General features: G+C 39.2%; 3 protein-coding genes across 5 annotated transcripts; 2 read left to right on the top strand and 1 right to left on the bottom strand.

Annotated features, from left to right (window-relative positions):
• Positions 1-10727: 10727 nt before the first annotated feature.
• SH3GL3 (SH3 domain containing GRB2 like 3, endophilin A3) lies at positions 10728-68250 on the top strand. 3 transcript variants are annotated; one of them, XR_015183823.1, is made up of 10 exons: positions 10728-10788; positions 50933-51001; positions 52246-52318; positions 53794-53937; positions 55488-55621; positions 57010-57168; positions 59986-60089; positions 61269-61396; positions 61612-61701; positions 67315-67338. XR_015183823.1 is itself a non-coding variant. In XM_086471388.1 (9 exons), exons 1-9 carry the CDS (start codon positions 10744-10746, stop codon positions 67518-67520), a joined length of 1062 nt encoding a protein of 353 aa, XP_086327514.1. In that variant the 5' UTR covers positions 10728-10743; the 3' UTR covers positions 67521-68250. The 3 variants fall into 3 exon arrangements, 2 of the variants coding, with proteins under 2 accessions (XP_086327514.1, XP_086327516.1); XM_086471388.1 differs by lacking the exon at positions 61612-61701 and having other exon boundaries at positions 67315-68250; XM_086471390.1 differs by lacking the exons at positions 10728-10788; positions 61612-61701 and adding an exon at positions 41845-41892 and having other exon boundaries at positions 67315-68250.
• A 3128-nt stretch (positions 68251-71378) lies between these two features.
• Positions 71379-86130, bottom strand: LOC104352276 (lamin-B3). The gene is given in 14 exon segments (XM_086471414.1): positions 71379-71417; positions 71420-71459; positions 72039-72050; positions 72052-72068; positions 73855-73962; positions 74055-74171; positions 75023-75130; positions 76031-76256; positions 77155-77375; positions 77505-77630; positions 78946-79116; positions 80030-80155; positions 81156-81312; positions 85748-86130. Coding segments are annotated over 14 exon segments (1851 nt in total).
• A 13920-nt stretch (positions 86131-100050) lies between these two features.
• ADAMTSL3 (ADAMTS like 3) lies at positions 100051-284356 on the top strand. The gene is made up of 30 exons (XM_086471487.1): positions 100051-100125; positions 130933-131052; positions 184985-185112; positions 187504-187549; positions 194589-194825; positions 208106-208232; positions 217425-217499; positions 222851-223008; positions 223983-224094; positions 226835-226973; positions 228553-228603; positions 232583-232787; positions 233661-233808; positions 235241-235325; positions 242131-242417; positions 249508-249637; positions 250624-250816; positions 251467-251646; positions 252404-252557; positions 256886-257966; positions 260025-260152; positions 260484-260612; positions 272548-272730; positions 274739-274858; positions 275643-275855; positions 278176-278359; positions 280875-281079; positions 281943-282052; positions 283504-283718; positions 284247-284356. The coding sequence occupies exons 1-30, from the start codon at positions 100051-100053 to the stop codon at positions 284354-284356; spliced, it is 5328 nt and encodes a 1775-aa protein (XP_086327613.1).
• Positions 284357-288358: the final 4002 nt, after the last annotated feature.

Below are 288358 nucleotides of genomic sequence, written 5' to 3'. Positions count from 1 at the left end.
AGAAATTAACTGGCTTAGCGACTTCTCTGTGTCCACTTTGCATTTACATGCATTGTAGGCATCTTCCTCCCCACAAAACCCAAAATCTCATTGATATTTATAATCTTCAGAAGCAAATTTTAAAATGCTATTTAGATGCTGTTTGAAATCCTATTAGGCGCCTCATCTGCATTTACGTGTCTAGATCCATTTAAAATCTAACGCTAGAAGCCTATGTGACACTTAAAGTAGAACTTCAAAAATGTTGTCGTTTTTATAGTCTGATCTGCTTGAAATGAATCATAGTTTAAAATTCTATAAGCAGAATCATTAAGAAAAAACCAAACTGCAACTGAAAATAGTGACAAAAGGGGCAGGTAAGACTTTGTTTTATACTTAGAAAATTCTCTCTGCCAGTCACCAAGCAAGGCAGATTTTGGGAGGGAAGGTTCTAAGTCCACTGAAATTAATCGAAGTACTCTTTTTGATTTCAGTGAGTTTCACATCACACCCTTCAATAATGTATACTCTGACAGCCTTACACACTCTTTACTGCGTTTTATTTGAATGAATGTGAAAACTAACACAAGTGTCAAGAGAAAACAGCCAAAAATTAAACAGGTGATACAGAGCTGCTGAACAACTGATAAAGGATGTCGTGAAATACCCAGAGGAGTTTGGGAGGAAAAATGCAGATATTATTTGAATAAACATGTTTAAAATAATGAAATGTATCAAAGGTACACACGAGATGTCCAGAATGCCAGCGTAGAGTCTTGATCATGGATAAATTCCAAACCACAATATTCTGAAATCTGTCATTAAAATCCTTCAATACAGAAATGTATAGGTTTTAAATGGTGTGATGTGTTTTCTCGCTACATGAAGGAAATACAAGAAGGGGTATACCTTCCTATAGGCTTTAAGTAGGTTTTAGTTTAAAAAGAAGATTGGTATACAGAATTAAGTTAACCTCGTGACTTATTTTCCCCACATCTGTTTTGCATAGTGGTTTTAATTTTAGGATTTCCCCACTGACTCCGGCCCCCTGCTTTCCTCCTGAAGCAGGCAGTGGAAGATCACTGCCATCTACAGATTGGAGATAGTATCACTAATATCAGAGTCAAAGGTTGGAACAGTTTCTTTCATATCGGAACATTTTTCTCTCTTTGCCTTGAACACGTCTTCTCAACCCCTCCTCCCCCTTTAAAAAAAACCCCAAACTCACTCAACACACACTATTGTCTCTGTGGCTTCCTGGTCATAATCACCCTCATCAAAGAGAAGCACAGTACTCTAAGAATATTAGAAACCCTGTAATGTTTGTAATGTTTTCAGTCAAAGTTGAAGGGGAGAAAAAAAAAGGCAGGATTCACGAATGTGCTTTCCATTACCTAGTATATATGTCAAAATTTAGTATACATGTCAAAATTATAAATGGTGTCTTACAGATTTCTCAGAGAGCAGCTGAGAAAAATAACAAACTCTGTGGACGTTTGTATACATGGATTGAGTAAGCCTGTACCTGCTTTCCATGTATCAGTGCCTGGGTCATATTTGCAAGATGACCTCTCAAGACAAACAAGTATGGCACTGTAGGAAGAGCAGAGATACAGTTTAAGCTCAATTTAATCCCCATCTTTTATTTTCTTCCTCCAAAGAGGGGAGTAAAATAAAAAAAACTGATAAAGCTTCATGCTATTTTTATTTATTGCAGAAGAACCACACATTTGCAGCATATTGAAACCCATTACATTTAACATAACTTTAAAAAGGCAAAATAAAAAAATTCATAATTTCCTTCCTGTATCTTCAATATTCAGATAGAAAGGTTTTAATTGTAAGGAAAACTTTTATCAAACAAGTCAGACATCAGTTATTAATATACAATACCTGTTATTATTTTTTAATCTCTTCCAATGTATGCTGTTTCACTGAATTCTTGAAATTAGTACATATCTGACAATATTAGAAAATATTAAAGTAACAGATTAGGCAAATGAAAAGTGGTCCCGTGACTACGTTAAGGTTAAGTGATCTGTCAGCTTGCATACAATTTCTACTGTGTTGTACCTGACATGGTAAATAAATTGATAGCCAGAACCAAAAAGAACCTAAGAATAGATGACTGATTTCCCACTGATCTATCTAAGTGTAGGATTTGGGTCACTGAAATTATTTTTAACTATGACTTGAGAATTTAAGTTTGCAGGAGATCATGCAGCTGGGTTAGCTAGGTAAAAATAATAAGGGATAGGTTAAATGCAGTAGCATTACAGCAATCTCTAACTGCAGGGGATTTCAGCTACTGTCTGCCCAAATACTCTTCATGCACTGGAGAAATGCTTCTTACTTGCTTCCCCAGGTGAAAGAAATTCCCTGGCTTGTTTCCCCTACTGTCTGTATAGCATCCTAACAGCCAGAGTAGAATTTTGCTTTAATTTGGGAGTCCATTACACCATGATAATATGATTGCTTCAAGGAACATGTTCTGGTACGTACAACATGCTTTTACCTGAACTAGCAACACCAAACAACTGTAAGTCTATTGCTGGAGAAGTTCAAGCAATAAAAGCAACAGCTAATCTGGCCTGATCATAGGGAAGGAGAGGTCTCTGGCTCTGAAAACGTTTACCATCATTGTTTTGCCGGACCAGTTTCCCCTTTAAAATCCTGTGCCCACTGAATTGCAGAATATATGTCTGGCTTCCTTAAATTCAAACCCCGGTTCACCAGCTTTCAGAAAATAGGGGCTGGAAGTTTGGGCCCCACTGAAGTCAGCGGCAAAAGCCCTGTCAGCTTCAGTAAGGTCAGAATCTCATTCATGATATTGATTCAGCTGCTACTTTTAAATAACAACAGTTTTCAGGTTGTTTCTACAGAAAGTCAATGTCAGGTGTGTTTATTATTTTAAGCTACACAATTTCTTTGGAAAAGTAAATATCTGAGTACCTTTACATTATGACGAACAAGGAAGTCTGTCAGGAGGCATGCCTGTATTTCACACATTTTTAACATATATTTAATTGAAATGGTTATCTGGTAACTACGGAATGAAAGCCGTGCTTTTTTCCCTATCCCTCTCAAAGGGTCTTTCCGTACACAGCCAGAAGGTGGCATTCATGGCTAAGAGTTAGAGGAATTTGTATATGCTATTTCTTCTTGGCATCTGAGGGAGGGGAGAAAAAGGTTTCTTAGTATAGTGGCAGTTACTCAATTAAGCATGATGCTTAAGCTAAGGCAATAAAGTTGATTTATGTATTCTTTGTTTTACAAGAAGTGTCAGAGTTATCCAGTAGAGTAGACATTAATCTTCATGACAAGACAGCAGGGACCTGGCAAGTTGTATTCATCTTCCTGTGAAGTATTTGATAGTAAAAGTCCTTGTCTTCAGTTACATCATTTTGTTTCTCCAAATAAGCCAGTTTTCAATAATTTTTTGACCACTATAATACCCACTGTTATCAGAACCGTAAGGAAATTCAAGGAAAAAAAATACTGAATTTTATCCACTCAGTGAATCTTAATCAGATTTTTCAAAGTCTGATCATTCCCATTTGTGATCCAGTTGGTCTATGGAGTATTGCCATATTTAACATCTGTGTCACATCATGCCTTTCCTGTTGCCTCATTGATCAACAGACAACATGTGATGATTCCCAGATGTTCAAACATGGCAGATCCCAAAAGACCTATTAAATTGCACTGAAAGCAAAACAACATCCATGCTGTAAAAGTTTTGTGAAAATCAGGTATGTCTGAATATTCACAAACTTGCTACAAGATACTTACTGATATTCAAATTGCTTTTAAACATCAGTCAAATTCTTTGAAATGCCCACATTGTGTATTATATAAGGACACTGTGTCACAGAGTTGATACGACTTTCTCTCCTGCAATGTGAAGCAAGTTACAATAGAATGAGGCATATTTTTATACACAGAGAAAATAACCCACTGGGTTTTTTACTTTAGTTTTTACTATTTGTCTCATTTTATTACATACAGTCTGTGTTCTTTCAGATTTTTACTCAGATTTCTTGCGGATTTTATGTTTTTTCCCTGATAAAGCTGAGTAAATTATTATCAAAGAAGCTTGTGTGTTGCATTCTCTAAGCAAGGCAAAGCAGCAAATGTTATTCTTCAGTATGTCCTTTTTCTACTGAAAAGAATCGTTATAATGACCAATTAAGAACTTAACTCTGTTCTAAAAATGAAAAGCAGTTACATAGAATTCTAGATTGGATTTCAAACAGCAAATGTGATCAAGTTGATGCCAGAGTGCTACAACATTCTGCTTTGAAACAGTCCTTGCTCTTTATGATACAGTACTTTTAACATGAAGATGAATATCCTTTACACCTTCCTGAAGCTAGCATTACTCTTCTAGCGACATTTCAATTTCAGATTTTGTGCTGGCATTGTCAACAATGAGAATGTCATCATTTTCTGAGGAACACAGGCAGCTGTGTGCAGAAAATTAGTAGCTCTATTTTGTCACCTGTGATAGCAGCACAGAACTCAGGTGCAATTTTTAAAAATAATTCCTGCACATCACCATATTGACTCTCTTTAAGCTACAGTTTACTTTGCTTTACTCTTTAATAAGAAGGAACATAGCTACTTTAGAAAGGCCAGCAAAAAGAGGAATGTTCCTTATGTGGTTATTTCTGATACACCAATATTTTTTTTTCTCTTAAACTAAATATATTTTTTAAATAGATTGATTTTTCTTCCCCAGAAAAGTGGTTAAGAAATTTCAGTTCATAAACAGCTATATATTTCTTTTTGGTATTTTCCAATAAAAAAGGGTCTTTTTCCTTATCTTTAGTGAAAAAAATTGTGGGCCCATTTCCCAACCTAGTCTTTTCTCATGGATTTGTTACCTTGCTGTACCTCCATGAAGAAGCTCCGCTTGGCAACAACCTGCCCCAGTTCCCCCTTGCTGGCTGGGCTCCTGGTTAAACTACCTCTCCCACAGCGCAATATGTTACTCCCCGGACCAAACCCACGCAGAGCGGCCCACCGTGGCACTCCCATGGCCACAGCTGCATTAGGGGGGTGTAGTCCCTTGAGGGAAAGCTGCCTGAAAGGGCGGCTCAAGCAGGCAAACCAGGTGCTTGTGTGAAGTCGTGCTGCTGTACTGAAAACGACGAGCTTTGAAGCTGAAAAGAAGTTTTTTCTGATTTGGTCAGAAAACGGAAATATTTCCTTTTAGGACAGATAGACCTACCCAAAGGGAAATATCTTACAGGTTTTTTCAATGGTTTATCAAGTTAGAAAACTCAAGCATGGAGGAACTAAAAATGCTCTGGGTATTCAGGATTAGCACTAACTAATACTCTGATATTTCCAGATTTTTCTCCACTGTGGACTAATATTGGACATTCACATCCTAATATAGATGTGTAACTCATTTTTGTTGAACAGTCTAGAGTTGTCTGTGAGCACTGAGTGCCTAGTTATACATTAATAGTAAAAAAGCTGTTCTGCTGCTACCAGAAACAACATAGGCACCTCAAAGTTCCAAGACCTCCAAGCAGGAGCTGTTCAGGTGTCCATCCACAGAGTATAATTTGCAAGATTAGGATTGCAAAATTTTTACAAGCTGCAGTGTGACAGAGCTGTATACACAAAAAGCTATGTTGTTGAGTTTCAAAACTGGAGTACCTACTTACAGTATACACCTATGTAACTTTAAAAAAATCTATATTTAGATTTTGAATTAATCTGAAATGTTTGTATGTCTTTTAAAAAGAAACACGTAATTAGAACCATATCTATTAATTCATGGCATAACACCTAACAAGCTTTGGTTTTGTTGTTGACACTTGCAGAACAGCAGAGATTAAGGAAAGTGAGGACAGAACGTATCTGCAGGCTCATGGAGAAGCATGTGGAATATAAACACAGGAAAGAGACGAGAAGAGAAGCAAAGATCTGGATAATGGTAAAGCAACAGATACGGAAAGTCAGCTTGAGAAGAACAATCACATATGCCAAAAATAATTCACTACCTACATTTAGTTATAAGATCTGGGGAGCAAACACAAGCATCCTAAACAAATGAAGTAGGTTAGCCAGAGTGTCTACTGGCCCCAGGGTCACATATTCCTGCTCTAACTGCCAGCAGCATCCATGTGGAACGGGGAGCTTTCCAAGTTCCGGCCAGTGCTGGCTGTGTAGAGAAGACTGTCTGTTCTTTTCCCTTTCTTATGAAATGTATACTGCAATGCAAAGCCATGTCAGAAATACCCGAGCGAGCTGTCTGCACACAAAGTGCTATGAGATGCAGAATTGCTTGTTTATGTTCTAGAAGCAAAACCGTAGTGTTAGCCTGCTCCTGTACAGGAACATATTTTCGTATCACCAGCTTTTTTTGTTTGATTTTAAATAATTGTTTCATTTGAGTATATAGAAAGGGTGCTAAAACAGGCTCATGAGATGAGATGTCCTTACTGTCTTGGGCATTTTTTGCAGAAGGATTCTCTTCTGACTTTGTTATTGGTGTAGTTTGCTGTTGGCATTATTTTCCCAGTGTCAGCTCCCAGGTTTGTCCTGCAACATCAAACCTGGGAGCTGACACCAGGAAAATAATGAAATGGATGAAATTTGGGACCAATTTCATCCAGTGTTGTAGTCCTTTGGATTTCACTCTGGGACACTATGTTATACATTACTTCATTTACTTGGGTCAATACTCAAGTATCAGTGTCAATTCAGTTTGGCATTCCCCTCTTTTTTTCCTAGAACTGTCGAACCAGATAAACTCCCACCTTTCTGGACGAGCACACAACCTTGTATCTGAGCCTGCTTTATTTTTAAAGCTTTCTACAAGTTTCCTCTGGTACAATGGGCATTGGCCACCTGTTCTTTCAAATGGCATAATTTTCCTAGAGGATCACCTTTTCAGGATGCCTATTTTCTAAGGACTAGTTTTCAAACATATTCTTTTCCTGTGACCAGAAAGACACAGCCTATGACCACGTTTTTGATAACTAACATGAAAAACTAACCAGGTAATCTGCACTGTTGTTAAATACATAGAGTCCTTACGGACCGTTAGGGGCGATCACATCTGTGCCCAAGAGTCTTGCTCACTTTTGTTTGTCTCACTCTTCACACCTTCCCTCCTATTCAACATAGTCCAGGTTCAAGCTGAAAGCCACAAAAGCCTGTAGAAATGTAAGGGTTTGGGGTTGGTTTGTTTGTTTTGGTTTTTTTTTTTTTTTTTTTTTTTTGCGTTTGCTCTCCGTCCCCATTACCAGTATTTTGAGGATGAAGTTTGGGAAATCTGAATTCTTCAACATGAATTCATGTGTAGCTTCCATTTATCTTTCTGTTATGAATCCAGAATTTGGGGTTGCTAATCTCTAATTCAACTATAGATGAAAACCTCCCTTATGGGTCTCTCATGGGTTTCTTTCAAAGACTTCGAATTTGGTTAGCAATAACTTGGTTATTCAACAGCCTGGCTTCCCCTGTAGTTATTATTGTCCTGGATCAGGTGAGCTCATTCAAAGTCTCCTTCTCATGCCGCGTGTAGAAATTTATTGCAAGGTAAGCTGATGCACAGTAACTTGTTTTGAATAGTTAAGGCTTAAGGAATAAATAAGTGTTTTACTTTCATAGCCAGCATGGCCCAGAATCAAATCCAATAGAATTTCACCACAAACTCATCTTTCCTCCCCTTTTTAATTTTTTATTTTGTGGCAGTTAACTACTAAAGACCTAGATCACATTTCACCAACAGTTCTCATTATTTTTAAGAGACATTCAAGCAAATACGGATGTAGTTGGCTTAAAATTCCAAGTAATTTCAACTGTTAAGATGCCTCTGGACCATTTTGTAAATATTTCTAGTTTTCATTCTGCTGAAAACTTAATATTTCATATGGCTGCTATTGCAATTTCAGCTCTTATAGGAAAGGTGATTTGTTCATTGAAAACCAGATGCCTATAAGGTTGTTTGCCACATATTCAGATTAAATTTCTGCTGACTGTGTTTTTTACATAGTACTAGCCACACTGAAATCTAAGTGAATTATTCATTTATCCAAGTATCTATCTTGTTTCAATTTCACAAGACCGATTTTCAAGCCCAGTTCTCCCATATAAATAGCCAGTGCATATTTTCTAGTCATTGCCTTGATTTGAGCATAGTTAGGAGTTCTCAGTTTGTACAAATTTCACTGTCCTTTTTAGCACATCTGATTCAATAACATGTTGGAGCCATCATCTGTTGTTCTCAGGCACTTTGAGATTTCCTGAGTAGTGGGACTGTATTTGTTGTTTAAATATCCAGACACGTAGAACTTTTGCCCTTGAGGCCCCCCTCCTTCCCAGACTCTGAAGCATTTTTCACTATGCCAATGTAGTACTATGCCCTGGCCTCTCTTCTGCTTGTAACAGTTCTTTTTAATAAAAGCTTTTTTTCCATCACGTCAGCATTTATCTGAACCATAGTTTTAGTGCTATTTCTGATTTCCCTCATTTTACAGACTGAATTAGTAACTTTTTTGGTAAAACTTCAGGAATATCATCCAGCAAATCACATCCCCTTTTTCCCATGAGGTACAACTATTTCTGTGATTATAAAGCTCTTAGATATTGCTTAGCCAGCATATGTTACTGGCTACAAGCTGTAACTTTTGCTTAGATCTGAACTGAATACCAGTCTCTTTTTCAGGGTGTCTCTGCCAAATCATTAACACCTGGCCCATTCAAGTTGGCTCACTAATCAGGTTTTCACTTTGTATCATTGAGCAATTAGGCTATGGAGTTGAATTTTCACAGGGCATCTCAGTTGCAAATCCTTCTATCACTTCAGCAGAGACAACATGGCTGCTAGCCTTGGGTTACAAACAGGACAAAGAAAAAAGTTGTAGACATACAGCCTTACTCAAGTTCTTTATCTAACTCAATTTTACAGCTAACAGCCACAGTGACCCCATAATCCACTGATGCCCCTCCACAGTGAATTATTTCAAACTCCTTCCTTCTTTGCGTCTGGTCCACTCTTTCTTAAAGCTGAAGATAAGCCAAAGTGGCCTTCTCTCCCTAATGCGATGGTACTGTAAGGTGTCGCTTTAATACCTTTTACAGAACTCCAGTTTCTTGGTTTAGGCTTTATTTACTCTATAAACACATCACTAATTTAAGCCATACCCAACCTGGCCTGGACAGTTAACATCTTGCTGCCTGTTTCAATTAGGAGGAGAAATTGATGCTGAGATCAGGTGCCTGTGGTGTAATCCTGTTTACTTGTAAAGAGGTTGAAACTGCTCTTTCCCTAGCCGCAGGTGGCAGCAGATAGCATGGTGATCGCAGACCTCTTTCAAACATTACTCAGTCCAAAAACCTAGAAGGACTTGACCTTTCAGTTTGTCTTCCAGATCCAATGTTGACTGGTGCTATTCTCTGCTTTCTCTTTCGTCTCTTCTGCCTTTCCTGTACAGAAAGTCCTTTGTCAAATAATAGCCAGTAAGAGTTCCTTAACTCATTAGTATGTCTCTCTTTTTATATAATTGTTTCTAACAGGTGGGACAGTGATTCCTTTCTCCCAATTTATATATAATATGGCCATTACTCTGGAAGTTCTTATACTTTTTGCCATTGTCCTCTTTGCTATTATAAAGAACTAACTATGACGCACTCAGGAAATGCCTTTCTCTCCCAAGCCGATAAAAATGCAGTAAGCCTGGCAGTGAGTAACACTGAGAGCTGCTCCAGCCAGCAAAAGTTATCTCTAAAACTGCTTCCCAGGTCCGTGCTTAAGTTTCAGCTGAACCGCAGCTCCCAAGTGATGTTACAGCCGGGATCGAGCATCGTGTCGCAAAGCACATCTTCCCCAGAGCCCGAGCGTGGTCTGGCAGTGCTGGACCAGCACAGGCGTCACCACATCTCGTATTTGTTACCAGCACCTTGCTGACACGCGGTCACACTTCGGCACTGCACGAGTCCATCGACAGCGACCAAGCGCACGACGAAGCCGTCCTTCCAGCGCAGCTCTCCCGAGCGCCTCTGCTCCTCCGAGGGGCCGGCGGTCTGCGGGGGCTGTGCCGCCCTGCACCTTGCGCAGCATGGATGCGGCCGCGGAGTCCAGCCACCAAGTGGACGTTGTTCTGCTGTGCATCACCCACCAGTCATGGTCTGGACCACCGCAAGGGCTTCCATGTATTGAGCTACAATTAAACTGCGACGCGTGACAATGCAGCTGCGGTGAACGAGCGATGCCAGATGGCAACACGGGAAATGAGACCTACAAAGGGAAGACCGGCGCCTGGTCAGAACCCAGCCCGGCTGGACGCACTCGAGCTGCCGGGGCTGCCGCAGCCCCCGGTGACCCGGCAGGTGACCCGGAAGGGTGCCCTTGCTGCAGCGGCGCCCCGCCTGCGCGCAGGGACCCCCCGGCCCCCCGCGGGCGCCCTCCCGCGGGCTCCGCGCTCCCCCCCCCCCGCCTTCCCTGCGCCGCTGTCTCCATGCGACATCGCAGCGTGGGCGTCTTCCGACATTTGCATAGCCCCCCGCAAGTGGCCAATGGGCAGGCGACTACGGTTCTGTCATTTGCATGTGCCCCGGCGGCGGCCAATGGGGTGGCAGCCGCCGAGCGCGCTTGCAAGGCGATGTTTCCCTCTGCGCGGGGCGCCGGGGCTGAGGGTGCGGGTGACACAGCGAGAGGCCCGGCCGGGCGCGGGAGCCGCGGGGACCTGCCGGGCGCTCGGCCTGGGCAGCGCCGCCGCCTCGGGCGGCCGCAGGGGAGCGATGTCGGTGGCGGGGCTCAAGAAGCAGTTCCACAAAGCCAGCCAGGTAAGGGGAGGGGCTCCCGGGGCCGGAGCGGTGGCGGAGCCCTGGAGGGGGCTTTGCTGTTGATGGGTGGGTGCCCTCTGCCCGCTCCCGGCCGCCCGCTGCCAGGCGCAGCGGGTGCCTCGACCCTCTCCTTCAAGGGGGCGGCATCGCTCTCTGGCACCTCGGGGGTGTTGCCTTCAGCTTCGCCTCCGGGTCCACCCTTTTGTTATTGCCCGTTAGCCTCTTATAAGGCTTGAGCCTCACAGGAGAGGGTTGTCTCTTTACTTCTGCGTGGGGCTTCAGGTCTTCCTTCTAGCTGTTAGTATTTGCTATTTAGTGCTGGGTTTGGGTTTGGGCTCTGAGGCCCTAGTTAAAGGTGTAGGCTGTAGGGTGCTGGCCTTCCCCTAAAGAGTTGATTGTGGTGTTCTTCCACAAGCTACTTGTTTGTTATCCTACCTGGCATACCACGTATTTGTCCTATAGAGGGTATCGTATGTTTCTAGAGTTTTCCCTCCTTTTCTAGAAGCTGTACTCTTACCTTTTGCTGGGTGAACCTTCGTCTTTTCCTGACTCCCTTTCTCTCCTGTTCTCTTTTCTAATATGCATCCCTAATGCTGTCACTGATTTCTCTTAAGAGAGAAACCCCTTTCAGTCAAGCAAGTGGACTCGTTGCACTATGTAGCAGGATAGTGATGACCCAAAGCCCCACATTGTATGGTAGCTTCAGCGGTAGGATTCTTCTCACTGAAGGTCTTTGGAACCTTCAGCTGCTTTGCTTGCTTGTTCCAAGCCCGAGAGATCTGTATTTCTGTTGGCTGTCATTAATGATATAGGTAATACTGAAATTAGTGTCTCTAACCTAGTCAAATTGGACAACTGCTGTTGTCTTGGTGAGAGTGCAGAAAATAAAGGTTCACTGACTGCTTAGCTGTCACCTTTCTAGGTCCTCCTTCAGATACTTGTCAGCAGCCCAGATGCAGAGTGTGCACTTTGTTTGGATATAGACATGCTAAATATTTGTATCTGATGTTTATTTTCAGTAGCGTTCTTTCTTTCATATTACATACTCATCTTGAAAAATGTCTTGAATCTGGTTCTTTTAGTTAACTTTCACTGTTTCTTTGAGAAAATGTGGTACTTCCAGGGTAAACGAATCCAAGAACAATTTATAAAAGGTTTTGGCTTGTTTTGCACCAAGCTTGTACTGGTAAGTGATGCAGCCTTTGCTGTGGTGAGTTTGTAACTTGAGGAGCAGAAGATATTTTGCTGAGGAAGTTAGAGAGGTAACCACAACAAGTGCTGTCTTGTCTAGCAACTGGTAACCGTGCAAGTTGCTTAATCCTGCCTAGATGCCAGGTAAACATTAAAAAAAAAGAAGAGGGAGGGTATCTGATCAAGGTAGTAGTAGCGGCAAAAAACAACACTAGAATATATTGAAGTTGACTGCACATTTATTGAAATGTTGTGCTATGACTTCTAGTATTCATTACAGTGAGGAACTGTAATGCATAACTCAGATAATATTATTTTTCTCAGGGTGGGTCAAAGGTAAAGTTTCCACTTATTTTCGAATGCAGAACTCGGCAAGAAATTTAAAGTAAGTTGATTGAAAAAAATCTCATCAGGGAAACAAATACTGTTCAGTAGGAAATTAGTGTGCAGGAAAATGATGTTGGAATTGGGTGGGGTTTTTTGGTGCTTGAGGAAACACAAGACACTTCTTAAGAGCTCATTCTGCAAGAATTCAGATAAAATGTTGGGCAAAGTAGTAGTGGGAAAAAACCCAGAAGAAATAGCGTATATGTAGTTGATCAAGACATCCAGGTCTAAATAACTGATCTATTTCTTTCTGACACACAGAGACCCATATGTATATGGGCTCATATGTATAAAAGTACAAACTAAACGATTTTTGAAACTAAAAAAAGATAAAGTGGAACATGCAAAATGGAAATATCGGCTCTCCATCCTTTAGCTAAATTCTTTTACAAAATGCCAAAACAAGCAAATGCAGAGCATGAAAGAGGTATTTCTCAACAGAATGTTTGTTAAATCTCTAAGTACTGTAGGATCATTTAAGGAGACATGTACCTTTGTGTATTGAATGGAGGAGAGATGCCAAGGGTAGCTGTTAACAGCAGAGACAGGCATTGCTTGGGGAAAGAATGAAATTAATTCCTTTAGTGTTCCCAAAGGAGAATGGGGGCAGATGACAAAAACTGGCAAATTTCCCAGAGGACACTGAGGAATGCTGAAGGGAATGAGACTTGTGCCAGGACATGTGATTAAGGAATAAGAATAATATTTGAAGGCTGACAGAACCTAAAGACAAAAAATCTGAAGGGTGAAGCAAGTAGGTTAAGACAGCCCGTATTTAACAATTCATTCAGAAATATGAATAAATATCGAAGAAGTGACAAGATCCATACATTTTTCAAAAGATACTATTTCCATGCTAAAATAGACTTCTATTCAACTGAAATAAGCCATGGCTCTAACTGAAATATAGAGTTATATATAGTTATAGAAAGATTAAGGAAAATAAAAGAAATGTAGTTATTCTGTAACTCTGTATACTTTAACTGAACCACTTAACTGTTGCACAACTGGTTTTTGCAAAAGAAATGCATTTTGGTTTTGTTCCTGTAAAAAAAACCCTGCCTCTTCTGTGCATCTTTATGTACAGCTTTTTTGTTAACTGGCAGCGATCACCTTTGCGTGTAGCCTTAAAATTCTAAGTTTAGTGAGTCCAGGAAAAAAACAAACAATACTTACGATTTTATATGTGCAGTTCAGGTTTCTGGGATGTTTGTCTGGTGCATGTCAGCTTGGTTTATCTAAAGCAGCAGTTAAGTAAATAAGTGTTTGCTTTATAAAAGGTCAGTAGCTAACTTTTTGTGGTTACTAAAGCCCTCACCAAAATCGGTCATGACATGCTATTGCAGACTTGGTTGGTGTAGTAAAAAGTCACCATGTCTCTGTTTGTAATGCATTAATTCACAGTAAGTATTCCTGATGGTTTTCTCCTAGAATTCTTTACCCAATTGTGTTTTGTTTTTTTTTTTTCCCTGCTGAGAATAGCGTATGTGTATAGGTTTTCACCTAAGTATCTGGTAGTGAGATTCAGGAGACAACTCTTGACTTTTGAGCATCTGTTGGAATTACTGCAGTAAAATCTGCACCCCAGAGTTAGTGGCGTTTTAACTGTTTTTCTGTGTATCCCAATATATAAAGCTGCAATTCTGCTCCATTATCTGTACTGTAATAATTGCTTCCTCTGGCATCCAGAACTGATAGACCCAAAGGTTATATATAAACCCTAAAGGTTATAGATCTGTTATGCAATAGATAATAGCTTTCAGGTACACTAGAATTTTCTTTATTTAGGTTATAATTTTAAATTGAAACACTCAAGTGGGCTGCAATGAGGATGGCTTCCATTCTGTCCATTTAGTAACAGCAATGATCCCTTGAGTATAACTCATTTGACTGATGAAGTTTCAAGCAGAACCCATGTGGCATCCATCTTACCACCTCTCACTGGCTGGTAAGTGAAGGTAGGCTGTTTCTTAGAGCTGATCAACTCATGTGCAAGTCTCATGGAATTCAGCTTTTTTCCTGTTTTTTAATGCATTTTCAACTAGAATTTTTTTAATTAACCTGCAGGGAGTTCTGTTCGTGATGAAAATTTGTCTCCTGTTACTTTCAGCCTCTGACATATCTTATCTGTGTTCCTGTTTTCAGTTTGAAACCTTTTGATGTAGGTGGGTGTATCTCTGCCTACTGTTTTTGTAGGCCTTGTACTCGTAGTGCTTGTGCATGTGGGATAACCCAGATGGTGGGAGGACTGCATCTTCTGATGCATACTGGGGGTATTTTTAGAGTGGTGTTTCTGTTTGGAAGAGCAGTAAGCATAGAGAGCGGATAAGAAAGCCTTAATAGGCAGCAGATGCTATTATAATTTCTGCTGTGCTCTAAAACTGCAGCCAGGCTACTATCCCGGTGTAAAGATATGTGATTTTTCAAAGTAGTTGGAGGCTAGTGAGCTGAGAACCTCCCTCCCTTAGAGTGTTTTGAAAGCTCAGCCGTGATGCTGGCATAGGAAATCTGCTGTTGACCTTGAGTTCACATGTTTTATGTCTTTTTTTTTTTTTTTTAATTAATTGTAGCTAAAGTCCATGTATAGCAGCAACCTCAGTATCAAGGGCTTATTCATAGTATATTTCTTAGGCTTAGCTTCTCAGCAATAGTAGAAATTAATACTCTTTTGAGGAAACACATGACTGCCAATTATCATGAATATCTTATTTCTAAGGTAGGCATCCACGGCTATTGTTAGCCTATGCAGGCTGGTTTCTTAAACCTTCTTCTGTTGTGTGTGAAGAAAGACAGGTTCCAAGAGAGTGTGAAGCAGGAGTTGACACTGTTGTTATTGGTGGACCCTAAGGGTGAGCAGATTTTTCTAGCCAGAACCAAAATCTGTTACAACTTTTTTTGCCTTCTGAAAGCGATTTAACCTGCTGCAATAAAGTATATGCTCTGTGCTTTTGTCTCTTAAATATCGTGAATGACATTTGACTTTTCAAGTGCTATATCTTTTTTTTAGCAATGCTTTTAAAGGCCTTTTCCTATTTAAAATTTTTTTTTTTAAACTTTTGGCTATCACCAACAGTTGCCGGGATGCTTGTTGTTCTCTCCCAGATTTCTGCTTTTACTCTGTTGATTTATGTGTAATTTTGATCCAATCTGTTGAATTAAGACCAGCTCAGAATCAAGACCTTGGGGATTTTTTTTGTTCTCCTGACTATTTCTCTTTTCTGTTATGTTGTAGATGAATGATACTAGCCTAGACATAATATTTAAGCCTTTTTTTTTAATTTAAATCCATGTTGACAGTGAGTTAATACACAAAAACTTTATTTACAGGTGCTTTCTAGCAAAGGAAGTACTTTGGTAAATTGAGGAACAGACAAACTTTATAAGAACCTGAAATTGCCAGTGAGACATGAAAAGAAACTCTTTATTGACTATGTGCAGATATGTCTCTTTCCTGGGACTATAAGCTGTTACCATACAGTCGGTTAGAGATACTGGCCTTTCACATCCAACCTGAGTTGGGCATGATGAATCCAAGACTTTAGTAGAGAGGGCACTTCTATCTTGTTCCTCGTTTTTATTAGATAATTGGATGTACTCTTTTGCAAATCTTCTGGAATTGTGGGGGTAGGACAATGATGAAAAGGACATTAGAGTTTAGTTTATTTTCTTGGATGTTTTGAAATGGATAATTATACTTCTATATCTTTCAGAAAAGAGAGTAAACCCTTTCTGAGTAAAAAAAGGACAAAAAATAATATTCCACTATTCTCTACGTATATCTAAATATCTAATTAGAGGGTATAATTTGTCTTTGCCTGTGTCATGGCTGGAGACTGTTGTTATGCAATCCAGTAATTATAAAACTATAATGTAAATTATACACTGTTCATCTTAAATTCCTAAAATGATGTGAGAAGAGGCTGAGGGTTTGTGTAAATCTTTGAAGCCTTGTTAGTTCATGGAGTGTTTGGGGGTGTTTTTGGTTTGTTGTTTCTTTTCTGATGGAAAACTTAGTGCTTGAAAAAGAAGTCCTTGTTTTGCACTTTCCCTTTTGTTAATAATTTTGCTTTGAAAGAGGGAAACATGGTCCTGTGGCAAAGGTCAGCATGGATTTGGGGGTGGCAGTAAGGGGACAGTAATCTGCACTTCACTCCTCCTTTGGCATCAGTAAAGCTGAAGTGCTTACTTTTGAGTTACATGGCTCATTTTTGGCTGTGCAGCGCACCGTGCTTACACTGAAGCTTGCTTCCAGGGACCTAAGTACTGGGGTAACAGGTAGGAGATAGGAAGAGAATTCCTTGTGGCATGAAGGTGATTTTCAGTATTAAAAATATATCTGATGAAGTTGGGAGGAGGGGGAAACTAGCTCTCAAGATTTGGGTTTACGGTTGTATTTACAATTGTGTTTGTCACCTCCTCAGTAGCCTGCCAGTAAGGCATAACTGTAGGAAAAAGAAACTTTGGTGCTTCAGTCAGCATACAAATTAGCAGAAGATAGCAATCATATGCCTCTGCAATGTTTAACAATGCAGCTCTCCAAGCTTGCAAGAGTTGGATTCTAATGCTGTAGTTTGGGAATCTAGCAGAGATGCAGCTGCAATTTGGAAAGAGTTTAGTTATATTTTACACATAAAATATTTATCTATAAAAGCAGTGCAATAGAAAATAGTATAGAATAATGGAGTGCAAGCTGAACTTTCTCCTTGAACGCATCTCCTTTTATAGATTCTTGGCTTTGCTGAAGAGTTTTGCACAGGCATCCTGAAAGTTCGAGCGAGAGCTGGCGCTCCATCCTTACCTCATGCTGTTGCCTGAGTCATTGCGGCACATGCTGGGTAATATATTGCAGTGCAGTCTCCTGAGAGTCCTGCAATGCTGAAAAACAAATAGACAAGTGAAGCACAGCAATAGCATTGCATTAAGATTTTCTTCAGCACTATTTACAGTGTTACTTGAAGTTGCTTAAATATCTTCAACAGATACATTTCTACCAAGAAGTTGCATTCCTGTACAGAATTTGGGACAGGCTTTATTATACACATATAGGAGGATAAATTCTGCTTAGTTATACTGATAGAAATCTGGGATGACTCAATGAAGGGTCTGTTGTATAGGAATGTGCAGCATAACTGGGAGCAGAATCTGGCCTGTAAAACTGCAGTCCAAGTGCTTGCTTCATATTAAGATAAGAAAGTTGTATATATTAAGTGGCACAATATAGCTGCAGTTCCAGAAGAAACTATTGCAGAAGAATAGAAGTGTTTTTAATATAATGTTTTGTCTGTTGTGCCATCCAGACCCCAATGCTTTCTGTAAGCACAGATGTAATTCTAGTTACGAAATGTGTCCCATTCTTCATACCTTCTGTAAGAATCCTATAAAACCCAAACCTTGTCCTGTAATGGTATTTTTAAGAACAGACTGCTTCTGTTTATGTTAATGCCACTTTCACCCCAGTGTATTGTGACAGTCTAAGTTTCTTCTGTGCTATGTTCTCATTGTTAGTCTCTTTCCTGTTACGGAAAGAAGCCACTGCTGGAGTTTTATGACTAGTTGAGCTGAAGATGCAGGTTTTAACAATGCTTTTAACAAGTCCAGTTAGAAAAGGGCTAATCTAATGTTAAATTACACCTTGAATTCTATTTTCTAGAGCCCTTGTGTCCTATCACTGTGTGTGTGTTTCTATTATTAACGTTATTAAGAGTTACAGGCATTGATGGGCAAATATACCAGTTAATTTCCTGCAACATCTCAAATATCAGCAGCTGTGCATGTGAAATGCGAAAATAACTTGGCCTTACATGCTTTCTATTCAAAGGACAATGCCAAGCCTCTGGTGAGAATTAATTCTGTTTCTGTACTACCCTAATTAAATTACTTTTTTTATACTGTACCTGTGTTTAATGAACTGCAACAACTGCAGTGAAATTAGCCTGGTTAGGAACCAAACATGATTATGAGAATCCAGGACTCAAAGGAAATCAGGGGGTTCTAAAATTCTGTTTTCCGGGATTGGCAGTGTTTCTATTCTTGTGCTGTCAGGTTACAGATCTAAGGTGAAAAAGTGGGGAAAATATTTTTAAATACGTTTTTTTTTTTTTGAACCAAGCCAAAAAGAAATAAAGTATTACATACAAGTATAAATGGTCCTAGATAGTAACAGCCCCTTTATTCCCTTGTGAGTGCTTTGCAAGCGCAGGTAGGTCTCACTGTTCCCATTCTTTTTTTTTACAGATACAAGTAAGTAAGGTACTTGAAGGTGGTGTGACTTGAAAGAGCTGGTCAGTGGCAGAACCAAAAGTAGATTCTGTGTTTCCAGAGTATAGATGCAATGTCCAGTCATTAGAAATTCTCCTTTCAAACTTTGTTGGGGTTTGAAAAGGTGTGTAGAAGAACCATGTCACATTCACTGTGTTTTGTTTTTTTTTTAATTCTCTTTTATTTTGCATAAAATGTATGGATAAATACAAAATACAGATATGAGTTTGGAGTAAAGCTTTTGTATAAATGTGGTGTAATTCCACTGACAAAGTTCATTAGGGCTGAACATGGTATTTTCACCTAACTTTACTGTTTTTAATACCCCTCTGAAATGGGCAAGCAATGTTTTAGAAACTAGAGTGTTCAGGTAATGATATCTCCTCTGCAGAGAGTAAGTGGGGGAAAAAAAATTACTTAGTGCTATAAATAAGATGTGAAATTGGAGTTCAGAAAGTTGTTGTTCTGATTCAGAATTACGAATTTCCCTTTTGTCTTCCTGTTGAGAGAGATAGAAAGTGAAATTTGGTGCCTGTGCCTTCTGCATGGTCAGAGAATGCCACAGACATGGGAATGCTTTCTCCTTCCTGCAGAGAATGTAGCACCTGTCAGCTTGGCATCTGGGTCACAGTAGATGTGTGCATGGTGGGAGGGGAAGAAACCCCGTTAAAGTAAATTATTAATCAAAGGGTATAACTTTTCATCAGTTCAGAACCAGCAGTTCCAGTCTGCTGTTTAGAAGTCCCTTCCAAAGAAAATAATATTTTTAAAGATGTCAGGATGAATTCTGCTTCTGGTGTAAGCTACTTGGATGTCTGCCTGGAGGCAGTGGAACATAGCAACTGTTACTTACCTTTAAGATTAACTGTTTGTCATTTTATGGCTTTAGCATCTGAATACTCCCTACCTGTTTTTTTTCCCTGTAAGTTGTAGTAACCACCTAAAATGACTTTGGTGTTGGAAGTGGGGCTTTTTCGTTTGCTTTTGCTGGGGAGTGGAGAGAGCAAGCAGAACTTCTTCACTTCCTTGGTCTGTCCTACAGGTCTCCACATGCTCAAAGACCACTGACACTGTTCCTCAGTGAAACTTTCCCTTGCTTGTACTATTTAATGTAAGTTTGTGCTAGTGTCTGTCACAGTATTTTAATTTAATGGGAAGGAAAACTTCTGTGGTGAACAGAAGGAAAGAGGCACACGTGAACACAAGTGAATGGTAAGCTGAGGCAGAAAGGGAGTTACTTGTAGAAATACCTTCATATTTTGAAAGAGCTAAACCCTGACAATCCCTGTCTTAGGCCTCACTGTGATCTGTTTAGTTTCGCTTGCATCTTTTGTTTTCCTGAGTTTTCCTTCCCCCACAAGGATGGTTTTTAGCTATTTGCTGAGCAAAGTTGATAAACGGGTAACATCTTGCCTGACATCAAGGAGACAAAGCTATCTACATGTGCCAGACGTTGAGGAAACGCCCAGCAAACATCTACACGACTGCTTGTTACAAGAGGAGGTTGCATCAGAAAAGGGACCCTGGCTTGTGCTCAGGAAGGAAGATTCAACTAGCCTGAGGAAGACTATGAGCAACCACTGGAGGATGAAAAGACCCTAACCCTAAATTTACTGCGCATGCTTGGACTATGTAAATAAATTCTGGGAGCTCATCACCATAAGCCTGCCCTTCTCAGGAAATCTGATGAATACGTATGATTTTTGTGTATATGAACTGATGTGTTTTGCTAGCCCGTTGGAGCACTCATGGTGGAACATCCCCAGTGCTGCCCAGCGCTGCAGTAAAGAATGCCTGCTTAATAACACTCTGTTGTTATTGAGTTTTCATCTCGGAATCCTTACCCAGCCGCGCCTAGCCTCCCACCTCGGTGAGGAGCGTTAGAAAGCAAGGGGGTTTGGAAGCTCCGAATTTTGTATCAAGTTGAGGAAATACATTGGAAAAGAGACTCCAAGATAAGTATGTCTTCAGTAGATGCTATCTCTCATCAGTAGTTATGCTTTATAGGTTTTTCTCAAACTGTACGCTTGGTTGCTGCTTTCAGTTATTCTGAGTGGGCACTACTCAGATCAGGAGCACTACTTGCAAAGGGGCTGAGGGCACTGATAAACCCAAAAGTTGCTCAACTGACAGACTTGCAAATGGTTGTTGCTCGGTATATGTAGCACCGACTGAGAGCTGCTGCTGGCCCTCACCATTCCTTGGCAGCTCTTGGAGAGCCCCACCAACGCTGGGGCTCTGCGCTTGCTTGGCCACCCAACACTCACCGAGCACCACACTTGATGGTTACCCGTTGAACACTGGAGCATGGGTTGGCACCATCCAGCCCCGCCCTGTGGCCCCACTGGTGGGCTGGAGAACACAACCACATCCTGTGTCCCACACCGAACCAGCACCCATGGTGCCTGGTGTCCAACCACAGACAACACAAGTACAGCCTCCTCCCCTTGAACCCCCAGCCACAGTCACTACACTGCTCCTGTGTGAGCTCAAGGGCCGGTGACATGCCAATGTCCTGCACAAAAGTTGTCAAAGGGTCTTCTGCTGATGTGAGGGCAGGCAGCCAAACCACCACGGATTTGTCACTTGGGCAGATCCCACCACCATCCCCACCACCGTGCTGCTGTCCACTGCTACTGCTGCCAGCAGGAGTGCCAGAACAGCCTGCCTCTCCACCGTTCTGCAACAAAACACAAAACTGGGCCTTGGCTCCCCGGAACTGGGTCTCAGGGTTAGAAGATGGGAATTTAGTGCCACTCCCATCTAGGCTTTCCCAGGCATATAAGCCTCTGGCTTTTGCCAGGGTCCCAGGTACAATGCTGATGGAGGGCAATTTTACCATGACTACTTGGCCCACCTATGTTCTCAGTACACCTGTGAGAAGCAAGAGGAAACTCAGTTTGGCTGCTGGTGTTTGTGTCGGGAGCTTCTGTGCCTGATTCTTCAAGAAATTAGGTGTGCAATTTGCAAACCTGTTCTGTGACACAGACTGGGGCGAATGTTTGATTGTGTGGGGAAGACTATCAGAAAATGATGATCAATTGGCTTTGGCTACCTATATGAATATGCATACTTGCTATATGTGAATGTAGAGCAAGTTAGCTCTTGCTTTTCGCTGACCTGTGTGAGCTGTGTTTTGTTTGTTTCATTCCAGTTTCTGACCCTTTGTCTTCTCTGTTCCATTTGCCATTACACACGTGATTTCTTTTTAGAAGTTAGTTGTCCCAGCTTCATGCTGCCATTTAATAATCTTGGAGAGATTCCTTTGTTTCCCTTCCATTATGTAAAACTATTTTAATTACACAAGAACTCAGACTATATTTTCAGCTGAGTGTGTTTTTCTGCAATTCCCTCATACACTTAGAGGGAATGTAGCCTTTTACATCAGCAAAATGGATCTTGCACGATTTCTTGATTTTTACAAAGTGGGGTTTTTTTTTGTTTTGTTTTTACATATTACTAAATTATCTTCAATGTTTCATGGAATGGTTTGTGTTGGAAGGGACCTCAAAGATCATCCAGTTCCAACCACCTCCCACTAGACCAGGTTGCTCAAGGCTCCATCCAACCTGGTCTTGAACACTTCCAGGGGTGGAACATCCATGACTTCCTTAGGCAACCTGTTCCAGCGTCTCACCACCCTCAGGGTGAAGAACTTCTTCCTTGTATCTAGTCTAAACCTGCCCTCTCCCAGCTTCCAACCATCACCCCTCATCCTATCACTGCAGGCCCTTGTAAAAAGTCCCTCCCCAGCCTTCTTGCAGGCCCCCTTCAGGTACTGGAAGGCCTCTATAAGGTCTCCCAGGAGCCTTCTCTTTTCCAGGCTGAACAACCCCAACTCTCTCAGCCCGTCCTTGTAGGAAAGGTTTTCCAACCCTCTGACCATGTTGGTAGCCCTCCTCTGGACTTGCTCCAACAGCTCCATGTCTTTCTTGTGTTGGGGGCTCCAGAGCTGCATACCTGCAGTATTCTAGGTGGGATCTCATGCAGGCAGAGTAGACGGGGAAAATCACCTCCCTCGACCTGCTGGCCATACTTGATGCAGCCCAGGATATGGTTGGCTTTCTGGGCTGCAAGCATACACTGTTGGCTCATGTTCATCTTATCATCCACCAGCATCCCCAAGTCCTTCTCCACAGGACTGCTCTCAATCCACTCATCGCCCAGCCTGTATCTGTGCTTGGGATTGCCCCCACCCAGGCACAAGACCTCACACTTGGCCTTGTGGGACTCCATGAGGTTTGCATAGACCCACCTCTTCAGCCTGTCCAGGTCCCTCTGGATGGCCTCCCTTCCCTCCAGCGTGTTGACCTCACCACACAACTTAGTGTTGTTGGCAAACTTCCTGAGAGTGCACTCGACTTGCTGAGTTTGTATGTTTAGTCATTGAGATATTTTATATGGTCATAAGATTTTCTTCATTCTTGGTTTGTAATGATGCACTTTCATTGAGATAAACAGTAAAAAATTATACTCTGGATCTGTTTAGGTGGTGGGGAAAAAAACCCCAAGCGGTTTCCATTTGAAGTCTTATGATTCCTGTGATTCACTAAAAATATATTTGGGACATGAGAAGGCTTTTGACTAAAGACTTAGTTCAGTCTTCCCACTGAAATCAGTTGAAGGAGACAGTGAATGCTACAAGTTGAGGTGACAAGAATATTAGAATATTAGAAATATTTTCTGCTTTTTACTTTCTCAACTCTTATCATGTTGCTTGGGATCACTGAGCCCCCAAAATAATCTGTGAAACAAGGATGTAAATAAGGTAACACAAATGGAAAGGAAAACAGAGGCATCTACAATTAGAGATTTGGCCCAACCTGAATGTCTCTGTTAGTGTAAGGTGATCTAATTTCTCGAAGACAATGTGTGCCTGTTTATAGTGTGATGAAATCAATGATCTGTGTTCAAAAGTCAGGATCCCATGGATTTATGTGCTATAGAGTCATGAAATTACCCGTGGAATTGTATATTACAGTCAGGAAATTGCAACTATGTCCATCTGGCCTAAGAGCCGTGGCCTGTGCAGGTCAAATGAAGCAGGGGTTTGCAATGTTCCGTTGCCATTTGTGGCTAAATGAGAGGTTGCTTGGTTTCAGCAGGTTTTTTGGATGTGACTTGTTTGTGGTAGGAGAATATTTTTCTTGTTTCCAGCTTCTTTCTAAAGGTGAAACAAGGACTTTTTTCAAAGTGGTTTTAGTTGGAAGTATGTATATATTTTTACAGTTAACATAGTAACAGTACAATCTTGAAACACATTGAAATTTAAAAATCCCTAAAGCTCATACATGTGAACTGTCCTACCCCTTTCTGAAAGTTCTGGGCCCCAGTTTTACTGTGGGTAAATGGAAATTGGTGACAGTACTTCCATTATTATGTATAAATACTCTGTGTGTGTGTGTATAAACCCTGTATTTCATCCCCCACCATCTTTAAGCTTTTGGGCAGGAAAACCCCTCATAGATAGCCTCTGGCCAAAATATATTTGCAAGACAGTCTTAGAAGGCAAAAAATCTGCCCTTCAGTTTTCAGACTTACATGTCTGAGTAAACTTTGCTTATAGAAGAACTGGGAATTCCCTATGTGGAATCACACTTGACCTGAGCAGCGCTGCCCTGGGTCGCCGAGTCTCTGTTGAAGGTCTGGGCTGAATTACGTGGTTTCCTTATCAGATACATTCATTGCTTCTTATGTAGCTTTTTTGACATTACCTTTGTGGAAACACTCTTTAGAGCTTCTTCAATAGTTATTGTTGAATCTTTGAATTCTAGTCAGATTAGTGTGGGATTGCAGAAATTAAGCCCTTCTGTGAGGGCTTGCACCCTGCTGCAAAGAAGAACAAAGTTCAGACTGAGAAGCCTTGGGCTGTTGGTAGCTTGCATAACAGATTTGTAACATTGCACTTAGCACTGCTTTGTCTAGCAGCACGTTTGGAAAGCAGCCAGAAGAGTAGTACAGCTCACTCTGTCCGATGAACAAGAAGTTTGTTTATACAAGGGGAAAAGATGCACATAAATATCACTACCCTTGCACAAAAGTAATAATGGTTCTGGGAATTGCTTTTTAAAAATTATTATATCAAAATTACATTTCTTAAGAAAATGAGGAAGTTATTTTGTGTAGGAAAAAAAAAAAGTGAAACTTTATTAACTCATCTTGCCAAGTATTGTCAATTTCTGTGCCAGTTTATTCAAAATTATACAAAATTGGAAAAATGGTAGTTTTTGAAAAGCCTGGTTTTAGCTGGGAGAAGTTTGTTTATGAAGATTTTATGTAGTCTTTTGCAACGTGACTTACTTTATGATCCAAAGTAGTAACTGCTTGCCTGTTAATTAGTTTTCATAGTATCATGTAAGTGATTCCTTCAGCAGATGTTCAGTTGTTGCCAATGTATGTGGGACTTAGTAAATTTTATGTTTCATTCATCACTTGGAACATGTAAAATACAGCAAATGGACTGTCTTTGCATCAGCACTTCAGCATGTACGAAATCTTGACACTAATTCTAGTGTAACTAGAATAGTAATATGCACTAGTAATGCATATTATTATTCTAGCAGGTGACTGGAATAAATACATGGTCTGGCCAAAATTACTGTTCTAGGTTGGTGCAAAAGAAAACTCAGGTTTTGTCAATTTGCCAGTTAATTTCTAAAATCAAATGATTTACATATATGAAGTTGCAAGTGTTGGTATGCCAGTTGTACCTACTACTCAGAAAATACTGCTGTGCAAAAGCGTGTCTGTAAATCTTTTCTAGTATTCCTGGAAACTTACAACTTTCTGCATGTTTAGTGCAGTTATAAAGATGCATTCAGTGCGTTCACAAGGATTACTGGAAATAGTGTTCAAATGTTATTAAAAAAAAAAAATCAGTTCCTTTATTTCCATAATGCAAAAAGTAACTGTAAAACGAATTAGGTACCGCAGACATCGTTGGAACTCCTAGAAGTCAGGGCTTTAATTTATGCACGTCATTCTACATGGCACAGCCTGAAGGGGTTGAATAACAGCAAATCTTGCCCTTTTTTATGCTTAATTTTTCAAGGATCATTTTCAAATTTTGGAAGACTGTGATTCTGTACGCTGTGTAATTTAGCGTTGTACTATTAATAATGAAGAACACGTTTCTATATGTCTATACTTAATTATCATACCTTGTTCAAGATTTAAAGGGCTTTATCTACTGCTTTGTTTTGTATGAAGAACACAAGAGTCATGACATTTTCACTGCCAGTGAGTTTGGTGATTGTGATTTGCCCTTCAGTGATCTATTCAGCTGTGGTTAAAGGTTGCTGTTCCATGGGACTTGACTTGTTTTGCTACGGATGAATATACTGCCTTTTTTTGTAGGAATTTCATGCTACAAAGCCATGTGTCAGTATAGAGGAGGACAGTGCCTTTTGACCTCATTTGCACTAGTGCTTCAGAGCTTGTTGGGGGTTTCTGCAGAGGTCTGTGTTCTGTGTGTGAACAATGCTTCGAAAATTTTTCCTGTTTTCTCTGTCATTTGTTTAAAGATGGAATTTGGTGAAGTTTGATAGCCATGAAATACAGACAATTCTGTGTGCATGCTGAGGGAAGTTCTTTCCTGTCCCCATGGAAGAAGTCAGCGGTGCATTTCTGCAGTGCTGCTGTTACCACTGGTAAGGATTGTGCCTCACGGAGATTTGGGACAGTGTGTGTCTTTCTTAGAAGCGGGGCTGGGAAGCCCTGTTATCCCCAACTGCATTTTAGTTTGTGCTATTGCATGTAACAACGTGTTGCTGCCTAAAACCACTAGTATGTGTTGAAATGGAGTTATGAAAACAAGACAAAAATGTGCAGTGACTTCCTCTCCAGACTAGCCACAGTGAATGCAGTGATGAAAATAATCCTTTTCTTTTTTTTTTTCCACTTTTCACTGTGATAGTTGGAGTTTTTTATTTTCTATTAAGTGAGTGAAAGGAACATGGTTTATTAAAAAGTTTCAGATACCCAAGAATGTTTGAGACTTGCTTGTTCTGTTTAGCTTTTGCAACTCATGATGAGCACAGGTTGCATTAGCAAAGAGAGTAAGATACCTTAAGTCCTTTTGTTTTTCCCATGGGTATCGTTGCTAAGGACCTCACGTGAATCCCAGCGAAGTCAGCAGTGCTGCAGAGCTGCTGGGAGCATGTTGTTGGATTTTTCAAAATATTTCAGTAATGAGACTGTAACACCATTAAAAACTCAGTTGCATTTGTCATGGACCCAGGAACAGGAAGCACGTTACTTCGCAGTGCTCTAGTGCTGAACGTGAACTTAAAGGCTTGTGAAACCTGTCAACTAGAATGGCTTCAAAACAAACAAGAAACCTCTCAAGCAGAGGAGACAAAAAATCTCTTGCTGATTCAAAGGGAAAGGGTGCAATCCATGTGCAGCAGGAACAGGTGGCTTGCCTTGAGTAGCAAGTAACAGGGGCTGACTGTGTGGCAGAAGAATGTGGGTGTTTCACAATGTGCTAAAAGCTACAGGATTGACTGCTCAAAACAGTAGGAATGATGGTGCCACTTAGATCAAAATAATGTGCAGTAAAAAGCAAGGGTAAGAGAAGGAGTTGTCAGTCCATTTTATAGTGACTTAATAAAATCCACAAGGCTAGTGCTAAGTGCTAAAAACTGTAAGCAGTAGTTAAATACCATTGAAGGACAAATCTCTGACTTGATTATGTGGGAATGGAATTCCATAAGAATTACTGCCTGATGGAAAGTAGTTTCTGAAAGAGCAATAAACAGAGATTATTTGTTGCTTTTCATGCATACAAGGTAGATTTGCCGATAAACATTATGCTGAAGTGGTGATGAGCAATAGTATGCTAATGTGGGGAAGAACTTAATTCTAAATGAAATGGGCTGAAAATTATGATTTTTGACCTTCAGTGTATCTGGCTATATACAACTTCTGTTGGCAGTCTTGTTGTTCTGCTTCCTCTGTACAGCTCACTTGGGGCTCTGAGTAGATGATCTTGACCACGTTTTTTACTGATAATGGATTCACTAAAACTGTCACTTTAAACTATGGCACTGCCAAGGAAGTTTTTACTTTAGATAAATACATAGCTGTATAGTAACTTTTGAAAACTAAAAATAGGACTTCTGAATATTCGCAGCATATCTTTTAGTCTTAGCAGCTCTTGAGCTTAGGCAAATTTAAGAATATTTAACCCAAATACATAAGCTTTGAGCTTAAAGCTGTAAATCGCTATTGGAAGTGCCCACATCTTGTCTATGTGGTTTAACCTGTGGTTGGACTGTATTGGTGCTTAAAAGTATGGCCAGGTAATTTGTAAGACTCAAATTTCCTGCTTGTGGTGTTGAATGTCTAATGAGATAAGTCTGACTTCAGTGGAGATGGTGTAAGTATATTCCGACATTATAGAAATCAGAATTAGGTTAGCCTAAAACCTGAGTGAACCCCCCTGACTTTTTCCTAGCCCTTACTTTGACCGGGCTCTCTGACATCAGCTGCGAATAAGTGATCTTTTTACTCTTGCACATGGATATTGAAAACATGCTTAAGGCATCAAGTCAGGAAGAGGTGGTAGATGTTTGGTGTCCTCACAAGGAGGCCCAGTGTACTCAGTCTTAAATTAATAAAAAATAAAATAAAAATAATTCAACTACAGTTTTAGACCACAGCTGATTTTTATTTAAATGGGTTTTCAATAAAGCCATCTAATAAGCAGGAGTCTCTGGTCAGAGACAATGCAGGAGGGCAGCTGGATAGTCATGAATTATGCGTTTAAGTGTTTTCAAGAACAGAAGATCATTTAAATGTTTTAAGGATTTTAATTGCCTATTCTGCACATGCAAGCTGTGATTTGTGTGTTGATTGATCTCTCTTATTTGAAGGACTAGGATTTAATTTTTTGTTTCAAATGATGTAAAAGAAATAACACCACCAGCATATGTTACTTTAACAGAAAAATGTTGCATTTGGCTATTTGATAACAATGTTTTGTTCACATGCAGAGTAGAATAACCGTAATAAGGATACTTTGTGAGAGATGGGTTTAGTGGTGAGTGTCATCATTATGATAATAATCATGTGAGGGCAAACAAAGGAGACAAAAAGATGTATCCATATTCCAGCAAGCCTGTAGTCCAAACAGGGCAGATGAGTGGTGGTCAGCCTGGATGTAGGTAAAAGGAACCCACCTCAAGCCACATAATCTACAAGTCTTGAGTGAGAGGGCTAACACAATGACATCTGAGAGTCCTCAGTCCAATTTCAGTGGAAAACTGAGAACGCTGTTGAAGGAGGGGGGAAAACATCCATTTTCTGAGTGGAGGAAAGGGTGCCCTTATTTCAACTGTGTGTCTGCTCAATTAGAATAAGGACTAGTGTGACAAATGATGTAGAACAGAGATAGAAGTTAGGATAAAGTTGTAAAAGGATGTTAGAGGTGACAAGAGCAAGCTAAACAGTAAAAAATAAATGTGGTATATAACCTTTCATATTATCTCAATACTCTTTGGACAAAACAGAGTTTCGTAAGGGACCACTTTGACAATTGCTGTAAAAGCAATCTTTAAATTCAGTCATGAGAGATGTCTAACGTAGAAACATCTTAAAACACACAGGAGCTGGAGTGAGTAAGAAGATTATATGAAAGGTCCTCATATTACTTGGAAAGGAAGCATGTAAAGGGGGTTATTTAAATCTCTGATTTTAAGGGTTTTATTTTATAGCATAATCACTGTTTCTCATCTTCACAGTGGGCATATATGAGTATGTCAAAAGGAAGCCACACCTTCCTTACAAGCACAGAGAACAACTTTAGAAAGAGGGATTGTTTTAAGGCCAGATCACAATTGTGTTGCTGCCAAGTGAATTTTTGCACTGGGAGCTATGGAGGGAGGAAGAAGTGTTAATGTGGTAACAGCCAGTGGAACTCACTCTGCGTGTAACTTGGGATTCGCAGCTCTAGCTCCTCTCCATGCAGAGCAAAGGGGATGAAATATTGCCCGGTTGTTACACCTGAAACAAGACGCCCGAAAAGAGGCAGGAAATGGTTCTGGCAGGGAACATCCCCAGCGCTGAGTCTTGCTGCCGAATGACTGCCTCTGTGTGATGCACCCACTACCACCACTTGTCTGCAGTGCTCGTGCACATGGTGTCTCAGCATATTCTGGCTGGATAAGCAAGTGCCAAACAGATCATAGTTTGGAATAAAAATCTCTAAATTTTACTTTTCAAATAATTTCAGAATGTTTTCTTTAACAAAAAATTGGGACTGACCAAGGAGTCAGTAAAATTGGAAAAAAATGAGGAAGGGTATTAACTAAAGATTATTTTTTGTTATGGCCGTTTGATGTCTTTACACTTCTGGTTTTAGGATATGCTCACTTCCACAAACAGCAAGATTTTAAACAGTTTAGGGAACAGTATTTTAGATGTGCAAAATGAAATACTGAAGTAAAAAAGTGATTCTGTCTGTGTGGAGCTTTATGGTTTCATATATGTCATCATTTTTGGCTGCACAAAATCTCTCATCAATGAATTTGTTTAATTTTTGGCTAGACATCAGTGTAATCAGATTTTCTTATTAAAAGCACGTGTATCTTCTCTTCTGAAAAGCAAACAGTCTTGGGTCTCACACTTTAGCCTTATAAGTAGGCTTGCAGTGCAAATAACGTGACTGCATCTAAAAATTTAAATAGGTTAGTTTATTACATTTGAATTCTTACGAAGTTTTCCTTTTGGGATGCGTACAATAATGATTACTTTCTGTTTACTAATTTATAAATGCATGTGTAGGCATCAATGTCAAGTTCTTCGGGAAACAGTGGAGGTTTGTCAGGAAAGTGTTCAAGGTTTTGCAATACAAAGTAGTTTTTGTTGTACAATGCATGTGCTAAAGAACTGCTTTAGCAGACAAGTTTGACTAAAATGCTCAGTAATACTGTGACGTGTCACTGCCTGGTGCGAAATGAGTCACTCTCTATAGAAATGCAAAAGCACATTATAGAGTCCAGAGTCTTGTACTTTATTCATATATGGACAAGAATGTCCTTTGTCCATGTTTTTCTCCAGTATCTGTAGGCATTTAATTTAAGCTTATACACACCATGCTGAGTATTGGTGTATACACCATCTCATGCTAATAATCTGTTTGATTTGTAGCATTCGCCTCCGTTTTCTATGGGTACAGTATCTTACTGTCCTTTTTCATTTCTCTTTTAGATGTGATTGAAGACAAGGTATGGTTGTCAAACTGGAACGGCTATTTTGTAATATGTGGAAATACTGGCTGCAGAGCTGTATTTATTTGGGCTTGCCCAGATCAATTGCTTATGTTCTGTCTGAACCGTTGCAATGAGTAGGAAAGGTCATTTAGTGCTACTTGGAAGGACCATAGCTAGGAGTCATCAAAGGGCTGTCTGAAACCTTTCTATGCAGAGATCTGGAACAGTTTGGAGAAAGCATGGGTGATAGTTACTGGAGCTCTGTGAGTTATACAATGTCATGGAGATGAAGGCTTTATTTAGGAATAGGATTTTACTGTCTGGAAGGGGACTGGATTTTGCCACAAGTTGGATTTGTTGGCAAGGTGGAGTAGGAGGCGTGTTGAAATCTTGAAAAACTATGAGTTTGCTATGGGATGGGCTCAGTTTCTGGAATGTACTTCTCAGGGTTTTTGCTGCCTCCAGAGTTCAGTAGCTGCCAAGGGCATTGAGAATAAAAGCACTGTGGTTCAGAAATGCCTATGTGAAGCCTGTGTTACTTGCTTTTTCATCCCACTGGCGTGGTCAAACAGTTAAAGTGGAAATTGCAGTGTTAGCGGTGTGCACTGAGAAAGCCTGTCTGGGTACGTGGGAAGGATGTCAACTCTGATTTGGATTTCAAGTTTAAAGCATTTGAGATGGTGGGTCACCATGTCAAAAATAAAGACTTTAGATCACAATGTGTCTGAGAATTGTAGCGCTAGGAGCAGTGGCTATATCCAAGTTCAGCTGGTTTAAGAGCCTGTAGGACCCAAAGGTAAAAGTCCATCTTCGGGATAATGGTGTTACTACAGATTGTCTGGGTAAGTTAATAACAAGCTCCACTAATCATTGGGTGGTCCAGTAAGAGGGAGCAGTGGGGGAAGAATTGTGTTTGAATTGTTCTTTGTGGGAGTTCAACTCCTTTGGCCAGAATGGCTTGGAATAGCAAACGCCAGGCCTCTCTGCAGTTGAGATGTTGTGCTAGCTCTCTGTTGCTAGAATCAAGCTTCTGCTTTGTGACAGCTGCTCTTTTTTCCTTTTAAATGTACAACACACATTTCTTTTCATGTTATTCAGTGGCTAGTGTTTAAGCTCTGTGCTGGTGGTTAAAAAGAATAAAGAATATGTGTAATTAGGAAGCTGAGAAACCTGCAATATCTTATGGGAAAGAAATAAAAGATGATGCTTTTACAACTACAGTTGAGGGTCTTGCCAAAATTATCTGCACGTGGTTACTGATTGCTTAATATTTTCTGTCAAAGAAGCTTAGTAAAGGAAATTATCATAAACAAGTACCGTATGCTGTATAAGAGAAAGGACTTAGCCTTTTAGGTTTAGAAGTGGTGGAATACAGTCCTTTAAACATTTCCTGCTAGAATAACGCTAAACATTCTGTATGCTTCTAGCTGGTGTATTTGTCTGGTAGTCTTACCTTGTAGAGCTGCAGGGTCTCACCTGGAGCTTAAATCAAAAAGTCTTTTGCTGCTGACAGATCTGAAGGCAGGAGGAGACTTGAGTGAGTCCCATTTAAAAATTGAAGGATTTAAAACACACTGATGACATTTTGTCTAAGTGGCAGACTTCTAATCGGAGACGTTTACTCTTGCAGATGATTTAGAACTCAGTGTATTGCGTTTTCTGAACCTGGCATTGCAGTACTTGTAAGCCATTTGGCAAGTAGCCGTTCACAGTTAATATAACTGGTGACGCTTATCTGTTGTGTTCTTAAGTTCAAGTGTCCGTGCATCTGTGGGGAAGTGCTTTTGCAATTTAAAGGCAGAAGGTCAAATATAATGAGATGGAGAGTCATAAATAGTGCGTATCTTTGTGATAGAAAGCAAAGCCGATAGAAAATAGCCTTTCAGGCAAAGGTTTATTGCAACTTTCCTTGAAAGCAAAGGTAGTTATATCTCTTTCTAGCTGTTTTACCTCCTCTCCTTTCGTTTTATCTGGTTCTCAAAATGACAGCGAGTACATGATCTTCTCTGGGATGTTTGCTACAGTATTTCTGTCCTAGGACTCTTAATTCTTTCAACCTTGAGTTAGAGACTATATAAACAAGATAAACCAGTCTTGTAAAAGGAACATGAGAATGTACCAAGAAACAACTCCTGAGCAGCGTACTGAAAAGAATAGAAGTATATGCAGCTCTTGCTGGGAACAGAACACAGCAACTAGCAGGGGAAAAAGGCGGGGGGGTGTGGGGGGTGGGTGTGTGCTGGCTTGTGAGAGAGAATATTTAGGATGAAAGGCTGGGTGGATTACCGTAATCGGTAGATGCACAAAGTAACTGGTCATTCTAAAATGTTTCATTTCCTGCCTAAGCATAATCCTCTGAGCAGTTTATCAAGCCACTCTTCATAGCTGTGGGAATATGGTTCTTTGTTGGCAGTTACGCAGCAAAATGTAGCCATAGCCGGACAGTTCTTTGGTCCTCTGAGTTGGGCTTAACATTGAAACTAACCCCATGATTAGACCTTTTTCTGATAAATTCTAGCTTTAAGTGATGTAATTATGAGTTGTTTCATAGGGCCAATATATATTGATGACAAGGCCAGAAGGGACACAAGTGCATCTGGAACAACTCCATGAGGCCCCTGTTCATAAAGGTAGATAGATCAGAAACTTGGCAATGGCCCTGTCAATAGGCTTTCCTTTGGTGAGCCATCAGTTCGTCTTTAAATGATAAAGAAACTCTTTTCCTCAATGCGAGGCACAACAGGCTTTCACCGTGTGGCTGCAAATCTTAAGCTATGAAACCAGTGACTTCAGTAAATGTACAATTTAAAACTGTCAGACGAATCTCTAGAGCTAACCTGTCGAATGGACGTGGCATTACACCAGTGGGTGCCCTTATTTCGGTTTGACAAGTCTGTATCAATCTATATCAAATTCCAAGGTGGGAGAGAGCTTAGGGCTAAAAGCGAAGCTATTTTACCTTCTCTGCTGTTTGAACTTGAGTTGACTAACTCGAACAGGGTGAACATTAAAAATAGATTTAAATGCAACAAAGTATGCTCTAAATGAGTTTAGTTTGTGTCAGTATCAGTAAATATAAAAAGCTATTAAAAACCCCTCTATATTTACAGATTCTCTAGGTTCCTTTGATTTATGTAGATTCATTGTGATTTAAAAAAGAAAACAAACCATAAACTCTGTTTATATTCAGGTTAGCAGTGGAACATTTGCATCATGCTAGTGGGAAAATGAATGGACTCCTTGAAGGTACTGTCAAATGCAGAAAATTGACAAACTGAAGAAAAGACATCTTTTCCTGTCCCCTATTGCACTTTTAAATCTCTTTACGAGATCATTTCCTAATTGTGGGAAAAAACCCATATAAAATTATTTAAATAATGACACTTCCTTTAGTTGTTACTCTTCTCTTAAATGGAATAGTTGAGATAACAGTTAAATTACTATTTTCACCAGCTGGTCAGCGAATAGCCTATCCAGGACTTGGCTTTTGTTCCCATGCGTGTGTGTGTGCAGATGCAAGCTGATACCCATATGGTCTGTAATAATAGGTTCCGAAGAGTTAGTTCAGTTCATCTCTAGTTACAGTACGTCGAGGAAATTACACTAAGAGCAATATTTTCTGTGGCAGAGTTGCTGCTGTAGAATGTCCAGAATCTCAAAAGTTACAAAGGCATTTGTCTGACTAAAGTTGAATATATCTCTAAGGAAGAAATGAACAGCGGGCAATCTGCTGTCCCAAACAAGATACAATTAGGAAATACTAGAAACCATATAATAGTGACAGCAACATAACAAGGCACTTACCTTCCTGCACTTCCTGTATTACCTTCATTAGTGTGACTGCCGTGGCCTGTGTGCAGCCATAGGAAATGGTTATTGCTGGATTTGCAGTGGCAATACGCTGTGTAGGAAGAAGATACAGAAAAAGAAACTTCAAAAGAAGTTTAGAAATAGTAATTGACTCATTTTGCTTATAGATTTCTATAGCTGAGCAATACTTGGCTTGGTTTCAGCTTACTGTGAATGCATATGCATCCCAAAATGAAATGGAACCAGTTAGGGAAAAAAAAACCCAAACAGAAAAAGCAACCAAAACCAAACATGCCTTGCTGCACTGGCTTTAATCTCTAGTTGTTTTTGGAAGGTTAATGGAAAATATAAACCATACAAAAACATAAGCCCTGTGCAGAGGCAGTGAGTAGGCTTTCCTCATTTGTCTACAAGGAGGAAAACCAGCTTTGTTTATTTAGGCTTGGTTTTGAGTCTTGGTCTGAAGCTGCAATGAAGTACTTTACCTCACATCCAGTCTTGCACACTGGAGCACTGCTTTTATCTGACATCTGAAGCCTCAAGTCATGTAGCAGGGCGTATTGCTTGAGTGCATGATGGGTAGTTTGGCATTAACTATGCTGATAATTCTATTTTTGCACAAGCTGGAGGTGATAAATGTATGGTAGTGAGACCAAATGCCTTGCTGTGATTAGAGCCAGCGTTTATATTTTGCACCACTGCCTCTTTATTCCATCCTTGTCCCACTGACTTTAGTAGAAAACCCTTTTTTTCTTTTGAAATTTCTGTGGTTCAGCAGTGTCAATAATATGCATGTGAGGGTGCTTCAGCATCAATGGAAAATGGACTCTAGATGGATTTAAATCTAAAACCACAATATCCTGGAATCTGTTTCATGAAACCACCTATTTGAAGAGCTATTCACAGAGGAAAATTAATAGGCAGGTTTGATGGAAGAAAATGGAAGAAATTACCCCTCTTTTCTCTCCCTCTGAGGAGCTCTGAGCTACTTGCTAGCAGCTGCTGGAGGCTGCCAGCTCAAACGCTGCTGCTCTGGGGTTTTTTTCCTCTTTTTTTTTTTTTTTTTTTTTTTTCTCCTCTGTGCGTGTGTGTGATTTGCTCAGGTTCTGAGTAGGGTCTTACATACAGCGTAGATGGAGAGAAGGAAATAAAGGAAGTGGAAAGAAACATAAGTGATAAGGAGGGGTGAGGCAATTGGGAGAAAAACAAACTAAATGGAAGCAGTGGTAGTGAAAAGCGACTAAATTGAATTGACTGAATTGAAAAGAAGTGCAGAGGTACCAGTGATTAGTGCATGAGGAGAAAACCTGTCCTGGGATGCACGGCTGGCTTAAAGCCTCTCCGAGAGAGAAACTCTACAAAGCTTAGTAGAAATACTCAAGAGATGGGAGAAAGTGACAGCTCTGCACTTTACTGTAATGTGAGGTGAGCATGCAAATTGGACTGCCAGGAAAACCTGACGCAGGATTTTAGTGCCTTAATAGAGCTGACTGCCCCTGGCACAACGCTGTGTGTAATACAATAGTTGTCAGTGGTAAAGTGATTTTCTTGCTCTCCCCTTCACTGCTTCTTGTTTCACGTTTTGAGCACTGAGCCAAACTCTTAGATTTCTGAATTGCATGAAGAAGGTGATACTCTAACAAAGACCAGACTTTGTCCTCGTATTTGAACTTGTGGCATTGATTTAAGCTTGATGGTACATCTTGCTGTCTCTTTCCCGGGAAGGCAAGCAGTGTTTGTACTTCAGCCTTGCACTGAGAGCTTCAGCGAGCTTTTAATTGTCACTAGGGCTCTGGGATCCCAGCTGGTAGTGTCTGCCTAGGGAATGCACTGAATTGCTACATCCCTTCTTGCCAGGGACGTGTTTCATTCCTGCGCCTCTTTTCCAGTATCAGAACTGTGTTGGCTGTCAGAGCATGATTGGTACAGCTACGGGTCACCTCTTACCAAAGGCTCTGAAACTGGGATCCTCAGCCTGAAAGGAGAAATTGCAGCAAACCTCTATTGAAAGTAGAGCTAGACTCTTACAGATTCACAAATTAAATACCTAATTTTAAAATGCTAATGTTTTAAATAAGATTTCAGATGAAATTATTATGAAACATTACATGTGCTACCCTTTCAAAAGTAATAATTTTTGCCATGGCTTCCTTTAAAACTTCATTTTTGCAAACTGTCACTAGCGATACAGGTGAGAGGAGTGACGACTAGAGGTAATTTTACTAGCACAAAGGACTGGGATTTGAGAGGTAGCAAAAGGAGGGGGGAAGAGAACTCCTGGAAGAAATCACTGAATCCATTGCCGAAAAAGAATGCTGTAGAAAACGCGACTTCTGTTTATAATTTAATATTATAACCTGTGCCTTTTGGGTAGGTAGGATTGCTATTGTTTTACAAATAATCAGACGGTGTTTCTTTGAAAAAGTGTGTCTGTTCTTTTGCCCTGGCAAAGTGCTTCCAAGCCAGGAGCCATTGCTCTTGAGTTTTTTTGTGCAAGTCTGCCTTCTTTCTAGAGTATTCAACTTCTTGTGTAATTTTTAAACACATATCTTTTTTTTGTGGACAAGTATATACTGGTTATCAGAGTTCTTAACACCATTTGAAATGTATTAGGCCACAGTGCTATGGATCTTTATGTATACGTGGTAGTTCGCAAGTAAGTGTTGGGTCCAGACACGCACAGGTGACTCTGCAGTGAAGCAATAGTTTAAATATTGGTAATTTCTGAAGTGTTTCCTAGTGATAATTGTAGACCATCCACAGAAGATGTCCTAAACTCTGTGTGTGCCCTGAGACATACTGATGGTTCTACATTGTGGATGCATAGATTGCATATATATACCCACCACCTATCCAGCCATTATTTATGAATGTAAATAAGAGAAGCCTTCGCTATGCTGTCCTAGAAGAAACACAAGGACAAAATACTGCTTGAAAAGAAGGCATTAAGTAATAATAATGTTGTAGTAGTTAGTTTAGCTGCAGTCAGCTGTTTTTGACTAGAATCTGAAATTAAACAGAGCTTGTATTTTGGCAGTGTTGAGTCCTGTGTGCTTCTCTGCCGAGTCTCTTGGGCCAGACTCTTAAGAAGTATTTACATGCCTAGAGATTTAGATAAGCACTTGGTGGGGTTTTAAAAGGCATCCAGGTCTCTAATACCTCTTGAGTTTCTTGAGGGGATATGGGGTGTGTGTGTATGCACATGTCCGTGCATATAAAAGTTGTTGATTAATTCTAATCTTTTGAAACAACAGCATATTTGATTTAATAGGAAATAGCATTCCATCCCAGTCTGCTGAGCCACTGAGTTACTTCACAAATACCGTTTTCTTGTATCTTCCTTTCCTATCACTTTTTTTTTTTAATTCTTGTTTTCCCTCACTTGCTTGTATTTGCAAGGCAAAGGGGAAATGTTTTAATGCTTGTACCCTCTGACTTGCATGGAAAAGGGTATCCTTTGACACGTATCAGCCTGTTTAATGGAATGATGCTCTTATGTGTCATATATTGCTATGACATCAATTTTGCAAATTCCAGCTCAGCATGCTGAGCTCTTAACAGATTTACATTTTAGCTCTGCAGAGAGGGACCTGGGAGTTTTGCTGGATAATGGAATGACCATGAGCCAGCAACGTGCCCTTGTGGCTAAGAAGGCCAATGGCATCCTGGGATGCGTTAAGAAGAGTGTGGGCAGCAGGTTGAAGGAGGTTCTCCTCCCACTCTACTCTGCCCTGGTAAGGCCACATCTGGAATACTGTGTCCAGTTCTGGGCCCCCCAGTTCAAGAAGGACAAGGAGCTACTGGAGAGAGTCCAGCGGAGGGCTACAAAGATGATTTAGGGGGCTGGAGCGTCTCTCCTACAAGGAGAGGCTGAGAGACCTGGGGCTCTTTAGCCTGGAGAACAGAAGACTGAGAGGGGATCTTATCAACACTTACAAATATCTAAAGGGTGGGTGTCAAGAGGATGTGGCCAGGCTCTTCTCAGTGGTGCCCAGTGACGGGACAAGGGGCAACGGGCACAAACTGGACCACAGGAAGTTCTGCTTGAACATGAGGAGGAAATTCTTCAATCTGAGGGTGCCAGAGCACTGGAACAGGCTGCCCAGGGGGATTGTGGACTCTCCTTCTTTAGAGATACTCAAAACCCATCTGGACACATTCCTGTGTGACCTGCTCTTGTCTAACCTGCTTTGGCAGGGCAGTTGGACCAGATGATCTCCAGAGGTCCCTTCCAACTCCTGCCATTCTGTGATTCTGTTAAAGAAAAAGAAATAAATCTAGAAGTGACTGAAAAAGAAGTGTAACGGTGACTGAACTAGGGAATATTTTGTAAAATATTGCCCTTATGTTTCTGCTAATTGTCCATTAATCTCCCAATCAGCACAGGAGAGAAAGTCTTTTATATTTACTTGCATAATCAGTATTTAACACTTTGGTTACTGATATATTTTGAAATGTTGCCTCACTGTAACTGTATGTTATGTGATTTATGATCCTGTGGAGGTTCTCAACTTTGTTAATGAAACTCCTGTGGAAAGCTACTTCTGCTGAATCAGGACTGCAACTGGATGTTATAGTACCCTGTTGTTTTCTTTAAATGTAGTTTTAGCAGAATTCATTCAGTTAGTCCAGGATCTATGTTTGGTTTTTTTTAAAAAAAATAAAAGGTGAAGCCTGTAATTGCAGAGACAATTAAACTTAGCTTAGTGTAAAATGAGCAATCACATGTTCTTTGCTTTGTATACAATTTCAGGTAGCTTTGATATAATGTTTTCTGAAGTTTGGTTTTGAGACAGAGGTGTTCGGGTGGACAGCATGGAGTTTATTCAGTTCCTAATTGGGGTCACAAATGTCTCTTATAATCTTAAGCAAACTGTTCAACTTTCCGCTAACCAAATGACTGCATATTTGGACTGAATGCGGTTTTTTGACAGTATTTTCTCTTTTGAAGGTTGCAGTTATTTAGGAACTAGAACAATGCATGATTGCATAGATCAGCAGGAAACCAAGATAATTTTGCAGATTTAAAAAGTGTTATCACTCGAAATTTGAAATATATATCAGTTTGAACATGGAAAAAAGGTGTAAACACCTTTCATTTCACTTTTCTAACAGACTGTCTACAATAAAAATATCTTTCTTGCACAGGTTGTACACTCATTTTTTAATTTTGTTCTGACAAAATCTGCAATCGCTTTCTTATAATAAAGTTTAATGATTGTGCAGTACTTGGCAGCTCACAATTTATATCCCGTAAATATGACTTTCACTTGGTTTGCCTTTTCAGAAATATGTATAGATTTTTTTTTTTTTTTGTGTAGGACAGCATTCTTCAGGGCAAAGAGTAGAGATCTGGGACACTGCCATTCTAATTTCAGAGTGGCTCCTTGTTTACTATGTGGCCAAGGGCAAGTCCTTTTAACCCAAATTCAGTCAAGTATTTAGGCTTCCGGTTCCCCCTCTAAATTACTGGCATATTAGGAGCTTGGATGTGTGGTTCAATCTGTACCAATTTGTTCTTCGTTTTTTCTCTAGCATCAAAAGCTACAGCAGTGGCAAATAAGGAGCTTTTGCTGAGAGCAGAAAGTCTGGAATCCAGATCTGTGAACAAGCAGTATCAGCAGCACAAGTAGCATGGGCTTTCTCTTAATGAGAGGCTCAAGACCTCTGGAGTGTCACAGAAGGAGTCAAACTGTCCATTACATAGTGAAGATAAAATATTCTGAAATATGATAAGAATTTTAAAAGAGCATGCTTTCTTAGAGGAAGAGACAGTACCCTTCTCAATGTGCAGACTTCTTTGTAAGTCTAGATTACCCAGTCTATATTTACACATACTTTGGCTGGATTTTGTTAATAAGGTTAATTTAAAAGGCTGCCTGTTTGTGTACTGACTGGATCAGCTGAGTACAGGATTTTGAGTGTTGACCAAATAACGGCAAATGCTCAGCATTCTTGACCCTATTTTGAGTTCACTTTCTGGCACAGACTTCTTGCAGAACAACTTTAAGGAATATCTGAGCTGTAATGTAATGTCTGATGTTTCCTTTACTCAATTAATAAAAACCATAACCAAATCCTACATTCTGGCAAAAAAAAAAAGACATATAAGAAATATTAGAAAGAGCACAGGAATCATATGGGGTAAGTTCTGAGTATTGCTGTCAAAGAAGGGAAATTTAATTATTTAATTTTTTTACATATATAGCAAATAACAAATTGAGTCATAAATGATATTTCACTAGATGTTATTGTGGACTTTCATAAACTGCAGGACCATGACTGGCACACTATTCTATTTTTACAGTTGACTTGAAGTGTCTGGCATTAAACAATTATCTTACCTTACTAGTTGTTAAGTCTTTTCTTAGAGCACGAGGCATTACTACATCCTTTTCTGCTTACTTCAGAGATGTTGAGTTTCTAAACCACATACACAGAATCTTACAGGTCTGTCAAGACCTTTGATATACTTGTGTCTGTTGCCTTTTTTTCCTTCTTTTTCTTCAAAGAACAAGAATCAAAAATACTGAGTTATGTCAGCAGAAAGAATTGCAAGGGTGCTAGGAACTTAGAGAAATGGTCAAACACCCACATCATACACATGGTATGGCAGACCTTTACGTAAAGCAGTCATTAGCTTTGTCAAAATGGTGTTGCCCTTCTCTTTTGAAAAATTTCTGTTATGATAATACTCCCAAGTGGCAGAATCTTTTGTTTAGACTATATGGTCCTGTATGTACCAGCGCTTGTAAGGGCTTTCGTGATCCCAGAATACATGGCTTGCACTATTTGAGCTTCCTTTCTAAATAAAACTAAGCTGCCACTTCTGAACCTTTGCCAGAACTGTGCTGGTGCAGCTCAACAGCTGTGGCTGTTCATTGATTCAGCATGGTAGCTGCAGACCTTACGCTCCATGATGTGAATGGGCATTTTTTTCTTTATGAGCATATGGGGAGTTTTGATGGACTGCATCCATCCTTGTTAATACTGGCAGCTGTAGAGTTGACTGTAGTGGTCTCAGCTGGTTGTCTGGCTGGACTTCCTCCACTTTGGGTCATGCTCAGCTGTGAACTATTAGGTTCATGTTAGAAGGTAGGCTTAATAATAATGCTTTACATAGATCTGCATGCGACCCAGTAACAGTGGCATGCTTGAAGCTGAGTTAATGTTATGCCAGCAGCTTCAGAACATCACCATGCGGGAAGTACGCATATGGGGACACCCTCAGGTCCCTACTTCCCAGGCAAGTCACACTGCAAACATATTTCTCTTCTATTCCTCTTTATCTGGCGTATCCTTTTATAACTCAGTTCATCTGTCTTCCTAAAAATAATTTACTGTGATCTTGTTGCTCCTGTTTGTCTGAGAAGTTACAAGTAATGAAATAAAGGGTTCATAAATATTAGTGAGATAGGAATGTTCTTCATGAATATAAACACTCTGGCAGTACTTTCATGCATTTCTTTAACTTCAGTTGTGTAATTCAGAGATCTCTTAATAGAAGAAGTATGTTTTGCTTCTTGGGAAACAGGCACTTGAGATTCCTGGTGTCCTTTAGATGTCCTGGATTATTTTTTTAGTATGCAAATGGAATTTCCTACCTAAATCTGTGCTCTGAAAATGAAGCGGGGCTCAGCTTTTATTTTTTATGTCTGTAAGTTGTATGAAATTTTAAAAATTAGAAAATATTTAAGAAATATTTTAGTGATATTTATCTTAGCGTGTCCTTAAATGTTACACATTTCTACATATGTTTAAAATCCTTCATATTTTTAAAAAATACCACTCTTTTTGGTATTTTGATTTTGTTGGCTGATGGAACATGATTTGCTATTGGGTCTATCAGAAATCCTTAAAGGAAGTTTAGGTGTAGGGCATGCCCTTTACTCAAGGTAGTGTGAGCATAGTCATGAGCTGTTGTTGAAGGCGTATCCTACAGGTCATACTTCATGTTTCTATTTTAAATATCTGGCAATAGAGATCTTTGGTGAAACACTAGGACGTAAATTCCTGTGGCCATGGATGTGGTGTTCTGGAGTTCTGGTTCAGCTGTTTGTGATGGGTAATGAATTGCAAGAGAATCATCCAATTGTATGCAACACCACTTTGTCTCCCTGCATTTATGTAAAAATGTACTCTGCCATAGGTACTGTCAGAATGCTTTTTTAGTTTTTGTATCGGCAATATGATGATCATTTTTAATCAGTGTTAATGTCTCACATAAATTCTGAAATATTATATTACATTTTATAATTATGCACAAATATCTATGTACAAGTGTTGTTGAATTCAGAGATCTTTTATACCACTCACGTGGCCATGAGAGCAATAACAAGGATTTGATTTTTAGGGTGCAGCTTCTTGCACTCCATAGTTTTGGTTAACTAGCAGCAGGACCCAATTCAGCTGCTTGATTAATTTTTTCAAAATAAACCTAGTTCTCTCTGTTGCTGTCAGAAAACTTTTTTTACTCTTTTCCCAAGTGCTTTGGAGAAATCGGTGCTACTGCTAGCTGAAAGTTTAGTAGAAGAAAAAGTTATAAAATACTCCATGTAAAGGTGATGACCCTTTGAGCTTCACACTGCGAGATGCTGAGCATTCCGGTCTTGATCCAGCAGAGCACTTAAGCACCTACTGAAGTACGAACTTAAATGATTTGCTGGAGGTAAGCCAAGGTGTTCCATATCTGCATGACTGAAACATACACACTTTGTAGTAGACCCCTTATTTATTTTGGGGGCAGGATACATTTCTTTTCTTTCAAGTAAGTCAGGGCAAGAATATTTTTGTTTTCTTTGAAAACACAACGTACTGAGGCAACCGAAGTGTTCTTGCCATCCTTTGGTGCTTAACCTCTAAAATAAGAGGTTTGGATTTTCTCCAAAGCATTAGGATAGTATGAGCTGTGTCAATATATTTAAAGGAATAACTTCAAGCACTGGTATACTTTTATAATTTGACTTTTTCCCTCATTGTTGTATTTTTTTAAGGAGCCTGTAAAAAATCTCTTTGGGTATATATTACCCATTCTCATTTGCAGATGATTTTAAACTTTTAATGGCTCTGACATCCTTCTCTCAGCATGGCTCCAGGCCCTTTCTTGGAACATCCTTGGTGCTGGAGGAGAGACCTGAAGAGGCTGCCATTCTCATACCTGGTTGGTTTCAGCATCCTCTGGAGTTGTTTTAGGGGCCAAGTCCTGGGGTTTTTCTAGTTTTTGTTTAGATTTGTGTTTGAAAATGTGCATCTTAGTTTAGTTTGTCCGTGTGGGGCACTTCTTCTGAGCACTCAGACCTTCAGTAGATCTCTAGAAGTCAATCACAGGGGTGCCTATAAGCTGCCCGTTCATTCTGGACACTCACCTAGTCAATAAAGCACAATATTTTATTCCTTTTGAAAGTATTTTTCTGTCACAGTGCAGATGGCTCTGTCAGTGTGTACTCCTTTATGTTGTTAAAGGTGTGCTAAGATGCCAGACATTAAGCTGTATTGTAGGTTCCAGTTCTTTGTAGTCTGCGCTACATGAACTAGTAGTAACTGTCTTTTTGAGTGTGGGAATTTGCAATCTATATGCAATCAGGAGAGAAGAAAAACGGGTATATACATAGCATTGTAATAGAACTTAGGAGCACAAAACAGGGAATTACAGATGTTCGAAGTTAAACTACTTTCGATCTAGAAGACAGGCTGGCATCTTGGTTCTCTAATCTGATGGAGCATTCTGGAAAAGGGCAAAACCGAAAATCTCTCTCTCATCAGGAGGTTCAACAATGCAAGGAAATTCTTTTTTTAGCCAGAAGACATCTTGCCAGCCACCTTAGTCTTCCCATTGTTTATGATAGGCTTTAATAAGATTTTTCAGAAAGCTATTAGTATTGTCACATTGCATTAAATCCTCTATGCATAATAATTGAACACCAAATGAAAAAAATTATGTGGCGGCAGGGCAATAACTGGAAGTTTTAATGATTTGTTAAGAGAAGCGTGACTATTATGCATTAACCGTACTGGAATGTAGTATTTTGTACTAAGTACTGTATTTAAAGATATATCTTAATGTATTTGTGCAGTTTGACCCAGTTACATGTTTCTGTGGGAAACGTAGCCATATAGTTATTTCCTGGCTTTCTGTGTGTTAACTTTGGGATGAATCTATTAGTTTTCCCAGTTGATTGCTTATTTCCTTTTTAGAGAGAGGGAAATAAATTTAAATAATGTTCATAGCTTTGGTTTTTTTGTTAAAAGATTTTTCCAGAAATCTAGGTTTTGCCTCATGGGTTTGACAGCATGCATATTTATGACAAATGTAGGAATTCTCCATCCCATTAAAGTTTCAACAGATAATTTCAGCAGATACTCCATCAGAACAAAATAAATGTTGTTACTTGGGGAAAAGTTATTAAAAGTTCTTAAGTCTTTAATAGAATATAATACCTCTCATTCAGTCATTAAATACTATTTGATGATTTCTTGGCCAGTTATGTGCAAGAGAGTTTTGCTGGCCAGTTAAGGCCGCCTTCAACTCCAGGGTTTTTTTTACCTGTTATTCAGCTACTGTTGAAACAACCCATGATGGTTCAATCCCAGTTAGTGACTGTTGCTAAAGAAAGGCAAAACAAGTGAAACAGAAGGTCAGAGCGTGTGTGCAAGTATTGGCTGGCAAGAGTCCTATTGACTTGTATTAGAAAATACCCAGTGGATATATAAAAAAATAGGGTAATTGTTTTGAGAGTTTTATCAGCTCTCTGTTGATCTGGGACATTTTGGGCACTTTCTCATGTTCAGTAACCTTCCTTAGTGAAATATGAAAAAGTACTGTAATTTAGTGGATATGATGTACAAAATATCAGTAAAAGACAACATTTTTCTGAAGCTCATTTTCATAATCCATATGAGAATGGAGAACTCTACATCTCCTGCACAATAAGGATAAAACTTAACATACTTAAAATAAAAGTAATGAAAAATTACATGAAAGCTTGAGGCTTTTTTAGTTTAGAGTTTTGGTGAGCCATAGATTTTCAGTGAGGACAGTTCATGGACTGTCTTCATGCTTCATTACAACAGAACAAATCAAAAGAAAATTACATTACCTCAAACAAAGAACTAGTTTGAGAATAAAATCTCAATATTAGGTTTATGGAAAAAATGTTTTTTTCAGAGAATTTCTTTGAATATAAGTTCCTAAGCAGATAAATATTTAGTCTTTTGAGACTGTATAACAAAATTGCAATTTGCATTTTGAACAATAGCTGGTTAAATAGAAATCACAATATCTTGAGGCCTTTCTTTTAAAACCTATTTGTTTATTTCCAGATTTGTCTTTGTAGAAGATTCCATATGAACCCACCAGAGACTTGTAGATTGTTGATAATACAACTTTGTATTTAATTTTTCAATATTAAAAAGATAAAAAGAACAGTAGGATCTAGGGGGAAGTTACAAGCAAGGAGTGTTTGTGTGCAAACTGCAGTATTTCTTCAGGCGAAAAGGTCTTCTATGACATAGAGCATGCAAGTTCTACAATAAAAGTAGTTTGCTATTTGTATACAACTGCAAATGAGAGATGATAATACAATGGCTGATTTGAAAGTGTTTTCATGTTCATATTTAGGGGTTATTTTTTTTTCCTCTCTGCTAACGCTAATGTCAAGTGTGATGGAGGGAGTTGCACAGACACCTAAGAGGAAGAAATCTTTCTCATTTCACCGCTATCCCTTGTGTGTAAATTTTGATCCAGTGGAACCCTAAATAGCTCTACCAGATAGAAGACTAATGAATGGCTTTAGCCTCCAGCCTGGCAATGGAATAGTAAGGTAGTGGTGGCCCCCATGGCGGGAACTGGGTTTTTTCACAGCCCCAAATTCTGGCTTTGGCCCTGTCTAGTGAAAAGGTGCTGAATCCATGGCATCCAGCTTCCGAATCTGGAAATGAAAGATCATTCCTGTACAAGTAATTCCAAGCTCCCTTGGAGTACATGCCTTTATGTGATGGTAGCAGTTTTGCCTTTGATTAGCTGACTCCAAAAAGCTGATAGATATTGCCACATAATTAAACAGCCCCACAGTCGGGCATGCTTCTATTTAAGTTCAAAGTGTTTTGCAGCTTGACATAATGCATGTAAATGATGTTCAGTAAATAGTTGGAGAACTAAAACTCAGCAGCTGTATCCTTTGTGTATCCATTTTCAATAATTAATTGAGTAAACTGTGGCTTTTAGTTGGGAGAGTGATGATGCTGGTTTTACAACTCCTAAATTCAGTAGGATCAGAACAAAAGCTTTTGTGTTCCTAAATGCGAGAGTAGTAAAGCTGATCTCAGTTATACCAATATGAAATAAGCTGTAGTGGTATAAAATTTAATGATAACCATTAGAACTTTATACCAGTTTTTACTATCAGGAGCGCAGCCAGCTTATAGACTTTAAGGAATCGTTCTTGGCAGTATCTCTCTGAGCAGCGAGATGGTCTCCTTTTTCAAAGGAAATGAGAGCTCAGAGTAAAGATCATTGAAGAAGTGTCTTCTTGGACTAGAAATTGCAGTATCATTAATGTTTGCTTAGAACTGGGAAGGTGTGTGAACAAACTTTTCCTTATGGACAGGGCTTTTACTCCTAGATGTAGGTGTGTGTTAGGTTTTCAGTGTCTGAATGAAACGGTGTCTGCAGATCCTGTGGCTGGCTCTGTGGAGTTGTATTTACATGTCACTGTAAATATGGAATTAGAATTGGAGTCAGGTAGGTCAGTAGGGCCCTCCAGAGAGCATCTGCTTCAGCCTCCCACTTGAAGCAGGTCCAGTTAGAGAAGGTTGCTCAGGGCCTTGTCCAGGCAAGGCTTGAATGTCTTCAAATATGGGAGCTCCACAACTTCTCTGGACAACCTATTCCAGTGTTTGACCACCCTCTTGGTGGTTTTTTCTTCTTTTTCTTTCTCTTTTAACAGGTCTGACTTTCTTGTTTTCCAACTTGTGACCATTGCTTCTTGCCCTTCTACAAGAATCTTGCTCCATCTTTTCATATACTCCCACTGGGTAGATACCCACTTAACCTCTTCTAAAGGCTGAACAAACTCAGCTCTGTTTGTATGCCATGTGCTCCAGTTCCCTGCTCGTATCAGTGGCCCTCCACTAGACTCACCTGGGATGTCAGTGTCTCATAAGTGGGGAGCGCAAACTGGACCCGTACTGCAGATCTGGTCTCACAAGCGCTAAATAGGGGGAAGTTATCACTTCCCTGGACCTGCTGTCTATGATGTTGCTAATGAAGCCCCGTATGGGGTTGGCTTCCTTCACCTCAAGGGCACAGTTCTGACTTATGTTCAACTTGTTTTCCACCAGTACCACAGGTGTTATTCTGCAGAGCTGTTTCGTAGCCAGTTGGCCTCCAGCCTGTACTGTTGCATGGGGATATTCCATTGCAGGTGCAGGACTTTGCATTTGTGTTTGAGTTTCATGAAGTTCCTGTCAGACCATATTTTCCAGCCTGTCAAGGCCCTTGTGAGGAGCAGCCCCACCAGCTGGTGTATCAACTATTCCACCCAAGCTGGTGTCTTCGAGACTCAGGGAGTGTACTCTATCCCATCATCCGCGTTGTTAATTAAATTACTCCACTATTCTCTACAAATTGTAGGTGTAGAATCTCTCTATCTCTTTCTGAAAGCTAATGTGTAGAAGTCTCAGTTGTTCTGTGACCTTCTGGATCTAATTTAGATGCTTTCCTTACTCCCTGCTGCTTCAGCAAGTCCAGTGATCCCCTTGCAAGGAGCGACTCAGTGTTGCTGCAAACAGTTTCTCCCTCTGTAAGTGGCATAAAATTTTATCCGTTCAAAACACAGTGAAGAGTTTTGCAACATTTCAGAAGAAAAACTAAAACTAAACATGGGTGGCAGCATTTGAGCAGATGTGCAAAGAGAGTGAGCAGGCTGCAGGCTGGTGCTGAGGTGAATGTCTGTCGTCATGGGGAATGCAGCCTCGCTGGCCAAGGGCAAACGCCTGGATCAGCAGCTGCAGTCCTGGCAAAACCAGCAGCAATGCAGTAAGCCTGAGTGTCAGGCTGTTATTTGAGGGAGGTGTGCGTGACCACGTATGGCCATCAGTAAGCCAGGGAGAGCTGAGGGATGCCGATGGATAAATAGTGTATGCCCTAAGACATTTGCTGAAAACATGTCCACATCCAGTGTATCTGATGAGAAATTGCGTTTTTCAGGCTATCTTTGTCAGCCTTCAATGAGCCAGTGGAGTGGTGGGGTTTTTTTTATTTTCTCTCTGACATTACTGTTAGTGTGTGAACTTTCTACTCATCCACTAGTGCTTCTCGTTACAACATTCAGATCTATTCTAAGTGTGGGATGTTTTGTTGTTTTAGCCAGTTGGTGCAGTAATTTATTATTAGTTATGCTTTCACAGTTGAGCAATCATGTTACTTCATTGCATTTATTCTTTGCCAACATATAAATGGATTATTTGTAATGAGACAGCTATGCGTTACTACTGAATGTGGATTTTGCAACTTGAGCCTGAGAAGGATAATTCACTCACTGCACTCAGCCTTTGAAAAGGATCACCACGAGCGGTTTCAGGATCTGTTCATTGCCTGCCGGATAAACAAAACGTGTGTGAGGCTGTGGGAAATGGCATTGATTATTTTAGGAATTAACATTGCTCAGAAAAGAGACAAAAACTACCAGCGTAAAGAAGCTATATAATTTCTGATAGGCTGGTGTTCATGCACCTTTCTCCACCTGTGCTCAAGGACTCCTCAGATGTACCTGCAGAGACCTGGGCAGCGTCCCCTTCCACGCGTGGCCTCAGGTTGCTTCGCTGCTGTAGTGGCTTACAGCAGCAAGGTGATGACCCACAGGAACTCACTGGTACTTGGGCTTCTCCATCTCTGTTTTACCTGCTTTTGTGCTTGTTCTGTCAGTGCTCTGGAAGAGAAATAATCTTGACTAGCCGCTTGGCATATAAGCATAAAGATTGCAAGTCCTACTGTAAAGCCAATAGAAATACTTGGCAGTACGGCTCTCTTTGAATTCACATTTTCCTTTAAGCAGGTCTGTTCTTTTAGTTGTATGGTGGCAGTGACATTGATGCAAGGTCAGCCACCACTGAGCTCCCAGCCTTGCTTCATCAGCTCATCGCTGGCTTTTGGCGAGGCGCTGCGCTCCCTCCACACCTCTGTGTGCAGGCTGTGACCGAGAAGAGGCAACCACTGCGCTACAAAGAGCCGTGACCCATTTTCAGATTATGCAAGTCTCCACGGCCCTTTTAATTCAGTGAGATGGATTCCCTTTCAGGTGCTGAGGACGAACAAAACGCTTTGTTGGGGCAGGTTTGGGGAATGCCAGCAGACAGTGCGCTAGGCCTGGATTTTACATGATACTGTTACAGATTTGGTGATAAAAGTCAATTAAAACAGAGAAAGGTTTAGTATTTTTGCAAGAATTACCCTAGGAATTTATGTTTGTTTGTTGAATATGTGTTAAACCCCTTCTGTCATAGTGGAGTGATGCTTTCAAAGGCTGTTTCACACTGGGTGAGGATCTGGCTTTCTTTTGAGGCTGTTGCAGTGCAGGTACAGTGCACTGCAAGAAGCAGATAGCTGAGTTCTGCTCGAGTGCTTATTCCTAGCCATACTTTACTCAGCGAGGACCAAACTCAGGTCTGACAGCCTGGAGTTTTTACACAAAATTTGGATAACATTTCAGCCATCTTACGAAGGTTTACTGAGGTCCTCTGTGTAAAACTGGTGCTTTGAGTTTTTGAAGAATGCGTGGCGTTTTTTGTTTTCAGCATCATAAAGATGCTCAGCCACACGGGTGGGTCACAGTGCAGCATTTTTCACAAGTCTGTTCCTTCCATAGAACTGCACAGAACTCCCAGCTGCAGGAATGGGATTTGTATCCCTGAACCTAATGGTATATACAGAAGGTACTCAGAAGTACAGAGCTGGAGAGACGTGCTTGAAAGGGTTACTCTGGGTTTATATGCAGCCAAACTGTGGTCCCTATGCCTGAAGTCTGCTGTGTAGGTCATGCCTTTAGAGTACAAACTGTTGAAGCATGAGAAATGATTTTTTTGTTTGACTGTTGTAAATTCGTATCAGTTATCTTTGTCTCTTGAAATGAGTGTTTCACTTCCAAGGCTAAAGTTACTCTTCGCTTGCACAGTTGCCTCAAATGGTTGCTACATATTTTCTAATCTGGAGGGAATTCCCGTGACTCTGAGATATTTATTCTGTAACTAAATAATCATGCAATTTTTTTGTTAAATTTGTCTTTTTACAGTTGTTCAGTGAAAAAATAAGTGGAGCAGAAGGAACAAAGTTAGATGAAGAATTTCTAGAGATGGAAAGGGTAAGGAAAGTAACAGTTTTTCAATATTATGCTATTGCAGAATCAAAAATGTTTCACATGTCAAGTGGTAGGTAGAATGGTGGTGTAGATTTACCTGGGGGAGAAACCCAAATATTTGCTTCCAAACAGAAATATATAAGGATAAGTGCAATTTTATCCTTGAGCCTTGTCAGCTCAGTGAAGGAGAGGAGATGTCCACAAAGGCTGTCAGAGCAGAGGAAGAAGATTCCACTGACACCTCTTGGCAGTGAAGAGAAACTCCTCCAAGAATGGTGCAGAGCATCAGGAGGGCTCTGTCTGTGTGGGGGATTAGAGAGAGAAGTCGTCAGTCATTAGTGAGTCTTCATAAATATTGCAAAGTCTTCCCATCTGATGTTATTCATGATAAAAATCTAACTACTAAGGTCAAATCTTACCTTAATACAGAATTGTATTTCTTAGTTTAAATCCATGTTCAGAAATTTACATGAATTGTGGAAATTGAGATGTTTGCTATCCACTTATTAGTTGTGTTGCAAATTAAGCAGTTCCTGCCAGTTCTTGCTTTTTCAGCTTTTTATGTGCTTTTAAAATTTGTCTTTCTGTGTGCTTTTTAGTGTTCATAGTAGACCTGGGTCACAGCTTTTATTGTTGGCAGATTGAGGAAAAAAGTCTTGTGTGTGTTGTTTTTTTTCCAACATGCACTTTTGAATTTATGATCTAAACAGGTTTCTAGGTTTCAGTTTCTTTGGCTACAGAATAATTATTTCCTTTCTCTGCATTATAAGGGGAAAAATAATGTGCAGGCCCTAAGGGAGGAAAAGAGAAACAAACCAGAAATGTAGTTTTAGAAACTATCAAATGGGAAGACAAGGCAAACTACTGCTTTAAATGGCTGTGACCCTAAGATTGTGAGGGCTGTGTTCAGTCTTTTTCACCTGTGGAGAAAAGCAGTCTTAGTAACAACTGTTGGGCTGGCAGGAAAATTCTAGTCGAGAATTTGTAAGCAGTAGTCAATGGGCTGATGGGCTGGTAAGGTAAGCCCACATTCTGACATAAATGTTCTCTCCTTCCCAGTATTACCTACCAATTAATATGTTTTTGGTAAAATCCTGTCATAACTATGACATGGATATTTATTTTAAGCTCTGATATTTGCTTTATTTTAAATAAAATTTCATAATCAGCTATAACAGTATATTATGTCTAATAAAATTATAAACTTCCTACTAATTGATTTGATTTTTGCTGTGTTACTTTTTCAGAAAATTGATGTTACTAATAAAGCTGTAACGGAGCTTCTGTCCAAATCCACAGAGTATCTTCAGCCAAATCCAGGTAGGATAGGAACAATAGGTGTTGGATTGTGCTGAACATGGTTTTCTTACTTGGAAATTCATCCTAGGTAAATAAAAGCTAATTAGGTCATCCTTGTGAGGCTTCTGGGTGTCCTAGAGAACTTTACCAGCGTATGCCATGAACAAGTGTAAAGTTTATATGCAGTAAGTCTGATCTGGGATGCATTTGACTTGCAGCACACAGTGCGTCTGGTTTACTGGGCATGTGTGTGTTGTGCATGCATGACATGTCTTGGACAGCTTGGGCCTGTGGTACAACACATGTCTTCATATTTGTGCTGGATTTCCTGGCGTGGGGTGTGGATCCCTGATGTGAAGAGAATGCAAACATTTTTTTTTAGCTGAGACATAAAAAGCCATTGAATTTACCTCACAGGCTGCTGCTATCAGAGGTACTGGTATTTGAATGAGGCTTTGCGTTTTCGGGACACTGCTAGGTCTCAGTGGATTTTGGATTGTCAGTTAATAGAGGTTTTTCAAATGTTTTAAGAAACAAGAAAGGAGATTTGTTTACATTTGCAGTCAGTCACAGATTTTATCTGTTAGGACCTTGATTCACTGTCCAAATTGGCTGTTGGAAGAACCTTCATTTTTTTGAGAACTGTCTGACTGAATTCCTGTTTAGTGAGCTGCACCAGTGACTGCAAAGGTACCAGTCTCCTGTGGGTACCTTATGAGATGCACATCCCTGAAGAAGTTTGGTGGGTTATGTCTGCATAAGGATGGTAGGATGCAGTCCTTTACCAAGGCCTAGCCAGCATGTTCAGGATGAAGCTAGTCACCGTGGTCCCGTTCCTCAGGAATGCCCTGCCCCTGGCCACTGCTGTGTTGAAGAAGCGGTTGAGTGATAATAGTAAGGAGTGGATTGTAAAAACTCTCCAAGAGTAAATGCATTTTTTTGTCATGATATGTGCAAGGTAATAATAAATCAATTTGTATGTACCAGGCCATTCAGCAGAACAAACTTCTTCTGTCTTGATTACTGGAACAAAAAAAAAGCAGGGGGGTGCAAAAAAAGCAGGGGGGTGCAAAGTTCTCACAAGCAAGAGAGGGGGAGAGAGAGCATGAAATTGGCTTTGGCTGTGCTTATATCTGTTTAGTGTTTGCTTTTTGCAATACTTCTAATCAAGGAGTTCACAAGCAGGAATATTCAAAGGAATGTGAGTATTGGTGAATATCCACAGAAGATGACAAGCACTCCCACTATGTATCTGCCTGGAGAAATGGTGCTCATTCGGTTGGGAATAAAAACCAGTTTCATGTGACCCACATTGTTGAATGGAATCTTACTTCAACTTTTTTGTTGTCGATACTTCATAGTCAAAACTTATGAATCTACAGACCAGCTTAGTGACTTGCTTCGTGACATTGCTTGTAAAATGATTTATTGCTTTAAATATATTAGTTTTTAAAGTGTTTTTATAACTTTCGGGGTTTTTTTTATGTCCTCCTTAGCATACAGAGCCAAGCTGGGAATGCTGAACACTATGTCAAAGATCAGAGGACAAGTTAAAACCACAGGCTATCCCCAGACAGAGGGACTCCTAGGAGACTGCATGATACGGTATGGCAGAGAGCTTGGCGATGATTCTATGTTTGGTGAGTTTGTGTATCTCCTCTGTGAATATTTCAGCATAAAGTTCCTTTGCAGAATATTACTCATAACTTATGTGATAGCTACTGCAGGTAAGAGGGAAAGTTAAGCACAGCGATCAGGGGATGATTGATATAAGTAACAAAACATGATGCTTCTGCATCTTTGTCCACCTCTATTGCAGGTGCATTTGATAACACTGTTACTGATACTGTCTGATGATTCATGTAATTACCATAACCATTTTCGTTTCTAAGTTGCCAAACCTAAATAATTTAGGGTGATTCTTAGATGTGCTGTATTTCTTTTAACCTTTAAATAAAAAGAGGCACCCTATATTTGAGAAGTAAACTAAGGAAAAAAATCTCATAGAAAAAAATAAACAGTAACTTTGGATATTTTAATTATTATTTTTTTAATAATGATCTGGTATTTCTGTGCTTTGGATCAGTGTATCTTAAATATGTTTTCATGTTTTCAAGAAAATGAACTCTAGCTTGGCCATGCTACAATTCTTTGGTAGATCAAATCTTGCCTATTTCTTCTCAAGATATGTTGGTACTTCACAGACAAAATCTTGATAGAGGCCTTGTGTACTGAGCATGCAGTGTGTGGGCTTGACTGGAATGAATTTGAAGCATTGTCACAGAGCTGCTCAGCGGTATGGCTGGGATTGAGAGAGAACCAGGGAGAAATACATGAGAAAAAGAGAACCCTGGTTTGGGGAAAGAGAGGGGAATAGGAATAGGAGAGAGCGGTATGTGTGCAGAAGCCAATGCAGAACTGGCTGGCTTTGGCATGTACTGCTGTTCCTATCTGCGATTTTACGCACAGTGGTTGTCTTGAAACAGTAACAGCTATGTAAGCGTAGGGACCTCGCTCTCGAGGCCGGGTGGGTGCTGCTGATAGCCAAAGGCTCATGTCTTCTTCTCGCGAAGAGCAAAGAGGCATAACTCGTCTGTGAGCTGGATGTATTTCTGGTTTTGCAAAAGCAATGGGGATACTAAATAAAACTAGGAAAGGGTAACGAACATTTCAAACACCGTTCTGCATGCTGATACTTACATGCTTAATAAATTGTACAGCTATGTTAAACAGGTGATTTTAAAGAAACAGCAACAATTTTGGCCAAAAGGAGGTTTGGAAAAAAGCACGCTGTATCTGAGGAAGCTGAAAACCATGATTTGTTATTAAAAAGTTACTTTTTGCATATTTAATAATATTGCTAAAATTGTACAAATTAATCAGCTTGGCTTGCAGCTCTCCAACTCAGCAGGTTTGTAACCTATGCAAATACAGCAGGGAAAATAGTATTATTTTTTTTCCCTGATGCCCTTCAGGGAAAAAAGTATACTTTGGAACAAAATTTTTCCAGTCCTAGTTTTTTGTAGGGTACAAGCAAGTGCATAGCCTTCATTATTTTATTTTTTTCTTTTTATTATTCTTCAGGGGCCTGCAGCTCATACAAAGATGCCTATTTGAAATAGCTGTTTCATAAGACAAGTTTTCTGTGTTTACGTATATTGAGATATAAGTACCCTGTTCTTTACCATAGGCCTTGCACTACTGGATGCTGGTGAGAGCATGAAGCAAATGGCGGAGGTGAAGGACTCACTTGATATTAATGTCAAACAAAATTTTATTGATCCTCTACAGTTATTGCAGGACAAAGATTTGAAAGAGATTGGGGTAAGTTTTCCAGGGTAATGCTTCACTTCAGAGTCAATCAATCTCTCGTTCCCTAAGATATTTTTCTTGAAAGCAGTAAGATAAATAAATTTCACTGCATTTAAGATTGCCTTTCTAGCAAAACAGCGATGAAATGTACTTAAAATCAATGTCTGGCTATTTCTCACTTGTCTAACTTACTGAATCTGCTATATTGCTTGTATATTCAGTACAAGAAGGATAGTGAAGAAAATTATATTCTTTGTTTTTCTGCTATTTTATTTTAACTGCCATTTTTATTAATTCTTATGAACATGTGAGTGGGCTGTGATTTACTGCAACTGATTATCCTATCTCGCCATCTCTGTCAACCTAAAGCTGTTCGTAAAGGAGGATGAATATAACTGTTGAAAACGACTATTCAGGGGAATCACAGAATGATCTGAAAAGTGCCATAAAATGTTGAAGTGCCGTATGCCGCTATAGGAAAAATACAGGAAGCAGAGGAACACATTTTTGACCTTCAGAGTTGAGTTTTTGATGCCTTTGTTTACAATGTGACAATTCAAAGAAAGCCAGGCAGTCTTTGTCTGAGCCTGTTGATTCAAATTGACTTGGGTAATAAGCAAGTTAAAGCCCTGATGAAATGCAGAAATGAAAGTTATTTTATTTGTTTACACATAAATGGATATGGAAAGCATAGCAAAAAGATAGTAATAATGTCTTGATGTCTGTAGCTGTCTCCTATGATAAATAACTGTTTTCAGTTGCAATTCTTCTGAACTGATGAAAAGAAATTGTTTGACGTTCGCTTTAATAAGCGTTTTGTACTGTCACTGTGAGTCCGTTCTGTATGTCTGTCAGTCCCATGATTTTTGGCAACAGAAAAGCTTTTACAGTTATATCAGACAGAAGTGTCAAGTTGACACTTAACAAAGAAAGCAAGAATAGAAGATTTGTTGGAGCACTGCTTATGGAATGAGAGGGGAAAATAATCCTTTAACTTTTAGCTGTTGTATTGCAAATAAATCAAGAGGTAAAATTGAATTGAATGTAGAATATGGGGATACACACATATTTAGATTGGATCCTGCTTCTCATTTAGACAATCTGAGGTGTTGCACGTTTAGTGAAGTCCATGAGTTAGATGCCTAAGCTTAGCAAATCAAGACAGCCAATTCCCCAAGTGTTAACAAATTGCTCTTTATTTAAAATTTCATTCATGTATGCAGTCCTAGACTTGCACGATGCTGCCTTGGATCAAAGGGATGGACTGGATAATCTCTGAGCCTTGTGTTTCCTTGATTCTGCATATATTTGCATCCATAACTGAAATTTCCTTAAATCACAATGTGTTTGTTTGGGCATGTCCCGTTTGGACCTTCTCATGAATGTTCTGTCTTATTTAGCATCATTTGAAGAAACTAGAAGGACGCCGTTTGGATTATGACTATAAAAAGAAGCGTTTTGGAAAGATACCAGATGAAGAAGTTAAACAAGCAGTAGAAAAATTTGAAGAGTCAAAGGAACTGGCTGAAAGAAGCATGTTCAATTTCTTAGAAAATGATGTAAGTCTGTCTTGCATTTTTGTTTGCTGCAGTACATCCAGGAGAGCAATGTGTGTGGGATTGGATAAAGCCTGTCCCATCCTTCATAGGAGGTAAGGTCTGAAAGCAGAAAGTGTGCCTCTTTCCTCTTTAATCTCCTGTCAGAGAGGAACATAATGCACAACAGTAAATGGGAGAACTCAAGATTTCAGGAATATCTTCTGGAGATACAGTGGCTCAGACAAGATTGTCACAGAGGTCTTAAGTAGATTTATAATCTATGAGCAGTGAACTATCTGAGGGTAGAATGCAGTTTGGTCAGTGGGAGGGAGAAGGTTGGGAGATTAACGTAGTCATAGACGTGCTGCTGAAAACTGGGCGAGGGTATGTACCCTGCGCTTTCTGAGTTGGAGCTCACTTACAGTCAAAACTTTGCTGATTTGAAGTCTCGGAATTATTTTGCCTCTGAAAATCATTATTACTACTATTTGGCTCTGAAAATTGCTCCATAGAGTTTGTTTGTGGTTTGGCCTCAGGTACCTGGACTTTGGCTCAGAGTCTAAAAGGAACAGCTGCGTCGTTCAGGATAATCCTCTCTTCTGTCCACACACAGAGGAATAGCAGGATGTGCTCTTTCCCATGTAATTGTAGAACTGTAGGAAAAGAGGACTGGACATATTCGGGCCTATTCCAAAGCTTTCGCTTCTCCTATAGATACTTTCTAAGCATGTTTTCTGTGATGCTGCAAGAAGCGTGCTGTCTTCTGTGAGCAAACTGCAACAAGGAGGAGCTGTTAAGTGGGAATATTTAACTGCAAGCAACTTCTCCCTCTAGGCACACCCGTGTAATGGCCGGTTACACGTCAGCCTGTAGCTCCTAAACCGTTTGGAGTGGGACACATTTGTTACAGCAGTATATAAGTCAGTAAGCTTCTTGCTGTTCTACCAGTGCAAGTTATATGAGGGCAGAAAAAATTTAACATCCGCTATCAACAATTTCAGCACACTGTTCCACTGTAGGCTCTACCAACTGCCTGGTTGCGGTGTATGTGTTTTGTAATTCTGCCTTGCATAAGCAGCTGAGAAATGTTTCAGGTAGTGTTTATCGTTAGTCAAAGCACCAAACTGAGGATAAAAGAATGCATGGATTAAAATGGTTTAGCTGAGCCACTAGAGAACTGATGAGTTATACTTTCTAGTATAACTAATTCTGCCTTTGGGAGGGAGTGAACTGGATGTCCCTTTGAGGTTTTGTCCATACCTGCTTTCTATTGTTTCTGTTTAAGGAAAACTCTGTGCTCCTTCCCTTCCATTTTCCACACTGACCCAGTTTGTGTGTCCTCCTCAAACTTCTCATTACAGCCTTGTTGTCTAACCCCAGACTGTCCAGTGGGTTTGCAGAGATCTTAACGGCAATCGCTTCCTTCTGATCCTTTCCAGTTCCCCAAATGTCTCCCTTTCTTGGTCTCCTTGCCCTGCAATGTCTGTTCTGAGCTCTGGTTCCCAGCTGTCTTGCCAGGTGCGTTTCCCAGACTCAGTCCTGATCCCCATCTCTTTCTCAGGTTTTTGCACAGCTAGTTCCAGACCTCCCACGTAGACATTGTTGCATGCACTTCTTATCAGATCCATCTTCCTGCCTTTCCCACTTGGCGAGTCCCAGGCTTCTCTTGCTAAGGGGCTTTTAGTCCCTCAAGTTTCTCTGGCTCTTTCCCAGTCTCTCTCTCTCTCTCTCTCTCCTCCTAATCCACAGTTCCATTTCTGTCCTAGCTCTTAGTCGTCTTGTTTGGACAGTCCTCTTCCATGCGTTTTCTCTGACCACCACATCCAAACCCCAGGCACTTTGTGCATTGTCCTCAGCTGGTTTACATTACTCTCTTCTGACTGTGATGGAATTGTATCAGCTGTTGATTTGGTTCTGTGCATTTCATTTCTGTATGCTGTGTGACAATGTTTGGCTCTCTTGGAATCCCGGCAGAATTTCTAATAATCTTTCTAACCAAGTAAAAGCAGACAAAGTATAGCACAAAATTGCCATGGGTCCATAAAACATTTGCAGAAAGTTTACTCAGATACCTTCTTGTGATCCAATGTCTGAAGACATCACGATGGAATGGAAACATGTCAGACTTTTTGGGGTCTGTCTTCTTAAAGTTGTCTTAAAGGAAGAGGACAAATAAATATGTTACTGCTCCATCCCTAGTACAGCTTGAACTTTTCATTTTGTGTTAGGGGAACGAGATTATTTGCTACCTCATGAATAAAAATATTTTGATCTTTCTTTCTCCTTCACATTCTCCCTCTCCTCACCATTCATATTTTTGAATGATTGGCTGATACTTTTTAAATCCAAGTAGATAAATCATGTTTCATTTATTGGTTTATAAATGCTGCCATCTAGTGAGGTAAGCCCAGATCATTTCAGAACTGTAGTTTGTAAACATTGCTAATAAACACTAACAGGTCTGAGTCATAAGAGCTGTCACAGTGTAATTTCTTCGGCCATTGCTGATCAGAAAAGCCCCACTTTCACCTGCTAAGGGGTCATGTCCTTTTAAATGTTTCAGGCCTGGGTGTTGACAGACAGCTGGCTTGGAAGTTGAAAGCAGAAGGGATTTGCACATTGTGAAAGGAAATGACTAAAGGACCCAGCCCTGAGTTAGTGAACTAGTTATACCTCAGTTTTGTTCAGTTTCCAACTGGCAATGTCTTTGATAGAATCACATATGCTCTTTTTCAATCACCTCCACAAGGTATCATTGTCTTTGAATGATCTGTTTGTTTATCCTTCAGATGAATGTCCAGCAGGCTCCTTACAACTATTTTCCTCTCTGTATTTCAGGTAGAACAAGTTAGCCAGTTGGCAGTGTTTGTAGAAGCAGCACTAGATTACCATAAACAATCCACAGAAATTTTGGAGGATCTACAGAGCAAGCTGCAAAACCGGTAAGTCTGAACCCATCAGAAAATTTTGAACCTCTTTTGCAGCTGAGGTTCATGAATGTGAAAAGTCTGTAGCAACAGATCTTGAAGCACCGTCTCACAGATGCACGTTTGCTGTGCTCAGTGCCTCACTGGACTTCATTGCTTTAAACCGTTGCCACCTGGCAACTTCTTGCTACACTGTGAGCCTTTAATGTAGTGCAGGATCCGCCCAGAAAGCTCGGTGTGTGTGCAGAGTCTCTCACTCACATCTGGGGAGGTTAATCAGGACAGCCTCCATTGGTTTGTAGGTTTATTTAAACTGTATACTTTGAGTTGTGTGCTGGAGGCTTTGCTGTGAAGTTGGCCTGATTTCATTGAGATTAAGGGGTATAACAAAATTCTGCAGGAGAGTAAGGAAATAGCCAGCCAGCTAGGAACACAGCTGTGGTGTAATGTCATCCTAACAGAAGAAAAAATGCTGCTGTCATTAACTTGTTATATGTCACTCAGAGAACCAGCAGAGAACAGGAGACCTGAATGACTTGAGTGTCACTGTAGCACAGGCTAACATTACAGTCGTGGAGTTGAGATGTTTGGGCTTTCCTGAGATCAGGGTGGACATGATGGCTGTGAGTATTAGCAAGGGGTAGCTGTGCCTGTAGGCACCCTGCACCATCCAGCTGCCTCAGACACAAGAAGGTCTCAGCTGGGCCATGTGCACATGCAGGAAGACACATTGATACAGTTGTGCTGACCTAATGGTTGTTTCTCATTTTCTCTAATAAAAAGGCAATGTGTGAGATGCAGTCCCTGGGCCTCTGTCCTGGCTGGGTTTCTGCATATGTCATTTGCAGTTGAGCTTTCCAGAGAACTCGTTCCTGGAACTTCTGCTGAACTCAGTGGCAGCTGTGAATGCTCAGCACTTCTCAAACTCAGGCTGTTAAGCTTTTTGCCTCTGTCAGTGGGACCGAAGCATTAAGTAAAACAGGGACTTGCTGAAATTCAAACAGTGCATGAGAATTGAGCAGCTTTTTGTGAGTAACTCGCGACACCCCCACCCCAAAAAACGCCTGAAAACAAAACCGCAGAAGGGGTTTTTTCCCCCACCTTTCAAATAACAAAGCACTGAACCTGAGTGTAAGCTCTGTAAGTGTATCTTCCTTCAAGGTAAATCTGTTGCCATTCTTCTCTGTGTTGCAGAATAAATGTAGCATCTAGTCGGCCTAAACGTGAATTTAAGCCAAAGCCTGTAATAACGACAACTCTGGAAATAGGTGATAATCAGCAGCACAATGGGATTGCCTATAGTTCTTCCATAAAATCATCAGGTAAGTCTGTGGCCACATGTCTATAGATGTTTTGCCAGATTGTTGCTTGAGGTATTCCTTGTACCATGAGAACAATGGATCCATGAGCATCAGTATCCATGCATCTGACTCCAGGTTGTTTCCCGCATTTGGAAATGGAATTGTGAAGCAGGGTTCTTCCCAACAGTCTGTCGCCCATCTGAAATTTAGGTGTGGCATTCTGCTTGGTCTTTTAGGTTCTCTGTATTGCCACTGAGGGTAGGAGGAGAGAGAGGGAGAGGCACATGCAGAAAACAGTTCATTCCTTGCAAAGACAAATGCCTGAGGTGGGTGTGTTCAGTCACTGTCTGGAATATCTCCAGATGCTAATTTCTCTCCACAGGCTGAGAACATAAATGATCAGTACAGGATCTTAAGTATTAGCCATGCAAAATTCAGAGAGATGTCTCCCACCCTTACTGATTTTATTAACATTATTTTACTTTACTGGTTCCTAAAGTATGCATTGAAGTGTGCGCATTTATGAACTGAAGTACTTAGGTACCTGCTGGTGTGGGAGTAGGATCCCTTCCTTTGATTAAGGCCTGATTTCACACAAAAAAATCAACTGTGGAGAGCCCTTGAAAGTTGTATGAATGGTAATGATCAGTGAGGTCACACTACTCATTGAAACAGATTTTCTTCATCTCATGAATAAAATTATTTTGCCTTACCTGCTTGCTGGCTACAGTGCATGATGACAGAAAGCCGATTAAAAAAACAAACAAACAAAAAACCCCCCCCAAAACACGAAAGACAACAATATGCGAAGAAAAGAGAATGAAAAAGCCAAATTTTTCCATAAACATTATTTGTAAGGAAAATAGAGAGGAAGCAGTGATCCAAAGTTTCCCTTCTCTACTTGCCATGGTATCTAGGATCTTTCTGTGAAGCTTTTTTTAAAATTTTTTTTTTCTCCTGACTCTCCAATTTCCTCTTCCCTCCAGTCTTGTTCCTTTTTAAAGGTAGTTGGAAGAGAAATGAGAGACCTAAAGGTGAAAGAATAAAGCTTGGAGCCATAACTTCATGCTCCTTCTAATGTCTCTAATTTTCTTGCACTCTCTGCTACAAGATGAAGCTATTACACAGTTCATACTGAAGGGGATTTGCAGCATAAATCCACCCGGGAAGATCTCGATTTGTTTCTTTTGTGCTTCAGGCTGCCTCAGGGTGTGTTAGTGAAGCTCCCCCAAATGCTAAGAGCAGGTTTTGTGTTGCTATCAAATGTGGGGTTGAGGGAGACAGCCCCATCTTTGCACACTCCTCTCAATTCCACTGCTTCCTAAGACATGTGATACAAGGACACATTTCATTCGAAGCACTGGGGATGTTTGCAGCAATCAGTAACTTCCTAGTTATTTGCACAGCACATCTGGATGAAAGTAGCAAAACCGTAGCAACCTTTATTAAAAATTCCGCATAAAATTTCTAGGCCCCTATCAATTACTTGTCAAGTTATATAGGCTTTATTTTTTTCTGCTTTATTTTTTTTGACACCAGTGTGTCAAACGAGTTTCAGACCATATTAAAGTGGTTTATCATTGCCATGAAGCAGTTGATCTAAGGTGTCCTTTAAGGGTAATCAAGCCTGCTTTTGGGAGAAAGACAGACTAGATGACTTCTCAAGGTTGCTTCCAGCCCACTTAGTCGAAGAAAAATCCCAGTTTTAATGAGCTGAAATTCACTGAATGAACTGAAAAAATAAATGACCACTGATCCCTAAGATAAGGAAGGAGTGAGCCACTTCCATTCATTGATTTCATTCGTGGACTATTGCATCAGCTGCTTGTGTATCACTAAATGATGGGTTTTCGTTTACTGCTTTGCTCACTCAGTGCTGTCAGAATGGAAAAGAAATAAAACAACGATGAAAGACATGAAAAGGAGAAAAGGGATAAATGTAATAACAGTTGCTGTGCTTAGTGTTGCTAATAATATCAGACAGACTATGTGTCACGTGTTTTTCCTCCTGAAGAAGCTGTGGATGCTGTGCTTACCTCCCCAGCAGGGACAACCGTCAGTAAACTCATTGTTAATTCCCTTTTCTCTTCCTGTTCATTCTCAAAAGTTATCCATGCGGATTTCTGTGGAGTTGCAGTGGGGTCAATATGCCCTGCTTGTTAATGGGGAAACCTTGCTGTTCCTGTTTAAAACCAGAATAATGAAACAGATTAGATTTATAGTCTGTGATTTAGAAATGTGAACCAGGCAGCTCTAAGCAGAACTGCTAAATGTTTTAAGGTTTTCATGCGATAGGGGGGATAGCATCATGATCACCATCTTTTATTCATTTAGAATACTGACCTCTTCATCCTGCACAAACAACCACTTTCATGTTTAATTTTCCTTGTTTATACATTGACTCTATTAAAATGTAGACATTTGATTTCTCTGCTACTGCCACTCAAGGTAAGTAGTATATTAGTAGTCAGTGAGCCCATGGAAATCAACAGGACGGTAAGCTGTGATACATTCAGCACTGCTACCACAATCCGGTTTGGAGTGTTGAAATGGTTTTTCCTCTGTTTCACCACAGCTTTTCAAGTTAAGTATCAGCTTCTTGGAGTAGAAATAGCATTTTCCTTTGTACGGTCCCTAACACGTGGGGATTATTTACTACTAATGACTTGCACACATTTGAAGGGCTAGGTTCACAGAAACCTAATTTTAATGTTGTGAATTATTTAGCTGCTTTGATTAAGCACAGATAACATTCTGTGTTTTTGTTCTGATTCGTTGTTATCCTCATTAATCAGCTGCAGCTATGAGCATACTCTGGCTCATTTTAGAACTCTCTTTAAATGCTGTATTACATCATGCCTTTTGTTCTTTTTGTTTGTCAGATTTGACTATGATATGAAATAAATGGATCTGGTTGCCACGTGCTGGAATTTAACATGAGCATCTAAGTGTTTACTCACTTCAGCTGTGAGACTTGGATTAATTGTCTTAGCAAGCTTCCAGTTTGTGATTATTTACGTGTAATGTTGCTACCATATATATATACAACACAGTATAGAAGGCAGAGTAGATGCAGGTACAGGCAGTAACTTCCTTTGGGGAAAACAAACAAACAAAAAAACAAACCAATGTTGAATGGCATTCTGGTTTCATCCTTTAACACTCCAGAAATTACAGAGCTTCTTGCTTAACCTGGTTTTGTGCTGTCCAGGTTTGAGTGCTCTGGAGATTAATGACAAGTCATCTTTGGATGTGGCAGTGCACTGTGGCAGTTTAACTCCACAACTGGAGAAATGAAGGCATGCGTGGTGTTGCAAATGAACATAAATCCCATTTGCAGAAAGAAAAAGTGCAATTTCCTTAGCTTAAATCTGTGCAACAGGAAAGGATGTGCAAGTATTTCATAGGCAGGAAAAGGCTGGAATCGTGTCACCAGTTCTGCGATGTTAAGCAGCGTGTGTTGCAGACTGTCGCGCAGTGCTGCCCCGTTACCTTTGTCAGGGAAGCTTTGTCTCATTGGGTTATACGGTAGCAGCAGCTGCCTGACTCCAACGAAGACTTTGACTGATCCTACAGCCTGGAGTGAAACCGGTTGTACTGCCTGTGACCATTAGTAAAAAATTTTTCCAGGCTGCCAGACATTTCTTTTCAGTTCTTTGGAGCTTAAAATGAACCAAATGTGATCCATCTCACATCAGGTACCTTACTGTCAGGAATTAACTGGCCTGCAATAATAAATTAGCCCCGCCGGAGCAGCTGGTGAAAGCAAGCGACTTTGTCAGTTATTCAGAGCGCTGCCTTCTGCTGTTGACAGTTCCAGTGAGCCAGTACCAGTTCTACCTTGGCAAAGACTGAAAATAACCTGGCTGGTTTTGAACACAATCAGGTCACTTTTGCTGGGAAACTGTGGCTCATCATCTTTTTTCTGCTTGGACTGTTTCAGCAAAAATATGTCCAGAACAAGGCTTTCACCTGTATCATTGTGTTAGACTAGCTGTAGTTTAGGTGGTTCTTGTAAAACTTTGTTCCTAGCCTGTGCCTTCCACAGGCAGGGAGGACTAGTCCAGCGTTATTACAGCAATGATCTGGGGGTGTTTGCTGAGGGGTCTCTGTGTTGACAGTTTTCTTCCATTGTTATAGATAAAAGCTCTCTCCTGTTGATATAAAGGATAAAACATACCCACAAAACAGAAAAGTAATTCCTACTTCCCAGTTTTAACACCAAATATTACTCCTAATTGCATTATTGTCAATTAAAAAGACGCTTTCACTTGTCCTCATTTACTGATCACCGGAATAGTTGTCAGCTGGTTTCCTTAAGAGACTTCTACCTGCTTGTACTAGAAGATGCCTGAACAGTTACTTTTCAATAGTTTCCTACACATTACCATGATTAGTAGATTAAAATGCATTTTTGCATGCATTTTTTACCATCTTAGCTATTATATCTAGATTGCATTACCAATTGTGTGCAGATTTACCCAGACAGAAATTGTTCTTCAAGGTGATTGCATAATCAGCATGTGTGATAGCTCGGAGAGAGTCAAGACTAGAATATTTGAGAATTGTTGCAATGTTCCAAACAAGACAGCCTGAATAACTTAGCATTTAGGAGGTTTAACTGCTTTACTGTAAGTACTAGAGTGTTCTAGAGCTGTCATGCTATAATGTGTTTTCCTGCTTTTTACATGGCAGCAGCATGAAATCTTTTCTCCTGTTCTTCCTTTATAAATAGATTTCCAAATACCAGACTTTTACTTGGATATGCTGTATGTGCTTTCAAAAGTCTGTTACAGCTGAACTTCAGTTGAAACTCTGGCTAGTCCTTGGCCACAGAGCTAAGATCTACGATGTGAACATTAGATTACATTTTATTAGAATAAGTTATTATTCATAAATATGAATGAACTGATATATTACATATGTATCCATACCACAAATCGAAGCCAATTAACACCCCTTCATGAGATCCTTTTAAAAAAAGGTGACTGCATTTACAAGGTTAACTTCTTTTGCTAATGGTGATTCTGTCTTGTACTTTAATTTCTATTTATACTTACTTGTTTTCCTGTAAATATATGTACTTACTATTATGTGTGCATATGGTACCATTAATATTTTAAGAGAGTAATTTGGAATGAAAATCTTTATAGAGGGCAAACAGCATAAGTCACAAGAACAGCCAGATACTGTATTGAAAAACTGTTTTCATCTGTAGAATAGTTTGACAGGCACCATTGTTCCTAGCATAACCTTTTCTTCAGTTGAGATGAAGGAGGTGTACAGCAGAGGATTTGAACACCCGGACCTGGGGAGCAGTAACCCAGAAATGACTGTTGCTGCTCAAGTGAGGTGAGGGTGGGAGCCTTAACGCAGGAGCAGCTGGGAGCCTCGCTCCTGCAAAAGCACATGGAGCGTGAAAATCCAGGTGGCTACCTGCAGGCTGTCAGTGTGTGTGGGACTGACGCCGAGCCCCTGCCTCAGGTAGGTATTCACGCAGTAGCGGTGTGCTGCAGTGCAGTTTGTTTAAGTGGTTACTTGGCACTGCTCCTGTTGACTCTCCTACTTCCTCAACTCCTACACTTCCATTTCCTCCAGCCACCGCTCCAAAGAGCGCACACTGGTTTTGACAACTGTGATTACTCAAACTATTGGTTTGAGATAAATGCCCTTTCAAAAGGGAAGGCAACTAGGAATGGAAATAGAGTGGCATCTGAATGTAAGGGAGAAACAGAATTATGCCTTAAACTAATTCTCACTAGTATTATTTCTGTATGTAGCAGGACCAGATGTTAATGGGTGAAAGCAATGGCAAAACTGTTGGGGGGAAATTCCTGACGGCAGGGCTACATTTTCTGACCTGTTGTTTTATGCTTAGTGGCTGGTGGGATGCTGTGAAGCTCTATTAATATGTGGGTTTTTTTCTGTCACTGGGGCAGGTTCTTCAATGCACATGGATCAGCCTTGCTGCCAAGCTCTCTATGACTTTGAGCCAGAAAATGAAGGCGAGCTTGGGTTTAAGGAAGGGGACATCATAACTTTGACTAATCAGATTGATGAGAATTGGTATGAGGGGATGTTAAATGGAGAGTCTGGCTTCTTCCCCATTAATTATGTTGAAGTGATGGTTCCCTTGCCTCAGTGATTGTGTCATTCAAGCTGTGAACGTGATTTCATGACTGAAATGGATTCACAAATGTTCTGTCAGTGTGGCATTCTGTGAAAGCCTTGCTATTTGACTGACTTACTGACTTTTGTATGCGTCTTTTTAAAATGTATTTATTTTATATTCAAAAAAAATTTCACCTTCCCTAACTCATCAACCTGCAAAAAAACCCATACCCAGTTTTTTTGCTTTGTGCCTTGAAGATCACTGTATGGAGTGTTTACTGGTAGCTCACTGTTGCTCCAAAAATGCATTTCCTTGCTCTTATTGTACGTGGAATTTTTTTTATCTTTGGCTGCAACGATTTTACTATTGAAACCCATTTTTAAAAATACTGTAAGTGAAGCTAACTGTAACCAGTTCCTCAGTTACTGATGTCGTTGAGCTCTTTCATCTGTCACACTGTAATTTATTGTGATCAAGTTAATCCATGTTTCACATTGTATGTTGACAAAAAGCAAAGTGGTTGTTGTCAATATTATGACGTTGTACTAAGTACAAGTTCTCAGCATTGAAAATTCCTATAATTTACTGACCAAACTGAATAAATATTTCTGTGGGATAAGAACAGTTGTTGCTGCTTCTATTCCTATAATTCTCGCATTTGTTTTTGAGCTGGAGGTCACTTTTTCTGAATAGATCAGCTTTTAGTGAAGAAAACAATGCTGTATGAAAAATGCATGAATAAAGCCAAAGTATTATTTTCTGATACCTCAGCCACTGGAATTTTAATAGTCTTGCTTTCTCCCTATTGATTGTGTAGCATTTAGAATGTCTGTTAAAATTTCCTTCTAGCAGGAGGATAAGAGAAAAATTCCTTTGAACTAAATACAAACCGATCTGAGCTCCACAGGGTTTGTGTAGAACTCCATGGAGATACATAGGTGAGTATCACTGGTGACTGCTGCAAACAAATGAAAAGTCAATACGTTTCTACTTTTCATATTTATTTGAAAGGGATGGAGAAGAAGAAAGAGAAGACGAGGTGGAGAGGGAAAGACATGCTGTAACTAAAAATATGCAAAAAAGTGCCACAAAATGAAGGACAGACTCAGTATCTTAAGTAAGTACTATCAAAATGAAGGTAGAATTAATTTGTTTTTCTATTAGTCTTCTCCTCTGCGTAGTAAACACAGGTGTAGTGATGATCAAAGCTGGACAGGCTGGATCGACAGGCTGAGGCCAATGCTATGAGGTTGAACAAGGCCAAGTGCTGGGTCCTGCAGGTGGGTCACAGCGACCCCATACAGTGCTACAGGCTTGGGGAGGAGTGGCTGGAAAGGTGCCCGGCGGAAAAGGACCTGGGGGTGTTGGTTGACAGCCGGCTGAATGTGAGCCAGCAGTGTGCCCAGGTGGCCAAGAAGGCCAACAGCATCCTGGTCTGTATCAGGAATAGTGTGGCCAGCAGGAGCAGGGAGGTTATTGTGCCCCTGTACTGGGCACTGGTGAGGCCGCACCTTGAACACTCTGTGCAGTTTTGGGCCCCTCACTACCAGACAGACATTGAGGGCCTGGAGCATGTCCAGAGAAGGGCAACGAAGCTGGTGAGGGGGCTGGAGCACAAGTCCTATGAGGAACAGCTGAGGGAACTGGGTTTGTTTAGCCTGGAGAAGAGGAGGCTGACCCTCTCACTCTCTACAGCTACCTGAAAGGAGGTTGCAGTGAGGTGGGGGTTGGTCTCTTCTCCCAAGTAACAAGCGATAGGACAAGAGAAAATGGCCTCAAGTTGTGCCAAGGGACGTTTAGATTGGACATTAGGAGAAATTCCTTCACCAAAAGGGGTGTCAGGCATTGGAACACGCTGCCCAGGGAAGTGGTGTTCAAAAAATGGGTAGACAGGGTAGTATTGGGTTGACAGTTGGACTTGATGATCTTAGAGATCTTCTCTAACCTTAATGATTCTATGATCTTTAACATTGGCTACCAGGAAGACAGTCCACACATTGGGATCCACCAGAGAATTGATTCTTTACTACAAGCCTTGTTAAGATTGTATGCTAGGAACAACTTCCATGTAGGTTGTACAGCTCAGTAAGCAGAAGTAGAGCTGGTTTCCTGGACCCTTGCTGGTGTTACCAGACAACATCCTGTAGCACTTCTATTTCCTACCACAACTTGTACACTAGTTCAGATCTCTCATGGTCATTGCTGAAGCTGTTGTTCTATGAGAAGTTTTCTTTTGAAATACTGAATATTCCTCTTAAATCAAGTTCATAGCAGTTCAGCACAGTTCATTTCTGAAGGTTTCTTCAGGGTACAGGGAATCTTTCCTAAACTCACCAGTTTTATTGCTTCAAAGTCTTTTGAGCCACTCAAGTAAGATCAGTGAACAAACAGAACTTTATTATTTAGCCTGCAAATAGTAAAGTCCAAGACTGCTTTTATATACATGAAAAATATCTTTAATAGTTAAAAAAGTTTAAGAAATCAAGATATATATATAGCAAGGTTATAGCAGCAGCTATTTTTATGTGGGCCATAAGGTACAGATCAGCTAAAATGCAAGTATTAAACCAGTATCTACTCTTAGTGTCATTTTTAAATAACTTAAGAATAAGGAAAACCTCACCTCAACAACTGCATCCTAACACAGAACAGGTCTTAAATTGAGAACTGAATACTTTGGCAAGTCAAGAGGCAGTCAAAAACTATTCCAGGATTTGGAGAAGTCTGCAATCTCAGCTGCTCCCCTCTTCTGCTCTTAAACAGAAGTGTACTTCATGTGGCTCATCAAGGCCCTTTCCCCTAGAGCCAGTAGATAAGCATTTTAGTAAAAAGCTAAGAACAGTTGAATGCAGTGGCCCCAGAGGCTGACTGCTTAGTTTCTGAGGAAATAGCTCAGGCTTTAAAGTTACAGTAAGTTACATACTGGCCACTAGACATTATTCCTCCCACTGCCCTATTAGACATACACAAAGCAGTGCTGCAGCCTGCACAGAGATTTAGCACATAAAGACTCTGAGAGCAGATATTTATGTACCATTTACTACAGTTGGTGCTTTCTAGGTTTGATTTTTGTTTCAGCATTTTTTCTAGCCCCTTAAAAAGCTGCCTTGCTGGGACCAAAGGTGTTACAGTAGTTACAGTACTTTCTCTGTTGGAATGAGATGCTTTTTCACATTTACAGGATACATCTGTCCAAGATAAGGTTGACACAGCTATGCTGCAATATACTATATCTAGGAATATACAATACTGAAACTGGTGGATTTCCAGGTGCTAGAATACAGCAACAGCACATTTAATAACAGACAAGAATTTTTACAACTTGCTTTTAATTTTAAAATGTTTCACTCTAAGAAGTTTTCTAGCAAGGGATCTAGACCAGTTTCATGTAATTTCAGCATCAGGATCTGAGCAGGAAACATTTCAGACACAGCACTCTTCAGGATAGTGTTTTACTTCAGCCAAGTTCAGACTTGTTCAAGGTACAAGCTAGGGTGTGATCTGGCCCATGCAGTTTCCCCCTCAGGCTTGAAACAGAAATTACCTTTGGGGAAATACTGCACTGGAATATTGAGAAAGCTGAGGCAGCCTCATGCTCATTTGTCAAGTATTTAGCATCCTTCTAGGGCACAGAAGCTTTGTAAACAGTGTACCCTCCTCTGTTTCAGCAGGTCATGAAAAGCAAATCCTTTTGTTAAAGTAAAAATAACTTCACATGGAGCTTGTATTCTACTGCTCTTGATCTCAGTGAATCCAAGGACAGGGTCCAGTATCAGAAGGTCAGAAGTTTCATCATGTTATGGACAATGTTTCTTACAAAGAGGTCAGATGGGAGATGCGAATTCCAAGTTTCAGATATTGCAGAAGATACCAACACACATACAGTTTATGTCACCTGGGATTCAGAACCATTTTCAGATGATCATTTCTTTGTCCACATTACATGATAGAACAGCTAGGATCCTCATTTTGCTGCAGAAATAAAGCATGAAGACATTAGGCCAATTAGCATGTGTACAAACTTGGTATTTATTTCTGGTTACCTACTTGATCCTCATATAGGCAGGGAGGGGTTTTAGTTTTGTAGATTTAGTTACTTATTAATAAAGCAAGTTTTCCAGAGGGGCAGTACCTTAACTATACCAGATGGCTTGCAGGGGGGAGGGGGAGAAGAATACAAGCTTTTAAGAATTTGAGTCCATGCAATACATGAGCCTATGCCTTCCTTCACGAAAGGCCACTAAGCTATCAGTACCTTGGCTCTGAAGCATCAAAACTTAACTGGCATGCAGGTTCATGCTACCCGAGTTCAGATGGTAAAAGCAGAAGCAAACCCCATGGAAACCCTGCCTGCCTTTAAAGCACAGCATGCTTGCTTTGCATTATTTTACTGCATGCAAGTAAGTTAACTGTTTCTTACTAAGCTGCCCGTTATTTCAGTACTACCTACAGAGCAGAAGGATATAGGTAGTAGTGACAAAAGTTTGATAGCAGTTCAGCAGACAGGAATGACATTAACATTTAAGTGGGAATATTAGAATTTATTCTTACCATAAATGGCACAACTGTATTGTAAAGTTGCTGATAAAACAGATTAGGTGTAAGGAAAAAAGTTACTTTTGCTTTCCATCAATTGCCAAACAAGCCATATTAGACAATTCAAATAGAGCCTTAAAAAACACCTTGAGGAGAGGCCCTACTCTGAACATGAAGCAGCTTGTATCAGTCTCTTCAAAAGCCTAAAGCTTCCACTGGTGTTACTTCAGGCACTTTGGTGTATGCTGTGCTTTAGGAGCCCAAAGGCCAGAACAGCCTTACAGAACCTGTCTCAACAGCCTGTTTAATAGGGTCTGACCCTCCTTCAGTGAGAGACTGAAAATGTAACAAGGACGTGCCAGGAGACTTTGATAAACATCCTTTAAGCCTGATGGTATTATAGTAGTAGTTATTTATACAAGTTTTCTGTTCGAAAGAAGGACAAGGAAAAGAACCAAGCAACAGGCAGTAACTGCCTATTCTTGGGTATTTCTAAGTTTTCAGACAGGTATATTATGAGAATATCTAAGAAATGGTGGTGGCTTTAAGATCTGGTGCAGCAAGATGCAAGTCCTCCTTGTAACTGTGTAGGATCAGTTTTAGGAAGAGCTGTAGTAGCTAAATGTGCTGTGTCAGCAGGAGGGAGAGAATGAATTTTTATCTAGGCATTCCCTTATGCTTAGGGCCTTGGAGTTTATACTAACAAAGGTGACTTGGTGCTAATTCAAGTCAAGAAACAAACCAACTCGATTCAAGTACAGTCTAATTGTTCAGTTATGACCAATTTAAAGTCCTTGTATTAGTTCTGGTTTAGACCACTTCAGCAATGAACTGAACTAGTGTATCAGAGTACAGTAGGAGCATCCAATACACAGTTCAGACTTGTCATATGGTCAGTCAAAAGCCATTTGGAAGGGCTAGAGTGTCTTTCAGAGGGCATTACAACATGCAAGTTGTAGCCAAAGGGTTAAGTATATTGAACACAAAACACGCTTATTCTGTCTAGCTATGTTAACTCCATTAGCATGACCTGCATCTGTGCTGAAGTTCCACTTGGAAAGTATTGAAGGGAGTATTTATGACTGAAGCAAGGCTGAGATACTCACTTTGCTGTGCAAAATAAGAAAAAGTAGTTCCTAGAAATGAGCTGTAAACAAAGTGCCTCAAACTCATGCTTGAATTTAAGAGGGATTTTTGCAATCAATACACTAAGAACTTTGATTTCAGCCTTTTAATACTTTTGGATGGAAATACTAGGTTTCTTTAGTGTGAATTTAAATTATTGTAAGAGCAAGTCAGGGACACTGGAGTGTCAGTTAAGTCACTTCATCTCATCAAAATAAGATATTCCTAGTTAGTGTTTGCATTCTGTTCTTGAGGTAACAGCTTTTAAGCTTAGTCAGTCAGATGTTTAGATAGAACAGACATTAAAGCTAGTATTTTTCAGTGTGTCAGTAGTAAGAAACCAGACAATTAATGCTACTCTGATCATATTCAACCAGAGATTAAGCAAGACACCAATTACACTTGTGATGCAAAGCCATGCAAACTACATCCTACGTGGGACAAGAGACTGCAGCACTATCAATAAAGCAAGTTTGCTGAGATGACAAGCGTGATTCTCACCATCTCACCTGCTTAAGGATGCTCATGGGAACCACTATCATGAAACCAAACAACATTTCTTTTTTCTTCTTCTTTTAGTCTGACATCAAGAAAAATGTTAAGAGTTGTAGGATATAGATAGTACTTGGAGAAGTATTTTCATACAGTAATGAAATGGCCATTGAATGACTGTTGATAGCATGTATTTATACTTCAGGCAGCTTACCTGAGGAGGAAACTCCATTTCACTTCCAGTTACTTCTTCATAATCATCATCTTGCTCACCACTGTCTTCTCCTCTGGGTATATGCATTATCTTCCTCTCTGCAAGTTCCTAGAATAGAATTGTTTTGCCACCAAGAATTGAGCACATCAAACAAGTTTAGTCTTAGGACAGAAGCAGCTATTTACTATCATCTCACTTACCTCACCATCATCTGTGATGAGTGTAACACCAATATCACCCCCAGTTCCCCAGGACTTCTGAGACTTCCAGACCAGATCACTAGGACCTGGGCTTACACCAGCAGCCGCACCCCAGATCTGCAAGAGATTTAGAATGAGCTTCTGAAGAATCTTCTCTGTAGTTAGATTAGGAGTCCATCTAACATAACTATTAGGTACTCCAATACCAAAGATGTCCAGGAACAGAAACTGAATTACTGTGATCCCTGGCAGGTTAGCTCTTTTCAGGACTACCAAGAGTGGTGGTAATGTTTATCTTTAACTGAAGACTGTAAAACAGTTAGTGCAGGAAAGGCCATTAGCAGCTTTTACCTCATGTAGAGGTAGCCTTGCTTGGACTTGCATACAATTGAGTCATAGAGCCAAGCCATAGTTACAGACATACTCATAGCAGCAATTTGTGTATACAAGATAGCCTCTAGCCTGGGGTCACTCTCAGATCTCTTTAGCAAGCTTGTACAGAGTCTGGAGTACAGTAGAGTCAGGCTCTTCAATCACTAAGTGTACTCAGTATGATTTTTAGAGCTAATATTTAGCTTAGTACCATAAACCATGAGCTCAGCGTTGCTGAACTGTAGTGGACTAAAGCTTTTAGCAACAGTGTAAGTCTTTGCACAACTTCTACCAAATCACAGGAGTATGGGAAACCTGAAGAATAAGCTAGAATATATTGATTCTGTTCACAATAACAGCATATCCCAATCAGGGATGATCCAAGTTCAGTCCAAGATCAAGCTTTAAAGAAGGTTTAATTGACATTTCAGATTGAATTTCTGCAAGAATTTTTCTTATCTCCCTCTCCACATAAGGATTTTGGTTCTTTAGGCACTTGCAGTATCAACTTAGTTTTCCTTATTACGTGAATCTCTATTGCCACCTAACATAGCAAAAACAGAGCTCTGAGTAAGTTTTACGAAGCCACTACCTACTGTAACTACTTGGCCTGCCTGAAGAGTGAAGAGTGAAGGAAATTTGTATGTTACATCTGACACACTTCCAAGATGTCGTCTTAACACCCATCCATGTAGTGGTTGATCCTGTGGAACAAGAAATTTCTCTCAGCATTACAGACCAACACCATACCACACAAGTGCAAGATTCTTTCCAGACTCAAGGGTCAGTTTTAAATCCACTCCTGCAGCATATAAGAATCTTATCAATTTTGAGGAAGCCTTCAAGTTTCCATTACAGCCTCCTTATGATTTCTCCCTGTACTTCCTTAGGATTAATCTTAGTCCCACAAGTTTAGGCACACCTGTTCTTGCCTTCTGTTGAAGGGGCACCATGAAGCTTTTCAGAGAGATTCTGATACATGAAGTTTGTCATGCCCATCTACCAACTCTGGCCATCTATAACAGTGACCTGTGAAGGTTTAAGGCATCTCAGTCTGAAGCTACAAGCCACAAGTTTTGAGGCTCTGAGGATTAGTTCTAGTAATTCTGGATTTCTAGACTAAATTAGTCCAAGAATCATCTAATTGGTCAGAGAAACCCTCTGCATGGATTAGATACTGTCAGCTCTATTCAATCTTTTTGCTTTTTTAAGTATTTTAAGTAATAAGCTGTCATTATCCAATTTACTAAGCACTTTTAGTTCATCAAGGATAAGTATCCAATAGTGCTAGTCTGAACCTGACAAGAAATAACTGAAGGTAGCAGATTTCTGCATCACTGAACCCAGTGCATCTCCCCCTCCCAAAAGCACCTCCTGGACAGCCCTGGGAACAAAACACCTGCAGTACCAAAAAAAGAATCAGTCTCTAGTCTCCTCTTGACAGCAGCCAGGTTAGCCGAGATGTCCCCTCTTTGTATTTTTTGGTAGTACTCTTTCCTCATCTCTTCATCCTTCCCTATTGTCATCTCTCTAAGCTACACGTCAGTTCACCAGCAGTCATACTTTGCAACAAGGGCCATGCAGCTTTGAATGAACAGAAGTACCTCGTCAGAGTTGTTTTTAAGCCTGACAAATTTCCCATCTGCATCGATTTCTTCAATAGATACATTTCCAGAAGATGAAGCATGCTGAACAGTCTTAAATCCAACACTATGCCCTCTCTTCTTGGCTTCTTTCATTTTCCTTTTCTTCCCATGCAGAAACCGTCGCCCTTGACTTGTTGCTTGAGTTGTAATGCTGTGTGAAGATGGACTGGGTGACAGCTTTAGCCTAGAAGGGAGTCAGATAACATTCACTTGAATATCTGATGTGCTTATTTCTTCTCACTCCTATCCTCCCACTATAGCCAATCCTAACAGCTTCTTATATCCAAGCTTTCCATGAAGTCTTGAGTATAAGATTTTATTTTTACTGGCAAGAGTCACTAAGTAGCTTGTTAAGTTTGGAAGACAGCCCTGAAGTTCAGAGCAAGCTTACATCGATAAGAAAAGATTCCCAACTGCAATAAGTTTTTCTTTAAAGTCTCTGCAGACACAATCTTTAGCGGAAGTAGTTTAAGTTTTTGACCCTTCTTCACATGTATTGAGAGTTCACTTTGTTCTCACCAGGCAGTGTCTGGATAGCTGGGAGTTGATACAATTTCCCAGTTTCATTCATGAAACTTGAGCCCTGTCTTTGGTGTATCTCTAGGATGTAGCACAAAGTTTTGAGAAAGTGGAGGGATATCTAATGGACCTTGAACTTTCAGTTGGGCTTATCAAGTTACTTCATCTTACTACACTATGTGGTGGATGTGGGATATAAATACCACCTACAGAAAATTATCTTCTTCTGGACTCCAGAAGAAACTTTTTAACTAAGAGGACAATTAGACATTGGAATAATCTCCCAAGGGAAGTGGTGGATTCCCCTACATTGGACAGTTTTAAGACTCAGCTTACAGGGTGCTGGGCCATATCATTTAAACTATATTTTTACCTTGAAAGGTTGGACTAGATGATCCTTGAGGTCCCTTCCAACTTGCTATTCTATGCTTCAAGAACTAAATTATGGCATTAATGACATACTTAATATACATTTCTTGCTTCCTCCACGTTCTGAAGGATATGGTTAGTGCAGAGATCTTGGATGAAGCAAGTTCTCATATGAAGACCTTGTCATAGCCTACCTTTGTTCCTCTCCTTCCAGCATCTTTCTGTAGGTATTTATTTCCAGATCTAGAGCCAGTTTCACATCTAAGAGATTCTCATATTCTTCCAACTGCGCTTGTGTCTGCTGCTGGGCTTGTGCCATTTCTTTCTCTTTTTCAGCCATACGCCTTCGATGGAGTTCACGATCATAATCCAGTGTCTCCTGTAGCTCCCTTATTTTGTTCTCCAAAGCAGCATTCTAAAATTAAGGGGATAGGACCAAAAAAATCAATTAAACCATAACAGAAGATTACAAAGGAGAAACCAATATTTTGAATTGAGTATCTAAATTAAAATAATTCTAAGGTTATACAAATAAAGATAGTACCTGGCTTTGATATTGATTAGCTTGAGCTGTCAGAATATCAATTCTCTGCTTTGTTTGCATCAGCTCCTCCTGTGCAGCATTGGCAAGGTCAGCACTTCTTGCTGCAGATATCTGGGCATTCTCCATCTATGGATAAATTACTGTTAGTAACTACTTGCTTATGACCATGTATTTTTAAAAATTAAGGAAAACCAAGTGATTTCCAGCTGTTACATATGGAGATAGTTATGTTTTACTTAAATGTATAAATACCAATAAAGTCCAGGTCAAAGTTTTTTTGTTGCTTTTCAGGGAGGCTTACAAGTTTGACATTCATGTCAGAGAAAGTCAGTAATAGTCAGGTAGTGAAAATGGCTGGATTGGGATAATTCTGTTACAGATGCATGAAGACTTTCTATAGATACTAAGGAAATTGATTCTCCAGAAGAACAGAGAATACATTTAAGAAGCTGCTTGTCAAAGCATGGGGCTACAGGGTATTAGCTGTGCTTATCAAACTATTGCACTTCCCCAGAAGTTCTATCACTAAACAGTTCCTGCATGACTATAAGCAGCACTGCACTATTTCTAGAGCAATTCAATCTTGAAATGTTCCAAGAAAGGATAAAGTAGAGCTATGCTCCTACAAGAGGCACTCACAGAATTTCCAGTGGAAACCTGGACAGAAGCATCCAAAGGAATTCACTGAGCTGGCATATAAATTGGAGTACAGAGAAAGCCAGAAGAAGCAGGAAGAAATGAACACATGTACTTGTTGAGAGAAGTAACAGATCATGTCATTCTGCACTGAGCATTAAGAAAGGCTTAATGTACCAATGCTGCACACTGCAGCCAACCCAGAACTCACTGGGATCTTACCTGTCAAGAGTATAGGCCTAAAGTATTATTTCTTCCTGCATATGTGGCTAATGCTGGGAAAGATGTGACAGACCAGTTCTGGAAGACAAACTATCAAGCTACTTCCATAGCCACCCTCACCCCCTTATCCAGTACTAGCAACTGGGAAGGGACATTTGCACTCATACCTTTAAAAGTGCTCTTGTAGGACTGTAAGAACACCTTATTTCATGCATTTCAGTAAAAATATAATCAGTAGATCAAGTTTCATAAAGAACACTGAAACTGCTTAACAGAAACATAGCACAACTTGGTCATACAAACTCTCAGATTTGTCAGAAGTCTAAATTATTATCAACTTTATGACATTAACCATTCATAATCACTCCAAAGGGACTGTATTTATAATTGAACCAGTTTTGTTTGGTACCAAGTGTTCACAGAGGTTCGACAGTGCTTTGAAATTCCATAACAACTTACACCAAGAAGCTCTGCACTGAATTCAAGTGCTCCATCAGTCAGCTATTTATGCTGGTGTGCCTTTAATCATATAAAGGTGCAGAGAACTTAACCTTTGCTTTATTGGCATCTTTTCCAGACTCACTTTTGCACTGAATGTTCGCTCCAGCTCCTCTTTGTATCCTTGAATTTGTTCTTCATGTTGCTTTCTGAGCCCCTGCAGAACATCTGAGAGCTTACTCTCAAATTCTCTCTGACGGCCAGATTCTATTTCTGCTACCCTGCTCTCATGGACTCTCTTTGTCTCCTTGAGCTCCTAGGAGAAGAAGAAATTTCTCAGAGAATAAACAAGCCAACAGTTTGCTCTGAGACTGGACTTACTGTACCAGGTTAACAAGTCATTCAATATTGAAGCAGATTTATCACAGTGCATGGCAATTCATTTTTAGTCAGATCTTGGATATCCCTCCATTAGGTCAGGTACTTCTACACTGCCAGCTGCTCTGGGTTGTTTTGCTGCCTCGCTGCCAACTTTGCTTAAACTAATGCAGTAGTTTGTACTTACTTTTAAAATTAATCCTTTGAATAGATGGATTTCTCTGCTTTTCTTTACTTAGAACACACATAACAGTTCAGTTTCTTTAAGCACTGTTACTTCACTTATTCTGTTTTATTCAAAAAGTAATAGCAGTTGGTTAGAGAAACTGGAATTCTCTATCACAAACCACACACTTTGAGATTCCTTCCAGTCAGAAGGAAGTTGGTTTACATTCACATGTTTAATTCTAGGTACTGACTTCTCACACAAAGGTTACCAGACACCTTTGATAAGTGTTAAAAGGAAGCAGGGAACATAAGTTGCTTATTAAAGGAGATTTAACTTCTTCAATTATTTTAGGCTTCTAGCAGACATCTGGAAACATTTAACTTCAATATATGCACTTTCAGTTACACAAAGTAGTATGCTGGGATTGTAGTTACCTTCAGAAGTGCAGTCTGAGAAAATTATCTCGTATTCCAGTTACCTATTGGTACCTATGCCAGTTAACATGAGGTTGTGGTACTTTCTTGAAGTCTTCCTAGTTAGGTGGATTTTATTGGCTGGTGGATTGTCATGTTGACTCAGCTAGTTACATTTTTAATGATAAAGTACATCTTAACATTGCATTTAAGTGCATCCAGGGATCATGGACACCTAAGAAAATCCTTGTTAATAAGCTAAAACATACATCTTCATGAAGGCGCTTCTGGAACGTCATTTGTTCCTGCAAAGTTTTCATATGATTTTCCAGTTCCACCCTCCTCAACATTTCACTGTGGAGATGCTTCTTGGTATCTTCCAGTGAAAGCTCCAGCTGGAAATGACAGATATCAGGATAATCACAATTAAGAGATCATTTTTCCAAACTAAGACAGTCAACTTCTTACATGCCACTCAACTTCATTCTTGCAGCAATCAAAACACACCACTTAAGTTGGTTACTCTAAGTTCTTATTTCAGTGGGATCTAGCATATTAGCAACAGAAAGAATCCTGTTTAATTATGTAGACCAGATGTCCCACAAGGCAAATACAGAGCAGCCCTTAATCCCACCAGCTAAGTTTGACTCCTCCAATTAGACTTCTGATGAACCAGTTGTACCATCCATATACAGTCCTCCCCTTCATGACACTAAGTATTCCAAACTTCTCCCTAACATCCAGTATCATTTGTTTGATGCTGAACAAGCAAAATCTTCCAAATATAGCCTAATTATATTGACAAACTATTATACACTTCCAGTGTTAGAGTGTGCTGCTTTAATGATACAAGTTTGTTTGGGTTTAAGTTTTCATCCTAAAGATTTGGAATTAGCTTATTCAACGATCACATTAAAGCATGAAGATAAAGCTATGCTCTTAAAATGCATTGATAGGGTAGCGACTCAAGCAGAGCTCATTTTAGTAGCACAAGAGCCTACCAAAAAAGTAGTCAGAACTTATCTACTCTATGTAGATATAAGCATAGTGAAGCAGGTTCCATCAAAAGCTCCCTTTGCTGACATGTTAGAGAATGCTACAGGGGCTATAGCAGTACAACACATTTCAACTTGCTTTGTCCTTAGAACAAGAATAATTATATACTGTGGTCATAGAATAGAACTAAAGGTACCTACAACAGGTGGAAGTTTTCACAGACCAACTATCTGTTAGTAGCATTTGCTTTCAGCAAGACTGCAGAAATCTTCGCATCCACCTGTCATTGCCATAGGTAACAGTCTTTCCCTGCTTTTAAGTCTCAGTAACTAGTTGGGGAAAAACAAGCAAAAGCTTCAGGAACAAAAGCAAAGTTGAAATTCCAGGAACAAGTCTTACAGTGACTACTTGAGCCTTTAATTCATGAACGTCATTCTCCAAGCTTCGTTTCTCATTCAAAGCTGTTGCTAAGTCAGCTTCCTTCGCATTCAGCTGAGCATCAAGGTCTCTCATACGAGCCTGTGCCACGTTTAAGTCAGCTTCTTTTTTTGAATTCCTACAAGTGAAAGTTTTACACTCATAAGTTGCAGCTGATGAGGGAGAAAGTTTGTTTTTAATGTGTTTACCTTCACAGGAGTCTGTGGCAGAACTGAAACAGAAGAGAGGTTAGTTAACACTCGCAGTGAGAACACAGGGTATGCTGTAAAACAAACCAGACAGGCCCCTCAGATAAGCATTATTTGTATAACCAGAAAGATTTCTGACTCAGTTTGCAGCTTGTGTGAATCCTCCTTGGAAGCCAGATATTTTCCACAGCATTACCAGCTGGAGAGGGGAGGGATGGCACAGGCCACCATCTACACAGGGAGGGACTAGTCACACTCAAAGCTAAAGTTCACCACACCAGTGACCTGCCACCACTGAACAAGCTGCTCAGACACCTCTTTTCAGGAAAGGCCACCACCAGCTTCCTGGCAAAGTCCCTGTTGGCCATTAAAATGCACCACTGTTGCAGCCCCCAGGGGTCCAAGCCCCACACCCCTCACCAGGAGGCAGCAGCCATGGAGGCACCTTCACCCCGGCAGAGGCCCCACAGCCCCTCAAGGCGGCTGGGCTGGGCACGAGCAGCTTGAGGCCTGTCTTCCTGAGGCAGGGTGGCAGGCGATGCTGGTCACGCACAGGGGCAAAGCACCCCCTCCTCTGCAGGCAGAATGCAGCTCTGGCTGCCAGGGGGTGCCATTCCTCCTCCCCTGCAACCCCCTCGCCCTCAGCACAGGAGGAGTTTAGTCCCCAGGAGGGCACCAGCCCAGCCCTGGTGAGCAGGCCTTGTCAGCCCCTCATCCCCAGCTGGGGCTTCACCTCCTGCAGCCCCTCAGCTCCTGCCACAGGGGCAGCAAGCCCCCCCAGCAACCACTCTTCCCTCACAGCACCCACCCAAGGGACTCCTCTCTCAGAAAGGGTCACAGGCTCTTCCCTCCTACACACCATGGCAGAATCACAGGAAAGCTTTGGCTTCAGAAGAGGACCATTTCCTTGCACAAATAGCCAGGTACAGAGCTCTCGGGTACCACCTGGATGGCCAACGCAGTTGTTTAAGCTGCCAGTTTTACTTGGCACCACAGTAGAGAAGTGACAGGCCCACAGCGAGTTCCTGTCAGAGAAAGGGGTGATAATTTCCCAGACTGCTCTGACTTCTAAAACCCTTGCAGTTGCCTGACCACTATCCAGAGCCTGACTTCCTGCTCAAAACTCAGATCCGAGATTGTAAAGAGTAACGTGTTTGATTTATCTTAGCAAAATCTGTCCAGTCAAGTGGCTAAGTTGTGACAATTCATACAATGAGTTTTCCAGTTGATAACTAGGCAGACCAGTTGGAGAGACCAAAGTCATTCTTCAGGAGTGATCAGCTCTAGAAAGCCTGGACTGCAAGGAAAGATTAGAAAACACCTAGGGGTTGTTTAGTCTAGAGAAGAGAAAAGTGACAGGAGACATAATAGTCTTTACATACATGAAAGACTGCTGCATAGAGGAAGGGAATTGGTTTTCCATGTCTGTTGTGGAAAAGACAGGAACTTGCAGGCAGGAATATTTGGGTTAGATGTTAGGGAGAGGAAGCTAACAGTAGTTCAACACTGAAGCACATTGCCTGGGGGGGATATTCTGGAATCTCCATCATCTGGAATGTAAAATAAAAAAGGTTACACAAACATCTGCTGGAAGGGATGCAGGTATGGTTGGTTCTAACACAGGCCTGGGGCCTGTGGCTACATCCGGTTCTTGCTCAAGGCCTTCTCTACCCCTGCTGCTCAGAGACAATTGTTGATTGTGTCCTTGTACTTTGTGACCACCACACAAACCCAAATGTTTTGCCAGCAGAGGTTATTTACTCTTTACTCAGACTCTTGGGGGGAAAAAAAAGGCAACTCTACTGGGGTAACAATAAAAACAATATAACGTGTCATAGGTTTTTAGTATTTACAGATTTCTCTTTCGTAGCTATTAATTAACCACCTTCCTTTTGTGATCTCTGCTACCACGTGGTGTAACTACAAGTTATGATATAAACAAGTACATCAACAGCAACACTTAAATGATAATATTGACTGTTTCATCTTACAATAACATAAATTTCATTCTGCAATCAAAGTGTACACAAGACATTCCATTAGTATCTGTTTTAACTCTGTAGTTTGATAGTCCACTTGCCTGATGCAGGCCTCTGACAGCCAGGTTCAGGTTTCCTATATCCTTTCCTGACAAATACCATTTTCAGAGAACCCTGAAGTGAGTAATTTCATCTTTAAGAACAGCAATTTAAGTAGTCTGACAACAGCTTTTACTATGCTTTTAAACTAGCTCTGGGGTTGAGAACACCACTTTATTATGCAGCAAGTGGTGACAGTTACAGTACTCCACAACATTCTATGTACCAACCATTCCAGAATTAAGCATGGCTTATTGATTATCAATTGCAAGCAATAATTTTGAGGCACTGCCAGTCATTCATTGTAAATCAGGGTGTAACATATGCCTGACTTGGAGAATTTAAATAATCTTATCAAAAAGTTCAGCTATGTTTGAAACAGACACCAGTTTGTCAAGACTAGAGGACATTAACAGCACTTGCAGAATTCATTCTTACAACTTCAGCTTGCTACACCACATATGTCAGGTTCAGTAGCAAAATGCACACCTATACTCACTGGTGCAGAACGAAACTGGTCTTGTCTTTCTCTGCTGTGCTACTGTAGTTGCTTTGACCTTCCTCAGGCTCCAAACTCAACCAACTGATACGCTTATCCACAACTCCTCCCCAAACATCCTTGGCCTACTTCCAACTACCACTAAGTAGCAAGAAAAAAGCTGAAGTGCAAGCACACCTCATTGCTGCTGAAGCTTTACATTTCTTAGCCAGTGATTAATAAAAGCTAATAGTTAATGCTGTTGGGAAATTATCTGGTGAAATTCCATCCTATAAGAGCTCCAGGTTATTTAAAGGGTGTATATATAAAGAGCACGATACCCTCAAAGTAGTTTGTTCCAAGTCATCTGAGACATTTGCAGTTAGGCAGCCCAGATACAAAACACATTAATATCAGGACTTCAGTCTAGTCCTTCCAGAAAGCAGCAAGTACTATGTATCGTTTCCCATGGGCTGTAAAGTTAACCACTTCTAAGACCTGGTTACTTTAAAGAAAACATCAGTCTAGAGGATTGTATACCTGCCAAGCCTAAAGCTTTATAAACAAAGCCACAGAGTTACACAAACACAAAGAGCAGCAGAAAAGCTTTAGAACTGGCACTACCCCTCTTCTCACTGTCCACTCAAGTGGCTGGTTAGATTTATGAAACAGATCTATGAGCCAAAACCCAGCATGAATGAGACAAGCCCAAGAACTTCTAAGCAGCTGAAAAGAGAAGCTTAGAGTAAAAACATGTTTTATTTCCAAGTAGAACAGCTACTTAAGTCCTACTGAGCTTACGAGGGGGCAGCATTTGCTACATACTAGTGTTAAAAGAAAAAGCTGGTGCCTGAAGTTGCTATGATACAAGTTTATAACAAGATGTGGGCACCCAAATTATTGGAAGTCTGTAATTGATTTAACAGTACAATGGGCCATTAAAGTAACTAGCAATGCTAGCACTCTGTATATGTCCATAAAGGAAACTTGTTGGGATTGGACACTTGTTCCCTCTCCTTCACTACCCACCTTCTACAGAAGGATTTGACTGCACTCACATTGGGCCACCCCTTTGTTCCAGGCTTGGCCCTACTAGACAAGATGATTTCAGGTTCAAGATACACAGCTTGCAAGAAAGTCAAGACTGAAACAGCAGGCAGTTCATCCCAGTAGCACATACATCAAGACCTAAAAGCCACCAGGACAATTTCTGTGCTGGACCAGGTAAGCTATACTGCTCACAGGACTACCTTCTCTGCATAGTCCCCTCTAGGCACGGTCTGAGCTAGAAAGCCCAGGACAGATGCAAGCTGGCTCCACACAGAGACTCCTTCCCCTACTCCCATAACCTTCTAGATGCTCTTCTGCAGAACAGCTTTTTGAGCTTGTATAAACACAGGTGTGATGCCAACCCCAGTCAGCTGTGCATTCAGACAATAACATCCCATGAGGGCACCCAACACCCCATGCCCATCACAGGGAGGTGCTGAAGCAGCCCAGCAGCGCTACAGCAGGAGGCACCTACAGCAGCATCCCCTACAGCACACCCCCAGACCAGACATTAGAACCTCTCCTAACGCAAGCCACTCCAGCCTCACAGGGCCATACCTTTGGGGGGTCACCACTGCCGTCACCCAGGCACTCTCCAGCACTGAGCGCCCCCCCCCCCCCCCCCACATCTGCCGCAAACAACACCCCCTTCCCCTCACCCTGCAAGAGCCCCCCCGGAGGCGGCGGCCGCAGGGTGACCGCCAGCCGGGAGGCCCGCTCGGGGCCCCGCCGGTGCGGCGGGAGGGCCGGGGCACGGACCTGCTGTGCAGCTGCCGGTGCTCCTCGCCGATCTTGCCCAGCTCCACCTGCAGCGTGGCCCGCTCGATGGCGATGTCATCCAGCGCCCGGCGGGCGTCGGCCAGCTCCGCCTCGTAGCGGAGCCGCAGGCTGCCCAGCTCCCGGTCGCTGCCCGCCTCCTGCTCCGCCAGCCGCTGCTCCAGCGCCGACTTGTCGGCCTCCAGCACCCGCACCCGCTCGATATAGGCGGCCAGGCGGTCGTTGAGCTGCTGCAGCTCCTCCTTCTCCTGCAGCCGGCTCAGCCGCGCCGGGCTTATCGGCGTCGGCCCCACCGGCGAGACGGCGGCGAGGCGGCCGAGGGAGCGGCCCCCGCTCGCCGGCGTGGAGGAGAGAGCCATGGCCATGGCAGGCTCCGATCCGGGCCTGGGCCTCGCCGCCGCCGCCGGGACCGCCCCGCGCAAGACACCCAGCGCCCGCCGCCGCCCGCGTATAAATAGCCGCCAGCTGCCGCCGCGGCCCGCCGGCGAGGGTGGGCAGCTTAAAGGGCGAGGGCTGCCCGCCCCCCCCCGCCGCTGCCCCGGCCCGCGGCTCCGTGCGGAAAACGCACGGGTTTCTGCGTGGTACAGACGCCTTGCTGCGTCTCACCAGCCCAAGGGGGCTGCCCGGGGAGGGCGGGGAAAAGCTGTCGGGGAAAGCCGGCAGCAGCTCGGGGCTTTTACACACCGGTGCGAGGGGTCGGGGTGGGAAAAAAAAAACCCAGATTTAGGAAGATGCGTGATAGCTGCAGCGATGCTGGCACTCCAGTGTGCTGCCATGGCAGTAGTCAGCCTGTTCTGTCTGTTTTTTCGCAACTTGCTCAGCTGATGAAAGTAAGCGAGTCCCTGCTCTTTTTTTGGTTGTTGTTTTGTTGTTTGTTTGTGGCGTTTTTAGCTTTTCGTTGGGCTGTGCTGGCTGTCAGCCAGCCCAGCGCTACGGTGTTTTTGTTGAAAGCTGATGTTGTATGAGCAGAAGGAAGAACAGAGAGAGAAAGGGAACCTTCATCAAGACAAAACGTGTGAAGCAGTGTGCAAAGCCTTACACTAATTACGTTTTATAAAAATCATTCTCCAATAAGAAGGTTGCTTCAGCACTTCTTTAGTAGTGATGTGTACTGTGACACTTGTCAGTTTTCTCCAGCAACTAATTAATTTCCCCTTTCCCATGTTTTGGAGAGCAGGTGCTGTACAGATCTCATTCAGTATGAGCATAAAAATCTCTGACCATTACTATAACTGTTAATTATGGTGCTTGTTGCAGGCATTCTCTCAGAGTTCTTTAAATGTAAAGCTAGATTTTATGGTGGTCATGGGCATAAATTCAAGCTTCGCTTTATAGGTCAGCAGGCAGGTAACACAGGAGAACAACTTAGGTGGCCTGAGCATTGTAGCTGGGATTTTAGAATTAAGTTATGTATACACCTGGATACAAAGTTACAAAGTAGATGAGGACATAGAAAGAGGTATGAATGCCCATCAAGGTTTTTTTCTGAACAACTTTACACGTTTGGTATAAAAAACAAAACACAATTTCAAAACTCTAAAACTACATGCAGCATGGTAATGCCATATGGCCAGACTGAGCTCCTCTGGTTCTAGTTTTTTGTTTTGATATCATAGAGTCATAGAATGGTTTGGGTTGGAAGGGACCTTAAAGATCATCTCGTTCCAACCCCCCTGCCATGGCAGGGACACCTTCCACTAGACCAGGTGGCTCCAAGCCCCATCCAGCCCAGCCTTGAACACTGCCAGGGAAGGGGCAGCCACAGCTTCTCTGGGCAACCTGTTCCAGTGCCTCACCACCGTCACAGTAAAGAATAACGTGCTGCCTAATATCTAATCTAAATCTCCCCTTTTTCAGTTTAAAACCGTTACCCCTCATCCTACCACTACATTCCGTAATCAAGAGTCCCTCCCCACCTTTCCTGTAGGCCCCCTCCAAGTACTGGAAGGCCACTACAAGGTCTCCCTGGAGCCTTCTCTTCTGCAGGCTGAACAACCCCAACTCTCTCAGCCTGTCCTCACAGGGGAGGTCCTCCAGCCCCTGATCATCTCCGTGGCCCTCCTCGGGACCTGCTTGAGCAGGTCCATGTGTTTCTTGTGCTGAGGGCCCCAGAGCTGGACACAGCACTGCAGGTGAGGTCTCACCACAGCAGAGTAGAGGGGGAGAATCACCTCCCTCGACCTGCTGGCCACGCTTCTTCTAATGCAGCCCAGGTTGTGATGGGCTTTCTGGACTGTAAGCGCACATAGCTGGCTCATATTCAGTTTTTCATCCACCAGCACCCCCAAGTCCTTCTCCGCAGGACTGCTCTCGATCCACTCATCGCCCAGCCTGTGTCTGTGCTTGGGATTGCCCCGACCCAGGCACAGGACCTTGCACTTGGCCTTGTTGAACTCTGTGAGTTTGGCCTGGGCCCACCTCTCCAGCCTGTCCAGGTCCCTCTGGATGGCCTCCCTTCCCTCCAGCGTGTTGACCTCACTGCGCAGCTTGGAGTTGTCGGCAAACTTGCTGTGGGTGCACTCAATGCCACTGTCCATGTGGCTGACAAAGATGTTAAACAGCACTGGTCCCAATACTGACCCTTGAGGAACACCACTCATCGCTGGTCTCCACTTGGACATCGAGCCGTTGACTGCAACTCTGAGTGTGACCGTACAGCCAATTCCTTAAGCACCAAGTGGTCCATCATCAAATCCATGTCTGTCTAATTTAGAGACGAGGATGTTGTGTGGAACAGTGTCAAATGCTCTGCACAAGTCCAGGTAGATGATGTCAGTTGCTTCTCCCTTACCCACCAACTCTGTAACCCCATCATAGAAGGCCACCAAATTTGCCAGGCATGATTTGCCCTTAGTGAAGCCATGTTGGCTGTCACCAACCACCTCCTTATTTTCCATGTGCCCTAGCATATCTTCCAGGAGGATCTATCTGCTCCACAATCTTGCGGGCAGAGAGGTGAGACTGACAAGTTTAGAGCAAGTTCTTCTCTAAAATCCTTGAATACAGCTATCTCCCCTCTTCCCTCCAGGGCTGCATCCCATGGTACTTTATGAAGCAGTTCCCTGAAGAGGCCAAGGTCTGCTCTCCTGAAGTCCAGGGTAGCGAGCTTTCCGCACGCTCTCCTTTCTGCCATACGGATCTCAAACTCCACTATTTCATGGTCACTGCAGCCAAGGCTACCCTTCAGCTTCATATTCCCAACCAGCCCCTCCTTATCGGTAAGAACAAAGTCCAGCACAGCACCTCTCCTTGTTGGCTTCTCTATTACTTGGAGAAGGAAGTTATCATCAATGCATTCCAGGAACTTCTGGGATTGCTTATGCCTGCTGTGTTGTCCCTCCAACAGATAGGTGATATTTAATGAGTACTTGTTTGGTCTTTGTTGCTCAATTCAAGAAAAACAAAAACTATTATTTAAATCTAAATATGTACCTCTAAGACCACGAAGCGTACATCTGAGGGTTTACTCCAGCTTTGAAACCTCAATCCTCTACAAAGAACACTGATTGTGTGTCGTTGCTATGTTTCATGGTTGCATGTTACTGGCCAGCTGTTCAAATACAATTGTATGGTTTTGGAACAGATGCAGAACAAAGCAAGAAATCTGCTATTCTAAGAATATTTTCCTTGCCTGCCAAGGCTTTGTAATAGGGCAAACAAAAACAGCTGAAAGAAATAGTTCAAAAACAGTCTGAGCTAGTTTTATCTTTTGTATTCTTTACCTACTCTCCCTGTGAGAGAACAGAAGGTGGCAACTTAAGAGTGTAATGGAAGTCTGTTACTGATTCTTTCTGGCATTTTTTCTGACTTTCTTTTAAGACTGTAGTCTGTACTGCTTAGACCACAAGCGTAGCTGAGGAATTCCTGCAGAGATAAGCCTGTACCATCTTTTCCTACTGTTTCAAGTATAAAGATATCAGGAATGTTTCAGGATTAAGAGATACAGAGAGTATCAGGAAAAGTTGTGGGAAAAGGTATGTGTCCCAGACTAAAGAACAGTAAAAGCTTTCTACAAACAGTCCTTTTACAGGAAAATGTAGATATGGGAGATTTAGACAGTATTAGCAGATTCCACAAAGCTGGAAGAAAAAAAAAAGTTTAAAATATTTGCGGATTTTTTTCAGGTATATTAATCAGGCCTTGATCTTGTGCTTATGAAATTCAGTGAAAAAAAATACATCCAAGCAGTGGTACAATGAAACCCAGGAAAAAATCAGCTGAAGTTTTTTGCTGCTCTTCTTGGGTATCTGTAGCTGATTCTAGCCATGTGCAAGCAAGCTGTTAGTATTGGTTCCAAAATGTTGTGAGTGCACCAATATGCCTTAACGACCTTGACCAGCCTCAACTGTGGCTTCCGCCCACACCTCTGCCCAGGGGGGCAGGAACTCCATTTAAGCTCTGTCCTGGCCCCCAGTCCCTCTTTGAGCTGTTATGGTTGTGCCTGGCTATAAGCTTTGTTGGCCCATGGACTGATTTTCTGATTGGACCTTGTACCTGCCTGATTACTTCAACTTTGCCTGGGCTCTCTGTATACCCTGGCGGTCATCTCTAGCCCTCTGTGTATTTTGCCTGGGAGCAGTGGGACAGGGCCATGGCTAGTGTGACTCTTGCCCTGCTAGCCCAGCTACTTGACTTGGATCTCTGTCCGTTAAGAAGCAGCTGGACCTTGCAGTTCCTTGGATGACAGATTGTAAGAGCAATGACTACTAAATACTTAAGTAAGGATGAGTTGGTTGATAGTGGTATCTCTTTTTAGACTATTTTTGTGACCTAATACAAAATGTTTGAACTCGTATCTACCTTTCAAGTGTTAAATATGAGGCTATGCATAGTAAGTGGACAGGCCTGACTAGTGTGAAAATACTGTGCCAGCAAGTGTAGACATAGATGCAGAGTCAGCATAGACAACAGAAGCTTTGGTAGCATTTCAGTGTTTTTCTCTGATAGTCTTTCTGCTCTTTAATTCATGAGGGTCTCTTCCTAGCTATCCATTACAAATAAAGCAAGGTATCACTGGACAGCATTTGTAACAGTTCAAGAAATCTGTACATATAACAGTAATGTTTTTTTCAAATGGTATTACTCTGATGCATTAGAATATATCATAAACATTTTGCTAAGCAGTCTATTTACAGACAGTTGTTAGTGACGCACATGTGTCCAGAGCTAATGAAGCAGATTGAGTTCTACTAGCCTGATAAAGGTTGCCACAGTACTAGAGTAGGTATGGAGGCTCCATGAGAAAAATAGAGATTACTCACCAGAAAGTTTAAAGGGCAGCCCTCTTTCTATGTCACTGGTGGTAGTAGACACAGATGGGAAAGTCCTTTCCAGAACATGTAACTGCACAAGTGATCCTCCTGGGTAGTACTTCATATGCCCCTACTTGCCCAGTTAAATTAAGCAGGACAAGTCGGTCAGCTTACAGTGGTTTTTGCCTGTGTTAGAACAAGAGTCTTTTATAAGCTAGTAATCAGTAAAAAAATGAAATTATTTGTGGCATTACCAGATGCAAAAATAAAAAATAGATTTTGTTTGGTAAAACATGAAATATAGAAGATATACCTGATAGCATTTTGTAGGTGACACCTGACAAGGTTCTGTCTTCAGCTGTCCTAGTTTCTGGTTGCCGGTGACCAAATTCTACTCATGTCAAATGCGGAGATGCTGTTCCTATGTACAGTTTATATTGGGACTGCTATGACTAGAATCTGGCTCACTGAAGATGTATGCTCTCTTCAAGTTTTATGTAGAATGCACCTTGGTTTCTGTAAAGAATGTCTATACAGAATGAGAAGGAAAAGAAGTCTTAGGTACTGTATGGGTCTGCAAAACCAGAATTTTGTTCTGTAGGCTTTACTAATACCTGTATCAGACTTTGAAGAAATGTCACAGATCATGAGGGGTTCTTGTGGCATAAGGCAACAGAGCAAGCAAAGAAAAAGACATGGAGGGAAGTGGAAAATAAGTTGGTTTTTTCAGTGTCTGTATAGCTCCCAACTGTGAATCTGGAGCTTTACAAACTTTCTTTCTCTCCATCCACCAAATCTTGCTAGCTCTTCTTTATCCTCGTTCATTGTCAAATAGATCGTGCTCAATTATGTCATCACTGACTGTTAATAAGAATAACGAATACATCTGTTGGCTCCCACAGGAGTCAGGAACCACCTCTGATACACCAGAGCCAAGTCAAATCTGAGTCCCTTGTGAAAATGAAGTCACTTCCATCTCTTTTAGTAGAATATAATAACAAAAATGTCTTCATTTATATCCAGGCAACATTGCTGAGTTGAGACGAGTTGAATCCATTTCATAGAGAGCAAATAGCTTATCCCACTGTTACTGCACTTGACTCAATACCTCACTCAGTATGGAGCGCTTGGGCTGCAGCTAGGCTGTGGTGAGAATGGACACTTTTCCTTGGTAATGATTCACAATTTGATCTCTTAATGAAGACTGTAAATGTGCAACTTCAAACAAGAGCATTTGCCAACATAGTAAAAGAAGTTGGCAAGTAGAAGAGAACAGAAGAATAAGAATTAACTTCAAACTTGCTTTCTGTCCTCACATTTATTTTCAACTGTAAAGTATAGATAGAGCTGGGGCTTCTACCCTCTGTTAGTACGCTATCTCATTCTTGGTTTTGGGCTTTGTGTTTCATTTGCTGCTTTGTTCGCACTCACACAAGCTTACAGCAGTGTGTGACCATTTTATTTTTGGGTTTGGTTGTAGTTTTTTCTGTATTTGTGTCGACACACAGACTGTATGCGAGAAAGTGGAAATTTTATTCCTCTTACTGCCAAACATTTGATGCACAATGTCACTTTCTGAAGCTATTTTCTGGTGACCTCATTTTTGTTTTGGGAATTTAATTTTTTAATCTGTTTCAGCAGTTACCGGTGCTTATGCTTTCCCCTGGTTTTGCTGTGTTTTCCTATATTAATCATTCATGTTCTACGTTCATAACCACATTCTTTGTCAGTAGTATCCCTCCCAGTGATGTATCATGTATTTCTTCCAACCTTATCCTTTTTTCATTCCTTCTCGCTGTTTGCTCTCTTCTTCTGTTTCCATATTGGTGTGCATCTTTAGACACTCATGTAGTGGCACGCACAAGTCATCTTGTGAGACACAGGTCACCTACTTTGCTCTTCTTGCTTTTCCCCAGTTAACCATCACAGTGAGGGCAGTAATTGTCCCGTTGACCTCTATCTGTTGCTCATGACTTGCAATGTAACTGATTTCCTCAGAGCCCCTGTTTATTCATCAAATGTTGCCTCTTTCATATAGCACTCAATAACTTTTTTTTTAATCACTGAGGCAAGGGCCATCACAGCCTGAAGAAAACAGATCATTGTCACTGTTGCATGAGACATCAATGGCAGAAAATTGACTAATTCAAATCTGGCATATCCTCAGTGGGGCTGTAGTTTTTGTAAACTAGGAAAAAAAATCTGTTAAAGAACAGATAGCTATGTGTAAATAAACTGAAGCTATTTTACTTCTGCAATGAGTTTTTCATTTTGCCTTCTCTGCATTCAATCTTCATTTATACAAGTTCATATTTTCTAATTATGCCCACAACAAGCACCTAAATCCTTCTGAAAAGATATCCTGCAAAACTACAAAATGATCATGTAAATGTATCACAAATTTATCTCAAAATGTTGGTTCTAACATTTTAGTTATGGCTGTGAACTCTGAACTACAACAAAATGTGTATGTGCCATCTGAAACAAAATGTGTTTGTTCTGGAGAGTCATGAAATTTAATGCATCTGCTACTACTGTACAGCATCATAAATATGCAAATGAGCCACAAGTTGTTTTGCTTGAGGATAAAAAGGAATTTGAGAGACAAGAAAGAACAAATATTTACTCAAATACTTGAAATAGTGACCATTTGTATATACTGTATTGATTAATGCTAGCTTCGTTTAAACACAAACTGAGAGGAAGACAGTAGTTTTCTTCTACGATGTTTAGGTCTATACATAAGTAGTTTTTCTTTCCTTAAGCCACAAGTACTTTTTTTCTACTTACTGTATTGATGGAGCTGTTTCCAAAGCCCAGGGCAAGGATCAGTGTGGAATGCAATGGGTTCCATAACACCGAGAATTCAAAGGCACAGTGCTGTAGCTGAACTTTGTACCTTTATACTAATAGAGGCTTTAATCTTTATAGGGCACAACATATTTGTGAAGTGTGACAGCGGAGGATTGCTCTCCACCCCAGAGAGCTTGTTATTTCAGGGTAAACAAGCACCCTGTAGACATACATGCAGGGCCAAAGAACCGACTATACCGTGTCAGGGTTCTCATGACTCTAGTTACAGGAAATTTAACATTTTCCTTTTATTAGTCAATCAGGTGCAGTTCTATTACTGATAACTTTGAGGCCTCAAAATTTAGTTTCTGCATGGGGCCTCAGCAGGATACTTCCGTTTTTTGGTATTCATTAGACATAATCCTGATTTATGAGCCAAATGTTCTGCACTGTTTCAGTGGATTTTAAATTTGTAGTTTAGCCAAACTTATTTTTTCCTGAGTACTATAGGCTTTTGTTGTGATGAAAGAGTGGCCTTCATGATCATCGGATCTGCTTAGCTGAGCTGGTTTGGAAAGAATATTTAAATATGTGGATTCTGCTGGAGTACATATACCTGCATTTCAGGGCAAACAGGGAAATGTGGTTTCTTTTAGACGTAAAGGTTTTCTATTAATGTTCACTGAGAGAATGAAATCTGGTGGTTATGTGATTGAACAGAGATTTTTTTGTTTACCAGACTGGAGATTTAATTTTCTTCAGTTTTGCGCTTAGCTGTATCTTTCAGGATCTTTTTTCTCTGACATTTCTGCCTGCACTGTTGAGTGCAAGTTGAAATTTTCTGTTACAATTGAACGTAAATCAACGAATGACAAAATATTTCATGGTTGTGTTTGATAGTGAAGACACATAGTCTTAAGTCAGTACAAACCAAAGGATAAGACCATCATATTTCCAACCAGCTTCCTCATGAAAGACCATGCCAGCTGTACAGATGGACGAGATCATGATTACATGTTCAGTGAAATAAGTACAAATGTCCATATTTCACAATTTTATGAACAGTGAGGGCTTTATAGCTGTCATATTTAATGTCATTTAAATGATGCATATTTTAGAGAGCAGCAAATAAAAGCCTCTGTGTAATAAAAACCCATTGCTAATAACAAGAGACAAATACTGGAATCATGCATATTAAGAGCATAGCTATAGTTTCCTATTCAAAAATCTTATACTAGCTCTGCCAAGCTAATGTGGCATGAGTGGGAATTAGAAGACCGTGTGGTAAAAACTGCTAATAAGGTAATACCTAAAGGGCTTGATGCTGGACCAGGGGTTGTGCAAACAGAATGTAATAGGCAAAGAACAATAGCTCCTGCCCTGAAATGTTTATAAGCTATACAGACAAGACAGAGTGAGCAGAAGGGAAGTTAAATGTTTCTTTAGAAAAGGGTGATTTCTTTTAAACTTGAATGGCCAATTAGTTTTCGCAGAATTGCTGACAAACTTCTCCAGGGATGAAAATCAGGCATCCGGAACCTGTAAGTTTGCGGCCTTTAGTTTTAGGGTGTGTATTGAAGGAGTCTGCCATGGAGCTGCAGGTGCTGTGAATTTTGAAGTGGTTGCTTTCAAATAGACCTTGCCTGGACACCTGGGTTTCATTCAGGTTTTGCTGAAGGGGTTGTGGAGCTTTCCAACACGAGTCAAAATCTCAAAGCTTTCAGGTTCGCTAGAAGTCTAGAGAGAAAAGTGTGAAGTGGCAGGGGTGTGGAGTGAGGCTGAGGTGAAGAATTAAATGAATTGTATAGGGGACACAACAAATCAGCATTCGCTGTGAACGGCTTCACATAGGAACATGCCCTGTTAAAAGCTGTCCAAACCCTTCCAGCAGTAGGCTGAGGCTATTTTTACACTCCAAATACTGTTATTTCCTGGGTGTTCCTCTTCCTCACAAAAAAAGGTGATTTCAATGTAATAAAAGCAAAACCAGACCATGGGTGGTGGGGTAAGTGGGGTTAACAATACTACGTCATTTCGGTAGCTTGGGCAAGACATACTGCCAATTGCTATTTTACGAGGTAGGCACCACAAGGTACTTACTTTATTTATTGTAATGCTGCTTTCTGAAATCTCCCTGGGGGGTAATGCTTGCAGGTGCTTACCTCTTTTTTTTTTTTTTTTCTTTTTTTTTTTCTTTTTTTTTCTCCTTACTTACTGTATAAATTCAGATATGGAACCTATAACCTGAGACCCAGATCACACAAGGAATTCAGTGTGTGTGTAAGCAGCAGCCTCACTTAAGTTGATGAACCTGATGTGAGCTAACCTAACTAATTCCTATTACACAACGGTTCTCCTCTCAAATTTATTGCAGGAGATGAGCAAATGTTTCTAAGACTTGTGTATGTGATGTTTGATTATCCTTTCTGGTTAGGGATGCATACAGCCAACTGATCTGAAGCAAGTGAGCAGGAGCAGCACTGAAGGAAGGTACCAAATGTCTATATTTAGCCTGTACTCAGGGCTAAACTCTAACAGTTGCTCTGTCACGTGACGACCCCTCATCAGCCAGGGAGGGAAATCAGGAAAAAGAGAGCAGACCTGCAGGCTGAAGTGAAAACAGATTTAATGAAACTATGCCAGTACCAACAAAGGTGTCCAGACCTATACTCAACCAAATGACTATGCGGTGGTCACCACTGACAGGAGAGCAGTGCTGAGGAGCAGGAGGAACCCCACAGGAGCTCCCCTTCCTCAGCAAACCTTCCCCCTTTACAATGACCATGACATTACGGTAAGGCTACCCCTGTACCTAACTCAGGTCAGCTGCCCTGGCTGACTCAGAACTGCTAACGGCCGGCCTGGCGTGGCTGGGCTGGGATTCTGTCCCGGCCAAACCAGGGCATCAGAGTAAGCTGGGAGGAGAAAGTAGAGAACACAGAGGTGAGTAGCACTGAAAAAAGGGAAAAATAAAGATTCTGACCAGCATTCAAATTTGGAAAATGCTATTAAAATCTCAGGGCCTAACATTTCAATGCAATCCATGGCTAAAACCAGTGCTAGGAACATAGCCAGTGCTATTTTGTCTAAATATGTCCACCTGGCAAACAAATTAATAGCTCACTCTGCAGATTTTGCTTTGGGGACCCAGGGGACTGCTTCACTATTGAGGGGTAAAGAATTGTAAGAGAAGTAATATTGTAAATACGGATGGTGCAAACCATGTACATTCCTAACTAGATGTCAGGTCTTGAGGGTCAGCTTTGTCCTGTAGTTGCGAACATATTTTGGTTTTGTTCTTGTAGTACTACTAGCCATAGTTTTGGGACAGGAAAATTGATTTTCTGCATCAGTTGATCTAATGGCTAAATTCTGGCTTTAAAATTGCTTGTGATCGAGTCTGAAGTGTATGAGTGCTTACTGCACTGGTGCATTGTTTTTGAAGGTGACAAATTGCAGGGGTACAACTGAAGTCATAGTTAAAGGACTACGTGGTTCTTCAAGTAACTGTAGCAACTGAAATGGGTGGAAGCAAAGCTTTGCAGAAAGTTGATATACTTTCAGCTGACCAGAATTACAAAAAGAGAAGATCAGGTCCTTAGTAGTGCTCTTGCCTGTTACATAGCCGAAGATCATGGTAACGTGCAGGCTGGCAGGAGCAGCTTTCCCCAGCTGTCAGGGTCAACCTGCACACGCAGCAGCCCGTGAGTCTCGGTGGCAGGAGGAGGCGGCCCCGCAGCGCAGGTGAGTGTGTGCGGAGCCGGTGATGTCCGGGGGAGCCTCCGCGCTGGTGCGGGCCGGCTGTCAGCGCTGCCCGGGCGGCCCCGCTCCGGTCCCTCGCTCGCCCTCGGCCGCGCTCCGCCGCCAGGCCGGTTCAGCAGAGGGCGCTCCGTTCCTAACGATGGAGGCGGCGCCTTCCCCTGCTGCCGAGAAACCTCAACAGATTCGAAGTTTCCAGCGCAACATACTTGAACAAACACTTCACCGGTTATGTTTAGTTCGCTGGAGCATATTTTTAACTTCAGTGGCAGGGATAATAGCCATTTTTCTACGTGCTGCTCTTAGCGGGCTCGACAAAAGCTTGGGACATCAGTGGAAGCCGTAGCGCAAAGGTAGAGGATTTTGGGGTTGCTGTTTAGCAGCCCAAAGCTCTGCGGGGGAAGGAGAGCAAAGCTGTGGTATAAGACGTGCTCGTCAGGTTTACAGTAGGAAACCTAAAAATATCGTGGAGGGCAGCAGGATTAAAGCCCTCCCCGGTGCGTGAGCAGATTCGTAGCTGTATTCTGTGCGTTACTCGGAGATGAGACACAGGATGGCTGTGGTTTTGGAAGCTGCTTCGCATCAGATTCGGGGGCTGACTTCACGGTAGCTTTCGCCCCTCGGGGGGGAGGATGAACCGCTTGGTCCCGGGCTGCCGGGGTCTCGGCAGCCGACACCGCAGCGCCGGCGGTGCCTCTGCCTCCGGGCCCCTTGGCCGGCCGCCCGCTCGCCCCGGCCGGGGAGGCAGCGGCTGCGCGGGGGGTGCCGAGCCGCGGCGGCGGAGCGGGCGCCGGGCCGCGGCCCCGCGCCGCAGGTGGAGGCGCCCGGGCGCCTCTCGCCGGGGCCGGGCTGCGGCGGGCGGGGGCGGCCGGCTGCCAGCAGCCTGTAGGACCTGGCTAACGCGCGGCGGTGGGCTGGAGCCTGGCGTGAGGGAGGGGCCGCCGGCGTGATGCGGGATGCTGTATCCCCGGTGCCGTGACAGGCAGGGCTCTCCCCTGCCCCGCGAGCGGGAAGGAGGCGCCGGCAGAGCCGGACCCGCTCCCCGCCTCCCTCCCGGCCCCGGCCCCGCTGCGCGCTCCCCGCCGAGCCGGGCGCCGCCGCGCCGCACCAGGTGGGTGAGCTCGGCGGAGGGGAGCCCTGCGGCGGCCTGGGAGGGCCCCGGGGCAGCGGCAACTCCTCGAGCGGGCTCCGGCGAGGGCGGCGGGCCGGGCCCCGCGGGCGGCTGCCCCGGGCGGGCTCAGCGGAAGAGGGGGCGGCCGCGGCGCTGGGCGAGGGTCGTCCCGGAGGAGCCTCCGTGAGGGCGGAGCGGCGCGGGTGCCTGCAGAGCCCTGGGGAGCCCGGGCACCGACACCTGTGAGGCACCGGGGTCTGCCGTGTTTCGCCAGTTGTGGCTCTCGGCAGCGCCTGGCGAGGGGGGGAAACCAGCCAACGGATCTTCCTTCTTTTATTGCCGTAGTTGATCGAAACTTCAGCACTCTGGATGCTTTTGTCATTCAAAAGGCTTTGGGAGGGAGGAGAACTTTTTAATCTTTTTGGAGGGAGGGAATGAAACACTTATTTCTGTAAGGAATCTTAATTCTGTTTAGTTGACAGGTGCAAGACCCATTCGGATAGATGGTTTTCCTTTGGGCTATCTGACCTTTTAGGAAGGAGTACTTTTTTTTTTTTTTTTTTTTAAGGAGAGATTTGCATTCGCTGTGGGGCTTTGCAAAATAGTGGTGTGGTGGCTGGGAGGAGGGGGGGTGTTTGTGTTTGTGTGCATGTGTATTAATGGCGTGCAGAACTTGTGCTATTTTGAGATCGCTGTGGTAATGAATAGTCTGAGGCAAAAGGTGCACTGACACTAGGAATTAGCAGAATTAGCAGCATTATTTTTTTCTTGTTGGCTATTTTAAATTGAAGTTTTTAGTAAAAGTGACTGACAGTTTTGTGTTGGCCCTGTACTGGTGATGATCACTAAATTGATGGATTTTATTTTTTTTTTCCTCTGTCCTGATTGCTTAGTCTCTGAGCTGTTATGATGAGAGCTTTCAAAGGCAGTGCAAATGACTGCTGCAGTCTCAGGGCTGGGCTCTCAGTTTTGAGTGGATGAAAGTGCTGGAGCAGTACCTGAGAAATCCTATGCTCCTTGAATTTTACCTTCCAGAGATCAAGATGGGAGGGGTTCCCAATTTGATAAATTCTCCTACATTTGGCAGATAATCAAACTTGACTACTATTGCCAGCTTCCTCAAACCTTTCATTTCCCCCCTTTCTGTTCCCTAATTGGATCTCACTCACCCTGCAGGCTGTGCTCATGGCATGCACTGTGCTCTGCTCCTCTGGCCAGCACAAAACTCCGGTGTTTGCATTGCATTTCTTCCAAAGGCCAGTTCTGTGCCTTTGCCTGGTTTGCTTTAGTCATTGAAATTCTGGCGAAGCCCACTTGATTTTGTTTGTAACTTGAAACAATTTCTCCCAGCAGAGCCCCAAGGCACAAGGATGGCCAGCCCTAAAGCCACAGGGCTCTCCTGGGAGATCGCTTGGCTTGCTATTGCTATCTACGCTCATCTACAGGTAGGCAATGAACTTGTGGCTGTTGTCATGTCTTTATCAGATGATCTTGCTGCACACTTCGAATTACTGTTTTTTAAACATAAAAATGCTGAAGGAACTGCACTGTAAATAAAAGGCTCCTGATGAGAAGGTTTCCCTTTCACTGAGCTGAATTTCAAAGACATCCATGTGGGAAATTAATATTCTCTCTTTTCCTAGTAGTATTGTGTCTGACTTTACTATATGGGGACCAAAGGGAGATCTTGCCAGACGTGTAATGCCATGGGTCTTTCTAGGCAGCACAGCTGCTCCTTGCCCCCAGGAGGTTTAGCACCTGATAAATGTTAAGATACTGTAAGTGACAAGGGTTATATAAATACCTGGGTAGAAACATCTAAAGCACTTGGAAGTCAGTGTTGAGGGGGCGGGGAGCAGGTGGTCCAAAAAGGTCTTTGCTTCAAGTGCTCAATGAATACAGGAACCATGGAGGAAAACCATAGCTGCCAACTGATCTATTGCCTGACACATGAGCCTAATCGGTTCCAAGAAGTGAATATTTCCAGAAATATGGTGTGCTGGCATGCAGCAGAGACGTTGTTATAGTATGTCATTCTCTATACTGATAATTCCCACAGCACAGAATGTTTCAAGGATTCTTCAGTCTTAAATACACCCAAATCCAGAAATCCTTAGGAAAGAACAGCTAAATAAACTGAAGAATATTTTTTGAAATAAATAGTGTAATTTTTTTAGGTGTTGTAGTAGTTTTTATTTGTACTATTGCAATACTGAGAAATTTCAAACCTGGGCGTTATCTAAATGTACATCCTGAAGAATTTTGAATTGACAGATAATACAGCAGGCAAAAGTAAATTCAAGAGGGGTATGAAGAACTGAGGAAGCGTCTGTACTAGGCAACTGAGTAAGCTATGATCGATTTAGGGTGGACTTTGAGCTTTAAGGTAGTGAGAATGGGCCTTCAACCCATCTTCAGTAGCACTGCTGAGTGCACTGTGTGCTGTGAGTCACTTGGCAGCTGCCTGTTGATGAACATCTCCTGTATCTGTATAATGGTTGCAGCTAGTAATGGAAGTACACTGGTTACTTGAGTAAAGGACTCACCATTAAAGTAAAAATTATTAGATTTGTATTAATTGTGCATAAAACACAATGCATTCAGTGCATGTCCAAGCAGATAAGGCAACAGTGGGATCTTCTGCTTTTTGCTTACATATTTCTTATGCAAGAACAAAAATGTTACTGATTTGCTGTGCCTGTGCGGCTTGCATTTTTGCGTGCAAGCAGTTGAATGGTGCTGTAATAATGGGCCCTATAAAACACTCAGAAAGTACTATGTAATATTTCTGTTCAAGATGAGAATAGAAGTTCGGAGAAGGAAAATGTCAACTTTGTGTTTGGGCCTTTTGGTTATAAAGAGACTATTTGGTTTTTTTCTTTTACAGTATTTTTCTTGTATTTTTTTCCTTTCATATTTTTCTTATTGTAGAACTGGAACCGGTAGTGGCATAGTTTCCTCTTCTCCACAAATGGTTTGGCATAGGTTTGCTTGTCTCTATAATAAAACCAACCCAAACACATTGTAGTAATCAACAGACTATTGTGAGTAGCTTTATGAACATTTCAATCCAGGTCAAATTTTTTGGTCTTGATTGTCCTTTAAAATATTCTAATCTATTTGACATATTTGAGTCATTAGCACTTAACCCCAATCTTGTAGGAGGCCCTTCTGCTCCTAAGTTTGAGGTGTTTTATCACAATTTTAGGCACATTAAAGATATTTTATATTATTTAACATAACATTTTTGGTATCCTATAACCATTAATTCTTTAATTGGTTGCTCGGGGCCATGCTATATGGACCACACACAGTCATTCTACCTTAATACTGTACTACAGCTTCCACTTGTGTTGTTTTTGGCTATTAAAGTGCTTATGTCTGGAGCTAATCAATTAGAAACAATTGGATGCTGGGCAAGGTCACAAGTCTATGTCATGTCACTTATGTGCAATTGATTGATTTCATCCTGCTTGAGGCAGGTATGGAATAAAATAATGACCTTTTAAAAAAAATGTGGTGGAAATGTGGTATGAATGTAACGCTAAGAAAACTTTAACATGAGAAGTTGTGAAAAAGAGGTAGCTGTTACTGAGAAGAGATGAAAGTTAACTTTGGTTATAGGAGCCTTTTCCGATTCTTCATAGCATGGTAACAAGCACAGCATGGTGTCTAGCTGGGCTCCAAACTGAACTCTGCCCTTACAGATATGCAGCATCTCAAGTCTGACAAAATTATTTTGTCAAGGGCTGATGAGTTGCTATACTAGTAGGTAAGTTAGATTTCATAGGATAACGCGGTGAATAGTCTACTACTGAGCATTGCTGAGCTGCATGTTCATTAAATCTGCTCTGTGGCCAAGAGCAGTGGCATAAATGACTTGGGAGGAGATCACTTACGGGCTAGCCTTCCCTGTGTTCTTTTGAGGATGTGGACCCTACTTTTTTTGATATGTACCAATATAACTGAAATGAATGGGACTGTGTTGGTGTAAAGCCAATGATAATCCAAGCAAGTGATGTCTGTATGTTTTCTTAAGAACATGCATAGTTTCTTTTTTCTTAAAAACAAACAAAAAACCTCCACCACTAAATGGTAGCAGCAACATGGATTAATTTGTTGTTTCTAAAAATTTAAATGATGAATCTATCCAAGTAAGTTACTGTATTCCATAGACTATACGTATTTGTGAACATCAACTGTATCCATGGTCTTGAATGTAACTGTTCACTTGTATTTATTGCTAAATATGGTGTAAAATGCTCCTCAATTTTCTCACACAGTAGAAGGTGAGCTGTCAATACTACAGATTTTAGGAGATGGTTAAACTAATAAACAAACCAGAGGTATCCAAGTCCAATTTTGCTATTTTTAAGTGATCTCTTGAGTATATATGGCTCTGTATTGGTAATTGGAAAGACAGGATGCTCAGCCTGGTAACCAACTCTTTCTTAACCTTGTGATAACATTTGATTACACTGTTCAGCAAGATGCTGTTATATTGGTTATGAAATGTATGTAAGACTGTGTATCTGTATATTCTTACTAGTGGATTAATAGCAGCAAGAAATGGTGGCTAGCAGGTTCATATAGACAAATACGTATCATCAAGAATTTTACACATGGATTCATTTTAGATTTATTCTCTGGTATGTTGTTTTCAAATCAGGAATACGCTGATATTTTATTAGTTTTCTACAGTCCAAATTAAACGCTCTACAAGTCAGTCTGTTTTGCCTCCAAAGACCATGGGGTTGCTAATGTCTGAGGAGGGAATAACAGTAAAGACACCATGTCTGGATATTTAAGAAGCTTTAGCTCTCTGTTTCTGTGGAAGGGAAAGTTTCATAGGTCACATGTTCATTGAATAAACTGTTGGTTGCTACCATGATTTATGTTTCTGTAATCCCTGCCTGCATTATATTTTTTTCTAATGATCTATGATGTTTTGGATATAAAGGATATACATGCTGAAAACATTATCTTATTCAAAATGATTCTGCCATAACCAATCTGCCAAGAACTACCAACATAGTAAATGTCTTTAAGGTTGAGTTTTGCAAGGCCAAAAATCTGATGTCCATTATATGACATAGTGGACTTGGAGACGATCTTTGTGGAAAACCTTTGGAATATTGTTCTACAGTCACTGAATGTATTGCACACTGATGTTCAGAAAATAGATTATGATCTACATGCTGTACAATAATAAGGATTCTTAAATCTCCAGTAACTTTAATCAAAAGTATCAGGGTGAGATTTGCAAATCCAGAGTTAAATCTGAAGCAGTTTCCCTTTTTTTGTAGGCAGGTTGCAATTCTGTACCCGTCTGGAGTTTTGCCATCAGCCTCAATAGGCCTGTGCTTTTATTCTTAGTTTGAAGATAGAATTGCGTCTGCTGTAGACAAATAACACTTTTGAGACTCTGTAGAATTGTTCTGACTTAAAATATTCATTGTTATTGACAAGGTTGTAACTCAGTGACAGCATTACCAGAAAACTTATGTAAGTTTCTGAACTTGCTTTGAATTTATGACTAATAATGATTGCTCAGCCAGTGCTCATAGGATCTGAACTGCTGTTACCCCTAATCTACAATCCAAAAGAGTTGAATTGCCAGAAAAATTGTGATGAATCTGTCTTGTGACTTGAGACACAAACTATGCACGAATACTTATTTTTTAAAATGTACTCATAAAAATATTGAAGTCAACTAAGGGAGATGATGAAGAGTACAGATGAAGTGAAGGCATCCTTTTACTACATCATTTATTTGTTTTCGTTTTCTCAGTAAGTATTTTTATCACAGTGATTGTGAATAATGCTTGCAGTGATACAACTCAGAAAATCAGGCTTTGGTTGTTCAGCTAAAGCATGATCCAAACCCCTTCATTCCAATGTGGCAAAGGTGGTTTAATCTTAATATCCAGCTAGATTTTGAATTCTGTATCTACATCTTCAGACATGGGTATTAGTGCTCACTGTGATAATTCCTGATGAAGTTACAGAAGTGGACAGAGATTCTCAAATCAGTTGTGTGTAGAGCTGCAAATTGTTGGTTCCAAAACTAGATATCCAAGAGTCGAACACTTTTAGGGAAGCCTCAAGTGTACAAATAATCTCTCACTCAAACACCCAGTGGCTTCTAATTGCTCTTGAAAAACTAGTGAAGAAATGAAGGAATAGCTCTAGGACGATCTTTGGTTTTAGCAGATACTTGAACACTTAGTCATTGATTACTCATTCAGGTCTGCTTGGTGCAGCTGGATCCTACATTTTACTTTACTAAATTGGGGCATAAATGGCATTGAGGTGGCAGTTTTACATGGTGCACCAAACTATTCCTGCCTTTGCATCACAGAAAATGTACATGACTGATTGTACTGATATTAAAGCCCTTTTACTGTTCATTCAGAAATCATGATTTGGCCATCCAAAATAAAAAGTTTTGCTTCAAAAGAACATATGTTTTAAAACCATAGAAACAGAGAATGGATTGGGTTGGAAGGGACCTTAAAGATCATCTCGTTCCAAACCCCCTGCCATGGCAGGGACACTTTCCACTAGACCAGGTGGCTCCAAGCCCCATCCAGCCCAGCCTTGAACACTGCCAGGGAAGGGGCAGCCACAGCTTCTCTGGGCAACCTGTTCCAGTGCCTCACCACCCTCACAGTAAAGAATAACGTGCTGCCTAATATCTAATCTAAATCTCCCCTTTTTCAGTTTAAAACCGTTACCCCTCATCCTACCACTACATTCCGTAATCAAGAGTCCCTCCCCACCTTTCCTGTAGGCCCCCTCCAAGTACTGGAAGGCCACTACAAGGTCTCCCTGGAGCCTTCTCTTCTGCAGGCTGAACAACCCCAACTCTCTCAGCCTGTCCTCACAGGGGAGGTCCTCCAGCCCCTGATCATCTCCGTGGCCCTCCTCAGGACCTACTTGAGCAGGTCCATGTGTTTCTTGTGCTGAGGGCCCCAGAGCTGGACGCAGCACTGCAGGTGAGGTCTCACCACAGCAGAGTAGAGGGGGAGAATCACCTCCCTCGACCTGCTGGCCACGCTTCTTCTAATGCAGCCCAGGTTGTGATGGGCTTTCTGGACTGTAAGCGCACATCGCTGGCTCATATTCAGTTTTTCATCCACCAGCACCCCCAAGTCCTTCTCCGCAGGACTGCTCTCGATCCACTCATCGCCCAGCCTGTGTCTGTGCTTGGGATTGCCCCGACCCAGGCACAGGACCTTGCACTTGGCCTTGTTGAACTCTGTGAGTTTGGCCTGGGCCCACCTCTCCAGCCTGTCCAGGTCCCTCTGGATGGCCTCCCTTCCCTCCAGCGTGTTGACCTCACCGCACGGCTTGGAGCTGTCGGCAAACTTGCTGTGGGTGCACTCAATGCCACTGTCCATGTGGCTGACAAAGATGTTAAACAGCACTGGTCCCAATACTGACCCTTGAGGAACACCACTCATCACTGGTCTCCACTCTGAGCTGTAGACGTTGACTCTTTGAGTGCGACCATCCGGCCAATTCCTTATCCACTGAGTGGTCCACCTGTCAAAATCGAAGTCCTTCTTAATTTGCTTTTACTTCTAGAACCTGTAGGGTTCACATATTTATGCCTTTATGTGCAATTTTTGGGCTTGAAGCTTTTCTTAAAATGGTTCTCTGTGCTCACCTGAATCCAGGAGCCAGGGTTTAAGTAAACACCAAATATAACGTGGCTTGCAATGAAGTAGTAAAAGACATTAATTTCAGTGACAGTGGGAGCAGATTTATAATTGTACCTCTATTCTTGTTTGTGTTGTAAGGCTATGCAAGAAATCTTTGGGCGTGAATTATACTGTGCAAATGTAATTTATTGTTAGGTTGGTGTGACGTTAAGACTTTATATGGTTGATAATACTGATGATTAAGTCTTGTGGCTCTGTATAGTCCGACACATCTTACTTGAACGATTCCACTGTAATTCTTACTATGCAAAAACTCTGTAAAGCAGAGAGTTTGTGCATGGTGAAAGAATGGGTTTGTTTTTGAAGTACAGTTTGCTACTGAGCACAACATTCCAGAAAGGACATTGGATATAGCCATGACAACCCTGGAGAGGCAACTAGGACCCAGATAGGAACTGTATAGCAGTGCAGTTCTGATATGCCCTCTGCACTCGATTTATTGTCACTAAGAGATAAATAATTCCTTTAGGCTTTGAAAGCATGCATATAACTTTCTTTCCCATAAGAGGAGAACTTTTCTTGATATTAGGTGAAGTCTGTAGAATATCAAGTGCTCTTGAATTTAAGAGTCATATTTTCAAAATGGCCTCACTCCAACTTCTAGAAGGAAGTACAGTTCTATGAACTCACTTTTTGATGACCGTCAGCTGCTCAAGGGTGCTAAACTTAGTACAGATACAGCAGCATTTTCAGAAAGGTCTGTGTGATGTGGAGCCTTTGTTTTAATGACTTTCTGTAAGACTCGAGACATAAGCACAACTATTGTTAGGTACTTAACTGTATTGGTAAGTGCTTAGCTGGAGTTTTTAAATGAGTAACAAGGTATCTTTCAATTAATCTGATGGGAACCAGCCGTTAGGTGCCTTAGGCTCTTCCAAAAGTCTGGCTAAGCATTTGTCATCATGTTTACCTGATTAAACCAAAACTTGCACCCTTAAAAACTCTTTTGAAATAATAGCTTTCTGGTGCGTAAATTCTAATACCTGGGTGTGTAGATGTTTGATAATACTTGAGAAGTGCAAGTACAAGCATCATGTGTTTATAAAGGGAGGGCAGTTTTTGAAAACTTGGCCTAACACGTCCCTTCCAGACGGCATATTACATAAATTGTTTAGGAACAATGTTATTTCTGTTTCTAATTTTATATTTATTAGATTTAACATCATTATGGAGAGAAAATGAAAACAGTATTCTCAGCCTGTTTTGAGAAATGTGGTTTCCAAGAATTGTCAGTTTGTCATGCTTCTGGATGCACTAGAAACACAGTGAATGCAAGTCAGCTCAACTAAATTGTGAAACAATATTAAAAATGCATTTAAGATTGCAATTACTAGATTGTTGTTGTATGCTAACTGTTGTCATTTGTGTCACGGTGGGAGGTCCCAACTGGTTAATGATGCTGTTTTGTAGCATTAAATAAGTGGAGCATTTGTTTATATGTGGAAACATGTATTTCTGTATTTATGTAAAGTTTTTTCTGTCATCAGGTGCTTTGCCAAAAATTGAAGCTGCTTAAAATTTATAGGATACAGTCTCTTGTCAGTGCATGCAAGGAGAACAGGGTATCATTTATAATGTGTGTATGTGAAGACCTATAGAGGCTCACTCTACAGTAAATGCAGAGGTAAATAAGAGGTTTTTCATCTGCCTGATCTATTATCTTTTAGCATCACAGAAGTAGGATGCCATGGGCACACCTGCACTGCCACAGAATGCAAAGAGTAAGGGATTGTGTTCTCTCGAGCTCTGTTTGGCAATAAGTGTTTCCTGCACCTTGCAGAAGCTCTAAGAAGGTTGCAGAAACTGGCTTTATTCCCAGCTGGCTGATTCAGCAAGAAATTAACTAGCTACAAAGAAATCCCCCCCTTTTGTTGCAATTTCCCTGTTTGTATATGTGGCTGCTCCAGGCCGTTTACTGGCATGGAAAAATGTGAAAGAACAATGTGAGTACTGGTTCTGACACATTCAGATTCGCCTCTTCTGATGGGAGCTTTCCTTGCTTTCCCAGCTACTCCAGCCTCTTGTTGGTATAGCAGTGGTGTGGAAGCAAAAGGCTAAACAAGCTCAGTGCTCTCTATGGATATATAACAAATGAAATATGCTAAAATATGATTTGGCTTCCTCTCTTGAGAGTCTCCTTTTATTAGATGTTTTCAAGGTCTCATTACTCATTTGGTGTTTTGTTTTCTTGAGTTTCCAAATAGTTTTAAACTATTCCCTGGTTGACTAACATGGAAGTTGGCTGAGAAAACCAATAGCATAGTAGTGCCTTGAGTATTGCCTGCTTGGTAGATAATGTTCTAGTTGGAAACTGACAGGTACATTCAACACATTCCTGATTCTTTCAGCTGATCTCATCAACACTTTTATTAGAAAGCAGAAGAGGGAATAAATCTATCACTGAAGAGATGTGTTGTGCATGCTGTATGCTATGTAGGGATTTTACTAATGCCACTAACTGATAAGACTGCTTGAACAGGCTCGGGTTTTATAACCTTATTTATATGAATATAAGGTGCTTTATATGATCAACGATTACACTTTTCCTGTGGACCAGTGATTCTCAGGTAAGTCTTTTCATGGAACATCCATCTCAGAGCTTGGCAGCAGTTGACAGTGCAAACCGAATGGTAGGAAAGGCTGTGAAGGGGAGGTGTAAAACAAAGCAGAGTATCATCCTTTCGCTGTATGAATTCCTGGTTTGCCCACACTTGAGTACTGCATGCAGTTCTGATCCCCTTATGAATGGTGTGGAAAGGCTAGATGGGAATCAGCTGGTAACTTGTCTCTTCCAGCATAAGAACTGAATGCCATTAAATAAAATTACTAGGACACAGAATCAAAACAATGAAAGGTGGTTGTCTTCCAGGTAGTGATCTTTGACACTCCTTGCCATAGGTTTGGAGGTTTTTTTGAGTAGAAGGTTACATGGATTTCAGGGGAGACAGGATGAATACTGGGAAGATCCATGAAATACTACTGTATACACAAACCACAGCTGGCTAAGAAAAATAGGTGAGTCCAGGAAAGTATTCCAGAGAAGTATTGTACATACTTGCTCCAGACATGCTGGGTGTCCAGTCATGGCTACTGTTGGAAGCTGATGGGCTAGGTGGATCCTTGGTCTGAACCAGTTCAGCTGTTGTTATGTCATTTTGATGTTCCTTGGGGCTACACTTGAGGATTATTGAACTAGAAGTTAGAACCAATCCTAGACCTACTGTCATGTATGACTCATCATTTAAAACTAACGAAGAAATATATTCTTCAAACTCCAGATGTATCTGGAGGTATGTCCTGGATAAGAACTTGCTCAAAACCTGTGCAGGTGCTACATGCTGAGCTTTGTGTCTGCCTGCAATATTTTTTATTTTTACATTGTTATTAATTTTTTTCTTTACGAACATTTTTATTTTGTTTCTGGCACATTTTTGAATTTTAAAGTTTTGGAATGATTTTTAAAGTATGTAAGGAAATTTGGGTCATCTTGCTTCATTGCTGGAGTAGTTTCTTGTTTTTAAACAAACGCTAGTATTTCCTTGAGCAAGATAAATAAAGAAATGGCTTCTGATATTTTACTAAATAAGGCTTGGCTTAAATTCCACTTTCATTATGTGGTCAGTCCTTCTGTAAGACACAAATATTCCAGACATTTTCCTTGCGTGAGTGAGTGCTTGCCTTCGCCCCAGCGTGAAACTGCACACCCAAATGCTTTTCCCATTTCCTCTTCCCACCTCTTTCAGTTAAATTTAGAACACAATAGGTTGGTTAAAACTATAAGAAAACCTCCAGAATGCCATCTTAATGTATGGGTTTTTACCATGCAGCTGTTTATCTTCTGCTAAGAGGAAACTATAAATGTATTTTTAATGCCAGGAGCTGGGCTTAAAATGCCATTACTTATCAGGTGGGAATAGATTTGAAAATTAGTAAGCAATTAGATTGATAGGCAAATACATTTTACTTAATGTTGCAGGTCTCATGGGCCTTTCAAATATCCTGTTAGCATCACCTGTTCTTCACTTCCAACCTTTTAAATCTTTACCTCGTCTTAAACAGCAGTGTTACTTTGGAAAGAAAAAAAATTTCTATATATTTTTAATTTTTATTTATTAGCTGCCTTTTAATATTTAAAAAAGAACTTGCATGGTTTCTCCAAGAGCTCCAAGAGATATACTGGGAACACTAAGCTTTTCTTGGAGAAAATTTCTTCCTGTAGATAACCATCTTGAGAAGGGCCTTAGCTGGGGTAACAGAACATGTGGGTCTTGTTCTGATCTTTTGAACTTGCTTGAATTATGTCCTTAGTGAACACCAATGAGGTATTGGTTTATAATTGCTTATTTTTCTTGTGGTATTTAGACCTCTGTGAGCCATCTGTCATATGTCACGTAGAAGCTACTATTTAGAAATGGGGTCAATGTAGGAATTGTAGACTTTCTTTTTTATTATTTCAAATATTAAGGCCAGTCCTTGAGAACACTGAAGAAAAGATCTTGTCCTCTTCAACTGTACTATAGGAGTGTCTCATCATTCCTTGTCTGCCAAAAGTTCATGTTGAATCTGTGGTAGTATAAGGACTAGCCTAGGCACCATAAAACCTCAGTCCTGAAAAATATCCAGGCTGGGGAGCCCTGTGGACTTCATTAGGTTGCTGTGCCACAAGTGAGACCTTATTTTGTAAAATTCAGGCTTTCTACGTCAAGAGTACAACATTCTGCACTTGAGTAACAGTGCCAATGAAGTCTGCAGGCACTTTGCCTGAGACATCAGTGGGAGTTTTTCTTGAGTACAACCTGCCCATAGGAAGCAAACAGGCTGAATTTCATTAGCACTCACTAGTTGGTTATCGTATTTCCTGTTGTGTGGTGTGGATCATTTCGTCTCTTCTTCATGTAACTGCTAAGGACAGATGGCATTTAAAGCTGTGTCTGCAGCTGTTAGTTTTCTTGAAAATTGGCTGTGTCCTCTGGAAAAAAAGCAGAGATAATAAAAAACATAATTTGCCTGTTGCTTATAAACCTTGCACAATTTGAAGTGATTTCCATTTTTTTGCATGTCACTTTTTTTATTGTGTGTCATTGAAGACCATTTTATCAGGTGTTCCAGATCATCTTTGTTGGCAGGAATTTCTCCGAACTACTGCAGAGGGAAACATCAAAACCAGTCCTTAGAGCATGTGTGCTATTTTTCAGGAGAACTGAAGCAGAACATAGAAATTCACTTTTTAAAAATCAATGTGACTTTTTGCCAGATTTAGTATATTCCTTTGAACCTTTTAAGGAGTTGCACTCTTCACTGCTTTGTGCAGTTCTGCTAATGAAAATAGAGGGAAACAGAAGCACACCATAAGTAAGGAAGATACAGAGAGTTGATTTCTACATGTAGCATTTTGTCTGTGCATATGAAAATTGACATCATGGTGTTGGAATGTTGACCGTGTTTTGCATTTTGCTGCTGCTCTTACTGGAAAGCATGTGTTTCAAAGGGAGTTTTCAATTTTTATAAGTCTTTGCCTCCATAATAGCCCAGTCTTATTTTGAGTGTAGACTTCAGCTATGAATAAAATTTAACTTGTGAAGTAAGAGATTCCTCTGGCACAAAATGTGAATGAATGATGCAAACATTAACCAGTAATGTGCATGTCTGGATCAGCATAGTCAAAGCCAACTTTTAGGTTCCACTGTTAGCGCTCCACATTGTCTTACTCTGTTCAAGAATGCCTTACTCTGAGAGAAAGGATACTGAGTTCTGAGGAACTCCTCTCAAGAAAAGCTGCATTAAGTGTGGGGAAAGCATAGTTGGCTGCACAAAACCAACCCTTTGTAGGAAATTGTCACTAATGTGCTTTCTTAGCTCCAGATAGGACTGTGAAAGAAGGGAGCTGAGAAGTGAAGAAAACAGACTAGCAGCATGAAAAGGGGCGCTGGTCCTTCATCTTAAGAGTAATCATCCAGATAAAATTGGCAAAATTCAATTAGATTATCTTTCAGAAATGGGCTGGCCTCTCTCTTCAACCTTCATAATCCAACTTATTTTCCCAGAGTTTCAGGGTTATATACTCTGTAGAAAGTTGGCAACCCAAGTTTCCCATGTCATCAACTCTATCCAGTCTCCTGAGAGAAGAGTTTTCTGGTACAACATCCTTGCACCTGCTAGTTCTTCCCCAGCTCTTCTCAAAATCAAACCACTCTGAACCCCTTAATGAAATTATTCCATGCTACTAAAGCAGTTTACTGATTTTTTATAATAATGTGTTTCCCCAAGTGATATGAGGCAGGCCCAGTTCTGTTAACATGCCCTTGTGATGAAGGACCCAAATTCTTGGTGTTTTTAGTGGTTTTGGTTTTGAAAGAGTTAGACATCTATATTATCCTGAGACATTACCTCTGCATTTTCAAATTAAATCAAAAGTGCCTAGTGCCTGTCAAAATATGTATGCCTTTGTAGAGAAAAGCTAGCACATTTTTTTAAAAGCAGCATTTAACACGCCTGAAAAAATATAATTCCCCTTTTTCATGTGGTGGTGTGCAATGTTTAAAGCCTCAATTCACTGCTAAAGTTTTAGACTTTATTCCTATGTATGGCTATCTGGAAATACATACATGTATAGTGTATGAATTGCGCTAACAAACTCACAGACAAAATGGGATTGTCTTTAGTTGAGTTTTAGTCTGAATTACGTGTTAGCTGCAGGTTCCTGATGGACTCTCTTCTGCATATAAGTTTCAGGGCTGCTGTATAAAACAATATACAATGATTTACCCTGGTGTTATTTTTAGTTGAGAAAGTAGACACAATCAGATCTTTTTGCACAGCTGAATGAGAACATGAATCAAGAAAAGTGAGGAATGGTGTTTCATGTTGAAGGGCGATGCAGTATGCTAGGCTGAATACCTGCTTGAACTGAGGCTTGCAGTGGCATGATTGGTCTCGTAAAGTGGAGGCCTGCTTGCCTGATTTATCTTTTGTATATGAGTTGGCTCTTTTAATAAAGTAGCTTAGAAAAAAATCCTGTTCAGAGCTGCATAATGAACATCAGATAGGTCAGACATAATATATGGAGTGCTTGAATTGAAATAAAATTTAGTTTGGTCGGGACATGCTTGATTCTAGTGGATCTTGCTGTTAGAAACTGTTATTACTCTTTGTGAAGGTATTTACATCTATACTAAGTTCTTTTCAGCTTTTAAAATGCTGGTGTAGCTCATCTGCATCCATCCTTTTTGGAGGGCTGCCCTTGCAGCCTTTGCTGTTTATATGGGCTGTTAGTACCAGAGGATCTGTGCTGTAGTAGTCATTTTTCTCTCTCTGTGGATTTGCACGAGGCTTGGTGCGGTACTTGACTCTTCTGCAAGACGCTGGAGTTGCAAAGGTCTTTCAGTGGGATCAGTCTATTCGTGGCTGGTACAGAGGGCACATAAGAGCTCTCATTTTTCAGAGACATGTAAACTGACTCACAGGGCTCTCGCCTATCTGTTATTGTCCTATTTCTTGTTAAGGCTTACATCTTTTTTTTTTTACTGATTGAAAAAAATATTCTTAGTATTTCATCAGAATGTTTAAATGTAAACAGCTAACTTTACATTTCAAATGTTCAATTATTAATTGTCGTGATAGCTACCTATGGCTTTCATTGGTTATTTCTAGAATCCTATTTCAAGTATAGCAAGATTTGTGCAAGCTTTATTGTTAGGGGTGAAATTTAATCTTTGTTAGGATTAAGTGTTTAATAGTATAATTTGCTGCATATTGTGCAAATACAAGCTGCTGTGAATAGTTCCTCTGTAAAAAAAAAAAAAGCATTTGATATGTTATGTATGGACTTAAATCCAATATGTTGTTATCTTTAACTAAAGGAAATTATAAGAAGAGATTTACAGAGAAGGGTTTATTCTATTAACTTTAGTTTCTTTAAAACACTTCTCAACTGAAGTTGAATTGATTTCTGTATTTTGACTTTGTTTAAAATGTGCTGTACATAACTTGCTTTGTTCCTTGAATATTTTTCTGAAAATAGTACAAATTGGCTGTTCTTCATATACGTGAGAAGATAAAAATATGAGGAGTAGTAGGTGAAATATTTATTCAAGTGGGGTGCCCTGATTTTCTGTTTGTCCGCTCATGGTAGACTCGAGGATCTAAGTGAAAGGTTTCCTGTTATATTACTGGCTATTTTTGATGTAATTTTTATACCTTCTAAAGAACTGGCAGAAAGGCTCTCCCTTTCCTACGTGTCTTCAGGCCCCGGCCTCCCAGGAAGCAGTAGTATGGAACACATTGATTTAGAATAGGTATCAGGTTTTTGCTTGATGCTGAAGGAGCAAAAATAGAGGGGCAGTGCAGTGCAGCCTTCTGTTTTCCCAGTCTGCATGAGGCATTTGATTAATCTGTGAAATGCTGGTGATTGGTTTGGATTCTTATGGCTTTTTTTGCAATTTGGAATCATTCTGTGTTTGTAAATGGCAGGAATGACTAGTTTTGGCTTATTGTGAGATTCAGAGACCATATTAAATCTTGGCATAAGCATTTTGACTTGGAAATTTTATTATTGTCCCATACTTCCTTTTAGAGTATGTAGTTGCTTCTTTGAGGATTTTATTTAAGTAGGTAATCAGACTTTTTTGAGAAATTGGTCGTATTTTTTGTGGAGCAATTTGCAGTCAGCCCCTTCCTCTGTTATTAAAGCTGGAATAACACAAAATGAGGGAAATCACTGAATGCATGATCTTAACTGTGAGACAGGAAAAGCACATAGGGAAGGGACAAATCTCATTCATTTTTGGATGGTTTTCTGCAAGAGGACAACAAATTTCAGACCTTGTGTGGATGAGAGGATTCCCTTCAGCCTTTCTACCAGCAACTATAAAAAGCTTGTATAAAGGCACAGAATGATTACAGCCTGTCAAGCCAGTAAGTTGGCTTTTTTCATTATAATCAGGATAAAAGAACATCTCTCTTGGCAAAAAGGACGGGGCTCTGAAATAAAGATGTTCTGGACTGATAATTGCAAGTACAGCCAAACTTGCAGAGAAATAAACAGGTTAAGATTTATATTTGGGTCTTGTTATTTAAAATGGATGCTGTTTAGGCTTCGTATAATAACATTTTACTCTGTATAGAGTGCAGAGGAAGCCAGGCCTGTAAAAACTGCAAATGAAAATAGAATTACTGACACAGTTAGCTTCAGCACAGCTTAACTGTGAGAGTGAGACTACCATATTGTTTACAATTTGTAAAGCAGTGGAGAATGTGAAGAGATGTATAATTATGCAGGGTAAGAATAGCTCGACTGAATCAGTAAGAGCACAGTATTTCACACCACTGTGCAAATTCGCTAGATAGTGCACGTTCTAGCTGCAGTAGTTTCTAGTGCCATGGTTGTCTTTAGTCTGAGAAGTCATACATATATATATATATGGCAAAAGGAATCCTCTGCAATTAAATGAAAAGAATGGCTGAATTTATTTCTCTGCCTTTGCACAGTCCATTGTTCTTGGATTCTGTCTGTATTTTGAAAAGGCTTAGAATGCTAAAGACAAACATATGAAAATCTGGAACCATGCTAAAGCTTTAGATATTGAACTGTTAGGGTTGGCCTCCTAGCTCACATTAGCTTGTACTGGCAAACTAAGAGCTGACTGTGGATAAGAAAATTCAGGGGAGGTTATTGCCACAGATCCATCCAAAAGTGCTCAGGAATAGTTGAAAAATATTCTGTAGGAATAGTGCCGTTATGTAAATCTTTAAAATTAAACTATGCTGTCAAGAATTCTGTTTAACCTTACGTGCAAATGGTAGTGGTAAAAGAAGCTGCTAGATATGCAGGAATAAGTGATTTTGCACTGTTGGTCAGAAATCAGGCGTGTGTTGGGAATTCTGCATTTCCCCTTGCCCTTGCTGTTTAAAAGTAGTAAGCGGAGTATCCACTGTCCTACAAGTGGCATGACAGCTTTTCAAAAGACAAGGTCAAGTGGACAAACCAAGATTATGCCTACTCTTTTAGAATTTGGTATATAAAAGCTGCTTTTGAAAAGCTGTTGCTTAGTAGCTGTCCTACTTCTGAGAAAAATAGTGGTGTTTTCCACTTTGCTGAAGCAGAGGAGGCTGAATGACTTGCCTTCTAAAAGATGTCTATGTCACTTAGAGCTAATTGCTTGCTTTGCATGCAAGACAAATGTGTTAAAAGATTTGATTGTACCAGCAGCAGCAGTAAGAGTCAGTCCCTCCACAACCTTTCCTGTACTTGGTCAAGGTAGGAGAGCTTTTCAGTAGCTTAACTGCAGCCTCTCAGTGTTCAGTTGTGTCTAATTTGTAGTTGCTGGTAGATTCAGTGAAATGCCAGTAACTAGGTATGTGCTGAAAAGTTATCACCCCCTACAGTTAGATTCTTCAAACTGCTAGAAAAGAGAAGGAAACAAGACAGTTTTTCTTACTAGCCATCTGCTATGCGATCATAAACTCCAATGTGGTGGAGTAAAAGGAAGGAGTAAAATTATTCTGTTAAATTTCCTGTAGAAAGATAATCATTATTGGAAAGCATTGCATGACTTATGACATGTCTCAATTCATCTGTCCTGGGAGCTATCCATTGTACGTGCACATCTGCTCCTGTACACCCACACGGGATGGGAAGATATTCCTCCACAGGAAGGTCTTCCGTTCCCTCAGTATGCAGGTGGTATGTGTTGGCAAATCACGGATTGTGGATATGGTAGCCAAGTTCCCAGAGTAATGCACACATAGTGAAGCAATTCACTCAACTTGAGCTGTTCAAATGAGAATACAAGATGAGTGCCTAGGAATATAATCACAAGGCCTATCTTTCAGTTCTTTCCGTGATACCTGTTATAATCACTTATATATGCTACTGGTTGCATTTGAAATACAGACCGTTAGAGGGTTAAAAATGTAGGTTAGTGAGATCAGTCACAGTGAAGACACTTGGTGCTTAAAATATTTTGAAAGAAAATGCAGAGCATTTAAGAGAGGATCATACTTTTTTAAATTCCAAAACGTTACGTAACTGTCTTGCCTTTGAATTACAGATGTTCTTCAGTGTTACCCATATTTCATACTTTTTCTGTTGTCATGTTCATTGAATGTCTTTCTGTAATCACCTGGATAATTTTAAATCTGCTTAACGAAATTTCTTCACTGGTCATGGAAGATAGGTGATAAAGTTGTAGTGTTGAAACTATCCTGATTAGAGCAGGCATCCTGCTCTGATTTAGCAGTTTCTGTTTTCATTTTATGTCTGACTTGCTCAGCTGTGTCTTTTAACATTTCAGCAATTCTGGTTCATTCAGAGGATTTTTTTTCATTCTTTTCAGCAGCAGATCCTGTGTTTATCTTTTCTCACCTCGGTAAGAGCCCTTTCCCCTTCACCATATCAGTCCTCTAGCATTGCTGTACGCATCATATAGGAGAACAAAAATGAGAGTCATTAATGACCGTTAGCCTTAACAATTGTCAGCGAACAGATGCCTGCAGTGCCTGTTGTGAGCTTTTAATCGCTCCTTTTTTACTGCTAAAGCACAGTTATCGAAATAGTGGCTTCACAGTAAGTGTAAATGTGACATGCTTTCAGTTAATGCTAGTAGATGAATTCTGACTAGGAAGGGGACAATCTTCAATTTAATGGTAGGTCCTCTTTCATATTTGGTCTTTTCTGATTTGGAGACTCCTTTTTTTTGGGTGCTTCTGCTTCTTTTGTTACATTATTTGCTTTATGTTCAATTATTGACCTTTTTTGAGTCAGCCTTTGCTTTGTTAATGCTGGACACTGTGTCTGGCTCAATACAACACAGTTAAACCCTTGCTGTCCTTCAGATGCTTTCACTGGCAAGAGACAAAGGCAAAGTACACTCAGAGAACCACCCTCTCTCCTCCCAGAAAATTAAGAGGAGAAGAGAAAATGGATGGATCAAAGATACCAGGACTGGCATCACTGGACTGTGGGAGCAGTTAAGCTGAGATTTAAAAGAAGCCAAATTAAATATGTAACAGTATGGATGCATGCTTGGAGAAGTGAGTTGCAGGGTTTGAACAGTGGGGCTGTGTCAGGGAAGGCATTTCAGCAGCAGCAGGTCAGATGGGAATGATCAAGATACCGGGAGGCAATGGCAATAATCTCAAAGTGGTAGGTGACAGAGATGCTAATAAGACAAAGGTAATTTCTTAGGGAAGAGTGGCTTACTAGGAAGTAGCATGCTTTAGCTGGTGGTTGGTGTATTCCTGACATCAGTAAAGCATAAAAAGTTTAAAAGCTCTAGAGTATTTACAAAAATGCAGTTGAGACTTAGAGACTGCGTGCTGTGAACAGTTTCTTTCGGGAATTTCTCTTTAAAATCATGCTGAAACAGGTGTGCACATGTGGAGGGTGCTTGGCTGAAAGGCATTCACCTCATGTGCCTTATTAATAGCCTTAAACCAACATTCCTACAGCAGAGCTATGACCATTTAACTGCTTCCTCATTGTGAAAATGTGCCTGACCAAGTCAATGTGCTAGCTTGCTCAGTCCATAAACCCTGCAAAAGGACTTACTGCACTGGAGAAAGAAGAGTAGATGATGATCTGGGTTAATATCACTAAAATTATCTGAAGTGGTGGAAAACTAACAGTGGAAAAATCACATTTTCCTCCCCATGTGTTAGACACATTCATGTGCCGAGCTGTTGTAAATCATGTTAGCCTGAGAGTGAACATCTGGCTGTGGCATTCTGTGCAGTCTAATTTCTTTCAGGTGAGAAAGGATTCATCAGCTAGAGGTAACAGGGAGGAGAAATATTTTGATTATTTATACTCTTGTTCAAGGTGTTCTGTCTTTGTAACTAGAATTTTGGGACACCCGCCATGCCTGGCTCCTCTTTGAAGATGTATTGACAATATGCTAGCAGGCACTCTTAGTGCTCTGCTGAACAAGGTGGATAAAGAACAGTGTTAGCCCAAACTCTCCTATTCCATGGGACAGCAGTACCAGGAGTGTGTTTATAAGTATTTTGGTCATTTGTGGGTGCTATTAGGCCACCACACATCATCTTTCCCATCTTGTTTGAGGAAAAGGGAGAAAATTATTTCTGATCATAAAGGACAGTGTAATATAGCACAAAAAAAAACCCCTACAGGCCCACCCAATGACCTAGATCAGAAGCTAGGCTAGTTCAGAGCAAAAATGTGGAGAAGTTTGGCAATGAAGGTAATTAAGTGTGGAAATAATGTATATATTAGGTTTATTTCCTTTTCCTTGATACACTCTGAAGTGACTGAATCTTTTAGAAAACATTTCATATTTTAAAAAGAAATGATGAACTTACTGGAGAAATTTCCTCACCCAGTTCTGTGGCCTGTGTCATGCAGGTCACGTTAGTGCCTTTGGAACATACAAGAGAAGTTCTGGCGCCACTGAGGTCAGTTCTCCATTTACCTGAGCAATTTCACTCTGTTAATCTGTACATGCACAAGCCTTTACACAGGCTTATCTATGTGTGTTCTTTGTGGAGGTCACTGAAGTAGGTCAGCAAACATCACTGATTGATAAAAATTGTTCTTGCATCTTGTGTTATTTTAGTAGAGCTGAGTGACCTTTGTGTATATGACATATTATTTTTTAGAGGGATATTTATGTATCCTGTGGTAAACTCTGAAGAGGAATCTTGCCACCTTATTATTCATATTACTGGATTATACCTGTTTATATGGTATTTACAGGACTCTTCGAGGGTCTCACTCATTGAGAAATTTTGTGATGGTAGATGTTGGTTGTCAGAAACTTTTGATCTTCCTAATCTGTCAAAATTGCTTAGTTGCGTGCTCTTTTGGTTTTCCTACTTGAGTTTTGGGCTACTTGATCTTCAGAATAGGTGCACCAAAGATGTATTTTCTTATTGAGAAGTTATTCCTATTCTTGGTGGCTGAGAGTTTGCTGGTTTCCAGGTCTGTTTCTGTTATGAGGATTCGTCATCATTTACAGTAGCAAAGCAATTCCATACATTTCATCTACCTGTTCAGTTCATGATAAACACCATGCTATTGCTGATGACAACATTGCATAAACAGTGTGCAACGAAGAAAAATTACTAGTGCTAGAGCAGGCTTTTTCCGGGCTGAACACTTGCCAATGTTCCCCGCCACTTGAATCGGAAGCAGATGTACTGAGATTGAGGAGAGGGAGAAAACTCCCTGTCATTAGCAATGAAAGGCATGGCAATGCCCTGCGATATATGGTAAAGAGTCACTGTTCAGCCTTCCCCACGCTACAAAAGTCTCTGTTTATAATTGTGCTTGTGAAGATCTTTAATGTCAAGATCTTCAGTATTTAGCTCTGAAGGATATAATGGTTAGGATTTTTTTTTTTTTTCCCCTCAAGTGCCATGGTTTTAATACTATTCCATTGCCCCTCACATTTCCTTTCTTTGTGTTTTCATCGTGCAACAGGAATTCTCTTAAAAGTCTGGATCCGCCACTGGTTCTAGCAGGTGTTTGGCTTCTGAGTGCCAGAGTTTTTTTCCTTACGCAGATTATGGATGAGAATTTCACTGCCCTTAGGCACAATTTCAACTGAAGTATATGAAAAGCATGTTACTATGTCAGTTCAAATTATATCACTATTAAAGAAAAATCTCGAAAGGAAATTAAATACAAATAATCACACTAACATAACGTAACATTAATAACATTAAGGTTATAATTGAAATTAAAAAGAATTGGGAAAATCTGAGTCAGGAGTCCCATGTCATTCTTAGCCAGACTCTCCTGAGAGCAGCCATTGTAAAATGAGGATAATGACAGCTTTGAGTCATATGAGATCTCTTGATGGATAGTACTATAATACTATAGTATGTAAGAACTAAGTGCGTTTTCTAACTCTGTATAATATACTGTATAGGAACTAAATATTGTGTCAAGTCTTGTATCCTACTTTCATCATTAGCCTGTTTATCTGATGGTGGCTAACACCTTTTTTTTTTTTTCAATATCCACCAATGTGCTAGGTCCCATTTTGCTCACATGCAAATACGTGAATTGCTAGTCACCTGCATTGTTTTCTTGGTGGGTTTGAACCTTCATGTAGAAAGGCTGGTCGTATCTAACTGAGGATCTTGTTCCTTAAATCCTGAATCCTGCAGCCACATCAGTGTGGGCACGTCACTGGCCCATGAAAATGAAAAGAAAGGGGCATTTTGCAAGTGCTGTGTGGAATGACTTGCAAAATGGTGCCATGAAGATTCACCTGCCCAAAATTCTTGCTTATGATAGCTTTCAGGAGGCTTCCTGTTTAGATGCTTCTGTTGGTTACCTGGGAGCATTCACACCTTTCTTGTACCTTTTCTTTAGCATTATTAGAACAATTATTAATACTGGGGAAGGGGATGAGGAAGTCATTTATTAGAAACGCGTGTAATTGCCCTTGCAAGCCTATCGGGTGCTCTTTTTCTCACTAGTGAAGGATTAGGCTCCGGCAGCCCATAGCCTGCTACAACCTCTCGTTCATCTCGTCCATGGCCTGCAATCATTGATTTTTATTTTTTTTATTGTGTTCTTGAATAATCATAAGGCCTGTGTTAATGCATGGCCTGCCAAAGCTACTGAGGTGTCTTGACCCTCTGTGATAGAAGCTCCTATCGCTCAATGAAGCAATCACACTGTATCCTTTCTCATTTCGTTTTCTTCTTTCTTTTACTCCTTAAGCAGTGTGAACATTTGTTCAGTGCATGTGTTGATTTGTTGGGCTTTATAAGTCCACTACCTCTGACAGTGATACTACATGGCCTTAAACTATTCTCCTTTCTTGCCTTTTGTAACTAAATCTGCTGTTCCTCAAAGATTATGCTTCCAGTCTCCTCCAGTATGTTACTGGAGCTACAATTGTGTCCACAGATAGACAAGCAAGATTGTCTGCTTGCTTCCTGCGAATAAGTCCAGTTGTTGGCAGCTTGTCAGTTTAGCAAAAAAAAAATATTCTTACACTACGTGGTGTTCGTGATAAAGGACACTTTAACAAAACTTAAAAAAAATATTACTGATTATCCTGGTTTCTTTGCTAAGGATGCTGGCAGTACTTTTGTAGCATATTTTTTCTATGGAGATCGTAAGGATCCTTACAAACTTTCAGTGAATAAGAGATAAATAGAATTCCATGAGAACATGCTGCAATAATGCTGAAAGGACTTGATTTATGACAAGAATTTTACAAATTATTAGGTTGCTAAATAAAGAATAAAATGAGGGTTTTGTTTGGAATAGTGGAACATATGGTGAAAGAAGGGATTTAAAAAGAGTCTGTTAAAAGACTTCAGTCACCTATGTCTGTCTTGCTTGCAAGACTTTGAAAACAGGTTTTAATGAAATAGTATTTTGTGTCTCATTTCCAGATTTTTTTAAACAAGATATTCCTTCCTTTTCACTGTTTTACGCACAGAAGTGTGCTCATCAAGAGGATTTAATAGAACTTCAATCTTTAAAAAAAAAAAAAAAAAAAAAGAAAACATCCCTCAAGCACTCTCCCTGCCCCCAAAGCACCAAGCCTCAGAGAATGTGTAGGGAGAATCTTCCTCCATCATTCAGATCTAGTATTAGAATTTCATGTTGTCGTAAGGCAGCACTTTGTAAATTATTGAACAAGACCTTTATATGAAACACATAAACAAGTAAAGAAACAGCAAAATGCAGTGAAGCAGGCAAGCTGTGCATACAGGAGACATGAGTTCAAGAATGAATTCCTTTCCCTCCATACAGCAGGTACAGTCCTTCCTCACCATACTGCCTGCTTCTCTCAGACTTTCAACACTGATGCTGCTGGCATGCTTAATGCAGCTTCTCAGCATCTGGAAGGAGACAGAAGGTAGACATCCCTTTATGCTGGAAATATAAGTAGTATCAAAACTGTGGCAGGAAATCAGAGGACAGGGATTAAAATTACTGGCGTTTTTGTTATCTAATTTCTCTTCCTACTGGTAAATCCATATCTTTGCAAGACTTTTTTCTTGTTCTTAAGAGTGAGTTGTACAATTTGTGTGAAACTCTACTCTTAGTGGTAATAGTAATACCCAGATTTTATAGTATATGTTTTATCCATATGCTATAAAATTGCTTTTAAGTTGTCTCTAAATATTGTTGTGCCCATTCCCCCAAGGCTACACTAAAGACTTAGGGAGATAATAGGGCATTGCCTATTTTGAAAGCAAAATCTGATCCAGTCACTAACTTTCTGACAATAATTGGAAATGAACTGCTCTAGGGTCATCTTGTCCGAGTGCTGTATTTCTCAGCTTGGCTTTTATTTATGCAAAGAGAACATTGAGTAGTATTATTCACAGTCCTAATAGCAAGCGTTATGTTGCAAGTGATCTTGCCATGCTGCAAATGTATTTGGGCCCTGGTTCTGTAAGGATGTCACTGGGAGCAACTTCAGTCTGCTAGTGCAGCTCATTTAAAAGCAAATACTGGGCACATCAAATCAATGTTTTGGAAAGAAGGCAGAGTCTGCCTAACACAAAGCAGCTACATTGCAAGAAGGAAAACTCCAGGGTTCGTATTTCTTTTGGAAATATGAAACAGAGTTGATATTTAAGCTGCGTTTTGAAACTAAATGAGATTTTGGCTAACTACTATTGCAGCCTTTCAGTGAAAAGTTTAATCTTTTAGCCAGACCATAGCAAGAGAAAATATAAGTAGTTGTTGATAAGTATCCAAAAGCTTAATTGCTAGTATAAATTTTATAGTGGACAGAAAAAGATTTTCAAAATATGTTGATCTCAGTCTGCAGCCCAAGCTATGCCAAAGCAAATGTATTTACATTTAATCAAGAAAAATTTTGGTAGAAATGTCATTTTGAAAAGACTGAAAGATAGTATCTTAATTTAAAACCAAAATAATCTACATTATCCTTCTTGTGTTCTGTGTTGACTTTAAGTTGTACAAACCTACAACATGAAAAATATTTAGACTGAGCACTATCGTTTTGATGACATGATCTTAAGCACATTTAAAGAAATGGAATGACTCCTAGTGCTTGAATGGGCACAGGATGGGCTTGGTTTGAGCAGCAGAGATGATGTAGGCCGTTGCTTTCTTGCAGTTTTGAACATGATTGTGGCTATAGCTTAAATTTGGTTTTCAATAGTAGACCTAATTTGAGCAATAGCTGAATTTTCAGCTTCTAAGTTGCTTGCCAATAGCATTTTAATGTGTCATAAATAGGTGGCTTCTGCAAAATACTGATGTCTTTTGCTTATCTTTTTATGTATCTTCAATTTACAGGCACATTTTCCCAAGCTTGTTTTACTTCTACATGTTCTAAATAGGTTTAGAATGAGAGATGAGAGGAGAAGTCGTTGGGTTTGAGCTTAAATCAGGCAGGTCTGAAGTCTGCCTTTAGTACAGAGCATGCACCACAGAAAAACAACCCTTGAGTCACGGACATCAGTTCTGTCCCTGGAAGAACTTTTGGTTCAGTCTTTTGGGTTGTCTCATTGCCTCACTGTGACTTCCCTGATGAAATCTGACGGTTATGTTCAGTGTTTCAGGGTTCTTTTATGAGGAAGTGTTTGGCTTTCATCAGTTCAGCTGAGTCTTTTTTTTTTTTTTTAGAAGAAATGACATTTATCATTTAATTCTGGTTTGAAATGCTGGCCTCTTATTTTAATATTAATAATTAAATAATTGGCCTGATCTCCAGAAATGCTGAGCTGCTGGCAGCTTCTGTGGAAACTCAGTTCACTTGCAGGGTCTTCAAATTTTTCAGAGCTTCTAGCATTAGGAAGTTGTTTTTATAAATCTTGGCCATGACAAAAGCTAATCTGAGTCTTACTAGATATTTATTCATCAGGATTGCTTGCTCTGGAGATACTGAACTGTTAATGTGACTTTGTTTATCTGCTAACACACTTCTTCATGTTGTGATGAAGCTGGAGTGCTATGCTCTATCTAACATTTTTGTACTGGAGTCCTTGAAAATCCATTAAATTGAACTGCTACTTAGCTGGTATATTACTTCCCTGGGGCGTAAATCATATGTTACAGCAGCTTAGTAGACAGATATTTAACTTGAATTAAACCAGAAGGCACACATTTTGGTATATGATTGGACTTGCCATGCGTATTAATCTGACAAACATGTATTTACAAGTCATTAAGAATGCATATAGTTTTTCTCACTCTATCTGCTTTTCCCATCTTTTCCCCTAAAACAGTGATTCTGGAAACTAACACTGTCAAGACCCTGCCCAGTTTTTCCCCTTCCAACAAGAACTAATAAAAAAGCCACAAAACTATGAGAAGCAAACTGCCTTCACTGTGCTGGTCTTTTTTTTACAGAATTTACTTTGAGCAGGATAGTGCAGTTGTGCATAACCATAAAGCTTTAGGTGACTGGACCTTTATCTTTGTCTGTTCCTCTTTTTAAAACCAAGATACTGAGGTAGTTTCAGGAAGAGTGTAGTATTTTGTCATCTTTGGCATTTAAAATAGATAATTTTGAAGTTTTCATCTTCTTCTTTACACAAATCACTTGTTCTCATGCTCCCAATTTTAGTAAGCACACAGGCTTAGCTAGGGAATGGGTGATTTAAGTCTAGGTAATGCTGATTTGCATTAAGAAGTATACATAAAAGCATAGTTCTTATTTTTTCTCTCAATGTGTTCTTGGGGCCAAGAAACTCTAAAATTAAAATTTTCTTGGTACCTGAAAGATTAGCGTTTTATTCCTAATTATGTTTAAGTCATTTCTTTAAGATATTCCATCTTTGTTTTCTCATCTTTGTGACCTTCACAACTCAGATTTAGCAGAAAGCTCACTTTCTAAAGCTGCTGCTATTTGTATATAAAATGGAACAATTACTTTCCAGTCTCCTGTTGGCTATGATTAAATAGAATAGTGGCAGGTTGTCATGAGGTTCAGTTGAACTTCGTCATAGCCTTTGTATCAAATGATCTCTGAGAATTGTAGACTAAACTGCATTTTTTAATTTATCTGAAATTACAATAACAGTTTAAATCCTTGGATGAAATAATTAATCTGTGCCTTGGAAGGAATGACCAATGATTAATATTTGTAGTTTTTAGTCACAGTGAAACTCTACATTTTAGTGATTGCTCTGATTTGATAATTAGAAGTGAGGTGGGTGGCGAAAGTTGAATCCTGGGTATCAAGGAAAAAAAGAGGAGTTAAAGTAGTTTGGGCTGTGTAGTGGTTTAGTGCGCCAACAGGATTCCGTATGGGTCAGACTGAACCAGATGATGTGCCCCAGCAGCACACCTACTGTGCTTCAGTCACTACGAGATACTCTGTCCGTAGGATTGACTAGAGTTAGTTTGGAATAAGCCGCTGTCCTTCAAATATGCTTTGTGTGGGTGTTTGCTCCTGCGCGCCATTTTTATCTGTGGATTCGGTCCTACTCAGCCATCCTGCTTCCTAATGTCAGCATTGGCCAGGACAACACTCAGTAATCACCACTCTTACTTTCAGTAATAAAATAAATATAAAATCCCCAAATCCAGCAATTTCAACTCAGGTGGATGCTTCTAGTCAGAGTAGTATGCAGAACAATGAAATCGGGCAGCAGTAAAAATGACAACATGCAACTCTCAGTGGAAGGAGATCAAAAAACCAGAGGCTTGGTTATAAGGTATTCATTTTGTTTTTTGCAGTTGAAAGTATAAGAGTAATTTAGTCTTTAAGCACTCAAGTAATGAGTGAGGAAGCAATCACAACCTGAGATCAAAGCTATGCTCAGAGCATAAGCCTTTGAATAAGAACAATGCCATTTTACACTTCCCAGAACCTACACATATTAGCTACTTATCAGGATAGTTCTCCTTGATCACATAGGTAGAATGATGTAGCATGGAAGACCTTATTCTTTTCAGTTGCTGACTAATAAGTTACATGTTCTGATTAACTGATAACTAGAAAGATTTTCAAACACCAATCTGTTTCCAACTTTAAAATTTTCTTCTTTGTCAGTAGGGTAGTACACACTTTCTTGTTATCTCATATATTAATTTCAATGGATTTTATGCAGTGATTATTGAATCTAGTTTGGCTACTTTATCACCTTCTACTGTCTTCATATGCTTAAGAAGATCATAAAAGCTGGTTTAAAATGCCTGTTCTAAATCTTAAGTGTACTTGTGATTTGACACGTTTAACTTAAAGCTATTAACATTAAACTGGCCATTAAACAGACCTAAAGCACTAGCATGAAATGTAATTGTTTTCTGAAACTTGCACTTGCAGTCTTTAGTTTAAAACATGAATTTATATTAGATTAGCTAAGTCATTCAGAGATGATCCCAAATACACCATAGACCCACAGACTGTTGAAATTTGAATTATGTTTAAGTGAAAGTGCCCATAGGAATATAAAAGCCTCACAAGGAACATCGGTAGATTCCTCAGTGGGGAATAAAGTGGACTAAGTGGAAAAAGTACATTTTGTGTTCAGTGCAATGAATGAAAGTGCATTGGACAAATGCAGCTTATTTGAAGGTACCTGTATCTAGAGGGAAAAAATGTTTTTCTGCTACTTTGATGAATCAATACAGAAGAGTTCTTTGAGCATTTGAGGCTTTGATTTTTTTTTTTTTTAAATGAACTTCTTGGCTTTGGTTGTTTATCAGCTGTAATTACTTGGCTTCAACATCAGTTTGCCGTGACAACTTGTAGTGTGTTCTTACTAGATTTTTTGTTTTAATGCTTTGCTGCATTCTTCCTTACTTTAGTTATACTAAATACATACTACTAAGTAGGTAGCAGTACCTATTGCTGTAGTTAGCAGATCAGTTTCCACTGTAAACTCCCGAGTAACCTTATAAAGCGTTCGTATTTTATATTGAATTTTTCCATGATTGGTAGCCAGTTTTTGCTTGCCTTAATCTAGCAAGCATTCTTCTGCTTCTCCGGTGGCTAGCTGCTCATTAGCTTTTAACATGAAAAGTGAATGTACGTGAGAGAAGCCCTTAGTTTTTCATGTCATATTTATTAAATTGTTATTTCAGTTTCAAATGTTGCCATCTTTTGTATTCAAAGCATAGTACTGATGAATGTCCAAAGACTTTCTATTTTAAATGTTTACCTTATAAAGACGAGGAACACAAGCAAGTTAATCGCTACATATCCTACTGACAAATTTGTTTATGGGAAATTAGGCAGCAGTGTGATATATATGTATTAATCTAAGAAGTGTGGTGGAGTAATTTGTATTCTCTTCTGTCCATAAATTAGGCAACGCTTTCAAAGATATTGTTATAAATTGCTAGCACTTAACACTATTCTTTTCCAAAGTATTTTACAAATATAAACTAAACTTTACAATACACCATTAATGTAAGTCAGTTGGCATTGCAATTGTGTTTTACACCTGAGGGAAGCTGAGGTAGAAATGTTAAGTACTTTAACGCAGGCCACTCGAGATTTAGAATGCATATCTCTTATCCATTAGTCCTGTGCTGAAATCATAGGATTACATCATTGCCATATTCCCTCACATAGGATCTATTGATAGCTCATTGAAACCAGCGGGGAAAAATGCCAGATTATGTCAGCCAGTTTCATGTCTGGGTTATACTTAACATGTCAAGGTTTGCATCAGCTGCAGCCAGCTTGGATTCAGCGTGAAGCGTAACTGTGAACCTCTCTTGGTTGCTTTACGGGGAAACTATTGTTATCAAATGTAGATTTATTCTCCATATTTTATGATTTAATTCTGCATAAAGTCAGTTGGCAAAAGTGTACAAGTGAGACCACTGCTATAATAGGCTTTATAGAAATGTCATGATAACATGTGAACATGAATTACTCTTATGCAGGCCTGATGAAGAAATCCTCTTTAAAATCTTGTTCAGTCTTGCGTGCTAAAATATGACCTTTTACCCTAGTCTAGACATGTCCTTAGCAAGCTGTTTCTAGTTTATATGAAGATTGCTTGATTTAAAACAAGTATGTTAATCTAATGCTGTCACGAATGATAGGGTTTATGGTGTGAGAAGCTGACAGCTGCTTCTTTGCAGAACAGAGTAGAGCAAAAGCAACGTAACTTCTCCAGACCCATACTGTGAATGACATGTCATCTGCTTTTTATGAGATAGGTTGTGAGCTTCAGAAAGCGAATTCACTGCAAGAGAGAAACTGCAGAAGGTCTTGCCTTGCATTTCCGCCACAAACTGGTTAAATTATGTGGATTACTTTTGAAATATCTAATTATCTCACTGAGATTACACACCTATATTTGGTACAGTTCTAGGCAATGGTCTGGAAACTGGTCGATGGTAACTGCTAGCTTTCATGTAAATTTACTATGTATATGTCAAAATGTAACCAACAGATTAATTGAACTGTGTTTATTAAGTTGATTTACTGGGAAATGTCCAGCTGTAAGTTGTACATTTCAGGCCTTGTTTTCTTTCCTGACAGGTTTCAACATTTTGGAAGGTAGTTTTCATCTCCTTGCCCTTTCCAATCTCCCCCTACCACAGCTGGACTCAATATTCTGCATTCAAAAGATGATTGTTTATTTTCTCTACTATGCAAACCAATTAGCTTCTCAGGGTAGAGTTACAATGTAGTAGGAATAAGGACATAAGAGTCTGCACAGTACATTTGCTACGTATTTGGGATGCTTTAGACTTACAGCGCAATGACAGGCTATTCGTGCGGCATACGTTCGGCCTGTCTAGCACATTTCAGGTGTGTTGGGATTACTAGACATGCATAGATCAGTTAAGCAAAAGCCATTTGTCTAATAAGGGCCCAGGTGTCAGACAGCCCAATTGGAGGTACTGGCTCTGATTCTGACAGAATTAGCTCCTCTGTAGCTTGAAATGGGCCCTTCTTCCTCTCCCAATCTGTTCTCAAATGCTCTTCACCAACTGTGAATAGCGTATAGGACTGATATGGACCACTGCCTCGTGTTCACGTCAGTCGTTCCCCACTCCCTTCTAATTGCTTCTTTGCAGTTACATCTTCCTGCAGGATAGAAAGGTAATTCACCCTGTCATGGTTTCATAGGTTACCCTGCTTTGAGGAGACTGGACAAGATGAGCTCTCAAGATGTCTTCCAAGCTGAGATATTGTATGATTCTGTGTCTTTGTGTCTTCCTTAAATACAGGTATACTGTATTTAACCAAAAGCCTGTTATCTGCAGCAGCCACTGACTGTCTAGTGAAGTGTATAAGGAAAAGGGAAGTGTAGCTTAATGTTGCTTTTCCAGCGTGGTTTTCTTTCAGCAGTGATGGATAATAAGCCAGAGACAGTATCTTTTTGTTTAATATGTGATTATGCTATTGAGGCATCTTGTTTAGTTTTGGACCCCTGTAAGCATTTGGCATACCCTTGTCACAGACCTCTGTGGCAAAATATCCACCCAGAAATACTGTGCCTGAAAACACAGCGCCTTTTTTTTTTTTTTTTTTCCTTTCCCCCAGAAGTTCATGTCTAGTCTTTGTGATTATATGCATAGAGCTTTTTACAATTTTTACTTGTGTTTGTAGTAGCTGTAATGAGACCTTTCTGAATCTCTTACAGACAAGAGCAGAGCAATCCCAAGGTGCATACTTCTTGCCTGAGTTTGCACTTTCTCCACAGGGGAGTTTTCTTGAGGATACCACGGGGGAACAATTCCTCACTTACCGTTATGATGACCAGGTCAGTACGCCATGTGTGAAAATGATGGAGAATGTCATATTCTTGTAACTCTGAGATATAGATTACTGTGAAACAAGTTAAGATACAAAATGTGTGCTATCTTTTGAAGACGCATCAAATTTATGGCAAATTGAATGATAACACGCTATATGAACTGAAAACTAAGGCACTTAATTGTAGAAGGAATAGATCAAAACCCCTTATGGAAAATATTAGTAGGATGTAGTAGAGACGAAAGCAACAATGTTTTAGTGATGTGTTAATAGAGGTTTATAGTTTAGTTCTGTAAAATGTGTAGAATTAGAGGTGGTTGTCCTTTCTGTGATTTGTTTGACTGATTCTAAATTGTTTTATTTCATGGGTAAATCAGTATAAAGCAGATCTTGCATTTCCCAGCCTGTGAAAAGTCAGCACATTTTATTAGTTCATGAAATTTTCAGAAGGGAAGGTTGAGTGAATTATAAAGAAACAAATGCAAATTGTAATAATGGATGAAGCAGAGTGTTTAGTAAGCAACAAATTATGTATTTTAAAGTTAAAGATCTTTAATGCTTTCTCCAGACCCATAGAAACATTATGTTAGACATGGAATACAGATATAAATGTAAAGAAAGCAACATGAAAGAAATGCTGTTAATCTTGGCAAAAGATCTGAAGTAAACCTAGGAAATGTGTGGCATGCTGTGGAAATTTACTCATAACACAATGTGTTCCAGAAGTCAGTTGAACGTCACATCAAAACTGTCTGAATTGCATTCATAGACACTTACAGTACCTTTCTTAATGTAAGAGGAGGGAATTTGTTATGAAATACTCCCTATAAAAGTGAGAGAAGAGCCAAACTTGCCCTGCAATCACAAGGTATGGTTCTGCCAAGTGATTGGCAGGTGTATTTTGAAAGATGACCTCCTTGCAGTAGCTACTTTGAGAAAAATAGTTTGCTTGTTACTACTCTGAAGAGGGAAAAGAACTGAGATGAATTTATTAAAGCTTTAGACTGAGTATCTCTTTAGGGAGGTGAAAGGAAGTGGAAAAGATACAATAGAAAGCACGCTGACCTACTGTAAATTATTTGAATTTAATTTAAATGTTTACAAGAATTCATGCTTTTGCTACCCTAGAGGGTCTTGATTATCAACATAAAAGGTGTTTAGATAAGATGTCCCCTGGACCAAACACCTGGGAAAGCAATAACTTATGGGACAGTAAAATGCAGCTGCAACTCAGGCTGCATTTAATGACAGTAGTCCAAAAACTGTATAAAGGTAATACACTTTGATCAAAATAGTTTCCATGAAATGGAGCACATTTTAGAGAATACGATAAATGAAATATAACAGGGGGGTAGTCTGAGTCTTTGACTAGACCATTTGGACTATGTGAATAGCATAGCTGATTAAAAAACAAAATGACACTTCTTCCCTCCCAAAAAAAACCCAAACCTCAAATACCAGCATAGCTGTATACAGAAGCCAGTTCCAAGCTCAGTTCCATTTAATGGAAAGTTTTCCATTAATTTCATTGGGATGTGGATATGGTCAGCTTCTGTTCTTTCACAAATGTGATTCAGCTTTGAAGCTGCTCTTCCCAGACACTTAGTGAGCAGTATGAAATTAAGTTTGAATTCTTAGAATTTAAAATGGTGCTAAAACATCAAAATATTGAAAATAAAAGTGACTGTATTAGTAATTTCTTTTGAAAGGAAATTCAGTCCTTGCGCATTATTTATTAAAAAATACAAACACGTCAAATGCAGATGGGAACTGATGTATGTCTCTAGTTTACCTTCTTGTGAGTAAACTAAGAATTCTTCAGTAAATAGAAAGATTATTTTCCTTAACTTTCTAGGACTTAAATCGTAGGATTGTAATAATGTGCACTTATGATTTACTTCTGCTTTTGCTGAAATGTTCATACAAACCTCAATTTTATCATGTGGTCAAACTGACTCAGAAAACTTGAATTTTTCTTGTTTTCTGCGTTTCGTTCTACTCTTTCATATGACATTTACTCTACGATTGAAGGAAGTCTTAAACCAGAGGGTTAAAATCCTTCATCAGATAATTTCTTGAATTTTTGTAAGCTGGTATGGGTAGGGTTGATATGTGGTAGTTGTGATAAAAATATGCAGGTAAATAAAAAGAATGTATATACATTGAAAGGCCATTTTAAATTACCGAATGTATCCAACACGGAAGTTGAATCAGTACGGGAAGGCTGCCACGTAATTAAAAAAAAAAAAAAAAATCAGTAGCATTTTCTCACACAACTTAATCCAATTTTAGCAATTCACTTCCTATTCTGCCCCACTGTAAAGGGATCCTGGCCTGTGGGAAATATGTTCCTTCATTTTTCCTGAACACCATAATTGTCCTTTGGGCAACCCTACAGAGTCCCGATGTTCCTGTACATCATAAGTTACGTTAATTTAGTTGAAAATTGGAAAAGTGAAATAACCTTGTGCGCTTGACCCTGACAAAACAAGAGATCAGTTTATTTGGTCTACTGTGAAGATCTTGCCTCCATCTGTGTTCATGGAAGGTTACAGAATCGATAAAAGGGATGAGAGGTTCCTAACGCTCTGGCACTGGGGTGGGAGAAGAGGGTGGGTCACAACCTCTGTTCTTTTGGCTAGCCAACAAGATGTTGAGACCCTTGCAGGAAAAGGGATCCTTCCGTTTCTTCCCAAGCGTGCCCTTCCCTCCCTTGCACTGTTCCTCATATCCAGGCCAACAAAATTTCCAGTTTGTTGGAATAGATGGATATTATTTTTATATAGCATCATCATCATCATCGTCATGATCCAAGATTAGTTTCCTTACATCCTCCAAACACAGGAATGTTTCAAAGTGGTTTCTTTTGGCTGTTGTGTGTGATATTTTTCAAGCAGGGAGCCAGCTTAATCAGGATCATTCATTCCTTTGTTAATAAGTAATCTCAGTAAAATAGAACTAGCTGTTACTTAAATATTCAAAAGTATTTGCTATCTGAAAAGACGAGCTTACAGTTTAAAAAGGAAGATGAGTAAATATTAAGAGGAACACACTGTACTCTGTTCTAGCCCAGCACAGTTACATATGGATTCGTGTGGTACATACAAGATAGTACATTTTGTTCTGGTTTAGTCTGGCAGGACTGTGCTCTCATTTTTGTCCAGGATTGCACTACCCCCTTTGCATATTCAGTTGCCATGTGTGTACTTAAGAATTACATGCAGATGAAATTCTTTGGCTAGATATTTCAAAATTCAGTGAATATATCTTTTTTTTTACTTGCTCTGTGACTATAGAAGAAAATACCTTATAAGACCTAATTAGATACTGCCACCTTTATTCACTGAGGTGACATCTGGTCAGAATGGTACATTATAATTTTTACACATTTTCCACTTTATCTTCAGGGAAAAAGAAAAACAATAATTCAAAGCAAACACTTTTGAGGGCTCCCAGAGAACAGCAATGTAGAAATGTTTACATTGAGCATTTTCTTATGGCTCCTGCATTATTCAGCAAGCTGTGTCTTGCATCAATGCATTGTGTATTGCATTTCTAAAATTCTACTGAGTCAATGTAATTCAAATCTAACTTAGTACCAAATAGATCTTGATGCATAGCCAAAGACTTTCGTTTGCCATTAGAAATTTGAGACTGAAAAAAATATACACCTCTACTATCATTCTTGAATGAATTTTAAAATACATAAGTAATAGCCCTTCCCCCAACTTTGAGATATAAGTTGAACCTTGCCATAAGGAATAGTTTCCTAGTTTTCTTTCTGATTTCTTTTGGCTTTTCACCTTTTAATCTACTACAAGGAATTTTTTTTTCTTTTCCAGAATACTAGTAGTACTGGAAAGCTTTCTTGCTGAAATAAAATGTTCTTGTTTTCTGACACTTAAGGTATTGCTTCCAAGTATTAAAACCATTCCATATGACGGACCACCAACAAGGACAGCAGTGAAAACATGGTTGGGCTGGATGTGTTTGAAGTACCTTTCCACTTCGATTGCCTGGCTGAAAGAGCCAGCTCAGGGGGGTGGGGGGGGGGGGAGTGTGTGTGAGAAAAAAGAAAAAGAAGATATCTTCTTTTAAGTGAGAAAATGTTTTCTTGATTAGTTAGCTTTTTAGCTGACCTTAATCCTTCTAAATTTTGTGATGTTTACTAGTTTAAACTTGTAACAAGGACACCCTGATTCTGGAATTAGATATATGGCATTAACTAGTCCAATCTTGGCGAAGAAATGTAGTGTTTCTAAAGAAATCTTTTTAAAAAAATGAGGTCAGGAAGAGTGGTAAATATGGGCATCTTGAAACCACCCAGCAAGCAATTAAAGTAATGAAAATCTGCACTTTCAGACTTGAGTGTTTAGCTATGTGAGGTAAGGTAGAAACCAGTGAGTCTGTTTTCAACTAGATATGCAAGTTGTAATACACAGGCTGAGGCTGCTACAGTTCTTTTGATAACTAGCCTTTCTTTGGGTTTGCTAGAAAAGTCTGCTATAAAGTGAATGTCAAAATTGGGAGAGTAAATATTCTGATATATGCCTTGTCCTCCACAAAGAGAATTAACCTGGCTTGGTTTCTGCTTTTTTGGGGCGAGAAGCAGCGCGGTATTTAAAGTGTTAATTGAAAAAAAGGCAGGGGAACCTAGGATCTGAACGGCTTCAAAAATTAATGTAGAAATAAAATGATGGAACCTGTTATTCCACCTTTTAATTTGTAGTCAGCCAGCAACAAATGTTTGTGTTTGTGTGAGTTTTTTATATCATATAAACTGTTACGTGGACAGAAGTGGTCTTATGGATCCAGCTGGGCTGACAGACGTTTTCCCCGTTTCTCTCACCTGCCTTCCCCTCTCCACTTGCTGATGATTGCCGTCCTTCCTGGTCTGCCTCGGGAACTGTATGAGTCACAGCCTGGGGGTTGAGTGTTGGCTGCTTGCTGGCCTCTGCTCCTAGTCCGAGCCATTTTATTCCATTGCCAGCTAGTTTGCATGTACATCACCGGTGAAATGGAGCTAGAAAGTTTTGGGCTTGCAGATGAGTCATGTAAGGGACAAACTTATTTCAAATTAACACATCAGTGAAGACAAGCTCTAATCCTGAAAAGGGAGTAAGATCTGTACATAGCAGCATGCTTGCTACCCAAGTACATAAAGCTCCAGCACTCTTTTGAGAAGGAGCCAGAAACTTCTGTTTATACTGTTACTTGACATTTTTGTTGATACCCTGGAGAAGCATTCAGAACTATTTAAAAGACATAACATTTTGAATCTCAATGTTTATCTCTTAATTTAAAGACTCTTTCTAGAATGAAACAAGCTGTTCTCAAGTGGTCATAAATTATTTCAGGTGTTTTTTTACAGTGCAAACCTTCCACCAACAAACACTCCTGGTGGTTTCATTTGTGTATTCCGAGAGTGAGCTATAGACTTAATTTTGTCTAAGCACCAGAGGTACAACTGCTAATACTTGGCTACTTGGATTTCAGCGTTATGTTAGAAATATTCCTTCTCAGCTAAGTAAGGAACTGACCTTGTAGTCCTTAGTCAGTGGGCTGATATTGGAATAACACAAATTCCACTGATTTGAATTCTGCAAATAGTTCCATTCTCTTAGCTGGGACATCTTGTGTAAGTAACAAGTTATGATGTCAAGTGTGTGGTACTCCATACTAATCCTACAGCTGTTAATGAGTTTTAAATCCTGTTCAAAGAGTTTAGAGCCATGCGTTTGTAAGGTCATGTGAAAATAAAATGCATCATTTGGTGCATTTTCATGGAGATTTAACTGAAGGTCATGTTAGGTACTCCCTAATATTTTCAATTATTTTCCTTGATTTTTTGATACCTTTATTTTTTGTTCACAGGTTTAATTTGGACTTCGTTATTTTTAAGGGGGTTTTTGGGTGGGGTTTTTTTTTTTTTTTAATATGACTTGGATAGGGAAATTAGCTCTGTAATCAAGTGAAATGTGTTTCTGATTTGGAGTGGGAGGGGGAAAGGAGGGATTAAGAGCAAGTGAAAACCACTTTCAATTTCAGGCAAAACTACTCTTCCAGAGACTGGTGCTGCATAAGTCAGTCATGGTCCTATTCAAACAAAACTTTTGTTTAAGCTAGTTGCTTGCTGGAAGTGTGTGACTAGCATATGCAGAAGTAATTATATCGTTAGTGATATATTCTTGTGTGTGATAGCTTGTTTAGTGAACTGAAAACTGTTTTAACATGCTCTTGTTTATTGGCAGACTGAATGGGGAACTCGCACTTTTTAAAGCACCAACATTTTAGGCTCAGGGTTTTGCTGCTCAGAGAAAATAGTGGAAGTGCTGCATGCAGTACACTAAGAATTACAGACTTTCTTGTTTTGTATCACTGCATTAGTCCCAACCCTGCCAAAGGTCTCTGTGTGTAAATCATACTTATAGGAGCCAGTAGGTCTTCACCTCGTGTGGGATAGGTGCCTTCACAGGGAATCTGTAATAACACAATTTCTGCAGAAAACACATTTTATATCATTTCAATTTGGATCAAATACCAACTATGAGGCTGTAACCCTATTCCACTAAATTCTGTGGTAACACTCGTGGGCCTGGATCCTTAGTCCTTCTGTGGTTGTGATAATACTGGCCTCAGCAGCTGGTGGAGGATACCTAGGTCACAGAAGCAGCCCCTCACTTGCAAGGTCCTTCCCTAAAATGACTTCTCAAGGAAGAAAGGAAAATGGACATAAACTTTCAGGTGTTTCTGTTATTCCTGCTCCCCTGGGTGCTGGACAGATTCTGAGGCTGCTCTAATGGATGATAAAAGGCTATACAGGGATGCATAAAGCTTCGCGATATAGTCCTGTTTGGAGTGGCGTTGAGAGCAGCTTGGATGCGGTATGTGACTGAGACCACTGACTTGGATAGAAAGAAGATTCAGATTAGAGAAAATACCTGTTTGTAGGGACTGAGTGAGCAATAATCAGGAGTATCTTTTCTACTAATGGAAAATAAAGCTTAATTGTTAAAGCAGAGTAGTTTCTGATATACTTATTTTCTTCCTTTTTTTCTCGGACGTATCTTTGGGGCCACAATTGCATGTTTATTCAGTTTGAGGTTGGTCTATAGCAAACCAAAAACTTTCATATTGAAATGCCTTGTTTCTGTAGTGTCTCTGCCATGCAAGTTTTTCATAAATGACTGATTATTTTTTTTTTTTAACTCATATTCAGAGTTTCATGTTCTGAGGTTTTCAATTTAGAGTTTTCCCAAATTCACTTTTCAGTTCCTAGCAATAGATATACACCCCCCCCATCCCCCCATTCCCTGCTCACCCCAGGAGCAGACAGAAGGATGTGTACTCAGGCAAATATTCTACTGTAAAGTCTTTAACTCAATTCTGCTACATTGAACTAGTAACAAGACATCTGATGAAATGAATTAACAATATACAGACTAGACATTCACTTGACATTCTTTACTGGAGACCAGTGATTAAATCATGAGAGACTAGTACAATGTAATGTGAATTTACCACTGACCTCCTCATGCCCTCAGTGCGCCCCGAGCAGTTGGCACATGTACTTACACAAGAATTTTGACATTGATAAAGGCTTAGCTTCAGACTTCTAAATTAAGACTGAAAGGTCTGGAGGTAGCAGAAATGATTCCATGCTTACACAGCTCTGACGCACCACTGCTACACTGCTATCATCTATCGATAAGAGTTCATTGAGTTATAGTAGAGAAGTGCTTCTAAATCGAAGAGATATATTTCAAGTACTGTAGGAAACATAATACTTGGAACTGGAAAGCCATTCTTCAGATTGTACATGGAAGAGAGGATGTTTTGGGCTGATAAAGCCCCATGGTGAATTAATCAATTTGTTTACACAGTGCAAATACATTTTAGAACTGTGTCTTTTCACTGGTCTCAGTCGAGAGCAGAACAGATTGTATTTCGTTTTTAAATAATATAGGTAAATTTATTGATCTTCTTAAGCTGTTCAGAACTTGTAAGTTTTGTGCAAGTGAGAAGATAACATTCTTGTAGTGCTGAATTTTTCTTGAAAGATGAATGTAATGAATTGGATTTTTTTTTTTTCTTCAGTGCTGCTTCTGCCACAGATAACATTAAAAGACCCATGAAAGTTTATAGCAGCTTCTCTCTCTTAACGTGGAAAGCCTTAGTGCAAAAATAAAAGAAACTTCAGTTTATACTGGCTCTGAAAGAACGCTGAATAAAATACTTGCTTGATAAAATGAATCATTCTGTGTAGGGTGTTTCTGATACACTTCTATTGTTTTGCAAGGCAGTGGGTAATTTAAATGGGATTTACATTGTAAGGCATGTGAATAACATCCGTCACATCCTTGACAATCATCCTTTCAGGCCTGTAGTACAGGTTGGATGTCACAATGGCCTTTTTAATAGAGGTATACTTGAATCTAAATTTCTTCCAATTCGTATGTCAGTAATGTGGAAGATGCAGTGGAAAGCTTTTTTTTAAAAATCTGCATATCTTGGCTTTGTTTCTAGAAATAGTTAAAATGGTGCTTGATATCATTAGCACTTGTGTAATGAACCAGCCTTGGGACAGCTAAAGAACAATCTCTTGAGCACTTCAAACAGTTATTTCACTTCGCACTATTTCAAAATAACTGTCAGCGTTGCCAGTAAACCTAATTTATTTCTACTGACTATTAGACTTCAAAAGCTATTTGCTCACAAGGAAGAAAATGACATACATTAATTACCAATTTTGGCAGTAACAACAAAAATGGTAAATGTAAGTTCTTCAGAGGATCACTGCTGATGACTGTATTTATTATTTTCAGAGCTTAGAAAGTGTTACAGGTTGCGATACGGTAAGATCTGAAGCATTTTAATGCTCCTAATGTGAAACAAACTGTACCAGGCTTCACAACACACGTTAATAATGTGCTGTTGATATAATGACAAAATAAGGGGACTGTCTCTTCTATTTCCCAGCTTTCAGCAACTGTCTTTTCTGATATCTAATTCAATAAAAGTGTGTTTATGTTATGTAGTCAAGTGATCCGGATGCAGCATGGCCAGGAGGGGCAGGAGCTCTTCTCTTTTATGACTGGATGTTAAATCTTTATGCTTTTATAAACAACTGTCTCAGTTTGCGAAGGGAAGTTATGCCCTTGTTACTTGGTTATGTTAAAAGATTGATAAGGTAATGATTGATGAGAAGGAAGAAGGTCAAACATCTCTGAAGAGAGGAAAATGGTGTTATTCATTGTTTTTGTTACAGAAAGCAGAACTGATTTGCAGGGTAGGTTGTAGGATGGGCAAGAAAGATTGAGCTTCAGGATCAGAACAAGGCTAGGTAGAAGAAATAATACAAGAAGTAATGTCTTCAGAATCAGTTTGGCTTTAAAAAAACAAAAAGAAAAGGAGTACATGCAGATTTCGAGAGGCAGAAGTACCTGTAATCCCCGATTAAGCATCCTGGTGCAGTGTGTTTGAAGAGTCAGGCTGCATGTGCAGCTTCCCACCAGCACTGTTGCTGAGCCTAGGCTTGGAGGCTTATTAGCACTTGACTCAAGGGTACAAAGGATGACCATAGTTTTCAGTAACAGAACTGGGAGAGTGTTTTGTATTTTTTAAAAAAAAAGCACATGGAATTTGTTAATCATTCTTTCATGTTATGAAAGCTCAGTAATTTTTTTTTTTTCTTTTCTTCTCCCTTTGCTTTATGTATGGAAGTTACTTGCTTTTCTGTTTGAGCCATAGCCTAAAAAATATTGCTTATTTTCTAATCCCTTTAAACTATTACCCCCAGGAAACCACTGAAGCTTTGGGTGCGACTTCCAGCATGCAGGATGTCCTGGGAATGTCAATAGATCTTTTCGCGTGTCTGAAACGATTTACAAAATAAATGCTTGCATGTGATTTGAGGCAATGGTTGGAGGTACTCAATGCTTTGGTTGAGTGTTTAGTATTTTCTTTGGTAAAGAGTAATGCCGTACTTGAACATTAGGCTTCAGTGCTTTAATGTACTTGACACAAATTGTAGGTCTCACGCTTTGTGGATTCATTGGCAAATCAAACATTCCTTTTCATTCTCTGTTTCCCCTGCCCCTCGTTTCCTGTAGACAGGCAACTGTTAAGCTGATTCTTGGTCAAGAAGGAGTGGCAGTCAGACCTCTGAGAACTGGAAACAATCTGGACTTCTTTTAATACTCTGTGACTACGAGACTTGACCTCTTGCCACTTAAGCCTGTGTAATCTCGCTTTATAAAAATATCTTCTTGCAAGTAAAATGTATTTTTTTTGTTTGTATTATCATGCTACAAGGTAAAGTATTTTAGTGCTTTGGTAGTATAAGCCTTTCTTCAGTTAAGATTTTTATGTGGGTAGGAGAAAAGGACTTTAAAAAGGGCACAAAACCTTTTGCTGCTTTGCAGGTTCGTGAGACAGCCTAGAGTATTTGCACGTGGGTGAGACAAATTAGTAATAATATGCTGCTGTATGATATGGGATGTTTTTATAGTTTTTAAAATAACCCTTGGGAGATGGTTGCAATTGTAAATACAAGCTGATATGTTCTCCTTTACCTGATTATTTAGGCTTTGGTCCAAAAATCATAGTAATTTCAACAGACTTTGGATTAGGTCTTCATTTTTTAATGCAAAAAGAGATTTGCCATTCATTTCAGGTAGATGGGATTCAGGTACCCCAGAAGAAATACTGTAGAGTGTTACATTAAGGCCTTACTGGAAAATGGCATAGATGCTACAAAGCAGAAGAATTATTGCAGCCTCAGTATTCTGCAGAGAGACCAGTTCAATGTTTGTTTTTCTTTTTTTTTTTTTCTTCAAATCTGGTGTCAAAAAGATGTGTGAAGACTTGCTGCATAGTAAACTTTGTGAATTTGAACCAACTGCTGGCAGATTTGGTGAAGAACACAGAATTTTCTGTGATTTATACAAGCAAACCTATTCACACACCATAAATGCTAAAATGAATTATCTTTTTAAAAATATTGATCTTTTTCATTAATTATGTTGTACTCAAATCACATCACAAAATATTGACAAAATGTGCCTTTTTACTCCACTCTCATGCCCCACCTTCACTAAAAATATACACATTTTCTTAATTGTGTAGCATATATGTCAGTGATCTTCCTTTGTCTAAATGTTACGGTTTTATATGGTATAAATATGAAGAAAGAAGCTGTGCTCTTTCAGGCAGCTCGTGTAATGCCTCATAACATCAATACAGCATATGGCAAAAGACCTCTTTTTGTTATACCATTTGGAAAAAAAAAAAGACTTACGATGCATCAGCTTTACTTACAAGAGATGCAGTGCATTGTCTTGAATGTTTTTTTGATGTTACTAATAGGTGATGTAAAATAGTTCAAATATCAGACTATAAACCATGATATTTTATCACCCTTGAGTGCTGGCTTCAGTGGTAACTACTTGCATTAGGGTAATATTGCATTCTAATGTATGAATCAGAATTATATCCTAAGTATCTTACTTAAGTACTGGGGCTAAGTTTTAAACTCGTCCTGCTCTTTTTATTCCGTTCAAAAAAGATTTTGTTCTTTTTGCAAATACTTTTATACTTTACAATGAACTTGCCAGTTAATGTTCATTCTTCTCCTGTTCCTTCAATATTGAGGCTATAGAATAGTCTGTTTTTCTCATATTTTCAGCTCTGCATTCTAATGAATGCAAGGCAAAGAAAAGGAGACTGAAAGTATTTATGAATAGTCCTTTTTCAATGCAGTTAAGCTACTTCCTTTTAATGAAGACTATTGCCCAGGAATACATTTTTAGAAGGATGTGTTTAGAGTGTCAAAAGAGGTTATCATCCTTCTAAAATATAATTGTAATTGAAATGATCTCCTGTACTTTGCTATACAAGAGACCAAGGTCCTGCATACTAAAGGGAGGTTTTGCTGGCAGCACCATGAAGTGTGTCTGAGAATTCGTTCTACACATGTTTGTTAATATTTCAGTGAGTGCAGACAGAAAATTTGGAACACTGGCTAAAACAGATAGGATAGATAAGTCATCAGACAAGTCTGGGGCCCAAACACTTACACACATGCATAACTTAATTCTTGTGAGGACTCCCATCTACGTCAGTGAACTACCCGCATAAGTGAAGATGCACACAGGCAAATGTGTTGGCAGGATCAGGGCCTTGTTTCCAGACCTGTTCTCTGAAATTCCATGCTTGAACTCACGTAAGACTCCAAAGAGAGAGCACCTCTTGGGAAGATCTGAACATCTTCTGTTCGTATCGGAGTGAGCGGAAGTTGAAATCATTTGTGTAGTGCCATGGGGCCAACAGGTCTTACTCTTTCATAGCTCAGATGTGTACTGATTTAATAATTCCCATTACTCCAATGTTGTCATAGAGCTTACCATGAATTGCAATCAGTCTAGTTTACATTTTAAGCATTACGTTTTCTTAAATGAGGGACTTGAAACTATTTTTGCAGATTGACGACATCAGAAGATTTTCCAACTTAATGAAAAAATTCAAATGACTGTGTAATATTTTCAAAGAGCAGACTGATGGAGGCTGGCCTGTTGTCAGAAAAACAGTGTATGAATTAACTTTGCTACATTATGATTTAATTTAAAATTAACTTACGGTTTGTTGACAACATTCATATTTCATAGAATAGGTGTAGGGTGCAAGTTTTCTGTATTTCCTACCATGAAGAAAAAAAACCCATTAACTCTGACATCTGTTTTTAGCACTTTCCTTCATATTTTTGGATGAATGCCTGGCAAAAGCTGGAAAGCGACTAAGAGATCGACCAAAGATGGCCTAAGGGCCTGTTCCCAGCTGGTACGACATCTGGAATGTTATATACAGTGGATAAATTCAGAGTTGTAGTTTAATAAGATTGGTATTCAAGCATTCGGCCTACAGCAAAGGAAAGGACAGTGAAGCTGACAGCATGCGTGGTGCATAGTATGTCAAGGTGTCTGAAATATAATTTGTTGGGTTTTCACTTTCATTTTGGCAGATGCCTTATGCTTATATATAACCTTTCATCTAGTATTGTTTTGAACCCTTACAAAATAAAGGGTGAAGTCATATTGGTATTATATCCAGAATCTTATCTTTTTGCAAAGCTTAGAGTATGTCTGGGTTTCTTTCTTTTTTCTTAGGAAAAAAGTGCTAAAGACAGATTTTTATGAGCTGACTAGAAATAACTTAAGCTGCTACCTTTGCAATTTTTAAGGATATTCAGTCTTTTACAGTGAAGATTTTACAGAATCATAAACTATTCAGGAATCTGGACTTGTGCTGTATGGAACCATACTTGCAAGATTTATGTCTCAGAAGGCCTTTTTTTTTGCTATTTAGGATGTGGTTAATCTTCTGACTGTCTAATCTTAAAACTATAGTTGAATATATTGCTAGACAAGCCCAACAAAGTTGCGGGCAGGGATCAGTGGAGAGCCACCAGCTTACAACAGGTAATGCTAGTTCAAAAAATCAAGCTGAAGGAGATTTCTGTTTGCAGTCCTGTATTACACTAATCCGATAGTATGCTTACAAGTCTCTCTGCTTTTGCATTGCCTTTTTGTGTCCCAATAGAAGGTAATGCATATGTTTTGCATTGCAGCCCAGAAAATGATATATAGTCTGTGTGTCTAGCCCTGCAATGGGCAAACCAGTTTATGTGACTGGGAGCCAGACCATGGTGCAAGGCTGCAGCTGGGAGGGCGTTTGCTGAAGCATCTCTATGTGGGGCTGTGCTGTTCTGCACATCATCCCTTTCTGTTTTGCAGCACTATGGTCTTCTCTCTCTGATCTGCATCTTTCCTGTAGGGTGCTGGAGCAGAGGGGAGTCTGTGAAACTGCACTTCTAATATGTAAGTCATAAGGACTGCGGCAAGGGAGTGTGAAGTGGAGGAGGGTGTAGTGTGTGACATGTGACAGGGCTGTAATTGATGGAGTCGGGTGTGATGTAAGGTCTTATTCCTCTGTTTTTTTTAAAAAGGACTCACTTGATAATTCCTCAGCGCATTGTGGTTATTTCTGTATTATTTATTACTATGCAAGATCTTGTAGGTGAAGACAAGGTACTTGAATATGATTTGGCAGGAGACCAACAGAGTCTAGGAGGAGATGGACCTAGAGTGGGAGGAGAGATGACTTTTGCAGCTGCATGTTGGTAGCAGTTTAGATTTGGAGGTGGGTAGGCCAGATCTGAAATGACTGCAGCTGACAAGGAGAAAGCTGATTTGTCTGTCACTAATTGCTGTTTAGCTGGTGGGGATGTCAACAAAATCTTATTATAAACTTGTGCGTGTGGTGCAGGTATATGTGCATGTCGCGCAACTGAAGCTTAAGAGGCTGAGATCATGCAAAACAAGAACAGTGTAGGCTGTTCATTCCATGATAATACTAACAAGATAGCAATACATAGCTGTTACACGTAGGAAAACAGAAAGAAGGGGTGATTACCTTGCAAATCTTGTGACTGTCTCCTCCTTACCCTTTGTTGTGCTCAGCCAAACTTGCTCTGTTTTAGTGAGTTTGGGGGTAGCCAGCAAATTCCCTATGGATATCTACCATTTTATTCTGGTATGCAAAATAATAGTAACAAAAACTACTTCTAGATGGTGCTTACAAAGTAACATACTCTAAAAGAAGAGATATTCTTGTGAGAGGAACTTAGCACCTCCTATCATAGAATGTGAAGCGATTGCTTTGGCTTTTTTCTTTTCCTTTTGGTGTGATTTCACTTCTGTAGTAGCTGTCATTGCAGTACTTTCTATCTAGTAGTGCTTTGAAGAGATCCAGAGTCACAGAATCAGAGTCTCAATGGATTTGTAGCCAACATGCTCACTTTTCACTTTTCTGTATATAGATTGGTTGTAGAATATTTACAGTTGGGTCAAAATTTTTCAGAGTGAATATCTTGAATATTACTTTGCCTTGGAGTTGCTGCCATTGTCTGTGTTGCTCTTAGCCTTCCCTCATTCTTCTGCTGTCCTATCCAGATAGACCATGTCACCTGCATTCACAGGCAAGTCTCCAAGCACTCAGGTAGCCTAATGGATCATCCCAATCTCAAAGACAGCTGTTTTTCTGCTAGGATAACTTTCACTTTTTCCCAGACTATAAATAATGCGTATTTAGAACAACAAAGTGGCCACCTAAACCAAACATTATGTTAAGGCTAACAGTCTTGTGTGATTTTTACTGTACCATATGGCCCAGTCTCACATTGCTATCTGTTAATTTAAAAGTGGTATAATCTGATGAAAATAATAAATATGAAAAAAAAAGTGGGATTGAAATGGGGGGGGCCTCTAACCAACAACCTTAAATCTAAGACTGCTAGCTGTTTTCATAAGCTTTTCCTTGTTTGGGGTCTGCTCCTGTGCTTGTAATGCAGACCAAACTTGCTATAGCCCTGTTATCTGTGCAGTAAGAGATTATGTGAATTAAGTTAAACCATATGGAGTAGATACTAGTTTACATAAATAGTGTAGATTTAGTTGGAGGAGTACTTTCAGACTGAAAACAAAGGATGTGCTTGGTTCTTGGTTGGAATTTAATAATCATGTTAAAACAGCTGTAGACTTTCTAGAAGAAACCTATGGTTATTGTCAACATTTTATCTATTAAAGACCATTTAAAGACTTTATAACATATTATACTTTGGGTATGTGATAATAGTGCCAGGAACAGAAGGATTTACTCTTCCATACATAAGTCCCTATGTAGCTTCTTTGGTAAATGAGTTACACAATGCAATATGAATATAATGTTTCTAGATCTAAAAAGTTTGTCCCTAAAATGACAGGAAGTGTTTGTGTCCCGTTTGTATTCATTGCACACACTTATGTAGATGCTGTTATTTTGAAGTGAAAACACTATCTTGTTTATTAAGGAATATGTGTTTACTTTTAAATGAAGCAATGCTACTAGCAATTATGTAAGCCACTCTGTAAATGGGATTTTACCCAGGTATGACATGTACTCCTCTTCTCAGGAGTTGATTATTACTTATTATAGTTCAAGAAGGTGGCAAAACTCACAGGGGGTGGATCTGATAAGAATTTTGTGTAGAACGTTGCAAGAACTGCACATGAAATCATAGCTCTGATAGCAGGAATTTTTAACAAGTCTGTGAAAACAAGGGTGGTACCAAGTGGCTGGGGAATAGCTAATGTAGTACTGAAATATACGGAAGAGAAAGAGCCAGGAAACTCTGACACGTCTGTCTGATCTTACGTGTGCAAGGCTTTGGAATGCTTTTTGAGGAAGGAATAATTAATAAAGGTAAATGGAAAACTGAAGAAAATGGATTTATTTGGAAGACCAAACCTATCTTAAGTCATTTTATACCTTTCTTTGATCAGGTTTTTTTCCTTAAATGAGGGGAATAGAGAGACCTCATTTATGTGGACTTTGGTAAAGCCATTTGATATAATGCCATACTGGAAATTAACTTAGAGGAGATGCAGTATGGTGTGTGAAGTGGGAAATGAATAAGGAATGGAAGACAATAACTGTCTGTGCTGAAAGAGCAATACTAGTCTAGAGAAAGGTTACACACAGAGTCACTCTGGGACTAGAGCTGCTTAATGTTTTGTTAATGACTGGGACAAAAAAAAAGATTAAGATTGGGCTCATTACACTTCGTGATAAGATAAAGTTGTGAGGGACTGTCAACACAGACGAGTATGAGAACAATACGGTACAGTAATAACTGGTTGACCTTGAAGATGGGAGTAATAAAACAAAGTGTATTTTCGTGCACACATGGACCACCAGCAAGAATTTCTTCTTGGAGCTCATAAACGGAAACAGTGCGATGTAGAACTCTGTTCTAACTTACTAGTACTGCTAAGGTCTAATATGGAATATAATACTTAGAAAACAGAGAAACTTTATCAGCATGGTTAGGGAATGGAGAGCTTATTTTGTAACAGGTTTCTTTTATACTGGCTGAAGAAAGGTGTTGATGACATATGATTGCTGCCTGTCACTGCATGAGGCTAGAAAACAAGTAGTAATATTTAAAGACACTGTGGGCACACCAATAAGTGAATTTCCCTTCAGTTATTCTTACTATGGAAATTAGAGAGAGGTTTTCTAGCCATCCTGTGAGTACGGTTTTGAAGTAGCTGCCCAACAGGAGTATTGAGGGGAGAACAAACTTATGTGTTTCATTATGACACACAATCGTTTATAGAAATGTGAGATGCTGCTGCAAGTCTGTATTTGGAGCCTCAGTAGCTGCACTCCAGAACTGCATTTTTTGGAGTACCAGTTGTGGGAAAATAGATGCCCTCCTGGTCATGCACGCATATTTGAGTTGTTTAACACATTGGCAGATAGACGTGGTATCTCTTCAATGTTCGGCTAGTTTGTGTGTATGTTGTGTGCTTGAATAAATATTTAGTAACTAATATATGAAATCAACAGTAGATTCAAGGACGTTCCTAGCCTGTATTACTTGCTGAAGTATTTGTGCATTGCTCATTCAGATTTTTTTCCTTGTTACAGTATTTTTTCTTAGCAACCTTTATAGTTATTAACCTCTTTGTTTAAAATAAAATTCCTTCCATTAACCCAACATTTCATAGATGACATGCCGAGATGAAGAAAATTTCCAGCCATTTTTTGCCAATGAACAGTAATGCATATGTGTCCAGATACTATTCAAGTTGGTTTGGCAATAGTACTGTAATTTTATAGGTTTATATGCTTACACTAGGACGGTTCCTGCTGCTTTAAGTATTGTCCAGAGGATATATTTTCACAAATGAAAATTGCTTGAAACCATTCATTTTTTGTGTGACAGATGAAGGTATCAATTACTTTCTCCTATGGCCTGTATAGAATAGGAAAATATTAATGAAACTCAACTTCTGAACCTCCAGATTGGTAAATACTTGGCTACTATGTTGAAAGATCATTGCTGCCCATCAAGTAAATGCTCTCCTTTACTCTTTAGAGGTCACACATGACATGCAAAAATAGGTGAACAACGAAAAGAGGAAGGTATTTGAGAACATGTGTAATGTATTAAAATTTAATCCCAGTTGTCATTAAGCGTGATAATATGGCAGAACTACCTCCTCCCTCTTTTGTCTATATCTGTTCTTTTGTCTGGCCTTATGTTTTCTGCTTGAATATCTGGTCAAAACTATTGAAAGAAAAACATTAGGATTTCATTGTGAGAATTCTTCTGCTGATTTCAATGAGTCTCATTTTAAATCATGAAACAGTTTTCTTTTTCTGTACATGTGATATTTTATAGCTCACATGTTGCTAGCTATTGCACTGAGACTTTAATGAGTGTAGTGATTACAAGATTGTGCCCTTAGGATTCTAGAAAAGCAGGAGGTTGAGCGTGGATCCATTTTAACACAATTCTGCCCCTGAGACTGGATTCATGCTGAAGAGCGGGGCACTGCTGCTTTCCAGGGCAATCAGACTCTATATTTACACATTAACACTTTTTGAAGGATCTGGTTGGTGGCATAAAAGGCATATATCAGTTATAAGCTGTGTACTTTAAATCTTATGCCCTTGTCTATTCTGTGTTTGAATTTAATGTTTCCCTTAAGTCTGGGGGTTTTATCCAGAGAGTCTCCGAACCTGTTTTTGTGACTGTAATGTGCAGTTAAGCACCAGGCTTCAGGGAGGGTGACAGCTAATAGCTGGGAGGCATTAAAGCTTAACAGTTTGTCAGCTGTACCTGACTCTTTGTGGAGAATGATTAAAATTACTCAAATACTCCTACTGAGACAAACTCACTGGAGCATGGACAATGATTTTGTCTCATACCAAAAGCCTTTCTGTTCTTACTTTGGAGACAAATTTTGAACAGGTTTTCTCATGTGGAAGGGGTCCTTCATAACACTATGCAGAGAGATAGTGTTAGGCATTCATGCAGAACTACCAGACAGGTGTGTCCTGTGCCTGCGTCCTTACTTCTTCTTTACCTGGCAGTATTTTGGCCTAAAGTCATAGATAAGATAAAAGGTAACACAGAAGCATGGAAGCAAAAGCCTCCTGTTTATTTTACAGATATTGCCAGTCACTTGCCCTCCTATAAGTCTGACTAGTAAGGGGGAGTGATTTTTGGTATTTCACTTTTCTGCCAAGCAGAGAATCATATGAAAATAAACATCTTTTACCATTCTTAATGCTTTAATATATCCTTATCGTTGTTAAAAATAACATTTGTGATTTTTTACTGGAAATACTTGTATTTGTTATTGTTTGTTAACTGACTCAGAAACTTACTGGCATGTGCAACATTCACCCTTCCAGATGAAAAAGAGATGATCCTCTTGACACAAGTAGCAGAGCTCCTCTGCACAGCCTTAGAAATCTTTGCTTTGACAAAGGTCATTTGAGGATATTTTGTGTTTGCTCACATTTGAGCAGAAATCACTAAGGCTGAACTGAGATAAGGGTTCACCAGTGATAAAATGGGTGGCTTAAAAATTGGCCAGCTATTATGACTACTTTTTACCTGTGGCCTGAACAAGGGTTGGTTTGAGACATCCTGTGTGTTTTCAGGTGATGCCCAGGACAGTCATAGATGATGGCTCTGAGTGGGTAGGGCAATTAGCTGGGTGCCCCTTTGCTATTTGGGTCTGGGTGACTTCTCTGACTTTGTGTCTAACTGCTTAGCTCCTTTTTTAGGCTCGTCTCTTAGTAAGACTTAGTGAAGAAGGTATGTATGTGCCTGTGTCTCAGCTGTCACCTAATAACTAATTTTTTTTCTGTTTTCATGTAAATTTGACAGAAGTGTGATAGACCCCAAAAGGTTAAGTTACTGTATGGCTTGTACAAATAGGCATTTATATGGAATGGAGAAGTGCTACAAATGGCCTTTACTTGAGTGAAAGGCTGCAGTATGAGTTGAGCCTGTATTAGACATCAGAGAAACCATGTGGGATCTCAGCCTTGTTATACAAGTCCACAGGGAACCTGACTTATTTGGTTCAGAGGCCTGTGTAAAGTATTTGTGAAAGTGCACTAGCTTATATCTGGCTGTACAATGTATGAAATGCAAATGCTCCATTGAAGCAGTACCATGCAGGCTGTGAATCAGATCATTTCTCATTTCTCTTGTTTCTTTTAGTGTGAAAATGTATGTTGTTGAGGTCAATGTGAAACTCAATGTCAAAGTTAGATCTGCACAGATGTGAGGAATTTGCCCCATCATTGCCAGAAAACTGCATGAGAAGACAGCACAAGTGCAATATCTCACCTGTACAGCTTACCTCACAGCATCAAAAGCCAAGATTTAGAATATATATATATAAACAAAGCCAAATATGTATAGTATCTGTCTATTGCTCATATATTGGGGGGTGTGTGTATATATTCACTATCCATACATTCATTATACTCCTTTCAGGAAAAAATGCATTCTTGTGGCTGAAGCACAGAAATAGCCATCAATTTTGGATATTCTCTCGCATGTCTGATTTTGTCCAAGGTTTCCTGCAGACCTGTCAGACTCATGTGGTGAATGGGATACTCTGCAACTGGCTGTTTCTTGTGCTCCCCTGCAGCTGGAGCTTGTTCGCTGCTACTGTGGGGCTGTGGCCTTCCATCAGAGACTCCAGATGCAGCTGCTCTGGCAGATCCTTTCATTTGCATTTGGCACTGGGATCCCTGAGCAGGGGAATGGCCAAAGCAATGTATTCTGCTTTTGGTTTGTTTCTGAGTGAGGAGCTGCTAAAAGACATTTCACTCCCTAGCCCAGTACTGTGGCCTTGGAATATTGTATGGGCCAAGACAGCTTTTCTCATGTCGTGTTGCCTGATGTGCCAAAAGTTTCCCCTCATGGATTCAGCATGACCTATCTCATGCATTCATGCAGAGAACTTTGAGGGTCGGATCCTATGTCATGTGAAAAGCGCTACGCTTTCCAAATTTAAACACAGACAGCTGTAAACTCTACTTTGCATGCTTTGGCCTTGCAGGCCTTCAGGGTAGGGGAGGGTTTGTTAATCTGTATCTTCTCTGTGTAATTAGTCCTTTTGTAAAGCGCTGTGAGATCCTGGGTTGGGTGGTGCTACACAAAGTTAGTAGATCCCTTACATTAGTACAGAACATTTAAACCTTTCTGTGAACACTATGCTGTGAAGAGTTCTAGAGATGTACGCCACACTAAGCAAAAATACAGGCACTGGAAATGGTTTCTGTGTATTTGCTATTTTTGCATTATTTTAAGATTTTCTATGGGCTGTATAACGAGACCACAAACTTCAGTGTATATTGCTTGTTGTAAAACTGGAAGTGCCATAGTTTCTAAATGAGAGAGTACTGAACTTGGGAGGTCTTTAACTTTTCTGATAGAGATATTTTAAAAGCTTCATATGTATTTGGGTTGGAACTTTTAATGAAACTGTAGCAGATGGGTACTAGATGTCAGTTAGAAACAGATGCAGCATTTAACACACCCCCTCCAGCCAAGGTAGGCTCTGATAACTGAAGACTACAGGTATCCTTGAAAGGGGTTGATATCAATCTACTTGGATACTAAGTTCATTTCGGGCTTGCATCAGGAGTCCTAGATGGAAGGCTGGAGGCAGTGTATATATATGTGCGTAAGTATGTATTTTTAGGGATTTGCAGCTATTTCAATGCCAAATGTTTTTGTACCGCTTGCTTTTAAAAGAACTTTTAAGGCACCCCTAGAAATGCAATCCCTTGACTAATCTGTAGGTAGCTTTTTAGAGTGTCCTTCCTTTCTTGCAAAGTTATCAGTTCATGACAAACCTCAATGGGGCTGTCTTGTCTTGCTACTATTTTTTCATAGTAGCAAGCCTTTATTGTGTACTTGGGATTATTTGGCAAGCCTTTGGGCTTGTTTTAATGCAATGTTAAAAAAGGAGTATATATAATTGCTCATGATTTAACTTTTAAATAAAAAATTTCTTATCTCTAATATTTTTTCTAGCATTTGGAGATAGTCTGGCTTCATTTGAAAATGAGAATTGACTTCAAGGCAATAGTTGTTAATATATTTGTTCAAAACCACCCACTAATGGGCTTCAGTTTGATTTATAAAACAGTTCTCTTATCATACAAACTTGAATAGTAAGCTTTTGTTCATGGAGAACGGAGGGAGTAAAGTTGATTTTCACTGAGACAACACTACTGAAGTAACAGCATGAACAAGCTATGACTGAAAAGAGCCTTAAACATAAATGTTGTGATTGTGCCAGGACTAATGTTTTGAATTTATGAAAGAATTTAGATAAGCAATATGATGCAATGCTTTCAGAATTTAGAAGAAAATAACTTTCTTCTTTGAAGCAAAGGAGTCTGAATCATTGGTTTGAATATGTGAACAAGAACATACAAAGTTTGTGTATGAAAGATTAGAAGAACCTGATGTGGCAATTTTAAATGTACAGTTGAGGAAATATTCAGTATGTGTAGCCTCAGCACGATTAAGGAAGCTTGCGGCCTTTGAAGCTTTTATGGCTGTTGTGCATTTCTGGATGTGCAGGTTATTGTTGTGCCCAGTTTTCATTTGACAATGATATTGCAATAGTTTTCATGTGTAGACCTCCCCTTTCTAACCAAAAGCCACTCTATTTGGCTTTTGTTCAGCAGAATGGATCTTGAAGACTCAATGGAAATACCAGTTAATCCAGAGCCTATCTACCAGGTCGCCCACACTGCAGTATACCATGCATGAAAGCTTGCACAGGCTGACAGTTTGCTTCACAGAATCACAGAGTGTTAGGGGTGGGAAGGGACCTCGAAAGATCACCTAGTCCAACCCCCCTGCCAGAGCAGGACCACCTAGAGTAGATCACACAGGAACGTGTCCAGGTGGGTTTTGAATGTCCCCAGAGAAGGAGACTCCACCACCTCTCTGGGCAGCCTGTTCCAGGGCTCTGTCACCCACACAGTCAAACAGTTTTTCCTTATGTTAATGTGGAACCTCCTGTGCTCCAGCTTGCACCCGTTGCCCCTTGTCCTGTCATTGGCCATCACCGAGAAGAGCCCGGCTCCATCCTCCTGACACTCGCCCTTTACATATTTATAAACATTAATGACGTCACCCCTCAGTCTCCTCTTCGCCAAGCTAAAAAGACCCAGCTCCCTCAACCTTTCATCATAAGGGAGATGCTCCACTCCCTTAACCATCTCTGTGGCTCTGCGCTGGACTCTTTCAAGCAGTTCCTGGCAGTTGATTCTATTCTGAAGCGCAAATTCACAGTGCAGGTTTGTAGAGGCCGGTTGCAGTAGGCGTCAGCTCTAATCCGGCAGCTGAGATCAGCTGCCGCACTGCTGTTGGCCGTACTTCATTTTGTATGTTAAAGACCTGGAGGTTTCAGTGGAGGGTTCTCAACTGCTTTTTTGCTTTAAAAGGTGTCTTGAAGTTTATGCATAATCTCTGTGTTACATGACTTGGGTAGTTTTCACTGGGTGATGCTATAAGTTTGCATAGATACATATAATTTGCATATGTGCATGGAGTATATAGGAGGAGTAACACTAATAAAGGTATCAAAACCACACAATGTCCAAGATAGTTGCTATTTTTCTGAGTTTGTAAAGAAGATCTTAATGCTGAGGTCCATGGTAATAAGCTTTGGAAAATATGCCTATGGTTGATTGTAAAATTACTTTAAATAGCTAGGATGACACACTAAAATTGGTCCTTGTTTCTCCAGAGGCAGCAACATATATCTGCAAATATGTAATTCAGTCATAATTCTTGTGTATAGAACAGGATGTTACCAACGAGTTTGGAGTGAAAGGAAGGAGGCATTGATCATTCAGCACAGACTGGGGAATCTGCTTCCTGAATAATTCACGTTGTATGCAGTTGCCCTCACTTGGCCTGAGAAGAGCTTGAGTTCTTGCTTCTTGCAAACGGAATGCTTTTATCTAATGTCTATTTAAGTAGGTGCTGAAATAAAGATTAACACAAGCAGGGTGGAAATGTACTGTATACGGCACCTCTTCCTCTAGGACAGGAATAGTGCTACAGCAATATGACTAGGTAGCTGATACTGGGGTTCTCAGACTATAGGCCAGATATTGCTGCTCTTGGTAGAGCAAAAAAATCCACTGAAATCAGTAGAGTCTCATATTAAAGATCATAGGATACAGAATGGTATTTTCTGAGTCAGCAGGGTGAACAGGTTTTCCTGCAACGCAGGAGAAAAGCAAAACTGCTTCTCTTCTAAAGTCCATTGACTACAGAATTTGGAGAACTGAGGTGCTAGTACACCTACGAAAGCACATTGCAGAGAAAGAATTAAGAGGTACTCTTTAAAAAACAGGATTTGTGGTACCTTTCAAAGGGACAATAGAACAGACTGACAGGAAAGAAAATATCCAAACCATGTATTGTACCTAAGTGCTGAAAAATGTGTTTATTTCAGTGTATGGGGTGACTCATACGGTGATAGGGATTAGAGTCTTTTATTCCACAGTCATTGGTTCAAAGTGAATAGAGATTACTGTAATTCCCTGAAAGAACTGTAAAAGAGAATGAAACTGTGATTTCTATCACCTTAGATGCTAAAAAGAAGAACTAAGACTAATGCTTTATGTCATCTTACGGTTTGTAGAGTGCTAAGTTAAAAGAAATATGCATATAGAAATATTCTGTTTGAAACTTGAATTTGCCAAGATTCTTTAGGACCCTTTGCGCTTTTTATGTTTTCCTTGTTTATGGTGGAGGGTGGGGTAACATAATTGACTTCACTTTATGCCATTAAGATTTTCTCATTATATCTTTCCCTTCGGAGAAGAGTTTATAGTTAGTCTGTGTCTTAGACTCACAGATGTATAAATATGTAGTAACACTTTTGGTTCACTTCACAGAGTTCATAGACTAATAGGCACACCCTTACTCTAACATATCTATAACAGATTCTTGCTCTGGCTGCTGATTCCCACTAGACATAGGTAAAATAAATCAGTACAGCATAATATGTGCATATAACAACAGAACAGAGAGAAGGCAAAAGAGCTTCTCTCATCAGGCGATTCTGTGCGTAGTGTGGAAAATTCATGAGTATCTTTACTGCATGGAGAAAGGCACTTTACCAGTATTCTGTCCTGGCTTGTTGGAGTGTCTCTGTTAGGAGGCCTGGCACTAGGCAGGGCTGAATGCCTTCTCCAAATTCAGAGATGAAATGTGCTCATGTTTCACTTCTGTTTTATTTTTGTATATGACATTATGTGACTTCCTCCTGTGCAAAGCAGGAACCATCACTGAAAACTGATTTTTTTTTAAACTTCTATGATGTAATAACCTACTGCAGGGGTGGGGGGTATTTAAAAATAAAACCACCCTAAAATGCCTTTTCTGATGTGTGAGCGGTGGTGTAATGAGAGTCTAGGTTTTTTAGAGTAATTTATCATGTGGTAATTGTCATTATTCCCATGCTACATTTTTCTCTATAAGATTAGGAAGCAATGGCATTCTTTATGCTTAATGGCACAAACAATTATAGTACTGACTTGGCATTGTTTTGCTGCTTTGGCTGGCTCTGATGCTGCTGGCTTTTAAATTGGCTGCAAAACAGCCTGTGGGACTGATGTGTAATCGGTCGTCTGTTGGCGCATGTTTCTGGATAGCGTTTTTCCTTTGACTCATCTCTGTGCAGGGTATTTGCTATTGGCTGCAGCATATTTGAGAATATGGCTGTATGCAAGTTCTTTATAAGCTATGTGCAAAGTCCCTTTTATGGTAAAAGCAAATCATTTCACATGTAACATGAAAATATGCACCATCCCTATTTATTGTTTCATTGCTCCTCGGGCTTTCTTTCTGAATTTACTGTTATAAACTCTACAATGTTCCAAGTTCAAAATCTGTGTGACTGTGTTTTGCCAAATAGTGCCTGTACTATGCTTAGATATTATGCTGCAGAAATTAAGGTTGAACAAAACTGAACATCCTTATAGTATTCTTTTGTGGCTGAAATGACATCAGCCTCTATAAATGTTTCTTGAGGAACCTAGTAAGAGCCAAAGCGAGGAAATAGGAGGAGGCAGGCCAGATCATTAATATTGCAGTGCCTTTCTTTGTAGTATATTTCTGGTTCCCTTTAGGCAGATACCTTTGGGGGATGGAGAGTCGGTCAGGTTTTGTGGCCACGTGTTGACTTGACAATGGAGATAGTTGCTGATGGAGTTATAGAGCATCTCAGTGTTCCTATTCGACAGTCTCAGAATGTAAGTGCTGCTCCCTGAAGCAGGGTTGGCTTTGTAAACTTCTGCTAGACCAACATTTATACCCTTGAGCTTTCTGTGTGGGAATACAAGCCACGTCATGTTCTTGCTTACTTGTCAGGCCCATGTAAAGCCTAGTGCAAATATTAATAAGTGCATTAATGCTTAAAATGTAGTGAAATAGTGAAAATACTGTTTGTTTCTGTGCTGGAGGGAATACTGCACAGTGGCTTGGAGGTCAGCGTTTATGTTGTGTGTTTTCCTTTTAAGAGTTGTTAATATGGTGGAAAAGATGACTTTTTAGTTGTACACACTAATTTATCAGCTTCTCCAAATACATGCCTGCTTTTCTCTTTTTTTTTGAAATTTTTTTGCCTCTGATAATGGTGCTCTGCATTGAAGCTGGGCTTACCAAGGAGGCCGGTCCGGGGGCTTGTGTTCTTTTTCTCCTGCTATCTGTCTTCCACTGTTTTTAAAAATAATTTTTATCACTTTTAGGTGTTGATTTCTGACAACTAAATGAGTTTCGTGCCATTTTTTGAAACTTGTACAGCTTTTTTAGTGAGTGCTTATCTCAGCTACGATTAAAACCTATCAAACTAAGACCTTCAAACTTGAAGGATTATATACTGTTAATTGTATTTCAAGTTAATAATCCTATATATTATTATATGTTATTTGGAATAGCCCGGTTGGTATTGAAGAGCGAAAGCGGTTGAATTAATGATATATTGCAGTGTGTTTAGGCAACCACATAATGGCTGAGGAGGAATTGTGAGGTCTGCTGTATCCAAAACTGTTTAGGCTCTTTGCACAGAGGCGACTATATTGAGCCATCATGATTTCAAAGAAGCAATTACTGCAAAATGAAAAGATGGCCCTTTAAGATTATTTGGGTAGATACTTATGGGCCTGACATGGATGTGAACTGCACTCTTACTTAGCCTGAAAGGTGTAACATGCACCAGTGTTTAAACCATCCTGTATATTAACCAGCTTATTGGATCCATTTTCTCCCAAGTGCGAGAGGAGCCAAGAAAACTTTCATTAAAGAAATGATCCAACTAATTTAATCTGGTGGAGGAAGGAACTACTGTGAAGTAATAATTTGGCTTTGGTCTGCTTTACAGTAGTACCTCCTGGAATGACCTACTGTCAGGTTGTGCAGGAGGTAGAGTTACTAATGGACACGTGATAAGTACTGTATTATAATTGAGTGGCAATGTCAAAGGAATCAGTGTTTCTAATGCATACTTATTATTTTAACTCTAAAAGTGCCTTCCAGCATATGTACTATTTCTGGTGCTGTCACGCTGTCCATTAGAGCAATGGCTGTTTAATGGTCTGAGCAGAGATCATTCTGCCAGCTTGGTGCCAGAGGAGGCCGTGTTCAACATGACTGTCTTCACCTCTCCTGACATGGTGGGACAATACTTCATCTCTATCAGGGATGTTTAAGATTTGAATAAGATCATGAAATTCTTTAAAACAGAATGCAGGAAACTTATTCTTGCATCTGAGTCTAGAGATCAGATTCCAGATTTCTCTTCTAAAGTTAATATGTCTGCAAACATGTTGTTGTAGTTACTTTCATGTTAGTAAATGATGTTATTTTCAGAGGACCACAAAAAACTGAGGATACTGGATAGGGGAAGCCCTAGTTCACATAAGATTTATTCAGAGTTAGAGTGACTCTTCCTGCTAGCTGCTCCTAGCTCTGTCCCCAGCCCAGGGTGTAAGCTGCAGCTTTAGCAGAATAGCTGTGTATCTCATCTGTTCTGCCAACATCTCTCATAATCCACTGATAGCCACTGAAATAGCTGGAGTAAAACCTGCATCATTGCTGTACTTAGGAAACCCTTGCTCCTGCTAGTGACTCCCATATTGCTCTTATTGAGGAATTGGGCCTGTATTTCTGGTTGTCCTTTCATCTGCACTGTTTTCATCTTCTGTTGATGAAATGGTCTATAGCTTAAACTGTATTTCTGTCTGGAATGCTGTTTAATTAGAATGAATGATCTTGTGTGTATGTAAGGTTGTTTTTCTTTAATAAATCTTTTCTCCATGTGTATGTTCTATGACAAAACTAATTAGGAATGACAAACATGTAATTCAATAGGTTAGAGGGAAAAAATTTTGTAGTACCTCTTGTACTACTTTTCATACCCAAATTGTGGACACTGTGGGTTCTTTGTTTGCTCTGTCACCTTGAAGTTCAGGTTACTGAATTTAGCTCAGCGTTCTTGTGTTTTTGTAATTTGTGCTGTTGGCCATCTCAGGGTTCTTATTTCAATTATATTTTTATCACACCGATTCTTTTTTTATTGTTACCCTCCTTATAAAAGTTCATTTTGATTAACTCTAGCAATAAAGAAGTTATGAAAACTGTAACTGAGAAATGGGTAATGTAAATTTTCACCAAATGTACATTTAAAAGAAGAATACAAAGTTTATTTCTCTTGCTATTTAATTAAAAGTTAAGAATCAGATATGCTGAGGGGGAAAAAGTATAAGATGCTCAGTAGAATTAAAATGAGATGTTTTCAACTCTGGTTTGGTTTTTGTTTTTTGGGGTTTTTTTTGCAAGTTATGTAACTTTCCCCATCAGGTTTTTCATTCTTGTCTGTCTGAAGTGATGCATCACACCTGCTCCTGAAGTCCAGGGAAGCTGTTCATAATTTTTTTCCTCTTAAGGAACAGATCCTGCTGTCATTGGAGTCAGTCATGAAACTTGTAGGGACTTTCTGATATAGGTTTAGGCTTTTGGAAGCCTTAACTCAGTGACACCATCATTTTCCTGGGCCCTTTGTTATTCCTGCAAGCTTTATCACTCACTGCCTTGCTGTGATGTACTTTGACCCAGACACTCCTCTGTCTCTTCTCTAGACACTAAAGCACTGTTCTCGTTTACTTTTGTCAACATCAGTGTTCTTCTCTACCTCCTCACTGCTCACGATGGAAGATAAGTCAGCTTTTTATATAATACCACTGATTTTCTTCTCTGTTCCTACAGATCAGATATAGTTAATGATGAGAATGACATTGGAGTTGTACCACTGACCCACTTTTTCTAGCAGAAAGATGCTGGGTGGTGGTGGATGAGCAGGAAGAGCCCAGTGTTGTCAGAGAGATGCTCTCTCTGCTCCGAAAATAGCATTAGGTCAAAAGAGTTCCGTGTCCTTGTGCAAGACTGGTATTCTTCCCTTCCCTCAAGTTTCTTCAAGCCTTTCTTCTCTCTGCCAAAAGCACCTTTCTACATTCATCTGGAAGTACAAGTTCATATGATGTGACCAAGATACCTTTCATGTTTGTTTCTAAGTTGGTTCTACCCAAAAATCTCAAGCAGGTAGTAAATCAATTCAGCCACCCCAGTAAATTTCTCTAGGGAGAAGACAAGGGAAAGAATCAACATGGTTTATAAACTTTAAAAATACACAGTAAGAACTTTTCCCTTTAACTTGGTGATTTACTTCTACTCATTGTTAGTAAGTTAATATAGAGGAACACTAGTATTGGTGCCAAAAATCATCAGGAACATAACCCAGAGCAATTTTTAAGGGCACAGCTTTTAAACAAGCTTCTGGAAGAAGCGTTATTTGACAGCACACAAGTGAAATAACCCAGTTTGTTATTTTAATCTCATATCTCCACTTCTGGTGTTCTGTCTTGTGGATGATTTGCATTCAGCTGAGGCTTTGGCTGATGGGTTACCATAAATGGCTCAAAACCAGATTGGGTCCACTTATATCCAGAAATTTTTGTACATAATTAGAATAAAGCCAGGCAGCTTTCTGAAATACCTCTTTTCACTTGATTAAACTTGGAGTCATTGTTCCTGACAAACAGTTGGCTTTTTAGAAGTACAAGCACTTTTTTTTTTTCCTCTGTGAAAGATAGTTCTTTGAAATAGGCATTTCTTGAATAAGAATATTTTATTTGGAATTTAGGTAAACTCTAATATGTGGGAATTTGACTTTAACTGGTTTTATATGTATGTTTTAAAATATGCAGTCCCAAAATATGCTTTGAAGAGCAGTGATAATCTTTGTAAAACAAAAAAAATGTTGGATTTTTCTTTGTGCTTATTTTGTTCATTATGGGGAGACTTCGTAGGCAATTGTGCAACTAGTTTTTAATTGAAAACTGAGTAACGTACTTGTCCAGTTTATCCTCTGAATGAAGAAAGCTTAGTAGCAACTTTGGAAATTGTCTCAAGCTGAGCTGAAGTTTGGGAAAAAGGAGAATTTGTTAGCAGAGGAAATAATTGACATTTAACATATAAAACCAGAAAAGTTTGTTTTCAAATTTGTGTAGGTATGCTGCTTACAAAACAGCATCAGTCGTTTCCTGGATTTTGCATGTTAGCATTTGTTTTGCATTTTTTCTCACTCTGTGTGAATATGTAGAATATTGGAGAATATATGAGGTGGCTTTAAAGACTTGTCTACACTTGAGGAGTATTGAATTTTAGTGGCAACTTGTACCAGAGACAGAAGAACAGATATTTGTAATCATATCTAACCCCGAGATCCCAATGATGTATCCATCTTGATGTAAACATGTCTAGAAATATACATTTATTTCTTCAAAATTTTTTACTTGTTTTGTGAGAGTAATGTAGCCACATAGCCACACACCACAGTGTTCTTTTGCTATCTCCTAGACAATGAGATGCTAAAATTCTGAATTAAAGAAAACAAGAAACGCAGCTGAATTTTTTCTGCATTAGTTTGAAACACAACTGTGTATTTTTTGTGCTGTGGTTTACAGCCAGGCTTAATGAAGTCTGGTCTGACATTGGCCTGCCCTGGTGTTTCCCCATATAGAGTTTCCAGTTTTTATCTGTACAAGTGGAATCAGACTGGGTTTTCTTTATCTCAGTGTGTTGAATTTCCTCAAATATGAATTCTTCTACTGAATTCACAGAAAGCAGGAAAGGACACTAAAATGTTCTGGAGTGGGTCTACTCTCCATTACATAAAAGGAAAGAAGGTAACTTTTTTTCTGTTGAACTGTAAAGAAGTCTACCTGTACTGGTGTGTGACACTTGCCGGCAGTCCAGCCTCTTGAGGAACTATACAGTCTTCCAAACCAACAGCTGTGTGCAGCCTTCTGTCTCTGTCAAGAAGTCTAGAATAATTCAGATGCAAGAGTGTAAGGAAACGTAGGCAAGATCTTTGGTGTCACCAAAGAATATCTGAGAGGAAAAATCATCAGGGAGTATTTAATTCGGGAGTGCTGCTTTAGTTTACTCACCCTCTGATACGCCTGTTTTGAGCTGCATTTCATGCAGCTCTTGACATTGCCCTTATTTCTTGCTCAGAGACTAAGATAGTATATTCTGGCCATATTCAGAATAAGAGAGTAAACATTTTTTGGACTAGTTTACCCTTGTCAGATGAAAAGAATGTGCAGCAAACTAAGTCAACACTGTAGTCCCTGATCTGTAACCGACAGCACAATCACAGGAAGGATTAGTAGAGGCTTTTTTGACTGAGGCTTTCCCAGGCAAAGTGTCACTAGGGTATTACGGCCCCTACCTCACACATAGAGAAAACAGTTGCTGTTTTCTCCATCTTGCAAGACAATCGTGGTGCTTTATTCTTTAACAGTTTGCCCAAAAATGTGCTGTTTGCTGAAGACCTCCAGATGAGTTAAGTGGTATGGTCTAAGAAATTGCAAATCTCTCTCACCTCATTATTATTGCAGAGTAAGATGTGGATGACAGAGAACAGACATAGCTATCCTTTGAGCATGTTGTTTGAGAAATCTCCTTTTTTGGGCTAGGATTGGGTCTTCCCCTGACCCAGCAGCATGAGTTAGTGAAGACTGAAAAATGGAACAGCCAAGACTTTTCTATGTAAAAGGCTATCTGCTACTTTTTTTCCTAATATTCTGGTGAGGCCTGATAACAAAGTTAGTGACAGCTCCTTGTGTGCCTACCCTCATTTGTGGATAAGCTGGTTTTGTACCACTGTATAAATTCTGAGAAGTGTGTCTTCGCAGCTCACCAGCTTCTGCTCCAGGGTTGTGTGAGCTTTCTTTGGTGAACGCAGGGTAGCAGTCCATGATTGGAGTGCTGAAAAATGAATGTCAGAAAAATTCATTTTCAGAAAATGCGGATTAATCCAAAGTGAATCAAGTTCATGGACCTGAAATCTAGGTAGAAGATAAACTGGTAGAAATGTCCAGTGGGATTCCAATCTCTGTGGGAGGTTGCTGTGCATTATAGGAATATAAATGCTTTTTTACCACAAAAGCACATAAAACAGAGGTTGAAAACAGTTTAAAGAAAATAAGAAATGTCTGTCTTCCTCCTCACCCTTTTTGTGTAGGTCATTAGACACTTGCCTGCTTAAACATATTGTTTGTAGGGTTAATATGGAAAAGTACTGCTCAATTGCAAGCTGTTCTTGCATTTTGATTTGTGTGTGTGTTTGGTAGCAGCCTTTGGAGATATAAAATGAACACAAGAAGATTGCTCTTCAAAGTTTACAACCAAGCTCTTGATCTCCAACTAGGTTACTTATCTCATAAAAGCTTTCTTTGGATTTCTTCTCCAGCTATATTCTTATTGACCGTTTCACCTGGAGTGAAATCTTTCCCTTTAGCTGATGGTCAGCTTCTTGGAACAGGCAGAGGATGTTGCTGGAACGTGTCTGAAGGCACAAGAGAAAAGCAATGAGGCCAATCTACCCTGGGCAGCTGTCCAAAGGAAGTGTTACACACTTTGCTTTCATGGCCTGATGTGTGAGACCTTGTGATTTGACTATTTGAAGTGGTAAAACTCAAAGTATAATTTAAAATAGAATAGGGTGTAGTATGGACTATCCGTGTTAGCTGTGAAGAGTACATTATAGTGATATTTGGTGTCTAAATAGTGTTTTTCTCCCAAAGGTTATTACCTTGACTATCTCCAGCTGTCTGTTAGGTGAATGTTACGTTCACTCCATAACTTTTGAAAAACAAACCTGCCTTATGTGTTGTCAGGATTAGTTGCACATAAGCTCACTTATTGGTTGGGAAACTGAGTCAGAAAAAGTTATGTATCCAAATGCTTGTAGTTGCTCTTCACCAGACATGAAAGTAGGTACCTGGATCCCAGGTCTTGTGTTCTAGCCCCTAGTCCATGCTGTATGTATGTTATCACCTATAGGCAGCTTCTCTTCACCAGAATACTTCAGCTTTACTATGCTTCGGTGCCCTCTACTGCTCCATTGGAATAATGCTGTGTCCTTGCTATTGTAGAAGCATGGTTAATTTTGTTCTAATTTTTTCTACGGGCTAATTGGCCCGGTAGTTCTCCTGGTGAGAAGCTGCTAGTAGTGATGATTAGAGTAATGAACATACACTATACTGAAAATGAATTTTTCTGAAGAAATTTTTTTTCTCTTCTGAAAGCCTGACAGGATTCAGACTGAGATCATGGGGTTTTCTTGATTTCTTGCAAGGGTAGATTTTGTATATATATATATGTACAAGCAGTTTTTATTACTATTTGTTTGAGTTTCTGAATATAAAACATGTAAGGTGTATTCAGGGCTACCGTGCACAGAGCCCTTTCAGCTTCCGCTGAAATCAGGTGTTACAAATTTTGATTTGGGAGTTTCTCCAAGTCAGCTATTAATGAAATCGTAGATTCTCATTCTTTTCCTGTGTTTTTTTGGGTTTTGGGGGTTTTGCTGTGTCTTCCTTTCCTCTAAAATGTTTTGCTTTTTAACAGGTTTGTTAGATTCACCCTCTGATTACTTCTATTCTCTAGAAAGCAGCCTTGGTAGGTCTGTAAGCCATTGACCAACACTTCCATACTGGAGGCTTGTTGTTACCATATGGTTCAAGTTGCAGTGGTCTTTGTGGGAGTGTAGGAAGAATTGCATGTTCTCACTCTTGGAGAAGTAATTCAGACAGCTACGTAATCTCCTTTCAGAGTTTTAGTCTCTGAGCATCTGATCTGTTATGGAAACCATTGTCCCATAATGACAGAAATGATAGTCCTGTGCGGCACTCTTTTGTATAATTAGATGCAAACCAGACAAGGCATTCAATTTCATTTAGTTTTTTTAAATGCATAATTTGCTATTAGATCCCCTGGCATTAGTCCACATCGTTGCCACTTGATTTTTGAATTATGCAGTACTGCAATGGTAACTTGGAATTTCAGCCCATTTCCAGCTTGCAATGCTATGTTTTCCTACCGGTGTCACTGGCTGATAACGCATTTGAGAAGTGAGTTGTTGCCTATTCATGGTGCAATGCAGTGTGAGATCCGTTTTGCGCATTTTTAGAATGTGTACAATGTGTTCTAATATAATCCATAAACAGATTTTAGATTTTTCATAATCCATCTTTATGTTGTAGATCTCCCTACAGAATGAGATTCCTAGCTGCAGTTTTTATTTCTACAATTATTCTGTCTATCTCTCGGGAATACACACAGTAAAATGTTGCATTAGGCTTGGTTTTCCCTATTCACAGATAGATATTCACAGAAGTTGGAACAGAAAAGATTATCAAATAATGTTTGTGACCATATGTATATCCAGTTCATCCAGTTTACCTGTGTGTCAAGCCAAACAGTCAATCTTGGCATGAAAAATGTGTGCCCAATGTCTCATTTGAATTTGTCCAATTTCAGCTTCCAATGATTGGTTCAAGTTATACCCTTCTACAATTAACAGAATGAATGGGCTCCCAATAAGTGCTATTTGCAGTGCTAGGTATTTGGAATGTTACAATCCTGTCATCTTGCTGTTTGTGAAGCTCCGCAGGTAAGACATTGTCTCAGCTTTTAGGCCATTTTTATTACTACTTTTTGGACCTTCAGCTTTTCAGCAGTTTTTAAAAATACGGCCACCAGAATTGAGGATGGCGTTTCAAAATCAGTTTCACCATCTGTAAGTGCAGTTGTAATTATTTTGTTATTTTTACTGGCTACTTAATGCTCACCTTACCTGTTTTTATTTATTAATTAGTAATTACACCTAATTCCTAATTCCCTTTGTTGATTCCTTGGTGAGGGTTACTTGAAATCTGCCACTCATTTACATTCATTTAGCATATGCTTTACTGATGTTACAAATCTTGATTTTAAAATTGTGCGTACCAGATCAAATGCCTTGCAAAAGTGGAAATGTTCTATAACTGTGATTAACCCTCAAGTCACACTTGTTATCAAAGTTTGGCATCAGGTGTATTTGACAAGACTGTCTTTCTGTTGGTGTGCATAGTAAAGTTTTCCTTGGTTCTCTGCTTATGCTTTTCTATTTGTGAAAAGCACGTGATTTCACTTATCTGTATGTAACAATTACATTGGCACAGAAAGCAAATGCAATTTGTAATGCAGTTTTTAAGATAGGCTGTCAGCAAATCCTGTCCTGACCACTCTTGAGAATATTGTATACAAAAAATAATTGTTCCTAGATTTGTGATTGATGTAGCAGAACTGATAAAAGATACATTGTTTAAAAGTGTTTATAAATCACCCTGTCCATGTGTTCATTTCCTGTAATCTGTCATTATGGTTTCAAATGTAATTGTGAGAGACACAAAACTGGCTTCGTAACACTCTGGAAGGAGTTTTGCTTCCATTTGGTATATGTTGAAAGGTGGCTCAAAGCAAAAATTATAATCATGGAATACCGTGTATGTTACAACAGGATATCTTTGCTTTGTGGTTTTGAATTACTGAAGGGCGTAGTCTGTCTTGTGCGTTTTTCCCCTAGCATTGCTGGGATTTATGTAAAGTAACTGGGCCAGTTGTAGGGATTGCTTGGCAGAGGATTGCGTGGTTTTTTTTAAATACAATTCTTGTTCTCACTTGGATGGTTAATGTTGTGACAGGCTGGGTTTACAGTCAGTGTTGAGCTGGTGTTTTGGCTCTGTCTGGCACAGATGGGCTGCTAGAGTGCTGTGTGATATGATCACAGAAGCAGAGCTCTCTGCGCTGGTCCTGAAGGTGCTTCCCAGTTGCTCAGCTAGGCCTAGAAGTTGAATGATGGAGCAGTTATTGCAGTAAGAGTGAAATCTGAAACACTCTCTTCATGCCCAGGTTTCTGCATTTCAAGGGATGGAAAAATAGTTTTGGAGAAGCAACATAAGTTTTATTACCTTTTAGTTCTTTTAGTCAAAATCACCCAGGAGCATGATGGAGGCAAACGTTTACTCTCTGTTACAAAGCGCCCCTATTCTGGCAGCTTGCTAAAAGAGAATAGGTATACCACAAACATGTTCTTCTAAACTCTGTGTTTGTCACTCAGGGTACCCAACCATGGCTGCCCATGAGGTTACTAGCCTTCAGACTAGAAATTTTCTTCGCGTTTTAATGCTATTCCTTTAAAGAAGCAAGATAAAGGACACAATATTGTCCTTTGAAGCCGCCACACATTCTTTCAGAAAAAAATAATAACTGCCTAAACTTCCTATTCAATTTTCCTTACTCATGGGTTTTGTTAAGGAAACTGTCCTTTGCCCAGGTGCATCAAACCATGTGAGCCTCCTATTCTACATAGTGGGCACAGACAACATTTTAATTCAGTACTGTAGAAACAGGAAAATTTATTTAGTACTTCTCTGTTCTCCAAGTTACATGTCAGCTCTCTCACTTTGTATGAAGGGTTTGCACTGACAGACCAAAATCTTTCACTGACATCTGTGTCAGTTAAGTAAAATGCTCCGTTATTGCAAACTTGTTTTAAGGAGCAGATTTGAATGATTTCCTTACTGTAAATGCAAAAATTGTGGCGTCTAAGAGGCAGATGCAATGTGTCTGTACTGAGACATTTGATTTCAGTCAAGAAGTGCTGAACAGCTTGCTTTCTGAATTAGGATTTTAGGCTATAGTAAAAAATATTAATTCTGTAATTGAAAAATATCCCTGATGTCCAACTCAGGATATGCTTCTTTTTCCACCATCTGAAAAATTGGGATGAAATAACATAATTGAGTTCTGTTGCTCAGTGAAGCAGCAAGAGTAAATTCTATTGTTGTTGTTTTAAGAGGTCAGAGTAGATGTCCATCTTCCTTTCCAAATCAGCAAATCAATGCTTTATTCCTGTTTCCTGGGAAAGAATTTATTAGCTGCTTCAGGTGTTATGTTTGTGCCATTGTACCAGGATACGGTTGGTGTGATGGTATATTCCAATGCTTTTTTTATTTGTCAATCCCTTTATTAGACTTTTATAGATAAAAACATAGAAGACATTTCTTCTAGCAACGTGATCAATTTAACTGTTAACTTAGGATCTCTCTCTTACTTGAGGAAACTGTTGGTAGTGTCTAAAAAGTTACCTACCAGCAAAGCTGTGTTTTCCCTTAATACATCTCTGACTTAGATTTGTATTCATTCTGCATTTGTGCAGACACACTTGAGATCTGCTTTTAATTATTGGATAGGATTTACAAATCAAAAATGCAATACAAGCACACAGCTTTTTTATCATGTGTAAGTCACCTTTCAAAAACTGTCAAGGAATCATATTTTTAGAAGCCGTACTTGTATAGACAAAGTAATGCAATAGCTGTGTCAGTCTTTGAGACTATGAACATGCTTACGGTGAGAATATTCTTGGCGTAAGTCAGGAGTATTATATAATAAGGAAACAATGTCTTTTTATACTTTTCTTCCAAAACATTCCCTAGTGAGAACTAGACTAAAAAACTCCCTTAGGATTGCCTATGAATAGATCTCCTTGCAACATGATAACTTTAGCCAAATTACACAAAGTAGATTTAAAATCCTTGTCATGTTTTCATAGTTATGTTTCTAAACCCTTTTATTGGCATCTAATATGAATTCTGATTATAACTGTAAGTCCCAGACCAACGATGTATAGATGTACAAAACTGTCCCTCTAGCAGCATGAATGTCAGAAAGACAGGAGACCCAGTGATCAAAAGCAATAAACTACTGGAATGAAATAAAATAAAAGCAGCAGGACTAATCCTGCTTTACCTGGAGCCCCAGAATGTACAAAAAAGCAGTACAGAAGGTGGAGGAAAATGTCTTTGGCTCACTAGTAGTACAGGTCTATGGTTGTGTACAACACAAATGTAAAGCCTAGCACACGGTCAGGAGATCCTCTGTTGCAACACAACCTCCAGAAAGGTCAGAGACCTGCTGTAACAAGAGGTGTCCAAGAGGAAGGGGATTGGCTCCTACAGCAGTTCAGATTTAGAAAATAGGCAAATGGCTCATGGTTACCCCTCCTCACTCCTTTTGCTTCCCCTGTGACTTGCGTAACTCTCAAGTGCAACACAGGATAGAGCCCAACATGTTCTATGTGGCCACGTACGAATGCTGAAAACTGAGGTGGAGCAAAAGGAAGATGAATTTGGATATAGCAGCTGTTGTCTATATTAATGATGTTTCCTAGCGTTTTATGAGTAGTTTCTAAAGAAAACAGTTAATCCATGGTGACTAAGAGTGTGAGAAAATACATCTGTAAAATAGGTGGTATTTGTAGTGCAAATAAGGATTTGGGAGTGTAGGTTAATGATCCCAGTTGGGCAGGAACATTTCATCAGCAAGCTTGAAAGCCCCAAAGGAGAAGCAGTTTTTGGGTATGCAATGTATCTGTTTCCAGACAGGTTACCTGGGAGTGGGTATATGTAGCCTGTCTTCAGAAGACAATGGAGTTGTCTTGTTTGAGTTATCCAAGCTACTTTTACAGTAAATAAGAAACACAAAGTTGATTTTAATAAAAAGGTAGAGCAAAACAGTCATTACATGATTTGAAGGATGCTGCTTAAAGCAGGAAACATATTGTGAAACAGTGTGTTTTGGAAGAGAGTTCCCTCTGGCAGGCATAAACCAGGACACACATCTGGGAAGGAACAGATAGCTGAGAGATGGACCTTGTCTCCAAGCAAAATATGAGTCATTGCAAGGCATATGGATTAAAACAGTGATAGACCTTTCCTTCCTTACTTTTGTTTTCAGAATCCTGATTGCTTCTTCAGAGTAGCTAAATCTTAGACTTTCTATCCTCCCTCAGTGTCTGGTATAGATCAAACAGAAAATGGCTCTGGAAGAAACCCTGGTCTATTCCTTTGCTCCAAGGCAGGATCAACTCCAAGTAAAATTTTCCTGATGGATATTTGTCTAGCTTGTTCTTAAATGTATTTGGTGATCATGATTGCACAACCTTCCAAAAACCAGCATTTACTTATCATTGTAGTTCATTTCCTTTGTTTTTCCTTTATTCTTATCTAGCTGCTGCTGTGGCTTTGAGCACACAAAGAGGAAAGGAGAATGAGATCACAAGCCAAATTTATACTTTTACCATTAGCTATTTGTCATCTGTGTGAAGACTGAGAAGCTTGTTCTTTATTTTTGAACCAATGAGATGCTACACAGATAATTTTTAACAGAGTTGAATGATGTGCATGGAAAAACCATGGCAGTTAGATGCAGTGCATCAGTGAGGAAAAAAAAATTGTGTGCTGCTCTCCCTTTATGCTCAGCAACATGGTAAACTGATTATATTGTATTCTTTGAATTGACTGATAAATGGTGAGCAAGATCTTTTTTTTAAGGGAAAACAAGCCTCCTTTTTCTGGGGATATATTTTCAGAAGATAAATAAGTAATGCCATAAAATGTGGAACACTCAAAAGTGTTTGGAATCTGACAGTGAGTGAACTAGTGTAAAATCTGTTAGCTGTCTATGATGGATTGCATAGCTCGTTGGTCACCTAGCTCTCTGGAAATCTTCACTTAAATTATTTAGCTTTCTGTATTTTGGTGGAAAAAAATTGTGCCAACAAGCAAGAAGTTGTTTCAGGCTTTCAAAATAAAATTGTATACAAAATACATGAAAATACATAAAAGATACATATCTCTTTCATGTGAAAAAAGAGCTGCTCTTTAATAAAGTTGTTGAAAAAATGCCATTTGGTCTAATTGTACATGTGGGGAATTGTTTGAAGTTTCTTGTTGTTCTCAAGACTCAGTATCAGTGCAAATGTTTTCATTTTTCATATTTTATTTTTTCACATTTTCATTTTTTCATATCAGATGATGATAAGAGGGAGACTTTTGACAACTAAAATGTGACTGACAGCTCTTTGCAACGAGGATAAAACAATCATAATTAATCTAACAAATGCAACTTATTTAGGGATGGGGGGAATCCACGGCATCTAAAGCACAACTTGGCTTCAGTGGATAACCAAGAGCTGATGTTGTTTTCTTTCTTGCCAAGAAAAGATGGTGTTCTTAAGTAGATCTTTTTTTGTGGGTATTTTAAGAAGGATAATTCTGGAGTCCAAGCAAATACCTACTTTATAGCCAGAACACTGATAAATGGAGGCTGGTAGAAGAAATAAATTTGAGAAAAGTAGGTAGGAGTTTTTTCCCCTCTTCTTTGATCTTTATCTGCCCGTGTGTGTAAGAAAGCACATCCACATCTCTAGTTTGGCTGTATCTAACATGGAATTCAGGTGCTTCTTGTAGGTCCTCTACAAAGTCCAGCAAAGTCAGTGGGATACTTTCTGTTGATATCAATGGCTTTTAATTCAAGCTTTATTCACTAACTGCCTGACAGTAATGTATTGGTTATCTTCCTAAGTCTAAGGCAGAACTAAAACCAAAAGCAGAAAAGGAGCTTTGCTGGCTAATGTATTTACACACATTTTCCTTAAGTCCAAGTGCTAATGTCCCTTTTAATAAAAAAACCCAACAAAACCCCAAAACTCCTCCCTTCTCTAAACCCTTCAAATACAAGCAACCAGGGAATTATATAAATAGATATTCTTACCTTTACTACAAAAAATTCATGCGGAAGTCCTATCTTGGAATAAGCTATTCATTAGTTGGCTTGGCAGAAGGGACACAATCCAAATGAATGAGCTGCCAAGAGTATTTTTAGTGGTTTTATGTGTTGCCCATTCAAATCTTGGAAAATTTCTTTAGAAAATTGGACAAACTGACCACTCATTTTTATGGGCTTTCGCAAGATCTAAAAGTGAAAAACAACTATTGTATTTAGCATCTGTTAATGGAGATTTCAGGCTACAGAACTTGAGAAAGTACTGCTGGGAAGCTAATACAATAACTATAAAATATTGGACTGATAATAGGAAACACTGGCACTGAACCGATATATGGAAAGAGTCGTGCTAATATTCTATATCCAGGCCTGTTACCCTGTGCCGAGTGCTAAAGATACTGTAGTTGGGCATATACAGTAGTAGAGATCTGGAATGAAGTCGGAGTCAAACTCAAGATAGAAGAAATTGTCTTTTTCTACCACGAATACTATTGGTTGGCTAATTCTGTCTTTGGAGAATTTGGGAATTTAGACACAGAAGAGAAAGCAAGTCGTGCTAACATTTTTCCAAATGGGGAAATATACGTCCTTACCCCACATATGTAATTAAGCCCTCATCTTGCTTTATTTGAAGTCAGTGGTGTTCTTTTTTTCTTTTGCTTTTGCTTCTTTGGGAACTGGATTTAGACTTGTGCTGCCATTGTAGCTGTTGCTGTGACAGGTTTTTTCTCCCCAAGCTGGAAGCTAGAAAATCAATAAAAGGAAAACTATTCACCAGATATCGAATGAGTTTCAGTGGATTATATTTTATTTGACTCAAAGTGGAAAGGAATGACAAGAGAATATTACATTTGTAATCCCACATGAAATACTTTTCTGGGAAACTGTTCTCTGCACATGGAGCTTAATTTTGAAGACTTTTTTTTTTTTTTTTTTTTCCTCAGCTACAATGTCTTTTTTTGACCTGTATAACGGTGGTATTCAAAATCTGCCCTCAAAAGATGTTTTGGCTTGCAACTTCTGCGTATTGGGATCCTCTGCAAGAAGAGATATAGGCAGGATATTTTAATTTTTTTTTTTTAATTATCGAAAAAACTTCCTTAAGAATTTGAATGTGTTTGCTGTATGTGAGAGAACACAGCTGGAGGAAGCTTGAGATAACAGAATTGGTACAAGCTTTTAACTGTGAATAACCAGTGATCAAACAAAAGTTATGCGTATGACAGAACAGCAACAGAAGCAGCCTAAGGACACATTTCGCCAGTGCATGTGTCCACCATAGAAGGTTCACAACATCTCCAAGTGAGGCTACCTTTGTGTAAAGCGAGCTCTTCACAGCAAGGAATGTAACTGTTCTTCAAGCGCTAAAAATCAGCTGGAGTCAGTGAAGCTGAGCAAACTTAAATATTAAATTTGTCTCTAAGCTAAGCATGAGTAATAAAAAGAAATGCTAAAATCATATTTTGAATCACTTGTGCCATTGCTTAATATCACCCAAAGATCAGCTTACGGTTAAAGGGGCAAAAACTGTTTTCTCTGAGAAGAAACCTCATCTTGTTAAATTTGATTTATGCCACATTAAAGAGGCACCATGATGAGGCTGACAAGTTTTAGAGTTACTTTGGGCAGAATTACCTTCAGTAAGACTGCTGCTCAGTTATGGGCTTAATAAGTCTTCTCCTTCAATATATTAATTTAAAACGACTCTACACAAAGTGATATCTACGTTAAGAGTCAGGGGTGAGAAGTACTTCAACTTAAAATAATGCCTTTAAAATTCAAAATTGATAAACTTAATTGTTCTACATTTATATAAAGGAAAAGTAGGATTCTTGTAATTGCTGTCAGCTAACAACGTGGCTTTAATATTTTGCCTTTTGACATTTGTTCTGTTGCCAGGTGTATCTGCTTATGTTCTGTGATCTGCTTTGCATTACTTTTATAGAAATACTACCATTAAAAGTGCTACATATAGTATTGAATAGCAGGGTGAGTCAGGAGACATGAGTTGAATCTCTAGATCACAAATGAGAAGTTTGGATGCCTCATCTGAGTGGTATGGTACAAATACCTATAACCAAATCATCAGTCTGGCACTATTGATAAACTTGATGTGAAATTGAGCCAGGCAGGAGTGCAATATCCCAATATCCAGGGTTATGAATATTACAGATTAGGGATTGAAAAAGTGCACAGGACTTTCCTATACTGACTACTTTTGCTACAGTTTATTCTTCTGTCAGTATTTCCCCTATAAACTCCTTTTATTCATAGGTTTGGCAGTTAGCCATAAAATTTTGCTTCTAGCTGGAACTTGGCAGACAGTGTTTCAAGTCAGGAAAATTATTTTAAACAAATTTTAAAAATATATGGTATGTGTTGGGGCTCTTTTAAAAGTTAGAGGTGCATTTTATTTTGCTGAGAAAAAGAATTGGTTTCAGTGTTTTTTTCCATTGTAAATCCTCCAAACAAATTCTGAAAAAAAGAAAAAAAGATTGTTGTAACCAATTAGAAAGAGAAAACATGAATTTTCTTTCAAAAGCATGTCTATAAAGGTACTGTGCATAAATGTCAAGGACTTGTGTATTTTGAAGTGATTGCTTTTAGGGTATGGCTTTAAATTAAATACATATTCATCACTGTGATGGGATAAAACTTGTTTATGATGTTATAAACTGTAAGGTGAATAGTATGTAAGTAACTCTAAATGCCCATGCTCCCTCTTTATCTTTCTTTACTTTTCTGTAACCTGTCTGTAAGTCTTGTACACAAGAGTCTTGGCAAATCAACCCTTTAATAAATTCAGCATAACACAGTAATTGATAAGGTTGTGGGAACAAGTAGCTACCATTACGTCAATCTGTTGTATGGTCTAGGATCCAAGTCTACTCAGATTGCATGTGCATGTCATGTGAGCAGAATAGCGTTTCTTACACTTCAGGGTTTGCGGTGTTAATTTGGACAAATAACATCAGGACCTCCAAAAATCAGCAGGATTGGAATTTGATGGCCATTGTGCTCTCCGCTGTCACTTTTCTCATACTTGTAAACTGTAATTTTACTATATTGTTGATTAACTTTAATCCAGAGCTTCAGTAATTCATAACTTTCCTGACATAGCTATCCTTACCCTGGAATGACTTCCTCAACTACTGTCAAGTGGGTCTCCATCAAATGAACAGATCAAGGAGGAAATGAGGAGGTCCTAAGCTGGCACAGGTATTTTATCAGGATGAGATGAGTCTGGCATAAGTACCTGACCCTTAGGAGAAGAGTTTAGGATTTTTCATTTTGTACTGTTTTTTACATAGGAAGCATGATTTAAAAGCATTCAAAAATATATAATCACTGAAGAATGATTGCAATTTCATGTGGCATCAGAATATGGAAAAAAATCTGAAAAATAAGCCTCGAGAGGAAAGATTTTGCACATTTGACAGTGGCACCAAAGTGCCACTGTGTGATTTCTGGAAATTGATGGAAATCCTCACAGGCATCCTTTGTCACAGGCATAATGCTCATCCTTTTATCACTGTTGATCTTCTCTTCTACTGCGTGTGCTGAAGCGATGCAGTTTTTAACTTTTGAGAACAGTTTTAAAAACTGTGTGGTAAAATATTTAAAAGCACCTTTATTTGGATGTTTGCAAATATATTTAATAAGGTAATTCAAAAACATAATACCAGATATATTTCCCAGAAATTGGAATGTCTTTTTCTATTATGCACCTGAGGAATTCTGCACATTGGACTCTGGCTGACCCATCACACTGTTTATGCAGGATGGGGAACATGTGGTGTATAGTGGGAAGGTGGAAAAACCCAGTGTATCCAGGTGCAAACTTTGAATAAGCATTCAGTAAAGTTTGCATGAATTCTTACTACATTTATGGACTCCAGGAAATATATGGAATGTGGTCAATGCAGATTTATAAGTATGCCCAGAGATAATTAGCGTGTCAAAATGTCCTGAAGATTATGGTTTCCCCTTCACACTTTGTACCTACTATAGATACACATAGCGGAAAGGACAATGTTTATAGTTGCAAAATAGGATGTGGCAGAGCTCTGTAAGGGGCACTAAAATCTGACTTTGGATGCTGAGATGTAATTCTCGGCTGTGCTACTCATAATGCACCTTATCCTCCTTCCTCCTGAGGTCAGGTTCTTTTCTGTAAAATGGACATAAAAATACATAGCCTTAAAAGCTTCAATCAAGAAGTATTAAGGCTGCATATTGTATTTGCCATGTGAAAATGAAAATGTCCACATCATGTCCATGACAAGATTTCTTTGCGCAACCAAATGCAAGGACTGTATATTTAATAATACCGTATTATGGAGAATATTTTGTAATTGATTATAATTTTAAAATTATTTTTGTACTTATTGAATACAACTTTTAAGTTCTTCATTTGGAATGTTAATAGAATCAATGATATTTTAGAAAGGCGTATAATGTTTCTTACAAAATTTTTAAAGCATCCCATTCCTTCTTTTTATGCTTATTTTAAAATTCTGCCTTTATCTCTCTTCCAAGCCCTGGCAAGTGTTTGCTGCCGGCTGGCTACTGAGAAAGTGGCCAAAGAGTGCTACAGTTTATATTGCCTTCTCGGTTATGTTGCCATTCAGAACCTCTGTGCTTTTCCCAAGGTCTGTGGCTTTTGAATTGTTTGCCAGTTACGTGCAATTCTTTAAGTTAGAATTCTCCAGACCACATAGAAATGGAGGGAATTGGAGTGATGCTAAATATTTCTCAGTGTAGCTTCCACTTCAGATGGGGCAGATTCTGAGGAATGGATATGTTTTGAGAGTTCAGAGTTATATATTTCCAGCTACATATTCACATGTACTTTTTAACCTTGGAAGACGATGAAATACTGGAAACTCAGGGAGAAGTTTTTCATATTCTTGATCCTGGTCAGCTGTCCTGGATGATTTGACCTAAAAGCATTAGAGAAGCTTGGACTTCTTGCTTGACTGTTTAGATATCACCAAAGTTGGTTATTAGGCTTTCCCCCTGTCCTCAGGACCTAATATCTTCTCTATGCTCTAATATTGGTGAATGTGGAAAAATATTTACCAATGTAGATAATGCAGAAACAGGGATTTTGTGGCTCTTGCTGAGCAAGCATGAATGAAAACCTGGGCAACTAAGTCTGGATTGTCAAGTGCATTGTCAGTGAGGTGTGTTTGCAGGACATGCTTAGGGTTTCAGAGAGGATTTCTCTCTTTGCTAGACTTTTAGCTGTCAAAACAGTAATTTATGGAATATCACCCAAGAAAATAAAGCAGATTGCTGTTGTCCAGAGGAAAGGACAGAGGCAAGTGCTCCTCTTGTAAAAGTCAGTTATGTAATAAAAATGTATGCTGGGACTTCAGTGTAGGTCATCAAAACCTGTCAGCAGTGAGTAAAACTAGAATTTGTGTGGCTTTTTTAAAACTCATCTGAATGATGTAGTTAACTCAGAAACTGAAAAATATCAACTTAGCTACGCTTTAACTACTTCAGCGCTGATTCCTTTTAGCAGGAACATGTAGGTGCTGTCCTTAGCTGTTGTTAGATGCAGAAATAATTGCAGGAGTCAAATATGCTAATGCGGTTGCTTTCTTCTTAGAGTTGTTAGGGCGGAAACCACGATTCCTTCTCCATGCCCACAAATTCCATGTTCCCTCTGTTACAGCTCACAAAGAAGGAAGGAGGTGATACAGACTCTTTTCAGTGCCAAAAGCCTCAGCTAGCTCATAGGTGCCAAACAGCCAAGCAACATTTCATCCCTTCCTGGATGCCAAAAGCCTCAAGTATCCCTGCTCCACCTGCCAAAACCTCCAACTTTGTCCTGACAACTCCTGCAGTGCAGGCCTGTGTTGTCAATATGAAATCTTGCAACACACTGACAATGGAAAATCTGGATGCAGTATAATACTGAAAAACATGCTGGGATTTGCCTTCGGTTTAGTATCAAAATGAATTATGCTGTAAATATTTCCTGTGTGTGACTCTGTTGCATGTTTTATTTTCCAAAACTTGAATTTGAATTTATTCGAAACTGCTGTAGAATGAAAATAAATTGCAGAATTCAACACTGAGAGCTCTAAACTACATCTGAGCCCCCAGATGTATTTTTTCATGTAGCTGAGTAAGTCCATAATTTGCCTTTTGGCTCATTTCTTGGTGGTGATTCTCCTGGTCTGTCACTGAGCTTTACCAGTTTGTGTTTCTGAAATGCTCTTTTTGTTACTAGGCACAGATTCCATTTTGCAGTCAGTTTGTAGTGCATGGGCACCTCTACACAGTGGCAAGGCCAAATGTAAGGAATAGTTAATGTTACTGAAATAATGTTAGTAATATAAAAACTAATTACTTCTAAACATCTGCTTAAAATAGCTGTATTTAGTCCCAGGTGTTTTTTATCAGTCTAAAATAACAATGTGCTTTTTCTCCAGGATTTTATAATTCCAGATACGTCCCTTTTAACATACAGAATAATATATAATTTACTTTCGTGTACGTATAAGTAAAAGTTTTATTAAACTTAATAACATATACAGTGCACAATTAGGTAATACATAATGCACCCCAGCGACAGTAGAAATATATCAGGAAATGTCTTGAAATTTGTCATAATGCAGCAAGTGGAAGTATTTCTGCTAAAATCAGGTAATGCAAGATCTCATTAATAATTCTTATTTGTCTGGAAATAAGTTTTGACTGTTCTCTATTTAGTTGCTGCCACAACTGAAATAGTTTTTCCTAAATCGGTAATCTGCGTTCTACACCATACTTAGATTGTACAAAATAGACGTGTAAATCATTCTTGTATGTGACCTTAGCAGGGAAAGAGATTTCTAGTATAGTTTGTCACTATAGACATAACAGCCAGAGTTAAAAGTGAAGGATACAGTTGTGAGGCTGAACAGCACATCCAGTGATTGTCTGCAGGTAAATACTTGTTCTTTCAGTTACGTACTCTGCTCATGGATACAGTCAACAGTGCAATTTGATACCTTTTCCACCAAGTGTATTGTCTGGAAAGAAGAATCTGGGAAACACATCACAGAGCTACTCAGGCAGGATATTTTCCCTTCAGTGCCATAATTCCTTGCGCTACCTCTCTTTGGAGCCGTTGTAGGTATGAGGAGAACAAAATGGCATAGTGCAGTGCTGCACATGAAGGCTAGTGAACAGCAACGTAACCTTGTGCTTTGGAAGACTCTGAAAGTCAGGACAGTGTTAATAGTATTTATGGGTTGTGAGAGTGGGAAGAAGCAATAAAAAGGAAATGCTTCATCTCTGTTCAAAATACCATCAAGGATGAAATTCACTCCTGGGAGAAGGGCCAGTACTGAGCTTTGGGTATTGCTTAATTTAGCCCTTCAGTGGGACTAAAGTGGTGCTTATGCCCTTCAATAGGTTCTTTCACTTGGATGAATTTAATCTGAAGAATCTAAATTTTGTATGGAAAGATTCATTTATATGCAACGTGTTATTAAATAGCAATATGGTATAGTTGTGACAGTGTAACTCCTTGTGGGGAGTTTGTGTCTCTTGGAATTTGGCATGCCTTTTCGAATTAATACAAACCACTTCGATAAACCATGAGAAAAACCAAAGAGTGCTCACCCAGAGAGCTGCAGTGAGGTCGACATAATAGCAGATACGTTGGTAAATATTCCTGCATAACCAAGTCCTTACTTGTTGTGTGAGCTGAATCACTCTGACCTCTTTGAGTAGAGCATTTTATATATCACTCCAGCCCTAGGCATGGTCTGCCTTGGTAGGTGCTGCCTGGAGGTTGCATTGAATCATCTTCTACAACCTGACGGAGCTGGGTACCCTGCTCTGGGGAAGTGCTCAGGGGCACGTCACAGGGCAGAATTCGGGGTAGTTTGTGTTGTGATACGTACATGGCAGAGGGACTGTCACATTGGGACTCTTGAATCTGAGTGTTGGGTCTCTGTTTCTTTCATTACACATTCTGTTACAATAATTCTCATTTGTTAAATGCTATATACTTGTCTTATGTTTGTATTTAAAGCAAAAATGTATGTTAAAAACTCTGGAAAACAAACATGGAAGGTGTCGGAGCATTTCTGTTGAGAAGCTGAATCTCTGTTACAGTGAATGCTAAACATTTACATATCCAAGCCTTATGTAATGGATGTCTGAAGAATAATAAAACTGCATAAACTGACCTTCATTCTCTGGCACCACATCTCCTTTGAAGTCTGCATGACCAAATTCAAGACAATTATGTCATCCTTCATAACAGCCAAACAAAAGTTTGGCCAAATAATAATTTTTCTCCATATAACAGCACTGTGTTTGATTTTTGTAATGTGTGTCAACGTAGCTGTTGTTATTTACTGGGTGTTACAAGTGACAGTAAAAATCCCCTTGTTTTAGATTAATGATCAGCCCTCGTAACATCTGGATTTCATTTATTTTACCTCAGTGCCCACTTCTATAGTCAGTTGCTTTGAGTTGTACACTGCAAGGCAAGTACAGCCTGAGAACACACACATATGTACACACACACACACACACAAATTTGCTGAACATGGTGCTACAGTGCGTGCCCACATGTGGCAGAAGCGAAACAGAGCCCTGGATAGAAGGGAAACTGGCACTAACGTTTTCCCCCTGTCCAAATCTACCAATGCCACATTTTCAGTAAAATTCTCCATGTACAAGGCTGCCTCTGTCATGTAAGAGTTGTCAGCAGAGACTCACACTGCACATTACTGGGCCTCAGACCTTGAGGAAACCTTGGCATACTGTCATCTCAGTCTTTGAGACTCTGCCTATGTCACCAAGTGCTTCAAAACTTGTAGTTTATTTTCTCCCATCCCCCGATTCAACTGATCCTTGCCCAGGCCCATGTGCAGTGTCATGGCTTATTCCTTTTTTACTTTCAAAATGAATTATAGATTAGATTCATAGTTTGGGATGAAATATTTGAAACTACCTTTATTATATAAACTGGATTAATTTCTAGAGAATATTGTGTAATATTGTAAATTGTACAAAATTGTAAATATTGCTTTGGATGCAATGCTTGCATCTAACGCTGCGTTCGCATGTGATGCTTTTGGAATGGATACAACTCCTGCTAGTGTAGCTGGATCCAGTGGAAGTGTGATGTCTTTTGCCGTCTAGTTCTGCGTAAAGAGCAGCAAGCCATTTAGGTTGTGTTTATATCTGTTTTAAGTTATTTTGTCTGGATTCACTACAGCACTTGTGGCTTTACTTGATCATGTTACGCCACGGGTATACATGTGCACATTTATATATGTGCAGGTACATACATACTTTCACAATGAATATGCTTAATGTACGTGTTGCACTTCATCTCTTGCAAACTTAAACCACTAAGGAAAAACACTTTCATTCTAATATGGTTCAGCAAACCTTCAGTGTTGAACCATGTTGGAATTATGACTGAAGTCAATAAAAACATGAAAAAATGAAGTTAAGAAGCAAACCATGAATGTAAATGTCAGGTACAATAATACTCTTTTTTGCCCAATCGCAATTAGCTCTTGATTTAATTCCTAAATGAGCTTCCAAGGTTTTGTAGGTTTAAATCATGATGTTGATGATCTTTTCTTTAATTTACCTCAGTTTGGTACAATGGTGTAGACAAATCTAATATGTAGAGTTTATGAAACCAGACAGCTAGTAAATCAATATTATTTTGCTAGTAAATTACTAAGCCAGTGCAAGCTGCTTTTAACTCTTTCCCATGGGACAAATAGTTTGAACTAGCTGGAGTCTAAATCAACACTGTGGATACTGAATTAGTCAATGATTCTGAGGAAGGCTTTGTTGGCATAAACTTCTGCTTTGATCATCCTAGTATTTACAGCTTTTTAATTAGATACAGTTCAGAACAATGGCTTTTATCAAAGCAGTTTGGTAAGTGAACAACTGGACATTGTTTAGGGCTTTAGTTGACATTCTGTCTGTTAATATCATGTGGCTGGTTTTAATACAATGATGAAGTTAGGATTATTTTAGGCATTGTCACTGCTTTGTCAAAAGAAACTAGCTATTCTAAAAGAAAGAGTGGCATGTATTGCTTTTTTAATATCCCAAGTTTAATCATTTCTCAACATAGAAAAAACCAATCATTTGCCTTGGCATTAGAGAGGACAGACTTTAATTTCGCACTCATAAATTTGAAAGAAGTGACTCTTTTGTTCATTTTGACTTATTTGCATGTGCTGAGTGATTTGTTGGGAAGTGCTGAGCTCTTTTTGCTCAAGATTGAAGGCAGTTGGTTCCATTTTCAGTGTCAGACATTTCAGAGTTGGCTTCTGATGTGAAGTAAACCCAATGCCAGCGTGAAAATTCCTCGGAGATCTTGGCAGAGCTGGGCTCTATCGTTTCTGGAACAGTAGATTGGCCTAAGTACACTTTTAAGGCTTTACAGTAAGTGTTGTAAACTTAGGGGAGTAAGAAAGTTAAGGAGCCATTGATGTGTTTAGATCAGCTTCTGCAGTTTACTGTTCAAATGGAGGTAGCTTATCCTCTAACTAACAAAGTCTTTTTGACAAGCTCAAATTTTTTGAGAAAAGAATGGGAAGGTTTGGAAATTGCCAACATTTGTTAGCTGCTTAACTATGGGGAGTAGTGCTATGATACTAAATTTGCCTACTATTATTAATGCCTTTAAAATGTGTTTGAGTAGTCGTTAGTTCTGCTTAAATGTAGCTGAGTTTAACTATTTGCCGTTTGGGTTTCTAAAATGATGCTTGTTCAATAGTGATACTTAGAACTGCGTTGTGAATGCTTCCGAAGTGTAAAAGCTCATTCACAGAAACAGGCCAGTTTTTCTAGTTCTTGGTGTATGTTGGGTTTTTTTTTGTTGGTTTTTTTTTTGTTTTTACTAAAATATTTGGGAGAAAATCCCTTTGCCTACACAGCGTGGTACCGAGTCATATTCCTTGTATGGTGCTATTTTCAAAACATCTTTATTTTTATTGTTTGCCATTTTCACTTCAAGCTTGGTGGGCTTTTATCTGAGTCAACTTTCTTCATGTCTGAAGATCAGCTGACTTTATCTGTACTGTTGAATTTAAGGACAATTATGTATTTGTTTCCCCTTGTACCATAAGATTTGAATTACACATCCCTCTCTTTTAAATCAGTTTTGTGAGGCATTTCGGAAGAAAAAAGGACTGAATCATGACCTTACTTAAGTTATTTCTTAGAGAATGTATGGATTACTAAAGTGTGTTTGTCTGGTTTAGTATTAGGATATATTTTAATCTCTTGCACTTCTCTGAATCTAGTCACTCATGAAGATCTTCAGCATTTTAAGCATCTTTATTTTGGCCCCTGTGAAGACTTATGGATGCAGTTTAGTAATGTTTTTATCTCTTTGCCTTATGTTTGCTGACAGCTCTTTTGTTGGTGTTCGTGTACTTGGTTTTTGAGAGGGCGAGTAAATATTCTGAAACACCATCTAAGTTGTGCCTTCCTATGGTGTGAAAAATAAAATAGTCATGTGAACGTAGTGCCTTTGTTTATCTGTCTGGGATCTGCTTGGATGCCCACTGAAGTCAATGTGAATAAAAAATTGTCTGTATAAATAGTTGTTTCAGTAAAGCTTGGATGAACTCATGTTCTCTCATTTGCAATTGTATTGAGGCAGAGTAAATATCGGTCAATGTTCTCTGTCACCTGAGATAAATGACTCACTGCCTCATTTTTATCCACAATATGCCTTTCATTCATAATGATGTTAATAGCTGCTACGTTATTAAGTTTGCAGCAGTTTATGCGCAAACTCTATCACCACGGTGATTAGAGAAAATGGTGTTTTCATCTCAGGCTGGGTGTAATTTAGGGTTCTAAAAAATCTTAATTTCTTTATGATAACAGGCCCATCATATGCCTGACAACTCTCAGGGGATTGTTATGATTGATATTTTGTTATAAAAATCTGTGCATGTTTTTTCAAGAGAGAAATTTTAAAGGTTGCAGGGACAGAGAAATGGAAGTTGGATGTAAATGCAACAGCTGCTGAACAATTGTAGTGAAGTCAAGGAAATGCTTGGGGAAATCCTGAATTTGATTTTCCTGTGGTTTATTCATGAAGAATATCATAAACCAAAAAGTACTCTCTTAAAGCAGGACATTAGTGAATAATTTGATTAATATTACTTTTTAACATTGAACTACTGTGCTAAGTGGCCATGTTGTAAAATGTTTCAAGAATTTTCTCCAGGAAATGTCAATTTTTTAAATCAGATACAATGCAAGTGAAAAAATGACATTTTTAAGGAGTCAAGAAGAATTTTGAGTTTTGTCACGGATCTTTAATTTTTATATTTATGGTGTCTGGTAATAATGTTTTTGAAGCCTGTGGAAGTGCATTTAAGCTTAAATCAGTGTTTCATTGCTTTAAGCCTTGTTCCCTGGTCTTTTTCAAATTAATATCATGTTTTGTAATGAAGTTGTATTCTCAGTTTCCTTCCCTGATTGCAATGCTGGGCATGCACTTTACGAAATATTTGAGGTGCTTAATTTCTTTACTGCTGCAGGGTGCAGGCACGCTTTGGGAGATAAAAAGAGACTTTTGTCCTCTCATTAGTCCTGGATATGAAACTCCTTTGGTCAGGATTTTGGAAAGCCCAGCAGCCTGCTCAGAACATGGTGCCTGGTCTGGCTGCTTGATATCAATTGTGTGTAATTCCTACGCAGTGTGTTGGGCATATGTGTGTTGGGAATGACAGCGTATTTGGACGTAGCAGTCCATTGGCAGAAGGCAATGCATCAAATACACTGTTTCTTCAAAGACTCCACTTTCTTTTCTATGTAATTATTACATATCAAAACAGTAACTAAACTTGAGACACTGTAAATAAGCATCAAAGTAGTATACTCAGTACTATTAATGCCAAGTAGCAAAACATGTACCAAATTAATTCATGAGGTTTTTTCTCCTCTGCTTTTTTTTCAGACCTCCAGAATTACCCGTTCTGATGAAGATAAGGAAGGCTCCTGGGATGCCTGGGGGGCATGGAGTGATTGCTCACGGACCTGTGGTGGGGGAGCCTCTTACTCGCTGAGGAGATGTTTAAATGGCAGGTGAGCCACATGATTACGTGTATTTATTCTTTGGCAGCTATGCCATATATCCCTGTCCTCTGGTGTCCATCGAGAAGGATTGTTGCTTCTGTTTCTGAACTAAGTGCTGTGTGCAGATCTAGTGTTATGAAATCCTGCTTTTAATATATTTTCATAATATACTAAATAAATATCTGAGCCTTCAACTCTGTTAGAACTTTAATGTGTTATTAAATATGTTTGTAGAATAACAAGAATGATTTTAGTACAGTCAAATACTGAGAGAAGTCCCTGTCACCATAATGTAGAGTGAATGTTGAGTTACCTGCATACAAATTAGTCTGAACTTGAACGTTACTTGTAATAGTGTTCAAGTGCGGGCTTCTCCATGTCCTCCCTGTAGTAAAACCCAAGTGACTTACTCCACATACAGATGTATTGATGCTGCTTTCTGTTAGGAAACTTTTCCTCTGCCAGTTCTTTCTATGCAGTGGTCCTGCTGGCCATATGTTTTCATGGATAAGCCTCAGTGTAGCTTGAGAAGAACAACTTATGTGGTGAAAATAATTTACCTCAGTAGTAAAGCTGGACTAATGGAAGGCTTGTTGCTACAATCCTAAAAGTATGAGTAATGCTATAGGCTTCTAGTCAGGCGAGAAGAGATCCTGACCAGCTTAGAAGGATCTGTGACGGTTTTCATAATTACTTGCTTGACTTGAATTATTCTTAAGCATTTTTAGAACTGCTGATTATGTTTAAATTGCTATTTTGTTGAGATTTTTTAAGTTAAATGCAATACCACCTAGGAAGTCAATTTTTCTTAAAGACGATTTGTAGTGTGATACTGTACTTGAGTGCAAACTGAGTGAAATGCATAGCTAAAGATGACTGATTAAAACAATGCCTGTTTCTTTTAGTGCAAAATGCACAAAGATCTTTGAGAAAAGTAATATTTCCAGCAAGAAGCTGTGATATTCTACCAGTGTGTTAGGGACTGTGAAACGAGCTCAATAAACTGTAGCAATATAAATTCCACTGTGGTTTTATTAATATTTTTAATGTGTTCCCCTGTGAAAAACATGTGTTTTCCATACCTTGACAAATGTGTAGTTTAAAAGTTTTCTTTCTGTGTTTTATTATTGTTGTAATGTCCAGGAAATGCGCAATTGTGAAAAAAAGTTTTCACATTTGTATGTATCATAAACATTTTTAACTTGCACATTGTGATGCAATCATTCTTGCAAAAGGTTGGAAATTTGAGACACGTAATATCTTGAGCTTGGAGAGTTGTACCTTCAGCTGAGCCGGTTGAACTCTTGCTCCAGGCGTCCATTGCTTTTCCCTTTCCAAATGATATTTTTCAATCCTTCACACATATTAAAGAATTTTTTAATATTTGCAATCAATTTTCAATCAAAAAGCAGAAAATTTAGTCTGAGCTGTAAATTACCAGCTATACATTCATGCATTCTTTAATGTAAGGCAGGTCTTTTTGGTATGAAAGGATTATTCCACAACACTGTTCCTGATTTTAGAGACATCACAAAATATAGTTTTCTGTGAAGCCATTTGAAGTATGTTTTCAGTTCTTTCAAGGACTTGATTTTGCCATTGTTAAGAAGAGTATCTGACTCTGTGCAACAGTGCCAGTCAGTTATTGAGAAGTCTGACAAACTGCATCCCTAAAAAAGTGTGAAACCCACACATGCCCATATTTATAAGCCCACAATAAATAATCATGACCTTATTATATGTCTGTTATTTCAGCTACTAACAACAGACTTTGATGAGGATCTGAATTGTCCAGATTTCAGGATTCACATGCATTTGGCACCTTAGGAATGCGTGCAGTCTGTGAGAATCCATTTAGAATTATGAATTCTGCTCATGTGGCTTTGGGTCAGTAAAATTACATGCTGTTCTTCAAAAGTATTGCATTAACTTTTGGGAGAAAGGAAAGGTTTGAGGCTGTTTTTTCTTCCCAAAACAAAATAGGAGAAAGGAAAATTAGTGCTCATTAACCCTATGCTTCATTTAAGGATTGCTTAAATATTCTGATCCTCTTTTCCTCCTGGTTACATCCCATGGATTAGAAATAGCTTTGCTGAAGTCAGCATAGATCAGGCTTAGGGATGCCTTGTGAAATCTTTTTCACAAAATAAATATGTTTTTCATAAGCTTTGCAGTAAATTTGGCTTACAGGGAAAACCACACGTTCTTTGCTGAAGAGAGACAGGAGTGTAACCTGTTGAGTCCCCAGATCCCCTTGTATTTAAAACTTGTATTTTGAGTCCAAATTATGGTAGGCTAGTAGCAATAAAACTCTAATTTTCAAGAGAATAACTAGCTGTAAAACAGGCAGGGTTCTGTTTTGCTGTTATGCAGTGTAACTGTTTTTACTCTGTTTTTCAGGAACTGTGAAGGTCGGAATATTCGATACAAAACCTGCAGTAGTAATGTGAGTCTGGCCTTTAGTGCTATTTTACTTATTCAAACAATGTGTTAAAGTTTAAGAAATGCTGCTTGTTTAAAACCTTATGGCGCGTAATTTTCTTTCCATCATTATTACTGTTTTTAAAGATTTCAGTCTGCGTGACACCACAAGGTGTCAAATTTAGGCTTCCCAAATGGACGTTTTCTTTTGAATCATAGTGCCAATTGTGATTCAGAATGTTTTCTATGATTTATTAGGAAAGTTACACATTTTGGAGGATTAAAAAAATCAGTTGTCATCTTAAACTAGCAAGTGCTTTTCCTGGGGGTGCTGTCTTTCCGATGAAGCATTAAACTGAGCTCCTGATCATTTGCGATCATTAATGATACAGTGGCACTCTTCACATGAGCAAAGACGTTAACCACCTGTGTCCCTTTCAAATCTTAAATTGGATAATTACTCCTTATATTGGATAATTACTCCTCTGTTTGCCAAAGCCCAAGTGTTTGTATGTCTATATGCAAAACCATGTATGTTTAAGTACAATGGCATAGACAATTTCTGTGACTGAATGTAAAGGTGGAGTTTTGACTCTATGGTTGCCGTTACTGTGATGCAATCACATATTATTTTTACAGACATGTTTTATGAAAAACAGTCAGATGCAGCATACTTCATGACTGATGTATAGTGATACTTTGTGTTGCTGCCTTTCACCCCAGATGTTGTAGTCAGTTCAAGGTATGCAGCTCATGCAGGATTTTGTGATACCACCTATCCACAGACCCTGTGGACGAACACAGTAATTCAGGATGGTTTATGGTCAGCAGTCAACCCCTTGCACGGGTTACCTTACAGTACAATGTGACATTCATATAATCCCATACCAGAAAAGAGAGAAGGTAGATAAGTAATTAAAGCAAAAGCATGGCGGTTTGTCTGTTTTTACTGTAGTGCATTTGATTCATCTGCTTCTGCCTCTTGGAGAAGGGCAGCAATTTTCACACAAGTACCTTAAAAGGTGAGGCCTGTGGTTCCCTTAGGTTGAATTATACCCAGGCAAGAGCAGGTGATACTCATGTCATTGCCAACCCTGTGATTCCTGCCAGCAGCAGGCAGCTGTGAAGTATGACATGTTCTCCTTAGGAGGCCTGGCACTGGAAGTTGCCCAGTAAATGTGTTGAACCCATGTATCTCCTGGGAGAATTGGGCATTCCCACTCTTCAGTTTGCCGCACCTACAGTTTCTTGTGTGCCAGTTGGCTTCTGTCTTCCTCAAGAACAAGGCTTGCTAGCACCTTGAATTGCTCTAACACTCCACTCCTCAATGTTGGATAGATTTTCCACCACAACGGCTCACAGCCTGTTTCTGCTGGCAAAAGCTAGTGGAAGTGATTAATGAATCAGGCCCAGTGCATGCAATAATCACATTCTGGAGACAAACCCTGTCACTTTCAGAAGAAAAGGCCTAGCAGCTTCGTGCACAATGTCCTTAGCTCATACATAAAAATGCCATGTGCAAAAAGTATCATAATCTTTTAAAGCTGCATGATAAGCTAGATTGCAGCCAGACAGTATGTAAGCAATAAACAAAATTCCAGTGTAAATTCTATGTGCTACATTCCTTACCTACATATCCAGTTGTATGCACTGTATGCAGTAATATACCTCTGATTGCTTGATCACATGCGCTACAGCTTCCTCTGCAGCAGTACAAACAAGTCAAGATACCGTACATTGTTCCTCTAGCAAAAGGACGAGAAACCTCCCCAGTGTACAGAAATAGGAGAAAGATGAGATCAATTTGGGCATATTTTCTGATGTAAGCAAAGGTCTACGTGCTTTTAGGATATGTAAGAACAGTTGTGGACATTGTTCATTTTAAGGATTATGCAGTAAAAATCTGATGGAAATTAAAACACTCTATGCTTCAACATAGAGAAAAATTAAGATAATTACTGTATCCTCTCTGAACTCCCAGGCAGTTCTGAGGTCACTGGGGCTGTTCTTTAACTTCAGGACTTATTTTAAAGCGATAAGTGGCAAAAGTCTTGTATATGAGTCTTGTTTGAATTTATGATGATTCAAATGTTAATTTCCAGACAGGAAGCTGCCTTTACAGTTCTGCTTTTGGAGCATGTCTGAAAGGGATCGTGTTTCCATTTCAGTTCAGATACAGCCAGAATCTCTCAGGAATGGTTTTTCCTAGATTATGGATCAGATAATGGGGAACTTCATGTGAAAAATATATTTTATGAGATTTCCACTCTTAATACAGTTGATCTTTGATTTTGGCGTCACTGAATTTAAAGCCAGTATTAGACCTGACTTAACCTTGAAATGGGAGCTTACACCTAATGTAAACCTGGGACTACTAGGCCAGTTTTGTTTCAAATTATATAATTTCCCCCAAAGCATTATTTCTAATGAATGCTTCTCACTTCAGGAGTAAAATTTTAGCTTGAAAATTAAGAGTTTATACTAGCTTCTTTCCATATTAGTAGGTATTATTGTTAACCACATGAGACATTCAGTATATATACACTGTGTTAAGTTGTCTGCAAATGTAATTTTGCTACGTGATACATTACACCACTAACATCTATATTGGGGAGTACAAATGAAGCACAACTTAATATGTGTGTCATTCTAATGAAAAGAACAAGAATCATTTTACCAGAAAATTGGTTTCATCTGGATTTGTAATAGAATAGTATTAAGTTGATTGAACTCAAGCATAGTTCCAGAATAATATTAGTGATATTTCAATCAAAAAATTAATTCAAGTCTTAGCAACAAAATAACTGCTGAGATTAAGGCATATGCATAGCCTGCTTATCTTTCTGTCATAACCAAGATGCCAGGTGCATGGTGTCCTAAAACTGTGTGTATGCTTTCAGCTTTTCTTATAGAAACTTTAGAGAAATAAACTATATAAACGATTCATTATATGCTGTTCAATGAGATTTTCAGTCTTTCTTAACCCCTTTTTTAAATATATTTCCATTTTTGTATATACTGTTACATTCTAATGCTATGATGTGCACTATATGGAAGTGGTTAAGATAATCCTTTAGGGTCCTATTCATAGAACAAGTTATTTGGGCCATTTCCCCATAAATTTCACATTCTTATGTACCAAAAAGTCACTTATACATTTGCCAGGGTGACTCTTCCATGGTCAGAAAAACCACTATTTTGTAACAGATTTGCCCATGGTTAATGCCATTATAAACTTTTATTACATGTCGATAATGCTCACACTTGTTCAACGTATTCATCAGATTATTATCCCAGCATCCACTCCTTAACCAGTTCATTTATCCCATTCAGAAAACCTTGTCTGAACTGTGTCTACTTTAGTCCCATAATATTTCACCTCGAGTTGCATAGTTTTGCTCTAATCTGTTCATTTCTTTATTTTATATTTATAATGCAGTTACACCATATAGCTCTCACGGCTAGGGTTTCTAGCTCAGGTTATCTTGATTTTACTAAGAAGTGGCCTGATAATTGCATAGGAAAAACGTAGAACCTGAAGCTAATTTCGAAAAGAAAACAAAACAATGACTTCATCGGTTTTGGCTAGGGTTCAAGAAAATGAGATTCAAAGAATAAAACTAGACAAAGGGCTAGACTTTCTTTGGTGTCATCATTTTTACTGGGAATCTTCTTGCCTTCTTTTTTGTGCCTTTTTCAGTGGAGTAATTGTTGGCAGGAGTCACAGGGTCTGATGCAACCTTCATATTTTGTACATGAACATTGCCTACAAAGTACAGATTTCCCAGGTTAGCTTTGTTTTCAAAGGCTGAGAGTGCTCACTGCCAAAACTAAAATGATACATTTCATAAGAAGCCAGCCCTTGAATGCAGTAGTTTTTAATCATCTGTCACAAAAAGAATGGAAATATATATATATAAATGTATATGCATTATTAACTTACGTAGTAGTCATGTCTGAAGCATCTTTTTCAGATCTGTCTGTCTAATAATATGTTCATAAGTCATGACATAAATACACTTCATTCCACTACAAAATCTGGATGCGATTATTTTGCCAACATTTTCATGTATTAGACCTCATAGCTATTTCTTCGACTCCTTATGCAATGTATGAACCTATGAACAGCCTGGCAATGGTTCAAAGGATTGAGTGCAATACAAAAGCTACTGCTGAAATTAGGAAACAGGAGAAATCTTGTAATTAGTAGCAAAAATATTTAACAAACAAGAAAAAATGTGGAATATTGAGAAGGAAGAGGGAACAAGACAGAATGAATTGATGTCTGAAAAAGGTTATAACCAAAAAGACACACAAACAGGATGAGGATTGGGGCCCATGTATTACTGTATGATGGTGTGGCCTTGCCCACTTCCCGAACATGCTTCACTCCACCTACCTCTCCCGCATCTTGCTCCCTGCCTTTTCCTTTCTGTTTTTTAAACTCACTCTCAGTTTTCTGACCCACTCTAATGGAATTAACCTGAAGTTTACAAGTCCTCTTGTTGTCTTGATTACGTTCTTTTCTGTGTTTAATTGTCTTTCTATTTAGATTATGAACTTTCTTTATATGAATATGTCTTGTTCCCAAGAAAACAGGGATCTGAACTTGGTTGCCATTCAAATGCTGATACAATGCAAATGATAAAGATTTCAACCCTTTGATATCCGTTTGTGATGCTCTTTTTATGCTCCTGCTTTTAAACATGACTCAAACATAAGACAGGTGGAACTGGCATATAAATTGATCTGCCAGGATTGCTTGGTTTCTTTGAAGATGCCAAAACAGTATAGGGAGATGAGAATTCCTTTGCTCTCAAGCAGCCAAGAAGAGAGTGGAAGGAAGGAGCTGCATTGTGTTGAATCAATGAGAAACGTGCAGTAACCACGGATTGACACCCTGACATTGTGGTGTTTGTGTCTTGGCATTGCATCAACACTGAGTGATAATGAATTGTAACAACAGCCTGTCAAAACTCAGCCTAAGGCCATCGCTCTGCCTGTTTTACAGATAGCTCTTTAATTCTTTGTGATGAAAATGTAATTGTGCATGGCTGAATAACACTACTCCAAAATACTGCTTCTAACTTTACCTGAATCTAACTTCCACTTATTATTTTTATCCTTAGCTACTCCTCTATTCGCAACGGTGGAAGGGAACCATATGGTATCCATATGAACTCTGAAGTCCTCTCTGCTTTTTAGACTTGCTATTGTGGAAAATGAGAGGTGACAGATAAGTCAGAGCCAAATTCTGCTCTCATTTACACCAGTGCAAATTTGGTGAATTTCTCAGGCGTGACACTGCAGTAAATAAGGGTGGTTTCTAACAGCATTTGCTTGATGTTTTTAGAAGCTCTCAGTTGTGGAATTTTGCAGAGGTAAAACTCTCAAAGAATTACAGTAACTGTAATTTCTCCTTGTCTTATTCCATCATTTTATAGTTTATAAAAATATGGCTCAAACTAGAATTATCCCAGATTAAAAATAATACAAAATGTATTAGCATCATTCTGAGTTATTCTCACTGTGAGGTGTAGCACTGGACAGAGTTGAAAAGTGTTGCTGGGAATACTCAGTGAATTGTTTAGTGCTCAGTTGCAAAAATCCCACGTGTTGATCCGTCAAGAGAATACTGATTTTAGAAGGTATTTTATGCAGACTACAAATAAACCAGAGACAATTCTAGGTTACTGTTTCCTGTGGTGAAAAAAATCTAAGGCATTGACAAAGAATTAAGATAATGCAGTGTGAACTCATCCAGATTCATATGAGCAAAACGATGTCAGGACAATGCTGTTGAGGGTGTCGGACTGGAATTCAAACCTTTCTCATGTATGTTTTAATCTCTGGTACTGTATAATGCGCTTACTATTTCATTAGGTTTTTTTCAGGGAAGGTTCAGTCCACTGTTAAGGTTGAGGCTGTTAGTATTGTTAACTAATACTTAGTAATAAGATCCACAAGTTAAGCTGACACATCACAATCTTTCATTTTATAGCCAATGAAAACAAAACTTTGTTAAAATCAGCCTCACGTCTGGCTTATATGTGCAGTTGGAATTCTTGGAAGAATACCCTTTCAGTCTGGCGTGAGGACTGTTTGACACTGGACATACTTTCAAATGAAGTCTTTAGTGAGAAATTGTTTGACACACTAACTCCTTTGTCAGTACTTTACTGAAGTTATTTTTGAATAAATCAGTATTCATCTCCATTCCTGTCACCATAGTTTAATATTAACATCATTGTTTGGGTGCAATGCTTTATGTAGAAAAAATATTTTAGAATATTTTATTTCAAACAGTTCTCATATTTGGTCTTTCAGCTGTATATGCTGAGGCTCTCTATGGGAGAAGGTACGGAACTGTCTCATTAGAACTGGAACTATATAATCAACAGTTACCAATTTGAAGTATATTTTATTTCAACAAAGTAAGCCTTACTGCTTCCATGAGGTGAACATGTTTTGTAATTAAACAAAAGGAATAAGCCTGAAAGTTCTGGTGTCTTGTCCTAATGCTCTTGTCCCCTTTGTGAATAATACTGAACAATTAATTAGTTAAATTTTTATTTATTTATGTATAAGTACAATAATATGTCTTTCATTAGTCTGATGTATGAATTGGTGTATGGGCGCAGAGCACTCAGATATCCTTAAGTGGAAAAAGGTACTGAAAATAGAAATATTAAATGTCAGACATCTCATTCTAGTCACTTAAAATATATAGATTCCTTTAGAAGCTAATTCCTATTACAGAACCAGACTTTAAATGTACTACATAGTGTCATAAAAATGTAGCATTTTTAATTATCCTCTCATATCAGTTATGTTGTTATTACTGGAATATGTGTGATATTCTGTTACTTGCACTGCAAGCAATGGATTAAGTAGCCTAAATTGTTTTAATACACATGGTAAAACTTTGCGATATGGCACATTCGTCATAGCAGATCGGTTCTTGAACCAAGCCTCCCTGAATAGATTCTGTATAATTCATCAGATAATGTTATTGCAAATGCAAAGTATTCCCTTCTTAAAAGAAATATTTTCTTTGTTTTTAGGACTGCCCTTCAGATGTTGGTGACTTCAGAGCACAACAGTGTTCAGCCTACAATGACGTCAAATACCAGGGACATTTTTATGAGTGGATCCCTGTGTATAATGATCCTACTGCGCCATGTGCCCTGAAATGTCAAGCTCTGGGAAAGAACTTGGTTGTGGAGCTTGCCCCAAAAGTACTAGATGGTACTCGTTGCAATATCGAATCCTTGGATATGTGCATCAGTGGAATATGCCAGGTACGTTCGTGGTGTAAATCTAATTGTGACCTTTGTTGTGAGACACTTTGCACATTAAGTGAGCCCTTGGTTATTTTCTATCTTCGTGTATGAGTTTACTTTAGACATATCTGCCAGATAGATTGTAGGTAACTTACCTTGTTCTTGCATACACTAGTTCCTGACTGCCTTAGCCATTGATATTTTTATATATAAAAAAAAAGACCAGTAACATTCACTGACTCTTCTACTTATACATGTAAAAATTAATGAAACTAGTTATGCTAGTTCTAGCTTTCTAATTTTTAGTATGTCTGTCAGGATGTGATGAATTACATAGCATTCTATTTAATTTTATTCCTTCTCTGAGTCTTACATCTTGTGAAAACTTCTAGGAGAAAATGTGATGTTTTATGGGATCCAGCCCAGAATGGCAGGTGTGAGTGCGTATGTCTGCCTTCTTGTATGGGTGAATGAGTATATGTTGTGATTGAATGAACTGATTATTAGCATCTTTTTACTGGGAATCTATGTTTCTAGATATATTTTTTATTATTATTTATTAGAGTTATGCTATTGACTTTACACAGTTGGTATAAAAATGGAGCATTACAATATTTGAGGCTTGCCAGCTTTTCCTGTGTCTCATTAGCAAAGAAATATTGCAATCTTAAGTTTTGTGAACAGAGCAATTTTATGTAGAATGGACATGTTACTGCAATTAATTTTCTTTCTCTGCAAGTGGTTGTTGCTCTGTTAAATGCCTAAACTGTGTGTGACTCGAAAATGCAGGGATATGGCCCAGTGAGCAAAATAGCTCCGTTATAGGGGAAAATTTGACACATTTGGCAGAAGACTGGTGCACGGATTACAGCGATGTTAATGTATGATCTGGACCTTGTGGTGGTTTTATGTGACTTCTATGTATACTGCAGTTCCAATACCAGTCATACCAACACACAATGCATCTGCTGCCTCTGAAATAGAAGAAGAATTCCTTACAGTTTTCCTCTTCGAGAGGCCGTGTTTGTCAATAGTACTTCACAGTGGTATCCAACAGTGTTCCTTCCTCTACACATTTAAAATAGGATATACCTCTATAAACTCTGGAAGCCCTTGCCAAATAATACATTTCTTTTGCAATATTCTTTGTGATGTCTCCTCTTCCAATAGAAGCTTTCATCCTGGAGGGTGTCAAAGCCTTTTGCAGGTGGTACATCTAAAGCAGCCTTTGCTGTTTCTGTCCATTGCAGCACAGAAGTGTCCTGCTGAACGTAATGGAGCTCTTGGTTTTCCAGAGGCTTGTGAGATGGTCTTGATTAGAGTGCTGTGGGGTTTCCCATGTTTTCCACAGTGACCTCAAACATCTACCATCTTTAATACACAGCATAATATTAGCTTTGTTTAGAATGAATCCAATTTTGTGAAAAACAGTTGAAATATATATTTAAAAGGGCCACCTTCAATGTTTCTTGTTAATATTTTGCAGTATTCATGTATATAGCTGACATCAGATGATTGGAAATTTAAATCATTTATTTTTAAAATAAACCAGGTAGTAGTGGAAGAAATTAACCGTTTCAGAAGCAGGCACTGGAGCTCTTTAACACTGTGAGAACTGGTTGCTTTTCTCCATCTCTTCCTTTTTTTTTTTCCTTTTTTTTTTTTTTCATTGTTTCTTCTAATTTTACAAAAATTTTTTTTAGTGTGAGACAACATCTTCAGGGGGACAAAAAACCACCTAACCACCATGTTTAGGATGTGTCCTGTGCTCTGACTTATACAGTTTAATGAATGTACAACTTAATCTCATAAGCTGTTAGGTGCTTTCACTTTGTTTACTTTAAGTCACTGGCTATTGCTGAGGTATTTTTGCACAAATGGAAAATTTCTCCTTTTGAGAGTCCATATTTGATAATTTAACGTTGGATAATTTTGTTGAGGTAAAAATGAATCTCTGGTCACTTGAGTAACATTTTACTCTTTGTGGACTGTTTTGGGGGCAGAGTTGAAGGTTGGTTACTTGTGAAAGGGACTGTGAGAGGTGGGGGACTTCCTCAGAAACAGACACCGAGCTTTGTTGCTACTCCTGTTCAAGCAGGAAAAGAAAACAAATTGACATCTAATCTTTCCTGGAAAAATATGGTTATTTAGTCAACTGCTGTTAAGAGAGAGACAGCAAAATTGTGATTCTCTACAATTGTTGCTATAAGATCGGTCTGTTGGGTTCTGACATATACTTGGCACAGCCTGCAAATAACTTGGCAAGTGTTTTTGCAGTTAACTCATCTAAACAAACATGTCATACTGCTGATGTGGATATCTTCTCTTCTATGCCTGTGAGCACCAAAGAGTTAGTATAAGGAGACTGGCTTGCCCGAGTCACTTTCCAACTGGTGCTGGTTTTGCTCATTTATTGTCTCAAAGTTGGCAGGTTTTGTAAGAGCTCAGCTTCCCTTCTTCCCCCCCAACATAATTTCACTTTCATCTCTTTTCTTATTCTTGGTAAGGTAGTTCTGTGTCACTAATTCTGCCTCACGGATTCTTGTTCAGAATCTCTCCTTGGCAGCATATGAATTTACAAGGATGGTGAGTTTCTGTTGTCCAACTTCAGTTCTGATTCCTTGCATTTCCCTTAACAAGCAGAATCAAACTAAATAATATTCTGTCAAAGAAAATTGTGATGACAAAACTGCTGTCTGGATAGGAGGTTTGAGGCTTCAGGGGAAGTAAAATCTAGAGGCAGTGGAGCAGGGAAAAGTTTATTGGGCAAGTTCATAAGATATTTTGGGGTTGCCTGAGGTTTAACTAGGACAAACCATTTGATCATCTTTTACTTTGCTACTTCCATGCTTCTGTTACCAAAGCAAATATCTGGGGCTGTTGTGTTAAATGGGGACAGGTCAAAACTTCACTGCTGGGAGGATTTTCACACTTAACTTCTGTTATTTTTTCTAGTCTCTGCACAACTCCCAACACATTTTTTCATATAATGTATTCCTGCTGTGCCCATCTGGATGTGGGTGGAGACATTTAAAAACATCTGCCTGTCAGACACATGTGTGGGCAACATTTACCCAGCTGCTCCGCCTGCTTTGGGGCCCTGCCTCTCCTCTTTTTTTGTTTTTAATTCATGCAGACCTGCTTTTTTCTACCAGAATGCAGAATGGCGTGTTACTTGTGTCAGTACCTGAAATGGTTACAGTGATAAATTTCCTAATATGGAGCAATGAGTTTGAAGAATAAATACATGCTTCACCCAAAAAATCTGGAGTCCTAAGGAGCAGCCTGAGTAGTTCTGTCCTAGGCTGCCACAATTAGGTCAAAGATGATGTAAATCCTGTGGTGAACTTTCCATTTAGTGTCAGCAAGTTGTTTGTGTTCCAAAAAAGGCAGACACTACACTGTGCTTTGTAGCATATGGCATAAATTTAGCGGACATCAGAACACATCCCATATGTCAAGTGGAGTGCCATCGATTTCTGCCATGCTAATGCTTTTCTGTCACGTGCCAAGATATGGCAAGTAGGTATCTCATTTGCCACCAAAGCTCTTTTACGCTTGATGTAAATATTTGTTGGAGTTCTCATTAAAAACAGTTTCTGTAAGCTTTTGGAAAACTATTGCACTTTTTTTAAATGAGCTTTGCTCATGTTTAAAACTTAAAATCATATCAGATTATTAATTTCTCATGAATCTTGACTCCTTTTGGTCTAAGAGCTGCTTTCTCAAAGTGCTAATATGAGGTGTTTTGTGTACTTTCCCTTTGGGTTCTTTAGATACATCTTTTTGCCTGTGAATGTGTTGAAGGACTGTCCAAGATGTACAGGAGGTTTGGTGTTTGTTTCCTTTCCATCCAGTGTTACTGCAGACATAAAGCCATGTTTCTCACACATGTTAGTCTGAGTAGTTAGTTCTTCAATAGCAGTTTAAAGAGCACCTTTTTTTCCACCAAATTTTAATTCCCCGATTACAATCTTTTTTTTAATATTTAAAAAGAAAGTCTACATTGCCTTTGCCTCCTTTTTAGTCTTCAATCCTCAAGTAACTTATTCATGGGAAGAATTGATTTTGAGGTAGATCTGTGTTAAGTCAGCCTTTGTACTGAACCTGGCGTTCTTTCTTGGGTACTATTAGTTAGCGAATACACAGAGTAAGGTACATTTTGGAGCATGGAGGAATCCCCATGTAGAGACCTGTGCTCTGTCAACGTATTACTGCAGACACCAGAATTGGCAGGCTGGACCTCATCCAGAGATACTGTGGGAGTTACCCATGTAGATCCAACAAAACTCTCTGCCTCTGAGAGTTATGTATCGCAATCTTCATGTGACATAGGCCATAAAACTGAGGAGCGTGGGGAGCTCCAGCTGCAATTCAACTGGGAAATGTTGGTGGCTCTCCAGAAGTCCCACTGGAGGACGGGGCCATGCTGAACATGGGTTACCACATCCTACGTAACCTGTCAGCATCACCCTCCGTATCCTCAGTTGGGTGGGTTTCCTCACCTGATGGAGGCTCTTAACACTGCCCAAGCCAGCAGATCACATAGCCACCCTTCAAGAGCTGCACTTGCACCTCTTTTAATGACACAGTCCACCTCAGTGTAGGGGTTCCCTTGTGATGACATTGTTGGTAACTCAGAGGTGTGCTTTTACTGCAGGTAGTAGTAGGATCCTTTCAGACACCAAAAAGGTCTTTTGGAATCACTTGTTTATATTTTGCAGCTGCCAACTGCTGCGAGAAATGGATGTTTCTTTTCAGATCTTGTTTTATTCTCCCTCCTACAGTTTCTTATGGAGAAATACTCCCTGCAGGGATTTCTTAATGTCTAAGTTTATCCTTTCTTGTCAGATAAGTAGTGGATTACTTCTGATCTCCAGTTTGTTATCTATATTTCTTTTTTCCTAAGTGATTCTCTCTGCCAAGTTTTATTTTGTTTTGGTGAGCTTTGTACAAATGCGATTTTACTTCCCAGCCTAGCAAGGTTCTAAAGCATGTGAGCAGTGATAGCAGAAAACCTCACAATTTGAGTATCGTTTTGAACTGGAGCCTTAGTAATCTTCAAATCCCCCAGTGCTAACTTCACCTTCATATAGCAAGGTAGACTTGGCTGGACCCAGCCAGAAAAGCAGCAAAGTAATGTGATTCTCTGTATTGATTTCTTTTTTGAAAGCATTCTCACAAACAAGAAGCTCCATGGGAGTTTTTGTCCTGTCCTCTGAGTGCGTGTATGTGTATTTTTTAAAACGAAGACTGTGTGGGAAAGGGTACTTGCTCCCTGACTAGGTGGTCTTATAATCTCCTAGCTGCTCTAGTGTGTGACAGATCCTGTAGTAAGAGTTAGATGTTTTGGAAACACTTTGTTTTATTTGATGGAAGTGAATTTACAGAATTGCAGAACGCTCTTTAGCCTCTTGCCTTCAGATATAAAATGTTTGCAGAAATATGTGGAAAGTCTTTTTAGGAGCACTTTAGTATGCAATGAATTTTATGCACTATATTTTTTATCTTTTCTTTTTTTATTGCTTTACATTCCTTTCCTCTGTGTGGATGTCTAGGGAATCTGAACATCATAGTGTGTCTCCTTGTGCTCATCATTCTGACTTGTTTTATACCTCTGTTCTGAGGTTTGCATTTTGACATGCTTTGCATTTAGTCCCTGCTTTCTTGTCTGTGAACAACTGAAAATCCTTACACAGTCGAAATTTTCTTATTCCCACCACCACTAATACCTGTTCAGCTTGGTAACTGGGATTTCTGCTTCATTTGCTGCTACATTTTTTCAGAGGATATACAGAAGGTCACTGAAGGAGCTGTATTCTGTTTATTAACATATGCTGAAGCCTGTGTCTTCTTGTCTCGGCTGCTATTGACCTGTGCTGGCTTGATTGCAGAGATGTAAGAACCCGTGCCACAATCAAGCCTTTGTTAGGCTGAGCTTAGACACAACTGAAGAGCTATGAGGCAGGGCCATGTGAGGACAAAATCACGTCTCAGACCAAGCTGAATCTTCAGTGAGGGTAAACCAGAGTTTGAAAATAGTGCTTGAAAGCAAATATTCCATACTACTTTTAAAAGTAATTAAAAAAAAAAAAAAAAGTCAGTCACTTTCTTAATTGGAGGAATATTCTGGTATCTCTCCCTCTGCTTGTCAGAATCAATTACTTGTAGATGATGAGCATGGGAAAGAGACAGTGGGAGTTTATTCTTTATATTCCCTCCAGGGACATATTTTTATCTGTGTAGAAATAAAGTGCTAGCTGAAGTTATCACAAAGCAAAGGATGTGAGCAGAGATTGCAAAGTTGATGAATAGATGGGCTTTGAATGACAGCAGGGGTTTACAGCAGGGCAAAGATACATGGAAAATATTGACTAAGACAGAGCAGGATTTTCACATGACAGGTTTTATACTCATGTTTTTATTACCATAAATTCCCACAGCCATATTTAAAATTAATTATTTGTTGTGTGGATGCAGACATTCCTAACATTTGCCTGTACTGTCATTCTGGGCTAAGACAAGTAGAGCAGGAGAAAATGCAGCAATACGATCTGTGTACTGTAATAGCACATGTGACTGTGCAGTAAAATACAGCCTTAGTTTGCCGTGAGTTTTGGATTTTGTGGTGTGTCTGTGTTTGTAGAAATAGAGATCTTTTTTCTCTGACCAAGACCCTGAGGATTTTAATTTTCCCTACTGAGAGTGATTCTAATAAACTGTAATAGAGCTGTATCTTTTTATGCATCTAAGGATTTTTCAATGTTTTCTTCTTTTACTAGTAAACGTTGAAATAAAACATGTGTCCTTTCTTAGTCAAGTCACAAGACTTGGAGAAGATATTTTTGCCAGAAATAATTCTAAGGCTATCTTGTATTTTGTGCAGTGCTGATAACCTTTAAAAGTATGTAGAAGTTTTTATTCCATTTTTATCTTAGTTCTATCTCTTGTAAGGCTGAAATAGTTTGGTTATAGCAACGCATAACTACTATCCTGGTGGCAGGACAGTCATGTCTTCATTGGATCTGCTTGCTGTTATAGTCTACTTTCATTCTACTTTTTTCACATCTTGATAAATTTCAACCCAACTGAACCTAGTCTACAAAGTCTTTGACCACCCTTCAGCAGATCAGTAGTCCAACCAATACAGGATTTGCTTACTGAGATATTGCTATAACACGTCTGTTGCTAGCCAATTTGAAAACAAAAACTACTGGGCAACATGTACTGGGATAATTATAGACTGTTCAGCCCCTGAGGGAAAGGATCTCCTGAATAATAACTCTATCACATTCTTGTGAAGAAGTATAATTATCCTCTCTGTGCATTCTGCAGTGCAGTTCCTTGCTCAGCAGAAATGTAGTATTTCTTTTACATTTTAAGCACATTGGGCACTTCTCCTTAAAATATTTGATGGGTTTTCTGCTTTGGCTGAATTCCACTAAATGCCATCTGTATGTTTGTGTTAAAATCCCACTAGCAGTCTATTTCATGGGTACACATGGTTGTGCATCCTTTGAAATAGCCAGGTCAATGGAAGCACATGAATGCAAACGCACTCAGAGTAGCCTTCATCTGGATTTCCCCAAGCATATGTGGAGTTTGCCCAGCAACTCTGGAAGGATGGTGATTTTGTCATATTGAGATGTTGTGGAATTGATTTTCTATTTTTATTTTATTAAATTAAATCACGTTAATAAAGGGCATCACTCCCTGGCACTGAGCTTCCAGTCCCTTGAGTAAATATAGAATACTGAAAAACATAACTTAACTCATCATTTTAGTGGAATTGCTGATAAATGAGAGTCTATATCAATCAAAAATTTATTAGTCAAATTAGAAAATGATATAGTATTTAGCATATACATTGATGAATATTTAAATGGTCTGTCTGCTAAAGAGCTTAGTCTAAGACACAGTAGGTAAAGAAATGGCACTAGTGCAACTTCAATCTCAATGTTTCGTAGAATTTATGTATCTGTTGCAAATAAAAATAGCTGTGATTTATTCTTTTGTGGCCAATTCTATTAGGAGAACTCAGTATGTTTGTTTTTTCTGGCTGTACCTGAATCTCTGCCTCCAGAGGACCATAGAAGGGGGCAGCCCCTTTCTAAAGAGAAATATTGTATATAATTATACATGTTGCTTTATATAATTTCATGCTTTTGATAGTAAAGATGACACTTAACACTTAAAAGCTGTTTTTTATGCAAAGATCTCTGTTTTTACTCGTGTTTCAGATAAGTATTCCTCTTTTGTAGAGCACAGGTATATCTTCAGATTCTTTATTTGAAGTTTATCATCTAGAGTTGTTAGCAGCCCAGAAATGTTTTTTTATAGTTGATACATGACATTTTCATAGGTGACAACTCACCTCTGTGGAATGCATTCTACAGAAATAGTGTTGTGCCCATTTTGAGAGTGCCTGCAGCTGGAGGTGAGTGGTTAGTTGAGGGAGTAACACGGTTAAGGAGGTCTAAAGCAATGGTCTAACAAGCAAAAGTTGAAACGGCAAAATCTGATCCTGCGTTGGCAATTCTCGCCCACGTTTGTATTTATGTTCGTTAAGAGAAGACTCTGAAGGGGGTTTGGGATTTGCTGGGTTTTCCATTACAGTGCTTTTTTTGCCATATTGGAATCTTAGTTAACAATCTATCGCTTTGCAGTCCTGTCCATTTTCTCATCATAGTTAATTATAAACGTCTCCTTAAGAAACGAAGATCCTTGAATTTAACGGATTACACTTTGACCTTTGCAATTTGAAATTAACATATATTAAGCTATATTAATTTCTTTGTTTAAGTCTAATTCCTCAGCTGAAACCCTACTAAGTGAAAAAGAGCTAAAGAAACAGCTGTGGGAGCCTCCGAGTGATTTTTGGATTCATATTTGCAAAAATATTTGTAACGTTCCATAGTCACCTCTAACATAGCAACAATTTCATTTTTCCCTTTTGTCTATTACTATATTTTATACCCCGACCTTTGGCTCTTCCTATGCCTTTCTGAACCTACATGAACTATTCTAAGCACGCTACAAAATACTTAACACCCTTCAGTATCGTCTTTCGCAATAGCACTGGCGTACTAACATTTAGTTTAGAAGTTTGTTGAAGCAGATGAACATTTCTATTCACTGCTTAGAGAGATGCTTTCTGTCCTAGCCCCTTGTGACAAAACAGTGTTATTCTTTTTCATATTTTTTTTTTTTTTTTCCTGTGGAAGAACACAGACAAATAATGTATTCAGGTTCTGTCAAAAAATAGTGATGGATCAGATACCTGTTTCTGAAAATACTCCTGCCATATCCAAATTCATAGGAACCCTGTCATGGACAGTTATTAAATGCACAAAGTACCCTTTTCTTCAATACCCTTTCAATATTAAATTTCTACTTATTGTTCATTTTGTTACATGTCAGTCAATATTCTCCCTGCTGTCTGAAGAGCACACCTACAACCTAGGTGTTACAGTACTTGTATTATTTTTTTGAATAAGGGTATTTATGATCGCAGATTTCTTAAACTGACAGGGTCCCAATCCTTCCATTACAGTTTGTATTATCACTTCTTTCATTTATGCAGCCTATGCTAAAGTCTCCTAATATAATTATTTGTGACAATGCCCTAAAATCCTGCAGATGTTTTACCAATCTGCCTGCAATATTTATCGCTGATCCCTTTGCTCTGTAAACAGCAAACAATGTGGGGTAAATTAACCCTAACAAACACCTTATTCGTGAAAATCATCAGATGTCCTTGGCTTGCTGAAATGGTGTGTGAGCTGAGGCAGGCTGTTGCCATATATCATTTTCTTGTCCTTGTTGCAGCTTTGCTTGCAAATACACAAGTACTCTCTTCAAAATGTTTCACCACTGTGTTTTTTTCTAATAGTTATTGTCTAAAATATGAGTACCTCAAATTCATAGTGTTTGGTGTCAACATTCCATTTGTTCAAGGCCTGACTTCCAAAGCTATACCTTGCAGCTTCCTGTTATTTTGACAAGATCCGTGGCTGTCAGCTTGTCCGAGAAATACTGCTTCCTATCAAGGTTTTACAAACAGATAAAAAAGGCTAACTCTAGACACTCAGGTTTGAAATACACCCCACCCTAGTGTTCACTCATTAAGATTCCAGGGTAGCAACACTTGTTGAATTAGTTCTAAATTTGAGTCTTGTCACATTAAAATCTGCAGAATTTTTGTGTGCTTCATGTTAAACAAAATCTGAAATTCTGTGCTCATTTCAGGCCTAAATTGTGATACTAATTTGAGTTGTTTTCCTAATTTGTATTCCAGGATATCATTGTTTGATACTCGTATTCATAACAGTTGATATAAACATGATCTTGGAAGGAAATCCACAGAGGGTAAATGCTTCTAGCTGAACATACAGCCTTTGCTGGCAGGGGAGCTGTAAAGCTTCTCCCACATCCAAGTCCCTTGCAGCTAGAAATCCTGTTTTATTTCTGTGGCATTTGTGTATTATTAAAAAATAAGCAATAATACTATATGAAACAGTCCTCTAAAGTATGCTGCTGTGCTGATTATCTTTTTTCTTACATTCCATGTTGGACACATTAGTGCCTTGTGTTTGCACAGTTGTATAATTTTTTGTTAAATGCAATGAGAGTTTGTTTTCATAGTGACTGTGTGTAATAGCTTGGTATGTATGTTTATTATTATCATGTTGAGCTTTAATGGGCTGGCCTTGGAAGTACTCTACATGCTTAATACCCTCCTCCCACCAAAGCTTTGCAGCATCGGTAGCCTACAAATATACAACAGCTTAAACTAATAAAAATAGCAATTTCTCCCACAAGAGTATCACAATGTGCAGCTTAATTTTTCCTTTGAGAATTAATTGATGAGTGAATAAACAGGTTCTTAATATTTAGAAAATGAGATTACACTATGAAATGGGAATGTGTTTGTGAGATTTGGGGAGAGATTACACTTGCAGTAGTTCTAATAATTTGCCTTCATGTGCTAGTAGTATCTTCCTGTGAATAAGAGCAGGGGAAACAGCGGAGAGCAATAAATTTTTTAAAAGTCTACCTGAGAGAAATATAGTGCTCTCAACTACTGGTATGGCCCCCATCACTGCACCATCTGAACATTTCGGAGTTTTTAGGAGATTTATTCTTGCAACATCCCTGTGAGGTAGGGACTTGCAGCTATACTCCTTTCACAGACTGGAAGTGAAAAGCATAGGAAATTTTCAAAAGTCAAAAAGGAAGTCTGTTGTGGAGCTGGGAATTGAGAGTTATCAAGCTTAAGGCCAACGTATTGAGCACTGTATTATTACATCCCTTGAAATTTTATCTGTTTTCTGATTCACACAGTGCCTCAGTCAGTTTCTGTTTCTGAAATGGTGTTTTCATTTGTTCCTCAATGCGAGTTGGTGGTAAAAAGGGAAGATGAACTTGTTTCGAGTAACTTGTTTACAGCCTTTTAATTTTTATTATTTTCTGGATGTCAGTGATGAACCCAGAGCTAATATTAAAAAGAACATCTTCAAGTGAAAACATTTTAATCTTTAATCCAATCCTAAATTACAGTGTAGTGTTCCTGCATAGCTTCTATATAGTAAATAAGCACCGGCTCTGAGATGGTCTGATTTCACACACATGTGTTAATTTGTTTCATTTTTACAACTAAGTTTTTGTTATCACCTAACACTAACGTTAAATCATTTCAGTTAAGCCGCTTATTTCTTTTAAAATGAATTATTTGCTGAGCTACATAGGATGAAGATCTCTTCAGCTGCACGAATAAAATAATTTCCAGCTGCTAACGTATAATTCTATGGTAAATCTGAACTTTTTAGGAAGGAGGTGCCATTCAGTGCAGCATGTCTCTCAACCAAAATGTCAGAAACTGTCCCCCTTAATGCCCTCCTCTTAAGAGAATGCGGGATGGAGGGAATTGAGAAAATAAGGGAAAGGGGCAGGAGTGGGATGTGGGACTGCTTTGCTGTAAGTGATGCCTGAAGCTTTGGGGTTACGTTTCTCCATTTTGGCAGCGGATGTGCATGATTTGTGTGGTGTGTGTGTCTGTGTGTGTTAGCTATGACTGGAAGACCCAACCCTGCCTCTTACGTGTGGACTCGATCCTACCTCTCCAAGGGGATCGTGTGTCAGTTTTGGCATAGCACAGCTGCAGTGGATCTTGGCAGCTAAGACTGACCCTTCCAAGCATTTTTATATAGGAAGAGGAGTGTACTGGCCAATTTCAGAATTCTAGCAGTGCTTTTAACTGTGAATTTCCAGAGTGCTTTCTGTCCATTTGTCAGTTTGGAGTTTGGTTAAATACATATGTCCATGACAATATAAGAGCCCTATAGGCTGACTTGAGCAAACTTGAAGATGCGGATTAGCTTTTTACAACATTGTTCAGCGTTTGGTACTCGCTGCAAATTTCTTCTACAAAATAGTGAAGGGTAAAATAGGTGAGACTCAACAGTGATCTCCCCTTTCAGCAGGAAGGTACTTTTAGTCAATGTTCTCTGTTCTTTGGGTTCCCATTCTGATTCCCATGCTTCTTGTAGGGTGGCTGATATGAAGAAAAAGGAAACCCCAGAAAAATGTTTTCATTATATTTTGGAGAGTTTTCAGTTGACAGTTTTCCAAAAACTTTGCTTTTGGAATTTTTGGCAGTGTTTAAGTTTGGGTGTTTTTATAATAATCATTGGAAAGTTTCATAGATTGGGTCTCGTGTTCAGAAATGAAAAAAAATCGAAAGGTGAGAACTGACCCATCCAAGTTTTTTAAAACCTGGTTAGCAAGTGTGATTGACATTGATGTAAATGGCAAATAGGAAATCTACACGAAGGCCAGCTAAATTTTGAATGGCCAAGACACTAGATTGAGCACCACCCACAGCTGCTTGTATGTGAAGCTGGAGGCTGAGTGCCCTTTAAATATTTAACTTGGGTTATTTCATTGCATTAATCCTTTCTCAGACATAATTAAACAGGTGATGAAAACCAAATTGTAAATAACATAGTTGTCCCTTGTGTTGGAAAGAATAATGCTCAATGGTATTCGTTGACATAAGCAGTGGGAAACTGATTCGTTTATTTCCTATGCTTGAATATCTTAATGTATCAGTTGTTGTGGGTCATCATAAAAATCATGGAAATGACAGTGTGCTTTTAAAATCCTAAATAGCAAGATATGCTTTGATAGAATGAGGCTAGCTCATAAAATCAAAAGGGTAACATAAATAAAATTCTAGAAACCTGAGCATGTCTGCTACATCTTTGCCCTCCTTCTGACTGTGGTGTTGATGTTGGCAGGCAGTAGGTTGTGATCGACAACTTGGGAGCAATGCCAAGGAAGACAACTGTGGAATCTGTGCAGGAGATGGTTCAACATGCAGGCTTGTGAGGGGACAAGCTAAGGCACATGTCTCACCAGAAAAAAGTAGGTTGCAAATTGATTCTATGATAATTTGACCGTGACTATGTTTTCTGCTTGTATATTAACATACATATTGCAGAGTGTTGACCTTTTAACTATATACTTGTTTGCAGTTTTCCAAAGCTACTTATTCTAAAGTCTGTGCTAGATTAGTCTATTGAAATTCCATGAGGGATACCACACATTAGGGTATAGCTAGGAAAGAATTTGAGATATGCAATTTTTTTAATACAGCTACTCAATTCGTTCTATCAGGAATAACCATCAAGATGCTCGTCTTATTTTAGAGGGTATCCTCATGTTGCAATATATGTGATGCTGCAGCAATGTTTTTAAATCATGGAAACATCTTATATATGGTTTTGTGGAAATTGTGGCCCATGATTGAAAGTGCCTGGTTTTCAACTTAACTATGCTTTTTTTTTTTTTGTTACAATTTTTTTTAAAGTGTCTAAAGACGGTTGAACTTCAGAGGCAAGTTAGCTACTTGTATGGTACAAAAAGCACAAGGTGAAAGGGAATAGTGCTTTCCTCTCTTTTTTTTTGTTTGTTTGGCTCAAATTTTGCCATTCTTTCTCAAAATAATTAGCATCTTACTGTGAGTAACTCTGTAGATCTCAGTAGTGTTGAAAATATAAAAGAGGAGCGGTATCACAATTAGCCCCTTTGCTGGAAACCTTCTTAAGACCCCAGCTATTTTGATATCCAGGCAATGTTTGTCACACAGAGGCTCGTCTCTGACACTTGTGCCTTCCACCCTCACAGACGATGCTCCCTGTAATCTCACAGCGTATATCCCATGTGTTTATTATGTGAGATAGTTGCCTTACATCTATTTTTCTGTTTCTGAACTCACAATGTGTGTTTTGTCATATGTGCGTTTTTCACACGGAGATGGAACCTTTGGGGTTTGTTACCTTCCTGCAGGGCCACAAGATGCAAGGGTGATGCAAGGTGCTCTTAAGAGTAAAGTCAATACTCAAAGTTCAGATTCAAGCAGGTATTTTTTTTAAATGGATAAAACCTCTGCCTTTGACAGCTGCATATATTTTAGTACTGTTGTAGTTCAGCCTGCAAAGATTTCACTCATGCCTCGATTTTGTTTGATTGATGCCGAAGATAGTTGGTTTATATTCAAGAACCACTTTTTCCAAGCTCACCATTGCAGCATCCCAGCGGGTAGGAAATCAAGAAAGGGAGCCAGGAGACCCACATGGTTAAACAGGGAACTGATGGGCAACTCTAGGTGGTCCTGCTCTGGCAGGGGGGTTGGACTAGATGATGTTTCAAGGTCCCTTCCAACTGCTAACATCCTGTGATTCTGTGATTTTGAAAGAGCTGTTGTATATTGAATTGTGTTTAATTCTTATTGCGGTACATGTAAATATTTCCAAGGTTTTTTTTAATGCCACTGCAGTATGCTTCGATGTGGATGTAACTTGAAGCAGAATGTGTGTTATATTAATGCTTACTACCTTGTAGTGTGATGACTTGTCTTGATCTACAAGGTTTCATGTTAGATTGTCTTATACTGTGCAGGTGCATAATTTCTGTAATTCAACACATATGTGTAACAAAGGTAGTCTAAATGAAAATATTTTTGTGGCAGCAACTTTTAAAGTCACAAGATAGTTTTCTATCAGTCAAAGAGCCTTTTTTTTACGTATGGGATGGGCTATCAGTGTCAGCCTTTGGCTTGCCTTTACTAGAGGCCTTTTTCGTGGATGGGAGAATGTTGTTCAGTAATTTACAAAGTTTTTCATCCTGAAACACTCAGGAAATGCCTTAAATGTTTACAATGAGCTGAAGAAGAGTTTTCATGGAGGGCCACTTTTTATTCACTTTGTTGTATCGAATACTCAGACCTTCTGGTCAGCACAGAGCAAGCACTTGTGAAACAGTAAAGACTGGATAATATTTTCGTACTATTACAAAGTTGTATTTGTTTTGTGTGTCTATATATAGATAGATACAGGTATATCGGGGTATTTATACACAAAATATCTCTTCCCCTTTCTGATATGGAGGTCAGCTGGAACAGAAAGGAATTGCATTGTCTATTCTAGCTTTACAGCAACAGAGATTCTCCTTTGGAAGGACTACTCCTGGGACGGTAGAGCTAGTTATAAGGCAACTCGAACTAAACTTGTTGGATTGGTAAATCTGGTTGGATGGTTCTTGATAACTAAAATAAAAAGATTCACACTTAATTGCTGTTTAACATGTAAGTACAGCAAAGACAAAGTGGTAAAAGGGGTCTGGTTTTGAAACTGTCATTTTGCAACAGAAAACGTAAATTTCACTTGTGGTATTCTGGCACAGGTAAGAGCTGACTACAGCTGACATCACTTGGTAGAAGGTCTCTCATTGCCTTGACAAGCTTATGAAGAATACCCATGGTTTGGTGTTTTCTCTGTCATAATTCAGTGGCTCTTGAAGAATTCTATAAAATTAAAGATGAAGAAAGACTATTCTGGGGAAAGATGTTAGTTATGTCAAGTACACATGCTACTAAAATCAGAACTTTTGATGATTTTCTTGGTATTGCAATAGTGCCAAAATGTTTTTGGGGTCCAGTTGTTCAGCACTACGGAATCAGTTCCATATAATTGTCCTCTGTGTGAATGAAATGTGGAAATAAAGCCGTGCTTTCATTGTGCTAATGTATCGGTGAAGGGAGACACAGTATCTTCCGGATAGCCATTTGGAAGCTTTCAGAACTAGTGTTGAGAAGTAAAATATCAACACGGGACAGACATGTATTTAAGAGGGAGCTTGTAAGGTTGTGAGCAGGATGTAAATTTTATTGTGCAATGAGGCAAATTAAAGAATTGGAAGGAAAGCAAAAGCCAAAGATTTTATTATGAAAAAAAAAAAAGGAGACATAAGGGAAAATAAAAGTGCTTAGTTATCTGGGTCCATATTTTAAAAAGAAATTTAGGCATTGATAGCAAATGATTTCTCATAAAGAGCTCACTTTGTTTTATTATCTTTATTATATGTTTTTACATAAAATGAATGCCTTTCTCTGATTGGGAGACTAAACATCACTGAAAGAAAGCTTACTGTTTTGCAAATATGAAATGAACTGTCATTTCAAAAGTTCTTTATTTTTTCCACTAGTACTTAATTGCCTTTGAAAGACGAAGTAAGTTAGACTTCTGCCAGCAAGCCAGATTCTAACATTCTGGTAAAATGATTAAAGGTTTGACTAATGATATTCAAACAAAAAGTGTAATAGGTTGTAAAATGTACCATCCCATTGGGAAATGAGATATCATGGGCCTGATGTTTCTAGTAGTATATGCATGGAACTCCCATTAAGTTCACTACACTTTGTGCACATGGAAAAATTGCAGGATTGGGCCCTGACATCTGCTTTCTGCACCATTATTGGCAAGAAATGATAGGAAAGTGTTCTGGTTCTGATACCAAGGAAGAAGAAAAGATGCTGGTTCTGAAATGAACAAGGATTAAAGTTGAAGGCACAGATTTGTCGCAACTTGGTCTTACTTTGTTCTCAATCTGTTTGATACTTGCATGTTTTCTTAACTTTTTGCTAAAAGCTTCATACAAAAGGTTGCAATGCTGATAGCTTTGTAACTGTTTAAATTTCTTCTTGCCATGCCTTTTATTCCTATGCACTTGTGTAATTTACCATTGGTCACTTATTGTCACATGTTTGTATGTCATTATTCCCAAGCACACTTAACCAAAAGCCTCATTTCACTTTTGTTGTTCAACTACAAAGAGACCTTCTGCAAGGCTCCCTGTTCAGTATCATCAGCTGGCTCAGTTTTGTGACAACTTGCTGCCTTGTGTCTTTTTCCCTCTTTGAAATCAATATGCAGGGAGCTAATAACCCCCATTGTCAAGGTTGCCTGACACTTCACTTTGTAAGAATGATTTTTCGCCAAAATTCAACAGTTGGGTCAGAAACTTTCCATGCCAGGTGTTGAATGTTTTGGAGAAAATTCTGCCAAAACAACTCAGCATATTTCAAGGACACAGCAGAGAAAAACTTGTTGTTTCCCACTGTCAAAACATTCCTGAAACCTTTTCTTTAATATGTCTTAACATCCCCCAATGTTGGACTTGATCATGGATCAGGGATTTGAAATTTGGCAGGCAATGGTCTTCTGGTCATGGGCAAGTCTTTTGCAATATCTGTGAACATCAACACATATTTTACTACAACCCTTAAAAAACAAAACAAAACAAAACAAACGCAACTCTTTTCCTTCAGGCTCTGTAGAGGCTTCCTGGATGTTAACAGCTGACTTTTCCAAAAACTTGTCGTTTTAAGTGTGCTCTAGCTTGTTACATGTCCTAACTGCAAACAGATCACATGTGTGCAGTCTCCTTAGAATAAATAAACATGTTGCTCTTCCAGAGCTAAGCTATTAAAAGGTGTCCTTGAGGTTGCTGTTGCTTTCTACTTTGCTGCCATGTAGAATGGGTACCATGGAATGGACTCTATGATGCCTCCTGCCTCACATTCAGGCATTACAGAAGACATTTTGTGGAGAAATTCTAACTCTCCTGAGCTTCAGACTTATGACTAGGGGTAATGAGACCACATGAGGAGAGGGAAAGACAGACGAGACTAGCTGAACAGAAAAGTTCGACATTAGTTCACACAGTGAGGAAAACACAGATATGAGAAGGTGGGAGGAGGACCTAGGACTGGCTGTACAGATACATTGGGCCAAGGAAAAAGAGGAAGAGTGGAAGTCCGAGATTAGATAAGGGGTGGGAGATGGAATCAGAAACACTTGGAGAGGAAGTGGAAAAAATCAACTGTATATAGAGCCAGGAGAGGGAATTGGGACTGGTTTGGCAGGAAAACTGTGTGTGGGGAGGGATAGAATGCCAATATATCAGCATCTCGGTTTGAATAAGGAGTATGTTTTTTGAAGCAAATTTCATGATCCTAACATACTGCTCATCAGTTCACATCCTGGTGTGGTCTTGGAGAGCATAAACTGGATTTTTTTTCAATGAAGGTAAACTGGAAGATGTGCCCCAGAAACACACCTAATGTTCTCCAACAGCTACTGAATGTGCAGTCAATGGGATCAGACTAGAATTGACCCAAAGTGAAGCACCTGCAATGTGTAGTGTGGATTCTGGGTCTTCAGCACCAACTAGTCAGTCTACAGATCCATTTAGTTTGATCGGTTTACTTGGAGCTGTTACAGTATGAAGCCTGCTTCTTTACTTTCCTGATCTCCCGTGTCTTACTTGGAGAAATTCCAGTGTAAGAACGTTGGTTATTTCATTATTTATTTTGCACTGCATTTTCTTGAGATCCGTTTTCTTGATGGGCTGCATACTGTGTGTTTTCGTACGTTTTCTCCAGTGCATACAAATTCTAGAAGAGGGATCCAGGAGTAGAAAGAAGTAAGTATGCGGCTAAAGTGAGTTGAGGACAGAGGCCACAGTGTTAGTTGCAAAAGCAGGTTACCACACCTTAGAAATAATTACTCAGCAACACAAAGAAGTGGCACTCACAGATGAAGAGGTAGCCTTGAGTCATAAGATCAGTGGACAGAGGGATGGAGATACAGAAGAGTGGGAGAATGTGAGACTGAAGAGGAAAGGACTCAAGGACAGAAAGCATGTGCCTGTACAGATTTTGCAATGTGACTTTCAGGGTGAGGATATATGACTGCTGCTTTCAGTACGCATATCTATCTAGTTCAGGTGATTCTTCGTCTTTGCAGGTTCTTGCCATTAGGCAAGTCAGCAGATACCCCAGCACCAATGTCTTCTGAAATTATGCCTAATGTTAGAGTGGATCAGGGATAAGACTCTAGACATTTTGAGCTTTTTAGTTCCCTTGTGCTGGTAGTTGTTCCTGGATGGTTGTTCTTTGTATTTTGAGAGCACATAGGCCTTCAGTCAGAACTGAGGCAGGACCAGCAGGTAAGCGCAGAGCAAATACACGGAAAGAAACATTTTTTTATAGGCCTGCCCTGCTGTAAGAGGAGAGAGGGAAAAAATCCCAACTGGCCCATATGTGAAACAGTAAATGGGTCCACCATGGCCCACATGGAAAAATAAATAAAACCTGCTGAATTGGATTGAGCTCAGGAATGTGGCTCCTTCATTTTGATCCTGGGGATTAGCTCCCAGTCTTACCATAGCAGGGAGTCTGATCTTGCTCTCATTGAAATCCAAAATCTAAATCCACATTAACACCATAGAAACAGGATCAAACCTTGCCATCTAAAGTAAAAGTAATCTGGGAGCTTAATCAGCAAGTGCTGTGTGTGGTGTGTGCACCCACATTCACGGAGAGATTCCCCAGGTAAGAGCAGAAAGCCCATTTCAAGAAGGTGCTGGAGAAAGATGACCCACATGCCCTCGGGAATCCCTGCAGTGGAAGCAGTGTTAGAATAGAGAGACAGTGGCTCACCTGTTTCTTGGTTTTTAAGGTGATATTTATGACTTTAAAATCAGATGTTACAGTCTAGTGTTTCTGCATGTTCCAGATGATTTTGGGCTTATTTGTTTTCAGCTTTAGACAAAGGTCAGTGATTAACTTTCAAAGATGCATAAATAAGGGGGAAAAAAGATAATTGGAAATAAGTATGGATTTCAGGGTAGCAGTTTCCCCTTACGTTTTCATAAAAGTGTGGAATCTACTGATTTAATGGGAAACGTACAGAATAACCATTTTAAAATGGATTTACAGGGCATTGTGTTCCTTTAAGAATATGAATTATATGCTTCAGCTGAGAACCGGAGACTTTTGGAATACATAGCTTTGGAGCCAGACCTGGACAATTGTAACTACTGTTTCTTAGGAAGTTAAACCTGTCCTCAGGAGAAGGTGGAGTCCCTTAGGTCAACTCTGTCCCATTTTCTTCCAATTCCCCATCTCAGTTCAGAATTCCAAAAATCTCACTTTTATTTTTTCCTATAATTTACTTCATCTCATGGAAGGACTGCCCTAGGTCATAATTATCTCAGTCAGGTTACAAGAATCTTCTGCTGTCGGACTTCTTGACAGATCTGCAGGGCTGCAGAGGTTGAACATTGCTGTGGTGGTGAATTCAGTCATCTCCTCTAATGCAAATAAAATACTTTCTGGTAATATTGTCTCTGCCGCAGAGAAACACCAAATTTAGCACCCCCATGAGACCTTTGGACCATATCAGAGAGTGCTTCGGTGAGGGTGGAATGTCTGTAGTACTGCTAAAGGAATGTGAAGCATCCTGAAAAGGGATCAACAAGGCCTGCTGAGGCGAGGGGAGCTTGCTGTAAGGAGGTGGAGGAAGCACATCAGAAGGACCCTGGTTGTTCTCAAGAGGAGCAGTCCTACACATCTCTGCACATCTGCAAATCTGGGCCTCGTCCATTCAGCGTGGGGTGCCCTTGGTTCCACTTCAAAACAGCAGTTGCATGTATTCAGAACTGGTCCTAATCGGACTCTTATTTGAGGTTTTGTGCTGTAGCTGCTGGTTGTTTTTCAAGACGGGATACAATTCCTGACAAAGTAGGGACAGATGGGCCCCTCAAACCTGCTTTCTCTCAAATACTGTAGAGCACATGAATTCAGGAGTTATTTCCTTACTTTAAAGATATACACATCCACTAACTTCTGGCTATCTTTAGCAATGCGCCTGATGAAAAACCAAGATGCAAAAAGATATTAAGTGGTTCAGTAGTTAATGTTTTTTCCAGGGCTCCTTAACTGTATCATTGTTCTTACTGTAGTATTTTGCACTCTGGTGGAATACTGAAGTATGAAATTAATAAAGATCATATTTTATTACATCCAAAATAAATTGTTATATTTAAATGACCTTCCTAGAAATTGGCGATATAAAAACTGTAACGTAAGAAGGTGTTTATTTCAGAAAAAAATAATTGCAGTATTTGCTTGAACTATCCTGAACATTTGGCAGGATTTCATACTTATGTTAAGGAGATGTAAACCAGAAGCTGATAATTTAGCATCTACTGTAAAAGGGTCTGGTTTAAAGTGGAAAGAAACATTCTTCAATCATTTTTTAGGTAAAACTAAACTCAAATATTTTTCCTCTAAATATTGTATGAGTAATTCTGGAGCCAGTGTATCACTGACCTTCAACTCACGTTACTTTTTGAATTTGCAAAAATGAACTTCCTCTACCCCAGCCCATAGGTATATGTTAATGCCATTGCTGAACAGAGCACCCTCTGTGGGGTGTATGTGCCATGGACCCGTGTTTGCAAGTCCTGCCTCAAAGAAGATTTGCAGCTGGGCTGTGATGGAAACAGGAGACAGCACGTTGGTACTTTGTTGCTTGGACACTTCTCTCATCCTTTTGTGGCTATCCTTGTCATGCACTGTGCATACCCGTTTCTGAGAGCACCGCTCCTGTTGGCATGACAGGCTCAAATCAATAGACTGTTAACTCAGTTTTCTTGGGAAATCGCAGATTTCTTACATTTGAAATGGAAGGTAATAACTTTCTGCCTTTGTAAAATGTACTGAAGTAAGTGTGTTGTACATTTATATATGAAGAGGCCATTCAGGCAGCCAAAAGCTGTTTTGTATTGATGTGTCCTGTTCGGGGCTGGTTTGGTTTATGGTTAACTTTAAATTGACGCTCTTACTGGAAGGAATGATCTTATATGGTAAGTTAGATGCAGACACTCTGTTATAACATATACATTATAGGTAATATATATTTGCTCTTAACTGATCTGTAATTGGTTAAGGGTTGGTGTTAAGTAGATGATTTATTTCCTGTAAGTCCTGCCACTTATTACAGTTGTGACCTGCAGCAGGAAATGAGGTGTGGGCAAAGTAAGACTGAACAGCTGCAGATTTTTGTAAGGGGGAAGTACTACTTAGCAGATTCCTTATGTCAATTCAGTGGTTAGGAAATAAAACTAGGACAACAGAGTGTAAATATGTTCCTAATACACTACTGACATTTCAGTTGTTTTTGTTAATAACAAATAATTTTCCAATACCAGGGAAGATTTACAAGTCCTTTAGTAGGTCTTAATAGTCACATAGCATAGCAAACAGGCTCAGTGTACTGTACTTAATAACATATGTTTATTTTTAATAGAAAAATTTTGAAACCTGTTAAATATTTTCTTAGACACATTTGACAGTTTTCAGTCTAGTTATGTGATGTGCAAATTCCCTGATGCAAGATAACTTCTAAAACAGTTCTTTAATTTTCCTAGGGGAAGAAACCGTGATTGCTGTACCACATGGGAGTCGCAGTGTGAGAATTACCCTAAAAGGACCAGCACACCTTGGTATGACTGAGCTGTTTTATGTATTTATTCATAGGCAGAAGATAAAAACAGAACATTGTGTCTGAACTCACCCAAACTTTGGGAATATGGGTAAGATCATGACTGTGATTCCTCTTCCCATCTGTAATATCCAGCCTGGAGATAGTCCTACAGAACACTGGAAGCTCACTTGGTAAAACAGTGTACATACTGGTGGTTTTAAAATTTATTTAAACCAAGTAATTCTTATATAAGAATTCTAAAATACTGTATGCGCTTAAACCACATGCAATTACATCAAAATTACTTTCAAAGAGTTGCGTGTGGTATCAATAGCGCCCGTATAATCCAGCACCAGACTTCTGTTGAAGGGTCTGAGATAGTGTTGATAGGCCAGTTGAAGTCACACTTGATCAGTGAGCAGTGTTCAAAGAAAATTAATCTAGGTAAAAATGAGTTGTGGTAAACAAAATCCATGAACTACACAAGTCCTGTTTCGTTGTAATACTTCTGGTCATTACATACCATCTATGACAAACAGGTTGCTATTCTGTTAGACATTTATTTCCTAATATTTTCTATAAGGCTGATGATAGTATCTATGGTAATTTCTTTACCCATAGGCCTACTTTACTTTTACAAAGAACTAATCATTGCAATGGTAAATGGGATTGTCATAACAAGGAATGAAATAAACCATACATTTAATATTTTGAGCGTTTTTTTAACAGTAGAAGTGGAAGACTTAGTCTGAATCATAGAAGTAAAAAGGACTTCTACTGCTCTGAGATATGTACATAGAAGACAGAAATTTATTTTATTTGAAAATTGCTCGTCTATTTGTTTGCTTTGAAGAATATATTGTCATTTTCTTTAAAAGAAAAAGTTGAATAAAGACTTCCACTTTAGAGCAGCTCCAGAGTGACAACAACTTCTAGATACAACACCAGTATCAACAATGTACAAAGCTGAACTTATCTTGAAATAAATCATATTTGTGTAAAACTGTTGCAAGGGATGTGTGAAAGAGTGATCCTGACCAGTTCAGGTCAGGGCTCTTGGTCTTTCTTAAGTAGTTCTGCAGAAGGAAGTTGTTGTTTCAGCTTCGCATGAGGAAAAAGTACTAGATTCAGTGGCTCCTGGGGGATTTCTGGAAAGCTCCTGAGGAATGCAGCAGCAACTCGGTAACTAAGTACAGAGTGCTCCTGGCTTCCTACCCAGGGTGGTTCCATAAAGAAGCTGTGGCTTGGCATCACCTTTGTTAGCTAGTTCTCTAGCTCGATGAGAATTGTGAAATGCTCATTTAACCACTTCCCCCACATCTGTTTGCAAGTCTGTGAGGATTTAGACATTTGTTACCTAAAATTAAAATGACAGAGGTGGAAAAAAAAGTGAGAGCTGTCGTGGGGAGGGAGGTGGAAATTGCTTCTGGCTTCATAGATGGATCTTGAAGATCCAGTGTTCTAGGGGGTGTGCTTTGGGACAATTTGCTTGTCTGCCTTTCTGACTGTTTGTGGGTGTTTGTCACTTAACAGAAAATTTGGAGTGATCTTTGGTCTGCAACTTCATTGACTTCGATGTGGGTATGCAGGTATAATTAAAGGCAGAATTTAAAAAATAATCACCCATAATTACAGGCTCCATTTGTCAGAGACGTTCTTTCTGGCTTGTAAGGAGTTGAATTTAACAGGTGGAATAGGGACTACTGATCGTAGCATTTCATACCGCCTCCTGTTGCCAGTATATATTTGCTCTTCAAGAAAAGTCAGCAGCAATAGCGAACACTTGCACTATGGAGTGTCTGGCACTTTTCCCTTTGTGTTCCTTTATGCTTCATCCTGGGCTTTATGATCTGCTCTTGTTCCAGGGAAACACAGCTGCTGGATTAATCAAAAATGGAAATGTGGTTGGAGATGTAGCACATAACAGATTTGAAACGAATAAATGCTCTGAACGTTGTTTTACCATCAGCAGCTTAGTGTTTTAGGAAAGACTGCATTTGTAGCTGGTGAGAATAAGCAATTTGTTTGTGTGTATGGACGCTTTAAGACTGGCAACAAATTCGTCGGAGAGTAAAGGTGTTGCTTTGGCTTTTTTACAAATAGGTCCCTTATGTACTTCTGCCTGCTTGGGTTTTGTGAGTGATTTGGTGGAAAATAACCAAATAATTAGTTAAAAAAATTGTTATGAATAAAAGGTTTCGTTGTGTTGGTTTTGGTTTTTATTTGGAATATCTTATGGCTTTTCTAGCAGTTGTTTTAAGAGCATTAGAATAAAAACAAAGACTGAAAGTTCCCTGAAATTAATCTTCCAGCAGAAGAAACAGGAAAACCAGAAGCTAATATTTTTACAAGTGGCTAATGCTAGATAACTGAGGTCACGAACTTAGAGAGGTTAAACTTCACTAAAAGGACTGAAGCTCTTTTTTCCCTTTTTGTCAAATTCTTCTCTGCTTGCAATGATTTGCATTATTTGACAATGTTTAGCTACACATCTGTGCACTGCTTTGTCTTTTGGCAGATGCTAAGAGGAAGACAACATTGCTTGCATTTTGAAAAGGACTCATGTTTTATTTTGAGCCTCTGTATTGTGCTATCTCCAAATGAATGGCATGGAAAATAAAGAGCTTTTGGTAGCAGCATGATTTGATCTTTTTTGCATAGGGAGCAGGAACTATTTTCCAGGGAATTCTTCCATGCATCTCTACACAGTGAGGTAGCTGCAGTGGGTTCCCCATGCCACGCTGCCCTGCTCCTGCCTGCCTCTAAGAGTATGGGAAGCTTTTGCGGTGGGTCTTCCATCTGCAGCTGGGCAAGGCATTTCCACAGGAAAAACGTTCTTTGTATCAAGGTAAGGGAAGACAGACAGTTACAGGTCTTTGGCACCAGTGATTGTCTTGTTAGGACAGAAACAGGTGAGCACTCAAGAGAGTTCCCTGTCCTTACAACTCTGCACATCTGGAGTCCTAAAGACCTCTCAAGGAAATGTTCCCATAACTTAAGATGGAGAAGCTTACTCCTGAAGTCAAACTTCTGACCTCTCCAGGATTACAGGACCCCGCAAAAGAAATAAATGCTTGGTGAATTCTTTTCTAAACATTGCCTATAAGCCAGTTGGTGAAGCCTTTGTTTCCAGTTACTGCTCTGAAATCAATAAAGTAGGTTTTCTGGGGGGAATGGCTCCCTCATAAGAATTATGATGTTATGTATGTTACATACATTAGGCACTTGGTTTCACTCTGGTTTAGGAGCCTGTGATGTCAAGCACTAGATACTACTGAGCAGGAATATACTGCATCAGAGGTTATCTGTTGTGCTGTGGAATAGCTCTTCATCTCCCTGTGTAACACACTTCTGGGGAAATCTGAGCAGCTGTTCTAGGCTTCACTGACATGACCTCCAGAGATACAGGCCATCACTATATAGCTGGATCTTGCAAATAAATGCATAATTTGGATACAGATCTAGTGAAGCTCTAACATAAATGTACCCTCAGTGAGTCAACGTGTTGTTCGTTGCTGAACAGTATTCTTGGTTTGTGCTTAGAAAAACATAAAAATTATTTTTTTATTAAGAAAATTAGCATCAAGACTGTAAAGTAATGCAGCTCAGGTCACCAAATTAGCATCTTTAGCGTCTTTTTGCAACAGACAGATGTCTTGCTTTGAAATCTTAACCATTAATTTCAAAGGAGTCCTGTACTCCTGAGGATCCTACTGACTTTATGTGGAGCTGGAAGTACTTGAGGTTTGCTGATTTGACTCTTATTCAACAAAATGACAGAATAATAGGCACCATGCATGAATACTTACTGTTAAGCAGTGTAAGTTTGGGGTCAAGGCTTGCAGAAGCTTAATCCAAGAATGCTGAGTTCCAGATATTTAAAAGGTTATTTTACGATGCAGTAAGGAGAGAAAACTTCCATAAAAGTGACAAACAGAAATATGTAGTAATTGCCTAAATACTTGTTGCTTTTTCTGCGATTTATTTATATCTATTTGTTCCTAATGCAAATTTGTTTGACAATGAGGCACTTTGATTCCCAGAGATACATTTTTTTTCTCTTTGCCAAAGTACATTTGATTCACCACTAGATTCCTTCCCTATGATCAATATAAAGTGATTTCCTAGAAATGTATCCTTCTTTAAACTTCCTTCCAGCCATGTTATACCATGTTATATTCCAGCCATCTTTGTAATACCCATGAGCATAGTGTAACCTAATGCTTAGAAGCTTGGGATAACGTTAGTACCTTTTCAAGGAAGTTAATTACTTCTAGAATTTCTTCACTCTCTGTTGGGAGTGCTCCAGAATGAGTTTGTATTTTAAAATGTCTTAGGAAAGAAAACAGCATTCAGAGTTTGTTTTCGGTGCAGGTAAAATCAGATGCTCTTAACCTAAATTAGCTAGCCTGAATTAGGTGACTCTGCTTAAAGTACCAAAAAAGACAAGGTAGTTGGAGAAAGAGGGTATTTACAGCTCATCAAAAGGTTCCTTTTAGCCTTGAGCTCGTCTGAGGTTCATGCCTTTCTCATGCAGTGCTCTGATAGGTTGTAACCAGACCAGTGTATTTCAAGTCATGCATCCTGCTGTGCTTATATGTTCTATTATGCAGAGCCTCAAATGCTGCCTTCATTAGGAATATCTTCCTTTAGCTTTGTCCACTTACAGTTCAGTCAGTTTTCTGGAAGTGACTCAATCCTGAAATGCTTCATTTGTCCTCTGGAAGTTGTGGGCTGTTAGTTTAATCTGTTTCCAAGGAGTGCAGAACAGCTCAAAGAGGGTTTTCATCACCACCTGTTCTGAGAAAGGGACATCCCTGCAGCAGTGGTGCAGCCACCCACCTCCTGACCAAGCCTTTTGCTCACATGGGAAATATTCAAAGTTGAGTTAATGACCTCTGGAATGGGTAGAGTGATGCAGGTATTGAGGTGAGTGTTTAGTGAGTTTGACACCATTCAAGCTTCTCTGAAGACTGCTGCAATTGCTAAGGTTTTTGAGCTGCATGGAAGTATAAGTTGTTTTTCTGTATATTGATGCTGTATCTGTTTTGAGTTTCTTTCAGCTTGTCCTGCTGAATCTATTGCTGTATAACTGTACAGAGCACTTGGTGTAGGAAAAACCTTCTCAGAAGCACTTCTGGTATGAAAGAATAGTACGTTCAGGCAAATATTCCTGTGCTGACGTGTCGTGAAATTACATATCAGCCTATAATCTGAGGCAGCTAATGTTCTCGCAGGTGTTCTGTGTGGTTTTTTAATGCACATATATGGCTGTTACTTGCAAGGCAAAGTTGTAAATGTTACTTTCTGACTTCCTTGAAAATAAAAAATATCCTGTTTAAGTTAACTAATTGCATGTTTCTTCTTTAGTTATAGAGTCAAAGACACTGCAAGGAGACAAGGGAGAGCACAGTTTCAGTGCTCCTGGAACATTTATTGTAGAAAATACAACTGTTGAATTTCAGAAGAACACAGACAGGGAAATCATAAAGACCCAGGGACCTCTTAAAGCGGATTTCATTATCAAGGTGGGATGTGTGTACGTACAAATCTACAAAGATATTGCATGTATGTGCAACAGAGTAGATCGCTGTCCATCAGGTTGTAGTAATACAACCAAATCTTTTAGCTAGCAAATAAGGAATCCTAATTACAGTCCAGAGGTAATTTACACTAACTATATTCAAACAAATTAAAACGTTACATGATTAATGTCTTTGCTGTGGTGGAAAGTACCACAGGATCTTTAATGGTAAAGATGGCCAGGACTTTTGTTTTAAATATTACTGAAAGAATAACAGTGTGATCCTGTGCAGTAGCTTGGTGTTAATCCAACTGAAGACTGCCACCTACTGAACCTTCCAGCAGCACCCCAGGATCTCAGGCATGGCTAATGCAGCCACTGACCATTGCTAATTCTTTTAAGTTTCTTTTCTACCCAGACCACATAAAAAATGGCTTTCATCATACGTGCAGATATTTATATGTAGAAAAATACCAATATTTGACTGCCAAAGGAAGAAAGTCATACAGTTTTCCATTGGAAATGACAGCTGTTTCTGTATTATCACACCACTTGGCTTTATCTGTCATGTTGTAGAAATAGACTTTCAATAGTTTTTCATTTGCATCTCCAGTATCACATGTGCAGTTAGACTTGCCTGAATACGAACCAGTGCGCTTAGATCAACTACAGACTTCCCTCTCCAACAAGTTTTAAAAATTTTGCTAACAAAGAAATAGGACGGAAGAATACAGTCAGGAACTTTGCCAATCAAGGGTGGATGATCAAGTAGTCACATTAATACTTTGAATAATTTGAAAACCAAAGGAACATACAAGTGTTTGACTGTTGGAAACTTCGATTTAATTGTTACTCTAGACTTTCTAGAAGTTTTATGCCTGTCATATTACTCTCTGCACTGCTATTGTATGTAAATTATATTTTGAAATGACATGAACAGTGGAGTACATTACACACATGTAATGAAAATTTCTTCAGACCAGGTACTCTGGATCAAAAGAGAGCGTGGTTCAGTTCTTTTTCTATCAACCCATCAGTCATCAGTGGAGACAGACAGAGTTCTTCCCCTGCACAGTGACATGCGGAGGAGGTGAGTAATGGCAGTTCTTCAGCAGTGTTTCCAGCTGAGGATTACAAGTGGCTGATTTACAACCTTCGTTCAGCATTTTTATTGGTTAAATATTTGTGTTTCTTTGCACACTGGTGGTTCTTCAGAAAAATAAGTGACAGAGTAGCAGGTTAAGTTAGTGTGAGCATAGGTTTTTTTATACCTTATATTACTGGAAGTCATATTCTTCCTTAAGGAGTGATTGAGTAAGAACTTTGACTAAGAAATAAAGATATGACATTCAAAGTGGAAAATGATAATTCATAAAGGACATTTTGGGAAAGTAAACAAAGGAATACAATGAGATTTTAAAATAAGGATACTCAAGAGATGAAGGAAGAAAGTATTTCTGTCCACAGTAGTAGACACAAGAGAGAGTTTTAGAACATTCAGTTTAGAAATTAGTTACACAGAAAGCAGACTAAGTAAATAGAATTTAAAGAATGGCTACTATCAATACCTTTGGCTGTCCTATCTTAGACACTTACTCCTGATGGTTGTTAGAGCAGCAAGTGGTGTGCCATAGTGTCTACTCCTGGTTTAAACACTACAGTTTACAGAACGGTTAGGTGAAGTGCAGCTCACCTCTGCTACTGCTCCTCCAGCCCAGCCCACTCCTTGTCATGTCTGGTTCTACAAAAAGTGTGACATTATGGTAGGAGGAGTGTTTGACATTGTAGATAACTATTTCAGTTCAGCTAACACTACCCAGGTCACCTGAAAAAAAAACCTGGGATACTAGTGATACTGGAGTAGTGATTTTCTTGGAAAGTACAAATATGGTTTAAATAGTTACTTGGGACATGAGTAAAAAGAGTGAAAGTTGTTTAAAGCACAAGCAGACTCTGGAGATCGTTTGATGGACCATCCATTTTGGCACTTGCACCTCACTTTAATCTGCAGTGCAGAAAGTATATTTGTATAATATGTAGTCCCACAGGAAACTACTGTATCTTATAAGATACTTGGCCTCAGGAAGTGTGATTCTTGCTGGAACTGTGACTGGCACTATGTATCCTATGATGATTCTATCGCACTGTGTTTATGAACTTTTCCCTAACCTATCTGACAAGGAAAGAAGTGTAGAGCATCACAGTTGTTTTTGAGGACTGCCTGTAAACACTGGATAACTCAAGGGACTTATTTACCTTCAAAGTTATTGGCTCAAATCCAGCCTTGTTCAGACTGGTGTTACGGTTCAAAAATCATAGCTACATGTCAATGTCTTTGAAATTAGCCAGGGTTTTCAATGCCCTACTTTGTAGCTGCACGTCTATAGTATGAGACTTGTACCTTTATCAACAGGGCTTGACATTCTTGATGCCAGTAACTGAAGCACAGAAACTAAGCTACTGCTCACCCATGAAAGTAGCAGCATTAAGAATGGCGTATTACTGAGGCATGCAGGGAAGTTGTATTGCAGCTGCCTGGCTTTAGCCTGTTATCTTAAAGCAGATTTAGTATCCAGATTGTCTGTTTGGCATCTTTACTGGCAGTAAAAGAAAAAGTTCCTCACAACAGAGACTTGGAATCAGTGCACCACCATTTCTCACTTGGATGCTGCTTCTACTTTTAATTCTGTAATCACCATGCGTGGGAAGGGGGAGTGTGACGGGCATCTCAGAAAGCACAGTCAGGTTTGAATGAGCAAGAATATTTAAAAATTGTATTTATCTTGTTTGCAAGTGGCATATCTTTTGGGCCATTTCAGTACTTACAAGAACTGGAACATATATGCTTTGAGCACTGGAAATGCTTAGTTCTTCTTTATCGTTATCACTCTCATGCGTGATGACACTCTGAATCAGCCAAGAGACACACAAATGAAGCCATTGATATACGATACTATGCATTTTCAGTAGACGCTAGAACTTGTGCTGTTCGTTTTTTACTCTATTTAGATTTTAATTCTTGTGGTTTCAAGCTTTTTTTTCTTTGTGCATACCAGAACATCCTCCTCCTCTCCTCAGTTTAAGTCCAAGTCAGCTTTTTTGAATAAGTCTTTTTTTTCTTAGCCAAAAAAACAACCTAGTGGTTTATAAAACTCAGATCCCTTCTTGTAACCAGTCTCCACACAGATTATTTTTTTTTTTTCACCAAGTATTTACTTCAAGTTTTCTTTTGTTGGCTCTTCAACTAGGAATGTTCTTGAAACTATTTCTTGGTTTTCTACAGTTTAACTTAGCAATGTTTTTGGATCTCATCTTCAATTCCTCTGGCTTTGTTTTAAGTATTTATTTTTTTTAGCATACATGACCGTGTAATACAGCTCTCTAACATACATGGTAACTCCTCCTTGGTGGAGGGCAGTAGGACAGTTATAAGTTGTGGAATGTGTAGTAGAACCATATTGCCTCTGTGACAGGTGAGCTGCTCCAGTGTGTGTATTCCTGGATCACATAAAAATGGCTTCATTTCTATGTCTCTTGGCTGATTTAAAGTGTCATTATGCATGAGAGTGATAACTTAGAATATTATTAGAATAACATGGCAGACTCTCATCTGGTGTTAAGATAGTTGTTATGCTGAATTGCCTTAAGTGAAGATCTGGTCCTGCATGTTCCTGTGTCGTGTTTCCTCATTTAAAAGCAAACCAAAGAAGGGTAACACAGGAAATTAATTCAATGGGCAGCACATTATTGGGGGGGGGGTGGGCATGGCTGGGAATAAGGCTGCTTCAATGAATGGCCATTACCAAAATTTAACTTTGCTTCTGCATTAGGTTATCAGCTTAATTCAGCTGAATGTGTGGATATTCGTCTGAAACGTGTTGTTCCTGACCACTATTGTCATTACTATCCAGAAAATAAGAAACCAAAGCCCAAGCTAAAAGAATGCAACATGGATCCCTGCCCTTCTAGGTTTGTATGACAAATAAATGTAAGTGTATGGTATAGTCAGTTACTAAGGAACAAGCAATCGTATTCACTTAATTTCAGTTCTTTTCATCTTTATGGCTACTTAATCTTGGTTGATTATTGCTTGTGTTAAAGGCTGATATCTGGCACCATTGCCAATAAATTTGTGGCACTTCTTCAGTATTGCAGAATAAGAGACTGCTTTATACAGAGGTATTGTAAATATTCATTTGTCTGTTCAAGGGCTAATTCTCCTTTATCTCTTTTGCTGAGTGGTATAGCACTAGTACAAGGATTTTGTGAGGTTGTGTGAGGAGGACAGGTTGTTTGCCTGCATTTGGATTTATTGATGCAGCCATTCAGGATTTCTCATTAGACAGACTGTAGCTCCAGTTCTTAGTCAGCATGCAAGTTTTGCACATAGTTTAACTTGATTTATTCATCTGCTTCCTGTAAAAATTTCATTCTTCATTTATACTGTAGAGTTGACAATGATTAACTTTTGGGGAGGGTGTTGTTATTTTATACTAAGAATTAAAAAAAAAAAATCGTTCAAAATAAATATACTTGTGGTACAAATACTACAGAATATTATTGCCAAATTATAAAGGCTGTAGTATACATAAATTGTATTGAATTGCACTACAGTATTTCAAACTAACTTTTGGATTGTCTGGTGAGGTTTCCTGGCTGTGCTAAAGAATCTTAAAATAACATCACAGTATCAAGTCCCAGAACCTCACACTAATATGCCAGCTGGCCAAGCTAGAGTTATATGCAAGAAGAAAAGGAAACACTCTCAATGGGTTTCATTTCCTATAGCTAAACTGTCCATTTCCTTTCATTCCGGTTGAACATAATCGTTGATAGTGACCCCTAACAGTTGTAGATGTGCAGACTTTCAAGTTTTTTTCCTGGAGAGTTGATCGTTATATAGAGTGGTAAAACTTCAGTAATGCTTAATGGCAAAGGGTGCCAAATGTTGCAAAGCTGGAATGGGAAAATTAGGGAAAGAAAGGGCGTAATTATATTTTTCCTTGCATATTCAATTTAAAGGCAGAAAAAGGGAAGTACTACTGGATATAATACTGTATCTTAGCATTGAAAGTAAGGCTTTATGCCTGCTGTATACTGTGCAGCTCAAATAAACAGCTCTAGAAGGGTCCTAAGCACCATTCAGGACCTATCTAGGATTACTCCTGTGATGCATTTATTTCACTGCCACTCATGTTCCTTGGTGGTCTTTGGTACAGATACAGGTATGTAACTATTTTCTTGTTTATAAAGTAGCACAGTCCTAAAGGATTGCTGGTAATAAATTTCTCTGCTGAAGGCTTGCTCATTTAATATTTTTTTGATGGTATGAAGTGGAGAAACTGTGTGGTGAATACATTTCTATCTGTGCAGAAGTGGTAAGATTATATGAGTCATTGTTTGCCACAAGGCTAATGTTTAATGAACGTAAGATTCCCTCATTTCTTGTTGGGAATTGCTTACTTTAAGCATGGTCATGTAAAAGTATGTACTTGACGTACAGTCTTGGGTATGAGAAATAATGAAGCAATATTTATTTTGTTGACAGTGACGGATTTAAAGAAATCATGCCCTATGATCACTTCCAGCCACTTCCTCGGTATGTATAATCAGGACAGCAGATGGGTCAGCATTAGCACAATTTTCACTGCAAATACCCTATTTGAGTGCTAAGATCATGGAACATCTTCTGTTTTTTTGCTGTACAGGAGAGCAAGTTTATAACAATCCTGTACACATTTTTGAAGCTTGTGATTTATTCCAGCGTGATCTGGATGATTAGCTTAACAGTAAGAGATTAATAGGCTCTTCTTGAAAATATCAACATGGAAGACTTTAAAGGGAAGTGTTGTCCCCCTAAGCCTTTTCCTGCTGTACTGCTGAGAAAACTATCTCCTTTAGAATGCATGTACGAATTCTTGTCTTGAAAGGTTTTTATCTTGAAGAGGTATGCAACGAATATATTCTTTCCTAGAACAGGTCTTCTTATGTTGCAGGACTCTAGAAATTCTTTTTCCCTTGAAAGGTCTCATTATTTTGCTCTTCTTTAGACCTATGCTCTGTTTATTGACATCAACGCTGACATGTCACTTTAAAGATACCGACTTGCTGAATTCTGAATGTTTATTGCTTAAAATTATGTACTCAGAGGACAATTTGTTGCATTTTTTTTCTTACCTGAATCAATCACAAGAATTTAATACTTCTCTGGAAGGCTTAGACATCCTGTAAAGATTGTTAGGACTAAAAAGCATTAAGCCAGATTTACTGTTAATGTAAAGAATTATAGTTGATGCATGTTTATCTGAGTTGAACCTTGCTTTATTATGTCATGAAATGAATAATGTGTATTTTTCCAAAGAAGTAAAGATATGAAGTAATAAGAATGAAATCATAGACTTACATGGCTCAGTGGAGCTACTGATTACAGCTGATATAAATGTCATAGTTTATTTCTGTAGCAATTTACACTTGTTGTGGATCTGCTGTCCTGTGATGTACTTTGGCTTTCATACATAGATTGAGATTATTTTCCTCTACAGCTTTATCGTGTAAAGTTCCATAATCATATTCTGTGTCTCTCCCCTTCAATTTCTTCTGCCAATTCCTTTGTACTTCAGATCTCCTCTGGAACTCAGCACAATTTATTTACATGAGTATTTCACCTTCTGAACCGCTCAGGGCTTGGAGACCAATTGGAAGAGAAATTTAATCCCCCTTTCTGTGCTCAGCACGTGTGCATGACACTGTGGTGTCTGTGATAAAGCCATGGGCAGGTTCTCTGATTTCAAACACTGAGAACTACAAAGGCCCACCTCAGTTGGACACCTCAGTGTGTCCTGTCAGAAGGTATCACGCTCTTCCTGAGTGATGCTCAGGAGTAAGAACTGTAAGACATCAGATGGCCAAACATGGCTCAGAGTTGGTGCCAGCAGGAAGGAGAGAGAGGAAATAGGCTGTGTTTCACACACGATGAAGATGTAAAAGCACCTCTTCTTCCTGGAATTTCTGAAAGAAAACAGCAGCTGAAACAGCTAGCCTGTATACCTGCATCATGAGGCAAATCTGGTCCAGCACGGATGCAAGTCTTGCTTCAGTGTGGCAGGATGTATTTTCTCTGTGCTGTTGCCTGTCAAGTAACTGCGATGCATTACTCTGTGCCAGTTCTACTGGGGCTTCTTCCACCTTTTCTTTTTGCTTTTTCTTTTCTTGTGTGTTTCTTACATGCTAACTTGAGACTGTTCTTGCAAAGCAGCAGAATACCAAAGTACTGTAGATACGCAGGACTGTACAGACTCCTTCACCTTGACCAGCAGTCATACATCACACCTCCTACATAACACAAGGGCCATGTGGAGGGCTGCTTTGCAGTCCTGTGGTGTTTACCACTACTTTCCCATTCACACGAGGAAGTTGTGGGAAAGTCATGGTGCGCACCACAAGATCTTGAAAGAGTTCTCCTGTGGCTAGAGTTGTAAATGCCCCACTGAAATATTTTTACAGATGGAGGATTCTTTTGAAATAAATAGAAAAATTTCCCAGGATGAAAATTTTCTTTTAAAGCTTTTGGAAAGCCTCCATTTATTTCAGACTTGTTGGACTGTTGAGGATCCCTTGACAGCTGTGGGTTCTGGAAAGTATCTCCTTGACTGCTTGCCCAAGACCCCCCTTTTCCCCAGTAGCCATAGACCTCACTCCATCTTGAAAATGCTTATGGGAGTATGGGATCTGGAGTGTGTTTGAAACTGATGAGATAAAGAAAAACAACTATAAAACTTCATGCTATAAACACTTGCGAGGCTAGTATTACATATAGTACAGTGAGCCTTATATGTATAAATCCATGAGCTGCTAATTCACTGAACAGTTAATTGCTTTTTAGTTCCTGAATTTTTTGAAGAAAATGAGTCAATGCTGGCCATTCAAGTAGGTCAAAGAAAAGTGTAACTGCTGCTCTTCAAATGTATTTTGTACTTGAGATATGATATCAGTATCTGGGCATACAGCTTCATTCTGAATGCTTTTGAGTGTATATATATACTCTCTGGTTAATGTTCCATGGCTTGCTGTATGTTTCATACTCATTCTTTTGTTGAGCTTAAGCATGATGAATATGTTTTTGTAGGCAGTTTAATGAATTGCTTAAAATAGGAAGTGTCCTTGATTTACCTGCTGTATCATAGAAAGTGGGTAATAATTACTTAAATTTACCTTTGATTTATAGGCCTTTGCTTCATCTGCTCTGAGATTATGACTTCCTTTATGATAGCTGAGTTACTCCTGATGAATTGATTTTGGTGGGATATTGTAGTACTTGCTGAGTCTATTGTTCATAATGGATATAATTTTTTCATGATCCTTTCTGAGCCCCTTCACTGGTAATAGGGATAAGTTTTAAACTGACAAGATGTTGATGAACCGTAAGATGTGCTACAGGACTCAATCATTTCCAGGGGTTTAGCTTTGATTTGGGTGGGTGGTGGAATGAAAGCAACAGAGAGGAGGTGAAGGATGAGGAAAAATTGCATAGGGGTCAGTGGAACCTGTAGACACATGCTTTGATAGAAGCTTGTTATCTCTAAACATGACAGGAGCAGGACTTTATTGAAGTTAGTTTTTGCTGAGAAGTGATTGGTTAAATGTACATTCGTGCTATGACCAAGTGATAAATGAAACAGAGTTTGTAAGCTAAAAACCTCCATGTAATTCTCACTTCAGATGGTTGACAGGGCAATGTGAGTTCTTAATCTGTGCATCACCCTGCTTCAGGAGAAATCACCTAGGTTAGCTGAAGCAGCTGAAGTGGATGAGCAGCTGCCTTTTGCTTGAAGCAAGTTGGAAAGTGTGAATACAAAGTCATTCAACAGCATTTTAATGAGGGTGGAAAACTCTTGCAGAACTGCAGTGATGACCAGCCAAATGATACCTGTCACAATTTAATTTGTTCGCAGTCCTTATGGATGAGGACAGTTTGAAGTGAAAAGGCTGGGTTTACACAAAGCAAGTATTAGAGTTCCCATAAAAATTCCTTCATGAACGGATTTTTTTAAGGGCAGTCTGCATGATGCGAGCAGTGATGAGCAACTGTGGGTAATAACACCCTCAGTCAGCACAACCAGATCAGTCTTTATCTTTGGACTTCATAAAATCTCAAATACATATGCTTCTCAGTGTCCAACAACGGTAATAAGAGTATATGTGACCATGTAAACTAACTGTGAAAAATATTCTATTTAGATGATTTAGACTATTTGCAAGTAAAATCAATACAGTAATCAAACTCAGTATATTTAGGGTCTTTAACTCAGGTATGAGAATAAGTTTTTCAGTTCCTTTGGAAAATGTACTTTGATTTATAGTTCTTTCTTCTCATTTTGCACATGAATTTAAGCCTGGAAAAATGCATGGTAGCTCTGTAATTCAATGTATTTATATTCAGTGTGTGGTAAGAATCCAGCAACCAAACTATCGCTGATTTTTAATGACATTAAGGTTGGATTCAGTATTTTACACTTTTAATAGAAGATAGTGGAATAAAAATTAGCCTTATTTTTAATATATGTGAGTTCTTTTTCCAGGTGGGAACATAACCCTTGGACTGCATGTTCAGTTTCTTGTGGAGGTGGTATTCAGAGGAGAAGTTTTGTGTGTGTAGAGGAGACCATTCATGGAGAGATATTGCAAGTGGAAGAATGGAAATGCATGTATGCCCCTAAGCCCAAAGTCATTCAAACCTGCAATCTCTTTGATTGTCCTAAATGGGTGGCAATGGAATGGTCTCAAGTAAGTTGAAAATTAATTTGGGCCTTTATTCTTGTTTTCTAAAGAAAGCCTCTACTCTTATGTTACCATATATTTGTGAGCCCAGGGCTATTAGAAAAATATAGCCCTGCAAGCGTATTTCATAGTACTTACCAGGAGAAGTTTATGCTAAGTAATTTGGTCTGATAATCAAAATGGTAACGTGTCTGTGTGGAGAAAAATGCATATAGAATTACTTATGCCTGTTGAATTCCTGCTTTACATGGAGGAGAAATTAGAGCCAGCAGTCAGGCCCCTTTGCAATCAGGTTGTTTATCTCTCAGTTCTTGATAAATGTAATATTTCACTGCATATAATAACTAAAGGCATGTCTGTCTAGGGGCTGACATGTCTGCAAGGGTGATTTTCCAGCATTCTTACCCTTCGTTATAGTAACAAGAACATAAAGCCAACTTATCTTGGCTGTAGTTATCTGATACAGTCAGATAGCTCAACACTTCTGTAATTCCTTAGTTCATCCAAATGACATCACTGACATATAGTGAAGAAACTGTTCTTGTGGTACATCTGACCCAGCTTTAACTAAAAATGACCACTGTGAGAGAGCATATTCTCTCATAGCTACCTCTGTTTCAGACTGTTGCCAATCAGATAAGCTTTACAGAACACTGAGAAATCACTTGCGTTCCCAAAACTTAGATGTTTTTCCCAGCATCGAGCTTGCCTTTATTCACCTAGCAATGCAGGGACAAATTCATACGTCTCGCGACACCTGGTTGATTGTGGAAAAACATTAGTGAACACATAATTGGTACTTCTAATTTGCTTTTTAATGGTATTTGTAAATATAATAAAAAAAGAAACAGTGTGAGTTGGTTGCATTGTCTCCTGCAGTGCACAGTGACCTGTGGCCGAGGCTTGCGTTACCGAGTAGTGCTGTGTATTGACCACCGCGGGCAGCATGTCGGTGGCTGCAATCCACAACTTAAACTACACATAAAAGAAGAGTGCATCGTGCCAATACCATGTTACAAGCCAAAAGGTAACTGGAATTTTGTCTGGGTCTGTTATTGTTTTACATTTTTGTTAAGAGAATTAAAAGCCCCTGGTAACCTTTTTCAGAAATGCCAGAAGGTGGAATTTACTGGGACTTTTTTCGGTCTTGGCAGAAACAAGCATTTTAATTATTGGTGCTAGGAAAAGTGTCCTGCTGATATTTTTTGCTGATAGTGTGGCCAGACTGTCATGAGGTGAAAATGCTAACCAAATCTATACAGCCTGGTCAAATTGGGAAAACCAGAATTAATGAGTTCAACATGAGGAGGAAGAGTTGTTCAGTAATACTTGAAATGGGAACGATACTCCACTTATATCACTTGGGATCTTGTTCGTTTGCATCTCATTAAATGTGTCAGCATTCTCAGTGGGCCTCATCAGTTCATTAAGTTATAATCAAAATGTTTTCCTTCTCTCTTCTCCATTTGTGTGTGTTTAAAAGGTCTGAAACAATGTAAATTGACAAATATTCTCTAAAAGAGTTGGTAAGGCATAAAACAGTAGGTGGGAAGGTGAAAAGAAAAAACAGAGATGAGGAGGGAAAGCAGTATATCTTGTCCCATGCTCATTTCTGTCTCTCTGGGCCCAGAAAATTTTACTAGGTGCTACTCCCATTCTTTCAGGTTTTATTTGAAAACCTGTGTTTTCAGACCTTCACAACTCACCGTAAAGATGTACATAGAAAAAGTGAAAGCTATCTGACGACCCTATGTTTTTCTTCATGATGTTTTCAGACTCCAGAGAATTCTTCAAGCAGAAAATTATTTGGGGTTAAACCATGAAGTACAAACTAGTACTGAAATTTTGAGAACCTTCTTCTGGTAATTTACTTAAGTTTGGAGGCACAGATACTCAACTGGCTTACAGTACTCTGAGAAAAAGCGTCACAGAAGTGTAGGATGTATAGACGGATAAAAGAAGCTAGTATTGTTTTCTAAATTAATTTCCAATTTTGGGAAAGCTGGCTAACTCAGCAAAAAACCCCACATTTTCTGTGAAAATTTTCTAATGAAGCCAGTCTATCTGGAGAGGAATATACATTTGCTATGCTCTGGCTTCTTTTTCAGCTGTAAACTTAAGTTATGACGATAATCCGTTACAATGAGATATAAACTACAATCTACTAGAAACCGTCTGCATTTAGTGAAGATATGGGAAGGAATTTAAAGGTTAATCAGAAATGGAAATTGGATTACTGGTACCCTTTCAGTAAAAAGGGGTGTCAGAATGGAGCTCGAACATCATGAAGAAATTTTCTAGTAAATTATGTCTTATTATCCAGTATATCTTTATTCAAAAGCATTAGATCAATAGGCAAAGTAAAGTGTGACGTGCTAAGGTGAATAATGCTAACATCTACATGTTACTTTGATTTTGGAAGAATTACTGAATGTTTTTGGATTTTTTTTCTCTACCAGAAAAAAATCCTGTGGAAGCCAAATTGCCATGGTTTAAACAGGCACATGAAATGGAAGAGACCAGAACAGTCTCAGAGGAGCCAACGTAAGTACGTTGTCTTTTACAGTGAAGAAACATTTCCAGCATATTTTGCAGATCATCTGGAATGACTGTTGCTGTGCAGTTTGCTTTGACATTTGGCCCTCCTTGGGAGATGTGTTGTGCGCTGTTCCTAGTTTTACATCTCAATAGCTTTGCTTCTGGAACTCCTGTTCTGGGTCACACAGAGCTACTCTATTATAATATCCCTATACCATTCAAGCAATGCAAAGGGATCTTAATTTAGCCTAATTAAGCCCTAATTAATGCATGCGGAAGCATTTCAACAGATGTAAATTAAATAAATTCGGTTTTATCCCGGTCACTGCAATTAAGAGGTACTTTGTAGGGTTGCCAAGGTTTCCTTGGGGGGTGAGACCAACGCATAAAAAAGTGAGAAAAACCTGCTAATCTCTGAGCTTAGCTGAATCTATGGGGATAAATTGTGATATTTTACGTGTACGTATGTATGAAATAACATCTGGATTTTGTGCGTCCCCTTAAAAGCTGATGGGGATAAGCCTCACAACATTTAAGTCCTGGGAATGAAAGCGTAACTTAAATCCAGCTACACTTGTTCCTGTCCCTTGTATGTTGGGGCATCCACACAATTGCTTATATCCCCTGTGCACGTTTCATGCATATGCATGTCTAATATATTCAATATATAGTATATAACTTTCTAGAAAGTAGTAACTTTCTGTCAGGTTTTCACTAGAGATTTTGAACAGTATTTTGTTGTGCTTTGCCAAATTCTGCACTCATTTGTAGTAATGTTAGTTTAAAATAGTTTAGATGAGTTTACTGAAGTTACTTTGGATTTATATTGCTCTGAGAGTGGAGTGTGCCCTATAACTTCTTGTTTTTCTTCTTCCATCTAACTATTCCTGATTTTTTGGCACACATGCACCAGCAGGTGTGATCATGAGTAATAAAATCTTTACACCTGCACTGACTCACAGAAGAGCCCTCTTGCCAAACAGGTGTTTGCACAGTTATGGTGACTGTACTTTTAACTTTCACTGCTCTAGCCTCTCAAGTCAAGTGTCAACCTACTGTGAGTGGTTATTTCACTCTCCAAATTGGTGGCCCTGAATTCAGGCAGGGTAGTAGCACAGATATAAAAATAAAGTGTGATTATCGAAGGGGGTGATGTAATCAAATGTGCCTGTTGAATGTCAGCGTATCAGAATTAATGTATATGTGGCCACCTCTAAAGAGGATTCAGCATGAAGCTGTAAAGAAAACGATCTCTAGCATTACAAAATCATGCTGTGGCGACCGTGAGCTAATGTATACTCTAGGTTTTTAGGATCCTTCAGCAGCAGTCTGACAGAACAAGCAGAGGGAACTGGCAGGGACACAGCATGCTAGTTCTAAGTGTATTTAGAATATAATAGAGCTGAGCTGGAAACTTTGAGGTGGGTTCCCTTGTACCTTGTCCTCACAAAGAAAGCAGTTATTCGTGCCTTCCTAGACATGACTGATGTATTCCACTGCATACTCACTGGGTGGATGCAGCCATGTATTCGAGTTCTCAGCACGTCCTGTCACAGCTGTGCAGCTTTGCAGTTTCCTGGATCTTCTTTCTTCTTCACGTACTCTGGAGATTGAAATTTTCTTCATCTTTCATTCATGATCCTTATCCTGTCCTGCTGAGACTCTTCCCTTCACGTTTTCCAGAAGCATCTTCACCTAAGTCTAAAAGGTTTCTCTTGCTGATGACTCTTCTCTGCCATCCTTCTCTTTACTGAGGTGTTGCTGAGGTGCTGTGCTCACCTAGTCTGGGTACTCTGGGCTCTCCTGGGAGCCACCTCTTACACTTTAGCCAGATTACCCACTAGTTTCTTTTTACCTGAATTCTGCTGCCACCTGCTCTTACTTTATTCTTCTGAGGAAGCTGGCATGTAAGGAGAAATGAGAAATAACTGATCCCTGACTTCATTCCTTTTTGCAGATTGCCTGTTGGTCATGTGGACAACGGTTTGCAACCAGAGCAGTTTCTCAATAGATGCTTTAAATCTCATGCCCTAACTGCTCCAGTCTTTTCCAGCTGGAGTGAGATTTTTGGGTCAGGGTTTAGTTTAAAAAGAAACTGTAACAATAGGTTGTTACTTCTCCCAGAGTAAATTAAAACAAGATTTCCCTCTGATTTGGATCTGTTTAACTTTGTTTTCTGTAATTTACGCATGGCACAGTGATAACTCGTAGCCCACCTCTGCCTAGCGGGAGGCTTATGATTTCCTTGGTGAAATGCCATCACTTTTAATTTTAGTTATTCTCTTGTCATCCAAACATAAACCACAATACGAAGTCTCAGCTTCTAGCCCATCCTTTTATTACAACTGTCTTTCTATGCTTTTTGTGTGATATTTTAGTTGATATTTTAGTTGATAATGAATAGGAGAATAAATGCAGCTGTGTTTTAGAACCCACAAATGATGGATATGCCAAAAGTAGCTTGTGGAAGATAAATACTTCTGCCGCTGTGGTCTACCGCGGCTGGTGTCCTGAATTTACATAGAAGGGGAACGTTCAAAAGCTTCTTTTTTTTTTTATTATTAGCAAAATAAAAATGACTGCCCTTAAAGTGAGGCCAAGAAAAATGTAGGTCTGACCTTTTTAGTTTTTAGTTGTGGAATGTGTTGACAGTTGATACCAATCATTATTTTAAACATTCTTCCCTCGAGCCTTCTTAGTTACAGTGGGATTCACAGAGAAGATCCAGCAAGGTTTTTGCAGGCTTTTTATTAATCATAAGTTAAAGAAATAGACACCTCGACTGCCTTTCCCTGTCATAGCTTAGGAAAAAATGAAAATGCTTTCAAAAGCTGATATATTTTTTCAGCAACCTGAGCTAAAAAATAATCAGTAGGTTTGTGGAGTTGCATTCGCTGAATGTGTCTCTCATAAAGGTTCTTGCTCATTGTGTTTGAGTAATTTTCATGGAAGTGTCACCATCGTGCCTCTGGTGATAGAGTTACACGTTTTTCACAGCTTCTTCTCTTAAAATGGTCTGGTGATTTTGCCCAACACATTACAGTCGAGGCTGGTAAAACCTGGTGGTGCTTGTCTGTTTAGAGCAGGCAAGGGGAGTGCTCCAGGCAGAGGTAGGGTGCCATCATCGTGGATGGTGTGCCCCCGTAAGCAGCCAACATTTTAGATGTTTCTGCAAACTTTTATCCAGGCCCCTTGGCGCACTGTCATTGGACTGGAAATATCACAAAGGCAGCCTTTTTTTTCAAGAGTTAGGCATTTCCTGTCTTAACTGAAAGCAAGAACTGCAGGCACGAGGAAAATTTAAAAAAAAATATTAAGAGACACCATGTTTTCCAAGTCTTTAGAAAGCTGCAGAAGGCTGTGCTGAGTTGTTTTCTGTTCAGATTTGATTTGGTTGGATTGGGCTGTTCTGTCCCAGTTTTATCATAAATAGTTCAGGTCACTGCTTCATTTTCCCAGTCATCCTACACTGGCTTTTTCAGAGCATGCCAGGTGAATGCACCTTTCCATTAGTGTTAGACTGATAACACTGCAGCATGGACATACTCTCCACTGCATCTGTAGTGTGTACATGATTTATACCTGTGCAGACGGTTATAGGAGCATTTGATTTCTACATTGCACTGAGAAGAATGACTGTACAAAAAGGCTGGTTGTGCAAAGTTGTGCCTGCTCAGATTTGCATTTCTCCATTCTTTTCCTTTTTTCAATCAGGAGTCTCATCTACAAACCTAGTTAAAGATCCCATGAAAGACCTTTACCACCATCCTATCCATGGCTACATGGATGGTTACCACCATCCTATCCATTCCATTATAAATTCCTGATGATCTGCAAGGAATCATAATACAAGCACTTTGATGCTTCTTAATCCTGTCCTGAGATCACTCTGAGTGTATGTTCATCAAAGGCAGAGTGAATTTGCTTCAGGGAAGTATTGTGTGAAAGCATTGCCGCGTGTGTGCTGTGAATGCCACTAAGTATAAAATGTATCACTTCTGAGGCTGATGGAGTTTGCTTTAACTATCTGTCACAGGCTTTGGTTGTGTGTTAAATAAACAATAAAAATAAAAAAGTCATCTGCCTGAACTCAAAATTCAGATACAATGCCAGCCTCTGAAGCTCTCTCACTGTCCAGTCAGTTCTAATTTTGTATTAGCAGTCTCAATTGGCTTCCATTGAAGGTACTTAAAGTGTGACTTTAACATGGCTATCCAGTTCTATAACTTAGCATTTTAATAGCTAAATAGTCGTGTGACTGTTTTAGCAAATTCCAAGGTAGAATAAAAATTATTTGGGGTGTTGTTTTTTTTTTTTTTTATCTTGCACTTCACTGAAAAATACCAGACACTAATATTGAACAGGAAAACCTCAATTATAATATAGGCTTGCTATAAGTCAAAGAAAAAATGCTTAGGATCTTCTGAGATTCTTTATAAATCAATCGGTTGTTGCATGAAATGATTGCTGTGGTTCTAAATTTCCTTTCATTTATACAGGGTTTCCAAAGAACGCATCATACATTATTTTTGGAATGTTTTAATGCACTCAGATAAGAGTATACAAAACTAACACTAATTTCTGGTATGCTACTCTCATGCTTTTACCAAAAAAAGTTATTTGCTTTCAGACTGTAAACTGTTAGGTGTGGTCAGAACACCAACCAACTCTTTTCAACTATAAATGTCCATCAGTTTTATTTTTCCAATTAGGTACATAACTACAAATGGACTTAACCTTTTTTTTTTAAACAGAAGGAGAAGGGAAGTCATAATTTTGTTAAGCCTATGCGCAATGGCCTTGATCCAATAAAGCACTTAAGCACAAGTTTAACCCTGAACACGTTATAGTCCTATTGACTTCAAAGGGCGGCTAATATGCTTAAAGTTAGGCACATGCTTAAGCGTTTTGTTGGCTGAGGGTGATTTTACCATGGCCATCCTAGGTAGTTTGCATGGCTGTCTTTGAAAAGACAGTGAGATCTGATGTTCCAGGCTTAAGCTGATTTTGTCTGCTGGGTTCTAAGTGAAAGCCTACCTTTGCAGCTTTACTCACAGATGTTCAGTTGGAATTTGTTATCAAAAGCATGTCTGGACATTGACCCCTACCAGCTGTGCCGTTGGACTTGGTGGGCTGTTAGACTGCGCCAGTAGGGATTTAATCACTGTAGGACACAGCCATCCACCATTCTAATAACACTCTTCCAATAAAAATCAATCTGGTCATCTACTTCAAAGGTAGTCAGGCTTGTGAAGTGATGAGCACTTGCAGTTTTCCTTGGCTTCAAGAGGAGCTGGGGATACTGCACCCTTTACTGAAGTCTGTCAAAGACCAGTGAGCTCTAACTAAAATTTCAAGGAAAATTTTAAGTGATGGGCTTTGACATCTTTCTTTATCTTTGTAGTAGAGCTGTAAAGGTATTTCATCAACATCTTCTTAAAGAATAACCAGTTACCTTGTAACCTTTATTGGAAATGGGAGTAGTCTTTTCCACAGGATACAGTCTGTCTTGGGGTCTATCCCAAACACAGCTTGGGTGACTGCCCCAAGGACTGAGTTAGAGTATCCTTATGGGTTACCCACTCGTCTGTTCTCTTTTCTTCTATTTAATTCTTCCTCTGTATATACTGGCAAGAAGTTATTGGCTCAAGATGGTAAACTGTCCACAGAATCAACCACACTGTGTTGACATTTTTCTATGCTTATTGTGTATGCAGAGAGTAAATACTGATTTTTGTCTTGCACAACTGTTCTTATGTTTATAAGGGCAGCTTTTCTGCAGTAAAGATAATTCTTAATTAAAGATAAGGACAAAATCTTTGAACCCTAATTTGGATTTTTCCTTTCAAATACGTTTTTAGCGTTGGTCAAATATATTCTCCTGTATTTCCCATTTGTGTTCTGATCATCAGCTGCGTTTGGACATATAATAAAGAACAACTACAACCTTTTGAAAAAAAAGTCCTATGGAACTCTGTACTTGATTTCTCATAAACTGTACCCCAGAGACACTCAGGATGACTTTATTAATGAAATTCAGCCCCTTGGCTCTAGTGCCATTTTGAAAATTACTATCAGCTATTAATGTGACCCTCGAAGTCAGAGAGTATTATAGACTAAAACCTCCTTTTATTCAGTAAATTAATGATCTGTAAAATAAGATTTTACCACAGTTCACCAGGAGCATAAATGCTTTCTAATAAAAATGATGGATTAGAGACTGAGCCAGTTAGAACTCTTTATTGAAGATGAGAGGCTTCTTACAAGATTAAATCTGAACAACAGCCTGTGGTGATGTGCATGGGAGATAGCTAGATTTGAAAAGGGCCTTTCTTTTGTCTGATTGCTGATTATTAGTATGACATAAGGTGATGACCTTTCTCAGATTTAAGCAGACTGCAAATATACTTTTGGCATATGTCTAAGTCTGTGTACCTGGGGAAATATTTTATATTGTATAGATATGTCTTCATGGAGTTTCTCCTTTTTTCTGCTGAAGGAGTTTGAGAAGAGATTTAGGTGATGTCCTTTCTCCCCAAAAAAGGAGACAGCTTTCCCTGTTCCTTATGATTCTTTCTCCTCTTTTCCTATATCATTTCTTCCATGGATTTTGAGAAATGGTCTGGGATGGAAGGCAAGTGAAAGATTTAAGACACTTGATTATGCATTTTATTTAAACATCAAATATTATTATGTATTGTCTGCTTCGTGTATAAACATACATTTATATGTTTTAGCTATTTTTTAACTGTTCACACAGAGACATAATTATATGGAATGACTGTTTCTACTGCGTTGTGATTATTCACAGGTTTATTCCTGAACCCTGGTCTCCATGCAGCGCCACGTGTGGTGATGGCATACAGGTGCGAGATGTGAAGTGCCGAATTCTTCTCGCTTTTACTCAGACTGAGGTTGAACTGCCTGAAGAGGAATGTGAAGATGTGAAGCCACCAACAGAACGGGTCTGTCACCAGGCATCCTGTGACAGTGACCCTGTCCCCTACACACCAGAATTTTCACATGCTGAAGATGGCAGTGTGACTCATGACTGGGAATACATTGGTTTTACTCCTTGTTCAGCCACATGTCTTGGAGGTACCTTTATTTATTTATTTATCCTGAGTTGTAAGAATTTGGCATTGTTTGACATTGTTGGGTCTTCGGTTAGTGCTACCCTAAAGTAGCTATGTTGATCTGCAGGAAAACATGCAGCTTCAAGTTTTACCTTATTTCTAGGTTATCCATAGAGTATTTCAAACTACTTTGTTTCCTTTACGTCCTGTGTTTAAATACCACCTTTATTTGATTAAGTAAGTTTGCAAGAAGTTGTTGATACAGCAACTTGCTTTAGTCTTGTTGCTGCAGGAGTCTCAGCTGCAGGAGTCTCAGCTGCCAGGCAGTTGGTGGTACCAGCATGTTTAATGCGTCCGTGATGCACATGTTTAGACGACCTATCTTTTCCTAGGAACTGAAAGTGTATGGTGTCAGTGTTAAAATTCCTATGTTAATTATTCCTTAGCTTCCAAAATGCTGCCGTTTTCTGCAGTACAGTAGGGATATGAAGTTGTAATTAGGGACACTTGCTTTCAGTCTGACCAACATGAAGATCAAATGGCATTTTTTTAGGTCTTGGTACAGTGTATCGCTCAATAGGAACTCTGTGCCATACATCTGTCTGCAAGTAGTTAGGCACATTCCTTTTTGGATGTAATCGAATCTCCCTGTCGACCTAAGTACATGTTACTAGACAAGGTTGCTGGTGTTGCTACTACATACTGTACTTTGGGACTGAACACAAGTGAATTATGAAGTGTTAAATGGAGGCAGTGGAGTTGTGAACACACCTATATATGACAGGACTGATGACATCAGTGGGAAGTGAAGACAGTTGTACCCACAGAAGAAACAAAAAATGTAGAAAAGGGGAGATCAGAAACAACTGGAAGCAGAGAGCCGGTCTAGAGCTCACAGAAAGCAGTCTCCCTTGTACTATTCACCAGTTCAAACCTTGAAGACAGAAGCTGGGAGGGATGCCCTAGAATGTAATCAGCAGGATGGTAAGTGACTGACAAGTGCCTCCTTTATCATTTCCTATCGCTGTTTACTGACGGGGTTGATCCACAGGAATAGCAGCTCACGTGATCACAGAAGTTGATGCATCCCATTCCCTCCCTACCTTCAGTGGATGTTATGACTAGCAAGGTAGAAGAGGCTATAGTCCAAGTATGTATGTAGAGATGTGTGATGGTACTGACAGCTGAGTGTCTCTGTTTCTTCATTTTAATGAGGGAATTATTTCCAGAAATAAGGAAATTGTACTCTAAAGCAGAAACAAGGCTTTCAGTACTACTAAATTTGTAGTTGTCTCGTTTCTCAACTGATTTTTGTAACATACAATCATTTCATTGCCATCTTATATCCACTTTACTACTGCTTTTTAGCCAATATCTTTGTTAGAGGTCTTCTAAAACAAAGTTTTTGAGTTTTGAGGACATCAGCAGACATCTAGGCTGAAATAATCTCTAGTCTTTGCCTGCTATTGCCCATGTGCATGTTTGCATTGCCTGCATCTTCACATGTGAGTTTGACCGTGCAAAAATGTTCCCATAAACGGTTGCACTTGGACTGCAAGCTGATGGCAATTTAGGGAGCCTGTACTGAAGACGGTAGTTTCATTTGCCAGCACAAACGAACTTCAAATTGACTGATGAACAGAATCTCATATTCAGCTTGATTTTGTTCCTGAGGGAGCTGAGTGTGAGTTCTGTTGTTGACTTCTGGCCCTTTCATGCATTTGTGATGTTGCCTGACCCAGAATTGTTCTATAGGTGTTTGTAGCAATCTAATCATTTGTTTGATATGCAGTAGAAATGATCCATTTGAAAGTTCGAAAGAAAATATCTGTGTTCTTGAGACTTCTGTAGTATCACTGGTACTATGTCTAGACGTTTTTCTTCTGTGGTGCTCCTGGGAAATGTGGGAAGTTGTCATGGTATTTTATCAAGGAGCAGCCTCTAAAGTCCCTGTACTGTTATGCTAGTTAGGTAGCAGTGGGTTTTTTTTCCTTCTATCAGTTCTGGTCTTCTTGCTGCCTTGGCAAAGGCGTTCAAACAGACCAAAAATTACCTGTCGATAAATAGTTTTAAGGGAACCAGACATCTCTTCTGTTTCCAACTTACTGCAATGTACTAACTAATGATCTCACTGTCTACTATTTTTTCCATCGTGTAGTTCAAAGAAGCTGATCCATTTCTGCTAAGTTTTATGTTCAAATCTCATTTCAATTAGTTGAACTCTTTAGTTACAAGAAATAAATGTTGTCTGAGGTTGGAATATCCCAGTGTAATGTAAATTATATGAGGTACTTTTTCTCTAGTATCTATGTATCTAGCAGTGGCTATTAAAATAGATTCCTGTGGATTTCTGTATCCTTGGAATTCCCTACCCCATTTCTTAGTGCTTGACTCTGAATGAGGGAAAAGTTTGCAGGGTCTAAGCAGGCTGGAAGCTTTATTGCCACTGTTTGAGCAAGGACAGGATCTCTGTTTCAGTGCTTGTCACTTACACCTTTTTAAAAAATTCTTCTACAGACTAGACACTTAATTCACTCTCCTCTGGTCCCTCTCCAAAGCACATTTAAAAATGCAGATGGAAACATTGTTTTTTGAGGTATTAGAATTACAGAGATAGAGCAATCTGCAAGGCATTATCAAACATCAATTTTACTTTCCAGTTCACCATATTTGGCTGGTTCTAGAGCATTACTAACATGAGTCTTTGGTAATTTTATGTGCTTTCTGCACCAAATCTGTGTGACTTGTCATGAGACAGATGTCACCTTCAACATCCATAGGAAACTCTCTAACCACCCTGAAAGCTAAAGATCTATTTTTTCTTCAGTGCCTGAAGAAATCTCAAGCTGAAAAATAAGCCAACTGTGTGCTCAGGGACCTCGGGATTTGCCTTCATTTTCCTAGATTTTATTTATCTATCTATCTATCTATTTATTTATTTATTTATTTTAATTTGGATAACTTTGGCCCTGATGGGAGACCCCCCAACGTAAGTATAATTTTCATAATATTGTCATTAAGAAGTAATAGTTGTTATCAGAATGAAGAATATGCCTGAGGAGAAGAAAAGTTTTTCTTGTGTTCTATAGTATTTCTGTAGTGCTGTTAGTTGTTTAACTGCTCTACAATATTTTAAAGGGATGTTTTCCATTTGAAAAAATAACAACATTTTCTGGGCCACTTTTTAAAAATGCCTTAATTGCAAGAGACAGATTTTGGTAGTTCAATGTAATTATTATAATTTATATTCCATATGTTCCAAAAATTATGATTCATGCCCCCTAAAGTCTAATTGGCTTAACAATAACGAGATTAAACAATAAATACATATGCACTTCCTGTTGTTTCCTCTGTAGTCTGTGGCTTTGGAAGCTTTAGGGTGCAGTCAAGTTGTTTCTCAGGCTTTTGTTTTCACCATAATGGCTAAAAGTTTACTATTTTATTTATAAGAAACCTGAGATTCTAGCCAAATTTAAGGGCTCTTAAGAAAAACAGTGGCCGTTCTGAGAGCATTTGTAATAGTGTTGTAGGCAATTTGATAACTATCGCTAGTTCCATTAACTGCAGACACCAACTGTTTACTCTTTTACAGAATAACACTGCCAGTTTCAATAGATTTACAGAGAGGCCTAAGCATATGTAGGACTTGGCATTTCTTCTGAGTTATTTTAAGCTGATAGTGCCTGTTTTTCAGCGGTGACCAAACTGAGACTATCTGACAGAAATAAATGACTGTCCTTCCTCTTCCAGGTATAGAGAACTGATCCACCTTCTTACCATTTGCACAGCAACTTCCCACCCCCATTTTCTTTGTACTCTAAAAAAAGGCAGAAACAAAAAGTCTGGGCTTTTTTCAAGTATTCTGATCTTTTAACACAGCTTCATGCACTGTGTATTTCACTGCACGGAAAAGCTTGTAAAAGAATGTAAATGTATGTGGTTTGAATGCTGGGTTAAAATAGAAAATATTCAATTTCACTGAATAGTAGGATAATTACTACAATAGTGCATCAGATTACTGTAAAAATACTTAATGCTCCTTGCTGCATACATAATATTTTAGTTATATTATCTACTATGTTTATATTATAAGCCAAGAAAGTCATACATATAAAACTTTGCTTGTTTGAATAATAGATTTTTACATTTTCCAATTAACATAGAATAAGAAATTTATCAGTGATTGAAGTTCCCATCTAATGGAAAATTATAGTTCGGGGTGAGAAATACGATTCATTGTCAAGACATTTTGACAGTTAAGTTCAAGCCAATGCTGCATCAATTAAATGTAGTTATTTATTGAATAGAGTTCTCGAACTGAGAACCAAGGAACAGGAAGGGAGTGCATGATACTTTTTTAACAGCTCTTTAATATCTGTTTTGTACTTATCGCATCAAAACAGAGTGCCATTTTTCTTTCAATAAGGCCTCTGTGGGGCAGAATCACTACTGCGGTTTGTGTCCTGTAGTTAAGTCAAATGAAAGATACACTGCGTATCGACATTTTCTTCTGGTAACACAAATAAAGCTAGGTAGGTCATGCTGCAAAGCAGAAGTGGTTTGATGAACTCCAGGTGGCAAGTTGCAATCAAAACCCATCACCTGGTATGACATGCCTTTTGTTCATTTGGCTGGCCAATTTAGTTTTTATAACATTGAGATAAAAGGTTCCCATGGGATTACTGCCAATTTAGATAGTCTGAAAGGAATCTCATTTCATTCCCCTCCTTTGTGTGAGATATTAGAAGATATTATTGCAACCTGCTCCAGAGCAGCATCACCTCTGAGTGTGGTTCTCCCACAGGAAGACAGTGAGGACAGCGAAACTGAAGGTTGGTAGCACAGGGTAGACTTTGATTTAACATAGAGATTACGGTTGAGTCACCATCCCTTAATGTGTTTAAAGGTCGTTTAGATGCGGTGCTTGGCGTTATGGTTTAGGGGTGTACTTGGTAGAGTAGGGTTGATGGTTGGACTTGATCTCAAAGGTCTTTTCCAACCTGAGTGATTCTATGATTCTATGGATGCTTGATATGTTCTTGATTGCTTGTCTGGTAATGTCATTCTGTTTCTGCCAGAACACAATTTCTAATTTCTCTCCTGTAGACAGTCAGATGCGTGTTTCCTGTGTAAGGGGACAGGAAAGCTGCTCCTGTTGAACACATGGGGGTCAATTGGACAGAAAATGTTTGATTCCCTTGGTTGTCAGCCTGCAATAAAATAACAGAGTTCTAGAAAAAAATGTTTATTTATTGGTTTGTCACCTTTGGGCATTTTCATGTCTGCATTATAGTCATGGTATTTGTTGTTTAAGGCTTATTCTCAGCCTTGCTAGTAAAATACTTTTTACTCAATATGTGTGTTCTATGTTAATTATCAATACTTTGATATAAGAGAGCTGAATAGGTTGTCAAACATATTTGAGATCAGGTCTTCTGTTCTATAAAAATGCATCACTTCATAGATGTAGTCAAAACATTTATATAACAAGGCCTTTCTGAACTGAAAACGAGTCCCAGAGGGGATCTAGAGGCGTACCATGGAGCCTGAAAGAAATTGGAATCTACGTTATTGTGAAAATCACTGCTGGTCTACTCCTGCTGAAGTGTCTGAAACAGTTGGGACTGGTTCAAGTGTTGCCCAGAGGGATTGTGGCCTGGGTTGGCTGATATGCTGAACTACATCAGAATTGTTTATGCATGGAAGGAACAGCTTTGGCTTATGAAAAGAATGAGAGTGCCCATGAATGTGTTGTAAAGGAGAGAAATACGGACCATTGGCATGGAGATTAAACTTTCAGTGTAGGATAGTTCATCGAGCCCACTGAAATCAGAGTGACTAATGATCAATAGGGCCAAGAAACCAGTCGTCGTGCACAGCTGACACAAAAGCAGGAATAGTTGTAGTAGCCTTTGTATAAAAAATAGTGGTGAAGTTTTGAGGTAATGTTACAGTGATGCCATGAAGTGGTTAGTGAAGGTTTCTAGTTAAAAATGCAACTACCTTTGAAACCTTAGAAGTTGGTCATAAGAAATGTAACCTGCTGTTGACAGCAAGTTCATAGCCTTACAAAATCATTGGAGATAAGTGAAAAACAGGAAGAAAATGGGTTTAAATTCTTTAAACTGTGACTCTTCAAAAGCTGTTTTTACCTAGAAACAACAAAATAGGTATTTCAGTATTTCAGTGCTTTTTTGTTCTACAGGATTATGATGATTATCATTGCTTATATAGCACACCCCAGACATGCAGGATCTACAAGATCCCCCAAGTACATCACAAACCATCTTGCCTTTCATGTGCATGCAAGTGAGCTTTGAAATTGAGCAAGGCTTTCATAATAAAAAATATGATATATAAAATTGAATAATTACATAGGTTTAAAATAAGAGTAATTAACAAAACGTGTATTCACTAAGCTGACTTAGTCTAAAGCAAACTTATATTACGTTTCATTTTGACTCACAGAAATTTGAGTATTAGTAATCTTTCATGCTTTGGTAATAGGATCCAGGTAGCAAGAGCTGCAGATCAGAAGGTGCCAAGAATGGTCACGAGTGAGGAAAGCTCTAGGTTGGCTCAGATTTGCTGCCTTCAGCAGAATGATTGCACTTCTTAGCCCCTATTAGAAAGGTTCTGTGTTGAGTCAGCCGTTCTCCTCACTGTAGTTTTGCAAGTTTTCTGCATTTTTATTACATTTTTTGCAGATCTTTAGCTCCTTAAAGACAAGGTAAGTGAGAAGGAATCACTTTTACCCTGATTTTGGCGATGAAACCAATAGTTGACTTGAGACCATGACAGAACCAGGAAGATGTTGCATCAGATGGTGGAAAGACAGGAAAGCCTATTTTGTATTGGTTTCTAGTAGAGGTAGAATGTCAAATCAAGCCTTATAAATATCACAGAAGTAAAGAGGTAGATATAATTCACAAGTATCTTATGAGCATTAAATATAAACTATCTCTGTGTTCCTTTTGACTTGAGGTATTACTTCCAAGCCTGCTATCTAATTCACTGTTTAGAGCTTTTTTACTGAGTATTATTCAAGGGAAAGCTTTACAGAAGTCTCTTCCAGCTTTAGTGTTTCATGAGGATTTTCCTTTTTCATTCAGGAACACAAGAAGCCATTGCAATGTGTCTGCACGTAGAGACAAAACAAGCTGTTGGTGAAACCCTATGTGACAATTCCAAGAGACCACCGCCAATGACTCGTACTTGCAATATGAAGCTTTGCCCTCCAAGGTACACTGTAATAATGAAATCATGCTGTGGCAAAGAAATGGTTAATGTGACTTAAATAAACATTGGCTTTCTCAGCAAAGGTTCACATTGCAGGACTGTGGTCTTGCTTTGGGATGAAATTTCACTACTGCTGTCTTTAACAAGGTTTTGGGGTCGTTTTTTTTTTTTCGGTCTTGTTCACTCCTTTTCCACTCTTTACATCTCACTAATAAAATAAGGAACATTTTCTGAAATAAATCTCTTCTGTGTAGAGCTGGTAAAACAGCCTTTACTCTTCTAGTGATACAAGGAAAATTTGAAGGCAATTTCACAAAAAAAACCCCTAGAGAATATTTACTTTCTATCCTTACTTGAATGAAAAAAATTTAAATTATGATTTAAAGTTATTTTTATTTCATGCTTCTTTAGTAGCCCCATGTAGTTCTTATGGCTTCTAGCCTAGCTAATTTGGTCACTTGAATGGGCCTTATGTGAAATTTTGACTGCTGCCTTATATACCCACTTTTGACTTCCGACATCCCTGATCCTTTGCATATTGTTTCTACGTGTTTGCAGAAACTTCTTCTTGCAACATGTAGGGAAGAAGTTAACAGGAACAGGATGTTTTATAGAAAACATATACACATTTAAAGGAAGTTTTGTAAATGTAAGAAAAGTCTATTTACATATTTACATTTATAAATGTAAATGTCAGCAGGTTGCCAACAGGCTGGGGTTTTTTTTAATGAGGAGCATTCTGAAAGTAAATGCTGGAGTAGAATTTGTCTGGAAATTACTATTTACTTTATTGTTAATAACTTCTGCATTTCCTTGATACCTGTAAGTTTATAAATCTAGTTTATAATTTTGCATTACAGCCGAACCAAAGGCATGTTTTAGGCATCTGTCAATAACTCTGCCTTCAGGGATTTTTTTGCTAGGCTCTGTTTGGGTATGATTGCTCCTTCCCCAGTCTGAGGTGACTTTTGTCTGTGTTGCTGGAACAGGTGGCAAAGCGGCTCCTGGAGACGCTGCTCGGCTACGTGTGGGGTCGGGATACAGACAAGAGATGTGTACTGCCAGCAGCCAGGAGGATCTGCTGTTGCTGCTGAAGAGTGCAAAGACAAAAAGCCTCATTCTTTACAAGCTTGTAACCAGATTGATTGTCCCCCTGTTTGGCATGTTGAGGAATGGCAACAGGTATGACTGGGTTACAGAAATAGTTTAAGTGTGTTCCTCTGCCAACATACTTGAAATTTTCTAGCTGGAATGACATGGGAGGTGGCTCCTAAACTTTGTTATGTAGGTGTTCCAACTGATATCATTAGAACAAACTAACCCAGGGCCAAGAATACTGCTTTTGCCTACTATGCCAATGGGTAGTCACAGGATGAGGTGGAAAGTCCTTTTTAAGATTTCGGAAGGCTGGATACCAGTTATTCCAGACATCGCCTCTCTTTCTATGCTCTGCAAACGCAATAACCTGCTTTTGGAGACATTGTTTCGTTTTTTTCCTCTCAAGGACAAAGTTTCCCAAACTCTCACCAGGTATGTTAACTGTGAGGGACATAGACAAATCTATGTGTAAGATGCGCGTTTTTCGTTAAAATTTCTTCTACTTAATTGCATTCAAGTGGTGTTTCTTTTGAACTTAACATTATCTCAAATATATTAGCTAAACATTTTAGCAGAAGAATATTCTACATGCTGCTTGCTTTTTAATTCAAAGTAGATGTCATTTTTTCAAGGGAGCATAATTATGGGAGAGGCTTACAGTGTTTGCATACAATAACTGATGGGTGAGCACAGATGTCCATGCAGGTTTACGTGCTATGTTCTTTTCTCCTTAGTGTTCACGTACTTGTGGAGGAGGGATTCAGACCCGCAAAGTGTACTGTAAGCAGCTCTTGACAGATGGAAGTTTCCTGAAACACCCTGATGACACGTGCCAGGAACCTAAATTGCCAACTAGTAAGCCATGTGCAAAAGTTGATTGTCCTCCTCAGCTAGTCTTTGGAGAATGGTCCAAGGTGAGCAGCCCTCAACAATGGTGAACCAAACCCTTCAACTGCAACGTGAGCTCTAAAGATTTCTGCTTGGGTGAATAAGATGTTTGGAGCAAAGAATTTGCAGGGTAGCTGGATGGTTCACAGGCGTGTACCTGGACTAAACTGTGCGTACAGTTGCTGTGCATCCCTGCCTGCAGCCAGACTGATCACAGCCCCCTTCCTGAGCTGTGTTTCAGTTGCTGAAGGACAGGCTGCAATGCAGTCCATGCGTTCTACCAGACAGTCTAGCTATCAGTTATTTCATAGTCCACCTTTGCATTGTGCTGGAATCTGTCCTTCTCCTTTCCCTTTTAATGCAAGCTTGCTACCATTCCTTGTTCAGAAAGATTTGTAAAAGTGAATTTAGAAGCTGCAATTAAAGGTTCATGTAATACAAGCTAGGAGAGAGGCTTGAGAGACTTGACACAGACTGTTTAGAATGTGCTGAATTGTTTCTCTCAGATGCTAGATCTCATTGCTCTGTTCTGCCCATGGTTGGACACAAAGAAATACTGTCATGTTATTTTAATTGTTCCTGAGTTGCTTGCTGGAACAAATTATCTGTCTTATATTCTTGTTGTCTGGAAAAGTGGAGAAAGTTTAGTGCCTGAATAACACAAGGATTTGTATGAAGTAGAGCGTGTGTACTCTCTCAGAAGAAAAAAACCGACCTAGTTTAAAATTAGCATGTGTGGCATGGGACACCAAGTTTAGCTTGACTGCATCCTTCCTTTCACAGTGCTCAGTAAGCTGTGGTGTTGGAACCCAGAGAAGGAAACTTGCCTGCCAAAACCTAACAGCAAAGGGCCAATATGTCACGTTAAATGGATCAATGTGTAGTGGTCTGTCTCCTTCACTGCTTGTAAGGTCTTGTCAGATGAATGCCTGCAACAGTAAGTATGTTACTTTATGTAGTTTCTTGCTGGTTCGGAATGATCTATTTATAAAGAAAAATCTGTATACAGGTTAATTGACTCATCTCCCTATAGTTTCACATTACTAATCTGGCATAAAATGACTGCTGTAATTACTAGACCAGTAATAACAGGACTGTTTTTATATTTTTTTTTTCTGCCAGTCAGAAATAAATGTTATGATCTCAAGAAGTAGTTTTTGCATACACTTTAATGGTACATACCTCTCACCCTCATACTTACCTATATTTGATCTGATTTTTCCTTTATTCTTTACACTATCCCAACTGAAAAAAAAAATCCATAAATTGACTATAAATTACAAAGGACTTTAGAAAAGATAAGAATCCAGTTCTGGCTTGTCTTTTCACCGTATATTTGTATTACACTGGACATTTCGCTTAGCGTGGTGGAATTCAAAACCTGAAACTCTGTGCCAGTGATAACTTTAGGTGTAATTTCTACCTTTCCTTGTAGAAATGAGAATCCCAATCTCCTGAGCTTTGCAGTAAGTGATGACAGTACAGACACTCTTCAAAAAAGCCAGTATTTTTTTACTGTCGATATAAAAATCTTTTCAGAAAGATTGTCTATAGGAAACGTACAATTTGGGCACAATTGGGTTATGACACCGATGGTAGTCGCACTAATTGCGTACGTGTAACACTGATGGAAATACCTTACTGACAAAGAGTATGTTCAATTACATACAGTAATTTAGAATAGGCAGTTCTAAATGTAGGCTCTGTATGTCTGAACCTGTACTCTCCTTCCTTTATAAAGGAGAGTGCTAGTTTGTAGGTTTGGTGAGCAGGGCACTGGAAAGGAAAGGAAAAAAAGGGAGTTTTAAGGTGGGGGAAAAACAAAAGCATTCGTGAATGGCCTAGTTTTGGTCACAGATCACAGAGATAGACATGTTTTGACCCAATTCATAGTGCTATCAAGAAATAGCTACTTTATACATTTTGAAGCTTTGCTTTAAAAATTATTCATAAAACAAAATAAGAAATATAATAATTACCGATTCATACATAATATGAAACTTCTTTTCCTGGCCTGCATTTCAGATTAACGTGCCAAAATCCTGAGGTTCAAAACTCCACTTAAATAAAGCCCTGTGGACTTTCAGGAATGTCCTTGGCATATGGTTTAATAAAATATTTTGAGCTGCATATCTATCTGAATTTAATTAATTGTGGATAGTTGAATGGCAGTGTAGCTGGTTTGCAAATTGCTTAGCACAGACTGATATTAAAGTTACATTGTCAACCTCCACCACAGGGCCAAAAAGCAGGACAGTGGATGGCAGAGGCAATGCGACTGTACTGAGTGGGTGCAGATCAAAGTCAGAAAAGAGAATCACTGTCCTCTCCCTTCATCTCCACAACCATCTGGAACAAGCGAGCCCTTGCAGCTCAGATCTGCCTGGCCATTCTCCAGCTATGTCGCGAGAGGGCAGGGGAAGGCACGACACATGTTTGTGCCCATGGTTCCAGGTCGGGTTTTGCAGAAGGAGCCAGTGCAGTGGCAGCAGCAGGCTTTGGATTCACAGGAACATGCAGGAGGCATCTCCTCCTCCTGCAGCCATGGGTTCAGGCTGTCTTGAAGGGGGAGTGAGTAGATGGCAGGAACGTCGCATGGCCCCAGACGGGTAGCTAGAAAGAGCGGAGCTGTCTCAGCGAAGAGTGGTGTGGTGCACGGCGTGTGTGCTGTCAGGGGTTCCTTTGGGGCAGCGTTTCTGAATGTGCAAGATTATGCTTCTGTGGCTCAGATGAGCTCCTTCTTTTTTACCGTCTCAGGACAGAGCTGAGGCTTTTTAGAGTTAATCTCTTACCCTGGCACTAGTAATAGTTGCTGTTTTCTACTTAATAAGCCCCATTAAGTGAGAAACATTCCTGACTGTGGGCTCTGCGAAATAGGAAATAACACCAGGCTAGCCCTGAGGTCACCAGGACTTGAGGCCTGGCTAAAGCTTTAGAGGACCATTAGAGGTCGTAGACGCAGATGGATTTGTACCAGGTGATAAGGAGGACCAATGGCTCCAGTCCGATCTAATCCTTAAGCAAGGTTTACCTTGTAGAAAAAAAACCTCTTCCAAACAGTCCGTTACCTCAGTAGCCGCAAAATTGGATGATACTAAGGATCTAGAAAATGCATTTTTATGTGGCCTCATATATTCATATGACCTTATATATTTATATGGCCTGCCATCCAAAACTCTGAACTTTGTTTCACTCCTAGCCTTGCTCACCAGTCACCAGTAAAAATACACACACCCTTTAGTGTTGAACTGCTAATGAGAGTTAGTGGTCTTTCTTTTTTAAAAAAATAAAATGGATGAGACTTGTTAACATATTTATAAGTATGCACTGGGTTTAATTCCATGTTGGAATAACTAGTGTAAACAGACCACGGCCTGAAGTATTTTAATTTGTGTGTTTAAAGTTACACTTACTGTGTCTGTAAGTTGGATTTTGGAAATGGAAGATTTAATACTGGAACAGTTCCCTAAAAATAAATATTTGGGGCCAAATAACTTATTAAAAACAGGACGCTACTTTAATAATTTTAGTATACTGAGTGCCTAAAGCAATTTATTTGTTGTACCACGTGAAATGGTTGAGGGAACCATGTATCTGGATAACGAATACCAATTTAAAAGCTGTGTAATTATGAAACCATGATATCCCCACAGGTCTGAACTCATTACCCAAAACATTGAAAATAACCATTTTGTTTTATAAGCATAAGAATGCACTCTAGGGTGTAGTTCATATAGTGTACACACTTATTGAATGCTTGAAGCATTTCGCTTTTCACCTATTTCTTCATAGCATATTTGAAGCATGTGTATATAATAAGCATACAGTTTTTCAAACATCATTTTTGTGCCATCAGTGTTGTTGTCATTTTATTTATGTACCTACCAAGCGGAATAGTAGCAATGATTTCAGATTCAGGCACGCTGAGAAGCATTTTGATTTGAGTGTCCATTTCCTGGCTCATCAACTCATTCTGCAGGCTCTGAGTTTTTTCTCTGTCACATACCAAAAGGCTGGGTCACCAAACACAATGGGATTGTTTTCTAGCACCAACACAGAGTGTTTTCTGACTCTTCCCAGCTGGCCAATTTCATCTTGCATGGAACAAACTCAGGGGGTGCATGCCCTTGTTCCATGCCTCCAACAGCGCTTTGTTTCTCACCTACCTAGTGTTTTCTTAGTCAGATTAGTTCTACTGATCAAAGTGGGGCACAGTAGTTGCCAGCAGTGAGTCAACACAGTGGTATCCGAAACATTGCAGTCATTCTCCTGTTGTCTCCAGTGTGCCTACCCAGCCACTGCTGGGAAAGCCTGCCTGTGGTGGTATTTATTCAGGCAGCTCCCTAGAAACCTTTCAGCATCCAAGTGCCTGCAGTACATGATGATGAAGGAGGAGCTTCATAATACCCGGCATCTCCATACCCAGTCTGCATGAAGCTTTATGCTGTTACTGGCTGCTTTTGTCAATTCATCTGATTACTGTATTCAACCTCTCAAAATTTTAACTTATTTCTCTCCTTCCTCCCCTCTCTCCCTACTTTCTTGGCACAACACTGTGAGCAACTCATCTTTCAACCCAAAGAAATTACCCTCAGCCAATGATTACAGGGTGGCTTTGTTTGTTGCATGTACTGTGTCTCCATTGACTGCTGCTTTCACCTCTTATGTTGGTATCAGTTTGGCTTGACTCAGTCAGACAACCAGCATGGCCAGCCAACAATTTAAACAACAGTCAAGGGGAGCCTTACTTTTCGGATAGGTTTTCTTATATTTAGGTTATTCTGCACTTGACACGGCTTAAATGTGGGGAAAGTGATAATGTGTTCAAACTTTTTTGATTCACTTTTTCCATTCCTGTCATGCCTAGCCTTTCTGAGGCAGCAATAGGAAACATATAGGAAATATAACCGTAATAGCATTATATATATAGTATAAATTAATACGTTATATAATACATGTGTATATATACCTTTATGTTTGTGTGCACTATCTATGTCCTTCACATAGGTATATGTTGCCTGTATCTTTTTATTGTTAGGAGACTGGCGGGAGAAGAAATAGAATTCTTGGCTGGAGCAGTGGAATGTTACGGTTTCATGTTGTTCATATTTTTGCATTTTTGTGACTCAGATAAAAGCTCAGCATGTTGCAATCTGACTTGAACAAAGTCAGGAAAAGCTCTGTGAAGCATTCTGTGAAAAAAGCAGATTTTGTAAGCATGAGTGCCAATGATTAGATACTTTTCAACACTTTGTTTTCTTTCAGAGGTTAAACCAAAGCTTCCAGAAAAGTATTCTGCTCATGGACCTCAGATTGTCAGTATTCACCGAGTCTATATTCAAACAAGACAAGAGAAGCGCATTAATTTTACCATAGGAAGCCGAGCCTACTTACTTCCAAAAACATCTGTTGTAATTAAGTGCCCTGTAAGAAGGTTCCAGAAATCACTTATCCGGTGGGAGAAAGATGGACAACACTTACAAAACTCTAAAAGACTTGGCATCACTAAATCAGGTTCACTGAAAATACATAGTCTTGAAGCTAGTGACATTGGTGTGTACCGGTGTATTGCAGGCTCTGTGCATGAAACGTTTGTACTCAAACTCATTGGTACTGACAACAGATTGATAGAACCGCCAAATGTTAGAAAACATGCCAGTGAGACCAGTAACACAGATCACAATGAGGCCAACAGCTTTGGGGCCAAATGGCATAAAATGAGCAAGATGTGGCAAATGTGGAGTAAGAAGAATGAGCTCTATCTGGGTGACAGGCAAGTAAATGATCAGCCATTTCTGCGAAATCTTGAAACTTTGGGGAGTAATTCAGCAGAAGACTTCAACTCTCGTGAATTCAAGAATAAACGACTGGAGGCAGCAGTTCTCCAAGGCGCCTACAGCATGGACACTGGGCAGTTTGAAGAACTGATAAGGAACATGAGTCAGCTCATTGAAACTGGAGAAGTCAGTGATGACTTGGCGTCCCAGGTCATTTTTCAATTAGTTGCTGAATTATCTAGGCCTCTACAACCAACTACTGAAAAATGGAAGGGGGCCCAGGATGAGAAACTTGCCTCCAAACTCACAGGCAAATCACCAAACGAATCTGAACGTTTCAGCACAAAAGCTGTTGATAAGTTACTGTTTGCCCGGAAGGTTCCAGTTATTATGAGGCAAAAGGAAATTCCTCGAGTTTCCTTCAACAAAACAGTAACTGTACGAATTGGAAATACAGTTTTTCTGACCAAGAATACTCATGCTGTCAATCTACTGTGTGAAACAACTGGTATTAGTGAAGTGAAATATACATGGACAAAAGATGGTGAGACATTAAAAGCCTCTGAGAAGTAAGTAAATATCTTGTCTTTTACTTTTGAATGACTTGTTATGTCGCTGTCCACTGTAAAAATCCACCCGGCTGTGCAATATTAAAACATACTGTTGTAAAAATGAGACAAGCGTGAACACTGTGCCTTCCATCTTTCTATTTAAGTAATTTTTTTTTTCTTTTAGATGTCTGTCACATTCTTTGGCTTTATTAACATGCCAGTGTACATCCATTTCCACGATACAATGTGGGAGGGTTGACTTTTTTTACTAGGTGGAGTGTTTTGGACGTCCTAACTGTGTTTTGTGATTGGCCTAAATTATTTCAGCTGCGTCAGAAAATGAACAGATTTATATTCAAATTAAGAAGCCCGTTGGATTTGTTCAGGTACCAGATATAGTGGGAACACAGCAAAAATTTCTGCCATGGTATAGATGAAAAGAAGTCTTCTTATTAAGGAGGGAAAAATATCACTGCTACCCTCACTGTCCTTGAAGACAATACATTTTTAGGTATAATTGTAGCTGCATAACTTCAATTTAAAAAGAAAGAATGAGTTTTTATGGATTTTTTCCCAAGACTTTAGAATTTACAAATGCTTCTGTTGAGGACAGTGGAATACAAAATAATAAAGGACCTGTATTACCTTCACATTTGAGAACTATACCTGAAGAACAAGTATAGCAAGTGTGTGTTATATTCAGGTATTTGCTCAAGACTGAGCAAACACTTTTACTTCACTGCTGATAAATTAGAAGCTCACCTGATAATGTTAACATTAACTTTGTGTGTGAGCCTCTTTGAATTATAGCTAGCTCTTGAGTTATGAAAAATAACTATTCTGAAATGATAAAGGTGCTTTTGGATATTTCTCAACATACTTAACTGATTAACCACACGGCCAAGAAAAATATACTTCTGCAGGGCTATCAATTAAAGCAAAGACACCAAAACTAAGCCATTTTTAAAAGTGCAAATGTTTTTGGAACCATGTAACTTCCACCAGTTATGTTGACTTTGTGAAATATGCATAATTCCCATTAATTTGTTGCAAGAGATCTTTCATCTTTTTGGACATGATGGTGTTTTGTTTATTCATGAGTATTTGTTTGATTCCTAACGTCTACTTTCATAAACTGCCTTCATTTTAGCCCGGACTGATATTCTTGCACTTAAGGGATACATTGGCAAAGCAGATTTCTTTCATACTTTTTTCACAGTAAGATTTCTTGTACACAAATCCATGTATGTGCGTGTGTACTCAAAAGCCAGTGACATTAGGAGCATTACATCTGAAAAGAATATGAGGAGGTAAATGGGCTGTTTATCTGTTGGATTTGTAAAAGGTCATACTTAAGCCATGCATGAGGTGGCTTGTTTTGTATTTTTAACACATTTTTGTGTATCTCTTACTTTTGTAAGTGTACTCAGTGTGGGAGAATGCCACAGCTACAGATTTTTTGGATGTGATGGATGTATGGTGTAACTTACTGCTGGGAAAGGTAACAATGGGGAAAAGACCAGGCTGCTATTTTCAGCTTCTTCCCCAGCCTGTTTCTCTTTCTCTTTTCTTGCCCCTCAGATGTCAGGCAACTTATTCGAGACATCTGTGGGCTTTTGGTGGAAGACTTTAGCTTTAATGATGATAATATTTAAAAAATCCCAAACCCTACAGTAATTTGGAAGTCAGATTAGATGATACATTTGTGAATTCCCCAATCCTGCTGAAAACCAAGCTTGCTCTGGAGAAACGGATTTCTTGCCAAGCCTAATACTTTTAATTGTGGTAGTCTGATTTATTCATGCTGTTGCTCCTGAGGGATTCTGGTTTGTAGTAGCAAACTAGTAGTAACTAGGACACAGCATTGTAGAAGGATATCTGAAGAATCTTCCATGCATGTAACCCTGAGCACTCTCCTTTTGTCACCAAACAGGGCAGAACTGTCACTGCATACACTGGTCTAGAATGGTAAACTCCTAAAAAAAGGTTTGCTGCTGTATCTGTAACTCTCGCAAGAAGATTCAGCTAGGTTTGTCTCAGGGTAGTAACCCTTCTCTTTCCTTGAATCTTCTGCAGGGTGATCCTGGACACCATTGGAAAAGTGCAGATTCGGAATCCTACTCAAAAGGAACTTGGTACATATGGATGCCTGGTTGTTAATGACTTCGGTTTTGATATGGAAATGTCACTGCTATTGCGTGCAGGTAAGACTGTAGCATCTGCAGAATCAGACATGTATTCTTTTTTTTTTTTTTTTTTTTTAATATGTAAGCACCCATCCCCACTCCAATGTGAAATAATTTCTTTTGTTGGCAATCCATGAAACTCTGCCTGATTTAATAGGTAGCAATAAAACTTGTTGCTCTAAAACCACAGCAGGTGTGAACTCGGTCTGCTTGTATCTATCCCACCTGTATTTTCTGGCGGCTACTTTACAAATTGAATTCTGTTCCAAACATGATGAATTTAAATACAGGTTCTATATTTAAAGGTCAAGTAAAGCTTTTAAAATTGATTATCCCTTTAATTTCAAAGAGATTCCTGTCATCTTGTCCTCTGTGTTAAATGTTACCAATCTGGAAGCCAGCAGTCTCTCGGCAGTTGTCGGAGGTACAATCGTGGCAAGAATTGGAGCAAATATTATGGTTGAATGTCCAGTGAAAGGTAAGCAAGAGTTTCACTGAAATTCTTTGTAATGGTGGAATCAGAAGTTTGCCTTCATTTTGAAAGAAATTGCCAATGAAGGCAGAAAATAATTGATCATTAGTCATTTTTTATTAGGCATGTCAGCCACACCAGTCCTATTTCTTTTCTGTCCGTCACTTTGATTTACACACACATGTTCAGCCTCTCCTTTAAAAGTATTTCTCTTTCCATGAAGTGGCCTGAGGCTCCACTACAGAGCTTAAAGCCCACCAGAGTAAACGACTATCTTCCTGCAAGAGCAAGCATGGCCAGCTGACTTGCTCATCAGAGAACTTTCCTTATCCCTTATTTGAGATGCACATATGTCTAGACTATTGTTAAAACCAAAAATGAAATCTCCAGCCATAGCTTATTAGAACTTTGAACCTGACAGTGAAGTAAACCTACCTTTTAGAGCCATCGCTCTGCAGCTGCAGTAAGGAAACAAAAAAAAGTGCCGAGCCGTGAGAGCATGTATTCTCTAGCTCAACATCTGTGGAGCAGCATTAAAGTTGATCAGAAGCTACATGCATTAAGCGGTTCACTGCTTTATTTCATTTTTCTGGTCCTATGTTGGAAAGGTAGATATTTTCTTTTTAGTCTCATCATTACTCTCTGTTAATGTTAAATTGTAAGATGTAACTCACAGTGGCAAAATTCTGTCAAATATTTAATCAGCTAAGGTCAACCTTTCGTGCTTTGTTGAAGATATACGAAAGTGCTAATAACAACGAGCATTGGAACCGAGTACAAAGGGAGATGTCAGCGTGCCCTTCGCATTCATATTGCTGGGGTGGGTGCATATCAGAAGGCGTGTTGATACTGAACCAGAGTAGTGATAGAAAGATACATATGCAAATAGTTCTGCACACAATAGTGGCGCCAGGCTGACATATATTAGGACACGTGGCTCTGCTGTTCACTGTTGTACCAAGGCTAATTCTTTGATGAAGTAATATTTTCCAACTATAGCTTGGCAACCCTATGTACAACTGACCTACATCTCAAATTCAGCAGAGAGCTAATGTCACACTGTTAATATTAATATTGTTAGGATGGGTAAGCAGTTAGCAATTTAAATCTAAATTAATATATTCACATGGGACTGAAGATTTCCAAATGCTTTAGAATTGTGTATATCCATGAGCCAAACTTTAGTTATGCTAAGACACCAGTGTTGACTTAAAAAATGATTTATCTAATTGCTTTATTTCTTGTCATTGCCAAGGAAGTATTACTGTTTGTGAATAAAATAGAGCTTGCATGTCTTAAAATGTCACTAAGCCTAGAAGCAGAAAAACTTATGCAATGATGTAAGCAAAGTTTTTCTGATCTCCTTTCCTTAATGGAAATTGATAAACCGCTGACTTCAGAAGATTGAACTTAATAGCACTTTATGCTAATATGTTTGTCTAATAGGTGGGACCCCAAAATATGTCCATTTGCAGTGTAGTAGGATGAGAACTTTGTGAATTTTGTGGAAAATTTGTGAATGCTGCTAAAACATCATGTGTATTATCAGACAAGAGTTTGAATCAGAAAAAATACTAGTATTTCTATGCATTCTAAAAGTTCTGTTCCTACAAACAGGCAATGCAAGTCTGCAAGAGTCCTTTCCTCCTCAGACATGTTGATTTACAGTAATAATCTCTTGCCTTCTTGGAGTAGTAGCCCACTGCAAATCCTTACAATGACTATCTGAAGTACTAATGCCATTGGACAGTGATCAAATGTGACTGTCTATCAGCTGAGGGTCTCTTAGAATGAACTGTAAAAGCAATTACAAGAGGGAGCCCTTCTGTTAGTGTCAGAGAGATCTTGGCTAGATCCGGAGCACCTTTTCCTCGCTGCTTTTTCTCCTGAATGGTCAGAAAGAAGGATGAGTTTTCTTTGTGGATGACAACTTCTCTGCCTGTCCTGGGTGAAGTATTACTAGATAAGATTTCACGTGTTCATGTTCTGCTACATACTTACTCAGGATCCTTCTACACAGATGTTACCTATGCAGATTTCTCAGTGGTGTCCAGGAGATACATCTGATCTATTGAACTCTTGCTATCCCACAAAATGGTTCTCTATGAGAAGAACCATCTAATAAATAAGGTGTCTGTGTGTGTGAAGAGTATTAATGCCATGCCACTAACTGAATTCTGAAATTACTTTTAAATTTCTTGGCTGTGATCACTTCTTAGTTGTTATTTTTTTTTCCTGTAGGCTGAATAACCTATAATGCTTTTTTATAGTTATTCAAACCATAGTTTTCTGTGTGAATAAATCTACATATTGAGTTTTACATTTCGTGTCTAGCAGCGTAGGGTTTATTCAGGAATTTTCTTTCTGAAACACATAAAAATTCTGCACATATGCAAAATGGTAAATTAATGGTTCATTTAGGAAAGAATATCATGCCATAGAACAGAACTTCATCTGGAAGTAGGAGCAGCCTACCCAGCAATCTGACAGAGACAGCTGTGAAAGGCAGAGAGGAGGTGATATTGTAGGGAAAGATACACTTCCCAGCTTCCTCGCCTGGCTGGCTGATGACTGTTCAGTGCACCCTTTAATCATTCAAGGCCTGAAGAGAACCAAGTATATTCCACTTCAGGGGCTCTGGGTTCATTAGGGCATGTTACACAGGACAGCTCTTGTTTGATGGCTTTAATGGAAAGGTCGTGAAATTTAATGTTACGTGCAGTGCTAGCCAGCTGACTACAGGATTTTTCATTTTTCATTGTGACTCATTTGGTTCTTTTTGTCCTTTTGAAGGTCTTTCTTGCACACTCCAAAAGTGACATTCAGCTTGAAAAAACTTTGAAATCCTAAAGAGCAGTGCGTCCTAATAAGTAGAAGAATATCAAAGAGTAAATTAAGAAAATTAGCTGAACTGCTGAAGCCAATAGTATTGATTTCTTTTCTCTTTTTAATTTGTAACAAAACTATTTTTCCACTAATTATAATAAACTCACTTTTATAGCTCCCACACGAGCATATGCTATAAGATATCCATAACATTCTGGATAGATTCATATTTCATTCTTACAGCCAAGGGCTTTTCAATCAACACACATGGTATAAATATCAATACTGATTGCTCCAAATTGCTCTTGGATAACATTTATTGTATTTGCAGAAAAGATCGTCTTGTGATTATTACTAAAATAAACTAAAACTGTCAGACTCCATTTATTGTGAAACCTTGAAAGTTCTAAGTTGAAGTAAAATATGAAGGAGGGAAATGAAAGTATCTATAAAATGTGCATTGTCTGCCACCTGGTGGTGAGGGGGCGGAAGGGACATGTACTGAGTTGAGATGCATCTCTGAAATACCTTGGCACAGAGGCTTTTAAAAGTAGCAACTCCATCTTCATCCAGATTCTGCATTCCTATGAATATATTTTGGCGCTCTAAAAATAATATATTAATAAAAAAAATTGAGAAATACACAAAACCTGTTGAATCAGGGTCATCCTTTTGCACATACGTTTCACAAAGAAGGACCAGCTACTTGCTGTCAGTATTGAAACTTGACACAGCTCCAGATAAATCAAGAATTTGATTTTCCATCTGTTCCTTCATTTACCCATGCTATTCCAAATGTAACTTTGATGCTGTTCTTTGTCTTCTATGCTTAACCCCCCAGAAGACATCTCAGTGAGGAAAAATAGCAGTTTAACACGTAGGATTCTGGCTCTTCATTCCTTTTAGGTTTTTTGTGTGTTTCTCTAAAATATAATAATAGTGGATTTCAGAGGTTTAAAGGTTTAAAGGGGTAAGTACAGATTTATTTTATGAGGAAGAAATGACACTATAATTGGTATAGTAAAAGGAAAATCTTTTGCTCTTATGCTTCTTTATACTGTTAAGTGCATCTACATTAAAGGTTTTGTCTGGGTCAGGCATAAGCGGGAAGAACTGAAAGATGTACTTCAAAAGCTTAATTTTGCTTTGCTTTGTGTCTTGCAACAGTCTGGGAACCTGAAAACTGAATCCCTTTGGATATAACTAACCTGAAAGGTTAGTGCCTGGGGACTTCACTTTCCAAATACTAATGGGCAGTAAGTTCAAGGGTCCAGGCAAGGCTCACCAAGTGTAGTCCAAAGGAACCCTCATCCAAACACACATTGGTTGTGTTTTGGGACCTTGGTACCAGCCAAGTCTCTTAAAAAGCACATTCCTGATGCCCTCCACTGCTTGCTAATGTAGATACAGCCTACAGAGTTTGTGGGGGAAAAAAACCCACAAATTGGAAGTTTACAAGCATTGCTATTTTTGGTGTGTGTTTCTTCCTCTCTCTCCCAGCTTTCCTTATTGGAGCAGGGGTTTCCTTCAAATTTGTAATTCAGGAACAGCTAAGATGTGTTGTGTTTGAGGACAGCAAAATTTCAAAAATGTATTAGAGTTCTTGGAATGCTTAGCAAGCGTGTGGGCATTTCCTTGGTACCTCCTACTTCAGTTTGCAAAAAGCTGCCAAGAAGTTCCCTAGGCAAAGTTAACAATTTCTCATAGTGCAAAAAGAGAGGTTAGCTTGCTGATTAGCACCTGATTAATTATTGGAAGGAACACGTGGTCAAATTTTACAGTGGAGAGAGGTTACCAGTAGGGTGTCCCAAGACTCTGTTCTGGGATTTGTGATGTTCAAAATTTTTATAAAAGTTCTTGAAAAGAATGTGAACAGTTAGTTACTAAAGCTGTGGAGAATCAAGATTTATAAAGGCTAATCAGATCTAAAACTCTTTGCAAAGAGTTGCAGCAGGATCACACAAATAACGTTTAACAGCTAAATGAGGGAAAAGGATATTCAGAATTGATGTTTGCAGAATAAATGTACATATAGAACAAATATCCTTAAATACAGACATGTGCACATGGCTGTACCTGAATGACTGCCACTCAAAGAGAGAGGTTTGTGGAGTCATGCTGGTTAGTTTGTGGGAGCACCAGCACACTCCCTGGGTGGTGTCCGTAAAGGCAAATTGAGATTAATGGCAGAGGAATGGACAAAAGAATAAAAAAATAAATTGGCCATTGCTTAAAGATGAGGTGAATCCTGTTTGCAACTTGCTAATCTCATCTCAAAAAGGATATAGTGGTGCTAGAAAAGGTAGAGAGAAGAGCAATATTAGAGGAAACAAGCATAATGGTCTGAGTGCTACTTCTGGCTCTGGAAGCTAGGAAGATATATTAAGGAAGGGTCACCAAATAAATGCTATGGTTTTAGTACTCTTTGCTTACACATCCCCAGGTGCCCATCATTGGACACAAAGTGCTGAGTTAAGCGGACTTGAGGTCTGACCAAGAATGGCAATTGCTGTGCAGTTCTTTAATTTCTGATAAAATTGTATTTTCCAAGTCCCTGAGTATGTATCCGCTTTATGACAACAAATGTCTGGGTCCTTGGTGATACAGCATGGCTATTCAGTAAAGTGCAAGTATAGTTACTAACCAGCTGGGCAAAACAGTCTCTGCTAACAGCGCTAAATTGTAGAATTGCCCTAATGCACACCAACCAAGTCTTTGTTGGGGATTGATTACAGGATTCAGTCCAGCAGTAATTTCTGAGTTCGTACTTAACTCAGATCCTCTTATTTAGTTGCCCAATTATTGTTGCCCTATTTTAAATGCCTGATTTTGAAAAATATTAGCCTTAAACTTCTGCAGCTGGGAAAAAGATCAAGTTCTCTTTAAGGTGGCAGCCAGAGAACTAAACAGGACCTGACAGAGCTGTAGCAAGAGTGGATTGGGAAGGGGTCTTGCTTCAGGAACCCCTCTAAGGAGGTCACCAGATGTCAGTAAGTATATCTAAATCCTGCCAGATGTTGCTACCACCTAGGAAGAGGGGCTGATCCATGGCTGTTAGGAAGAGGTAGAGGTAGTAGCTTTGCAAGACTGTGAGAGAATGGGGCAGTATCAGAGGGCAGGTTGGAGGATCCATACCAAGTGCCAAAATGTCTCCTGCTGGCTCTCTGTCCAAGGCTATTATTCCCAGTGAAGTTGGCAAGATTCATACCAGCAATTTCAGTAGCAGCATGATTCAGGCTTTTTAGGGTTCGCTAGAAGTTGGTTGCTCAAGCATAATTCAGATTAATATAGAGGCAGTTTGGAGAACTGGAGAAAGTATGAAGATGTATCCATCAAAGAAATTGCATTATAAGTTATGCTAAATCCACTGTAGGTGCTAGTGAGTGTAGAGTAAATAATAATCAGGTGACATTCATTGTGAATATTACTGACCCAGAATAGTTTCCTCTGAAGGATGACATGCGAATTTAGCCTCTAAAGGTAGGTAAACTTGTAGCGAAGTGCAGCAAAACATGATTTGTGCCAGCACGGTTCTGCCTTGCTCTTGAATGGGAAATACAGAATACTTTATGAGATTCTGCATAGCTGGGGGAAAAATTTCTGAAGATATATCCAATGTTTTAGAGCAACTAGTTAGTAGGCCAAGATTTTTATGGTGTGTAATATTTCATAGGGCTTTCAAGGTTGGAGGAAATTTGTTTTTGAACACTGAATATTTTAAGGGCACCCTATAGTGTGGATTCCTTTTTTTTTTTTTCCTCTTTTTAAACACGTGTTTTGCAGTCCCATCCGGAGCTGGAGTTTTTTTCCATAACATTTGCTGTCCCAGGGCCACTCGCGGTGGAAAATGACTTTTCTCATGGAACACTGAGTATTTTAGAGCTGCTCCAGCACTAGTGGAAAATAACCCATGTTTGAGGTCAGAAAAATAGATTAAAATAATTTTAAAGTTTTATAGCCACTTAGTGTCTATAGTAGAAACTTTTAACATCAGAGGATTTAGATCCATTGCAAGAGTGAGATTTTGATTTTTAAGGTTTTCCTAACACTAAGAAGGCCTGAGTTCAGGAATGCGTCTTTGTCCACTAAGGACAATTAGAGCCATCCTTAATTTTGTCTTTAATTGCATTCCCTAATAGGGATGGGTTTAATCCTGTGCTTAAGTGCTTTACTGACTTTGAGCCACAGGATATGATTGTTTGATTCTGCTGCTAGCTGATGTCAGTGATGGATCTCCCCTTTGAATCACTGGGATCTAAACTGCGCTCAGGGATTCTGAACCTTTGGCAGTTTGGGTGAGTCGATACCTTTGGGCTTATCCTCAACTGCATCTGCGTGGAGGTGGCGTATGAAGGAAACAAAGGTGGCTACAGGCCATCTCTTACCTCTTCCCCTTTTTCTGCTGGCTGGGGATCAAATCAGGAATTCTTCAGCTTGAAAGTAGTATTTTCTTGGATGTAGATAGGGAATTACTTCCTTCCAGGATTACAGACTAGAAGATTTACTTTTTTTCCTGAAGAGAAGGTCTAGGAAACGATTCCCAGAATGATTTGGTGTCTTCTGATGGATACAGAAAGGCAGCCATTCTGTAGAAGAAGTTTATGTAGATGTGTTAGATTTGGGCAGTAAGGTGAAAGGAAAGACCCATTTTAAAACTGTCCGGGAAAGGACAAATGACAGCGCTAGAACCTTCTTTGAGTCAGGACAGAGGGCAGAAAATTACAGCAGCGAGGAAGAAATATTTTTAAAATTCAATGTAATTAGCTTTTAAACATAATTTTTAATAGTCTTCTTGCTACAATTCTGCAATGGAAAAGGGTCTCGAAGACAGTGTGAATGTTATTTTTGTCCATGTAATGTCCCTTTGTAAATTAATGGTTATGTAATGGAGATTCAAGTAGCTGCAGTAAAATGCAACCTTGTGCACAAGAACTCCTCCATGAAGTCCTACAAATATGTCCCAAAGTTTAATATAATTTCAGCTCCTTTAAGAAAACAAAACAAAAACAAAAACATCAACACCTTGTGTTTGGCTTATTTTTGCTTCGTTCCTGCTCTGATAAGAAAACGGTACTTAAAACTTTTAGTTTTATTTACATGAATACTAAAGGGTAAAGCACAGGGTTTAGACCTTAACTATTTGCCTAGAAAAAAAGAGCTTTGTTTGCATTTTGATTGTATGCTTGAACTCTATCCTGCAGTTTCTGTGCAGGAAAATTGGTAGCTTTACAATGCTACTGTAGGAGTCTGGTCACAAGAGGAATGTGGGAGTTGTGTGCTTTGCCCGCTTTCTCACACGAGCTGATAGATGAGACTTGACTCTGTGTGCAGTGCTGCTTACCAGTAGGGAAGAAAAATCTTATCTTAGAAGTAGTAAATATGGAGTCTAATTTCTAAAGGAAGAGCATTGAGAATCTGCATGATGGAAGCTTTTTCAGCTGATATGTATAAATGATCACTGCATGCTGAGATTGCACTATGTGCTATGTTATGAGGAGTTTTATGCCAAACAGTCTTAAGCATGGACACTATTAAAAAGGTAAATGCATGCCTAAAAATAGGGGGTTTTTGTATCCTCCAACAGTAAGAGTTTCTCCTGATAGGAATTCCAGAAATGACAGTACACACAAGAACTCAGTATCTCTCAAGGGAGTTATGGCAGAAAAGGATTTTTCACTGGCGGTATGAACATACAGATAAACTGAAGCTGTCCGGAAGAGCTTGAAGTTACCGAAGAATGCAAAGGAGCTGGACTGTGAGGGATGTCTTTTTCTCCTGCTTTAATTCTTTAATCCGTTTATAGCTGATGGGATAGCACCACACAATTAACCTTTTTTTCTGGCCAGATTTTCTACCGCATCTTTCTGGATGCATAACTCCAAAAGCTTTGTATGACATTTCTACTAGCCAGTTTTGGGTTCCTCTGAAAGGCAGGGTTAGAGTCTCCTGATTTCTGGCATACAGCTATGTCTTGACTGCAGAGTGTACAGAATCCTACCACCCCTCCTCCCTTCATGCTATGCTCGAGCCTGTAATAGGTCCCTGAACTCTCCTCTGAAAGGTATCTTCGTTTTTTCTTTAGCTAAGGGCTCAAGCTGAGGATTTGCCATAATACTCTTAACAGCTACCTAATCAAAAGTCCATGAAGGAGGACACGGAAGGAGCTTGATTGCAAATACCAGTTGTTCTTAAGCAGATGGTCCAATATCTCCCAGGCTTACTCTCAGATAGTGAATAAGTTTCCACATAAAACAAAGGTTGAGGAAAGAAAAGGAACTGTGAAGGGTCCTCAAAATGTTTGTGAAGAGGCCAGCTCAGAGGAACTCAGCATACAGTTCACATAAAAATTATCTCTTAGATAAAAATCTTACTTCTCAGTAGTTTTGGATGAAATACAATGCGGAAATGTTGTGATTATCCCTCATTATTGTTTTCAGCTCAAACAGCTCACTTTTATGGATGCACCCTGAAGGTATCTAGGAAACATTAACTCTGTTTTAAAATGTCAGTGTGCGGTAACCGTGTGTAATGCATAATAGTGTTGTTTTTTCCGTTATGTATTTAACTGATAATTTTTCATAGATTCCACCACCCACCCCACACACCCCCAACACTTTATGTGTAAGTCACAGCACCCCTAACATTGCTTGGATGGACTCGTTGTGCATTTCAGTTGGACTGGGTGCTGGACTGCCATTCAGGGCTCTGTCCACACTTCTGCTCCTTAAACCTAGAATTTGTGTTTGTGTATTCACATTATTCATTTGGAAAATGGTCTGATTTACTTGTGTGCATGTGATATTACTTGCTTGTTTCCCCTAAAGAGAAAAGTATACAGCTCTTTAGAGAAAGAAAGAGGAATCATTGCTTTAACTTAAATTGAGTTTAAGGTGTGTAACAGATACCCATTTTTGAACTTAAAATGAGAGGCAAAGCTATTCTGCAGATTTCTTCTGCAAACCGAACTCCAGTCTAGGTTTTAAAAGACCCTACTTGTCTCTGAATGAGACACAGGTAGAAGAGTAGAGACATGGCAGTTTTTCCAGGATAAACTCTAGGATACAAACCAAGTTTGGAAGAAAGAAATATTTTGCTTAAGTTAAATCCCAGGAATAAGGTACATTTCTGAATGCTGTGATGAGAGCAGAGGGAGGACTGTATCATGTGGCCATATTAGGCTGAAGTTTGGTAGAGGCTCAGGTTAAAAGCTTAAATTTGAACCTTTCCAAACATTCTTGTGTTTTTGTGTTTTGTGGAATTTGACTTTAAATCTTTTGACTTCAGTCCCATCTCCACCGTGCTGCTTCTAGCTTATTTTTGGCTCTGATTGGTCTGCAGGATTTTGGTGCCAGTGAGGGTAGTCTGGCTGCAAACCTCTAGGCCTTAGATTAAAACAGCTCAGCATCCTCACAACACCTCCTCAGCCCATCTGTGTAGTAAGTATATATGGTGAATGGCCATGGAAAGTACACTGTAAAGGAAAAATATGTCTGAGAATGATACACTTTAGCCAGAAAGCCGGGGTAAAATGGAAAAAAGACCCTTAAAAACAAGACCTCATCCTAATTCCAAAAGGATTTTTTGAAGTGGCATAAAGCTTCTTCTGGAAACTTGAAAAACAGCCTGGTTTTTTGGACTCTTGTGCACTGTGCAGTTTTATTCAGTAAAACACAATCTTATGAGTTTAAAAGCACTGAACAGCTGCTAAATTGTCTAGAATAAAGTCTGTGATTATGCAGAAGAGTATTTCTCTCTGCTGTCTTTCTAGACAAAACGGTGGGGGGAGCTTTTTCCTTCAGTGAAATAGCCAGTTCCAAAAAATATGTCTGGTTCCTATTACAGTAAAGGAAAAACTTGAGGTGTGCATTGGAAGTGCTAAGCCAGTGATTGAAATGTTAAAGTTGTTCCTAAAGGCTATTCCACATCATGAAGACATCATCTGTAAAGTAATACTGCACAATGATCTGTGAAGAAAGGAGACTGAATTAGCATTCAATATGGCTGAAACTTCCACATGTCCCACATTCAGGTCAGCTTCTATAGCAGAACCTGTTTTGGTAGTGTTCAGTGAGCACTAATCAATATATTTAGCAAGAAAAAGGGTTCAGGTGAAAGACAGTTTAACTGCTGTGACTTGACTTGTGCCCTGCGCCTTCGTGCACCTCTGCGGCTGGTCACCTGGAGCTTTGAAAGAGCACTTCAGCTGCAGCGGCTCAACCAGAGCACAAGCAATGGAATGTCTGATTTGCCAACTTGCAAAATACCTTTTTAGAGGCAAATGTTTGAGGAAAATAAAACACTAGAAGTCCTCCCACAGACGTGGTACTGTGCCAGTGGAAAAATTATCTGATTAAAAATAAATGCCCAAAGTCATTCATTGATTAAAATTTAGAATGCGTTATCTACAAATACTGAGATTCTCAGAGTTCAAGTGTTACAGTAGGAAAGATGATAGACCTTTGGCTTTCTATAGCATGGTAAATGAGATTGCTTAACAACTGAGCCCCTTGTTTAGTTATTAATATCTCTTTCTGTTCCCTTTCCTTCACATGTCTTGTTACAAGTTGTATTTGTGATACCTGCAATGTGGAGGAGTTTTCAGGAGCTTTTTTGGCAGAGATTGGCCACATGTATTTTCTAATCCAATTGATAAAAATATCTTTTTTTTGTTCTTCAAGAGAGATATTTTGTCTCCATTTCTTTTTTTTTTTTTTTTTTCTTTTTTTCTTTTTTTAATTAGAAATTGAGTATTCTTTCCTTCATGTGTTCTGGAGTGCAGGTTGAATGAGAAGATGCTGTGCAGATCTTTATGCAGTCGGTGCTCATCGGGGTTAATGGTCTTGCATCTTTCGGTAGCAAGACACATAAGCACATTGCTTTTGTAGGACTGGTAGTGGTTTTTAAAGCTGTTTGATGAGCTTGCCTTACAGTGCTTATCCTTTATCTTAGTGGGATGTTGAATTATTAATGGGGATTATGACTGAGAAGTTTTGTTGCGAGTGGAAAAAGTACTTGTTTTGCGGCAATGTTGTTACTTTGGTTTATGCTGTCTGTGAAATGACAAAGGAACTTACGATTCCTCACAATAAATGTTTTGACTACTTGCATTTTAAAGGTGTTCCCCAACCAAATGTAACATGGTTTAAGAAGAAAGACAGTCTACAAATCAATTACTTCTTGGTTTTGAATGGCTCTTTATTTCTGAGGAATGTTTCCTATGAAGATGCAGGAACATACACTTGCAGAGCAACTAACGCTCTTGGAAAAGCTGAAGCTGTGTCTGTTCTTCACTTAACTGGTAAGTGCTAAATGAGAATTCCTTGCTGGTAACAACAGTGAGCCACTTCCATTATGAAGTTTAACCAATAAAATAGTTGGGGGGATATTTAACACTCTATTACGAACTTGGAATTTTTGATTGCATCTGACACCCTGGGATTTGTTCTCTATTTTGTTTCCTGTAATAGTGCATTTAGGTACAGATGGCTTGACTTGTGACTTCTTCGGAAGTTGTTCCATCTTCTTGCTTCCAGGCAAAAAATACCAGTCCTTAAACCAGCAGACACATTAGAAAACTAAATCCACTGTCACATAACATTGTTCCAAGTGCTTTTATCTAGGGAAACAGGGCAGGCTGGGGTTATGAAGAAAATCTGCAGGGAAAAGCGATGAAGTGAAAGCAAAAGCTGGTTTTGGTTTTGTTGTTGTTTTTTAATTATAGAGGCAAATAAAATGTAGGGACACAGAAAATAAAAAATTCTGAATATGAACTGCTAACTCTCAGAATAGAAAATGTAAAGAAAAACTCTATTTAAATGACTATTGTAAGTAGATTAATAATTTAATACCATATAGTACAATCATGCCTTGCAAATAGTTCCAATAAATGGATCTTTCAGCTCTAGAGATTAACTTTCTCACCCTTTTGCTGTACGAAGTACAATGCAGTTACACATGGCCAATCCTGCCACAAAGCTTTCTTCCTTAGGCACACATGTGTAGGGCAGGTTATGGATGTTTGGGGCTGTTGGCCAAGGAAGACTTAGCAAAGTCATAACAGGAGTCTCTGTGTGAGGATTTGTATAGACTGAAGCTCTCTTCTTGGTTTCAGTTTTCCTGGAGTACATCAAAACTTCAGATGTTCCAGAGAGGAATATTATTATAGTGACGTAACTGGGAAGATTGTTCACAAGAGGCTGAACTTTGTTTCTATTCCTGGTCACATGTCATTAGTTTAAATAAATCTTGAGTAGATAGGAGAGGGCCGAATTCTGCAATTTTTTGAGCTGTGCAAAACTGCAATGAAATGGGAGGACTTCTGGTGCCAGGACTTGCAGATTGCACTGACTCAGCCTTTTGGGCTTTGCTACAGCAATTACTGCCCGATCTGGGACAGTCAAGCAGTAGAGCAAAATCTGTGGAGCCTTTTGAATAAAAGTTCCTAAGGAGAGACAAAGCAAGTACCCTTTCGCCTGTATGGGACTGGCCTCACTGTGGTCTGTGGAGAAATTTTTGTCCCAGTGTTTACACAGACAAGCAGGAGGCTTGGTACAGACATTGCCCGCTGAGGAAAAATGTTGAACTACTGTAAAATGATGCACAGAAGTTAGAATATAACAAAAGATTTAAACCGTTCTGGGAGGAGGAGAATCATAGATGTTATGCACACTCATTCAAACAGAAATGTTGACTAAGTGGCAAGAACTGTGTGTTACTGACAAATTGCCCACGTTTTTGGCAGTTACTCAGTCTGATATATGATAAAAAGGAGGAGTTGCTATAGTGATAGGAATATGATTCTGCATACATTATGCTATCTCTATGCATAATGAGATTTTAAAAGATTTTCTTCTTTTTTCTGTTGTAGCACTTTGTCATGATTCCATATAATGGAACAGAGGAATTGGCCTGATTCCACTGAGAGAATTATTTTTCTTAAAATTTCTGTATGTGAATGACTGGTAATGAAATAACGAATAACATTGTCATGAGAAACAGGGAATACATCATACATCCTGTAAACTAAGTGTTATAGGCTTATTTTTCTAATAAATAAATATCAATAAATCTGATTAATTTAGAAACTTGCATAAGCATTATAAAGAATTTCAGCATTTCCCTGTTTACACATCTGAAGTATATTTGTTAGACAATTTAACTGCATAAATGAAGTTGGTCCTAAAGAATTCTAAAGCGCTATTATCCTTCTGCTTCCCAACTAGCATGTTGGATATTTTGATACAAGGGGTTTTTTAGCATTGTGATTTGATTCTTGCTAAGAAGAGATCTTACGCATTGTATTACAGAACAAAGGTTTACAGAGAATAACACTCTCTTATCAAAAGGAAGCAGAAGAAAGCGTGTCCTAATGGCATCTGGAGTTGGTACAAATGTCACTGTGGTACCTGGAGATCCACTAAGAATAGGTATGTTGTCTTTTCTGCTTTGTTATTTAAATTACATTATTTATTCATTTAACTAAAATGGAGGGGGTCCTATGGAGAAAGTGAGTGTAATTCCTAAGAGTCCAGGTTTGGTGACCTTCTGGATTTCTTCAGCTTTCTGTTACCTGGGAGGCAGCCTCAGAGTAAGAAATACTTTTTTTTTTTTGATTCAGCTTTCCAAAAAATGCTTTAAAATGGCAACCCTTTAGGCATTGTCTAGGTGACTCACTATGAGACTGAAGCTGCGTAATTTCTATGAGCTTCACTAGAAAACGATGAGAGGGGATTCAACTGGGCTCTAGAACTGGGTTTTTTTTCATTTTTCTGGCTTAATGAATACCTCTGTTTCCATCCCTGCTTGTGCCTGTGGAGGGAAAATGCAGCAATTTCATTTAACATGTTTACGACTCCTTTCCAAAACAGAAACTCTTTCATCACAAACCTATTTGCATATAGTGGAGTCTGGGATGAAATCTTTGTTCCATTTAACTAATTGTTCCAACCCCCTCCGCCTTTGTTCATACAGAAGTTAAGTTTGTAAGAACACATTGAAAGGGAAAATATGAAGAACTGTGGTAAGTATACATCAGCTTACACAGCTGATAACCCTCAAGGGGCAGTCAGGATTTGGGGCCGTACCTGGGACTTCAGTGAATTTACGCATACTCAGTTTTTGTTTAGACTGGTATGGAATCACACAATCATACATACTTACAAACATTTCAATGTGTATAAAAACACCTGCTAAAATGCTGTTGATTTTCAGGTTGCCCAGTGCTGCCCAGCTACAGAAATACAGTTCACTGGCTTTTTGGAGACAGTCCGGTTGAGGAAGTTAAGACCTTGGAATACCGAACCCTGGTTGGGGGTCGTATACTAGAGGTGAACACCAACTCTGGTCAATTTGCTGGACAATTCCAATGTTGGACTTCAGCTAGTGCAAAACCAATGTCAGTTTGGGTAAATGTCAAGAAGGAAGGTTTGTTGACAATTATATGACAAATTCTTAAATTTAAATTTTTTCTTTCACTCTGTAAAGACTCTCCTGAAACCTGACCTGTTTTTATACGTAGAAAGTAATTCATAAGTACATGTTTAACTCCACATATGTGAAGAGTCCAATTTAAGTTGATAGACAATGTCCATACTCAGACTTGGATACAGGAGTTAATGGGTAGGCAAATACCATGTGGGGTTCTCATTTCTTACTGTGTACCTGAGAAGATGAGAGAATGTTGCCTGATTCAGTGTCTTACTGCTTAAACAGTTTTAAATCAGGCAGGTTTTCTCAACTTCCCCTTCAAAAAATTATACAAATTGCTGCCATGATAGCCCACCAAACTGAAACAAAACTGACTTTGAGGTCATCTTTGGAAATATCTTAATTATAATAAAAATAATTTTAATATAATTGTCGTATTCCAGCATCATTACAATATGGTAGCCATTCTGTTGTAGTCACCCTTAAACATATCAATGTACCAGGGCACACTGCACACTCATTGATTTCAGTGTTAAGTTTTCAAGAACGTTTTGTAACGTTCTCCAATATAACGCACTTGCACAAAACTACATTTCTATTAGTAGGTTATAAAATGTGCAACTGAGGATTATAATCATCATATAAATGATGGATTTCACAAGGATCTTACATATGCACCAGGACAATAGGCTGTATCTGCAAAAATTTTATAAATTCTTAAATGTTTAAAGTGAATATTGAGAAATTAATTACATTATAATTGGGCTTTTAAAAAGAGAGTTAGAACTTATATCCTGTTAAGAGTCTGGCAGCAAAGCACCAAACTCCCTTTGACAGTTTTAAAAAAAATAAGTCTCTAAGCAGTCAGTACCCAGGGAATGCAAATCAGGTTTAAAAACAAGTATCTGTTGAAATGGAAAGGTTTTGTATGCGATTTATCTACTAACCTATCAATACGATTTGGCTTACTGTTCATGCGCAAAGGACTCGAGCAGCAAGATCAGATCTTGCAAATCCCCTACGCTGTGTATAAGTGTATTCTCAGTGGATTACGTTTATGGGTGAGAATGGTTCTGGTATGCATGGGGTTGCAGACTTAGTTACATTTACAAAGTAATTTTACTGAAACATATCTATGGTCAAAATATTTACTTTTAAAATCAAAAGTAAATCAAACTATTAATGAACTGAATCAGGAAATATCCTAACAGAGCTTATAAAAAAATATATCCAGGCCTCGGTCCTAATATAGATCTCATTAAAGTTAAAGCTTTGACTCTGATGCTCATGTAAATGTTTCATCACTGAAATATCCACGCATTTGTAAGACTGCAAAACCTCCTTTGGTGGTTTTTGCACAGTAGGCGTATTGAGGGCACTCCTGAGCAGTATCATCCTAGTTAAACAAACAATACAGCCTCTCCAACACAGTTGCAGTCAGTAAATTTAACTATTTCTACTTTGAAAAAGGCTCTTTTATATTATTTTAAGAAACCCAGAAGTAATAAGGAAACATTGAAAAACAATACGTTAAAGAATTCATTATGTGCTGGAAGAGTGAGCCTGTGGACACAGCTGGTAGCTATCAATTATTCTTGGTTATTACAGAAAAATCTGACTCCTTCTGTGATCATATAAAAATCTGTCAACATTGCATAGTACTTCATCTTTTACCAAGTGTCAAAAAAAGAAATTGTGGGGGAAGGGGTAAGTGTGGAATTGTGACTAAGTATAAAGGTAGTAATTGTTAGAGGTGATCGGTTTTTAATATAAACCGCTCTTTAAAACAAATTCCTTTTTCATCTTGCCAGATGCCTCGGTGGCAAATTATTTATGCATTAAATACTTTTATATAGTTTAGTACAGGATTCTCTTAAATCCTGAAATTATGTGAAGTGTCTGGAGTAAGATGAGTTTTCTTCAGAATAAACTTTCTGTAGAACAGCAGGAAACCTAGAAAGCCTGATTTACAGTTTCCTCTCTTTAATGCTCATTGTATAAAAATGTTATGAAAGTTTTAAAAGAAGTTCATCAGTTCCTACTGTGAGCCAGGTTCTGCCCTTCATGTGCACATATGCTGATCCCGTTTGCTTCTAGGGAACTTCATGCTCATATGTAAGGGCTGAACTTGAGGGGAAGCTGAGGACTAAATTCTACTTTGGCTTATGATCCCTTTTCATAATGCTGCAATATTTTCTTTTCTACAGAGGATGCAGTATCCACCTAGCTTACAGAATATGCTGCCAAGTCAGTTAAAATGTGACACAGTTACAATGTATAGTGCCTCTCTCACGCTACTTTCAATTGCATTTCTTAGATTATAAATGGGAATATGCTGAGTGGAGTACTTGCTCTGCTAGCTGTGGGAATTCAGGAACCCGCTCCAGAAGACTACAGTGCATGAATGCAGAGAAACAGAAAGTAAATGAGTCATTATGCAGAGAGCTGGAAAAGCCAGTGACTATTTACCAGTCATGCAACACAGATGACTGCCCTGCCAGGTAAACTCCTTTCTACTCTATTTCTGAGAGCTCTGTGTGTATTAAAATACACTCACAACCTCCTGAATTTGTTTCTGTGTTTATACTCTGAGTCCGACATGTGGGTTTTATTTCATCATGAACCCTAAAGCACAAGAGATGTGAAAATGGATCAAAAGCAAGTAGAGGAACGCTCAATTCGGCTGAATAAATGAGATCTGTGCAAGTCTCCATGCTGCTGCAGCAAGTCTTGCTGCTGCCACACTAACAGCTTGAAAGCTAAGCTGGAGGTCTCGCTGAGCCATTGTGGTGTGTTAGTTTTGTGGAATCTGTGCCAATGCACAGAGACAAAACTTCCCATGTTTAGAGCAGCCAGGATACTCTGTGTTCACCTCCCCTCCTTCTGTGCCAGCAGAGCTCTAAGTAGGATGTTAGCTGTGGAATGCCTCATTTGCCTCTAATGCCCCTCACCACAGCGTCATGCTCCTTGCATGTCCTTCCCTGCCTATTTTCTCACTGGATCAACTGGGGTACCCTGTGATCTTGGGCCAGAAAATCTTTACATCACAGGGAAGTATACCACAACATCCGATTCCAAAAGCCAAAATGTTACCTCTAGACTTCTTGAGCTGCACTGAGCATTCCAGCTCAACAAGGCGTTGCTCTAGGTTGTTAGCAGGAAATCCCACAGGAGTCCTCAAAACAAGTGATTTCCGTTGCTTAAAAGAATTGGCCATCACTGTCAGCAACATAAAAATCCGTGAGGGATGAAAAGTCATGCACGCATTCTGGAGTTGTCCCTCACTGGAAAATGTTTGGAGAGAAGTGTTAGGACCTTCACTGACATTGTGGGAGTGCATCTTGCCAGTATGTTCTAAACTCTGTTCTAAATACAGAAAACATAGCAACAGATAAATATCAGGAGAAAATTGTTCGTATTTCATTATTAGCAGCCAAAAAATCAGATCATCTTAAATTGTGAGTCTGAAATCCAGCCAGCCCATAACAAGCAAACCTTTTGCCAGTGGAAAAGTACTGAAATAGAACTAATAGTTTGAAATACACAGACTAAGTTGCAGGCTTCCCTCTTAAAATCCAGCCGTTCAGAGCAGATGATAGAGAGTTTGGAGGATACTAGAGGGCCCAGTCATGCCTTTTCAGCGGACTGCAATGCATGGCTTAACAATCTGATTTTCACTGGACCCAGACTATTCACCCCAAAACCCAATTATTTCATATGGCTAAACAGACTGGGATCTAAATTCTCTCCTATTAAAATGCTTAGATTTACTTTGCTTTTAATTTGGCTTTGGAATTGTGTGTATACTAACATAATTAACTCTATCTTGGATTATACATATATGCTAACATACAAATTGTTTTTCTTTTATGAAGTATTCCACGCTTCCCATATAGGAAGAGCATCCCAGATGCCTGGAAAATAGCCCTGTGTCTGATTCCTCGTGCCTCTAACCTCTCCCCCTTCCCTGTGATTACTGATCTGAACGTGCAAAATGTTTGGACTTCCATTTCTATTTCCCCATTTACTGATTTCTTTACAATCTTCTCATCCCAAGGCAGCTCTTTAGAAAGCATCCACAGGATTATAAAGGTTTCAGACATACAGTCAGTGTCATGGGCCCTTATTATTCAGCGTTTTGCGTGTGTTTAATCACTTCTCTCCAGCACAGCATAGGAGTACAGTTAAGCAAATATAAGGGTTTAAGCATGTACTTAACTTGTGCTTTAAGTGTTCGCCAAGTTTGGGCCTTGCTGACTTTCTGTGCATACCCTGCACCAAATGTTTGCGAAAGTACTTGAGCTTTAAAAGGGAGAAAAAGGCAAAGGTCCAGACTGCAAAAGATTAATCTTCCTTGAATGGATATAAGCTGTTTGACTGTAAGAAAATGAAATAATTGCTAAAGAGAATACAATATTTTTCACGTTATCACAGTTGTGCTACACATAAAGTCCCATTCTGTGTTTCTAACCTAGATTTAAGAAAAGATCAAGTCAAATAAATTGTATTACCTCCTGCTGCTTCACTGGTATTGTTCCTAGTAGCCAAGACAGACTAGATCTTTGCAACTGCTAATCAATAATTAACATGTTCTACTTGAGCCATTATCTAGCAAGATCTTGATGTAATAAATTTGGATGAGTTATGACACCTGTCACCTTAGTAGTAACTAAATAGTTCCATTCATTTTATAACTTATGGAAAAGAATGCTGTCCTTCCTGCAGAAATGTTAAATCCTGCAGGGTCTATAGGGTTTACCTAGTGTAACCTTTTGGGTAACAAGCAGTGTAACTTCTGCTAGCCTATGTTGAACCATAGTTATCGTTGAAGTCACTTGTTAACCAAATTTATAAGATCTTGCTTAACAACTGAGAAAGCTGGTTCTACCTTTTCTCACACCTAAAACTTGCAATGGCACGTTCTTTTGATTTTTATCAGCAAACAGATCACCGCCAACTACCAGCAAGTGTGCAGTGCTTTCATAGCTGCTATGGGTTTGTCTCTGCATCCTGTAGGTGGGTAACTAGTCCATGGTCTGAATGCTCTGCATCTTGTGGCAATGGATTTCGCTCTCGACAAATAACTTGTCAACAAGAAAAAGCCAATGGCAGCGTGCTGACGCTGCTGCCGGATGCCTGTGGGCCCAGAGATCACCCCCTGGGAAGGAAGCCCTGTGTGGGTCAGCTATGCCCAGCGGGGACAGTACAGACCAAAGGACAGGTAAGACACAGAGTTTATCTGGAAACTCTTTCTGTTATAAAAGTGTATCAGTGTCATCATACATTGGCTGAACATCTATTCCTTCACACAAAGGAAGAGGTATGTGGCACTAGTTGAAATTACCTTTCAGACCAGTGAATTACAAATCCTGGGGTTTTTTTCTTCCTTTTGGGATGTCTGAGCTACTTTTGTTGAAGACATGATCTGAAACCTGAGTATGAGTTTCAGTGTATTTTATAAGCTAATCCTTTACTATGTATTGCATTTTTTAAGCTAGTGTACTGCTTTATTGCAGTCGTGTAAGAACGCAGTTTGCATAGCTGTATCTGTGAAGTTCCCAAAGACATATGAATGTGCTTCAAAAGCAGTTACCACAATATTTAAGACACAGAATTCTGCTTTCTTATATTTTCTATGTTTCTTCATTTGTGCAGTAAACTTGTGTTCATATTGATACGATTTTTATAATTATTAGCACAGTATTTACTATTCATTGAGCAAAGTAATGAATTAGGAGAATTACTGTTGCTGCATTCCTGATAGAAGTATTAGCAAGGCAAGTTTCTGATTGTCAAAGCTAGAGAAACAATGTTGTAGCACTAGAGATGTGAAATGATGAGAGCATAGACTATGGATTTAGCTTTATGAACAGGCAGGAAAGTCAGTATCTTGGCAAAATTGCACACAAGAGAATTCAAAATATCTCGGCCTTATCCGGACTGAGGTGTGATAGGGTTGAAGAAGGAGAAATACAGATCAAGAATTATGACTGGGTTGTGTAACGGGTAACTGCCTAGAAGGGTAATTCTGTTGTTATTAACTTGGTGGTTCTTCTTTCCCCTCACCCTTTTCTCACTTTCTAGTGTCCTGGTCGCTGTGTAGGCCGCCTTGTAGGTTTACAGCATCGTCACTATATATGTCAGCTTCGTAATGGATCCTCGGTGCCATACTCTTCTTGTGATGAAAGAAAGAGGTATACGGTTTGAAGCAGTACAAGTTAGATTCTTTAGATGATCCAATTAAAGATATAGGATTATCAATGCAGTATAAATATGCAAATTCTTATCAAACACAAGGAAATGAGGTAGTGACAGTCATCACTTTCATACACTGGATGAATTCAGGAACACAAGGAGGCTAATGGATTTGATCAGTGTCCTCCACCGTGCTAATGGCAAAGCTAGAAATAGGGTGAGAGAATCTTGATTCCCAAAAAGAAAGCAGAAATTGGAGTGATCTGCTGAAACTTTTTTAATTACTGCTGAACTACTTTTTATTCTGGTCTACTACTGCCCAAATTTTGTAAAAGAAGAGTTTTCCTAAGCCTTGTTTTGTGAACCATGTACATTGGCTTACTAGTTTATGATTACTGAAATAAGGTGTATTTCTCTGCATAAATAGATCTCATTCTGCCTCTTCTGCCAACAGTGCGTTCTGTTGAGGTATGTACAAATGGAATGATTGATAAGGTGTGACTTTTTACTTCAAGGAACACATTCTTTGTAAGAATTCTATTAATTTGTTTTACTGTCTTTAAACAACTCCTTTTAATATGAAAAGTACAAGCTTTACACCTCCACAGAGTCTTAATGAGCAGATTTGCTTGGGGCTATGCTATAGCACATGGATGGATGGCAGTCTCTATAAAACACCATAATCTCAAAAAGCTTGAACTAAAGACAAGTTAAAATTGAACATGAGGGTCTGAGGGCACAAAACTTTGTTCCAGACCAAATATGGGCAATGAAGAGCAGGGAAACAATGGGTAACAAGTACATACATGGGAATTGGTACCGTGTTTCTAGATTACTGAATCCAGCTCTTCACGTTTCTCGCTATAGAAGTGCTTCTGAATTGTGAGCATTTTAAAGCATTTTTGCTGCACGCACAATGAAATTTTGGCTTTACTGAAGTACATGGTGAAACTTCCATTTACTACTAAGAGCCAGGATTTCACTTTGACAGCTTCAAATATTCAGAAGAGAGGTCATGCATGAAGCATCCAGCACGCCACTTTTCAGGATCAGTTCAGTTTTCTGAAAGGTAAAAGATTTTTTCTATTCCAGGATTAAGGAATTGGTTTAAAGAAACAGGGCCTTGTCTTTTCCTTCTTCATGAGTGAGGCACGATGAATGGGCACATAACAAAATCCAGGAAATTCAACTTAAACATAAGGAAACCCATTTTTACTCTGAGTGTTCTCAAACACTGGAACAGGTTACCCAGAAATGTTGTGGAGTCTCCATCCTTGGAGATACTCAGAACACAAACAGAGATGGTCTTGAGCAACCTGTTCTAGCTTACTGTGCTATGAGCAGTGGGTGTGGACCAATCAGTGTCCAGAAGCCCCTTCCATCATCAGTGATGTCAATAAGAGTTTAGCACAAAAGTAAACATTTCACTGCCATTTATTTTTCTCCACAGGTCTCCTGTCAGAAGAAACTGTTCTTCAGCGGTATGTGACATCTATTGGCGGACAGGCCCTTGGAGGCCTTGCAGTGTGGACTGTGGGAGTGGATTTCAGTCAAGACGAGTGTATTGTGTACACAGAAAGAATAACAAACCTGTGGCTGATCAATATTGTGGATGGAGGAAGAGACCAGTGACCTGGCAACACTGCAATGTCACATCCTGTGGCAGTATGTAAATGTTTATTTATATACAAGCATAGTAATAGTTTGTAGCAGTTATGTTAGAAAGTGACTCACCGTTGTACACTAATGATTCTGCAAGCATTTGATTGTACATCAAAGGTAAAACTATCCTCTCCAAGGAGCACTTCATCATCCCCGAGTTATTTTTCTCCGAGTAGGCCAGTTTGATATTAAAGCCTCAAAAGCACTTTTAGAAACAGGATATGTAGGAAGTTGCTTTATGCAAACTTCCCTACATGGCTGTGCCAGTTATGACTCATAAGTCTCTGAGCGAGCTGGTAATTCCTGAAGGATGGGGTAGTTTTTTGAAATGGACAATAGGTAAATGAATGCAGTGAGATCACACCTCTTAGTTGTGACCTAGTTTAGCTTTGAATCCACTGTTGCCAGAAATGCAAAGTGAAATTACAAAGCTACCAGGAATCCATCAGTTGTTTACAATTACGATGAGAAGTTCTACTATTTATCTTTTACCCATTATAAAGCCTTTTAATGTTTAAATATATTTTTCAGAAGGCGAATGCAAGGATACAACTCACTACTGTACATTTGTAAAGCAACTAAAGTTATGCTTGATAGACACCTACAAACAAAGATGTTGTCAGTCATGTCAAGAAATGTAACTCTTCTATGGAAAGTTCATGATGCTGCAGTGAAGAGATGAGAAGAGAGGTTCATCAAACTAGCCTGCTCAAAGTACACCCTTGTAAATAAGACACTAGTCAGAACAGTGAAATGGAAACATGGGGCTAATGAAAAAAACAGTATTGCAGATTGCTATGCCGGACAGGGTATTTTTTCTGGGAACTTTTATTATCTAACTTTGTAATGGAAGTTTCAATGTTTTAAACATTTTCATGTCTGGATTACAAAGATAATATCATGGCATATCATCTGTTAACATTTTACAAGCCACCATATTATAATTTTATCAGGGGAAAAAGCGTTATCTAAAAGCACCAGGTAGTGCTTACTGTCCTCAACTTATGAGAAAAACAAAGTCACAAAATCCTTCGAAGAATTTTTGAATGCAGCAAATACTGCCCCCTAGGTTTTGTTTTTATTGTTTTATCAAATTTTTAAATCTATATAAGCTACGGCTTGTAGCTGTAAAATTTTTGGCAGCGACTTCATTTTCATAAACAGCTTGAGCTTTAAGGGTCGATCTCACAGGATGTTTTACTGATACTAGCTGCCAGATGGATACGCAGAAGTACATTCAATTTTTGAGCTTGTATTTATGTGTACTCAGTAAAAGACATTGTAGATGCTAGTACAATTGTCAAAACAGCAATATATCTGTTTTGTACAAATGAGTTGTCATTTTCCATCGTTTCTATTCTTCTGCTCCAGTCACTGAAGTACAATCAAAGTTCTGGCATGATTAGATTTTTCTACTAATTTTTAAATTAGACATAAGGCTTCCTTGTCAGAGCTGAACGAAACATTTGTGAGCACTGTTCTCTTGCACATCAAGTCAAATGGGGAGCCAATAACTGGCCAAACATGGCTGTCAGATTTTCTGTCTTGAATAAGTATTTTTCTTTCCCTCATTAATGAGGAAAAATGTCCAAGGAAGTATTTTTAATTATGAAGACAGACAAGTGCAAGAAATCTACTTTGAGCAGTTTTCCATCATGATGACTTTTCATCATGACCTTTAACCACTTGAGTCTTTTGCAAGCTGATAAATTCTGATTATTATATTCCCCAGTAAATTCTTTTCCATATTGCAGATTGTCTCATTAGGGCTGTAAGCAGAGACAGTCCCATAGGAGCCAGCAGATAGGTGGGTTTTTTTCTTTTGTAGGTTCCAAACTACTGCACATATCAAAGGCCTGAATGCTTGTGTTGACTTGGATCTTGTGTCACATTACTGAACTGCATTACATGCTAATTAGTGGGTATGCTGTAAGAACAGTTTGAGAAACAGCATTCCTGCACAATGGGTTTGCATCACTGAAAATTACATTAGCACTACTGTATAGAAAATGTTTAATGTGGACTATTGTGTCCAAGGCTGACTGCAAGGAGAGGATATTTCTGATCATTACCTTTTTAATCAGCAATGGGTCTTGATTGTTTAAGCAGTTTTTTAAATTAAAAGAAAACATTTGTAAGATACTTTTGTAGATATTTATTGTCTGATTTAAAAGTGCAATATTTTGTTTTGTACAGTGTTTAATAAAGATTTTTGGACATATATTTTTTTCTTATTACCAAAATTTCTTATTCATGTTTTTCCTTTATATTTAAAGTTTTGAAATGTTAACACATAGCATTTTTTGGTTGCTTTAATTTTGTCTTTGGTTAAGTATGCATGCTATACAGAAGCAGCGCTGTAAATGTTTGTTATTGCAATTGGCATGACATTCCTCTGTAGCATATTTTATTGCTTCTCCAGTAACTGAAGATTTTAGCTTTCTTGAATGTAGTTTTGATATTTCTGAAATAAAGTCTAGTTTGATTATTCAACACTGTGATTGCCAGAGATTGTTTATTACCATGATTTTTACAGTAGCTATGCTTTCATTCCAAGTGTTATTTTTATCAACCTACTATGTCCATAATTCTGGGATTTTTTCAAAGATAATAATAGTTCTTATTTTTCACAGCTTATCAGACAGATTCTTAGCTTTGTTACAGTTTGCTTTGCACCGCTACTAAAAGGCAACATAGATGTAACCTGACTGAAAAGGTGGGGAAGGGAATTTACCAAAATCCAAGTAAGTCAGTCTGACTCGTTGAAACCTAGAATCAGGATTCTGTAAAAAGGTGGAATAAAGTTACATTTCTTTACCAGGCCTTCATGTACTGCACCAAGCATAGTTCACTTAGATCCAACAGGACAGCTCTATGTTTTATATTTAGTGGGTGATGGGAATAGCTACGCAAAAAAAAACTTGTTTCAGAATATGCAATATGTGTAATAGTCTTTAGAAAGAAGTCTCATAAACAATATGAACAAGAAAAGCCTTAAAAAATGTCATTACACTGAAAATAAATGTCTAGCAATGAAATGGTGGTGTTTCAGAGTTGGTAACGTTGGCAAAGGTGCATGGGTCTATTTAATTCTCCTTCTGCATCACCAATGCATTCTTTCTGTGCTGTCCATAAAAAAAATAAATAGATTCTGTACAGCAGTTCTGTGGAGCATGCTGTACAGCATAACGCACGAAAAGCACTTTTAGAATAGCAATTGAATCCATGAGTAACTTGTCCTCTTTTACATCTTGCTTTAGCATGACATCATAAAATGCTTTTTAACAGCTGTTATTTTGAGAAATATTAGTTTTCCAGCCTGCTGTTCATTTTGTCTGCTTTTCAATAATATGTTGCTTATGAAAAAGTTGACCTCAAGTATTGAATACTGTCTGAAGGTTTATAACATCATTTGATGCTTTTCCTGGAAGCACAATCACTAGGGTGTGGCTCTTTCAATGTAATACAGTCTTCTCTCTTTCACTGTTAAACTCAGGGGAAAACATTAAGGGCAAAATGAAGGGAATACGCTCCCTCCACCCTAAAAAAGTCTTCAAACATATCTGCAGAGGAACTGTTACATGTCTCTGAATATTCCCTCCACTTCCTCTCAAAATTTTTTGTACTGTGCTGGTAGGTGGCAGCAAATTACTTTCCATAACTTAAGGCTGGGGGCAAGGAGGGGGGTGAGAAGTGACTTAAGAACTAAAAAAACAGCTGTGAAAATTACAAAAAGCATCTGGGCCCACTCACGGACCCAGAGGAGGAGCCATAGTCAACAGAACATGCTGGCACGAGTAACTTCATGGATTCAGATTGTATTTCTCAATGAGTTTTCTTTCTCCCTAGAAAAGAGAGCTGGAGTATACCAGCAGCTTCTATAAACTTCTCGTGAGGCACCAAGATTGTGTATGGGATATGGACTAGGTAGGTGTAACTGAAGTTTTGACTTTGTCTCCTTAGTTGTGGCCAGACAGAGGGTGACTCAACTTTCATAAAGAAAAGGGCGTCTGTAGTTTTTTTTCTTCTGTGGAACAGAAGGATGACAATGAATTGGACTTCTTCCTGCCCTGCTTTTAGGATATCACAGCTTTATGTTGCCCTTCCATTCACCACCCAAAACATGTCTTTACCAGATAGCGATGTAAATAATCTTTAGAAAGAAAAGTTTAATTGAATTGTTGTTTCATTAACAGAGTAAGTCACGTTACAAAACCACAAAGTACAAAGACTAAAATTACCTAAAAGTAACTGATGCTCTGATGATGTTTGGAGCTCTCTCATGCAATGCTTTTATGCACAGCTAATACACTCCGTTCAGCTTTCTTCTTTGCATGTGATCCAGTTCCTGCTTTCAACATGTTTTCATCATTGATCTTAGTCCTTTTATTGGTGATTTGGTTTATGAAGTAAGAACCTATAATATTTCAGGACCCAAATGACTGTCCCTATACCAATCGCACAAGATATACATTACTGAAAAAAATCATACTGGAGTACTGTGATGGAACATGATAATACTGTTGATCATAGAATGATTTATTGGGACTTGCTTAAATCATGAACACAATAGGACTGAAATAATTTCATCTAGATTTCCCAAAATCAGGTAAAGATACATAGAGAAAATGCTAAATATCTCA

This window comes from Leptosomus discolor, chromosome 11, assembly GCF_034619465.1.
Source record: "Leptosomus discolor isolate bLepDis1 chromosome 11, bLepDis1.hap2, whole genome shotgun sequence".
In the NCBI taxonomy this organism is placed as follows: Eukaryota; Metazoa; Chordata; class Aves; order Leptosomiformes; family Leptosomidae; genus Leptosomus; species Leptosomus discolor.
The sequence above is the reverse complement of the archived record's forward strand: the minus strand, read 5'-3'. Positions and strand labels throughout refer to the sequence as shown.

Coding starts and splice junctions, on each gene's coding strand:
- ADAMTSL3 (XM_086471487.1), top strand. CDS start 100,051: ATGGCCAGCCCTAAAGCCACAGGGCTCTCCTGGGAGATCGCTTGGCTT. Junction 187,550..194,588: donor ACAAAACCTGCAGTAGTAAT/GTGAGTCTGGCC, acceptor CTTTGTTTTTAG/GACTGCCCTTCAGATGTTGG. Junction 281,080..281,942: donor CAGTACAGACCAAAGGACAG/GTAAGACACAGA, acceptor CTCACTTTCTAG/TGTCCTGGTCGCTGTGTAGG.
- SH3GL3 (XM_086471390.1), top strand. CDS start 41,845: ATGCGGGAAGTACGCATATGGGGACACCCTCAGGTCCCTACTTCCCAG. Junction 51,002..52,245: donor AATTTCTAGAGATGGAAAGG/GTAAGGAAAGTA, acceptor TTACTTTTTCAG/AAAATTGATGTTACTAATAA. Junction 52,319..53,793: donor GTATCTTCAGCCAAATCCAG/GTAGGATAGGAA, acceptor TGTCCTCCTTAG/CATACAGAGCCAAGCTGGGA.